Genomic DNA, 288,358 nt, shown 5'->3' with positions numbered 1-288,358 from the left:
TGGGATCCTAAGTTTTGGGCTAATATTCACTTATCAGTGAATACATATTGTGTGAGTTCTTTTGTGATTGTGTTACTTCACTCAAGATGATGACCTCCAGGTCCATCCATTTGGCTAGGAATTTCATAAATTCATTCTTTTTAATAGCTGAGTAGTACTCCATTGTGTAAATGTACCATAATTTCTGTATCCATTCCTCTGTTGAGGGACATCTGGGTTCTTTCCAGCTTCTAGCTATTATAAATAGGGCTGCTATGAACATAGTGGAGCATGTGTCCTTTTTACCGGTTGGGACATCTTCTGGATATATGCCCAGGAGAGGTATTGCTGGATCCTCCGGTAGTAATATGTCCAATTTTCTGAGGAACCGCCAGACTGATTTTCAGAGTGGTTGTACAAGCTTGCAATCCCACCAACAATGGAGGAGTGTTCCTCTTTCTCCACATCCTCGCCAGCATCTGCTGTCACCTGAATTTTTGATCTTAGCCATTCTGACTGGTGTGAGGTGGAATCTCAGGGTTGTTTTGATTTGCATTTCCCTGATGATTAAGGATGTTGAACATTTTTTCAGGTGCTTCTCTGCCATTCGGTATTCCTCAGGTGAGAATTCTTTGTTCAGTTCTGAGCCCCATTTTTAATGGGGTTATTTGACTTTCTGGAGTCCACCTTCTTGAGTTCTTTATATATATTGGATATTAGTCCCTTATCTGATTTAAGATAGGTGAAGATCCTTTCCCAATCTCTTGGTGGTTTTTTTTTTTTGTCTTATTGATGGTGTCTTTAGCCTTGCAGAAGCTTTGAGTTTCATGAGGTCCCACTTGTCAATTCTCGATCTTACAGCGCAAGCCATTACTGTTCTATTCAGGAATTTTTCCCCTGTGCCCATATCTTCAAGGCTTTTCCCCACTTTCTCCTCTATAAGTTTCAGTGTCTCTGGTTTTATGTGAAGTTCCTTGATCCACTTAGACTTGACCTTAGTACAAGGAGATAGGAATGGATCGATTCGCATTCTTCTACATGTTAACAACCAGTTGTGCCAGCACCATATGTTGAAAATGCTGTCTTTCTTCCACTGGATGTTTTTAGCTCCCTTGTCTAAGATCAAGTGACCGTAGGTGTGTGGGTTCATTTCTGGGTCTTCAATTCTATTCCATTGGTCTATTTGTCTGTCACTATACCAGTACCATGCAGTTTTTATCACAATTGCTCTGTAGTAAAGCTTTAGGTCCAGCATGGTGATTCCACCAGAGGTTCTTTTATCCTTGAGAAGAGTTTTTGCTATCCTAGGTTTTTTGTTATTCCAGATGAATTTGCAGATTGCACTTTCTAATTCGTTGAAGAATTGATTTGGAATTTTGATGGGGATTGCATTGAATCTGTAGATTGCTTTTGGCAAGATAGCCATTTTTACAATGTTGATCCTGCCAATCCATGAGCATGGGAGATCTTTCCATCTTCTGAGATCTTCTATAATTTCTTTCTTCAGAGACTTGAAGTTTTTATTATACAGATCTTTCACTTCCTTAGTTAGAGTCACGCCAAGATATTTTATATTATTTGTGACTATTGAGAAGGGTGTTGTTTCCCTAATTTCTTTCTCAGCCTGTTTATTCTTTGTGTAGAGAAAGGCCATTGATTTGTTTGAGTTAATTTTATATCGAGCTACTTCACCGAAGCGTTTTATCAGGCTTAGGAGTTCTCTGGTGGAATTTTTAGGGTCACTTATATATACTATCATATCATCTGCAAAAAGTGATATTTTGACTTCATCTTTTCCAATTTGTATCCCTTTGATCTCCTTTTGTTGTCGAATTGCTCTGGCTAGGACTTCAAGTACTATGTTGAATAGGTATGGAGAAAGTGTACAGCCTTGTCTAGTCCCTGATTTTAGAGGGATTGCTTCAAGCTTCTCACCATTTACTTTGATGTTGGCTACTGGTTTGCTGTAGATTGCTTTTATCATGTTTATGTGTGGGCCTTGAATTCCTGATCTTTCCAAGACTTTTATCATGAATGGGTGTGGATCTTGTCAAATGCTTTTTCTGCATCTAACGAGATGACCATGTGGTTTTTGTCTTTGAGTTTGTTTATATACTGGATTACGTTGATGGATTTCCGTATATTGAACCATCCCTGCATCCCTGGGATGAAACCTACTTGGTCAGGAAGGATGATTGTTTTGATGTGTTCTTGGATTTGGTTAGCAAGAACTTTATTGAGGATTTTTGCATCAATATTCATAAGGGATATTGGTCTGAAGTTTTCTATCTTTGTTGGGTCTTTTTGTGGTTTAGGTATCAGAGTAATTGTGGCTTCATAGAATGAGTTGGGTAGAGTACCTTCTGTTTCTATTTTGTGGAATAGTTTGTGAAGAACTGGGATTAGATCTTCTTTGAAGGTCTGATAGAACTCTGCACTAAACCCATCTGGTCCTGGGGTTTTTTTGGTTGGGAGACTATTAATGACTGCTTCTATTTCTTTGGGGGATATAGGGCTGTTTAGATCATTAACCTGATCTTGATTCAACTTTGGTACCTGGTATCTGTCTAGGAACTTCTCCATTTCATCCAGGTTCTCCAGTTTTGTTGAGTATAGCCTTTGGTAGAAGGATCTGATGGTGTTTTGGATGTCTTCAGGATCTGTTGTTATGTCTCCTTTTTCATTTCTGATTTTGTTAATTAGGATGCTTTCCCTGTGCCCTCTGGCTAAGGGTTTATCAATCTTGTTGATTTTCTCAAAGAACCAGCTCCTTGATTGATTGATTCTTTGAATAGTTCTTCTTGTTTCCACTTGGTTGATTTCGCCCCTGAGTTTGATTATTTCCTGCCGTCTACTCCTCTTGGGTGAATTTGCTTTCTTTTGTTCTAGTGCTTTTAGGTATGTTGTCAAACTGCTAATGTGTGCTCTCTCTAGTTTCCTTTTGGAGGCACTCAGAGCTATGAGTTTTCCTCTTAGAAATGCTTTCATTGTGTCCCATAAGTTTCGGTATGTTGTGGCTTCATTTTCATTGAACTCTAAAAAGTCCTTAATTTCTTTCTTTATTCCTTCCTTGACCAAGGTATCATTGAGAAGAGTGTTGTTCAGTTTCCACGTGAAGGTTGGCTTTCTATTATTTATTTTGTTATTGAAGATCAGCCTTAGTCCATGGTGATCTGATAGGATGCATGGGAAAATTTCGATATTTTTGTATATGTTGAGGCTTGTTTTGTGACCAATTATGTGGTCAATTTTGGAGAAGGTACCATGAGGTGCTGAGAAGAAGGTATATCCTTTTGTTTTTGGATAGAATGTTCTGTAGATATCTGCCAGATCCATTTGATTCATAATTTCTCTTAGTTTCTCTGTGTCCCTGTTTAGTTTCTGTTTCCATGATCTGTCCATTGGTGAAAGTGGTGTGTTGAAGTCTCCCACTATTATTGTATGAGGAGCAATGTGTGCTTTGAGTTTTACTAAAGTTTCTTTAATGAATGTGGCTGCCTTTGTATTTGGAGCATAGATATTCAGGATTGATAGTTCCTCTTGGAGGATTTTACCTTTGATGAGTATGAAGTGTCCCTCCCTGTCTTTTTTAATTACTTTGGGTTGGAAGTCATTCTTATCAGATATTAGAATGGCTACTCCAGCTTGTTTCTTCATACCATTTGCTTGGAAAATTGTTTTCCAGCCTTTCATTCTGAGGTAGTGTCTATCTTTTTCTCTGAGATGAGTTTCCTGTAAGCAGCAAAATGTTGGGTCTTGTTTGTGTAGCCAGTTTGTTAGTCTATGTCTTTTTATCGGGGAGTTGAGTCCATTGATATTAAGAGATACTAAGGAAAAGTAATTGTTGTTTCCTGTTATTTTTTTGTTAAAGTTGCCATTCTGTTCTTGTGGCAGTCTTCTTTTAGGTTTGTTGAGGGATTACCTTCTTGTTGTTTCTAGGGAGTGGTTCCTGTCCTTGTATTGTTTTTTTTTTTCTGTTATTATCCTTTGAAGGGCTGGATTCGTGGAGAGATAATGTGTGAATTTGGTTTTGTCGTGGAATACTTTGGTTTTTCCATCTATGTTAATTGAGAGTTTGGCTGGGTATAGTAGCCTGGGCTGGAATTTGTGTTCTTTTAGTGTCTGTATAACATCCGTCCAGGATCTTCTGGCTTTCATAGTCTCATGTGAAAAATCTGGTGTGATTCTGATAGGCTTGCCTTTATATGTTACTTGGCCTTTTTCTCTTACTGCTTTTAGTATTCTATCTTTATTTAGAGCATTTGTTGTTCTGATTATTATGTGTCGGGAGGTATTTCTTTTCTGGTCCAGTCTATTTGGAGTTCTGTAGGCTTCTTGTATGTTCATGGGCATCTCTTTCTTTAGATGTGGGAAGTTTTCTTCTATAATTTTGTTGAAGATGTTTGCTGGTCCTTTGAGTTGAAAATCTTCATTCTCATCCACTCCTATTATCCGTAGGTTTGGTCTTCTCATTGTGTCCTGTATTTCTTGGATGTTTTGAGTTAGGATCTTTTTGTGTTTTACACTTTCCTTGATTGTTGTGCTGATGTTCTCTATGGAATCTTCTGCACCTGAGATTCTCTCTTCCATCTCTTGTATTCTGTTGCTGATGCTCGTATCTATGGTTCCAGATTTCTTTCCTAGGGTTTCTATCTCCAGTGTTGCCTCATTTTGGGTTTTCTTTATTGTGTCTACTTCCCTTTTTAGGTCTAGTATGGTTTTGTTCATTTCCATCATCTGTTTGGATGTGTTTTCCTGTTTTTCATTAAGGACTTCTACCTGTTTGATTAGGTTATCCTGTTTTGCTTTAAGGATTTGTAACTCTTTAGCAGTGTTCTCCTGCAATTCTTTAAGGGATTTTTGTGCTTCCTCTTTACTGTCTTCTACCTGTTTACCAGTGTTCCTTTGTATTTCTTTAAGTGTGTTATTAAAGTCCTTCTTGAAGTCCTCTACCATCATCATGAGATATGCTTTTAGATCCGTGTCTAGCTTTTCAGGTGTGTTGGGGTGCCCTGGACTGGGCGAAGTGGGGGTGCTGGGTTCTGATGATGGTGAGTGGTCTTGGTTTCTGTTAGTAAGATTATTACGTTTACCTTTCGCCATCTGGTAATCTCTGGGGTTAGTTGTTGTCGTTGTCACTGTTTAAAGATTGGAGCAGAAGCTGTGTTCCACTCACCAGCAGTCTCAAAATCCTGTGGCGGGGGTCATGGGTAGCTGGCGGTACCCCGGTGCTGGTCCAGCCATAAGAGGCCTGTGGTCCTACTCAGGCCGGTTTTCTGCTTCCCTAACTAATGCAGTCTCAGGTCCCGCACGCAATTGGATTGGAGCAGAAGCTGTGTTCCACTCTCCAGAAGTCTTAAGATCCTGTGGCGGGTGTTGTGGGTAGCTGGAGAGTGTCAGCCAACCCTGTGCCCTAGCTACTCCTGTGCTTTTCTGACCGGAAGAGGCTTGTGGCCCTACGTAGGCCGGATTTCTGCCTCCCCAACCAAAGCAGTCTCAGGTCCCGAGTGATTGGACTGGAGCAGAAGCTGTGTTCCACTTGCCAGCAGTCTCAAAATCCTGTGGCGGGGGTCGTGGGTAGCTGGCGGGTGTCCGCTGACCCTGTGCTCTAGCTACCCTGGTGCTGGTCCGGCCAGATGAGGCCTGTGGCCCTACTCAGGCCGGTTTCTGCTTCCCTAACTAATGCAGTCTCAGGTCCCGCGTGCAATTGGATTGGAGCAGAAGCTGTGTTCCACTCACCAGAAGTCCTAAGATCCTGTGGCGGGTGTTGTGGGTAGCTGGCGAGTGTCAGCCGACCCTGCGCCCTAGCTACCCCGGTGCTTTTCTGACCGGAAGAGGCTTGTGGCCCTACGTAGGCCGGATTTCTGCCTCCCCAACCAGAGCAGTCTCAGGTCCCGCGTGATTAGACTGGAGCAGAAGCTGTGTTCCACTCACCAGCAGTCTCAAAATCCTGTGGCGGGGGTCGTGGGTAGTTGGCGGGTGTCCACCGACCCTGTGCTCTGGCTACCCTGGTGCTGGTATGGCCGGATGAGGCCTGTGGCCCTCAAAAGACAGCATTTTCAACAAATGGTGCTGGCACAACTGGCAGTTATCATGTAGATAAATGCGAATTGATCCATTTCTATCTCCTTGCACTAAAGTCAAATCTAAGTGGATTAAGGAACTCCACATAAAACCAGCGACACTGAAACTTATAGAGGAGAAAGTAGGGAAAAGCCTCGTAGATATGGGTACAGAGGAAAAATTCCTGAATAGAACAGCAATGGCTTGTGCTGTGAGATCGAGAATCGATAAATGGGACCTCATAAAATTGCAAAGCTTCTGCAAGAAAAAAGACACCGTCACTAAGACAAAAAGGCCACCAACAGATTGGGAAAGGATCTTTACCTATCCCAAATCGGATAGGGGACTAATATCCAATATATATAAAGAACTCAAGAAGGTGGACTCCAGAAAATCAAATAACCCCATTTATAAATGGGGCTCAGAGCTGAACAAAGAACTCTTACCTGAGGAATACCAATTGGCTGAGAAGCACCTGAAAAAATGTTCAACTTCCTTAATCATCAGGAAAATGCAAATCAAAACAACCCTGAGATTCCACTTCACTCCAGTCAGAATGGCTAAGATCAAAAATTCAGGTGACAGCAGATGCTGGCGAGGATGTGGAGAAAGAGGAACACTCCTCCATTGTTGGTGGGATTGCAAGCTTGTACAACCACTCGAAATCAGTCTGGTGGTTCCTCAGAAAATTGGACATATTACTACCGGAGGATCCTGCAATACCTCTCCTGGGCATATATCCAGAAGATGTCCCAACCGGTAAGAAGGACACATGCTCCACTATGTGCATAGCAGCCTTATTTATAATAGCCTGAAGCTGGAAAGAACCCAGATACCCCTCAACAGAGGAATGGATACAGAAAATGTGGTACATTTACACAATGGAGTACTACTCAGCTATTAAAAAAATGAATTTATGAAATTCCTAGGCAAATGGATGGACCTGGAGGGCATCATCCTGAGTGAGGTAACCCAATCACAAAGGAACTCGCACAATATGTACTCACTGATAAGTGGATATTAGCCCAGAAAGTTAGGATAGCCAACATAAAAGATACAATTTGCTAAACGCATGAAATTCAAGAAGGACGAAGACCAAAGTGTGGACCCTTTGCCCCTTCTTAGAAATGGGAACAAAACACCCATGGAAGGAGTTACAGAGACAAAATTTGGAGCTGTGAAGAAAGGATGGACCATCTAGTGATTGCCATATGCAGGGATCCATCCCATAATCAGCTTCCAAACGATGACACCATTGCATATACTAGCAAGATTTTGCTGAAAGGACCCAGATATAGCTGTCTCTTGTGAGACTAGGCCGGGGCCTAGCAAACACAGAAGTGGATGATCACAGTCAGCTATTGGATGGATCACAGGGCCCCCAAAGTAGGAGCTAGAGAAATTACCCAAGGAGCTAAAGGGAACTGCAACCCTATAGGTGGAACAACAATATGAACTAACCAGTACCCCAGAGCTCTTGTCTCTAGCTGCACATGTATCAAAAGCTGGCCTAGTCGGCCATCACTGCAAAGAGAGGCCCATTGGACTTGCAAGCTTTATATGCCCCAATACAGGGGAATGCCAGGGCCAAAAAGGGGGAGTGGGTGGGTAGGGGATTGGGGGGGGTGGGTATGGGGGACTTTTGGGATAGCATTGAAAATGTAAACGAGGAAAATACCTAATAAAAAAATAAATTAAAAAAAAAAGAAAAAAATGTCAACCAGAAAACCTATGCAATAAAATTCATTAAAATATATTTAGTCAAATTTTACTGAATTAACCAACCACCTAAGGCTTCATTAACACAGGGACAATGAAGTTAAATAGGACTGAGGCAGTCATGTAACAACCAAAGCAGTAACTGTGTCATGCTCTTTCATTAGTCACCATCATGGAGGTTATAAGAGAGAAAATCTTGAAAACATAAAATATTAAAGTTAGAAACAATGCAATAAGATCCCAAAGCTCTCTGGTCAGTGGTTCATTCTCTGTGAGCTCCCCTGGGCTTAGGTTAGTTGATTCTCTAGATTTTCTTGTGGTGTCCTTGACCCCTCTGGCTTCTTTAATCCTTATTTCCCTTGTCCACAAGATTCCCCAAGTTTCTCCTAATGTTTGGCTGTGGATTTCCATCAGCTGCTGGGCAAAGCCTCTCAGATGACTGTAATGCTAGGCCACTGTCTACTAGTATATCAGAATATCATACATATTGTCAAGGCAGGACTATCACTAATTCTGCCTTTGGATTCCTTTCCCCTAACTGGGCTGCCTTTGTAGTTTTAGTAGGATAAGATACTCCTACTCCCACTGCAACTTGATAGGCCAAGGAGGGCACATATAAGGGCTAGCTCCCCTTTTCCAATGAGAAAGGGAAGGAGAAAAGGGGAGAAGAAGGAAGGACTGGTAGGAGAGGAGGAAAGGGGAGCTGCTATGGGGTGTAAAGTGGATAAATTAATGAATGAAAAGAAAAGATTCTAAAACACACTCATTAGTTTTTATGCTTCAGTGAAAAGACAAGAATAAGTTCTAATTAGTCTTTCAGTTGCTTGGTTTTAAATATGCAATTTCAAACTGCAGAAGTATGCTTAAAAGCACTTATATTTTGATTAAAGTACCACTTACTAATATACTTTACACTACTAAATGAATTTTTAATAAAGTATTTCCTTATAGATACTAAGAAGGTAAATGAGGACTCTCAGTTAATGGGGAAGTAGAGGGTTTCTCATACTAACACTTTTCAGATATGGACCATGTCATGGTGGTGAGTATGACACATCTGTGAATGGAAGACCTTTGTTTCCCTGATACATAGCATCAGAGGGTAATGTTTCACTCATTTCAGCAATTAAGTTAGATGTCTTGAATGTATTCTTTATTTCTTTTCTTTATATAAAAACTTCCTAGCAATTTGAGAGCAATAGTGCATAATTTAAAGTACATTGTTCCAAGGCTAGAAGAGTAGATTATGTGCATGAGGGAGTTGGGTAAATGTCTGTGATTTTAAGCCCTGCATTTACATAATCATCACAGGTGATGGAATAGAAATCAAACTACTCAGATATTTAACACTTGAGTATTACTGGTCACTTTATTTACATGTAGCAAAAATGTCCAATCTGGCAGAAACAGACATGTATGCAGGATCTTTTCAGAATCCTACTGGATGCTCTCAGAGAAGACAAGAAAGTATTCTAAGAAAACTATATATAACTGTTTTAAAACATGGCCTCCACTGTAAATCATCATCTAATACACATGTCTGTAAATTTTCTTGACAATGCAAAGCCTTAAGGTACAGGAAACAGTCACCAAAATCCATTAACAGGCACTGATTTTAATATTAAAGGCCAGTATATAAACAACTACAGTATGTCTTGATATCAATAGTAGACTTACTAATTAAAAAATGTCTCTAGCATAAGATGACTAGTTTTGTGGGTTTAAGTATGCTTTTCCCATGGGAAATTGCACTATTAGGAGGTGTGGCCTTATTGGAGGAGGTGTATTGTTAGAAGTCTTGTTAGAGGAAGTATGTCACTGTGAGGCTGAGCCTTGAAGCTCCTAAGCTCAATCTTTTCCCAGTGGGGAAGAAAGATTCAATCTTCTGCTGTTTGCCTTTGGAAAAAGATGCAGAACTCTCAGCTCTTCCAACACCATGCTTGTCATGATGGTAATGGACTGAACCACAAAACCTATAAGCTACAATTAAATGTTGTCCTTTATAAGAGTTACTTTGGTCATAGTGCCTCTCCACAGCAATGGAAACCCTAAGATAGAAATTTATACCAGCAGTGGGGTATTTTGATAGGCCTAACCATGCTTCTGTTTGGAGGAATATAGATTTCAGGACTTTGTAAAACAGTGGAATGTTTAAGTGGGGCTTAATGGGCCATAGTAGTAAAATAATGGAAGGCAGTGTTTCTGATGGTGTTTTGAACTGGGAGGCCCTAAATTAAGAGGTTTCAGAGGTTTCACTGTTTAATATGTGGCCTAGAGACTATTCTTGTAATATTTTGGTGAAGAATGTGGATGATTTTTGCCCTTGTCTGGAGAGTCTGCCTGAGGTTAAGTTAAAGAGATTTTATGAATTGCATTGAAAAAAGGAAGTCTCAGAAAAGCCCAGCAAAGACTACCCTGTGGTCTACTCTACTGAATGCATTTAGAACAAGCATAGAAAGCTTAGAAAAGAAAATGTAAGGGTGTGGTGACTTTGAGGTAAGATCCTACCCAGCTATTCTTACTGTTTATGCTTTTGCAATTAAACAAGCGATAGTTGTATCTAGGCATTATTATGAACTGATTATTTGGACATAAGGAGACATGACGGTCTATCACATTGACAAGGGATGGATCTTAATGGCTAGCCCCAGTTGTCAACTTGACTGTATCTGGGATGAACTAACCCAGAATTGGAGGGCACACCTGTGATCCAGGTCTTGAGTCTGGAAAACACAGGATTTTGATTCGAATCTTGACCTGGGATGACAATGGTTTTTGATCTGTATTTTGAGTAATAGTGTCCATGAAAAGATTAGGCCCAGGCATAGTGATACATACCTTTAGTCCCAGGAGACAGAGGCAAAAAGATCTCTTATTTCAAGGCCATCCTGAAGTATAAGGCTTGGTGGTACCAGCATTTACAAGGCAAAGACATGCAGATCTCTGAGTTTAAGGTCGATCTACAGAGAAAGATCTAGGCAAGTCAAGCTTGGGCAGTGAAGGAGTTGAAAATCAGAAAGCTGGTGATAACAGTAGAACAAGGGAAGCATGTTCCAAGTCCAGCAAACAGCAGTGGAGTAGCATCAACCAGAGCTTAGAGTGCTACAGAGAGTAGAGCTGGAGAAGGGACCCAAACCCTTTGAAGGAGTCCAGAATGTCATGTGTAGATCCTAGACATTGGAACAAGAAGCTGTGAAGTTGAAGTTGTCTTGGATATGCCAAAAGGTAAGAGCCATGGGATATCTCCTGAGAAAAGCTACTAACAAGAAGTTGAACCAGCCTAAGAGAACAAAGTTTGTTGTTGCTGAATGCCAGATCTTTTAACAGCAGTCAACAATAGCAAAGGAGTTAGAGATCTGAAGAGGACTTTGAAATCAGACATAAATTCAGTGAGTTTGGAGTTTGACCAGCTATGTTTTGGTCTTGCTTTAATCTAGTATTTCCTTGCTATGACATTTTGGAACAGTAAGGTATGTTCTGTGCCATGATATGTTGAAAGTATGTGATCTGCTTTTTTATTTTGATTTTATAGGGGATTATAGTTAAATAATTGCATGAATCTCAGAAGAGACTTTGAACTTTGGACTTTTAAACAATTATGCGACTCTGATAGACTATGAGAATTTTTAAAGTAGGAGTAAGTGTAGTTTGATTATGTTATGGCTAGGTTTGGTCCACATATATTCATGTGTTTTAACAAGCCTATGGGGTCCAGGGAGTGGAATGTGGTGGTTTGAATGCTTACCTCATAGGAAGTGAAACTGTTAGAGGACGTATGTTACTCTGGGAGTGGGCTTCGGAAGTCTTCTCCTATGTTCAGGCTTTGATCCTTGAGGAAGAGAGCTTCTGTGTAGTTGTCTGAGGATGTCAGTCTCACCTGGTTGACTTAGAATCAAAATGCAGCACTCTCAGATCCTTCTCCAGCACCATATATACATGAATGCTGCCTGCCATGCTCCTTGCTGTAATTATAATGGGCTAAACCCCCGAAACTTTAAACCTGTCCCAATTAAATGTTTACCTTTATAAAAGTTGCCTTGGTCATGGTGTCCATTCATAGAAATGGTAGCCCTAACTTATACAGTTTTCAATATATTTCAGACCATGCATTTAAATCAAGAAGCTTTCTGTATAATAAAAAGTTATTTTTATAAATGTCAGAGACACAGCTACTTAAGTCAATTGAAAGAAATCTATGTATTGATTACACTATACTTTCCAAAAAAAAACACAAAGTAACATGGATAATACCTAAGTGCAAAAGTTATGTTTTACAATTTCAATATGAAATACCCTTGCCAAAATGGTTCATGTGTTGAAGAGTTGTCCCCAATACAATATTCAGAGATGAATGAGGAGTGCCTGTATCATAAGACATCTGACTTCAGTTGTGAATTCATTAGTGAACTCCATATATGATGGCTAGAAGAATTAAGTCACTGGGATTATGCCTTTTGTACTTCACACAATCCTCAGCTTACTGCCTCCTTTCTCTCTTCTCTCCCTCATACCAGCCCTGTCTTCTGTCTATGAAGCAATCAACCATTTTTCTTCAGCACATGTTCCCTGCCATTACATAGGCTCAGAAGCAACCAACCTGTGTTAGATTAAAAACTTCTAGAACTATCATTCAAAATAAATCCATGTTCCCCTTATTTGATTTGCTCAAGTATTTTTTTTCATCACAATGAAAATACATTAACACAAGGGAGAAAATCTGCTATTAGTGGGACAAGGAATTATCTGAAGTAATGAATGTGTGTGTGTGTGTGTGTTCTAAAGGATAACATACATACCAGAGTCATAAAAGTGCTATACTAAAATGTGGGCATTCTCTAGCCCACTTCTCCCTCACCACCTATGGTAATTGGGAGACCTGGCCCCAGGGTTATGAGTGCAGGAGAGCTAGGCATGCCACTCACTGGCTGTAGCACTCAGAAGAGCAGGCCCTGTACCTCAACTGAGCAACACAGTACTACTGGCCCTGACAGCAGAGGATACATGTGAGCCAGCCCCAAGGGTGTGAAAGCAATAACACTATCCCAGCCACTTGCCCACCGTAGCACTTGGGAGAGTGGACCCTGTGCTTTTAGACCATGGAGCATAGTGGAACTGTCTCTGGAAACAGTACAGATGAGTAGGCCCCAAGGGCACAAGAACACCAGAACTGACCCAGATTTCTATCAATAGCAACATTAGGTGATTTAGGCAGAGTATTTCTGGAGAGCTTGCCCTGGTTGTGTGATTGAAGGATCGCCTGCAGTCTGACCAGCTCAGCCGAAAACCATGGCCTTATCCAGAAACAGTGAGTTCTCAAAATATGTGATTTCAGGAGAATTAAAGGAAAGTGCGTTTTGAAAATATATTGCAGAAGCTTTGCAATTTTATGAGGTCCCATTTATCGATTCTCGATCTTATAGCACAAGACATTGATGTTCTATTCAGGAATTTTGCCCCTGTACCCATATCTTCAAGGCTTTTCCCTACTGTCTCCTCTATAAGTTTCAGTGTCTCTGGTTTTATGTGGAGTTCCTTAATCCACTTAGATTTGACCTTAGTACAAGGAAATAGAAATGGATCAATTCTCAATCTTTTACATGATAACAGCTGGTTGTGCCAGCACCATTTGTTGAAAATGCTGTCTTTTTTCCACTGGATGGTTTTAGCTCTCTTGTCAAAGATCAAGTGAGCATAGGTGTGTGGGTTCATCTCTGGGTCTTCAATTCTGTTCCATTGGTCTACTTGTCTGTCACTATACCAGTAACATGCAGTTTTTATCACAATTGCTCTGTAGTACAGCTTTAGGTCAGGCATGGTGATTCCACCAGAGGTTCTTTTATCCTTGAGGAGAGTTTTTGCTATCCTAGGTTTTTTTGTTATTCCAGATGAATCTGCCGATTGCACTTTCTAATTCTTTGAAGAACTGAGTTGGAATTTTGATGGGGATTGCAATGAATCTGTAGATTGATTTTGGCAAGATAGCCATTTTAACTATATTGATCCTGCCAATATAATGAGCATGGGAGATCTTTCCATCTTCTGAGATCTTCCTTAATTTCTTTCTTCAGAGACATGAAGTTCTTATCATACAGATCTTTTACTTCCTTAGTTAGAATCACGCCAAGGTATTTTATATTATTTGTGACTATTGAGAAGGGTGTTGATTCCCTAATTTCTTTCTCATCCTGTTTATCCTTTGTGTACAGAAATGCCATTGACTTGTTTGAGTTAATTTTATATCCAGCTACTTCATTGAAGCTGTTTATCAGGCTTAGAAGTTCTCTCATGGAATTTTTAGGGTCACTTATATATACTATCATATCATCTGCAAAAAGTGATATTTTGACTTCTTCCTTTCCAGAAGATGTCCCAACCGGTAAGAAGGACACATGCTCCACTATGTTCATAGCAGCCTTATTTATAATAGCCAGAAGCTGGAAAGAACCCAGATGCCCCTCAACAGAGGAATGGATACAGAAAATGTGGTACATTTATACAATGTAGTACTACTCAGCTATTAAAAACAATGAATTTATGAAATTCCTAGCCAAATGGATGGACCTGGAGGGCATCATCCTGAGTGAGGTAACCCAATCACAAAGGAACTCACACAATATGTACTCACTGATAAGTGGATATTAGCCCAGAAACTTAGGATATCCAAGATATAAGAAACAATTTGCTAAACACATGAAACTCAAGAAGATCGAAGACCAAAGTGTGGACACTTTGCTCCTTCTTAGAATTGGGAACAAAACACCCACGGAAGGAGTTACAGAGTCAAAATTTGGAGCTGTGACGAAAGGATGGACCATCTAGTGATTGCTATATCCAGGGATTCATCCCATGATCAGCTTCCAAATGCTAACACCATTGCATACACTAGCAAGATTTTGCTGAAAGGCCCAGATATAGCTGTCTCTTGTGAGACTATGCCAGGGCCTAGCAAACACAGAAGTGGATGCTCACAGTCAGCTATTGAATGGATCACAGGGCCCCCAATGGAGGAGCTAGAGAAAGCCCCCAAGGAACTAAAGGAAACTGCAACACTATAGGTGGAACATTAATATGAACTAACCAGTACCCCGGATCTCTTGTCTCTAGCTGCATATGTATCAAAAGATGGCCTAGTAGGCTATTACTGGAAAGAGAGGCCCATTGGACTTGCAAACTTTATATGCCCCAGTACAGTGGAACGCCAGGGCCAAAAAGGGGGAGTGGGTTGGTAGAGGAGTGTGGGGGGGGTATGGGGGACTTTTGGGATAGCATTGGAAATGTAAATGAGGAAAATACCTAATAAAAATGAAAAAAATAAAAATAAAAATAAAAATATATTAACCCTATATGTTAACAGTGCTGCTAATAATATAGAGAGGCAGTGCCAAGGCTACCTAAAGAGAAAACCATAATTGTTATTAGGAGAAAAATGAGGAGTCACCTCGTTTTGACTTGAGTGTTTAGTCAAGTAATATAGGGTGATCACTGTCACTCCTTACACAAAAATAAGCTAGGCATGATGGCACATCTATAATTCTATCACTTGTGAGTATGTGGCAGGAGACTCATGGCTTATAGGCAAGCCTATGTTATATAGACATAACCTGTCAGGAATAAATTATTAAAATAATCACAATTTTAAGAGAAAAATAAAATGATAAGGGGAGGATAACTGGGAAAAGGAGGGAAGGATTGAATATGGAGGAAGAGGACAGAGAGGAGGGGGAGGGGAAGAAAAGACAGAAGGAGAAAAGGGAGGAAGAGAAGAAAGAGAGGAAGAAAGAAGGGGAGGAGGAGGAGGAAAGGAAACAGGAGCAGGAAGAGATTTTTTCTATTTTCTCCAGTCTGTTACTATTGGTTTCTGAAAGTCAAAAATCAGAAAATTTATTTGTGCTGTCAATATAAAGCAGCCGAATGCAATACAAAGGAATTCAGAAAAAGATTACCAAATAATCATGGAGGACATTGAAGGTGCATACACTTAACACAAATGTACAAGAGTCTACATTCATTCACTGAAATAAACTGAGGTACTTAAAATTAAGAAGCAAGGAACTGGACAGAAGAGACAGTAAATACTTGAGTTGCTGTGCTTATGTGTTATAAACAAGTATACTGAACATGTTTTTATTTCTAATTATGGCCACATATATAGGGTGAGACCAACTATGTTGAGGAGTAGAGAAAAAAATGTTTGCAAACATATATACTAAACTGTGAACTGCTTTTCTATTTTTGTGATGAAACCATGGTCAAAGGAACTTATGGAAAGAAGAGTTTATTTTGGCTTACATTTCCACAAAGAGATGAATCCATGATGGTGACAAGCATGGATACAAAACGACTGCCTGTGCCTGAAAACAGGAATATGAAATCAATGAGCTATAAAAATCTGTTTAAAGTTCATCAAATAATAGTGGCTTTCCTTCCTCTAACCATATGCCATTTGTCACCTTCTCTGTGATATAGTGCCCGGTTATACCTTAATGTTCTGTGCTCATATTTTGTCTGTGCATGTTTCCTGAATTTAACCATGGCATTTTCTATACCAGTCAACTTGATTGATGCTGGCATCTTCACTGGTGTTGTGTTTTTTCTTGAGTTAATGTATTCCATTAACATTCTTATCAAATAATGACTCTGTGGATATCTATTCTAAGAATTCATGAATCAAGGGATGAAGGACACAGATGAAAGCTGGTGTCTATTTCATAAATTAATGAAGCAGAGATTATGAACCTAAGATGAGTCAAGTTTAGCCAGGCATGAACAGAAATATTAATTTAGAAAAATAGTTTATTTTAGGACTGAATAATATGTTTCACTTTTTCAGATTGATTTACAAGAAGAGACAGAGGAAGTCTGCTTTTAGATTATGTTTTGTAGAAATGACAGGGAAGATATAACCATGCTACTACAAAAATGTAGGTAGTTACCTAGCCAAAACCTCACCAATGACAATACCAATAGACATGCTATTGAAAGGAGAAATCTCAAGGAGTCTCACCCACAGAGAAAGGAACTACAGTGAATTAATGACTACTAAGACATGGAGAATAAGTATTTCCAAGGGAAAAGAAATTAATTGGTTGTCCAGTATAACATAGACTGTCCTGAAAGCATATACACAGAAGCACTACTGAATGGACTTAGTAGGTTGTATATTGCTTGTTTGTGTGTGTATTTGTGTGTGTCTGTGTGTGTGTGTGTGAGAGAGAGAGAGAGAGAGAGAGAGAGAGAGAGAGAGAGAGAGAGACAGAGAGAGAGACAGAGAGAGAGAGACAGAGAGAGAGAGACAGAGAGAGACAGAGACAGACAGAGACAGAGACAGAGAGACAGAGACAGAGAGACAGACAGAGAGACAGAGACAGGAGAAAGAATGAGAGAGGAGAATAATCAAAGAAAGGAGGCTATCAAATTTGAGAGTGAATGAAGGTGAAATGTTAGAGAGGCTGGAGATTAAAAGGGGAGGAAGGTGTGATGTTATTATGCTTAATTTAGAATTTGGAACGTAGACATATATCCTCTGTCAGACTCTGGCTTGATAAGATTGCCTAATTCTGCCCTCCATGCATTGTCCTCAATCTCCACATCTACCACAAAAATCCAGGGCTGTGTGAAACTGCTCATCCTTCATACCAACCCAACTTCCTGTGTCAGCTGATTTTATTCCACTTACACCATATTTTCCCGTTAGGCTCAATCAGCCTGTGATCTGCCAGAGGCATGCTGTACATATCTGAAACAAAACTAAAAAAAAAAAAAAAAAAAAAGTCTTACATCCTCATATCTCATCACAAATGATAAAAAGCATTATATACACTCTCCCCAAAATCCATTAATCCTATAGAACTAATGAAAATCATCTAGGTGAGCCTAGGACATAGAAATTAACATAACAAACATAAATTCATCAAGTATTCAAGGAGCTTAAACACAAAGAAATAGCTCAATGAACTTTAGAATGAACTGAAGACCCACATATAAATATGCATAAAACAGTTGTCTAATACTTGGCAAAGATGCTAATAACATATACTGGAGAAAAGACCAGCATTAACAAACGGTGCTTTAGACAATTATCTATTACCTTTAGTGAAACCAACTCCAATGAACCAAAAACCAAAACATGGAACCCGAGACACTAAAACTGTTAGAAGAGAACATAGGCAGTACCCTATAGGAGACTGTGAATGGATAGGAAATTTTGAAGGAGATACCATTTGCCCAAGAATTTAAGCTAACAATTGACAAGAAGGACCTCTTAAAACAAAAAGACTCTGTACAAGTAGGGTTCTACAGAAACAACTGGGTGAAGTGGAAGCCCACAGACTGGGAGGGAATCTTTGCCTAGCAACACATCTAATGGATGATTTGTATACAGAATATATAAACAACTAAAATACAAACAACATTTTAGACAAACAAATAAAGCACCAGAGCATTTCTTATGATGTAGAAGTCACACATAATCATTTTCATTATACTTTTTGGGGAAAAGCTTAAATTCCAACGGAAGGGGCTACCCAAGAGTATGCCTTACTGGAAAGCCATATTTGGAGGATATGTGCCTCATTTGTATTCATCTCAGAATTAATTTTAATTTAGAAGAGCAGTTATATATTCATAAAATATCATTTGGGTCAAGAAACAAACTAACCAGTGCAAAAGACACACCCTCCATCCTCCTCCCACCTTTGAGTCTTCCTCCTAGTTTTAGGGAAGATCTCCACTGGAGGTCATTGCTATCCTGACTTTAGTTTTAGTTATTTCTGTCTTACTGAGAGATTTATCTTTTTTTGTATGTAACCTAAGGCAATATTATATAGTTTTAACTCTTTTATAAATTAAATTTGCCTTTTGTACAATTTGGCAATTGTATTTTCATGCACAATATTTTTTCATGAGAACATCATTTCTTGACTTACCTTGCTTTGTGATGGCCTTGGTGTGACAATATGACGCCTATATTGATCCCAGTTTAGAATGACATTGGGTTGTCAGTTTAAGGCTGTCAACAGGATGAAGCTTGAAATACACTGCGACATTATTTCCTAGGCATATTTGCAACTCTTTCTTTCTATCCTTTAATGTGGAGGTGGTGTGTACATATGATGAATATTTAACATTGAGGACAAAACCTGCGTCTCAAAGTGAATGAATACTTCTTACCCTGCAGTTGGCCTTTTTCATGATGAGCATTCCAAAAGAAGTAACATAATCATAGTGTGTTCCTATAGCTTCACATTTCTCCACACTTGCTGTTAGACATTTTGATGTTCATCTATCAGGCAAATGAACTGTCATATTTCAAACCATTGTATTTCAAATTTACCTAATTAAAATGAGATATGACAACTTTGTGTTTACAAGCCAGAGAAATTTCATATTTTGAAAGGTCAATTCCTTTCTATTCTTTGTTAGCTTTTTCCTTTTGTCCTTTTATGCCTTATTGGTTCATAAAAAAATCTTCATATTTCTTGTACATTCTGGGGACATGATTCCTACATTTTTGAGGCTTATTTTCTCATTCTATTATGTATCATTCAATTATAGCTAATACTTCATTAAATGTATTAAATTTATCAAAATTGTTATGTATTCTTTTATTAAGATGATGTGGTAGTATTCTGCTGAAAGAAGCTTGGTTGAAATGGGAATGTCAATATATTGAAAAACATTTATTTACTTCAGCTTTTGAAAACATAATATTGACAATGAGCTTAAAAGACTAAAATAAAGTTCAGAAAGAAAACAGAAAAAGATCAGGAATACAAAGGGTTAATAATGAAGACAGAGAGTATGAGGTTAAGAGAGCAATGAGTGTTGCATAAGACCTCAGAAGCAGACAGGCACTTTGCAACTGTCAGTAATGTTTGATGCTGCCAAGAATCCAAGGGCCAGGAGATTTCAGTTGGAGAGCTTTCTCTTTCCATCCTATTATAATTCTCATTTGCAGGTGTTCTGTTCTTTCCTACAGTGGTCCAGTGACTCCCCTTGTCACCAATCCTTGGAAAACATTAATTTTACATTAATGTCTGCCTGTTTCATGAGATTAATTTATTTCATTCATTAGCTTTAGTCATGCAGTCACTTTTTATTTATGGAAACACTAGGACACAGGCTATATTCCTAATTCAAAATCAAGATAACCAGACAATTGGACACTAGTAAGTTTCACGTGCAGTTTTATTACAAGACTCTGACTTCTATTGTCCCTGTTTCAACCAGGAGCAGATATCAGCTGTCATTATCTATCCTTCTCTTATTTATCCTCTGAGGGAATCAAAATTAAAGCCAACTGATAAAAAGCTTTAGTGATTATACTAAAGTATGTTACAGATGCTAATCTATTGTTTTGTGGAATAAAAATGAAGTTTTAGGTCTGTGTTCATTCAGAGATGAAGCATCTAAACCTCAAGAGACTGGAGGTCCCAGGGAGTTTAGAGGTCAGATGGGCTGGAGGGTGGGGCATACACGTGGAGATGGGGTGGGGTGTGGAGGAGGTGTGAGATGTGGAGCAGTCAGATGGTGCACCGTGAGGAGTGGGGAATGGAATATGGAGTGTAAAAAATGAATTACAAATAAAATAAAGTTAAAAATAAATAGAATATTACTGAATCTCTTGATTCTGTTTTCTTAATTTGTAACTAACACAAACTTCACCCAATTTTTCTTAGATAACTGAAATGACATAAAAGATCCACAAAAATAACAAAGTAAGAAGCTAGATTAAAAAAATACTATGCATTACAGTTTCTTTGCTGTATTGGAAGAGGCGTCTTCTATGACTAATAATATATGATTTGTCTTTCTCTATAACTTTGAACTACAAGGTAATCTTAATGAGACTTTTACATAGTATTTAATGTGTGTGTGTGTGTGTGTGTGTGTGTGTGTGTGTGTGTGTGTAGAATTCTAAAAGTAGAATGTCAAGGTAACTATGTTGCTAAAAAATATGTTTCATGGATAAGCTATCCCTTTTTTGTAATTCTTACTGGAGTTAATGTCTGGAGCTTTTTTTTTGGTTTGGGTTGTTTTGTTTTGTTTTGTTTTGTTCTGTTCTGTTTTGAGACAGGGTTTCTCTGAATAGCCCTGGTTGTCCTGGAACTCACTTTGTAGACCCTGCTGGCCTCGAACTCAGAAATCTGCCTGCCTCTGCCTCCTGAGTGCTGGGATTAAAAGCGTGCGCCACCACTGCCCAGCAAGGTCTGGAGTTTTATTTAAATATATTTTAAATGCTTTTCTTGCTATTACCTAACACTGTACTTTCCATGGGAGAAATGTAAGTGACCATTATTGTGCTGGGTAGTAATATAGTTCCTACTGCATTTTAGTTCTCTGTCTTCTCCCAAATAGCAGGCTGTCAGAATATTTCTGATGTAATTGCAATTCTGACTAATAGCACCTCTCCCACACATTAGTTTGTTCTTTCTTACCCTCTATGTGTTCTGAAAACATAAGGAAAATGTGTTTATAATTTCATGGTAAATAAAAAAGCCTTGAAACTTCTGAATAAGCTGGAATGTAATGAGTGAAAACTGGGTCAGCATTTATAGAATATAAGTCACACAATAGAAACAAGTATAGACCCTTGCATCACATGGTGGTACGAGGATTGTTGGAAAGGGAGCTATTGAACCACCAGAAGGAAGAATTAATCACCTGACAGAGAAAGAGAATTATAATAGAAAAGGAAGGAGAATTGTCCCATATGTGTGTGCCTGGCTACTAACTTAATTTACATTCAGAAATATAAATATATTTGAGTATACATATACTACATATAAGGATATATGCATATATACACATGTGTTCATATATATGTATATGTGTATACATGTGCATGTGAATACACACACACACACACACACATATATATATATAATATTCATTAATTTATAAGATAGAAACTATTATTTTCCTTAGGCTGCAGATAAGATACATGTAATGTAGACAAGTGAGAATCATTGATGGGGACTTAATCTTTTTGATCACTTTATCAATTAAAATTAGAAAAATTACATGAGTAAACAACAGATGAAAGCCATCTTCCAGAAAATAGAACAAGAGGCATTCATCAGCTCCAACATATAAGAAGAACAGATCCAAGTGATATCAGTGATTCTGTTTGTGAAGGAGGGAGATTATTAAATTAAAAATACTGACTAGAAAAAAGCAAAGAAAGTTAGAGGGGAACGAACCAGAGATGATTATCAGGAAAGGATTGTTTAGGCTCTGGTCTGATGAGAAGAGAGTTGCAGAAAACAAACTCTAATGATGATCACCTGTCTAGGTTCCACTAAGACTATAAAACAGCTCAGTGCAGCTCATGGTATTGAGGAGGCGAAATTGCCAGAAGAATTCAAATGAAGTTTGATGACTTAACTCCTAGTTTCAAAATAATTACACAGAAAGGCTTTGAGCCCCCACTTACTTTCCGATCTCAGGGTCTTGCAAATGTTAGTGATGGATCTGAAACGAGGGGAGGGGCACAGGTGCTCTCTGATCTCAAATCTCAAGGTCACAGGGGGGTCTCAGGTCACTGCTAGGTATTTGCTACTCCAAACAATCAGGGTATGTCAAGCCTGTACCACCCTGGGGAAATCATCCTGCTTTCATCTGAGATTCAGAGCACCCGTCAATGTTCAATTTCTACATGTGTAGTTCCTGTATAGTAATTGTTTATTTTTTCCAAAGAATGAGAAACTTCTCTACAACACATTCATATCTTCTCTCTCTCTCTCTCTCTCTCTCTCTCTCTCTCGCTCGCTCGCTCGCTCAAAGAAGAGTAAGCTTCTTTGTGAGAAGTACTAATATTGGGGGTTGAATCATTTTATTTATTTATTAATGAAGTTTATGTATTAACAATTGTTGTTATGTAACTTTTCACCGTTTTCTCCAGTAAAACTCATTTTCCTAGGGAGTATAAAAGAAAGGATTTCTCTAATGTAATGAAAGTCACAAGAGCATTTTCATTATTGTTCTAACAAAAGCAGAAAATATTTAAGGATTATATAGTGAATTTGTGTCAGGACTTGGAGCTAAGTTTACTTAAATAAAAGATGGTTTTTTAAAAGCCTTTTAAAATGTGTGATTATAACACAGCACAGCTCTCTGAAATCCATTCGAGAAATCGATGTCTTGATGGAATAACTTCAAGAAGACTATCGGAAGTTCTGAGATTTGTCACAGTAAATGACCACTGATCTGGTTGATCAAAACATAAAAGCTTATCCCCTGCAGTTCTGAAAGTCAGACATCTCTGATCAAGGTGTCAAATAAGGAACACTCTCCCCAAAGATGTTAGAGAGGAATCTTTCTTGCATATCCCTGCTTCTGGCCGAGGAAGTCATTTTCCTTGTCTGTTTTTGTAGAAGCCTGGTTTTTCCCTCCCTCTTCACATCACCTTTACCTCACTCACCACTGCCTTTAGGGCTGATCAGAAACTCTAATCATCTCATCGTGAGACCCGTGTTTAGCCACAGCTATATTGACATGTTTCCAAATAAAATCATATTCACAAATTCTTTTTATTAGATATTTTCTTCATTTACATTTCAAATGCTATCCCAAAACTCCCCTATACCCTCACACTGCCCTGCTCCCCTACCCACTCACTCCCACTTCTTGGCCCAGGCATTCCCCTATACTGGGGCATATAAAGTTTCCTAGAAAAGGGGCCTCTCTTCCCAATGATGGCCCAACTAGGGCATCATCTGCAACATATGCAGCTAGAGACACGAGTTCTGGGGTTACTGATTAGTTCATATTGTTGTTCCACCTATAGGGTTGCAGACCCCTTCAGCTCCTTGGGTACTTTCTCTAGCTCCTCCATTGGGGGCCCTGTGTTCCATCCTATAGATGACTATGAGCAAACACTTCTGTATTTGCCAGGCACTGGGAAAGCCTCACAGGAGACAGCTATAACAGGGTTCTTTCAGCAAAATCTTGCTGGCATATGCAATAGTGTCTGAATTTGGTGGCTGATTATGAGATGGAACCCTGGGTGGGGCACTTTCTGGATGGTCCATCCTTTCATTTTAGCTCGAAAGTTTGTCTCTGCAACTCCTTCCATGGATATTTTATTCCCTACTCTAGGGAGGAATGAAGTACCCACACGTTGATCTTCCTTCTTCTTGATTTTCTTGTGTTTTGGAAATTGTATCTTGGGTGTTCTAGGTTTCTGGGCTAATATCCACTTATCAGTGAGTGCATATCAAGTGACTTCTTTTGTGATTGGATTACCTCACTCAGGATGATATTCTCCAGATACAAACATTTGCCCAAGAATTTTATAAATTCATTGTTTTTAATAGCTGAGTAGTACTCCATTGTGTAAATGTACCACATTTTCTGTATCCATTCCTTTGTTGAGGGACATATGGGTTCTTTCCAGCTTCTGGCTATTATAAATAAGGCTGTTATGAACATAGTGGAGCATATGTCCTTATTACCAGTTGGAACATCTTCTGGGTATATGCCCAGAAGAGATTTTGCTGGATCTACTGGTAGTACTATGTCCAGTTTTCTGCGGAGTAATCTCCAGATTATTTGTACAAGCTTGCAATTACACCAACAATGGAGGAGTGTTCCTCTTTCTCTGTGGGAAGCCACATATGCCATTATGTGCAGTAGAGTTTTTTGCCGAGTCACTGACTGGCCTGAGGCATGCAAATGAGGTACTGAAAGCATACCCAATCGGGTGTAGACACGCCTCTCCTAGGCCTATATAAGCAGCTCCAATTCTGGGGCTCAGGGTCTTTTTGCCTCTGCAATCAAGCTCTCCCAATAAACATGTGCAGAAGGATTCTGTTGTGGTGTCTTTCTTGCTGACAAGTCGGGCGCTCACAAGTAGTGCCGAAACCTGGGAAGAGACATCTTCAGGCAAGAGTGAAGATCCCCTGTTACAGGGAGGATTCAGAACTGCATCACGGGGAGAAGTGTTCCCGCAATAAAGGCTGTTGAGAAGGATTCGACTTCGTGGATTCAGAACTCTTCAGCTGGGGAACTGCGGTATCAGTAAGTAAAAAGAAATTAATGTATGTCTCTGAGAGGTATGCTTTCCTATGGAATAGATCCAGTAATTGTTGCTGGGGTTGTGCTGCTTGTTTTTTTTTTTGTTTTGTTTTGGTTTGGTTTGGTTTGGTTTTTTTTTGTCCTGATATTGTGTTATTGTCTTAATTTTCGTCACTCTGGATACGAATGTATCTGCTGGGAATAGCTTGGCAGATACATAAGATCATAAAGCGAGTGTAAATAAACTCATGAGTCGATCTTGGGACCAAGAATTGCATATAGATAAGTGAGTGTCTCAAGTACACTTTAGTCCAGGACGATCATGGGTACTGGCCAGTCTACGCTGTTAGTAGGGCCGGTGCAAGCCTTGCTTAAAGAACGAGGTTTAAAGATTTCTGAAAGTACAGTGAGACGGTTCTTAAAAGAGATAGACAGACTGGCTCCTTGGTTTGCCCCCACTGAGTCACTGACACTACCTAGTTGGGAAAAGTTAGGGAGAGATATAACAAGAGAGGAAGCTGAAGGGAAAGTGAAAGCAGGAACAAGACTGTTTATGGAAGTTGATTAAGGCTTGTATCCAGGACAAGAAATGTGAACCAGCTGTTAAGGAAGGGCAGCGACTTTTGCAGGAGCAGCAGGAAAGCATGTCAGAAACAGAGAGAAATGAAACGGAAGGAGCACCCAGAAAAATAAGTAAAGGAAGAGATATCAAAAAAGAAAAGGAAAAGAAACCAAAATATAGAGATTCAAAAGATAATATAAAGAATGAAGATTAAAAAATTAAGTCAATTTACCCTCCTCTCGAGGACTTTGAGCTATTAGAATTATCTAGCTCGGAGGACTCAGAATTATCAGCAGGGGAGGAGGAAGATTTGGAGGAGGCTGCTGCAGAGTATGAGGAGGAAAGATATGGTCCAATAGGGAGGAGTATCAGTGCTCCCCCTCACCTTCCCCTTATACAGATAAGAAAACAATTGGCAATGGCCACTCTTTTTGCACTCCTAGAGGGTTGCAGAAAATATGTCAGGCTTTTCCTGTTTTTCAGGAACAAGCTCAACAGCAATATTATGAGCCAATATCGCATAAACAAGTGAAAGATTTAGCAGAGTCATTAAGGACCTATGGAGTCAATGCCTCTTTTACTCAGTCCCAAATTGATAGACTGGCTCACCATGCCATGACTCCTTCTGATTGGATGAGTGTAGTAAAGGCATGTCTTACTATGGGACAGTATCCAGACTGGAAATCTATATGGCATGATCTGTGTTTGAGTCAGGCCCATGCTATTGCTACTGCAGGGCAACCAGCATGGAGCTTTGAAATGCTTACAGGTCAGGGTATATGGACAAACAATCACTTAGGATACCCAGTGCAGGTCTATGATCAAATCAATCAGGCAGCAGTGAAAGCTTGGAAAGCATTGCCTAATCGAGGAGAGGTATCTGGTAATTTGACAAAAATTATTCAGGGAGTTAATGAGCCATTCTCTGAATTTGTGGCTCACATGATGGAAGCAGCCGGATGCGTATTTGGTGATTCTGAGGCCGCAGTGCCGCTAGTAGAACAATTAGTTTATGAGCAATGTACCAAAGAATGCAGATATGCTATCACACCTTGGAAAGGGAAAGGACTACAGGCATGGATGAAGGCCTGTAGAGAAATAGGAGGACCCCTTTCAAATGCAGGGCTGGCTGCAGCAGTTTTGATGGTGCAAACAAAAGGAATAACCTGCTATAATTGTGGACAAATAGGTCACATGTGAAAGCAGTGTACAAAGGGTAGGAAGAGTAGGTTTGAAAAGAAGGTACCAGGTATTTGCTCAAAATGTGGGAAAGGAAGACATTGGGCAAATGAATGTAGATCAATCAGAGATATAAAAGGAAGGCCAATACCTCAGTTTAAAGTACAACAGCCAAAAAATGGAGTGAGGGGCCCCCATCCCCAGGGCCCCCAAATGTATGGGGCACTCCAGACCACAGTGTCCATGAGGCCACCCAAAGACGGAGGAGATCCACTCCAGGTTCAGCAGGATTGGACATCTGTGCCACCTCCAGAGTAATTATTACACCACAAATGGGGTGCCAACCTATTTCTTCAGATTTTGGAGGTTCCTTACCAAAGGATACAGTGGGCCTACTGTTGGGTAGGTCCTCTTCTTCCTTGAAAGGACTGATGATACATCCCGGAGTTATAGACTCAGATTATGAGGGACAAGTTAAGATCATGTGTTCTGCACCCCGAGGTATCGTGGCCATTTCTCCTGGAGATCGCATTGCTCAATTGCTGACTCTTCCTAGTTTGCATAACATGTTCTCTAGTAGTCAGAATTCCCGAAGGGATAAGGGATTTGGTTCTACAGGAACTAATGTGGCCTACATTTCTTTAGATTTGGATAATCACCCCACTTTACAATTACAAATAGAAGGAAAAACCTTTAAAGGTATAATGGATACAGGAGCAGATAAAAGCATTATCCAGTAATTGGTGGCCTGCTTCTTATCCTGTTAATCAATCATCACATAGCCTACAAGGATTAGGATACGAGGCTACCCCAACTATAAGTGCAAAATCCTTACAATGGAAGGATAAAGAAGGAAGAACAGGGCTTTTTCAAACTTATGTGCTCCCTTTACCTGTAAATTTATGGAGAAGAGATGTGTGGTCAGCCATGAATTTTATATTGACTAATGCTTATTCTCAGAAAAGTAAGGAAATGATGAAAGGAATGGGATATATACCTGGACTAGGTCTTGGAAAAAATTTACAAGGCAGAATTTCACCACTTAAAGCCATAGAAAAAGAAGATAAGAAAGGGCTGGGTTTTTTCTAGGGGCCACTGAGGAGCCTTTGCCCATTCTGTGGCTTATGGAGGACGCGGTGTGGGTGCCTCAGTGGCCTTTACACTCTGAGAAGTTAAAAGCAGCTAAAGAATTAGTACAAGAACAATTAGACCTGGGGCATGTAGAACCCACGCAATCACACTGGAATACCCCTATTTTTGTTGTAAAGAAGAAAGCAGGTAAATGGAGATTGTTACATGACCTACGAGCCATTAATGCACAAATGCAAGTTATGGGTCCTGTACAAAGAGGACTCCCCCTACTCTCAGCTCTACCTAAGGATTGGAGAATTATAGTAGTGGATATTAAGGACTGTTTCTTTTCCATTCCACTAAATAAGAAAGATAAACCTAGATTTGCATTTACCCTGCCTTCTACTAATCATATGGAGCCTGACAAAGGGACCAATGGCGGGTATTACCCCAAGGAATGGCAAATAGCCCTACCATATGTCAGTTATATGTAGGAAAAGCTTTGCAACCAGTTAGAGATGGTTTCCCTGGTTTCCCCTCCTTAAAAATCTGTCATTATATGGATGATATCTTGGTATGTGGACCTGAAGAAGAAAGTATACAGCAAGCTTATGACTTGCTAAATGAAACTTTAAAATATAATGGCTTGATTATTTCACCAGGAAAGGTACAGCAGTCTAATGTTATCATTTTTTAGGAGCCACTATTACTTTATGGTGTGTTATCCCACAAAAGATTAGTATAAGAAAAGATCATTTAAAGACATTAAATGATTTTCAAAAATTATTAGGAGATATAAATTGGATTAGACCTTATTTAAGGATCCCTACGTCAGAATTGAAACCTTTATTTCAAATTTTAGAAGGAGAATCACATATTACCTCATTGAGACAATTAACACCTGAGGCTTCTGAAATTCTTAGGAGGGTAGAAAGAGCAATCCAAAAAGCACAATTAAATTGTATAACTGAGCAAGAACCTTTGTACCTATGCATATTAAGAACCATAAATTTGCCAACTGCTGTGTTATGGAAAAATGGCCCTTTAGGTTGGATACACCCACATATATCCCCTAATAAGACTATAGAGCATTATCCCACCATGGTGGCAAATATGGCCCATAAAGGTATAAAAATGTTCAATATATTACTTTGGAAAAATGCCTGATAGCATAATTATTCCATATACTGCTGCACAAATGCAAATATTGTGTGCTACCATAGATGAATGGGCCATTCTTAGATGCAGTTATTCTGGTTTAATTGATAATCATTATCCTAAACATCCTTTATTACATTTTATGCTATTGCATCCAGTGATATTTCCAAAGGTGATGGCTAATACCCCTATAAAGGGAGCCATTGATATTTATACAGATGGATCCAAAACAGGAATTGGAAGTTATGTCATTAATGAAAAGGCTGTGCGGTTGCAATTTACACCAGAAGCCCCTCAATTGGTGGAATGTTTGGTGGTTTTAGAAGTTTTTAAAAGGTTCCTTATGCCCATAAATATTATCTCTGATTCTGTTTATGTGGTTAATGCTGTATTAGCATTAGAGACCACTGGAAATTGTAAGCAGTCTAGTCCAGTATCTGAAATTTTGATGAAAATACAGGATGGTATTTTGATGCATCAGCATCCCTTTTATATTCAACATATTAGAGACATACATCATTACCTGGACCTATGGTTACGGGAAATGCAATTGCTGATTCAGCCACCAGAGATATGGTTTTGCTATCACAAAGTTCTATAGAAGGTGCTAAGAATTTTCATCAACTTTATCATGTCCCTGCTTCAACATTACGACAGAAGTTTAAGCTCACACAAACAGAAGCTCGAGATATTGTCCTACAGTGAGGTAAATGTGTAGAATTTATTAATGCACCTTCCGTGTCGTTAATCCTCGTGGATTGTGACCCCTAGATATTTGGCAGATGGACATCACGCATATCCCAACTTTTGGTAAATTACAACATATACATGTGTCCTACATGCCTCTCCCTTGACAGGGGAAAAGGCAGTTCATGTCATATCCCACTGCTTAGAGTCTTGGACTGTATGGGGCAAGCCCCTGCTGCTAAAGACAGATAATGGTCCTGCATATACCTCTTTTAAATTTAATCAATTTTGCCAACAAATGCAAGTGAAACATATTACTGTGTTGCCCTATAATCCACAGGGCCAAGGCATCATTGAAAGAGCCCATCGTACTTTGAAACAATATTTGCAAAAACAAAAAGGGGGAATAGAGACTATGACACCAAAGATGGCTCTACCCCTTACAATATTTACTCTTAATTTTTAAAAATTGGATGATGCTGGAAGATCACCAGCCGAAAGTCATGGCCAATGGCCTCAACCGCCCAATGAAATGGTCAAATGGAAAAATGTCCTTGATAATAAATGGTATGGCCTGGATCCCATATTAATCAGATCCAGGGCAGCTATTTGTGTTTTTCCACAGGGTGAAAATAATCCACTTTGGGTTCCGACTCAACTGACAAGAACCATGAAAGATCAAGATGAATCCCAAGATGATCCTGTTATTCTTACTCCTGATGATTGAGGCAGGGATAAGTATACCTTTGTGGGCCGTAGAGATATCATGGCCAGTACCCTTACCAGTACATTCCAATTCCTCTACCTTGCCTTTGTTTTTTGCAACTGAATGTTTTTTGGATGCGCCTTGTGCACGACAAACTCCTCAAGAGCCACAGGTGTATAATAGTACGAGTTTTCATTTAAATTATACACTATGCTTTGTGCATAATGTGGATAAACCTTTTACACCCTGTATGTTTTTAAAGAAAAAGATTATCTTTAATTGGGCAGATCCCATTAGCCAAAGTAAAGTGAACTCTGGAGTGTTACTTAATGCTTTAAAGCAAGTTGTTCAAGGAGCACAATCAGGCTCAAGTGATGTTGGAAATAATGTAACTTCACCTATAAACATCACCACTATTATGATAAAGGGAAATGTGACTATTCTCAAAAGATCACGATTGCCTGTTGGCAATGCTACTGCTATATGTAGCATGCCCTGGTGTCATCTGGACCTTGCATTTCCTATAGTTTTTTCACCTTGTCAATCAAAAATTTTTCCTCGGAGAGGCAGGCGGATTTCTGAGTTCGAGGCCAGCCTGGTCTACAAAGTGAGTTCCAGGACAGCCAGGGCTATACAGAGAAACCCTGTCTCGAAAAACCAAAAAAAAAAAAAAATTTTTTTTTCCTCAGAAAGAAATAGCAAAAGGTTTTGTTTTGTCACCTCCATTGGATTTTGCAGTAGTGAATGATAAAGGAGATGCTACAGGAAAAGAAAATATTTGGCCATATTACCAATGGATTTTAAGTAATGAGGCAGGTGCTAGTACCAGTTTGTCAGCCTTTGCATTGCTGACTGGAAACTTTCATGAGATATTGAATGTTTCTGCCACACTTTCCAATACCTCTGCTCATTTAGATAATGTGACATCAAATAGAGTTATCAGAAATATGACTACTTCTCCAGTAGAAGTTTGTGTTAATCCTCCATTTTTCTTTATATTGGCTGAATTTCAAAATAGTACAGAATGGTTAGATTGTACAAATGTCACTTGTTTTTTGACGCAATGCTGGAATGGAACCAATTTCTTAGCCTTAGTGGTACATCTACCAACCTTTGTCCCTGTGCCTGTTGAGGCAGATCCAGAGAAGTTCCCAATTATGAGTCTTGTGCGGCAAAAGAGAGATTTTGGAGTCACAGCTGCCATTGCTCCTGCCATTGTGGTGTCTGCAGTGTCAGCGGTTACCGCAGGAATTGCTATGGCCAATCAAGTTAATACTGCTGACACCATAAGTCAGGTAGCAGAAAAAACGTCTGAGGCATTGCTTACCCTATAAAGGGTGGATTCTCATATTGCCTCAGGGTTAATGTTAGTAAATCAAAGAGTGGATATTTTACAACATAACATGGAACAGATGATGGATGTCATACAAATGAGTTGTGTGGCATCAACTCCGCATGTGTGCATTACTTCCATTAGGTATATTAATAATTCTTTTATTTTTTTGGTCGGCCCCTCACCCTCCAGACAGGGTTTCTCTGTGTAGTCGTGGCTGTCCTGGAAGTCACTCTGTAGATGAGGCTGGCCTCAAACTCAGAGATCCGTCTGCCTCTGCCTCCCAAGTACTGAGATTAATAGCATGCTCCACCATTACCACTGCCCATAATAATTCTTTTATTAAAAGTACAGATTCTTCGAATTATCTGAAGGGGAATTGGTCGCAGGAGCTGGAAAGGTTGCAGACGAAGCTGCAGATACAGATCCTGAACCTTAATGGAACCAGAGTGGAACCAGTGACCCTTGGAGACTTTACCTCTTGGCTTACCTCTGCATTTTCTTACTTTAAGGAATGGGTGGGAGTGATTTTGTTTGGTGCTGCCATATGCTGTGGACTGGTATTCATGCTTTGGTTGGTTTGCAAACTCAGAACCGAACCCAACAAAAACATGACAAGGTGATTATAACTCAGGCACTTTTAGCCATTGAAAACGAAGCCTCCCCTGAAGTTTGGTTATCTATGCTCAAGAATTAGTGGGCATCTGAGTTCTCTGCTCTTGCACCCCATGGATTTATGGATCCATTGCACTGGGATGAGAGAGACTCAGCAATCATTGATCAGCCCTTGCACATCGCTGAGGTTTCCTCATTGCACGCGGTAGAGTGATTATGATTTTCCCACTAATTCATTCCCTTAAAACTTGGCTGGCCTCTTTTGTAGAGTTTGCCCTAGGTCATTTAGCAGTTGCTGTCACACAGAGTCACAGTATCCAAAGATGGGCAACTTTCATCGTGCACAGACAAACCTAAGACACAGGGCCTGGTGGCAATAGGGTAACCCTATGACGGGTAAGGCTGTGACACTAGAGGAACGGAACAACCTAAAACAGGAGCCTCGGCGGATGGACATAATTGCACAGGCCTAGTCCAGCATCATTTTATTAAAATTAAAAGGGGGAGATGTGGGAAGCCACATACGCCATTATGTGCAGTAGAGTTTTTTGCTGAGTCACTGCCTGGCCCGAGACATGCAAATGAGGTACTGAAAGCATAAACAATCGGGTGTAGACACGCTTCTCCTAGGCCTATATAAGCAGCGCCAGTTCTGGGGCTCAGGGTCTTTTTGCCTCTGCAATCAAGCTCTCTCAATAAACGTGTGCAGAAGGATCCTGTTGTGGCATCTTTCTTGCTGGCGAGTCAGGTGCTCACATTTCTCCACATCCTCACCAGCGTCTGCTGTCACCTGAAATTTTGATCTTAGCCATTCTGACTGGCATGAGGTGGAATCTCAAAGTTGTTTTGATTTGCATTTCCCTGACGATTAAGAATGTTGAACGATTTTTCAAGTGCTTCTCAGCCCTTGGGTATTCCTCAGTTGTGAATTCTTTGTTTGGCTCTGTACCCCATTTTTAATGGGGTTATTTAAATTTCTGGAGTTCAGCTTCTTGAGCTTTTTTTATATATTGGATATGAGTCCCCTATTGATTTTAGGATTGGTAAAAATTCTGTCCCAATCTGTTGGTGGCCTTTTTGTCTTATTGACCATATCTTTTGCCCTACAGAAGCTTTGCAATTTTATGAGGTTCCATTTGTTGATTCTTGATCTTACAGCACAGACCATTGCCATTCTGTTTAGGAATTTTTCCCCTGTGCCCATATCTTCGAGGCTTTCCTCAGTTTCTCCTCTATAAATTTCAGTGTCTCTGGCTTTATGTGGAGTTCTTTGATCCACTTAGACTTGAGCTTTCTACAAGGAGATAAGAATGGATCAATTCTCATTCTTCTACATAATAACCGCCAGTTGTGCCAGCACCATTTGTTGAAAATTCTGTCTTTTTTCCACTGGATGGTTTTAGCTCCCTTGTCAAAGATCCAGTAGCCATAGGTGTGTGGGCTTGTTTCTGGGTCTTCAATTCTATTCTGTTGATCTACCTGTCTGTCACCTGTCTGTCGTACCAGTACCATGCAGTTTTTATGACAATTGCTATGTAGTACAGCTTGAGGTCAGGCACAGTGATTCCCCCAGAGGTTTTTTTTATTGTTGAGAATAGCTTTTGCTGTCCTAGGTTTTTTGTTATTCCAGATGAATTTGCAAATTTCCCTTTCTAACTCAGTTAAGAATTCAGTTGAAATTTTGATGGGGATTGCATTGCATCTGTATATTGCTTTCGGCAGGATATACATGTTGACTATATTAATCCTGCCAATCCATGAGCATTGGAGATCTTTCCATCTTCTGAGATCTTTAATTTCTTTCTTCAGAGATTTGAAGTTCTTATCATACAGATCTTTCACTTCTTTAGTTAGAGTCACACTAAGGTATTTTATATTATTTGTGACTATTGTGAAGGGTGTTGTTTCCCTAATTTCTTTCTCAGCCTATTTATCCTTTGTATAGAGAAAGGCCACTGACTTGTTTGAGTTAATTTTATATCCAGCTACTTCACTGAAGCTGTTTATCAGGTTTAGGAGTTCCCTGGTAGAATTTTTAGGGTCACATATATACTATCATATCATCTGCAAAGAGTGATGTTTTGACTTCTTCCTTTCCAATTTGTATCCCCTTGATCTCCTTTTATTGTCGAATTGCTCTGACTAGGATTCCAAGTACTATATTGAATAGGTAGGGAGAAAGTGGGCAGCCTTGTCTAGTCCCTGATTTTAGTGGGATTGCTTCGAGTTTCTCTCCATTCAGTTTGATGATAGCTACTGGTTTGCTGTATATTGGTTTTATTATGCTTATGTATGGGTCTTGAATTCCTGAACTTTCCATGACTTTTATCATAAAGGGGTGTTTGATTTTGTTAAATGCTTTCTCAGCATCTAATGAGATGATCAAGTGGTTTTTGTCTTTAAGTTTGTTTATATAGTGGATTATGTTGACGGATTTCCATATATTAAGCCATCCCTACATCCCTGGGATGAAACCTACTTGGTCATGATGGATGATCCTTTTTATGTGTTCTTGGATTCATTTTGTGAGGATTTTATTGAGTGTTTTTGCATCAATATTCATAAGGGAAATTGGTCTGAAGTTCTCTTTCTTTGTTGGAACTTTGTGTGGTTTAGGTATCAGAGTAATTGTGGCTTCATAGAACAAATTGGGTAGAGTATCTTCTGTTTCTATTTTGTGGAATAGTTTGAGGAGTGCTGGAATTAGTTCTTCTTTGAAGGTCTGATAGAACTCTGTACTAAACCCATCTGGTCCTGGGTGTTTTTTGGTTGGGAGACTATTAATGACTGCTTCTATTTCTTTAGGGGAAATAGGACTGTTAAGATCATTAATCTTATCCTGATTTAACTTTGGTACCTGGTATCTGTCTAGGAAGATGTCCATTTCATCAAGGTTTTCCAGTTTTCTTGAGTATAGCCTTTTGTAGTAGGATTTGATGATGTTTTGGATTTCATTAGGATCTGTTGTTATGTCTCCTTTTTCATTCATGATTTTGTTAATTAGGATACTGTCCCCATGCCCTCTAGTTAGTCTGGCTAAGGGTTTATCTTTCTTGTTGATTTTCTCAAAGTACCAGCTCCTGGTTTGGTTGATTCTTTGAATAGTTTTGTTTCCACTTGGTTGATTTAAGCCCTGAGTTTGATTTTTTCCTGCTGTGTACTCCTCTTGGGTGAATTTGCTTCCTTTTGTTCTACAGCTTCTAGGTGTGCTGTCAGACTGCTTGTGTATGCTCTCTCTAGTTTCTTTTTTGGGGGCACTCAGGGCTTTGAGTTTTCCTCTTAGTATTGCTTTTATTGTGTCCCATAAGTTTGGGCATGTTGTGGCTTCATTTTCATTAACTTCTAAAAAGTCTTTAATTTCTTTCTTTATTCCTTCCTTGACCAAGCTATAATTTAGTAGAGTGTTGTTCAGTTTCCACATAAATGTTGGCTTTCTATTATTTGTGCTGTTATTGAAGATCAGTCTTAGTCCGATATTCACAAATTCTTCGCACATTTATTTTCTAGGGACACTCTTCAACCAACTACAGAGACTGATGCATGAATCTTAGCGATAAGCTTCCCATATAGTTTTTTAAAATTTTATTAGTAGAAAACAATTATAACCTTTCTGAATCATAATTCAAAATAGAAAACTTTACTAACATATGATACTTTGTAAAAAAAAGACACATACATATTTTGTTTTGACTTATAATCACACACATACACAAAAACGATGTGCTAAAGTAAAACAAATTTAATTTTAGTGAAAATTGTTAATTCACTAGAATTAGGAACTCTAAATAAAAATTAAGTCCACGTACTAGGAGTTAAAGGGATAGGTGTGTGCCATAAGGGGCAAAAAAAGCAAAGACATACCAAGGGCACTTGGTTAAAATAATTCTACTTAGCATGTTCACACTGGGCTACTTAATTATTTGTATTATTATGGTGAAATATTGCATGGGCTCTCACTGAGGTAGAGTTGATTGTGTTCCTTTTCTGATCAGTGTTATACCAAAATAAAATAGAACATGGAAAAATCTAAAGCATCTGCAATTTTCTACAGTGTAAAGAGAAAAAGGTTTCTCCAATTTAATATTTTTCATAATTCCCCAACAGAAATCAAAAGTTTTTGAATAAAGTGGATATAGAATATTTGAGACCTTGTGATTGTTGGTTGAGCTGGTTTTTGAGACATATGATAAACTAAGTCACCCAGCAGCAATGTTCAGTAAGGACTAAACTTCCATTTTCTTGGCAATAACTGGTGCTTGAATTCTAAGCTGAAGCAGTACATGAATTTGAAGAAGACCAGGGAGGAGTGTAAGGGAGGTTTAAGAGGGAAGAAAGGCAAGGGAGAAATGCTGTGATTACATTATAGTTTTTAAATTAGAAATTAAAAATTTCCAAAACTATAAAATTTGTCTTGAACCACTGAGATTTAGGATGGCATATCATCATAGCACATGTATGTTCTAAATTAAACACTGTTGTGGTTTGAATATGCTTGGCCCAGTGAGTGGCACTATTAGGAGGTGCAGCCTTTTTAGAGTTGGTATGGCCTTATTGGATTAGGTGTGGCCTTGTTGGAGGATGTGTGTCACTGTGAGAGTGGGCTTTGAGACCTTCCTCCTAGCTGCCTGGGAGACAGTAGTTTTCTCCTGTTTGCCTTCAGGATAAGATGTAGAACACTCAGCTCCTCCACTATAATCCATTAGTAGTGTGAAACAAAATTAAGTGCTTTTACCAGAACAAGCTTTCAGTCGATTTTCTGAACATGTCATTCTTTCTAATCCTTTTGTTTCTCTTAATAGAAAAGTAATCAAAAGACTCCTAGACAATATCTATTGTAAGTTTCTCTTGTCTCTGTTGACTTAATTTATTTTGTGTGTATTTAAAAGTTATATGAAGAGACCCAGATATTAGTAATCTCCTCATAAATATCTCCTGTCTCTGACATTTATGAATGTGGATGGTATCTAGTGAGGGCTTTGATTGCTTTCTTTTTGTTTCTCAAAACCTAATTTCAAACTCTTGCAATTTTTATTTTTGTAAAATTATTTTGGTAAAATTGAATGCATTTGAAAAATATAGCCATATTTACCTTGCCATGAAAATCAATGTCCTTGGATTGAATTACATAAGAATTAATGAAAACATGGCCATTAGTCTTAACATGTATGTAGTATATAAGAGATGGGAATACTTCTGTAAATTTCCACATGACTCAGTAAATGTCTCTGTTGCTATTCAATAGAGATTACTCACACTTACTAAAAAATGATGTAGAACTCCAAGTTCCTTAGGGGATATTATAATGTTAATTTTAGGTATCAAGTTGAAACAGTATATAATAACCTAAGAGGAAGTCTCAATAGGAGATTGTTTACATTAGGTTCTCCTGTATGGATATCTGTGAGGGAAGATTGTTCATTGTATTAAGTGATGTGGAAAGACCCAATCAATGTGGGCGTCACTATTCTGCAGGTTGGGGATACTGAACTGTGTAAGAGTTGAAATGTGTGCTGGTTTTTGTTCATGATTGTGGATGTAATATGACTTGGTTGCTTCAAGTACTTAACATGTTGATTTCTTCATAACTATAGCTATACGTGGAAGTATGAGCCAAGTAATCTTTGTTTTTTTAAGGTACTTTTGTTTGAGGTTTGTTTGTTTGTTTGTTTGTTGTAGGTATTTTCTTTTCTTTTTTTTTTTAATTAGGTATTTTCTTCATTTACATTTCCAATGCTATCCCAAAAGTCCCCTATACTCTCCCCCCCACTCCCGTACCCACCCACTACCACTTCTTGGCCCTGGCATTCCCCTGTACTGAGGCAGATAAAGTTTGCATGTCCAATGGGCCTCTCTTTCCACTGATGGCCAACTACGCCATCTTCTGATACATATGCAGCTAGAGACATGAGCTTCGGGGGGTAATTGTTAGTTCATATTGTTGTTCCACCTATAGGGTTGCAGACCCCTTTAGATCCTTGGGAACTTTCTCTAGCTCCTCCATTGGGGGCCCTGTGATCCATCCAATACCTGACTGTGAGCATCCACTTCTGTGTTTGCTAGGCCCCGGCATAGCCTCACAAGAGACAGCTATATCTGGGTCCTTTCAGCAAAATCTTGCTAGTGTATGCAATGGTGTCAGCCTTTGGGGGCTGATTATGAGATGGATCCCCGGGTATGGCAGTCTCTAGATGGTCCACCCTTTCGTCTCAGCTACAAAACTTTGTCTTTTTCTTGAGTTTCATGTGTTTTGCACATTGTATCTTATATCTTGGGTATTCTAAGTTTCTGGGCTAATATCCACTTATCAGTGAGTACATATCATGTGAGTTCTTTTGTGATTGGGTTACCTCACTCAGCATGATGTCCGCCAGGTCCATCCATTTGCCTAGGAATTTCATAAATTCATTCCTTTTAATAGCTGAGTAGTACTCCATTGTGTAAATGTACCACATTTTCTGTATCCATTCCTCTGTTGAGGGGCATCTGGGTTCTTTCCAGCTTCTGGCTATTATAAATAAAGCTGCTATGAACATAGTGGAGCATGTGTCCTTCTTACCGGTTGGAACATCTTCTGGATATATGCCCAGGAGAGGTATTCCTGGATCCTCTGGTAGTACTATGTCCAGTTTTCTGAGGAACCACCAGACTGATTTCCATAGTGGTTGTACAAGTTTGCAATCCCAACAACAACAGAGGAGTGTTCCTCTTTCTCCACATCTTCCCCAGCATTTGCTGTCACCTAAATTTTTGATCTTAGCCATTCTGATTGGTGTGAGGTGGAATCTCAGGGTTGTTTTGAATTGCATTTCCCTGGTGATTAAGAATGCTGAATATTTTTTCAGGTGCTTCTCAGCCCTTCGGTATTCTGAAGGTTTTTGTTCATGACTGTGGATGTAATATGACTTAGTTGCTTCAAGTACTTGACATGTTGATTTCTTCATAACTATAGCTATACGTGGAAGTATGAGCCAAATAATCTTTATTTTTTTCAGGTACTTTTGTTTGAGTTTTTATAAAGCTTTTTTTGTGTGTTCATTCATTAATGTGCTTTTATGTGTCTTTCTGTGTATGATACATGTCTGTTGGTGTGTGCAGAGGCTAGAAGTGGGAGTCATATCTCCTGCATCAGGAGTTACAGGCAGCTGTAACCTGCTAGTCATATGTACTGGAAACTAAACTGGGGTTGTGTGGAAGAGAGGGAAAGTGCTTGAGAAATGAACTTTCTCTTTGCCCCATCATGGTATTATATCACAGTAACAGAACCTAAAAGTAAGACAAACATCAAACTGATTATATGCACCAAGGCTTGAAAGGTATTTTGTATTGGTCATTTTCATAAATATTAGCAAGTTCAACTGGGTTCAGGTGGGGAGGTAAGAAATTTATGCTATTTCCTGCTAAGAACAACAAAATAGAATAATAAATATATAAATATAGTAAATTTTTCAATCTAGGAAGAAGTCCCTCACCCTTTATATAAGTGTGACATTATAAAAATATATAACCTGGGCTGGAGAGATGGCTCAGCAATTAAGAGCACTGACTGGTCTTCCAGAGGTTCTGAGTTCAAATCCCAGCAACCACATGGTGGCTCACAACCATCTCTACTGGGGATCTGATGCCCTCTTCTGGTATGCCTGAAGACAGCGACAGTGTAATCACATAAATTAAATAAATAAATACATAAATAAATACATCTTTTTAAAAATACATAACCATTCAGTCAATTTTTCACTGTTACAATTAATATTATATAAAGAGGTAAGCTAATTTAAAAAACATTCTGTACTGTTTCATGTAGACAATCCTGACTTTCTTTACTTTTAGTATTATTTGATCCATCTCTGACATTTTCCTTTAATAAAAAATTACAAATTCTGGAATAATAATTTTGAACTGCAATTCTATCCTAATAATAAGCTTAGACATGGGACTTTTGGGATGAGTGTTATGAAAACCAACAACTTTCACAAGTTGCTTTCTCTAAGCCATGGCTTAAACATACCACTGAAGTGTCAATAGTGGGGCATGGGTCCCAGAACCCTGTCGAAGGGTAGAGAGTAAATAAGGCCGAGCAGACACACATGCAGTGATGTTGGAATCAGGTGTTGTTTTTTTTTCTTTTTAATTTACTCACTTTACATCCTGCTCACTGCCCCCTCCCAGTCATTCCCTGTCCACAGTCCTCCCCCTTTCCCCTTCCCTTTCTCCTCTGAGCTGGTTGGGTCACCCTGAATATCCTCCCACCCTGGCACTTCCTCTCCTCTTGAGGTCAGACAAGGTAGCCCAGCTAGAAGAACATACCCCACATACAGACAACAGCTTTTGGGATAGCCCCCATTCCAGTTGTTTGGGATCCATATCAAGACCAAGCTTCACATCTGCTACATAGGTTTAGAGAGGTCTACATTCAGCCTGTGTATATATTCTTTGGTTGGTGATTCAGACTCTGACAGCCACAAGGATCCATGTTAGTTGATTCTGTTAGTCTTACTGTGGAGTTCCTATCCCTTTCAGACTTGTAATCCTTCTTCCTATTCTTCCATAAGAGTCCTCAAGCTTCATTTGCTGTTTGGCTCTGGGTGTCTGTATCTGTCTTGACTCAGTTGGTCTGTAGAGTCTCTCAGAGGACAACATACTTCTGTCTACAAGCATAACAGAGTATCACTAACAGTGTCAGGGATTGGTACTTGCCCATGGGATGGGTCTCAAGTTGAACTGGTTATTGCTTGGCAATTCCCTCAGTCTCTGCTCCATCCCCTGTGCCTGTCTGTATTTTTTGTAGATAGGGTAAATTTGGGGCTAGAAGTTTTGTGAGTGGGTTGGTGTTCCTATCACTCCACTTGGGTTCCTAACTTGCTACAAGAGGTGGGCTCTTCAGGTTCCATACTCTTAATGTTGTGAATACAGCTGAGGTCACACTGATTAATTCTTGGGCACTTCCATTATCCCTGACTGCATGCAGGTGAGCCCAGGCAGGAATAAGAGAGCATCTGTACTTCTATAAACAGATTATGCACCAGCACACAAGGTATTTTCTTCACTTTTTGTATCCTGAATTTAGCATCTTATTTTAATGTGCAGAACCAGCTTTTCCTGAGTTCTTCCACCATATTTTTAAGTAGGTTTGGGGCCAAGGGGCTCACTGCCTTAGTCTTCTGAATGATGGGAGTGTTCTAGTTTGCATGATTGTTCCTTTCCCTGTCTCTTCTTATTTCACCCTAGATACAACTGACTGTTTCTTCTCTGATTTAATTCCCCAAGTTTTGTTCTATTTCCCTTTCCAATTTTCTTTGCTCTTATAATATTCTACTATTGTATTCAGCATATTTTTTCTATTCCTATCACCAGGAACACTATGATATACAGGACCAAGAGTTTTTCTTTGTTTCTTAAGGTGTACTGCAGTTGAGGAGGTGGGTATTCATTGTGGTAGTGGTTACTTCTGCTGTTAGTGGTCTGTTCTTTGAGTGGTGTTGGATATAATGCCCAGGAACGTGAAGATGTGAGCTGAGAGTTTAGCTACTGAGCAGAAACACAAAAGCATGACAAATCAAAGCAACATAAGATCTCTGAAAATTATCAACCTCATAGTAACATTCTAATGAAAATAAGCCAGAGGTTGTCCCAGACAGAGAATTCAAAAAAAACTGATTATAAGAACACTCAGTAATATCAAATTTATGAATCATGGACATAACCAATAGAAGCTGAAATGCTTGAGGATATATGTCATAATATCATTGCAGAAAACTCCCCAAATTGAGGGAAAGTCATAGCTATCTAGTTACAGGAAGTATATAGCATGACAAACAGAAAAGAACCTTACCCATCTCATGTTCTCGTGCTATATTTAGAACATTAAGTACACAATCCTGATATATGCAAGAGAGAAGTGTATGGTCACATATGGAGCCAAACATAACAGAATAACAGATTTGCTCAACAGAAATTCTAAATGCGAGACCTCTGCTGGAGCATCTGCCGGAGACAACTTGGTTCCCAGATCCTGCCAAGACTAGTCTGCACAGGTGAGAGTGTGGACTACAGAAGCTAACAGCTTCTGGGACAGGCAGGAGACACAGAGCTTCTAAGGCAGGCCCCATTTCAGGCTCCAGACATCCGGGCACCTTCCCTGCCAGAGGAGAGGTGTCCAACCGCCCAGGACAGCTTTGCCTGAGCATCTGCGGATCCCTGATCCCTCCAATACTAGTCTGTACAGGTGAGAGTATGGACTACAGAAGCTAACAGCTTCTGGGACAGGCCCTGTTTTGGGCCTTCATCTTCTGCCAGGAGGCAAGTCCAAACAACAGATATCTGTGAACCTTCTCTGCAAGACAAGACCTTGCCTGCAGAGAGTATTTTAACCACTGAAACTCAGGAGAGAGCTAGTCTCACAGGTCTACTGGTAGAGGCTAACAGAATCATAAAGAAACAAGCTCTAATCAGAGACAACTATAACAACTGACTCCAGAGGTTACCAGATGGTGAAAGGAAGACATAAGAATCTTACTAACAGAAACCAAGACCACTCACCATCATCAGAACCCAGCACTCCCACCTCAGCCAGTCCTGGGTACCCCAACACACCCGAAAAGTTAGACCTGGATTTAAAGGCATATTTCATGATGATGGTAGAGGACATCAAGAAGGACTTTAATAACTCACTTAAACAAATACAGGAGAACACTGCTAAAGAGTTACAAGTCGTTAAAGAAAAACAGGGAAACACATCCAAACAGCTGATGGAAATGAACAAAACTATACTAGACCTAAAAAGGGAAGTAGACACAATAAAGAAAACCCAAAGTGAGGCAACACTGGAGATAGAAACTCTAGGAAAGAAATCTGGAAACATAGATGTGAGTATCAGCAACAGAATACAAGAGATGGAAGAGAGAATCTCATGTGCAGAAGATTCCATAGAGAACATCAGGACAACAATCAAAGAAAATGCAAAATGCAAAAAGATCCTAACTCAAAACATCCAGGAAATCCAAGGCACAATGAGAAGACCAAACCTATGGAAAATAGGAGTAGATGAGAATGAAGATTTTCAACATAAAGGGCCAGCAAATATCTTCAAAAAATTATAGAAGAAAACTTCCCAAACCTAAAGAAAGAGATGCCCATGAACATACAATAAGCCTACAGAACTCCAAATAGACTGGACCAGAAAAGAAATTCCTCCTGACACATAATAATCAGAACAACAAATGCACTAAATAAAGATAGAATATTAAAAACAGTAAGGGAAAAAGGCCAAGTAACATATAAAGGCAAGCCTATCAGAATTACACCTGATTTTTCACAGGAGTCTATGAAAGCCAGTAGGCCCTGGACAGATGTTATACAGACACTAAGAGAACACAAATTCCAGCCCAGGCTACTATACCCAGCCAAACTTTCAATTACCATAGATGGAGAAACCAATGTATTCCACGACAAAACCAAATTCACACATTATCTTTCCACGAATCTAGCCCTTCAAAGGATAATAACAGAAAAAAAAAAAAAAAACAATACAAGGATGGAAACCACGCCCTAGAAAAAGCAAGAAAGTAATCCTTCAACTAACCTAAAAAGACAGCCACAAGAACAGAATGCCAACTTTAACATCAACAACAACAACAAAAATAGGAAACAAGAACTACTTTTCCTTAATATCTCTTAATATCAATGGACTCAACTTCACAATAAAAAGACATAGACTATCAGAAAGGCTACACAAACAGGAAGCAACATTCTGCTGCTTACAGGAAACCCATCTCAGGGAAAAAGACAGATACTACCTCAGAATAAAAGGCTGGAAAACAATTTTCCAAGCAAATGTTCTGAAGAAACAAGCTGGAGTAGCCATTCTAATATCTAATGTAATCGACTTCCAACCCAAAGTCATCAAAAAATAAAAGGAGGGGCACTTCATACTCATCAAAGGTAAAATTTTCCAAGAGGAACTCTCAATTATGAATATGTATGCTCCAAATGCAAGGGCAGCCACATTCATTAAAGAAAATTTAGTAAAGCTCAAAGCACACATTGCACCTCACACAATAATAGTGGGAGACTTCAACACACCACTTTCATCAATGGACAGATCATGGAAACAGAAACTAAATGGAACACAGTGAACCTAACAGAAGTTATGAAACAAATGGATCTGACAGATATCTACAGAACATTTTATCCTAAAACAAAAGGATATACCTTCTTCTCAGCACCTCATGGTACCTTCTCCAAAATTGACCATAAAATTGGTGACAAAACAGGCCTCAACAGTTACCAAAATATTGAAACCGTCCCATGCATCCTATCAGATCACCATGGACAAAGCTGATCTTCAATAACAACATAAATAATAGAAAGCCAACATTCAAGTGGAAACTGAACAATACTCTTCTCAATGATATCTTGATTAAGGAAGGAATAAAGAAAGAAATTAAAGACTTTTTAGAGTTTAATGAAAATTAAGTCACAACATACCCAAACTTATGCGACACAAAGAAAGCATTTCCAATAGGAAAACTCATAACTCTGAGTGCCTCCAAAAAGAAACTAGAGAGAGCACACACTAGCAGCTTGACAATACACCGAAAACCTCTAGAACAAAAGGAAGCAAATTCACCCAAGAGGAGTACACAGCAGGAAAAAAAATCAAACTTAGGGGCAAAATCCACCAAGTAGAAACAAGAAGAACTATTCAAAAATCAACCAAAAGAGGAGGTGGTTCTTTGAAAAAATCAACAAGATAGATAAACCCTTAGCCAGACTCACTAAAGCGCACAGGGACAGCATCCTAATTAACAAAATCAGAAATGAAAAGGGAGACATAACAACAGATCCTTAAGAAATCCAAAACACCATCAATTCCTTCTACAAAAGCCTATACTCAACAAAACTGGAGAACCTGGATGATATGGACAAATTTCTAGACAAATACCAGGTACCAAAGTTAAATCAGGATCAGGTTAATGTTCTAAACAGTCTTATATCCCCTAAAGAAATAGCAGTCATTAATAGTCTCCCAAACAAAAAAGCCCATTACTAGATGGGTTTAGTGCATAGTTCTATCAGACCTTCAAAGAAGATCTAATTCCAGTTCTTCACAAACTATTCCACAAAATAGAAGCAGAATATACTCTACCCAACTCATTCTATGAAGCCACAATTACTCTGATACCTAAACCATAGAAAGACCCAACAAAGAAAGAGAACTTCAGACCAATTTCCCTTATGAATATCGATGCAAAAATACTCAATAAAATTATCGCTAACCAAATCCAAGAACACATGAAAACAATCATCTCTCTTGACCAAGTAGGTTTCATTCAGGAATGCAGGAATGGTTTAATATACAGAAATCCATCAATGTAATCCATTATATAAAGAAACTCAAAGACAAAAGCCACATGATCATCTAGTTAGATGCTGAGAAAACATTTGATAATATACAATACCCATTCATGATAAAAGTCTTGGAAAGATCAGGAATTCAAGGACCATACCTAAACATGATAAAATCAATCTATAGCAAACCAGTAGCCAACATCAAAGTTAATGGTGAGAAGCTGGAACCAATCCCACTAAAATCAGGTCTAGACAAGGCTGACCACTTTCTCCCTAACTATTCAACATTGTACTTGAAGTCCTAACCAGAGCAATTCAACCTCAAAAGGAGATCAAGGGGATACAAATTGGAAAGGAAGAAGTCAAAATATCCTTTTTGCAGATGATATGATACTATATATATGTGACCCTAAAAATTCCATCAAAGAACTCCTAAACCTGTTAAACAGCTTCGGTGAAGTAGCTGGATATAAAATTAACTCAAATAAGTCAATGACCTTTCTCTACCAAAAGGATAAACAGGCTGAGAAAGAAATTAGGGAAACAACACCCTTCTCAATAGTCACATTAGTCACAAATAATATAAAATACCTTGGTGTGACTCTAAAAAAGAAGTGAAAGATCTGTATGATAAGAACTTCAAGTCTCTAAAGAAAGAAATCAAAGAAGATAGCAGAAGATAGAAAGATCTCCCATGCTCATTATATTGGCAGGATCAATATAGTAAAAATGGCTATCTTGCCAAAAGCAATCTACAGATTCAATGCAATCCCCATCAAAATTCCAACTCAATTCTTCAACGAATTGGAAAGGGCAATCTCCAAATTCATCTGGAATAACAAAACCTAGGATAGCAAAAACTCTTCTCAAGGATAAAGAACCTCTAGGGGAATCACCATGCCTGACCTAAAGCTGTACTACAGAGCAATTGTGATAAAAACTGCATGGTACTGGTATAGTGACAGACAAGTAGACCAATAGAATAAAATTGAAGACCCAGAAATGAACCCACACACCTATGGTCACTTGATCTTTGACAAGGGAGCTAAAACCATCCAGTAGAAAAAAGACAGCATTTTCAACAAATGGTGCTGGCACAACTGGTACTTATCATGTAGAAGAATATGAATCGATCCATTCCTATCTTCTTGTACTAAGGTCAACTCTAAGTGGATTAAGGAACTCCACATATAACCAGAGACACTGAAACTTATAGAGGAGAAAGTGGGGAAAAGCCTCAAATATATGGGCACAGGAGAAAATTTCCTGAATGGAACAGCAAAGGCTTGTGCTGTAAGATCAAGAATTGACAAATGGGACCTCATAAAATTGCAAGGTTCTGTAAGGCAAAAGGCACTGTCAATAAGACTTAAAGACAACCAACAGATTGTGAAAGGATCTTTACCTATTCTAAATCTGATAGGGGACCAATATCCACTATATATAAAGAACTCAAGAAGGTGGACTCCAGAAAATCAAATAACCCCATTAAAAATGGGGCTCAGAGCTAAAGAAAGAATTCATACTTGAGGAATATCGAATGGCTGAGAAGCACCTGAAAAAAATGTTCAGCATCCTTAACCATCAGGGAAATGCAAATCAAAACAGCTCTGAGATTCCACCTCACACCAGTCAGAATGGCTAAGAGCAAAAACTCACCTGGCAGCAGATGCTGGTGAAGATGTGGAAAAAGAGGAACACTCCTCCATTGTTGGTGGGATTGCAAGCTTGTACAACCACTCTGGAAATCAGTCTGGCGGTTCTTCAGAAAATTGGACATAGTACTACCGGAGGATACTGCAATACCTCTCCTGGGCATATATCCAGAAGATGTTCCAACTGGTAAGAAAGACATTATGTTCATAGCAGTCTTATTTATAGTAGCCAGAAGCTGGAAAGAATCCAGGTGCCCCTCAACAGAGGAATGGATACAAAAAATGTGGTACATTTACACAATGGGTACTATTCAGCTATTGAAAAGAATGAATTTATGAAATTCCTAGGCAAGTGGTTGGACCTGGAGGGCATTATCCTGAGTGAGGTAACCCAATCACAAAAGAATTCAAATGATATGTACTCACTGATAAGTGGATATTAGCCCAGAAACTTAAAATACCCAAGATATAAGATACAATTTTTGAAACACATGAAACTCAAGAAGAAAGAAGACCAAAGTATGGATACTTTTCCCCTTCTTAGAATTGGGAACAAAACACCCATGGAAGGAGTTACAGAGATAAAGTTTGGAATTGAGATGAAAGGATGGACCATCTAGAGACTGCCATACCGGGGGATCCATCCCATAATCAGCCTCAAAACGCTGACACCATTGCATACACTAGCAATTTTTTGCTGAAAGGACCCAGATATAGCTGTCCCTTGTGAGACTGCTGTGGCCTAGCAAACACAGAAGTGGATGCTCATAGTCAGATACAGATTGAAGGAGTAATTCACCAAGGGGATATTGCAAAATAAAAAGTATATGCTCCATGCAGTGGCAAGCAAAGTTTTGCAAAGCAAATACTACTTGATATAAAGGCACAGACTACATCACATGGCAACAATGGGCAACTCCAATAACCCATTTTTGCCTACATATTTGTCATCCAATAGAAAAATAAGATAGGTGTTAAATGGATTGCAGCGTGAATGAACACAACAGGCATCTACATAATACTCTCATCAAAGCCCGTAGGACATGTATTTTCCCCAGCAGGCCATGCAATTTTTTTTGTAAAGTAAATAATATGTAGTACACAAATCTTAACAAATCAAAAATTTTAATGGAAAATCAAAAATGTTTTCTTATATTCTATCTGAACACAAGGAAAACAAAGCTAGAATCCAAACAAAAAGCTATAGGATATATACAAAATTCTGAAGCCAAAGGGTACAGAATAGACAAAGCCACATGATATAATAAAAGGGAGTCACCACAAATGATCAGTGAATTGTAGAACTACAGTATCAAAAGCATTATAGTACTGTACCAACATACGTATAGACCAATGAAATAAAGCACAGGACCCAGAAGCAAATCCATGTAACTGCAGTCACCTGAGTTTTGACAAAATGGCAAAACTTCATTAAAGGAACCCAAAACTAAAAACCAAACCAAAACCAACCAACCAATCAACTAAACAAAAAGATTCTTCATTAAAGGGTAACTGTGAAAATTGGAGATTAATATGTAAAAAGAATGAAATTAGATTTCTGTTTTGTCGACCTACATGCAGGTAAACTTAAAATATGTAAAGACCATAAAATGATATCTAAAAGAGTTTGTGGAAAGGGATGAAACACTTCTATACATAACCACAGGCATAGACTTCTGTAAAGGACTCCAATGTCTCAGGAACTATCACCAACAACTAGAGAAGAGATTGTTGAAATTAAAATCCTTTCCTCACCAAAGGAAATGTTTGTGTTTATACATACCTCACAATGGGGAAAATCTTTGCTAGCTATGCATATGACAGATAATTAATAGCTAATATATATTAATATATATTTAAAAACTAAATATCTATAACTATGCAACATATTCATAAACAGGATAAAGGAATAAATAATTAGTTCTCAAAATATAAACTCTAAATGGGAAATAGGCCTATGAAAATATTTTCAATATCCTTAGTGTTTAGGGAAATGTGTTATAAAACTATTCTCAGATTTTTTCACCCTAGTCAGAATGATATAACTTAAAAAAAAATAAAGACTAATGAGTACATTAAGAAAATAAACATTCTTGTAGTCTTAGTAGAAATATAAATTAGTCTAGTCATTATGAATGTAATTCTTCAAAAAGTGAACAGATTTACCATATGATCCAGTTATATGACTCGAAGGCATACAATCAATTTAGTAGACCTGTTTCCTACAGAGATAACCACATATTTATGTTTCTTGAAGCAGTATTCACAGTAACCAAGTCATGGAGTCATCCTAAGAGTCCATTGAAAGGGATGGATACAGAACGTGTGATGTGTACACACAATTTAAAAGAAGAATGGGATTATATTGTTGAGAGCAATACAGATGCAACTGGAGGTCATCATATTGAGCAAAATATGTCAGAGTTAAAAGGCAAATGAACCATGTCTTCTTGCATTTGTGGAGTCTAGATTTATATGTGGGCACACACACACACACACACACACACACACACACACACACACCATATGAGAATGAAGAGAACCAGGGAGAAGAGGAATTGAGGAGAAAAGAGAGCAATAGAGTTGTAAATGGTTAAAGTACATGATAAACCTGAATGAAAATACCCTTATAAAATACATCATTATATGCATTATATAAATATCAATTTTAAAACAAACAAACAAACAAGTCCACCAAGCTAATTAACACATGCATCCTCTCATTCTCTGCAGTTTAATCTCCTTGGTCTTGTATTTGGTAGTTTAATTGCGGTTGCCAAGAAAGCTAAGATTTTCTTTTGGTAATTTAAGAATACACAATGAATCACTATTCATTATGGGTGGCATAAAATGTAATAGATTACGCTCCTTATTCTAATGGTTTTCCCACCAACTAGCTGAGATTTTGTAGCCTTTAATCAATATCTTCACTTTTTGCACATCTCTTTACTCCCTGCCTCGGCCTGTAGTAAGGAAAAGCATGCATTTTCTTTTCTTCAAGTTAATTTGTTTGGTCCTCTTACCCAGAATCTGCTCTTAATCGTTCTCATCCTAACAACTTAGTTCTTGCAAGGACTTTGCTCCATTTCTCCCCTGATCCCCTGTGGTTGATATTTTCTGAGTATTTTAGATACTCAAAAGATATGCAGTTTCAGCCACAGCATCCAGTAATGAAAAACAAAGTGTATTTAGTGAGCTAGAAAATTGAAACTAAATGTCTATGGGAAGAATAATAGGTATAAGGCTTCAATTCCAAGTAAAATATTAAGAGTTTGGTTCATTTAAAAGATCCTGGAAACATTCTAGCTATATTCTCTTTGTGTGATTCATGTCAACCTTCAGGTTGTTCTTGGTAACCATCTGAGGGGCTTGTTTGCATTCTCCATGATCAAATATGCACTCCATTTTCATCATTGTAAATAAAGATTGGCCCAATCAGGTTAAATTAATTAAATACTGAGTCAGGTCTTCATATTATACACAACCAGAAAGTTACAAAATCAGTCTTGGAGTAACTACGTTAAATTATATTTCTTCTTATTTTATTAAATACCAGTTTTCATACAATTTACTCTGATTTACTTCCACATTCTCTACTCTTCTCACATCTTCCATATCTCCCTATTCATCTGATGGCATGCTGCCCCTTTTACCCATAGTAATAAAGCAATAAACTCACATAAATAATAAAATACAGAAAACAAAATATTAGAAACCAACATATGCAAACAAAAGTACAATAAGACAAAAATAAAATGTTATGAGACAAAATGTCTACAAATACCACCAATTCATTTGTGATGGCCATGAGACCATCACAAATTCTTGGGCATGAGACCTACCCTATACTGGAATTAAAATATCCAGAGAGACTCCATTGAAGATGACTAAATCTGCCTTTGCACATGAGTATACATTTCAGATAACTTCTAGGTTAGGAGTGAAAACCTGTGTTCTTTTCTGCGTCAGCAGCGAGACCACATCTGGCTTTAACCTGTGAAGCTCTATGTGTGTGAATTGCCATAGTATCGATGAATTCATATGTGCATCAGCAAATTTGTAAAAACACTAAGGAAATCCCTGTGGCAGCTTTTTAGGAAGCTGAGAATAGATGTGCCTCAAACTTCAGCTGCACCTCTCTTGAGCATATGCCCAAAGAATTCTACATCCTACTACAGAGATACTTGTTCATTCATGTTCATGACTCTACTCATCATAGCTCGAAATTGAAAACAGCTTAACATCTGTCAGGTGATGAATGAATAATGATTACAAGTAACACTTGCACAATGGAATATTATTCAGCTGTTAAAAACACAAAACTATAGAAGTTATAGGAGAATGGATACAGCTAGGTAAAACAACCCCATATTCCAGATCCCAAAAGACAAATACTGTATGTTTTCTTTTATGTGCTAGCTTTTTGTTAGTTTAAGCATTTGATATGCATACTACAACCCAAATAACCACAGAGATTATGAACGTAATAAAGGATCCAGGGAGGACCCTCCAGAGAAGGAGAGGTTTTAATGTATTGTTATGGAGACACAGGGTGAAACTGGAATGGAAGCGTTCTTATGGGAACGAAATATACAGTTGACTGAACACATAGCTTCAGCTCATCTGCTTCTTACCCTGGAAATGTGGCTCACAATCCCTTCCTTAACTTCAAGGCTATTCTCTCTGAAATCCTAAACCAGATCATTCTATCTATAGGTGGAGCATAGTTTACATGTTAGGAAGTCAGTTTTGATTGGCATAATTATTACACTAATACTAATATCACTCTATCTAATTATAATGGTTCTTTCCTACCCTAGAATTACTGTTTTGTAAATTGCTAGATAGTGACCTTTGACAACTTGTATTGTCTTGGTTTTATCATCATCTGTAGAGCAGAATAATTATAGCTTCTAATTGATAGAACATTGAAAAATTAACTGTATTAATTTTCAAGAGTGTTTCAGACCAGCTCCCCACTTGTAATGATCCCTCAGTGGACAATAGCTGTGAGTGCTCTTAGTATTGAACTGCTTATAACTAGCTTGGAGAGGTTCTCACCTACAGTGTAGATTCCTAAAATCATAAATTATCTAGGGAAAATGACTTACAAAAAGGAATTATCTGCCATTATAAGTTACTTGCATAGACTTTGTGACATTTTCAGGGTTTAGGGTTATAAGAGATATGAATATTTTGCTCTAATTTAAGTATTAGAAAGGCAGGAAAAGAAAGAAGAGTGTTAGTTTTGGCAGAGGTTAGAATTCATGTGGACCCTGATCCTTATGATTTATGGTGGGAAAGTCACCACTTTGTGGTCTCCTCACCTGGCTTTATAATACTCAAGATTACAACTTGTTTTGAAGAACACATTGATATTGCATATAAAAAGCCATCTATAAAGAAGCTTGCCGATCCAGCAGGATCAGCGCCGGGGTAGCTGGAGCTCAGGGTTGCCTGACACCCGCCAGGACCCCCGCCTCAGGATTTTGGGACTGCTGGTGAGTGGAACACAGCTTCTGCTCCAGTCCAATCACGCGGGACCTGAGACTGCTCTGGTTGGGGAGAGAGAAATCCGGCCTACATAGGGCCACAAGCCTCATCCGGTCAGAAAAGCACCTGGGCAGCTGGGGCACAGGGTCGGCTGACACTCGCCAGCTACCCACAACACCCGCCACAGGATCTTAAGACTTCTGGAGAGTGGAACACAGCTTCTGCTCCAATCCAATTGCGCGCGGGACCTGAGACTGCATTAGTTAGGGAAGCAGAAACCTGCCTGAGTAGGGCCACAGGCCTCATCCGGCCAGATCAGCTCCGGGGTAGCTGGAACACAGGGTTGCCTGACAACCGCCAGCTACCCACGACCCCCGCCGCAGGATTTTGGGACTGCTGGTGAGTGGAACACAGCTTCTGCTCCAATCTTTAAACAGTGACAACGATAACAACTAACCCCAGAGATTACCAGATGGCGAAAGGTAAACGTAATAATCTTACTAACAGAAACCAAGAACACTCACCATCATCAGAACCCAGCACCCCCACTTCGCCCAGTCCAGGGCACCCCAACACACCGGAAAAGCTAGACACGGATCTAAAAGCATATCTCCTGATGATGGTAGAGGACTTCAAGAAGGACTTTAATAACACACTTAAAGAAATACAGGAGAACAATGCTAAACAGGCAGAAGACACTAAAGAGGAAGCACAAAAATCCCTTAAAGAATTGCAGGAGAACACTGCTAAAGAGTTACAAATCCTTAAAGAAAAACAGGATAACATAATCAAACAGGTAGAAGTCCTTACAGAAAAACAGGAAAACACATCCAAACAGATGATGGAAATGAACAAAACCATACTAGACCTAAAAAGGGAAGTAGACACAATAAAGAAAACCCAAAATGAGGCAACACTGGAGATAGAAACCCTAGGAAAGAAATCTGGAACCATAGATACGAGCATCAGCAACAGAATACAAGAGATGGAAGAGAGAATCTCAGGTGCAGAAGATTCCATAGAGAACATCGGCACAACAATCAAGGAAAATGGAAAATGCAAAAAGATCCTAACTCAAAACATCCAAGAAATACAGGACACAATGAGAAGACCAAACCTACGGATAATAGGAGTGGATGAGAATGAAGATTTTCAACTCAAAGGACCAGCAAACATCTTCAACAAAATTATAGAAGAAAACTTCCCAAATCTAAAGAAAGAGATGCCCATGAACATACAAGAAGCCTACAGAACTCCAAATAGACTGGACCAGAAAAGAAATACCTCCCGACACATAATAATCAGAACAACAAATGCTCTAAATAAAGATAGAATACTAAAAGCAGTAAGAGAAAAAGGCCAAGTAACATATAAAGGCAAGCCTATCAGAATTACACCAGATTTTTCACCAGAGACTATGAAAGCCAGAAGATCCTGGACGGATGTTATACAGACACTAAAAGAACACAAATTCTAGCCCAGGCTACTATACCCAGCCAAACTCTCAATTAACATAGATGGAGAAACCAAAGTATTCCACGACAAAACCAAATTCACACATTATCTCTCCACGAATCCAGCCCTTCAAAGGATAATAACAGAAAAAAACCAATACAAGGACAGGAACCACGCCCTAGAAACAACAAGAAGGTAATCCCTCAACAAACCTAAAAGAAGACAGCCACAAGAACAAAATGCCAACTTTAACAACAAAAATAACAGGAAACAACAATTACTTTTCCTTAATATCTCTTAATATCAATGGACTCAACTCCCCGATAAAAAGACATAGACTAACAAACTGGCTACACAAACAAGACCCAACATTTTGCTGCTTACAGGAAACTCATCTCAGAGAAAAGGATAGACACTACCTCAGAATGAAAGGCTGGAAAACAATTTTCCAAGCAAATGGCATGAAGAAACAAGCTGGAGTAGCCATTCTAATATCTGATAAGATTGACTTCCAACCCAAAGTCATTAAAAAAGACAGGGAGGGACACGTCATACTCATCAAAGGTAAAATCCTCCAAGAGGAACTATCAATCCTGAATATCTATGCTCCAAATACAAAGGCAGCCACATTCATTAAAGAAACTTTAGTAAATCTCAAAGCACACATTGCACCTCATACAATAATAGTGGGAGACTTCAACACACCACTTTCACCAATGGACAGATCATGGAAACAGAAACTAAACAGGGACACAGAGAAACTAAGAGAAATTATGAATCAAATGGTTCTGGCAGATAACTACAGAACATTCTATCCTAAAACAAAAGGATATTCCTTCTTCTCAGCACCTCATGGTACCTTCTCCAAAATTGACCACATAATTGGTCACAAAACAGGCCTCAACAGATACAAAAATATTGAAATTGTCCCATGCATCCTATCAGATCACCATGGACTAAGGCTGATCATCAATAACAAAATAAATAATAGAAAGCCAACCTTCACGTGGAAACTGAACAACACTCTTCTCAATGATACCTTGGTCAAGGAAGGAATAAAGAAAGAAATTAAGGACTTTTTAGAGTTCAATGAAAATGAAGCCACAACATACCCAAACTTATGGGAAGCAATGAAAGCATTTCTAAGAGGAAAACTCATAGCTCTGAGTGCCTCCAAAAGGAAAATAGAGAGAGCACACATTAGCAGCTTGACAACACACCTAAAAGCACTAGAACAAAAGGAAGCAAATTCACCCAAGAGGAGTAGACGGCAGGAAATAATCAAACTCAGGGGCGAAATCAACCAAGTGGAAACAAGAAAAACTATTCAACGAATCAACCAATCAAGGAGCTGGTTCTTTGAGAAAATCAACAAGATAGATAAACCCTTAGCCAGACTCACTAGAGGGCACAGGGAAAGCATCCTAATTAACAAAATCAGAAATGAAAAAGGAGACATAACAACAGATCCTGAAGACATCCAAAACACCATCAGATCCTTCTACCAAAGGCTATACTCAACAAAACTGGAGAACCTGGATGAAATGGAGAAGTTCCTAGACAACTACCAGGTACCAAAGTTGAATCAAGATCAGGTTAATGATCTAAGCAGCCCTATATCCCCCCAAAGAAATAGAAGCAGTCATTAATAGTCTCCCAACTAAAAAAAGCCCAGGACCAGATGGGTTTAGTGCAGAGTTCTATCAGACCTTCAAAGAAGATCTAATCCCAGTTCTTCACAAACTATTCCACAAAATAGAAACAGAAGGTACTCTACCCAACTCATTCTATGAAGCCACAATTACTCTGATACCTAAACCACAAAAAGACCCAACAAAGATAGAAAACTTCAGACCAATATCCCTTATGAATATTGATGCAAAAATCCTCAATAAAGTTCTTGCTAACCGAATCCAAGAACACATCAAAACAATCATCCATCCTGACCAAGTAGGTTTCATCCCAGGGATGCAGGGATGGTTCAATATACGGAAATCCATCAACGTAATCCAGTATATAAACAAACTCAAAGACAAAAACCACATGGTCATCTCGTTAGATGCGGAAAAAGCATTTGACAAGATCCACACCCATTCATGATAAAAGTCTTGGAAAGATCAGGAATTCAAGGCCCATACCTAAACATGATAAAAGCAATCTACAGCAAACCAGTAGCCAACATCAAAGTAAATGGTCAGAAGCTTGAAGCAATCCCTCTAAAATCAGGGACTAGACAAGGCTGTCCACTTTCTCCATACCTATTCAACATTGTACTTGAAGTCCTAGCCAGAGCAATTCGACAACAAAAGGAAATCAAAGGGATACAAATTGGAAAAGATGAAGTCAAAATATCACTTTTTGCAGATGATATGATAGTATATATAAGTGACCCTAAAAATTCCACCAGAGAACTCCTAAGCCTGATAAACAGCTTCAGTGAAGTAGCTGGATATAAAATTAACTCAAACAAATCAATGGCCTTTCTCTACACAAAGAATAAACAGGCTGAGAAAGAAATTAGGGAAACAACACCCTTCTCAATAGTTACAAATAATATAAAATATCTTGGCGTGACTCTAACTAAGGAAGTGAAAGATCTGTATAATAAAAACTTCAAGTCTCTGAAGAAAGAAATTATAGAAGATCTCAGAAGATGGAATGAAATCCCATGCTCATGGATTGGCAGGATCAACATTGTAAAAATGGCTATCTTGCCAAAAGCAATCTACAGATTCAATGCAATCCCCATCAAAATTCCAAATCAATTCTTCAACGAATTAGAAAGTGCAATCTGCAAATTCATCTGGAATAACAAAAAACCTAGGATAGCAAAAACTCTTCTCAAGGATAAAAGAACCTCTGGTGGAATCACCATGCCGGACCTAAAGCTCTACTACAGAGCAATTGTGATAAAAACTGCATGGTACTGGTATAGTGACAGACAAATAGACCAATGGAATAGAATTGAAGACCCAGAAATGAACCCACACACCTATGGTCACTTGATCTTCGACAAGGGAGCTAAAAATATCCAGTGGAAGAAAGACATCATTTTCAACAAATGGTGCTGACACAACTGGTTGTTAACATGTAGAAGAATGCGAATCGATCCATTCCTATCTCCTTGTACTAAGATCAAGTCTAAGTGGATCAAGGAACTTCACATAAAACCAGAGACACTGAAACTTATAGAGGAGAAAGTGGGGAAAAGCCTTGAAGATATGGGCACCGGGGAAAAATTCCTGAATAGAACAGTAATGGCTTGTGCTGTAAGATCGAGAATTGACAAGTGGGACCTCATGAAACTACAAAGCTTCTGCAAGGCTAAAGACACCATCAATAAGACAAAAAAACCACCAACAGATTGGGAAAGGATCTTCACCTATCCTAAATCAGATAAGGGACTTATATCCAATATATATAAAGAACTCAAGAAGGTGGACTCCAGAAAGTCAAATAACCCCATTAAAAAATGGGGCTCAGAACTGAACAAAGAATTCTCACCTGAGGAATACCGAATGGCAGAGAAACACCTGAAAAAATGTTCAACATCCTTAATCATCAGGGAAATGCAAATCAAAACAACCCTGAGATTCCACCTCACACCAGTCAGAATGGCTAAGATCAAAAATTCAGGTGACAGCAGATGCTGGCGAGGATGTGGAGAAAGAGGAACACTCCTCCATTGTTGGTGGGATTGCAAGCTTGTACAACCACTCTGGAAATCAGTCTGGCGGTTCCTCAGAAAATTGGACATAGTACTACCGGAGGATCCAGCAATACCTCTCCTGGGCATATATCCAGAAGATGTCCCAACCGGTAAAAAGGACACATGCTCCACTATGTTCATAGCAGCCCTATTTATAATAGCCAGAAGCTGGAAAGAACCCAGATGTCCCTCAACAGAGGAATGGATACAGAAATCATGGTACATTTACACAATGGAGTACTACTCAGCTATTAAAAAGAATGAATTTATGAAATTCCTAGCCAAATGGATGGACCTGGAGGGCATCATCTTGAGTGAAATAACACAATCACAAAAGAACTCACACAATATGTATTCACTGATAAGTGGATATTAGCCCAAAACTTAGGATACCCAAGATATAAGATACAATTTGATAAACGCATGAAACTCAAGAAGAATGAAGACCAAAGTGTGGACACTGTGCCCCTTCTTAGAATTGGGAACAAAACACCCAGGGAAGGAGTTACAGAGACAAAGTTTGGAGCTGTGATGAAAGGATGGACCATCTAGAGACTGCCGTATCCAGGGATCCATCCCATAATCAGCTTCTAAACGCTGACACCATTGCATACACTAGCAAGATTTTGCTGAAAGGACCCAAATATAGCTGTCTCTTGTGAGACGATGCCGGGGCCTAGCAAACACAGGAGTGGATGTTCACAGGGCTCCCAATGGGAAAGCTAGAGAAAGTACCCAAGGAGCTAAAGGGATCTGCAACCCTATTGTTGGAACAACATGATGTACTAACCAGAACCCCGGAGCTCTTGTCTCTAGCTGCATATGTATGGAAAGAGGTCCTAGTCGGCCATCAATGGAAAGAGAGGCCCATTGGACTTGCAAACTTTATATGCCCCAATATAGGGGAATGCCAGGGCCAAAAGAATGGGAATGGGTGGGTAGGGAAGTGGGGGGCTCTATGGGGGACTTTTGGGATAGCATTGGAAATGTAATTGAGGAAAATATGTAATAAAAATATTAAAAATCAAAAAAAAAAAAAAAAAAGAATTCTGACCTGAGGAATACTGCATGAAAAAAAAAAAAAAAAAAGAAGCTTGCCTTTCTTACTTCTAAAGGAGGAGGCATTTTTAAATATACCCCCTTTATATTCTTTTTTGCCTTCTTTTTTCTTATTTCTTTTCTTGGTTCTTTTATAAAATGAAGTGGAAATTTTATTTACAAATTAACTAAAGGACAAATAAAAAGCAAGATAAAACAAGTCATCTATGTGGTTGTAAAGACACTTCATTTGATGCCAAGAGGCAGATTGAGTGAAAGCAATGCCAAAATCCTGTCTATAGGATTCCAACTCCTGCCTGCACCGGAGGTCCAGACTGTACATGTTCAAGGTAGGGGGTTGCCTTGAAAAGGCTTTGGAAATTAGCTGGCAGTTGCACACACAGAAATTTTAATTTGTCCATTTGTGAACCTTTGTGCTCTCTTAACTACCTCTTACTTTCATGGTTTTTATTTCTGAGGACAAACTGTCATTTCCAAAGGGCAAAGTTACAGCTGGAAATGAGGATCCATAAGTTCCCAGGAGCCCATCCAGGGGAGGTCAGCATTGTAATAAAACTCAGAATAGTCTAAAGGGCAGGAGAATGACACTGAGAGGAATCTAAAAATTCTGCTGTTACTATTAATTTTAGGAAGCTGGTCTGGTTATAATTAATAATCCCTTATGAATAGTAGAAAACACTACTCAAATTTCACATCTAAACTACATAATTTTATACTTCTTTAGAATCACAAAGCAAGGCCAAATATGAATTTGTCATTAGGATACAGACTTGGCAGCAACATATCTAGAGAAATGCAGACATGCACATAATATCTTTATTTAATTCTTTATATGGCTGAATAAAGTGCATTTTATGGTGATTCCCAGCCTCTGATGTGCAATGAAACCAATCAGGGGCCATTAAACGTAACAGTGCTCAGAGTGACTGGATTTTTCTGGGAAACAGTATTCCATCAAAGTTTCCAGGTGAGCTGATACACACTTATGGCTGGATCTTATGCAAGGACATGGGTTCCCAGGTTTCAATCAGAATCTTAGCTCATTATCTCCAGGCTTGTCCTTTGTTGTGACGATGGACAATCAGTCAGTGGCATACAAGACCACTAATCCTAGCCCTAGCCATAACACTTAGGCCCCTTCTGAGCTAAAACTGCTACCTTTTACCTTGCACCTTAGAAACCATGCCATGATTTTCATTTTATTTGTGGGTTTTATGAATAGAAGTCTTAAATAAGATTGATTGAAAGGTAAAGATGAAGGTTTGAATAAAAGCAGGCATTAACTATTATGGCATCACTTATTAACAATTCTCATATACTTTTGTAAAAAATATTCCTGGAGTTGTTAACATTTTTATATTAAAATAGTTTTAGTAATTGTTTGAGAATTACATTTATTGATTGTACTTTGATCATATCTACCAACATCTGTTTCCTCTGAATCCATCCTTCGATTCCATACCTACCTAACTCTGTATCATATTCTTTTCTAAATTCATTTAGACCTACCAGGACCTATAGCCATTAACCAATAACTCCAGTAAAAGCAACACATTTCTGATAGTATGCTTTATTTTGTAGCCTGTGTTGTCCAGTAGGTGCATTATTGTGATTCCAGGTTAACAGCACGTAAGACTATCTATCAATCTATCTATCTATCTATCTATCTATCTATCTATCTATCTATCTATCTATCTATCTATCTATCTATCTATCTATCTCAAAAGCTGCTCTGCTACAAAAGCCTTCAAACTGGCAGGTCCTTCCTTCATGCCTCAGCCTAGGTTTGCCACAGTGAACTATCCAACAAGAGCTGTGCAAAATGGTGACACCATTACATCTCCTTAACTTGTAGTGGTCACAGGAGCAGTTGACGGTGGACCATTTCCTTTCCCACTTCAGTAGGAGCTGCCCCTTGGGGGAGGGGGGTTCATTGTGGCAACAATTTTCCTTCCTCATCCGACAGCCTTGGTGAAACCACACTATAGGTTTCGTGGCAGTACCTCTTCTCCAGCCTGTCCAGCTGCCCACAGAGATGGTGCCTCAACCAAAGCCAGCTGCAGCCAGGAAGGACTTCCCACCCAATCCCATGGGCCCAGATGCAGGGAAAGGGGAGGTGTGGGACAAACAAACAAATAAAAGCCCAAGGGCTGGTGAGATGGCTCAGTGGGTAAGAGCACCCGACTGCTCTTCCAAAGGTCCAGAGTTCAAATCCCAGCAACCACATGGTGGCTAACAACCATCCGTAACGAGACCTGGCGCCCTCTTCTGGAGTGTCTGAAGACAGCTACAGTGTACTTACATATAATAAATAAATAAATCTTAAAAAAATAAAATAAAATAAAAGCCCAAAATACCAATCCCTGATCAGTAAAATCCACCAATCCCTAACCTTCCTTCAAAACCCCAACAGTTCCTGAACAGGAGAACCCAGCAATCCCTGAAAAAAAATAACCAATCAAACCCCGAGCCCCCCAAGCTCAGGACTTGAAATTCCACCAATCATCGCTCTGGAAATTTCTTCCCTGAGAAGTCCCGCCCGCTCAGAAATCCTATATAAATACTGCCCCATTGTTCAATTCCCTGTTGTCTACTCCTGCGACCAGAGGGCAGCCATCCCTGGATCATCTTTCCTCCTCCTGGATTCTTCCCCTCAATAAATCTCCTTTATGCAATTTATTGCCTGAAGTTACCCCCTTGTTGAAAGAGACTGAGAAGAAAAGAAGCAAAGAAGAGAAGAAATGAAGAAGGAATGGGCTGAGGCTCCTAAGCTCTTCAGTTCTGGTGGGGATAGACTCCTCTGAGAGCTGCAGTGCCTCTGATGAAGTGACTTGTTCAGAGCTGTGCAGTTTCTGGGTCCTTGTGTCTCAGGATGCCCTTCCCTTAAGACACTGCCCCACCTTAGATCTGTGTGGTTCCTGGGATTCTGAGTCCCAGGTCACCCTTCCATCTCAACAGACACACTTAGGGGTGTGTGTGTGTGTGTGTGTGTGTGTGTGTGTGTGTGTGTGTGTGACTGACTTTTTTGAAGTGACTGACTACTGATGTTTAGTTTACATTTATAGAGAGATCCATGTTTCCTTAATTTTTTTTTTATTAGAGATTTCTCCAGTCTTCTGTTAGGAAAAAAATCCTGTGCTTCTATTAAAATTACAAGAATGGAAGAGGGCACTACTGAGCAGTAAATTTTAAGTAAAGATTCTATAGAAAGCTTATTTCTGTTTTATTACTGTAACATAGAGGTATATGATTCCTGGTTTAAATTCTGCCTGAAGCTTGTCAGGTAGAAGCAATGGTAAAGTGAAAAGAAAAATGCCCTAAATTTAAACTGTTGAGTAAGGCTAAAATTTCCCCAGAAGCTAAGAAACATTTAATTTCTGCCAGTGTTACTTGGGGGAAATATCGGTAGGAGGAATTTAGACATGAACATAGAGCCTCAGTCTTTAGAGACTCAAAAATAATTGGTTTGGGAATTTCAAGATAGAAATATTCTTCTCAAAAACTGCTTTTTGTAATTTTTTTCTGTTGATTTTATTTACTTATTATATGGAATGTCATAAAAGAATATATATCTCTTGGGAATTTAATACCCCCTTAAGAGTTTAGAAAGATGGCTCCGAGGTTAAGAGCATGTACCACTCTTATGGGGGATCAACATCTGGAAGTTCCCAACTTAACAGCATGTCCAGTTCCACAGCATCCAAAATCCTCTTCTGGACTCTCTGGTCACCTCCATTCATACACTCACATATTTACAGAAGGACATACATATATTCATATAATTTAATAACTATAATAAATCTTGTAAAAATAATAACCTTTATTTACTATGATACTCTTTAGTAAATGTCTATGTTAATATCCATGAGGATATTGAAGAAATATCTATTATTTTTTATTTTAAGTTTTTTGTTTTAAATAGTGTGCCCCTTTCTCTCCAATTCATACTTTGTAGACATGACAAACATGAAGCACTATCTTATCTGTCAGTGACCAATCTCAAAAACCTGAAGCTGGAGACTCAGCAGAACCATGAAACTCAAGGGTATATGGTCTAAGAGTACTTTGACTTGCATTCTGTGGTGTTTCATTTGCATAACTGTTCAAAGTAGCAGCAAAGAAACTATGAAAAATTTACAGAGTATTTTTTATTACTATCAACAGATGTGCTTAGGAGACAGAAGATCTAATGTCCAGTGGAATGTGCTGGCATAACATATTTGAAACTGCTAAGGAAGAGAGAGAAAACAACTTTTCTTCTTTCTTCTTCTTCTTCTCCTCCCCCTTCTCCTCCTCCTCCTCTTCCTCTTCCTCCTGCTCCTCTTTCTCTTCCTCCTGCTCCTCTTTCTCTTCCTCCTCTTCCTCCTGCTCTCCTCCTCCTCTTCCTCCTGCTCCTCTTTCTCTTCTTCCTCCTCCTCCTCCTTTTTCTTATAAAGGCTAATATTTAATTGGGACTTGATTACAGTTTCAGAGATTCAGTCCATTATTATCATGGTGGGAAGCATGGCAGCATCAAGCAAACTTGGAGCTTGAGAGTCAAGAGTTCTCCATCTTGATCAGAAGGCAGCCAGAAGGAGACTATCTTCTGCTGGCAGCCATGGAGTCTCTCTCTGCATTATGTGGAGCTTGATCACCAGAAGACCTCAAAGTCCACCTGTGACATACTTCCTCTAAAAAAATCTACACATCCTCCAATAAGAAACCACCTCCCAATAGACCCATGTCCCATGGGCCTAGTGTATTCAAACAACTACATTCCACTCTCTGGTCCCCATAGAATTGTTCAAAATTGTGAGTCTATGGGGTCATACCTAGCTATAGCATAATGCAAATTACATTTACTCCCATTTCAAAAGCCCTCATAGTCTATAGCAGTGTCAACAATGTTTAGAAGTCCAAAGTTCAAAGTCTCTTCTGGAATTCATGTGGTCTCTTAACTCTAATCCCCTGTAAAATCAAAATAAAGAAAAAAGCAGATCACATGCTTTCAACATCACAGGATTATTATTACAAAATGTCATAGTGAGGAAAGACTGGGCCAAAGCAGGACAGAAAACTAGCCATGCAAAGTTCAATCTCTGCATCTCCATGTCAGTTGTCAAAGTGCTCTTCAGATCTCTAATTACTTTCATATTTGATGACCGCAAGAAACTTCCTTCTCCTGAGCTGGCTCCACTGCCTGTTAGCAGCATTCCTCAGCAGGTATCCCATGGCTCATGCATCTCTAACATCTTGGGGTATCCAAGACAACTTGTGGCAACATGCCTAAGAAAATCAATATAAAGGAGGAAAGATTTATTTTAGCCCACAGTTTCAGAGTTGTAGATCTTGCCAATTGGCAGCATCACTTGTCAGTTGTGCCTCATGGCAGAAATGGCCTTACTGGAGCAGAGCTGCTAGCTTCATAGTGGCCAGTATGCAGAGAGAGACAGACTCTCTACCTGTCAATATACACTCTCAGCAACATATTTCCTTCAGCTAGGCTCCACCTCCTCATAGGCCTTTCAGCTATCAGTTAAGCCATTGACAAAGTTAGTGAGTGACTTGATATAACCACCTTTAAATACCACCACCAACTGGGAACAAAACTGCTTACACATGAGTCTTTTTGAAAGACACTTCATTCTAGACCTATAAGCATGTCTGTTGGAGATATCTGTAAAATACAATATGTTTTTTTTTTCCTCATGGGTACTTATTTCTCAACAGCAATGACACTGAAACTATTTATTATTAATTGCCTAGGCCATAGCTTTGGCTCGTTCCCTGGTAAGCTATTAATCCATTCAAACTATTCTATGTCTACTACTGGGTTAGTTTCTCTCCTTCATTCCTGAAGCATCTTCCTCAGCTACTCTGTCCGCATCTCTCTTGAATTTTTCGTTTATATCTCTCTTATTTCCCAGAATCCTTTCTCTTCCTGCCAGTGTCCTACCTCCTATTTCCTGTCTCAGCTCATTGGCCATTGGCTTTTTTAATTGACAGGTAATGCTTATAAAAGACTCTAGATACAGATGTCTAGCCTTAATTTTGCACACAGGATCTTAGCACTCTGGTCCTTCATATCACTTTGGACCTTCTTTCTGCTTACCTTTGTACACACAGAGACCTGATTATTTCTCATTAATCATCTTTCTCACAACCTAGGTGTTTTCTCAGAAATCCCTCTCTCCCTTTGTTTCCAGTCAAGTAATACCAAAATATATTTGCTTTTAGTTTTACTCTCCAAAAGCTTCTCATAGTATTTAACTGATATAGTATAACTGTAATAATTTAATTTTTGGATTGCTATCCATAATGGTGAGTTTGGTATAAATGTTCAGACTTCTTGATAGCTAGTTGATGTATCTGCAACTTGAGCATAGTACCTACGTCACAGTGTTTTATAGTACTAAATGAAATACTGTTCACAATAGGCTCACAGTCACCATGCTATCAAACACTTTGGCAAATATTATGTAACTTTCATTATATTATGCATCTTTAGCCAATACATTTTTCCTCTGTATTCCCTTCCCTCATTTTTTTCCCAACTTTCTTCATTTTTTCTTCTTTCCTTTGTGATTTTTAAATTTATGTTGTAAAAGTTACTTTGATTTATGATAATTAAGCAGGCAATGTGCTGATCATTATATAAGGTCAGTTATCATGACAGTGGTAAATATTATTTACTTAGGTAGGATATTTTAATCTTAATATTAATTATGAAAAAAATAAAGTGTGCCATCTGATTAGTGATGTCCATTGTACAGGGTAAGAAATATCCATAATGTCAAATAATTTAGTTGACACTTGCTGGAACTGAGGTCCAGTGGATATTATGGAGGCATATTGATAACTCCTCATCTCTGAGAATATTCTTTCCATCCAGGATTTGGCAAGCACTGGATAATAGTTCTCTCTCTTTCACCTTGGTTGTCTAGTAATATTTGATGGACATAAGCTTAACATCAAATTTGCACTTAATGCATTTTCATTAGGGTGACATGAAGCCAGAGTATAGCACTGGTTTATAATCACATAATACATGTGAGTCTAAGACAGAGGAATTGCAAGGTCAAGGACAGCCTGAGTTACATAGATAGAAACCCACCTCAAAATGTCAATGATGATAATGACTATGATGATGATGGTGATGATAGTGATATAAACAACAAATCAACTGTGTGATCTGAGGTACATGAAGTGTGGACCTAGATGCTTACTCATTTTAATATTTCAATTTCAATGGAAGTTCTATGAACTGTGGAGGCTAAGATTCATAGTTCCTGTTTCATACAGTACCAAGAGTTAGTCACCCAGTGTTTTAAGTTTTCTGTAAAATATCCAATTTTCTAAACTCTCTTTCTCGGTCAAAACATCTTTTTGCTGGTGCTGCCATGGTACCTAAGTCTTACTAAAGGATTTATGGCAACACTATAAACAAGAGTACAAGGAGTCAGCTAATTCACCAATTCCCAGGAGGATGAAGAGGTCAGAGACACTTGTAAAGTAGGAGCTTGTTTTCACACACATAGGAAAAGTGATGATGAAGAGTACTAATTAGTGCTCAGTCTCTGAGTGTGTCATTTTGTCTCTAGCATTCAATCAAGTTACAGTAAAATTTAAAATCTATAATGAATTACAGATTATTTGTGTAATGTTTATTCCTACAAATACCACATTGTTTTCTACATTCTTATCATATGCTTAATTTTCTGCTATGACTTATGCAAAATGATCACAGATTTTCAAAATATCATAAATGGCTAAAGTTGCAAATTTAGCTCCCTTCAGTTATTAGGTATAAATAAAAATATTTAGACAGGGATCATTCAAAACAGATTAGCTGAACATTTAGACAAATATTTACTGAGGTCTTAGTGTAACAAGCAACTTCTTGGTGATTCCTCTCTGATGGGGAAATATAGTAGGACAAAAGTCCTCTCCTCCCACTGATGTCCTACAAGACAATCTTCATGTAGCTGGAGCTGTGTGGTCACTCCATGTGTACTCTTTGGTTGATGGCTTAGTTCCTGGGAGCTCTGGGGATCTAGTTAGTTGAGATTCTTTTTCCTCCTATGGGGTTGCAAACCTCTTCAGCTACTTCAGTCCCTTCTCTAAATACTCCATTGGGGACCCAGTGTTCAGTCCAAAGGTTGGTTTTGAGCATTTGTCTCTGTATTAGTCACGTTCTGGCAGAGCCTCTCAGGAGACAGCTATATCAGGCTCCTGTCAGCAAGTACTTCTTGGCATCTGCAACAGTGTCTGGGGATGGTGCCTGTATATGGGATGGATCCCCAATTGGGGCAGTCTCTGGATGGCCTTTTCTTCAGTCTCTGCTCAACACTTTGTCTCTGTAACTCTTTCCATGGGTATTTTGTTCCCCTTCTAAGAAGGATCGAAATATCCACACTTTGGTCATCCTTCTTGAGTTTCATGTGGTCTGTGAATTGTATCTTGGGTATTCCAAGCTTTTGGGCTAATATCCACTTATCAATGAGAACATACCATGTATGTTCTTTTGAGACTGGGTTACTTCACTCAGGGTGATATTTTCTAGTTTCATCCACTTGCCTAAGAATTTCATGAATTCATTGTTTTTAATAGCTGAGTAGTACTCCATTGTGTACATGTATCACATTTTCTGTATCCACTCCTCTCTTGAAAGACATTTGGGTCCTTCCCAGCTTCTGGCTATTATAAAAAAAGGCTGTTCAGTGGAGTCTCCGGACACCCGCAAGGACCCGCACAGGACTCCCCACGGGATCCTAAGACCTCTGGTGAGTGGAACACAGTGTCTGCTCCAATCCAATCGCATGGAACCTGAGACTGCAATAACTAGGGAAGCAGGCAACCCGGCCTGAGGTGGGGCACAAGTCCCTTCCGGTCCACTCGAACACCAGGGTGCCTTGCCAGTGGAGTCTCCGGACACCCTCAAGGACCCACACAGGATTCCCCACAGGATCCTAAGACTTCTGGTGATTGGAACACAACTTCTGCCAGGAGGCAGGTTCGAACACCAGATATATGGGCACCTTCCCTGCAAGAATAGAGCTTGCCTGCAGAGAATACTCTGAACACTGAAGCTAAGGAGAGAGCCAGCTTCCCATGTGTGCTGATAGAGGCTAACAGAGTCTCCTGAGGAACAAGCTCTAATCAGAGACAACTATAACAGCTAGCTTCAGAGATTACCAGATGGCGAAAGGCAAACGTAAGAATCCTACTAACAGAAATCAAGACCACTCACCATCATCAGAAAGCAGCACTCCCACCCCACCTAGTCCTGGGCACCGCAACACAGCTGAAAATCTAGACCCAGACTTAAAAGCATATCTCATGATGATGATAGAGGACATCAAGAAAGACTTTCATAACTCACTTAAAGAAATACAGGAGAGCACTGCTAAAGAGTTACAGGTCCTTAAAGAAAAACAGGAAAACACAACCAAACTGGTAGAAGTCCTTAAAGAAAAACAGGAAAACACATCCAAACAGGTGATGGAAATGAACAAAACCATACTAGACCTAAAAAGGGAAGTAGACACAATAAAGAAAACCCAAAGTGAGGCAACACTGGAGATAGAAACCCTAGGAAAGAAATCTGGAACCATAGATGCAAGCATCAGCAACAGAATACAAGAGATGGAAGAGAGAATCTCAGGTGCAGAAGATTCCATAGAGAACATCGGCACAACAATCAAAGAAAATACAAAATGCAAAAGGATCCTAACTCAAAACATCCAGGAAATACAGGACACAATGAGAAGACCAAACCTACGGATAATAGGAGTTGATGAGAATGAAGATTTTCAACTTAAAGGGCCAGCAAATATCTTCAACAAAATAATAGAAGTAAACTTCACAATCCTAAAGAAAGAGATGCCCATGATCATACAAGAAGCCTACAGAACTCCAAATAGACTGGACCAGAAAAGAAATTCCTCCCGACACATAATAATCAGAACAACAAATGCACTAAATAAAGATAGAATATTAAAAGCAGTAAGGGAGAAAGGTCAAGTAACATATAAAGGCAGACCTATCAGAATTACACCAGACTTTTCACCAGAGACTATGAAGCCAGAAGAGCCTGGACAGATGTATTACAGACACTAAGAGAACACAAATGCCAGCCCAGGTTACTATACCCGGCCAAACTCTCAATTACCATAGATGGAGAAACCAAAGTATTCCATGACAAAATTCCAAATTCACACATTATCTTTCCACAAATCCAGCCCTTAAATGAATAATAACAGGAAAAAAAATACAATACAAGGACGGAAATCACGCCCTAGAAAAAGCAAGAAAGTAAACCGTCAACAAACCTAAAAGAAGACTGCCATAAGAACAGAATGCCAACTCTAACAACAAAAATAAAAGGAAGCAACAATTACTTTTCCTTAATATCTCTTAATATCAGTGGACTCAATTCCCTAATAAAAAGACATAGACTAACAGACTGGCTACACAAACAGGAGCCAACATTCTGCTGCTTACAGGAAACCCATCTCAGGGAAAAAGACAGACACTACCTCAGAGTGAAAGGCTGGAAAACAATTTTCCAAGCAAAGGGTCTGAAGAAACAAGCTGGAGTAGCCATTCTGATATTGAATAAAATCGACTTCCAGCCCAAAGTTATCAAAAAAGACAAGGAGGGACACTTCATACTTATCAAAGTTAAAATCCTCCAAGAGGAACTCGCAATTCTGAATATCTATGCCCCAAATGCAAGGGCAGCCACATTCATTAAAGACATGTTAGTAAAGCTCAAAGCACACATTGCACCTCACACAATAATAGTGGGAGACTTCAACACACCACTTTCATCAATGGACAGATCGTGGAAACAAACTAAACAGGGACACAGTGAAACTAACAGAAGTTATGAAACAAATAGACTTAACAGATATCTACAGAACATTTTATCCTAAAACAAAAGGATATACCTTCTTCTCAGAACCTCTAGGGACCTTCTCCAAAATTGACCATATAATTGGTCACAAAACAGGTCTCAACAGATACAAAAATATTGAAATTGTCCCATGCATCCTATCAGACCACCATGGACTAAGGCTGATCTTCAATAACAACATAAATAATAGAAAGCCAACATTCACGTGGAAACTGAATAACACTCTTCTCAATGATACCTTGGTCAAGGATGGAATAAAGAAAGAAATTAAAGACTTTTTACATTTTAATGAAAATGAAGCCACAACTTACCCAAACCTATGGGACACAATGAAAGCATTTCTAAGAGGGAAACTCATAGCTCTGAGTGCCTCCAAAAAGAAACTAGAGAGAGCAACACTAGCAGCTTGACAACACACCTAAAAGCTCTAGAAAAAAAGGAAGAAAATTCACCCAAGAGGAGTAGACGGCAGGAAATAATCAAACTCAGGGGTGAAATCAACCAAGTGGAAACAAGAAGAACTATTCAAAGAATCAACAAAACCAGGAGCTGGTTCTTTGAGAAAATCAAAAAGATAGATAAACCCTTAGCTAGACTCACTAGAGGGCACAGGGACAACATCCTAATTAACAAAATCAGAAATGAAACGGGAGACATAACAACAGATCCTGAAGAAATCCAAAACACCATCAGATCCTTCTACAAAAGGCTATACACAACAAAACTTGAAAACCTAGACGAAATGGACAAATTTCTGGACAGATACCAGGTACCAAAATTAAATCAGGATCAATTTAAGGAGCTAAACAGTCCCATATCCCCTAAAGAAATAGAAGCAGTCATTAGTCTCCCAGCCAAAAAAAGCCCAGGACCAGATGGGTTTAGTGCAGAGTTCTACCAGGCCTTCAAAGAAGATCTAATTCCAGTTCTGCACAAACTATTCCACAAAATAGAAGTAGAACTCTGCCCAACTCATTCTATGAAGCCACAATTACTCTGATACCTAAACCACAGAAAGACCCAACAAAGATAGAGAACTTCAGACCAATTTCCCTTACGAATATTGACGCAAAAATACTCAATAAAATTCTCGCTAACCGAATCCAAGAACACATTAAAGCAATCATCCATCCTGACCAAGTAGGTTTTATTCCAGGGATGCAGGGATGGTTTAATATACGGAAATCCATCAACGTAATCCATTATATAAACAAACTCAAAGACAAAAACCACATGATCATCTCATTAGATGCAGAAAAAGCATTCGACAAGATCCAACACCCATTCATGATAAAAGTCTTGGAAAGGTCAGGAATTCAAGGCCCATACCTAAACATGATAAAAGCAATCTACAGCAAACCAGTAGCCAACATCAAAATAAATGGTGAGAAGCTTGAAGCAATCCCACTAAAATCAGGGACTAGACAAGGCTGTCCACTCTCCCCATACCTATTCAACATAGTACTTGAAGTCCTAGCCAGAGCAATTTGACAACAAAAGGAGATCAAGGGGATACAAATTGGAAAAGATGAGGTCAAAATATCACTTTTTGCAGATGATGTGATAGTATATATAAGTGACCCTAAAAATTCCACCAGAGAACTCCTAAACCTGATAAACAGCTTCGGTGAAGTAGCTGGATATAAAATTAACTCAAACTAGTCAATGGCCTTTCTCTACACAAAGAATAAACAGGCTGAGAAAGAAATTAGGGAAACAACACCCTTCTCAATAGTCACAAATAATATAAAATATCTTGGCATGACTCTAACTAAGGAAGTAAACGATCTGTATGATAAGAACTTCAAGTCTCTGAAGAAAGAAATTAAAGAAGATCTCAGAAGATGGAAAGATCTCCCATACTCATGGATTGGCAGGATCAACACAGTAAAAATGGCTATCTTGCCAAAAGCAATCTACAGATTCAATGCAATCCCCATCAAAATTCCAACTCAATTCTTCAACGAATTAGAAAGAGCAATCTGCAACTTCAACTGGAATAACAAAAAACCTAGGATAGCAAAAACTCTTCTCAAGGATAAAAGAACCTCTGTTGGAATCACCATGCCTGACCTAAAGCTGTACTACAGAGCAATTGTGATAAAAACTGCATGGTACTGGTATAGTGACAGACAAGTAGACCAATGGAATATAATTGAAGACCCAGAAATGTACCCACACAGCTATGGTCACTTGATCTTTGACAAGGGAGCTAAACCCATCCAGTGGAAGAAAGACAGCATTTTCAACAAATGGTGCTGGCACAACTGGTTGTTATGTAGAAGAATGTGAATCGATCCATTCCTATCTCCTTGTACTAAGGTCAAATCTAAGTGGATCAAGGAGCTTCACATAAAACCAGAGACACTGAATCTTATAGAGGAGAAAGTGGGGGAAAGCCTTGAAGATATGGGCACAGGGGAAAGATTCCTGAATAGAACAGCAATGGCTTGTGCTGTAAGATCAAGAATTGACAAATGGGACCTCATGAAACTGCAAAGCTTCTGCAAGGCAAAAGACAGTGTCAATAAGACAAAAAGACCACCAACAGATTGGGAAAGGATCTTTACCTATCGTAATCACATAGGGGACTAATATCCAATATATATAAAGAACTCAAGAAGGTGGACTCCAGAAAATCACATAACCCCATTAAAAAATGGGGCTCAGAACTGAACAAAGAATTCTCACCTGAGGAATACCGAATGTCAGGGAAGCACCTGAAAAAATGTTCAACATCCTTAATCATCAGGGAAATGCAAATCAAAACAACCCTGAGATTCCACCTCACACCAGTCAGAATGGCTAAGATCAAAAATTCAGGTGACAGCAGAGGCTGGCAAGGATGTGGAGAAAGAGGAACACTCCTCCATTGTTGGTGGGACTTCAAGCTTGTACAACCACTCTGGAAATAAGTCTGGCGGTTCCTTAGAAAATTGGACATAGTACTACCGGAGGATCCAGCAATACCTCTCCTGGGCATATATCCAGAAGATGTCCCAACTGGTAAGAAGGACACATGCTCCACTATCTTCATAGCAGCCCTATTTATAATAGCCAGAAGCTGGAAAGAACCCAGATGCCCCTCAAGAGAGGAATGGATACAGAAAATGTGGTACATTTACACAATGGAGTACTACTCAGCTATTAAAAAGAATGAATTTATGAAATTCTTGGGCAAATGGATGGACCTGGAGGGCATCATCCTGAGTGAGGTAACACAATCACAAAGGAACTCACACAATATGTACTCACTGATAAGTTGATATTATCCCAAAACTTAGGATACCCAAGATATAAGATACAGTTTGCTAAACACATGAAACTCAAGAAGAATGAAGACTGATGTGTGGACACTATGCCCCTCCTTAGAATTGGGAACAGAACACCCATGGAAGGAGTTACAAAGTTTGGAGCTGTGATGAAAGGATGGACCATCTTGAGACTTCCATATCCAGAGATCCATCCCATGATCAGCATCCAAACGCTGACACCACCATTGCATTCACTAGCAAGATTTTGCTGAAAGGACCCAGATATAGGTGTCTCTTGTGAGACTAGGCTGGGGCCTGGCAAACACAGAAGTGGATGCTCACAGTCAGCTATTGCATGGATCACAGGGCCCCCAATGGAGGAGCTGGAGAAAGTACGGAAGGAGCTGAAGGGATCTGCAACCCTATGGGTGGAACAACATTATGAACTAACCAGTATCCCAGAGCTCTTGACTCTAGCTGTATATGTATCAAAAGATGGCCTAGTCAGCCAATCCTGAAAAGAGAGGCCCATTGGACATGCAAACTTTATATGCTCCAGTACAGGGGAACACCAGGGCCAAAAAAATGGGAATGGGTGGGTAGGGAAGTAGGGGGGAGGGTATGGGGGATTTTTGGGATAGCATTGGAAATGTAATTGAGGAAGAGATGTAATAAAAAATTATTAAAAAAAATAGAAAGAAAGAAAGAAAAAAAACTACTTTAAAACATCTACCAAATTTCAGATTATTTTTACATTAGGGTGTTCATAACTTAAATTTTTCCCCAGAACATCACATTTTTTGTTTTATTAGAGAATTATGAAGGCCATAAAACAATATTTCCATAGCTATAAGAATTCATCAACTGTGACAGGCCAGTATCTTACCACAAGTGTCTTTTTTTCCACATGTTTAATGCAGAAATTCTTTCAACTGTAAATTGTCCTTATAAGTTTGGAGTTTAAAAATTCCCATGGCTGGAAAATGTATCTTTAATTGTATTAATGCAAAAAAAAAAAGGCTGTTAAGAACATAATGGAGCATGTGTCCTTGTTATATGTTGGAGCATCTTTTGAGTATATGCCCATGAGTGGTACAGTGGGGACATCAGATAGTGCTATGTGCAATTTTCTGAGGAACCGCCAAACTGATTTCCACAGTGGTTGCACCAGCTTACAATCCCACCAACAATGGAGGAGTGTCCCTCTTTCTCCACATCTTCATCAGCATCTGCTATCACCTGAGTTTTTGTTCTTAGCCATTCTGACTGGTGTGAGGTGAAATCTCAGGGTTGTTTCAATTTGCATTTCCCTGAAGACTAAGGATATTGAACATATCTTTAGGTGCTTCTCAGCCACTAAATATTCCTCAGTTGGGAATTATTTGTTTAACTCTGTACCCCATTTTTCATAGGGTTATTTGGTTCTCTGGAGTCTAAGTTCTTGAGTACTTTGCATGTATTGGATATTAGCCCTCTATTGGATGTAGGATTGGTAAAGATCTTTTTCCAAACTGTTGGTTGCTGTTTTTTCCTATTAACAGTGTCCTTTGCCTTATAGAAGCTTTGCAATTTTTTTGAGGTCTTCTTTACCAATTGCTGATCTTGGAGCATAATCCATTGGTGTTCTGTTCAGGAAAATTTCCCCTGTGCCTATGTGTTCAAGACTCTTCCATTAGTTTCAGTTTATCTGGTTTTATATGGAGGTCTTTGGTCCACTTGGACTTGGCTTTTTATATGGAGATGACAGAAGCATGATATAGCTGTCTCCTCAGAGGCTCTTCCAGATCCTTTCCAATATAGATGTGATGCACCCAGCCAACCATCTGACAGAGCATAGGAATCCCAATGGAATAGTTAGTGGAAGGACTGAAGGAGCTGAAAGGGCTTTATCTGGCATCAGTGGGAGGGAAGGCCCTTGGTCCTGTGAAGGCTCCAGGCCCCAGTGTAGAGGAATGCTAAGGTGGTGAGGCAGGATCGGGTAGGAGGTTGGGAGAGCACCCTCTTAGAAGCAGGGTAAGGGGAGATGGGATAGTGGTTTGTTGAGGACAAACCAGGAAAGGGGATAACATTTGAAATGTAAATAAAATATCCAATTTAAAAAAAAAGAAACAACTGGGATCTAAATAAAGTAATTTCTATGGTAAAAAAAGAAAAAAGTTCAAAACAAGAATGGATCTATCTGCATTCTTCTTCTTCTTCTTCTTCTTCTTCTTCTTCTTCTTCTTCTTCTTCTTCTTCTTCTTCTTCTTCTTCTTCTTCTTCCTTTTTTTGTTTTGTTTTTTTTTTGTTTTGTTTTGTTTTGTTTTTTTGAGACAGAGTTTCTCTGTGTATCTTTGGCTGTCCTGGAACTCACTTTGTAGACCAGGCTGGCCGGCTGGCCTCGAACTCAGAAATCCACCTGCCTCTTCTTCCAGAGTGCTGGGATTAAAGGGATTTGCATTCTTCTACATGATGACTTCCAGTTGAACCAGCACCATTTATTGAAAATGCTGTCTCCCCCCCCCCCCCGAATGGTTTTAGCTCCTTTGTCAAAGATCAAGTGACCATAGGTATATGAGTTCATTTCTGGGTATTCAATTTTATTCCATTGATTTACCTGCCTGTCTCTGTACCAATACCATACAGTTTTTAATCATGTTTGCTCTGTAGTACAGCTTGAGGTCAGAGATAGTGATTCCTCCAGAAATTCTTTTATTGTTGAGAATAGTTTTCAGTAGCCTGGGTTTTCTGTTATTCCAATTAAATTTGCAAATTGCTCTTTCTAACTCTATGAAGAATTGAGTTGGAATTTTGATGGGGATTGCAATGAATCTGTAGATTGCTTTCCACAAGATGGCCATTTTTAATATATTAATCCTGCCAATCCATGAGCATGGGAAATCTTTCCATCTTCTGAGATCTTCTTTTATTTCTTTCTTCAGGGACTTGAAGTTCTTGTCATAGATAACTTGCTTGGTTAGAGTTACAACAAGATATTTTATATTATTTATGGCTATTGTGAAGGGTGTCATTTCCCTAATTTCTGTCTCAGCCTGTTTATTCTTTGAGTAAAGGAAGGCTACTGATTTGTTTGAGTTAATTTTATATCCAGCCACTTTGCTGTAGTTGTTTATCAGGTTTAGAAGCTCTCTGGTAGAATTTTTGGGTTCACTTCAGAATACTATCATATCAACTGCAAATAGTGCTATTTGACTTCTTCCTTTCCAATTTGTGTACATCCCTTTGATCTCCTTTTGTTGTCTAATTTTTCTGGCTAGGATTTCACATACTATATTGAATAGATAGGGAGAGAGTAGGCAGCCTTGTCTAGTCCCTGTTTATAGTGGGATTTCTTCAAGTTTTTCTCCATTTAGTTTGATTTTTGGCTACTAACCGGTAGTATATTGCTGTATATTGCTTTTACTGTGTCTAAGTATGGACCTTGAATTCTTTCTTCTCCTTTTCTTTGCCTTCCAGATTTGATATAAGGACATTTGCCTTGTCTTATATTATCTTGATGATCTAGGGGAAAGGGGAGTTTGAGGAGGGTGATCTGGGAGGTATGGGTTAGAAGAATGCGGTCAGAACCTAATATGGGCAAAAAGATACTATTTTCAGTAAAAGTAAAAATAAAAACACAGAAAGAAAGACAGAAAAGAAAAGAGAAGAAAAGAAATAGAGAAGAGAAGAGGAGAGGAGAGGAGAGGAGAGGAGAGGAGAGGAGAGGAGAGGAGAGGAGAGGAGAGGAGAGGAGAGAAGAGAAGAGAAGAGAAGAGAAGAGAAGAGAAGAGAAGAGAAGAGAAGAGAAGAGAAGAGAAGAGAAGAGAAGAGAAGAGAAGAGAAGAGAAGAGAAGAGAAAACCCTGAAAATCACCAGCATGTCAGAAAGACTAGAGTTCCAGTGCAGAGGCCCTGAGGCATGAATGTGTCCAGTGTACCTCAGTTTTTGAAAAAGAAAAAGGGTGTGTAGAATGAATACAAGGGAAATTTAGAAGTAACTTTTAAAAAAAAACTTTTTCTTTTACTTTAATATGAAAAAACAACAGAAATTGAGGAAAACAGAATGTAGTTGGATTTATGCATCAGTTTAATCTCTGAGTTGATGCTCAAAGGGCTTTCAGTGCAACAGTGAGTGGTTAGGAAGCCTTTGTAAGGTAATCCTAGAAATCCTAGAAAGGTAATGGAGAGAGTGACAGCTTGGAGCAAAGAAGATTCTAGATATTTCAAGAATATAGCTGACAGGATCTATTAATAGTAAGAATTCAAAATACATAGAGATTAACAAGATCACCCGCAACTTCCATCTGAATGACTAAACAGACTTTATGTTCCCCAGTAGATTCCCTGGAATTAAAACATTTCATGGACACAGTTCAAATAAAGTCAAAGGAAGAGGTCCAGGTAGAAGGGCATTCGGAGCAGAGGTTTCTTTTTCATTTGTCCCAGGCACAGGCGTCTCTCCCTGGCTGTGATTTTTTTATAGTTTTTTTAGTGAGATCATGTTTTATGAAGGTGACAGACAGCTCCAGATGTTAGAAGCTCAGGGAACTTGAGGATTTTACAGGGTGGCAAGAGGAAACTTGAGGATGGACTATTCCATCTGCAGGTCTCAAAGTGGAAGGTACTGGGGGAAGGTGGAAGATGGAGTAAGTATGCGAATTTTTCTTCTTAGAAACTCTACAGGTGTAGTAAATCTAGGCAACTTTCTTCTCTGGAGTTTCTTAGTATGAAAGACTTCACAGGCACATGGAATTGTTCACCAATAGCTTCTCTCCTGTGTTGTTGTTTATTTTGTTAGTTTGTTTAATTTTTGCATTAGGAGAGTTACATATTTTTGTTCTTTGTCCTTTTATAGTATTGTCAAGTGACTCAGACATCCTTTTATCTGCCTATTTTCAGTGAGTTTTCACATCTAAAGCATTTATGGATGAAATGTATCATTCAAATGTTAAGTGTCTCATGATAGAGTTTGAATTAAGGTTGTTTAAAAAGTCTCAGTCTTGTTGTGATGGTCTCGTGTATGATTAGTCATTTTATTTAAGATTGAGCTGTATTATTTATTGCTATTTTGCCAAATTTAGCAGATGGGTTGTTGACTAACAGTTAACAGAAAGCATAAGGTTTGAAGCAATTGATTCAAATTCAACATGCTCTCATTTGTGTGCCAACGCTGAGTACATCTGTGAGCATGAGAATTTTCCTTGCAAATAAAACAGATTTCAGATGAGAGGCCAATTCCACTTGGCTCTGCTGGATAATAAATATCTGCTCAGTGATCCTGACTTTCTTTGAGAGCTCACTACCACCCACTAAGTCAGAAGGCAGATAATTACTTCCCTCTCATTTAAAGGCAATGTCCATTTGCCACAATCACTGCTTTCCTTTCTGTTTCCTCCATTGTTCAATGCCTGTTGGTGAGTCTGCAGAAGGATGCCTAATTATAGCTGCCTGTTGCTTAATATTGATGCATGGGTGGGGTCAACATTTTCAGGGTTTTTTTTATTGATTAGGTATTTTCTTCATTTACATTTCCAATGCTATCCCAAAAGTCCCCCAGACCCTCCCCCCCCCCCGACTCCCCTACACACCCACTCCCACTTCTTGGCCCTGGCATTCCCCTGTACTGAGGCATATAAAGTTTGCAAGACCAATGGGCCTCTCTTTCCAATGATGGCCAACCAGGCCATCTTTTGATACATATGCAGCTAGAGACATGAGCTCCAGGGGGTATTGGTTAGTTCATATTTTTGTTCCACCTATAGGGTTGTAGACCCCTTTAGCTCCTTGGGTACTTTCTCTAGCTCCTCCATTGGGGGCCCTGTGATGCATCCAATAGCTGACTGTGAGCATCCACTTCTGTGTTTGCTAGGCCCCACCATAGCCTCACAAGAGACAGCTATATCTGGGTCTTAGAGAAACATGTATATACCTCTCCCTGGAAAGACAAAGACCAGAGCCTTGTCTTTCTCTTTCATACCTAATTATTTATGAAGAAACAATTTCTTCATCCGAGTTTCTTATGTATTGGTTTTAAAATTAACCATCATTCATTCATTCATTCATTCATTACTCCTTTTGTTAAGGTTTGAATATGAAATGTCTTCCCAAAGGATTCTTATTTAAATATTTTGTTCCCAGATGGTGAGGCTGTTGAAAAGTAATTGGATCCACAAACACAACAACTTTATTAAAATTTCTATCCAGGGATGATGAGATGGATCATCATCTAAATGCATTTGCTATACAAATCAGATGACTTCAGTTTGGTCACTGTAGCCCCAGTAAAGGTGGAAGTAGGGAAATGACAGCACACTGACTATGTATGTGACATATCACACACACACACACACACACACATACACACGCACAAATGCACACACAAATACACAGAGCATACTAACAATAATATATATACACATACATACATGCATACATACATATTTTAAAGAAGTCTATCCATTGATTATGTCCATGCTGAAAGGGTATAGGTCATTGAATGTTCTTTAAATGGTCAATATTATACTTGAACCTTTTCTATCCCTTTTTGCTTCAAGGCCATGAGAGGATGAACAGCTTTTGTCTGCTATGTCCTTTTGCTGGTCAGTCAGGAGAGCCAGCTGATCATAAAACCTGAGATCATGAGCTAAAATAAATTTTTTGTTTAACCTGTCTCTATCAGGTATTTGTCATAGAAATGCAATGTGATTAAAACTCCCACTCCTTCCCCGCCTCCCCATTCCCTTTCTCTCTCCCTCCATCAGTCAGCTTTATCTTTCATTAAATACCTGCTGAATATGAATTCATTTATTGTGTTTGGCAATTCTGGAGTCTGACAGTAAGAAACAAATTAATTTTTTCAAGGTCTTTCATTAAGTAACTTACAACTAACAATAAAACTGTAAATGAATCCTATGGAAAATAAGCATCAACAGCATTCCATGGAACAGTCTGCTAATTCAACTTCCTGCTTGTGCTCCTAAACTCTATAGTTTATTTTAAATATAATGACAGATGAGGTGCAAATGTGGATTAGGTCAAGTAATTCCCAAGTCCAAATCTTTGGATGGCTTCCAAACACATCCAAATTCCTAAATCTTCCCCAAAGTAATTCTTGAACATAGAAAATTCTACATGATTTACCTCAGGTCTTTGACTGATGTCCCCAACATCACAGTGGATGTAGCATATTAATCTTATTTTAAGAGCTCTCCAAGAAATTTCTGCTGCGGGGGACTTGCCAACTATTCCTGTCTTCTTGAAATGACTTTTGTCATATTTTCTTGTGATCTGCTCTTACTAAGTATATGCTCAAATGGCATATAGCCATTCACTCACTTCCACTCTTTCTACTTTAATAGTTCCCCATAGTTCCCTATAGTTCTTTGTCTAGTGGAGGGTGCCATGCACAGGAAACAGAATACTAGAGCTATATCTGATGTCCATGCCTCATTCCTGTGAACCAGCTTTCATAGTACTTGAATGTGCCATGCAGCATCCATACATGGATCCAGACAGAAACAATCCATGGTCAGACCCAGTTGTGATGCCTATAAATCACAACATGACCAGCATAGTAAGAAATCCCCAAAAGGGCACTAGTGGTACCTTGGAGGTAAGCATCACCCAATAAGAGGAGAATGGTTCCTTGTACTAGAAACATAGTGTGTCTAGTGATCTCATGTAGTTTGAGAAGAAATTAGTACTGCCACTTCACTAGATGAACCTAATTCCTTACTACAATGTAAATAATCATCTTCACGCCCACAGAGAAGTGCACCTCTCACCCCACATCAAATATGCTTCTCTCTACAGCACACAGTAAGCACATTTTTTTATTTCCAAAATAAAACTTTAAATCATGTCTAACTCATATATTTGCCCCTTAATTTCATGTGCCTTCTAAAGTGCTCTTCTTATGGGAAAAAGTTCATTGCGATCATATTTTAATTACGCATAAGCTGCTATTTTAAAAACTTGTTAGAAGACCAGACTGCAAATGATAAACCCTTCTCCGCTTTATTTGCCACAAATGTTTGTTATTTCTCTGAATGATACCTATGCTATTTTGAGAGAAAAATCTATTAATATCCCCAAATTTGCATTTTTATAGCAATTCTCTCAATCTTAACAGCACAGTACACATTCTGACAGGTCCCAGGTAATGTTTAAGAAACTGTTATGGGAGATAATTAAAAATGAATGGGGCATGTGGCTTTACCTTAAAACATAATATGTGGGACCTGACAAACTTCTACTATCTGCCCTCACTGGCTCATGATTTATTGAATAGAAACCAATGTCCAGGAACAGTCGGTTATAAATTACTCTTTGTATGAGTTTTCAACATGCATCCCTAAATCCTTCCAGTGAACACATTTTAAATATATTTGAACCTGACATCACTTAAATGGAAATTACGTCACTTTACTTTGTAGCTCTTTAATTGCTTTAGTTTATTGTTTCTAGACTTTTGTTGTTGAGATGTTATCTGTTGTATTAAGTACTAAATCTTGCTCAATGCAGTGTTACTTGAAAACTATGCTTTAATATTTAAGTTATTTACCAAAATTCTTTCAATATGTGAAGGTTAACAAATTTACATGGATCATGGAATAGACTATTTTATTCTAAATAAAATTTGCTTTTGTTTGGAAAATGGTATCAGAATATGAGAAACATTTTTTTTTTCCGGAATGGAAAGCATTTGTTTGTTTCTAATAATTCTGGCATGCAAACCTAAAGTCAATTTCTTTTCTTTCTTTTTTTTTTTAATTTATTTTTTTAATTAGGTATTTTCTTCATTTACATTTCAAATGCTATCCCCAAAGTCCCCCAACCCCCCCCCACTCCCCTACCCACCCACTCCCACTTCTTGGCCCTGGCGTACCCCTGTACTGAAGCATCAAGTTTGCAAGACCAAAGGGGCCTCTCTTCCCAATGATGGCCGACTAGGCCATCTTCTGATACATATGCAGCTAGACACATGAGCTCTGGGAATACTGGTTAGTTCATATTGTTGTTCCACCTATAGGGTTGCAGACCCCATTAACTCCTTGGGTACTTTCTCTAGCTCCTCCTTTGGGGGCCCTGTGTTCCATCCAATAGCTGACTGTGAGCATCCACTTCTGTGTTTGCCAGGCCCCGGCATAGCCTCACAAGAGACAGCTATATCAGGGTTCTTTCTGCAAAATCTTCACAGCATAACAAGATAGAAAGTCAGTATTCTATTTCATAGCAACATAAGATAAGAAGACTTCCTTACATCCATAGATTAGCATATCTCTTTTTTCCTTTTTTACATTTCAACTATTATCTCCTTTCTTATTTTCCCTTCCAAAAATTCCCTATCCACTCCCCATTCCCCTTGCTCCACAACCCATTCACTCCCATTCCTGGTCCTGGCAGTCCCCTGTACTGGGGCATAGAGCCTTTACAGGACTAAGGGGCACTCCTCCCACTGATGACGGACTAGGCCATCCTCTGCTACATATATAGCTAGAGCCACAAGTTCCATCATGTGTTTTCTTTGACTGGTGGTCTAGTTCCAAGGAGCTCTGGGGGTACTGGTTAATTCATATTGATGTTCCTCCTATGGGGCTTCAGACCCTTTCAGCTTCCTGGGTATTTCTCTGGCTCCTTCACTGGGGACCTTGTGCTCTGTCCAATGGATGACTGTGAGCATCCATTTCTATATTTGCCAGGCACTGGCAGAGCCTAGCAGCTATATCAGGCTCCTGTCAGCAGGCTCTTGTTGGCATCTGTCTAGTGTCTGGGTTTGGTGGTTGTTTATGGGATGGATTCCCAAGTGGGGCAGTGTCTGGATGGTCATTCCTTCAGGCTCTGCTCCAAACTTTGTATCTGTAACTCCTTCCATGGGTACTTTGTTCCCCATTCTAAAAAGGAACAAAGTATCCACACTTTGGTCTTCCTTCTTCTTGAGTTTCATGTGTTTTGCAAATTGTATCTTGGGTATTCTAAGTTTCTGGGCTAATATCCATTTATCAGTGAGTGCATATCATGTGTGTTCTTTTGTGATTGTGTTACCTCACTCAGGATGATGTCCTCCAGATCCATCCATTTGTCTAAGAATTTCATAAATTCATTGTTTTTAATAGCTGAGTAGTACTCCATGGTGTAAATGTACCACATTTTCTGTATCCATTCTTCTGTTGAGGGACATCTGGGTTCTTTCCAGCTTCTGGCTATTATAAAGAAGGCTAATTAGCACATCCCCTTAAACCACATCAAAAACATTTCTTTTTTTATTGGATGGTGATGGCAATTAGCACAGAGACCCACACTAGTCAAGTTACTAATGTGAGGAAGCAAGTATGTAATTCCAGTCCTAATGCTACATTTCTACTCCCAAAGCTTGGTGATCATGGCAGAAGATTGGGTGGAAATCTTGTATAAAGAACACATAGTAGGAAACAGTGCTTTTGGAATAGAACAGCTAGTCACAATAGCAGAGACAACATGCACAAGGCTCAGCATGAAGAGGGAAAATAGACATGAATTCCCATCCTAGCTGAAGAGCTCTTAGCAACTTGTAGCTTCTGGTAGAGAAAGAGTCAGGTTTCCTTAGTAGTGGGGTCCCTAGTAGGCTGACCATGTTCCAGTTGACAGCCAAGTATCCAGAGGTGGTTGTTTTGGCCTTCCTGCTTGGATAGAAAGGTGTCCTGGGACTCAGAAACCCAGGAAGCACACAGATCTGAGGGGAGAAGGTATCCCAATGGGAAGGTATTCTGAAATGCTGGGGCCCAGGAATCACACAGCTATGAGATGGGAAGGCATTCCAATGAAAGGGCTTCCTGAGACAAGACGTCCAGGAAAAGGATAGCTCTGAGGGAGGGAAGGGCATCCTGAGACACAGAGCCCAGGAACCCAACAGCTCTGAGAGGAAGCCTCCTCAGCAGAGGTCTTGCAGCTCCCAAGGGAGGCTATGTCCAGCTGGGCTGAGGAACTCAGGAGCCTCAGCCTGGGCTACTTCACATCTTCCCTTCTTTTCTTCATAGTTTCTTGGCTTCTTCTGATGAATCACATCAAGGCAGCAAATCTCATAAAAGAAATGTATTAGGAAGTTTCAGGGCATGGAAGGACAAATTCAGGGATAACTGTCTCTGCTCCCAGGAGATGACAGCTGGGAAGTGAGCAGATAGAACCTTTGTATAGAGTTTATGGAGACTGAGGAAGTTTTGAGCTTTTAGGACAGAGGTTTTCAGGGTGAAAACTGGTGAAATTTCAAGTCCTGAGCATGGGGGAGCTCAGGGATTGGTGGATTTTCCTATTCAGGGATTGGTGGGTTTTCATGCTCAGGAATTGGTGGGATCTTGTTCAGACTTTTTCACCTAAGATTAGCATAATCTGGGAAGAGTTCTATTGAGAGTCTGGAGGTGATAATTACAGAGGCTGGAAACTCCATTATAACAGTTAGAGGGAGGAGAGGGGCCTGGTTGTTGAAGCTTTTCAGGCCAGGGCCTGGTCATTTTCTGTCTTTGAGGGTTTACAGAGTTTACAAAGTTTAGAAAGTACACAAAATATGCAAAGTTTACAAAATATGTAAGGTTTATAAAGGGGGTCCATAGCAGGAAGGCCTTTCCCTGTCATGAGAGTCAGCATGAATGTGAGCTGTTCAGATTGTTTAAAACAAAAACAAACAAGCAAAATGACATGAAGTTGTAATTTTTAGGGATGAGTAGCTAGATCTGAGAGGAGTTAGGGGAGTGGTTAATATGACTACGACACATTGTATAAAATTTTAAAAGAACCAATAAAAGTACAGAGTAGCTACCAATGTGAAGCAGAAACTTCTACAATGATGGAGTTATTATTTTCCTTATAAACATGTAGGGGAAGTAGTGAATAGAACCCTAATACATGTTTCATTTTTGCATGTGGCTGTTTCCTCCTTTGCTTCACTATCATGTTTTAACACAGCTATAGTATCCTTGTTAGGAGGTTACTATCAGACCCTCTGGACTTTACAGCTAACATAATCATAAAACAATAAACTTTCAATTTACAAAGTCATCACTAAACTGATTAAGGTAATATCTTTCAGAGGAGCTCTTATATGGTGTTACACTCCTGATAGTTCAACTTCAGTATTATCCCCCTCCCTCCAGGACTTTTCCTAATTTATATAAATTTATATACTTCCCCAAAAAACAAAAGTGAAGAACTAGAAGTGAGCACTAGAAGGAAAGTCAAGGCCAGATGCTGTGGTTTACTGGAAAGCTTCATTACAAAAGATGGTGTTTGTGAATTTTTTAATTCTTGGCTCACTGAAGCATAGGAGAATGTGCATCTTATTGTGTTATTGTCAAAAGTACATTTGTCACAATTGCGTGATTGACATAAGCAAGATAAGACAACCTGTCTGATGTTATGTACTACTGCAGTTCAACTTAGATTGAACATGAACCTTTGTTATATTCAGTAATAACATCTTGGCTAGAAAAGTGTGCGATCAATCATATAATCAAAATGGTGGCAATTAAGAGGACGCCAAACTCACAGTTTGATTTAATTAGTTGCTCAGTTAGTTTACTGAAACCTATAAATAATATAAACAGAAAAAGCTAATTTCAACAAACTATGGAAATTACCCTCATGGACCATTCTGATGATTATAATCCCTAGATAAATTTCCTGAGAAATCTCAAAGACCAAAATACAAATATCAAAAATAAAACATTCAAAATCTAGAGTGTTGGTGGTATTGAAAAGAACAATGATAAGTGGTAATTTTTTTTCTTTTGAAATTAATCTTTTGAAGACTTTTAGATACCGCACTTGAAATAGCTCCCTAAGTTCAATGGACTCTTGAGTCAGTTCACCTTTTGCTTTTTTTTTTTTTCCTGGAGACTGCATTATTTGTAAAGAATGGGTGTTGATTTGGCTTTGGATGATGGGTGCAAAGTGCTGGAGCATGCTTTCTGTATCTAGTATGATTCCTTATGCTGCATCATCCTATGATGTGCAGTAAGTAGTCAAAGGTGACAAATGAGGGAGAAAATGATTTTTAGAAATATTTTATGGGTTTATACAAATCAGGAAAAGTTGAGATCCACTTTCATGGTAATGAAGCCTATTGCTAAGAAACTAAAATTAGTCTAGCTATGATAGCTAAGCAGGGTTGTCATCTTGACTGGATCTATTGAAACTTGAGTGACTCCTGGGAGGCACTGTCTTAATCATATTTACTTGAAGTGGGGAGCTTAAACCTTAGCATAGGTGGTACTTCCATTGGCAGCCCAGACGAAGGTCAAGTAAGAGGGAAGCTGATTTTTTTGTTTTGTTTTGTTTTGGCCCTTTATGGCAAGTTCATCTACCTTATTGCTGTGGTGTTCCTCAGCAAATATAGAAACCAGATTCTCTGTGCTTCCATCGTTGACTGAGGATCAGCACCTCTCCCAGAACCCTTAGAGCTTTTAACAGTATTTTGGGACAAGTGTCTTATCTAGCCTTGTATAATGTAACAACTATGAGAGCCACAGTCTCTCCAGCATGACAGTCGTTGTTGGATACCCTAGACTAGATCAGGCAAAATCTTAAAGATGGGAATAGAAATAGTTATGGAATGCTGAAAAGGAAACAGGGAAAAGGGGGAGACCAGCGTGAATGAAGATTCTAAAAGGAAATTCTTCACTACAAGAAAAAGTGAGAGGCTAGCGGTTTGGATAAGTGGGTGAAAGGTCATGCTGTGTAAGCCTTGTGGCTGCACTTGATCCCTGGAATCCACAGTTCATGCTTAGAGCTCATACAAAGGGGTGGGAGAGAAGAGATGCTAGAAAGTTATCCTCTGACCTCACAGAAACATCATGAAATGCATGCATTCCCTCCAGCACACATAATAAGAATGCATGTGTACACACAAACACACACACATACACACTCACACACACACACATGCATGCACACACACCTGAGGAATCTAGTTAGGCTTTATGCATTACTGATGTCTTCCTGCATCATGAAGTATCAGGAAATGACCAGAATCTTGATATATTTAACTGCATTACCAGTGCCTCAGATATAAAAGAGATTCTGATCAATTGTCTAAACAAAGCAATCAAGTGGCATTTAACCTTAGAGTGTTGCAAACAAAACAAAACAGAAAGCAAAAGAGCAGAAAAAAATGTGTCTCCTAGAATGTACTCTGAAGTTCAATTGTGGGTGAGTGCGCTGAAACATTAGCGTTTTGTTTCCGATGGTGTTTCTAGTCATCTGAAGTCACTGTGATGATGACAAGCTTGATCACAGACTATAAAGTGATCAAGATAACATAAGGAATAGAAAACACTCTCCTAACAATAGTAAGTAAAATCTGTTAAAGCAATCAGAGGCTCAGAAGTGCCGAGGATTTCTATCTATAGTTTTAATGTATCTAATATTTTCACATTTATTTGAACAAGAATATACCATTTTATTGTGGGTACTCAAGGGATACATGTGAGTATTTTACCAAGAATTTGATGATACTTATATAGAAAATAGTAAAACATGTTTTGGCTTTCCAAACATTATCTCACTGCCTGTTAATATTTATTCTCAGTGAGAAGGTGCTATCTAATTAAAAATAAAAATTTAAGTAAAGATAGAATTTGCTATATCAAACTTGGCATGGTTAGTTTCCAATATTAGTTTTCCATAAGCTAGAATCAGCTGAGAAGTCTTAATTGAAGGATTGTTTAGGCCAGGTGCACACATGGACATGATTACGTGGTATTGTTTTGACTGTTAATTGATGCAGGGAGGCTCAGTCCACTGTGGGTGGTGCTTGTCTTCGGTCAGGACTTGAACTATGTAGGACAGGAGGAAGGTTGATGCAAGCAGGCATCCTAGGTTCATGCATTCTCTTTCTGCTCTTGACTGTGGCTATGACCAGATTCTTGAGTTCCTGCCTTGACTTCCCCTCAGTGATGGACTTGGAATTGTAACCTGTCACTGGAAGCAAAATGTTTTCTCCTATGAGTTGCTTTGGCCATAGTATCTAATAATAGCAGCAGAGATATGATTAAAATATACTTCACAGTAAACTGCATATCTATTCTATGTTAGTGTCAAATAAGTGTATTCCCAGTAAACTTCCACATGAGATTTTCATGGATTGTAGGTATATCTTCCCCAAAGTCCAAACAAATTCCCTGACAGGTATTCACGACAAGGTAGAATCTAAAAGGTATGGATATTTCATAGTTCATCTTGAGGCCTGAAACCGTGGTTCAAGTGTCTGGGATATTATCAAATCAAGGTCACAGGAAGTTAGTACAAATATATACTTGAATGAGCAACTCGTATGTAAGAGAATTGACCATGGTGTTAACAGAAACAAAAAGTCCTTACTTTTCCACCAGAGTTCTACTATTGTTGCTTTAGTATGTTTGCTTCTGTTCTGATCATTCCATGGATCATGTCACACAAGCTTATATTTGGCCCATTCACCAAAATTCTCTTCCTCTCCCACTTGAACCCTCTAATCATCCCTCAATCATGAATGAATGTGAAAGAAAACCCAAGCATCATAGACATGATTTGCATCTAATTACCTGTTCTTTCTTTCCTAATATATGCCCCACTCTTTTTTTTTTTTTTCTGATTTGTTTTGTTTTGCTAGCTCAAAGTCAACCTAATTCCCGATGATGAAGAGAGACACAGATGCCAAAATTCTTCTTTAAACGACTGGAAAACACTGAATTTTTTGAATATTGTCCAATGTGTTCAATTTCCGATTAATAATCATTTACTTCCACATATGTGTAGGGATTTCTCTTGGGCATTTATTTAGAAAGGCCATGACTGCATCATAAGATACTTTTGTTTTGCTGTGAGTCTTTTCCATGTTTTGGTTGTCAAAACTTAAAACTAAACTGAAGTAAGAAAAGCAAAAGGATAGGAAGATGTTTTCTACTCCAGTGTGGTATCTTAGCATGATCTAACCTTGTCTTGAAGTTGCCCAATGACAAATAAAGAATGCAGACAGCTTACTTATGAATGGTCATGCTTCAAGATCATTTAGTCAGGACTCCCCACCATTTCCTGGACTCCCTGGGAAGGAAATGATTTTAATTGTAAGACAAGTGTCATCCTGACATAGTTACAACCCAATGTTTGTCAGGTATGTGCTATGCCAAGGAGATGGATCAAAGGTACATTTACCTGGAAATATTTTTATAAGTTTATTCTATTATAAAGGAAAACTTTCAAAGAAAATCTCCACATTCATAGCTACATTACACTTTTTCTTAGTAATATTTAACTCTCTGGATTATTCAGTATTCTGTGCATCACAATGTCCTCCATGCTTCTCCATTCTCTCTACTGGCCTGATAATTTGCACAATTGCTTATATACCAAGAATTTTGTTTCCAAAATTGAAAGTCAAATTATGTTGTATCTTCTTGCAGGAGAGATCAGGCCTACTTCTTGTGTGATTGCCTGTTCAGCAGTCTGCTCTGCTTGTAAATATTGCCTCTGGGATATATGCTTTTTGACATTTTAATGGATTTTCCACATTCCTTCTGAGTAGCATCTTGGCTTGAAGATAGTCTTTCAGACTATTAATACATTCTGGCATCATTCTGCCATAATTGATCACATTTACTATGATGGTTCCTTTGCTCCAATTTGAAGATAAAAATATAGCCATGGTAGAATCACATCTAATGCCTTGCAATGAACTATCTTCTGCACCAGTAAAAGAACTACCCATGGGCAGAAAGGGGTTTATCTCTCTTTCAGTTGAGGCAAAGTTTGAACAAGTCTCTGCAAACAGAAAGTACAGAAAGTGGAGCAAAGTTACATTGTGTCTTTTATTCCATTACTCTTAACTGTGTATGGTGACAATCTTCTTGTTTAGGACCTAATTTCTTCGTTGTTTTAAGTTGGCAGTAAATAGGGGTGTGGTCTTCTATAGCTTCAACTCTTTAGCATAATGGAGAGGTCAGTATGGTGCTGAAACAACATTGTGGTATATTAGGCATTTGGTGCTTTCTTTTACACTCAAATGTGTCTTATAGGAAATGATTTATGGAAGTAAACTTTTATTGCTCAATGGTGAGTGAATACTGCCTATACATAGCATGGAAATCCTGTATCTATTTTTTTTCATTGTCTGAATAATGCCAGAATCTAGGTCCTGTCTTCACAAAACATCATTCCCTTTCAGACACTGAAGGAAGGGAAATAAATAGGACACTCCTGTCACTGATCTTTATGTGATTCTTGGTGCAGAGCTGCTCTTCAGTGACTTTATTAAAAATAGATCAAGTGGAGATAGAAAGGATTTGAAGTTTCCATCAACAGTCTGCTGAGACAAAATGATTCATTTGTAAACAGGGTAACTAGAAATTAGAATCCTTTAGGTTTTTTTTAAAGCATTTTATATATGGAAATAATGTTTTTGGTGTGAACAAAAACTCAGCTTAATCCATAGTGAATTTGATATGCTTTTTACTGGTGTTTTATTTATAAGTTATCCACAGTTTTAGTATTTTTCTCAACAAAACCACTACTCAATTTTCAGCTCAGTCTATGTAGGAACCAGGATCTAGAAAGAAGACAGCAACAAGAGAGAACACAGTACCTGTACATCCAGGCATTTCAGTCACCTGTGCATGAAGTAGAGAATAGGAATGGCAGTGGTTTCTTCAGATGTGTATTCACCTACCTCCGCATGTAGAACTCATTCATAGCTCCACCCCATGAATGATGGGGTTATATTACCACTTCAGCATCAACTGCAATGTTTCCAGCTTCCACATGAGATCAGGAAAATCAACAGTGTACTTACAAACCAACATCACAATGTTATCTGCAATTACTGATCACTTACTATATACCAGAAAGAAATACTTAGCTATAAGCTTCTGTGGACTCTTCTTGAGTGTTAAAAATTAAAGGCCAATGAAGAGCACACTCACATCATTTTAAAAGTAGATTTGGCCAGTTTATAAAAAAAATGTTCCTGGATATCACTCCTTAATATTTCTTTCATGCCTGCATCTCATACTCAAATCTTCTTGCTTGTTCAAATATACAAAAAGGATTGTCTGACTTGTTGATTAATGGAGCCAACTGTACATTTCTGCCTTGATTGTGCTCACATGCTCCATATGACACCCACAGGTAAGTGGGGGTTTATTTGATGTCTACTGACAGAAGAGCAGATTGGTGATGACATTGAAATTAATAAAATTAAGGGACTATGTAACTCAAGGACAAACAGACCATGCTCAGAGAGCTTAATGTCTGGTATTTTGTGCCTTAACAAGCCCACAGTATTTATTCAAGGTGACTCATAATGTTATGGTTCAAAGGAGATGTAGTTTGGTTGATGGAGTTGTCACTTTGTGGCTGTTATGTCAGGTAAAGTATGGAAGAACTACAGGAAAAAATAGCTGTTTGCTGTAGCTGTTTTATACAGGGTATAAGTGGGACCAAACTCTTTAATGAGCATATTGTTTGGGCACCAGTGGTTCAAGTGTCTCTCACTAGTGGGGCTACAAAATAGATGTCATCTGTAAAGAAAATATAATATTTCATACATTCAATTGACATTAGAGGATTAGGGTAAAAAGAGACAAGAAAACCCCACCCTGCTGTAATAACCTTATGAATCTAGTGTCCCCATTTTCATGAACTACAACTATCTTTGCTAATCTTTTTTTAATTAGATATTTTCTTCATTTACATTTCAAATGCTATCCCAAATGTCCCCTATACCCTTCCCCTGTTCCCCAACCCACCAACTCCTGCTTCCTGGCCCTGGCATTCCCCTGAATTGGGGCATATGATCTTTGAAAGACCAAGGGCCTCTCTGCCCAATGGTGGCCGACTAGGCCATCCTCTGCTACATATGCAACTAGAGACACAGATCTGGGGGGTACTGGTTAGTTCATATTGTTGTTTTACCTATAGGGTTGCATACCCCTTTAGCTCCTTGGGTACTTTCTCTAGCTCCTTTATTAGGGGCCCTGTGTTCCATCCAATAGATGACTGTGAGCATCCACTTCTGTATTTGCCAGGCATTGGCATAGCCTCACAAGAGACAGCTATATCAAAAAAATCTTGCTGGCATATTCTTTGCTAATCTCATACAGGATCAAAATTCCAGAGAGACATTTACAAAGGCCTAGGTCATATCACGTGATGACATTTATACAGGGAAAAACCTGCATCTCCATTTGTTATTCTAAAAGATGGCACAAAGAGGAGGGAAACTCACAGAAATTAGAATGATGTCTACAAAAGAAAGCTAACAGTTGTGTTGTATTCCCAGCCAAAGGGAAGGTTAGAATGCAGATCCAACAGGGATCCAGAATGGTAATCACAAGCTAAGGCAGGAACTCTACCATGGACCTAGTGCATACAAGTCATCTCTCTAATGTGATGGTACCTGGAATCTATTCTACAGCACCCTGACTGGGAAAAAAGCAGTTTGATACATGCATCCCTGTCTTCAAAGTTCATTTCCTCTAGAATTCTAAAGGATGGTTTACCTGTGGCAGCAAGCTTAATGAAACTCAAGTACATTGCAAATTATGAAATCTGCAGAAATATTGCTAATTAAAAGTTAATTTGTTGACTATTATATTCATCACGGTGAGCATTAAATAGACTTTAAAAGTATGAATTGCATATTAGTATTTCTAAACTATGAGTCCATTTTAACTGCTGGTAGATAACACAGAGTAGAATAAACTTTGAAAAACTAAAATATAACAGTCTCCCACCCTGTGACTGTGGACAAGCCATTTATGTTCCCTGTTCCCCAGCTATAAAGTGTGACCAAATGACCTCATAATATCGACTGGGATTGCAGGAAGACAACTCCCTGGCCCACACCAAACATTACAGGAGCACCTGCTTCTCTTAGTATCATTTTCACTTCCGAGTTCACAAAGCAATTTCTGCATGTCACTTCACATGGGCAAGCCTATGGTGAGATTCTCCTTTTAAAACTACTAATGATCAAGTTTTATTCATATGATAGACACAGGGTGGTATCCTCATTTTTAAGTCCAAGTACTATACTCTTCCACTGACAGACTTTCATCGAGCCAGGCAACACAGAAGTTCCAATGCTACACAGTATTTAAAAATAATAATCATAATCATAAGTAGTAGTAGTAGTAGTAGTAGTAGTTAAATTCACAGTTTTGCCTTATCATTTAGGCACACATTTAACAGAAACATATTCTCCTAATGGTAAAGATACCTTTGTTCTTTATACTTTAAAACTGGAAGGCAGATGCTATTATGAGAAAAATGTGAATCACCCATCCTATGTTGTAAGATGACTTAGTGAAGACCCTGTCTTCTCTTGACTTCCTCAGTCTTTTCTCTGTACCTTCTACACTGTACTCCTGTTTCAATATGGCAGAACTGAAAATATGTGTAGTGCCCTTTGACAAGCAGAGGGCAATGACAGGCCTTACATGCCTTTTCCAGATGTCAGGAAAAGATGAGAACAAGAGATACCTAAAAAAAAGCTACTCTGGGGAACACACCACTAATAACCACGGATGCATTTTAAATTAATTCTGCCCACTTTTTTCTCTGTGACACAGGTACAAGACATTTTCTTACTTCATACAATGATTTAGAAAGATCAAACATGGGAATGGACAGCTCAGTTGGTGCAGTGCTTAACTGATAAGCATGACAACCTGAGTTCAACCCCATGTAAAAAGCCAGGAAGCCTCGTGTTAACAATCCACACACTGGAAAAGCCTAGGGAGAAGCTCCCCCGAGCTTGCTCACCAGCCCCACATACATTATCTGAAAGCTCTCAGGGCCAGTGAGAGGCCCTTTCTCAAACAAAGAAACAAAGCAACACCCTGGAAACAGCCAAGGAGGACTGACCCCGAGGCATGACCCTCACTCACCTTCCCATCCACATGCATGCATATCTACATAGCAACACATCCGCACCTATATCCACACATCATACCCGGAAAATAGAATCATCCTATGAATTCCAGTCATGAAATAGAGATATTTTTCTTCTGACTGAAAAAAAATGGTTTGATTTTGGAGCCAGCCAGCATAAGCTATGCTCAAATGTTTTATTTATTTCTAAGTTTAAGACTTGGGAATTAACTCTAATCCATGTATGGATGTCTGATCTTGATCTTTGCATGCTTAAAGACTTAGAGTGCTTTATCCTCAGGAAATGTTAGTCATATTGTCTATTTTTATCTATGCCACTTAAATAAATAGCATCAATTGGAAATCTCTACTAGACTTCATTTATTCTTAAAAAGAAAGAAAGCCTATTTATGTCACACAGCTGTACTTAGAAGAAGGTAAGTTGCCCAGCCCAGTCTCTTGTGAATGTCTTAGATTTTATCAAGTGGCAAGAAAAAACACCCACACAGCTGTGGCAAATCCTTCATGATCATGGACAATGGTAGAAGGGACCAGGTCAGTGTTAGGTCCTCCCAGTCATCCCAGGGCTGCTCAAGGTCCTGGCTGAATGGGGCAGGGGGACAAAAAGGCAGCACCATCCCCATGTAAAATGTAAATGATGGAGAGTTTTAAATTTTTTTTCCAAAGTTTAAAGCCAGTTTATTAGTCAGAAACTGACTACACTGGGTATTCAGAATGACAGTATAACTCCTTTCTCAGAGTGAGTTTTTAAGCAAAACAAAACAAAACATCATATTCTGGAATGATATTAACTAACTTACATATCTTGGAACTATTACCAAATCACCTCCTTTTGCTCCCAGCAGTCTCTCTCAGTAACCTTCACGTCAACCCTCGGAACATTTTCCCATTCAAGTTGATGGCCTCTTTTTCTTTGTTATTGTTTATACATACATACATACATTCACAAATACACTGGCTGAGTCTGATTTGTTTGTTTGTAAGGTTTCAGGGTGAACCGCTCTGTACTGGATATCAAATAAGGGGGCTCACCCCTGGGACAGGCTAATTCTACCTTCTCCAGTAGTCTTTAGGTTTTTTTTTTTGTTTTTTTTGGTTTTTTGAGACAGGGTTTCTCTGTATAGCCGTGGCTGCCCTGGAACTCACTTTGTAGACCAGACTGGCCTCGAACTCAGAAATACGCCTGCCTCTGTCTCCCGAGTGCTGGGATTAAAGGTGTGAGCCACCACGCCCGGCTTGTCTTTAGTTCTTTATCTAGGAGTGTGAGCCCATGAAATTTTGTCTCTTCCATGTTACTATGTCCACTGATATGGTCATTTTCAGGTCTTGTTTATGTAGCCATTTCTAGGAGAGAAGAGATCTGCTGGTTTAAAAAAAAATCCTTCAAAATTAATACTAGAATATGGCATAATTTTATATACATTGTAGAAAGAATTAGCAAGGATAACTTTTCTAGTACTAATGGCATCTGAAAATGATAATTACCTTATAAAACAGAATTAGACATAATTAACAAAGGAAAGAGAATTACATTAGATTTCCTTTAATCTGCACAATAGGAAAGTGCAAAATGTGTGCTCATTAAGATTGTCTGTTACAATTTTAATAACTGAAATGAAGTAAAGGAAATTGTGTAATGAAAAAATTCAACCAGTACTTTTAATAAGTATAATGTGTATTTATTGTAGGATATTAAAATTTATAAAAGCATCCCTGATGACTTACTAATACACAACTTTACTACATTTAAACAATTAAAGGAACAATAGCATTTATAATCAACAGAAAAATTGTTTTAAAAACGGACATTTTTAAAGAACTAATTAACACTTCAAAAATACTTTACAAACATGTTGATTAAGTAAAATTAAAAGCCACTGGATTCCAAAGCCTTTTCTTTTTCTACAGCACTATTCTTAAGAGAAAAATGATTTGAGTAGAGCTATATAATAATACATTTTATTTTTTTACCATTTACTTGTATTTAAGTGTGTAAAATGACAGAAGTTTAAGCTTTATTTCATTACAATTTGTAATGAAATTTACATCAGATGGAAATCTTTGACAATTTATTGTATTTTATGAAATGGGTTGTTTTAGAGACTAGAGCTAGACTGTTGAGTGAAATAAGATATAATCCATGAGCATAGGGGAGCATTGTCAACTGAAATTGCCTGATTATAATATAGAACAGTGGTTCATCAGCTCTTATATAGAAGACCTATCACTAAATTGAATTAATGATTCGATTGGTCAATCAATTTAAAATACTCATTTAAAAACTTTTTCTTTTTTGAAAAATACTGAAGCACACCATTTTCTGATATATGGAAAACTGCTAAGGCAACGATTCATTCTTAGCAGTTTCCATCTCTGCTGAGTTCAAGAGAACACCGAGCCTCCATAAGTAAAAGGCAAATAAAGGAAAGGCATCAGAAAGTCGGAAGATGACTTCATCATGCTTCTGAAGAAATGTCTGGATTTCTGGGATGCTGGGATCCATGTGTGCAGTGGGATCTCCCTGCGGTTCCTGTTGAAGAAGCTGTTCCAAAATCCGAAACAGGGAGAAAATATTTTCATAGCGTGTCACATCATAAATGCCTCGATCCTAAGGGGAAACAATAAGATTCTTAAAACACTGTGTGGCTCAGATCAGAAAATGACTACATAGGGTTACACAGTCAGACAAAAGAAAAATTTCTGATTTATTTAATGCCATCTCTCTTCCTGCATCTTTGATTGGTGGAATTGGGAGACAACTAGATTAGGGGAGTGGGAAGAAAGACACAAGTATTTAAGATTTTAAAAACATGGTGAATATTTCTGCTTGATGGCTTATATAGTTTCAAATCATTTTTGACCATTGTTAGATATATTATTCCTCAAATTCTATTGCAAATGTCTTAAATTCAAGTATGTTTTAGATCAGAACATAATGTAAATGGAAATTCCCATTAGTAACCTCATATGATATATTGTAGTCACAGTAGGTGTAGATGGATATGCTATGTGAAATTATTTTCAGGCTGTGTACATAAAGTATTTATAACATGAAGCAATTCCATGGTAATAACTGTATTCCACTTCTAAAGTATCTTATTAGGTACATGTATGTTGCGTGTACCAAATAAAAAAAATTAATCCACACTATCGCTGGCTACTCTCTGGCTGTGCAGTCTCAGTGCCCTCCCCCGCCCCGGGTTCCCATTTCCAGTCATCTGTCCCCCTCCTGAGGCTAGCTGTCACAAATCCCCATAACCCACTAAAATCAAAACTCTAGAGGCTTGTAATTTATCAGTCGAATTTATATCAATCAATTCTCAACTCACAAAACGCCCACACAATGAACTCAGAGCCAATTGATATTTATACAAGCTGCCCACCTAGACTGTACAAATTGTCCTATATTATTCTATCCCCTCTATGATATTCATAGCTACCTGTGGCTATCTAAAGCTACATAAATTGGGATCATCCTCTTCCTTCACCTTCTCTGTCCTTCTGTCAGTCCGTCTCCTATCCTCTCTCTCTGAAACTCTCTGTCCTACCTTCCTTTTTCCTTGCCAAATCACAGACTCTAGCCTTATATATATTTCACCTGCCCTCACCTGAGTATCGATAGCAATCCACACATGAAAACATCTAAAGAGTTAAAATTCTAAATTACAAAATACGTCAGGCCTGGAGAATTTGAATTAGGAATATTACCCGTCGTTGCCTATTTGCATGTAATTACTTACTAGCAAACATCTCAAGTGCTCAGGAACACTTTTACACATACCAGCGTAGTGTTGAATTCAATATTGTGTCTATGAATTTCAATGCATAACACTCCTGCCAAGGATGACAGAATAATTTTTCTGGGTAGAAGTTTAGGGACATGTATGGAGGTAAAACAGGTAGACTGAAGATATTAGGTAACTAGCTGTCTTCTAATTCTGAATCTACACAGGTCAGAGGGTACTACTAGATTGTATAGAATTGCACAGGTGGACAGGAGTACAGATGTGGCCTTGTAGGCTAAGCATAAGCAAGGACGAAGGCCTAAGAGGTGCAATGGCAAACTCAAGAGAATAGAGAGAGGGATCAGTGTAGAAGAATAGGCTTGCTTCATTATCTCCCTATTAATTAAGAAGTAAGTCTAGAAGTCCTAGGAGGTAAGCTGAATGCTTATCACTATTTTACAGGCAATACAGAGCCACAGAGGTACATTAATTAGAACTCCAAGTCTACAGATCTTAACTAGGGATGTCTTATGCAGTTTTGCTGAAGTTCATTACAGAAAGTATTGCAGTTGGGGTCAGGGGAAAAAGAATGTGTTGGAAACATTTATCAATGGAGCATGCTGTGATGACAATGTAAATGGAAGAAACTGTTTGCAGAGTCAGAGGTGTTTACTCCTCAAAGCGGTAGCCCTACAAACCCAATTATATAGATACAGTCCAATGAAAATAAATGAATACTTCAAAAAACAGTCATGTAAGGAGACCCACCTGCCTCTCTTAGATGTGACAGAACACCTTGAGGCTTCAAGAATGTTGCCACAATAGTTAATGCCTTTCCCAAATACAGGCCGGCTGCATTCCTACCTGGGTCGTATGGCTGCAATATATATCCCTATATGTTGCAATAGGCCACTGCCATAGTACATCAGTTTGCATTGGTCTTTTAGACCTCAGTGCTTACAATCTGGGCTCTAGCTAGCATATTTAGATTTCTATTCACAGCACTGCTATGTGTATACTGCTACCAAAAAATAGTCAATCACTGCCCTAACACCCAAGGAACAGCCCACCCATGGGTCTCTGTGCTCAGGCATCAGTTCTGTAAGTGATTCTCTATCGGGCTGATGCTGCAAGCACTGAGAAGTGGCATGAAAGACAAACCCAGTGCCAAAAGGACACTCTCAACCATAATTTTTCTACCTGGTCAGAAGAAAAACACTGATTTTCCCCGCCTCTGATTACCACACTCAACACCATTCACTGCCACAGCAGACATACAGCTTCAAGGCAGCTAAGCATCTCTGGAGTATTCCTGTCTTCTTCTCACTCACTGACCTCTCAAGTGGTTGAAAGAGACTACATAGCTGCCAGTCTCCCTAGCGCCTGCCTGCTCCACTGGGAAAGAGATAGCAAAGTATAACTCCATCAAGAGTAGTTTGTAAAACCTACCAGAAACAATTGCTCAATGGAACACACAGACATCAACATACAATAACAAGAACTGTAACAAAAACTAAGAGGTATATTACCACAGACATAATAATCCTTCAACATTTGCCCCAGAGACTGATAAAGTGGCTGAAAATAATTTTAAATTTATTATTTATGGAAACTCAGAGATGATTAAGAGAATTTAATAAAATCAAGATATAAAAATTAATACGTTGAAATTATTAAAATTAATGTAGAGATATTTTTAGTTGGCAATAAAATGAACAAAATAAAAAGTTAGCAGCAACATTTACCATAGTGGAAAAACATATGTATTATCCACAAATAAATGTAGAGAATAACCTAAATGGCTGATAAAGCACAGATGATTTATAGGGGAAGAACAAAGAACAGATGTTTTAATTTTAAGAGTAAGGAAGATGATACCAACAGTGGACATAAAGATCATTTAACTCGATAATAGACTTAACTTCTCAAATCTACGGATGGATTTAAATGCCTAGCCACAGAAAGGACAAGCTACACAGTCTCGGTCCAGTCAAGACTGCATCACTATATATTGTAATCAAATGGTCAAAAACGAAAGACAAAGGGAGCTTATGAAATCACCAAGGAAATGCACTTCACATATAAGGGACTACCATCCGGCTCAGTGGTAGACCTCTTGGAAGAAGTTTCCCACTCTAGAAGACAGACAATGATTTATTCATACAGCACAAGAGTATGAACATACACATCCCAACCAGACACACTTCATATGGTATGAGAAACAGATGAAGATTTTCATGGACAAGCAACTCTTAGAGTTATCCTCAAAACTCTCTTTAAAAATTAAATACATGATGAAGGGAATCCTTCAAGCTTAAAGAGAAACCCATTTCTCAGTAGTTTATTAACATGAAAACAGATGAGAGAATAAAGCACACTGGTAATATACATACAGTTAAATTCTGATAAGTCATGTTTTATAAACACTGCATATACATGAATTATGTATTTAGTATGAAGGTTTAAAAGATAGCTTCAGTTTTTTTTACTCGATTGAAAATGTAAAAATATACAAATTATGACACCAGAGCACAAAATATGGAAAGTAAAGAGAATATTTTTTTATAAGATCAAAATTATTTTCAGCTTAAAATAGCTTATTTTAACTATAGAACTCTTTTAAACTACAAAGTCAAAATATACTAGAAAAATAAAAATATAATCAAAGCACACCTCTAAAGAGAAACATGGATAGCATGGAAAAAGGGAACAAAATATACATAAAATTCAAATCACAGAGTTGTGGAAAACAGAGCCAACGCATATATATATATGTATATATATATATATGCACATTCATATATACATATACAAACACATGTATATGTATATATACATACATATATACACACATATATACACATATATATGTATTAGAATATTCTACTAGAATATGGAAATATTCTAATAGCCAGGGAAACAGAGAGTTTGTGTCTTCTAGAAATGTCAGAGCTATACCCATAAAATTTTACCACCATGACTGTCTAAACATGGGCTGGGCAAGGACAGCACCAATAAACACACTAACTTGGAAGAGGAAATGCTTATGAGGCATTAGCCCTACACATAGAACATCAGACACGTAAGGAATGCAGAGAGGGAGAAATAGTCCCTAGGAAAGGAACTAAGACAGTCACAATAGATTTTCCTATCTCCTTATCAGCAAAACCCTAGCTTTCTTCAGTGTATAAGTGAGACAACTAAACTTACATCATCTCTGTATTGTGTGTGTGTGTGTGTGTGTTCATTAGATTAGTTCTGTGTAACAGATGGCAGTATAAGTAAACAATGAAGATGCTGGAAAGCTGAGTGTTAACTGAATAAACTGGAAAGCACTTCGCCCTTCTCCTTTCTGCATAGCTCCCATGGGGAAAATATGGACACAGGGCTTAGAGGTAAAACTGCCATGTGCTAAGCCAGAAGAAGAATGACACCCATGCATTGAAGTGCACTGTGCAGCCAGACACTTCCAATGCTCAGGGATACTTGAACTGTCTGCAGTGTTAGACTCTCTCTCCTGTTCATTTCCATCTCTTACAACTTACTTTTATTGAGTTTACATCCACAGTGGGGGAGAATTCCAGGTTCCATTGCCTTGAAAGATAGACCTTCCTGTTTTAAACTGTATAGAAAAGAGATAGCCAAAGGAACAAAAAGAAAGCTAGAGTCTTTGGCAACAGTAATTGCAGAAAGGAAACCAAACAAACAAATAGGAAAGAAAGAAAAAGAAAAGCTAATGTAAACTTGAGGTTTAGTTTGTAGCTTGGATGTCTGTGTTTCACTGCAAAACATGAAAACACAGCAGCTGATTCAGCTGATTAACAATGGGATAATTCAGGTTTGGCACCATGGACACACATTGGTACAGCCTGGACTTCTGAGACACAAGTAGCCTGCCATAGACACTATTAAGACACACCACATTTTCACTGCTACAAAAGTAGGAGATGGGGGTGGGGGAGCGTTGGGATGTTACAGAGAGGAAAATTAAGTCAAAGACTATGGCTGTATAATCTAAATGTTAAATTAAATGTTCCCTGAATATAATATATCATTAGCTTGGAATTCTATGTGCCAGGTTTTGTTGGACAGAAGAAAAAGTAAGATACAACTAAAATTAGTCTTCTCCTAAGAGAAGGAATTCAACACAACATTTTAAGATAAAGGTCAGTTGTCACCAGGATAATTAAGTGGGGAAGTTGCCCCTGACCTTTAGTGAGTTATCCATTTTATTTAGTAGACAGCGAAGACAGCAAAGTAGATTTCAGACAAAGATTTCTGGGGAAGAAGTTAACACCCTGAGCCATTTTCTCAGGGGGCTGGCAGCTTCTGAGGCACCAAAGAAGCAATGAAGGAACCGCCATAATCCTAGGCAGAACCAGGGCCTGGCAAAGATAGCACAGGACCACACTTGCAGCCATGCTAAGCTCAGAGCAGCCTAGGTGGATCTATCCATCTACATGACCAAATGGCTGTGGTTATAGTCAAGCACACACTGACTTACACTGTGCCTCTTTCAGAGGTTGTACCCCAGCCTCACCCTCTCCCCCACCTCAGATTTTAGGCCTATGTTGAGGGCATACAAAGCTCTCGTAAGATTTTCTACTGAGGTGTGAGCTGTGGTGCAATGCTGGTATAGACTCTGGCATCATTCTTTAATGAAGAGCCCTGGTGGAGGAGACTACAGAGGGCAGGCACAGTGGGTACAAACTCATTGCACTTCTTACCTGTAGCAGTATGTTTGCCTGTCTAAAATGTGGGATCCTGGAGATTTCTTCTAGAGAATTTTGTTTGACCTGTGAACTACCTTAGGCGAAAATTTCTGTATTATTAAAACGGGTGTTTGATATTTTAGTACTTTATCTTGTTTCTGTGGGAAAGAGTTCAACGTGTATGCAAAGTTGTATTTACATGAAAGCATTCATCAAAGGAATATACACAATAGAAAACAGTAAAAGTCTGTTTTTCGTTATAAGATGTACTTTAAAATGATGTTTGTATTAATGAATTGTATCAACTCTTAAATCTGTTTTTAGAGGCTAAATTCATATGGTAATAACAAAATGAGCCTCCCATTATTCAAGAAGGCAATTTGTACAAATGTGCTCAAAGGGAGAGAATGACAGTTATTCGTCTGAAAACTGTATGGACTAGGGCTGTATGGGAACACACAGGACAAAGGTCCTGTCTTGTGAAGGTGTCTGAGATAAACAGAATGCTGCCAAGCAAGATGTAGTCTCTGTGTCCTATGGCTCCCTGCATAGGTGGTCTCTGTGCCTCTACCTACTCTCAACCATATGAGAAGTGACAGCAGAGAAGAAGGCAGGAAACCTTGTAAAGCAAACATGCACATTTCTGGGTGGTTTTAGAATGAGAATGTTGGCATGGTTGGATGTGCTTCCACAGACATAAATCTAACAGCACACAATTGAAAAACAGATAGTGATTCTAGGAAATGTGTCCATGATAGAGACTGAGTTCAATCTTGTATCTGATGAGTTAATCAATCATTACACAATTAAAAAATAACATTAAAACTCTAGATAGCTGGGCTTGCTGGAACTTCCTGATTGGTGAGAGGCTGTTGCTACAGAGAAAAGCTAAGTAAAAGCTGAGCTGATCCCTCCCAGAAGTCACCTTATACATCTCTTAAGGTGGCTGATCCTGATAAAAGTTCTTTATAATAAAAATGAAGCAAACAAGCAATACACACAGACACACAGACACACACACACACACACACACCAAAATAAAAACAAACACGCCATACTTTATTTGGTTCTAGGCCCCTGTAGCAACTGGCTGTGCTGAAGGGAACCTGTAGGAACTCCTTCACATTTACATCTATTTGATCAGAAATGCAGGGCCCCCTGAGACCCCTAAAAGTACAGACTGGCTTCTGGAATGAAAATAGTCTTACTAGGCACTGCTTTTGACCTCTGGCACATGTGTTGATACCAGGTGGTTGCCATCAGCACTAAACTGAATTGAATTGAATTTTATCACACCCATGTGTCTTGAAGTTGGGTTAAATTTTCAAAAGTATGCAAATAACCTAATGAAGTTCCAGGATATAAAATTTCACAAACTTTCCTGCTCACATTTCTGATTTTAATGGCCTCAACATGTGCTATTTAATTAGGTGACCTCTTTCTGTTTGAAAAATTTTCATTTCTTTTACCTCAAAATCTTCCAAGCACAGAAGTTGGTATAGTCATTGCAAAAAACAGTCAAGTGCATGTAACAAAAACAGAGAGGGGCAAAGAGGGGCAGGCAGAGGCAGGGAGAGTCAGGGAGGGGGCAGGAGAGGCAGGGAGGGACAAGGAGGGGTGAGCTGGGAGAGGCAGGGAGAGACAGGGAGGAGCAAAGAGGGACAGGAGGAGGCAGGGAGAGGCAGGCACTCATGGCCAGGGGCAGTCAAACCTGCTGTGCTCATTCAAACCTTGGCAGAGGCAAGGGCATCATCTGTGAAAACGGCAGGAGCTATGAGACTGAATTCATAGCTTTTACAATTTTGATCCAAGCCGTTCTTTAAGCTACTAAATGAGTCCGACTTTAGAAGTTATCTAAAAGAAAAGTTCTACTTTTGAAAGAAGCTTTTGCAACAATTTTATATAATTTTTAAAAGTGCATTTTACCCCGAGTAAGTTTCAATAAGCAGCTGACCTGGGAGGTTCTTTGAGAAAAAGAGCTCTGTCTGGCTAAAGCAGAAAACAGTAAGAAATGAAAATCTCTCCTGGAAGACACACAGTTCAACCTGAAACCTTGCTTTCAGCAAATTAGTTTAAGACATTTTGAACATAGAATGTTCAATACCCACGGGGTATTGTATCCTGCAAGACACACTACTAAGGTCAGTAAATGACAAACACGGTTAACATGAGATTTAAAAGATAGATCAACCATTGTTAGAAAAAAAAACTTTACATTATAGTGCTTTTAAAAAATCTCATTTATTTGATACCACAAAACATACCTACTCTAAAGAAATACAACATTACGGTGACTGCAGTTTTAATCTTAATTAAAACCCTTATACAATCTGTCTAAATTTGTACATAGAAAACCTAGTAGATTTTTTTTTCCTTCAGAACTGATGAACCACAAATAAAGTGAGTGCATTCTAGAGCAAACCTCTTGGCCAGTTTTCTGACATTGTTTTGCTTTAAACTACTATGAGAAGGTGAACCACGCTTCCCAGTGTGGTGAGGAGACTTTCCCATTCTTTCCCAGGATGTCTGTTTCTGGGGTGTTGTGTGGAGGATGCGTGGTGTCTTCTTTCATAACTAGTGTTGGTCAAGAGGTCCAAAATGTGCTGCTAAGCTCTTTGCAGGCACTTGCATGGTAAGCGGGAAAATGACAAACATACTTAGCACAAGTCAGTGGAAAACCAACACATTTTCCTTCATTCTCTGCCGAATTGTATAATTAATACTGTGCACAATTTCCTGTGACATAGTACCAATACAAAAGTCACAAAAATGATTTTTATTTCTTTCAGATGAAAGCAATACGACGGACAGACACTTTTTTCCCCACCCCAGGGCTTACTCTCAAGCAGCATGAGCAATAAGTGAACAGCTGTGGAAACAATCTCTCTCTCTAGTTCTGTTAGGTGGTACAATGGAGGGATCCAGCTTTCAGAGAGCTCTTTGCTTCCTCGGCTTCAGTGGCTTTTCTGGTTTTCCTTAATAGTGATGTCTTTCTCATTCTAAAGCCCAGTTTCATATCCAGATCCGCTTGTGTGGGATGGCCTCTTATGTAGCGCTAAGAGTGTCTGTTCTGAGCACGCTCCAGGTACTCAAGGGGACAAACACCAACCAGTGTGGAGGATCAAAAGTGGAGTCCCTCACCCCACAACTAAGAGGTGCAGTTAGAGACCAATTGTTATCTTACCAGCATGCAAGTCTCAACAGGTTTCAAATGCTTTCCACTGTCAGAATATATGTGGCCATATCATCATACTGTGGAAAGCATAAATCTCAATATGCCCCTCACCAGGGTGCAGGTTAGTACTGTCTGTCTGCCTTAAATGTGCAGATCCAAATTCAATTTCAAGCACTGCAAACACAACAAAGAAAACAAAATGTGCCCAGACCAAGACCATTGATTTGACCCAGGCCATATCAGATTTGACTCAGTAAAACAGTGCTTTCTTATAGTTCAAAGTTATATGTGGTGTGAGTGAGGGGTGTGTGTGTGTGTGTAAATAAGCTTCACTTTCATTTTTTTATATATTTTTTTATTATGTATTTTGCTCAATTACATTTCCAATGCTATCCCAAAAGTCCCCCATACCCTCCCCCCCCACTTCCCTACCCACCCATTCCCATTTTTTTGGCCCTGCCGTTCCCCTGTACTGGGGCATATAAAGTTTGCAAGTCCAATGGGCCTCTCTTTCCAGTGATGGCGACTAGGCCATCTTTTGATACATATGCAGCTAGAGTCAAGAGCTCCAGGGTACTGGTTAGTTCATAATGTTGTTGCACCTACAGGGTTGCAGATCTATTTACCTCCTTGGATACTTTCTCTAGCTACTCCATTGGAGGCCCTGTGATCCATTCAATAGCTGACTGTGAGCATCCACTTCTGTGTTTGCTAGGCCCCAGCCTAGTCTCACAAGAGACAGCTATATCAGGGTCCTTTCAGCAAACGCTTGCTAGTGTATGCAATGGTGTCATCGTTTGGAGGCTAATTATGGGATGGATCCCTGGATATGGCAGTCTCTAGATGGTCCATCCTTTTGTCTCAGCTCTAAATTTTGTCTCTGTAACTCCTTCCATGGGTGATTATTTCCAATTTTAAGAAGGGGCAAAGTGTCCACACTTTGGTCTTCGTTCTTCTTCAGTTTTATGTGTTTTGTAAATTGTATCTTATATTTTGGTATACTAAGTTTCTGGGCTAATCACAATTAATGAAAAAGAGGTCATAATTTTGAATGAAAGCAGGAGAAAAGATAGGAAGGGATGAGGGAGAGAAGGGAAAGGAGAAAATGATATATTATTATTTTAAAAATTATAAAATTATATAAAACAACTTCAAATCATTTTAGTTTTCATCAGGAAAAGTCTTATAAGTAGTTCATTTTTAATTCTTCACACATGGAATACTTACAATAATATGTAATATACATTTTTTTCATTTATCTGGTAAATGTTATCACATCTTCAAATCAAAAGGTTATTTTTTTGTTCATATTAATTTTATATTTTTGACTCAAACACTAAAATGCATATAGAAAAGCCCAAGAGGGGTCACAATTTACCAAAAGTCACAACAGCACATTTACTGATAATCAGTGTCTGGATCCATATATATATATATATATATATATTTGTGTGTGTGTGTGTGCATTTTATGACTAATCTGTTGTGCTGTGTTTTAAATATTAAAGGCTGGACATCGTTAGCTCCTCACCATTTATATCTATTATGATTAATCTGTTGCAGCTGCACCACCTAGTTCTGGTGTAGTGCATTTTCAGAATGGTCAAAATAAGGATGATCTTTCCCAAGCAATGTTCTTGTTCCTTCAACGCAAAGATCTTGAATGGAACCTTCACAGGAACAAATTTCTTTGATTTGAGAGATAGAGAGACTCATTCCCAAATTTTCCCATGATATTTCTACTGCTCCCCACTCGGTGAGTTTTACAGAAAAACATTCTATAGCAGGGTTCCTAGGCTCCGTAAAACCAAGTCCTGAGAGACAAAAGCTTCTGCCTGCCATTAACGGTGTTAAGGTATTCACTTTGAAAACTGCAGAGTCAACTTCTTTGAGCATCAATATTTATCACGGTCACTTGAGACGGAATCACCAATCTATTGCATGTGAGCTAACAGAGACTGGCAAACAGCATAAAGGAACGGTCCACAGCCAGCAACCAGGAACTGAAGCCTGTGGGAAAGGGTCTGCTTTCCCTGTCTTCTGAAAATTGCCAGTTCTTCTATGAAAACATTTTCTCCTGATATATATATCTGTCCGTAAAAACCTGAGCAATTCTGTTAGTGGGTTCAAACCTGTAGAATTTGGAAGGAATATAAAGAATAAAAATTTAAGAAGGCACACACATATTTGCAATAAGTAACTGTAACAGTTATGTGACTACATTTGCTCTTTGTTATTATTATTGAAAATAGGCTCTCTTCTCATACGGTATCTCCTGATGATACTTTCCCCTCCTTCTAGATTCCTTCCCACCTACCTCCCTCAGCTGCAGGAGTTCTGTGGTAGAACTTTTAGATTCATTTATCTGTGCTACCATCTCTCTAGGCCCTCAGGCTTTTGGAGTCTCCAAATGAGAAGTTCGGTGTGATTCTAACTGGTCTACGTTTACACGTTTCTTGCTCTTTCCCCTTTATACTGCTTACTATTCTTTCCTCATTCTGTATGCTTAGTGTTTTCATTATGATGTGGCAAAGAATCTTTCCTTTCTGGTGCAATGTATTTGGTGTTCTGCATGCTTCTTGCCCTTTTATAGGGTATATCATCCTTTAAGATAGGATAGTTTTCTTTTCTTTTTATTTTTTTAATTGGGTATATATTTCATTTACATTTCCAATGCTATCCCAAAAGTCCCCCACACCCACTCCCCCAACCACCCACTTCCACTTCTTGGCCCTGGCGTTCCCCTGTACTGAGGCATATAAAGTTTGCACGACCAATGGGCCTCTCTTTCGACTGACGGCCAAATAGGCCATCTTCTGATTCATATGCAGCTAGAGACACAAGCTCCAGGGATGGGGGTGGCGGGGTACTGGTTAGTTCATATTGTTGTTCCACTTATACATTGCAGATCCCTTTAGCTCCTTGGGTATTTTCTCTAGCTCCTCCATTGGGGGGGCCTGTGATCCATCCAATAGCTGACTGTGAGCATCCACTTCTGTGTCTGCTAGGCCCTGGCATAGTCTCACAAGAGACAGTTATATCAGGGTCCTTTCAGCAAAATCTTGCTAGTGTATGCAATGGTGTCAGCGTTTGGAAGCTGATTATGGGATGGATCCCCGGATATGGCAGTCTCTAGATGGTTCATCCTTTCATCACAGCTCCATACTTTGTCTCTGTAACTCCTTCCATGGGTGTTTTGTTCCCCATTCTAAGAAGGGGCAAAATGTCGACACTTTGGTCTTCATTCTTCTTGAGTTTCATGCGTTTAGCAAATTGTATCTTATATCTTGGGTATTCTAAGTTTCTGGGCTAATATCCACTTATCAGTGAGTACATATTGTGTGAGTTCTTTTGTGATTGGGTTACCTCACTCAGGATGATGCCTTCCAGGTCCATCCATTTGCCTAGGAATTTCATAAATTCATTCTTTTTAATAGCTGAGTAGTACTCTGTGGAGAGCCATGCCGCAAGCAATCGCTGTGGAGAGCCATGTGTGCCGCGAGTAATCGCCATTATAAGATGGCGCTGGCCTCTGCTGTGACTAACTAGTAAACAAGCCTTGTGCGCAAGTGTGAGAGTGAACTGCCCATTCTCGGGGTGTAATAGTGGTGTGATGGGCGAGCAATGAATCAGGAGCTGTCACGCCACATCAGGTGCTGAAACATCATGGCTGAGCGCTATATAAGGAACTCCATTTTCTGGGGTCGGGATCTTCCTGAGAAGTAAGCAATAAAGCTTTGCCACAGAAGATTCCGGTTGTCCTGAGTGTGTTCTTGCCGGCAGGGACAAAAGCTTGGAATAGTACTCCATTGTGTAAATGTACCACATTTTCTGTATCCATTCCTCTGTTGAAGGGCATCTGGGTTCTTTCCAGCTTCTGGCTATTATAAATAAGGCTGCAATGAACATAGTGGAACATGTGTCCTTCTTACCAGTTGGAACATCTTCTGGATATATGCCCAGGAGAGGTATTGCGGGATCCTCTGGTAGTACTATGTCCAATTTTCTGAGGAACCGCCAGACTGATTTCCAGAGTGGTTGTACAAGCTTGCAATCCCACCAACTATGGAGGAGTGTTCCTCTTTCTCCACATCCTTGCCAGCATCTGCTGTCACCTGAATTTTCATCTTAGCCATTCTGACTGGTGTGAGGTGGAATCTCAGGGTTGTTTTGATTTGCATTTCCCTGATGATTAAGGATGCTGAACATTTTTTCAGGTGCTTCCCTGCCATTCGGTATTCCTCAGGTGAAAATTCTTTGTTTAGCTCTGTGCCCCATTTTTAATGGGGTTATTTGATTTTCTGGAGCCACCTTCTTGAGTTCTTTATATATATTGGATATTAGTCCCCTATCTGATTTAGGATAGGTAAAGATCCTTTCCCAATCTGTTGGTGGCCTTTTTGTCTTATTGATGGTGTCTTTGCCCTTGCAGAAGCTTTGTAATTTTATGAGGTCCCATTTGACAATTCTCGATCTTACAGCACAAGCCATTGCTGTTTTATTCAGGAATTTTTCCCCTGTACCCATATCTTCGAGGCTTTTCCCTACTTTCTCCTCTATAAGTTTCAGTGTCTCTGGTTTTATGTGGAGTTCCTTAATCCACTTAGATTCTTTTCCGATTTTGTTGAATACCTTTTCTGGGCCGTTGAGCTGGGTTTCTTTTGTTTTGATTTTTTTTCACAGTGTCAAGGATTTCCTGGATAATTTATGTAAGGCGATTTTTAGATGTAACATTTTTGTTTGGCTACTGTATCCATTTTTTCTTTAGTATTTTTTAACACTTTAGAAACTTTATTCCTTTTTTTATTCTGTTGATGAAACTTGCCTCTGTAGTTTCTTTTCAAATTCCTAAAGTTATCATTTCAAAAACTGTCCCCCTGCCCCAGTTTAGGTCTTGTTTATTGATTCTATTTTCAACTTTAGGTCTTGAACAGTTTTATTTATTTACATATACTGTTTGTTGTTTTCTTGGATGTCTTCAATGGAATTATTAATTTTTATTTACAGCCTTCTATCATATCCTTAAAGGTTGTCTTGAGGTCTTTTTCTTGTGCTTCAGTAAGTTGGAATGGTCAGGGCTTGCTGTGGTAGGAGAGCTAGGCTCTCTTGGAAACATATTGGTCTCGCTGTTGTTAATTGTGTTTTTATGCAGGTATTTTGGTACATGGATTGGGGATGATTAAAGGCCTATATGCTGATTTCTTGATTTGTCTTTGTTAAGTGGTGTTTTGTTTCTTGATTTATGTTTCTTCTCTGAATTTTCAGAGAGTATGATGGCTGTGTTGCCTGTTTTTCTGGCCTGGTCACCAGAGGTGCTCACAGGAATTGGGTGCTGGTGTTGAAGGCAGGATCATTGCAGTGAGTAAGAGGAAGGTTAGAGAAGGTCTTTGTGCTTTGTTGGGGTGCGGTCAGGAAGGAAAGGGAGACCACAGCACGTTTCTGGCTACAGAGCTGGGGATAAGATTAGGGATTGGATCTCAGGAGAATTGTGGGTTTGCTTTCAGTCTACTTCTTGCCATGGGAGTGGGAGTTGTAGCTCTTGGATTAGCAGACAGTGCCTGATGGAACTGGGGAGAAGGGTGAAGGATGGCTGCTGCTGGTGTTCTGTTGCAGCCCTAGAGAAGAGAAAGCTGGGACAGACAGGAGAAGGTCTGTGGGCAGTCTACCTGCTTTCTAGCTAGAATCAATTACATTCATTTTTTTTTAATGGTTCTTTTTTTTTCCCATAGCTGAGGGCAGAACCCAGGGCCTGTAAGTGCTCTACCACTGAGCTAAATCCCCAACCCCACATTAACTTTTACAATAAAGATCATGTATATATGAATATATCTATATTTATGTAAATATATAGTTTAATTAAAAATGGACAATTATATAATTCAACCAGCATTTAACTCTAAAGCATAATTTTTCTTAATTGATTGATATTCTATTTTTAGACTTATATTAGTTGCTTTTTTACAATAATTTAGATGAGATTAATTGAGCCCTTGTATATAAGGCTATCACCTTGCTATTTCTAAAACAGTCTGTATTTCTCTTCTCTCTTCCTCCCTACATTTTCTTTACCTCTTTTTCCTCCTTTTTTACATGGTTTCTATTTCTCTTCCTAATTTAAGACTCACTGTGATCCTTTGCAGCTGAAGTTACTAAGGTGTTTCGCCTAACGATTAAGTTACCATGATTCCAATTTCATGACAATGGACAAGAAAAAAGACCTAGTTGGTTGGCCAAACTGAGTCCTGAAAGCCTCCCTCATCTCAGGTCTCTGGAATTTTCTAGAGGTTCTCTATTCCCTACCCCCCACAGCTGCATATTTCAATTCAGTCTTGTGACCCTCTTGGCTTCTCTCCTGTTCCCCCCAACCCCCGCCACACACACACACACACACACACACACACACACACACACCTGTCCCTGCCCCCTTTTCCCTCCCCTCCCTCCTCTCTCCTACCAAGGTCTCTCCCTCCCTCTGCCTCCCATGATTATTTTGTGGGACTGAAACATCCTCACTTGGACCTTCCTTCCTGTTAAACTTCTTAGGGACTGTGGGGTGTATCATGAGTATTCTGTACTTTTTGGCTAATATCTGCTCATCAGTGAGTACATACCATGCATGTCTTTTTGGGTCTGTATTACTTCACTAAGGATGATAATTCAATCCATTTGACTGAAAAATTCATGATATCCTTGTTTTTAATAGCTGAACAGGATTTCACTGTGTAAATGAACCACATTTTTTTATATCCATTCTTTGAGGGATATCTGGGTTGCTTCCAGTTTCTGGCTATTATGAATAAGGCTACTATGAACATCGTAAACCACGTGTCCTTGTGATATTGTGGAACATCTTTTGGGTATATGCTCAGGGGCAGTACTGCTAGGTCTTCAGTTAGAACTATTTCTGATTTTCTGAGGAACTGTCAGATTGATTTCAGAATGGTTGTGCCAGCTTGCAAGCCCACTAAATGTGGAGGAGTGTTCCCATTTCACAGTGGGGATATGTAACCTGAGGAAGGCCACCTCCAGTAGAAAGACAGTGCCCCCCAGTGGAGGAATGAGGATACCAATAAACAATAAAAAGTAAAATAAAATAGAGATTGATTTGGCAACACTGTGATGGGTTTCTGTTACTGGACATTTAAGGAAAGGCAGGGAAAATAATATTTATTAAAAACCAGTGGCTTTTTAAAAAAAGCATTTAATTCCCTTCTAAGTCTCAAAGGATTAGGAAATATAATTATGTCTGTCTTAAACTTTAAGAACCAGTGACCCAGGCTTGGGCACTGACAGGATTGTTTCTAGGTCACTATAGTTCTGAAGTCTGTATATTTCTTACCCTAAGTCTCAAAGTCTGGCTGTGTGACCCTGAAGTCAGTTATGTATTGATTTGTATCATTCCACATAAAGATCTAAAGAGGTTGTGATGAATTGTGTACTCTTTCTGGATAAGGTTCTTTGAAGACTTCAACTAGACCATTCCTTGAACACTGGTTTGATTGACTCCATACTGACTGAAGGACCACAGATGCTCATATAATGTGGTGCATCCATCACTTAGGCTGTATGAGATACTTCTACCATTAGCTATTGTATCACTGAGCCTCTTGATGCTTTTGACATTTTCAAAAGATGTCAAATTCTGGTGTTATAGAGCCATACTATCAATACATTTATTTTAATACAAAACAGTGAGTTGAGAATTCAGTGTTTATGTTACAATAAAATTTTCTTTTCCCGGTTTCTAAATATCTGATCCTGAAAGCCCACTAATCTCTAAAGATTCTACTTTACATATCCTTTAATGATGGTGTTTCAGTTCTCCAGACTTGAAACATGCCTCCAGGATCATATGCCCTTTAGTCATGTCAAACACAGAAAAATTAAGCTATCATTTAACCACACTTCAATCACAAATTCCTTCACACATATCAAAAATCAGTCATTCTCACAGCGACATGTTCACATAAATTTTCCCATGGTCTGCTATACGTAACATAAAATGACGATCCTCTTTGATAGTGACTTTAATAATAAAGTGATTATATATATATATATATATATATATATATACACATATATATGTGTGTATACATATATAGAGAGATATACACACACATATATATGTATATATATATATATATATATATATATATATTCTATTAAAGAAGATAGGGAAATGCATGTGCGTGCACACACACATTCACACACACACACACACACACACACATAAGAAAAGAAAGGAGACCTTCTCATGATGAACTCCCTAGTCTCTTTAGCATCCCAGCATTTAGACTGAAGACAGAAGTTACTCCCTATTTGCCTTTCTTTTTACAGGTTCTGCTTCAATGCATTCCTACATGTGCATTTCTCCCCGGTTAGAACTTTTTTCATGGTGTGCTCACATGTATGTATTAATCCTACAAAATAAAATTGAATTTAAAATGACTTTATATTATATCATGATTATATTTTCTCAGGAGTCTTCCACTCTGTATTTAAAAAGCAACAGAGCATTGAGAAGTCTACTCACCTAACCCTCCCCCAGCTTTCCCACTAGCTTTGCTGACCCAGAAGGGTTCAACTTTTCCTTTAGTTCTCTCTGACCGTTATGAAGAATCGACTGTGAGGTATTTGAATCCTCTTTGTCACCACAAAATAGTAATGCCCTCTTTCCATGTAAAGGAACCCAAACCCCAGTAGTATGCCAAGAAGCATGCCGATTAGGAGGTGAATCACTGTTACCTCAGAAAGCCCCTTGAAAGGACCCCTCATGAGTGTTTCCCAGAAATGCATCTCCTTCAATGCAAACCTACATTGGTATTTAGTCTGAAATAACTGTATGGTAGAAGTTGCTTTAAAAGGAAGTAGCCTTAATCATCTATTGCCAGAAAGCAGTTCGGTGGGGTATATTCGTAAGAAATCCAAAACAAAAGCTTCTTTAGAAACTGCATTTATGGGCTGTAAAGAACTAATAATGTGACTTCCTCCTCCAATCCAGCATACCGCAGCTTCGTGCAGGCCATAATTACATTCATGTTTGTCAACAGTTTGAATGGCATGCAATTATCTGTTCCCTTCTAATACTGTCTCTGAACTGCACTGTTCAAATGCCTTAAATAAAAAGTCACTCTAGAATTAGGGAAAGTCAAATGAAAGACACACTCTTGAACTCTCCAGTTTGGACATCTAGCTTTATAAATAAGTGACACTCATTAGCAGTGTTGTCTGTATTGAGCAAACTGAACGGAGAGTGATGGGGTTCACTCTGCTCAGGATTCTACTACATACTGACATCACTAAAACATTTGCTTTGGAGTAGAAAAATTCATCTGTGTACTTTTTTGTCTCTTCCCTCGTATCTTGTGTGTTCGTGTTACTTAGAAATGCACTGTGGGAACAGCCTATCACAGAGGGAACTCCACCCCCTGCCAGCTCTCCTCCCACCTTCATCAGACTTGTTGAGCCTGACCCACACAGGTAAGCTTCCCTTCCCTGAACCATCTTCCCTGCAATAAAGACAGTCACGGGCTTATAGTAAAGGGCTGAAAAGGTGTTTTCCAAGCAAACAACCCAGGGAACAAGCTGAAGTGGCTATTCTAATTTTCTAATAAAATAGACTTTCAACGAAAATTAATCAAAAGAGACAGAGAAGGACACATCAAACTCATCAGAGGAAAGTTCTATCTCAATTCTGAACATCTATGCATCTATGCCCCAAACACAAGGTCACTCGCATTTTGCTAAAACTTAAATCGCACATCGAACTCCACACATAAATAATGGGAGACTTCAACACCCCGTTCTCACCAATGACAGGTCAACCAGACAAAAACTAAACAGAAATAATGAAACTAACAGACATTCTAAGTATATGGACCTAACAGACATCTATAGATTATTTCAGCATAACACAAAAAAATATACCATCTTCTCAGCACCTCATGGATCTTTCTCCAAAATTGATCATATAGTCAGTCATAGCACGCCTCAACAGATACAAGAAAATTGAAATAGCACCTTCTATATTATCAGACTCCATGGATTAAAGCCGGACTTCTACAACAACAGAAACACTGAAAAGTCTACACTCATAGAAATTGAATAATTGTACTCAATGATCACCATGTCAGGAAGAGATAAAGAAGGAAATTAAAAACTTGGTAGAATTCAATGAAAATGAAGGCACAATATACCCAAATGTATGGGCTACAATGAAAGCAGTGCTAAGAGACCTGGGATAAAGGAGACACCTAAGAACCAGTGAAGGGGACCTGAGCTGTGACTCATAGCATCATCGGGATATGGAACCTGAAGAGGCCACCTCCTGTAGCCAAGCAGAAACCCCAGTGGAATGAAAGGGACACCAACCCACCCACAAAAAAATTTCAACCTAAAATGTATCCTGTCCAAAAAAGAAAAAAATGCAGGGACAGGGAACAGAGGAGAAACTGAGAGAATGGCCAACCTATAACTGGTCCAACTTGAGATGCATCCCTGTCAAGCACCAATCTCTGAAACGATTAAAGATACTCTGTTAATCTTGTTTCATTTTTTCTAAGAAAAAATAAGAAATAAATTTGTTCTCCGATATAGTTTGAGTCCAAACTCCCATTTTGAACAGGACAATAGCAACGATGAATGAAAACTCCAGTCCTTCACAGTTGTATAGGTAAACTGTACGGAGGTTTAGTAGATAAATAATTCACTTACCTTTTAAGCTTTTGTAATTAATCAAAAGGATGGAAGACGAACCACTAATGGAGACTATTGGAGAGGAAAAGGTAGGGAATGATCAGTAATGAACAGGAAATATGATTCCAGATAAGTCCTATTGAGTAATGAGGTTGAGGAATTCGACGTTAGAAAAAGAGTCCTGTGAGAGAAAGTGATATTGTAATCTCCATAAAGATATGAGACGCAAGAAGCAGCTAAGACATAATGATACTTGGGTAAACAGAATTCAAAGGCAACAAATTTGAGAAAATTACATATGTAGGGGAATGCAAGCTCAAGATTCTAGTGATGGTCTGAAGGCTGAGAATATTACCAGAAACGTTGCTGTTAAAAAAGACGATGCTTCTTAACTAAAGATAATTTTACAGCTCTTCTATGATCCCTGCTAATATTCATCATAGTGTGAACAACAGGTTTTCTAATAAAGCACACTGGCCGGAATACTTGCTGAATCTTTCTAAACACGATTATGGCTCCATTTTCTGTGGAGTCATAAACCAGCTAAGTAATAGAATTAGGTACACAGAGCAACCCTTATCAGTTCTCTGCTCTGACTTCATTCAAATTTCATTCTGCAGTTTTTGCAGAATGGCTTCTTAGGAAGGCATGTATTACAGTAGGAAAAAAAAGAATAAAATGAAGTTAGACAATGCAGGCTCAAATCCTTGTAGAAATTAATCAGGCAGGCCGACTTCCACTTAATTTCTCCTGCACAGTGTGAATAGTCAATGCCGGCCCTGCTTGTCACAGCAATACTGCAAAACCAAAATTAACTTATGGGAACAAAATCCTGGAAATTATAAGATTTTGTTATCATGTGATTTATAATTCTTGAAAGTAAATGAGTTTAATAAGTCACTGAAATCAAATAGGAAAAATCAATGAGATCAGCTAGGACTGTCTGTAAGACTTTCATCTGGCTTTTGATCAATGGGAGGCATTTACCATAATGCAATTGACTTGGATCACAAGCATATGGCCCCCAATACCCGGATATGGCGCACGGCCATCATCCCCTCTATATGTGGATGTGGGGACTTCTGAGTCCGCTCTTCACATCACTTTGCGAACAAAATTCTGTAGCTTAAAAGAAAAAAATAATCCAAAGACAGCAGTTCCCTTATTTAACTTACATAGTATTCATAATAAAATTCCAGACCAGCCTAGCAACAGAGCAAATTCCAGGCTACCAGGACTACAGGAGTCCTTCTAACAGCAGTTTACTCAGTCCTGTTTCTTCTTGTTTATATCTCCCCCCAGCCCTGGGCCTCTCACTCTTAAATACTCTCAGTTCTCATCCACGCACAGCAGGCCACGCCACCTCACCAGGTACCCAGCTTCAGCTAATCAGGGCAGCAGGGGCATATCTCCATCAAAATGGATTTACAGGTATCCTGGTACACCTGCGCAGCTCTCAAGATGTTTGTGGTTTATATGAGGAAGTCAGGTGCAAGTCATAGGACTTAGCTGCAGTCCCTGGCGCCTTCTTGGGACTGCTGCCACACCTGCTCCCCACACAAGGTGATAACCCGTTTAACATAACAAAAACAAACAAACCAAAATAACAACATTTGACACATAAAACCTAAACCCAAAACAAAACAACCCCTCCCCCCTCAGGGAAATATAAAGAAGATAGAAAAGGTATGAAAACCTAAGAAAGGATATGGATAATCATTTTATGACTAACTGTTACTATTTGCAAGAATGTTTCTTTTGTCTGAGACCCAAACTGAAGATTCATCTTCCAAAAGGCAGTCTACATCTTTTCAAATTAATTGATTATTTTGAACACTGTACATGTCAGTAAATATTCATCATATGATCAAGAAATATCTAAATGAGTTCTAATTATATGTATATAATTTACAAAGGTAAAACAGCTTTAAAATGGTTACACAATACCAAAGCAGTTAAATGTTATTTGACAAATACATAAGCTAGTGGGTCATTTTGGGGATAATTAATTTTTAAACATTTTCCTAAAACTCAGTGTATCTAAAATGCTCTCCTCAGCTTTATATAAGTGACCATTAATGGATTAATGGCAACTGGGTGCATTTATTAGATGACATGTTTACTCTCAGTTTACATCAGAGGTTAATGGAAAATCCAAATCTTGTTTTAAAAAAAAATGTACTGGGCTTGTGCAGTCCATAGCGAACCAGCTTAGCATGGAGAAAGCCTTGGCTTTCAGTCTCAGCATTGCATAAACTGGGCAAGATCTTGGGGCATAGTGGCTATGGATTCCAGAAGATTAAGACAGGGAAATCTCCGAGTTCAAGGTCATCTGGGATTAAAGGTATGGTGGAACACACCTTCAATCTGGGCTACACCTTCTGCTGGAGACCTACATAAGGACATTGGAAGAAGGGAGTCTTGCTCTTGCTCCTTCGCCTGCTTGCCATGTGGGACTGAGCAACTGCTAGATCCTTGGACTTCCATTCACAGCTACTACTGAACCATTGTTGGGAATTGGACTGCAGACTGTAAGTCATCAATAAATTCCTTTACTATATAGAGACTATCCATAAATTCTGCCAATCTAGAGAACCCTGACTAATACAGGAGCTAATGAGGAAAGATCAGAAGTTCTGCATCATCCACTACTACCTAGCAAAATCAAGGACAGCATGGAATAAATGAGGCCTTGTTTGAAGAAAGCAAAGCAAAGCAAAGCAAAGCAAAGCAAAGCAAAGCAAAGCAAAGCAACAGATAAAAACAGTTCAGCCATGAAAGTTAAATGGCACAGTATTTCTTTATTCAAAGCACTTATTTTTTGCAGGTTGTAAATAAACTACTATCTATTCAGTAACTGAAGTAACTTTATAATTTTTGATAGGAGAATTAAAGCATACCTGAATGCAATTCCTTTCATACCTCTGGGCCTTATTAGTTAACATGAAAATATGGTATGTCTGTCTCAGACAAACCAGTAAAGGCCTCGTGTTCCTCATATAATGTACTCAGTGGTACCTCTGAGGCAGATTTCACCTCAGCAGGTGTGTCGTGAATGTCACTATGTAAAAAGAATTCTTTAATATAATATAATATGATATAAACATAGCTCCTCATGAGGAATTATGAATTTCAAGAATGAACAAATATATCCAACAACTTTATACTCTGGAAATTATTTGGGAAAACAACTACATTCAGCAACATACTTTCATTGCTAAAAATTGAATGCCCTTACTGTTCAAAAGGACCTTAATGTACCTCAGAGGATCAAACTTGACAGCAGGCATGTATGTGACTAATGTGGCCCTAGTGACCAAAAACTTCATGGAACTCATGGTGGGAGTATTCCAGTATTCCACCACAACTCATACTGATAGTTTTATCACTTGAGAGAGTAAAACTGCCATTTCTATGGAAGAATCAGGGATATCTTCAAATGATTAGCTGTGTGTGACTAGATAATTTAATCATAAAGCAATAGCAAATATTTAGCGTGGTAAAGGCACTCTTCTGCTCTTTAATGATGCTCAATCTCCAAGTGGTTTAAGAGTAAAATTTCTTACAATAATGTACTTACTAGCATTAAGTTAAATTGTTCATTTTAAACATAATATTTATGTAAGTCTTTTACCAAACAAATAATTGTGAATAGTATTAATTATATACTGGGAATTATATGATCAATGACATACAACATTTTAGGTTAGGTAAAAAAAATAGAGCCATTCAGAACTACTAAAACTTAATCTGAAATTTCAACTTTTATGCTGTCTCTGGAAGAATTTGGGGAATGTATACTTGAGCAAATAAAAATGGATTCTAGGAGAAAAATGTGTGAATATGAAAAGAGAATTTATACAACACACTTAGGCACATGCTCATATACATACAATGAAGCCAATGTCATGGTGAGCAAGAAGTTCAGAACAACAGAGGGTTCAGAACAACAGAGGGTTCAGTGCATACATGTAAAATAATACAAAAAGGTGACCTGGACCAGAAGGCTGCTCTTTGGTGATAGGTCCCTCAGAGAGAGGACCAGTGGACTGAAAAAAAATGAAGGTAAAGACACTGGGACAGGTGGTCTTGCATAAGTCATATCTTAGGCCAAGCAAATACTAAAAAAATGCAGCATCTTATATACATTTTGCAGTGCAAAAATAAAAGAAAGCTAACAGAAATCTAGCATACATACATGGGACAAAGTCAGTAGGTAATTAATCAAGCAACGTTGCCCCAAAAGAACACAGGATATTTCTTCAAGTGTATCAAAGAGTGAGCACACAATGGTCATGGGACAGTTATCCACAGCCCTTTAGGGTAAGAAGGACTTCTCAGGGTTAGAAGTCACAGCTTGCCCAAGGCCCAGGCTCCAGTCTATTACTGGCTATACCATGTACACTCCTTGCCTTAGACAGAAAACCACTTTTCTACTCCATCCATCAGAGTCTTGGGGAAAGACTTGGATCAGTCTGGCTTCCCACAAAAAGCACTAAAATACGGGAGTAAAATTCCAAGAGAGCACAGCACAGAAGGCGAGTTGTTCAGAGAAAAGACGGGTGGATAAGATGTCAATATTTTAGTGCTATTTTTGTTTGGGGTAAATGCAAATTAGTTTTAGATAGTGACTCAAATTATATATTTCAATATGAGTTTATATAAGAGCGAACCATTTTAAATTAAGGTAAACTGCCACAATAAAAGCAATGAGGAGGGGAAGCAAAAACAATTGTGAATTATAATAATCAGAAGAAAAATAAGAAGTATGGAATGAACGTCAAAGGGAAACACAACATTAGTGACTATTAAACCTGACTTCAACACAGGACTCAATTGCCTTCTTTGTTTGGATTATAAAAATCTGAAATTACTTTACTATTTTTGGTAAGGTGCTATCTGAGGTCAGACACAAAGAATGAAACCATCATGAGGAGTTTTTATTGTCTTGGATGTTTAGGGGATTTCTAGAGCTTACATCAGACGAATATTGAATAATAAAGTACAAGTCATATGGCTAGATCACAGAGTTGTCAATTGGTAACATAAGCAGTGAAGCATAGGTGCATGAGAGACAAGAATAATATTCAAGATGAGTACTGTTGAATAAGGTAGAAAAAGTTATTTCATACTGAGCAATCTTATAAGGCTCAAGAAAGCTATACAAGCATTTCAACAACATAGCTACAAACAGCAAAGAAACAAAGAAGGCAGACAATGTCAGAGCAGCGATATGTATTACTAATCCACAACCACACTTAGTTAAATGTTTCTAAGACAAAAATTTATGAGTACACATATAATAAGAAAACAGTTAATGTACACAGAAATTATTAACAGAATGTAGTCTTAGTTCAAACCATACCAGAAAGTATAATAATCAAATTGGATTAAAAATTAAAACGATAGCAGCAATGCTCACAATAAAGTCAGGGCACTTGGAAATACATAGACATGAAGTGGACTTTGAAGGGAAGATTTGACATTGCATAAATGCAAATTTTCCTTATGGCTGACTCAAGAATCACTGACGTCCACTGAAAATTCTAATTGGTTATTTTAATAGATCCCAAGTTGGCTATAAAAATTGACTAGGAAGAGAAAATTAATCATCAATAAACAAGTAATTTATTTAAAAATAGAATCTTCATATTAAGCACAGATTATAAAGGCTCACAATGACCATCATATATATTGCAAATAAACTGAATTCAAAGATGCCCTCATCACTTCTGATGAGGTACCAATCATCTGTCATGACCTGAAATAGCAGTCATGGAGATCTACCAACTGGGTGCTACAATCAAAACATTAAAATTATATATTTCCAATATGCTGATAATTAAAGTAATGAATATATTCACATACTGACTTACCATATTTACTCCTTCAAGATCAGGCCATTTATTTCACATACTTTATTTTGGTACTCACAAAAGATAGGTATACCAACTTATCTTCCTGTATTAGCTAGAGTGTTGCGATGAAACACTCTGACCAAAAGCAAGTTGGGGAGGAAATGGTTTATTTGGCTTAAACTTCCACATCATAGTCCATTACTGAAGAAAGTCAGGCCAGGAACTCAAGTAGGGCTTGAACCTGGAAGCAGGAGCTGGTGATGGAGGACATACAGGAGTGCTGTTTACTGGATGCTGCTATGGTTACCTTAGCCTGCTTTCTTATAGAGCCTTGGATGGCCAGCCTAAGGATGACCCCATCCACCACAGGCAAGGCCTTTCCCCACTGAACACTAATTTAAGAAAATGCCCTAGAGGTTTGCCTACAGTCCATTTTATGGAGGCATTGAAACAATTGTGTTTTCATTTTCTCAGATGACTCTAGCTTGCACCAAGCTGACATAAAATTAGCCAGCATACCTACTAAATAAATAGCTCCAAATATTAGTTTGCCAAATTCTATGTAGTTATGAGTGACTGGGCTAAGGCTATGTAGTAGATCTTAATCAAACTCTTGCATTCTACACTTTGTAGTCCTGAGGCAGCCAACATATGGGCCCACTGATTTATACTTGAAGATTAAAGGGCTTTCCTCAATTCAGACTACATTATAGTCCATCTTCATTAATGATTTCCACATTAATCAATGTTAGTGATAATTTCATGACACTTTTAGTTCCTGATGAATCCAGGCAGCTTTCCCTGAGTACAATGGCAAAAACAGAGGGTTTCCTGGAAACAGAGGGCAGAAATAGCCAATGGAGTTTAGGATTTAGGCAGAAATCTTAATCAGCTTGAGTGATGGGAAGAGTCAGGAAAGGAGAAGGCTAGCAGGGAGCAAGGCAGCACTTTGGGCAGAAGATCAGTATCAACCACAGAGAGAATCTAACGGCATAAACACGGAAGGGTGCACTGTGGAAAGCAAGGCTATCACAGAGCTTGTGCACTATGTATGCTGGGAAACTTAGGTTTTATCCTGTAACTAATGGGGTGCTGGAAAGGATCTAAGTATGAGAGAAAAATCACATTTCCACTTTTGGGGTTTATCCTTCCTTAAAAAGCAAATGATGAACAGGCTGAAAAAGAAATTAGGGAAACAATTCCCTTCACAATAGCCACAAATAATATAAAATATCTTGTGGTAAGTCTAACCAAAGAAATGAAAGACCTGTATGACAATAACTTCAAGTCTCTCAAGAAAGAAATTGAAGAAGATCTCGGAAAATTGAGAGATCTCCCAAGCTCATAGATTGGCAGGATTAACAAAGTAAAAAAAGACCATCCTACCAAAGGCAGTCTACAGATTTAATGCAATCCCTATCAACATCCCAACACAATTCTTCAAAGGCTTGGGAAAAGCAATTCTCAAATTCGTCTGGAAAGGCAAAAAACTAAGAATAGTGAAAACAGTTCTTAACAATAAAAGAACATCTGGGGGAATCACTATCCCTGACCTCAAGCTTTACTACAAAGCAATAGTGAAAAAAACTGCGTGGTACTGGTACAGAGAGAGACACATTGATCAATGGAAAAGAATTGAAGACCCAGAAATAAAACCACACATTTACTGTCACTTGATCTTTGACAAAGACACCAAAAATATACAGTGGAAAAAAGAAAGCATCTTCAGTAAATGGTGCTGGTCTAACTGGTTGTCTGTATGTAGAAGAATGAAAATAAACCCATATTTGTCACCTTGTACAAAGCTCAAGTCCAAGTGGACCAAGAAACTCAATATAAAACCAGATACACTGAATCTAATAGAAGATAAAGTGGGAAAGAGCCTTGAACTCACTGGCACAGGGAATAATTTCCTAAACAGAATCCCAACGGCTCATGCTCTAAGATCCAGGATTGATAAAGGACCTCGTGAAACTGGAAAGTCTCTGTAAGGCAAAAGATATAGTCAATAAGACAAATTAGCAACCTACAGATTTGGGAAAAAAATCTTCACTAATCACATATCCAATAGAGGGCTAATATCCAAAATATATAAAGAACTCAAGAAGTTAATCACCAAAAAGCCAAACAACCCAATTAAAAATTAGGGTATAGAACTAAACCGAGAATTCACAACTGAAGAATCTCAAATGGCTGAGAGGCACCTAAAGAAATGCTCAAAGTCCTTAGTGATCAGAGAAATGCAAATCAAAATGACCCTGAGATTCTACTTTATATTAATTAAAATGGCTAAGATCAAAACCTTATGTGAATATGTCGGGGAGGATGTGGAGAAAGAGGAACACTCCTCCATTGCTGGTGGAACTACAAACTGGTACAACCACTCTGGAAATCAATCTGGAGATTCATCAGAAAATTGGAAAGAGATCTACCTGAAGACCCAGCTATACCAATCTTGAGAATATACCCAAAAGATGCCCCCACATGCTACAGGGGCACATGTTCCCCTATGTTCATATGGTCTTATTTGTGATAGCCAGACGCTGGAAACAACCCAAATGTTCCACAATAGAAGAATGGATACAGAAAATGTGGTTCATTTATACAATGGAATACTACAAGAACGAGGAAATCCTGAGTTTTGTAGGCAAATAGAAGGAACTAGAAAATATCATCCTGAGTGAGGAAACTCAGACACAAAAGGATCAGCATGGTGTGTACTCACTAATAAGTGGATATTAGCCAAAAAAAAAAAAAAGTACAGAATACCAAGGATACAGTCCACAGAACTCAAAAAGGTCAACAAGCTGAAGTGCTCAACTGAGAACGCCTCAGTCCCATTTTGGAGAGAGAAGAAAGCAATCACAAGTGGGGAGGGAGGGACCTGAGTGGGAAAGTGGACAGTAGGGGGTAGTGGATGGAGGAGAGGGTAACCTGATCTGGTATTGGGTGAGGGAAAAGGACTGAAGCCCTGAGCGCCAGCAGAAAGAAGGTAAACAGATAACCTCAGAAAATAGGAGGTTGGGGGGTACGCTCCAGAATGCACCAGAGAACTGGGAGTTAAGAGACTCTCAGAAATCAAAGGACATAAAATGCCTTAGATGAAATGCCTAACAGTAGGGAGAGGGAACTTATAGAGGCCACCTTCAGCAGGAAACAGGGCATCAAGTGAGGGATGGGGTTGCTATCCCACAGTCACATTTCTGACCCATAATTATTCCTGTCTGAAAGAATTACAGAGATGGAAATGGAGGGGAGCCTGAGGAAAAGAAGGTCCAGTGACAGGCCCAAACTGGCATCCAGGTCAAGGGGAGGTCCCAAGACCTAACACTACTACTGAGACTATGGAGTGCTCACAAAAAGGGACCTATCATGACTGCCTATCATGAGTCAGGATGCAGATATTTGCAGCCAACCAATGGACAGAAGCAGCTGACCCCTGTTGTTGAATTAGGGAAGACTGAAAGAAACTGAGGAGAAGGGTGATCCTGTAGGAGGGACCAGCAGTCTCAATTAACCTGGACTCCTGAGATCTCTCAAACATTGGACCACCAAACAGGCAGCATACACCAGCTGATAGGAAGCCCCTAATCCACATACTGTAGAGGACTTCCAGGTCTGTGTTCATTCAGAGATGATGTACCTAACCCTCAAGAGACTGGAGGCCCCGGGGAGTTTAGAAGTCAGGTGGGGTTGGGATGGGGGCATCCACGTGAAGACAGGGGTGTAGGGAGGTAATGTGGGATGTGGTGCAGTTGGAGGGTGGATGGGGGTGGCAGGAATAGAATATGGAGTGAAAAAATAAATTAATTAAAAAATAAAGAAAAAGAAAAAAAGCAAACTTTATATAAAAAAAACTTGGAATGAAAATTTTAAATATTTTGCTAGATGCAACTGTGTTGTGGGATTTCTTTTTTGGGTGGTAGATAAATGTATAAAATATATTTGGTGCTGAAAGTATAAAGTTCCATGTGAAGCTCCACAACATCCATTTTAAATGGCCATTCTAACTGGAGAGAAGGTCACTGAAATGGCAGTTTGGGTCTGATTAACTTTGTTGTGTGATGTTATGTTTTTCTACTCAACTTGACATATGGTTGAACGACCAGGAGTTACATTGTTAAAAAATAACAGCAAAAAACAACAAGAAGAAACTGATCCTTTCCCTGGCTGCTATCTAATGCCAATACCAATATCTCATCAGCTAGTGGTGTGATATTGTGTCTATCTTCTTCCCTCTACATATGGTTTTTGTGTGGACTGAGGTTGTATGGCATGAATGTTGTGAATGCTGTCACATCACTGTTAGTGTTTTGTGTAAACACCCTGTGTGTTCAGAAAACATAGCTTCCTTGATGTTATCTACCATATCTGGCTCCTAAAATCCTCCCCACCCCCTGGCATATCCCCGAGCCTTGAGGAGAGAGCATGATTATGACCCATATATGGCTGGCCAGTCCACAGATTCATTTCTAGGTCAAAATATTTGCAGAAAAACACATAAGAATAAAAGATAGTGAACCATTTCATGAAAGCACACTGCACATTTTATGTGTAAACTCACTATTATTACCTTGATTGCAGTTCTAATTAAGCTATCTAAATTACCATCTGTGATGGTTAATCTTGATTGTCAACTTGATAGACATTTGAATTGCTTAGGAGAAGAACCTCTGGGCATGTTTGTGGAGTCATTTAATTGGGATTTAATTGAGGAGTGATGACCCAAGACTGAATATCAAGGAGAAAGTGAGCTGATCTCCATATCCATCTCTCTCTGCTTCCTGACTGTGTGTGCCGTGTGGTCAGCTGCCCCAGGCTCCTATGAGCACACCTTTCCAACCATGATGGAAAAGTTACTTTTTTTAAAGAACAAAATACTCACAGGAGCAAATATGGAGGTGTAGAGCAGAGACTGAAGGAAAGGCCATCCAGAGACTGCCCCACCTGGGGATTCATCCCATATACAGACACCAAAACCTGACACTATTGTGGATGCCAAAGAAGTGCATGCTGGCAGGAGCCTGATGTAGCTGTCTCCTGAGAAGCTCTGTCAGAGCCTGGCAAATACAGAGAAGGATTCTTGAAGCCAACCATTGGACTGAGCGCAGGATCCCCCATAGAGGAATTATAGAAAGGACTGAAGAAGTTGCAACCCCATAGGAAGAACAATATCAACCAACCAGAACGCCCAGAGCTCCCAGGGGCTAAGCCATCAACTAAGGAGTACACACGGCTCCAGCTGCATATGTAGCAGAGGATGACCTTGTCACGTATCAATGAAAGGAGAGGACCTTGGTCCTATGAAGGCTCGAGAGATGCCCCAGTTTAGGGGAATCGAGGGTGGGGAGGTGGGAGTGGGTGGGTGGGTGGAGGAATACCCTCATAGAAGCAGGGGGTGGAAGGATAAGATAGGGGGCTTCCGAGATGGGAGTTGGAACAGGGAAAGGAGATAACATTTGAAATGTAAATTTTAAAAATGTACAAAAAAGAAATAATTTATGCACATAAAAAGGCAAGTAATTAACATATCATTTTATTTTACTGAGCCCAGTAAACAAACACAACTGTATTCTCTTTGTAATGTGATTATAACTTATGGTCTCTGCTTCGGTTCCTACTTCCAGCTTACTTTGAGTCCTTGTCTTTTCTAATCTTGGTGATGGGTCATGACCTGTAAACTAAATAGACCCCTTTCTCCTCAAGTTGATTTTGGTCAGCAGTTTATCACAATGGAGAAGCCAACTACACAAATTAGCTTTCCCAAGAGAATATTTGAAGAAGACACCAACAAAATGTGTCCAACTTGTTCTCATTCAGATTGTACTTTCTATGCCTCTCATTATCTTACCTTCTATTCTAGTAGAACCTCATTTATGATTCAATACAGAACTATAACACATATACACAAAGCTTCAGACCATGTTCTAGATTGAACTCCTCCTAGAAAGACAGAGAATTTTCAGAGAACTAGAGTTCTCTATAATTTTATCTATCAAAGTTGAAAAGCACCTCATGACTTATTTTCTCATAGCCTGTTCCACAGTCCTGTAGGTTATAGAAACTAGATATTTGTCATCTAGTTTCTATAAGTATGAGAGAGGAATTAGAAGTTGGAAATATTAAATGTTTTCTTCTTCCCCTGAAACCATGGAGCCTTGATTAAATTGTAGAAACACTACAGCAGTCTTGAGTTTGCACTTTTAAATGCATTACTTTGTGTAATTCAAAAGAATCTATGTAATTCAACTTTTACTAGTAAATTAAATGGCTCAGATACATTATTTCCATTTTCCATTGAGTCTTAATGATCTTATGAAGTATAATGTACACAAAAACGTTCCAGGTTCTAAAATCGAAGTTTTGCTAACATTAACCTCTCTTATAGCCTTACTGATTATTTATTTTATTCTATACATTCTCATTTATGAATATCTGTGTATTACGTCTACAGTCCCTGGTAGGTCGCTTATGCACTGGTGGATAGCCCTTCGCATATACATATATAGGTAGGGTGATTATGAAAAAATTTTAAATAGAGCAGTAAGTTGAGAAGAGGTGGGGGATGAGATAATTATATGGATAATTTAGGGAGAATATGATCCAATGGTAAATGCATATACAAAATTCTCCAAGAATTTATAAAATATTCTAAAATAAATAAAAGACAACAGAAGCGCTGGCTCAAAGAATATCCTTGATGGACCAATACAATTAGCAGTTTACTTAAATATTCCTTGTATGTACAAGTTTTGAACATTCTTTGCAACTAAACAGAAAGTCTCCATAATCACCTGTGATACATGCTGAAAGTTTATGTTTTTCATCAGAAAAATGGCAAATTAATAAAAGCCAACAGGTAACTATGACAGAAGTGAGTATGTCCTTAAGAAGAAAAAAAATTAATACTTGTGATTGATGATAAATTCAGTATTTCAGACAAATTTAGAAGTTAGAAAATCTTGTATACAATACAGGCATTTGATAGTTTCCTGATATTTAGAGGCTTTTTTTAGTGAGAACAATAGAAATATTGACAAATATAAAAATTTAAATATTATATACATATATAAAATGTATCAGCTGCTAGGAGTTTATGTGCCAGTGGTCTAATATTTTCCAAATGAGCATCCCATGAGTGAAAGATGCATTAGAAATGTAAACAGAGCTAACTTGCTATAAAATATCAGAATATGGCTACTTAACTGTAAAGGTTGATGGTTAGTTGATCCCAAGGACAAAGATAACTGCTGTTTCTTGCTTCAGTTTTTGCCATGCCTGTACTTTTCTCCTATTTTTCCATGTTTCCATATTCTGTTAGGTGTGTGTGTGTGTGTGTGTGTGTGTGAGAGAGAGAGAGAGAGAGAGAGAGAGAGAGAGAGAGAGAGAGAGAGAACACTAGCTAGCTTATGGAGAGATCCGAGAGAGAGAGAGAGAGAGAGAGAGAAACACTAGCTAGCTTATGGAGAGATCAGAACAGAATATCCTGTGTTGTCCTCTGTATCTGCCTTCTTTCTTGTCTTGGGACATGGTCTCTCAGATCACTCGATACTCATTGTTTTTCTTGAGGCTTTGCTGGCTAATTAGCTCTGATCTCCATCTGTCCCCTGCCAATGACTCTTTATTCCTAGGTTTATAGGCAAGCACAGCAATGCCAGGCTTTTGTGTGCATGCTGGTGATTTGATTTCAGGTCCTCATGCTTGAATCATCTCCCTAGCCCCTCTAATTAATGTCTAAGGTCTTTCACATGATACACAATGGAGGTGCTAAATACAAATATAGATTAAACTATAAAATGAAGAAGTTATAAGCCAAACTTTTAAAATCCCAGCATATTGAAGGCCTGAAAGATATTATTTATTTCTCATAAACTATTAAGGATTCAGACATCTATGCCAGGACAAAAGTACTAGCACCATTTCCACTGGTATACCTCTATGACAGAGTATCTCTTTGTGAACCTTTCTAGCCCTTGCTTGAATTTATTATCTCTATAATATCAATACTTCACAAGGAGAAAACATTGCAGAGTGGATGAACAGAATCTTAGTCTCTTCAGGCTTTGAAAGAATGCATCACAAACTGGGCAGACAGAAACAGCAGTCACATTTTTTTCTTGCAGTTTCAGAGGATAGAAACACCAAGATCAAAGCACCAGGAGATGCTTTGTCTATGAAGTCCCATTCCTTTTTCATGGTGTGTGTACTTGTGTCTTCCCATGGTAGAAATAAACAAATTATTTAGTTGGGATTTCTTTACAAGGAAACTAACGTTATTTCTCAGGGATTCACTTACATGACTGGGTCACCTCTCAAACCCTCCACTGCTTATTAGTATTGCATGCAGTTGTTTCTGAAGGAAATGTTGGTGGACACAAACATAGCAATCGGATTGTGGAACGCTGAAGAAAAGTCACCCCTCTTACTATCTTTAGTTCAAACATACCTACTGTAAAATTAGCTAAATGTCTATCATCTGTCCATAAAAGCCTTTGCATTTAATAAAAAAATAATGGAAGGAAATATGCATGCATGTAATACATGATAGCTCTTATGAATAAGAGGACTTACTGTATGACATTTTTTCTTTTATATATACATTCGAAAATTGATGCAATCTGGGTAATTTATAAATATCATCAAAACATACTTAGGCGATGCTTATTACAAGTGCAAACAGCAGTAAACTTTGGATACTCTTACTACAGGAAATAGAATATATTCCAAATTGTGAAATTTAAATATCTAATGTAAAACATTGCATGTAGAGGGCAATTAAAACATGGGTGTTGCTTCAGAGGTACTCACCAGTTAACACATTGAGTCTTGACTTCCAGCTGAAGCAGTCCCATTTGTTGATTGTGAAAGAGCAAAATCACTTGGCTAGCTTTTCTGAAGGGAAGCTGTATTTTAAATGTTTCATTTTACAGTATAAATATTTCAAGTCAAGTTGCCTTTAGAGTGTTAATACTTTTCTTTTCCTGTTTGTTTCTGATGATGGTTTCTTTGAGATAGAATCTCATATGCAATGTTTCATGATTCTCATTAAGAGTGTTTCTGAAAGGATAGCTGACACTGTTTCCTAACACAGAAGCATTTAGTTGGTAGAGTAAAGCTGTGATTCTCAAGGAAAAAATATATGTTTACAGAAATAAAACCTATAAGATTCAAGTTAAAGCAAATAATCCGACCAAAATCCAAATAAAACTTTATTACATGTTTGAATCACTAACCCAGCACTTAATGAATAGAAGGTTGATGCACCGATCACTTAAATATGATTTCCTAGAGCCCTTTGTACATGAGCCAAATCTGATCTGGGATGTGTCTGGGCCATTGTAGGACTGACTGGAGACTCTGGTTTGGATGGAGTTCCCATGTGCAGAAGCCTTCATGCTTTAACCTTCCACATGTCTGCCATCAGTTTCTCTGAGTGCTTTTATACAAACGAATCCTTGTGCACTGTTTGAACACATCTGCCAACAGTGTTTAAGCACTGTCTACAGTGAAGGTGGAAGTGAAACTGTTGCTACTTTTTGCCACTCTCTGCCGTTGCTTTTGCACTGTAGTACCAGATGTGTTCATAACCAATGTTAAAATGAGTGTGCCGCAGGGAGTGAGTGTTCATGGGAACACGGCCTCCAATGTTAAGGTAATATTGTGGAAAATAGCAGTTCCACCAAAAAGTGTCATATTTTTAGGAATGAACATTCGCCGCTGACTGAGCGGAGGAGCCTTTCTTGTAGTGCTATAGAGAGCAGCTTGAAACGCTCACTTTGGCATTCTAAGCACCACTAAATATCTCCTTTAGCTTGCAGTGCACAGTGGCTCCATAATCACCATGCCTGCATGAAGAAGCTGGCATTTTTCATACATCTTTTTGAAGTTCTCATTTTTTTTCTTATTCGTATTCTTTGTCCATCTAAGCTCTTTGAAGAAAATATAACAAGAAGAAACTAAATGTCTATACAAGAGATCATAAAGCACGGGTTATATTTAAAACTGGAATCTCCACAGAGAGTATTAGTGGAGTTTAATCCTTCCTGAGTGAAGGAATAGAGCCATGGACCCGGCTTACATAGGGCGTCCTTGCTGTTCCTCATTCACTTAGCTAACCTGGAGTGCTTGGTGTGTGGACCACCTTCTGAGGCTTAATGCATCTAGGCGATACCAGCCACCATAAAACTTGCTTCTCTCCCTTCCCACCAATGCCCCTTTCTAGTGTGAAGAGGGGAGAACAGAGATCTCACTGGTGGGAGGATAGCAGAACACAGGGGCCAAGGAGTGGAGATAAATAAGAGGGAGGGAAATTTAAATGCAGAGAGGAATGGGAGAGTAAGTGGAGGGGGTTGAGCGAAAAGACAATGCCCTTCCCAGAAACCATAGACTGCCAACTACAATGCCAAGTACCAGGTATGGAACACCATCCTCAGAGCTGTTGGACATGTGTCCCAGAGAACCGCAAAACAACAGGAGCAATTGACACTGCCTCTGGCTGCTCAACAGGAATTGATGCCAAGTCTATACAGCTGAGGCTATGACACACTACAGCCACAGGACATAGAGAAATCAAGTTGGTACTGATGACTTCGTGTCCTCCCTTCTAGAAAGGCTTCATATTTTTTCAAACGTGCTATACAGGTCCCCTTGTGAGAGCCACGTGTGTGGTACCTTCAGGGGGAGATTCCTACCATAAAGTTATGAAGAGTAATCTAGAGCCATGGCTTTAACCTGTATTGATTTGGCGGTCTCTCAGAACACCCTGTCCATGAACTTGAAGGGATATATCCCCACACTTAGCACTGGGATTTTTGTTTATGACCTATCACTTCTGGGATCAACATTAACACTTGTTGAGGAGGAAGGACTGATTCCTGTGTTTACTTAAAATAATTACTGATGATGTACTTTAGACTGGATGCTATGGTATTTCTCTTTAGAAATAAATTGCTAAGTGTTACATTCCATGTACTGTCTCAGAGCACCTCAAAAAAGTTCAGGTCACAGTAGCTCAACAATGATCATTAGATTAATACGATGTAACAATACAATTTTAAATAAAGTTACAGTTCAGATTTAGAGCAGCATGGTTAGAAAGAGAGAAATCATATACTAATAAGCTACAGGCCATGATTAGAGAGATCATCTCTTATCTCTCAGGCCTCAGGAAACCAAACTCTTCACTGACTCTGACAACTCTAGTTTCCCTGAGAGAAGAGTTTCCATGGAGAACCAGTTGAGAGGGAGCAGGGAAGCACAGCAGAAGATCTGGGTGTGCCCTGTCACAGCCACCAAGCTAACCATACAGTGGTCTCTGCAGAATTAAGTCCATGGTCATTAGAAAGGCTTAATGAGTTTTTTGCTATATGTATACCACTCTTTCTGCCTTTTCACTCATTCATGACATCCAAGGAAGCCTTCACTCTTATAAGTACTTAGTGCCTGACACCATTCTCTCAGTCTCCTCTTTCCTTCTGCTTCTCACTGTGCCACCATCTTTAAGGATTATTATACCCAATAGAAAAACTATCTAAACTCTCATCAACAAATAATTCCTGCCCACTTCCCAACAGTCAAGATAAAGTGTGACTCTGTATCCCACACTGGCCTTGAACTTGTGATTCACCTGCCACTGCATTCTGGGTTCTGTTAGCAGGTGTCAAGTTAATTGTCGCCAACTGGGCCCAGAGAAAAGGCTCATTGGGTAGTATGGTGGTACATTTCAATGAACTTTATTTTACATCTATCAGTAAATTTTACATTGACTAACAACTGGAAGAGTTACAGTTCTAAACTCTTATGTTGCAGACATAATCTCCACACTCAGAATGCAACTATCCCCTTTCCTGTTTCTATCTTTCATTCATTGACTTGGCAAGTCACACCCCAGGACCACCCATAACTCTCCCATCCCATCTGACAGCATCTTTTGGTTGTTTTCAACTCCTTCAGTAAATAGATTTTTTAAAGCCTCAAATGCGTGCCGTGGATCTCTCCTATATTCCACAGGAAGGAAAGATCCTCAGATTCATCTGGTATCAGAAATCAGTCTTCTCAAGTATCAAAGGCTCTCTGCAGGAAGTGCACAGGAGACAACAACGCCACCATTCCTTTCCTGTTTCATTTTTAATTATGGATCTCAGCTTAGAAGATAAGTAGTGGGAAGTTCTAAGTGGAAATTGCTCATATAAATCTCTACTTTTGAATACGGTGAAAAAAACCTTCTTAGTAAGCTCATTATTGTTTGATACGTGTGGTAGGAAACAATGAGTGAAATTGTTGCTATTCACAGTACAGTCTAAAAAGCAAATGTATACAATACTGGAGTATAACTCTACTTGTGTCCAATAAAAATGTGTTAATGAGTGTGCTGCAAAGTGGGACTAACAGGGAGATAGTTGTGCCTGGTTATAACAGTTAGAGGAAGCTTCACAGAAAGCATTATGTTTTAATTTCATCAGAAAATTATTCAGAATGAACATTACTCACTATGAGTAACAAAACACAAAACCAGAAAAAGGTAGGCTGAGACATATTAAAAATTTTTCATTACACTGAAATGACTCTGGTGATTTCTTTGTAGTTACTGATGAACCTCAGCACAAGAGCCATTAAATCAGCAGCAATATATCCCCATACTTATGGAAAAAAAAGAATAAATCAAATTTACTTTGCATTTTATTGCCAGGGTTGCCAAATATAGAGAAAATAATTAGCATTATTTTCTGTAGTTACTGAAAGCATCTCTTGAATTAATCACCATCTAAAGCATCGGGTTATTCAGGCAGTGACTATGCACCTGCTTTCCCCCACCCAAGTGTTCTATACATAATGATTCATGCTCCGCTTCAGAATGCTCAAAGCAAGTGTTCCTCATTATTTTATTGAAGTGCATTTTCCATTTTTCATTAACTCGCCAAAATAAATAATAAACCTACATTCCCTTACTCTTTTCAGTTCCTAACAAAAGTAACACACCCTTATGAATGATAAGGCTTTTTCTTGAAAACAGATTCTGCAACTGTCAGTTCTCCAGTTTCCCACTACAGAAGCACAAAGAAAAAGAATCTCTAAGTCAGGGGCTGATTAAGCTGGATGGCAAATCAGAATCGGTGGATTAAAACCTCTCCTGAATTCTACAGTTAGGGTAGATACCTAGGCTCGTGGATACAGTATATGTCACAAGATGTAGCACAACTCAGGAAACTGCCAAACTCAAGATATTAGTTTGAGTGTCTCGGGAATCCATCCGAGCACTACAGTCTATGGTCCATGTTTCTACATGCATGCAAGTAAAAAAAGGACTGAACATAAGAATAGAAAAGGCATTTAGCTGATACCTAAGTGCACAGCCATGAAAGACAGAAACAACTTACATGGCCAACCACTGAGAAACCATAGTAAGCTCCAATGTTAATGACTCATTAGAGTGTAATTGAAGTAAAGTAAATTACATATACTAAATGAATAACCAAATATAAATAGACCTTCCGAGAAACATGAAGTAGCTAAGCAAAGGAATAGTATCATAAGTATTAAGTGGAAGTGCAAGACTGAAAATGATTTATTAGAGATAAGCCATAAGGACAAGCACAGAAGAGAGTTCAATATTCATAATGGGTGATATAAAAGAACACTTAACCTGCAGGAAAAAAAATGATTAAAGTGTAAAAAGGCAAGGAGAGACTGAATTGCGAAAGACATGTGTGCATTTAAAGAAAATTAGCATGTAGTGAAATAAAGAAATAATGCATAAAATTCTAAATGGAAAACTGAAATGTACAACAATGATAAAAATATCCTTAAGGACAAGTGTTAAAGAAATTGAGTAAATAACGAAGCAATAACTTGAAAATGGACAAATCAAAGTGAGGGAAGAATATCACAAATGTAAATGAGAAGAGCTATAAGCCATAAGGCTCTGTCCCAGGGATGCAGAGATGGTTCAACATATGAAAATCCATCAACATAATCTACCATAGAAACAAACTGAGACAAACAATAAGCACATGATCATTTTCATGAGATGCTGAAAAGGCCTTTGACAATATCCAATACTTCTTCGTGATAAGAGTTTTAGAGAAATCAGGAACACTAGGAGCATAGCTTAACACTATTAAAGCAATATACAGCAAGCCAATAGCTAACATCAAACTAAACTGAGAGAAATTTAAAGCAATTCTACTAAACTCGGGGACAAGACAAGGCTAGCCACTCTCCCCATATCTATTCAATACAGGACTCAGTGTTCTAGCTAGAGCAATTAGTCAACATCCTTTGATCTTCAACAAAAGGAGATCAAGGGAATACAAATTGGAAAGGAAGAAGTCAAGGTATCACTTTTCACAGATGACATGATGGTATACATAAGTGACCCCAAAAATTCTACCAGAGAACTCCTAGAGCTAATAAACACCTTCAGCAAAGTAGCTGGATTCAACGTTAACTTTAAAAAAAATCAATAGGCCTCCTTTATACAAATGAATGGGCTGAGAAAGAAATCAGGAAAACAACACTCTTCACAATAGCCACAAATGATATAAAATATCATGGTGTAACTCTTTAAGGAAAGAAATGGAAAAAGATACCAGAAGATGCAAAGATCTCCCATAGTCACTGATCAGTAGGGTTAAGAGTAGGGAGGCCCATTGGACTTGCAAACTTTATATTCCCCAGTACAGGGGAATGCCAGGGCCAAAAAGTGGGAGTGGGTGGGTAGGGGAGTGGGGGGGAGGGTATGGGGGACTTTTGGGATAGCATTGGAAATGTAAATGAGGAAAATACATAATTAAAAATATTTAAAAAAAAAGCAATTCACAGGTTCTATGCAATTCCCATTGAAATTCCAACACCATTCTTTATACACCTTGAAAAAACAGTACTCAAATTCATGAAGGCTTTTCAATCCAAAAGATGGAGTTTTAAAAAGTATATTCTCAAATGAAAAAAAATTAAGAATGCTAAATTAATAATATATTAGAGCCAACAAAATTCTTAGTACAAATTTGTAAACATTGATGTCATACACATAAACAACAAAGTCAGACTCAGGAGCATATATTAGTTATATATATATATATATATATATATATATATATATATGTGTGTGTGTATATATATATACAAATATATATACACAAATACACACACAAACATACACACACACACACATATATATATATATAAAACCATAATAATCAAGACAAAAACTGGCTATCAATTAGGTAGTGGGAGATGACTTGTCAAGCATCCCTAACCTTGCATATTAGTGAAGTCCTATCAATGGACCTAGCTGCCAGATGCCCATGCCAAGCTAAGATCCCCCACTGCCTGCAACTAAGCCCAAGGATATGAGTGCAGACTCATACAGTGGACTTCAGTCCTCTGACCTTCACACATGCCTGTAGGACATATGTGCCTACACGCGCACACACACACACACACACACACACACACACACACACACAGGAGAGGAGGAGAAAGAGAGAAAAAGAGGGAGAAAGAGAGACATAGTGACAGAGACAGAGACTAAAGTTTTAAGAAATGTAAAAGTAGAGAAAACTACAGTGCAATTTAACAAATAAAAACAGATGCAAAACTTTAAGCAAAATATTTGCAAACCAAATACACGAACATATTAATAATACAATAAAAGCAGTCTATGAATTTGAGAGGACTTAAGAATGAGAGGGCTTAGAAGGTAGAAAGGGATAAAGGAAATTATGTAATCAACTAAAGAAAAATGAATTGAAATTTAAATAAGACACTAATACACCAAGATCAGTTTAGTTACCTCATGAGGAATATATGATTGTTTAAACATAAACAAATCAATAATGTTAATACAGTACAATGATAAAAATCGAGATCACATGGTCATCTTGATAGATGCAGAAAAAGACTTTAGACAAAGATCAACATACTTCCATGATAAAAGTCTGGAAGAGATTAAAAAAGATACAACATATCTCAAAATAGCAAAGACTATTTAACAAGTCTATTTTCAACATCATTTAAAATGAAGGACACTGAAGCATTTCTTCTAAAATTTGTAATGAAACAAGTATTCTACTCTTTTTTCCTTAAATTTTTACTATTTAAATGTATTTTATACATCAAACATATTAATAATATTGAGTGTTCTGAGAATCAAAAAATACATAAAAAATTTGTTCAACTTTTATATTCATATCCTTTCATACCCTGAAAATATCATTAATGAATATTTAATGCTCTCCATAGCTGAGGATCCTATATCTAATGTTTAATACCACATTGCCTCAAAACCACAAAATATATTTTGGGAATTAAGCATAGTAAAAGAGCATAAAATATTCAAAATGAATCATTAAGAAATATATTCAAAAGCCCTTACATGATACCACCTGACATAGTGAGAGAGTATTTAAAATGCATTATATATCTGTGTACACTGTCTAACAATCAGTTTACTTAAAAAAAGATTATCAGTGTTTCTAGGAGAGAAATTATTTCATCAGTAAATATATTTTAAAAATTTCAAAATAGCAAAAACTCTTTGAAGTTAAGCATTAAGAAAATGCTAATTTCAAGCACAGTGAGAAAAATTATCAATAATATTTCCTTGATGATGTAGAACATGATTATTCAGCACCTCGAGGTTCCTTCTCCAAAACTGACCATATGATTGGTCACAAAACAGACGTCAACAGATACAAGAAGATTGACATAGTCCCATGCACCTATCTGATCACCGTGGACTAAGGCTGGCCTTAAATACCAGCAAAAACAACGGAAAACACATGGAAGTTGAACAATGTTCTCCTCAATGATAACTTAGTCAAGGAAGAAATAAAGAAATTAAAGGCTTTTTAGAATTTAATGAAAACGAAGCCAAAACAAACCCAAACTTATGGGACACAATGAAAGCAGTGGTTAGAGGAAAACTCATAGCTCTGAGTGCCTCCAAAAAGAAACTGGAGAGAGCACACATTAGCAGCTTGACAGCACACCTAAAAGCTCTAGAACAAAAGGAAGCAAATACACCCAAGAGGAGTAGACAGCAGGAAATTGTCAAACTCAGGGCTGAAATCAACCAAATAGAAACAAAGAGAACTATACAAAGAATCAACAAAACCAGGAACTCTTTTTTTTTTTCTTTGAGAAAATCAACTATAGATAAACCCTTACCCAGACTAACCAGAGGGCACAGAGACAGTATCCAAATTAATAAAATCAGAAATGAAAAGGGAGGTATAACAATGAAATATATCTTAAAATAATTATTCTGTCTGTTGAATATTAACAGTTGAAAAAGCATTCCACTCTTTTAACTCATATTCAATATACTGCTTAAATTAACAAAAGCAGTTAGACAAAAGAAATAAATAAATAGATATGATAGGAAAACCCAAGAATTAATATAATTTCTATTTTCAGCTGAAACTATTCTAGTATTACAGGACTCTGCAGATACTTTTAATACTGATAAATATTTTCAGGACACTATACATAGACATAAGGTTTATATACAATAGTGATAAACTGCATGAGACAGGATGAAAAAATATCCCATTTCCCACTAGTTCCAAAAACAGTAAGTAAGCAGGAGTAAACTTAACTAAGGCAGTAATGGATCTTCACAAAGAAACCTTTGAGATGGAGAAGCAAAGAAATAAACAAGCACCAGAAGATAAAAAGGACACCCATGCAATTGGATTGGCAGAACCAATATTGTGAAAATGCTGTTACCAGAAATAGCTATAGATTCAAAGCAGTCTTAATCAAAATCCAATAATATTGTTAACAGAAACAGAAAAAATATTCTAAACACATAATATCATATATATTGAAAAAAATCCTAAACGTGATAATGTCCACCCTTCATGTTTACCACAGAGATAGAGTGACTGAGGCCATAGACAGTAAAGGACTAAAGTGTGAATTCACTCAGCTATGGTGCTCCAATTGTTGAGAAAGGTATCAAAACATGGGCTGGAAAATATGGTCTAATAAATGGTGCTGGGGAAGATTAGGAATATTATATGTACAGAACATATTCACATTGCTTGTGTGTGTGTGTGTGTGTGCATGAATGTATCTACCACTAGAACAAAGTATAGACTACTAAAGACATAAAACACAGTTTTGTTTTTTTTTCTTATGTCATTTTTACTTAGCATGCAAGTAATATGTTTCATTTTTTCACCTTCAGATGTGATGTGCTTCTACTGAACTCTCCCATTCTTCTTTCCTGTCTCCCTGTACCCTGTATCTTTCTAATGTCAGTAAGTAAGTCCTCTTTCAGTAACATTTTCATATCACAAGTGTTCTATTACTATACCTTCAACCCTTAAAACTTTTTGGGTTCTTTCACGGTCCCCTTTCTAGCTTCACACATTTATAAACATAAATGTAAATAATTAACATTCTATAAGAGATAACATACTGTGTTTAATTTTCTATATTATTTATATTTCACTGAACATACTATATGTTCCAGCCACTTTTTTGTAAATTTCATCTTTTGTTCTTGCTAAATAAATTTTATCATATTTTTGTAGCACATTTTTTTTAACACACACACATATAATTTTATGAGTATAACAAGTTTTTGAGCTGTATTGTGTATATGCAGCAGGTGTGTGACTGGTGACATTGAAGGCTAGAAGAGAGTGATGGGTTCACTGTAACCGAAAGTACAAACACTGTAAGAAAGGACCTGGGAACCAAAGAAGACCACCTGAAAAGCAGCAAGTTCTTTTAACCACCTAGCCACCTCTTCAACTCCTATACCACATCTTCATAATCTATGCATCTGTTGTTGGACAACTTGGCTGGTTCCATTTCTTTGTCATTGTAAAAAAATACAGTAACAAACCTGGATATGTATTTCTGGTGTGTCATATAAAGTCATTTGGATATACGGCCAGGAGGTGATATGTCTATTTTTATAAAAGGTCTACTTTTTGTTTTCTGAGTAACTGCTATACTTATTACCATATTGTTTGCATCAGTATTACTTTTTAATATGTTTTTGGCAATTAGGCACCTTACAACCAGAGCTCCCAGATATCCCAAACTGTTTACATTTTAGTTGACATTTATATTATATCCACATAGAACTAATAATTTTGTACTCTAGATTTTGTACATAAGAAAAGCTGTTAGAGCTGTTAGATTTCTATCACTGTGGGAAAAAATATCTGAGAAACTCAATGTGAAGGAGTTAGATTTATTTTACTACATGAGTTTTGGGGTTTCTGTTAATGACTGCTGGGGCAAGGAAGAAAATTATAGAAAGAAATACTGGGTGCAGTGAGCTAGGCAAGGTGATTTTTTCCTAACACAGTCCCTGCCCACGCCCATTGAAACCGTCTTAGCTTGCATTCTATTGCTGTGATAAATCACAGCCAAAAGCAGCCTGGGGAAGAAAGGGTTCATTTAGCTTACAAATCCTGGTCACAGACAAACATGGAGGGGGATCAGGAAGAAATCAAGACAGGCACTAGGAGGCAAAAAGTTCTAGAACTTTAGATACCGTAGAGGAGTGATGTTTGCTGTGCTGCTTTGTGGCTCACTGTAGCATAGTTGATAATGGCCTGGGTCCTTCCACATCAATGAGAAAACACACCCCTGGACATAACCAATTGAAATTCCCTCTTTCCTAAGTCTCTAGTTTGTGTCATGATAATAAAAGACTACCAGCAAAAATTATAAAACCATGACCAGATCAGCATATTTATCAGGATAGAGCCCTAAAGAGCCAATCACTTTCCAAGGCTCAGTTTCTTAATTCTATCCCAATTGAGAACATTTAACATCTGTGGGCTTCTGGGAGGCACTTAAGAAGCAAAACACACCTATCCTATCTTAGTCACCCCATACCAAACACTTCTTTTTTTCTTCCTTCAACTCCCCCCCACACACACACACACACCACCACTACCGTATAAATAATAATAACTGTAAAAGAAGCGAAGGTTGTGATCATGAATTAGAGACAGTAGTGGGGAATGGAAGAAGTTTGAGTGGGGTAGGGCAGAAATGATATAAATAAAATATTCACACATAAAAAAATTAAGAATAAAGAAAAAAATCTAGTCTGCAAGTGATGAACACTCCATAGAATTCTTGAATTTTTAACTCTATCAATCATTGAACACATTGGGGTTTTTTTGTTTTTGTTTTTTTGTTTTGTTTTGTTTTTTGGTCAAGAAACAGTTTTAAACAGGCTTTCAGAAAATATGGAGATGTTTACATTAATTCTGAATTTTGGGCAATCTTGAGCCTTGCTAGATCCACACACAATGATTGTTTACATAATGAAATACACTGGTGGGAAATGACCATGTGGAATAAATCAGGATTCATTATCAGAAATTTCTCCTAAGTTCCTTTTAAATAAAACAATAAAAAAAAGAAGAGCTCATACCAAGGGACCCTAGTCTTTAGTTTTTATACTTGAGGATGTTTGTAAAAACTCTCTTCTAAATGATGTATTGACTGACTGCTGCTTGAGCCAAGGATCTTGGATCTGCAATATCATTAAGAGATGAATAATTTTGGGAGAATATAGTAGTTTCTTTCTCAGATGAAATAGGCCAGCTGTTTCGCACATTTATGGCTATGATTATTTTTTCCTCAGTGTCTCATTTTAAAAATACTAATTTTGTTGGTATAATTTATTTAGTTTTATATCAGAAATATATATGTATGATCATGCCACATTGAGAATATTGCATGTCTACTTTTATTAATGAGTTGTTTATTTCTTATTTTAATTAACAAGAAAACAAATGTCTAAAAGGTATAAATAACATAGCTTTTGAGGTTTTTTTCGTACTACATTTTTATTATAAATTTTAAAGCTGTCATCATGTAGAAATTTCATCTACTTTATAAACACTGGGTTTCTGAACTACTTGAGTATGAATATGCTTTTCAGAATTCAGATCTCACCCATCCTTATCAATGTTCCAAATGTACTTTTCATTTTAATAGTTTGGCTACTGTTCCCACAAACATGCTGAGTAGACAACAGTAGAAACTGCATCTAAAGAGAAAAATATTGGTGTAAAGTGAAATTAAACTTGGAGCTTCATTTTCAGTCAACATACATCTGATATGCAAGAAGAATTTTTCTCTTCAAAATAAAATATTTATAACGCAAAAGTCACAGTTCTTCACTCATAAAATATGCAAATTTAAACACTATAATTTTTTTCATGTACTACTTCAGATTCTATATTTAGAAAAGACCATTTTAAAGTGTGTGTATTTTGGAAGGGTGTCAATGATTTTGTACCTATAATTTAGCCACTGAGTATTTCTCTCCCTTGGATATTTCAATCTCCATGTTAACGCGATATAATTCTTTCAGAATCTCTGAACAAAGGAATAAGAGCTCATCTTGGGAGGGAGGCATGGGAATGAGCAACAGGCAAGATCATGTAGCTGAGAACTCACATCACCAAATGGAAGCACAAAGCAGAGCACAAAGCACAAGTGGTGGAGGTTTTACATTCCCAATCCCGCCCCCAGTGACACACGTCCTCCAGCAAGGGCACACTCCTTAGGCCTCCCCAAACAACACCACCAAACACTGGGGCCTACAGGGGAAATTTATTATCTAAACTGTCACAGAGATAAAAGTAACATCCACGGATAATTTTTTTCTAATGTGAACATAGTTATTTAATTGCGAGGCCAATTGGTGACTTAAGAGAATGCTTACTTTTCTAAGAAACTCTGTGCCTTTGTTAGTATCCCTCAAAATGTAGGAATTCAGATTGATACCCTCCTTCAGATATGTAGGAATGTTAGTCTTTTTCAAACTTTGAAATTCAATCCAGTGCATCTTCCTGTTGTTGTGAATTATGCATATTCCTTCTGATCATGAATACAGCAACTATTTGTTTTGTTTGTTTGTTTTGTCAAGACAGGGTTTCTCTGTGTAGTCCTGGCTGTCCTGGAACTCAGTCTGTAGACCAAGTGGGCCTCAAACTCAGAAATCTGCCTGCCTCTGGCTCCCAAATTCTGGGATTAAAGGTGTGAGCCACCACTGCTGGGCTACAGCAACTTTTATAAAGTGTCTGTTCAAATACTTTCCCCATTATCATACTGAGCATTGCCCCAATCCTTCCCAACGGCATTGCCTTAAAATAAGTATGAAATCAATTGGCCATATATAAGAGGAATTATTTACAGATGGTTACATTAGAAAAAAAGTTAGAATTTTCTATCTTCATGGTCATGTTTATTACAAACAATGATAGGTTGGCCCATATTATCCAAAAGTATAGCAGTCTAACTTTATATATATGCATGAACAACAAGAAGTAAGACCTAGTGAAAAAAAAAAGGCCATTAATATAAAGGAAAACAGGTAGGGGCATATAAGAGGGTGTGGAAAGAGGATATGGAAGGGAGTAATGTTGAAATTAAAATACTAACTAACAAAAATTAATAAAGAGTGTTCCATGTACCAAGCACTGAGAAGTTTTAATAGATAACAGTGGCCTCTAAATTGAGTTTGGAAAAGTTTCTTATCTTCTAGAGCAGTGGTTCTCAACCTTCTTTATGCTGTGAGCCTTTAATACACTTCCTCTATTATGGTAACTTCCAGCCATAAAATGACTTTGTTGCTACTTCAGAACTGTAATTTTGCTGCTGTTAGGCATGGTAATGTAGATATCTGGTATACCACCTCCAATGCGGTCACAATCCCCAGGCTGAGAACTGGAAGAACTGCTCCTCTAGAATTTTTCTAAGAGTATTATCATTTGATCCTGAACTTTTACTTAGAAAATTGATTATGATTGTAATGCAACTGATCTAGTTAACAGAAGGAAACTTCACATTCTGCTTCTTCAGTTCATTTTGGAAACTGGCACCTTAGGGATTAAACCAGGGTCCCCTGGAAGAACATATGGTACTTTTGCTACCTAGCCATCTTTCCAGCCCCAGGTTGGTTTTACTTCTACTAATTTCCCCCATATTTTATGGGTCATACATCCTTGTTTGTTTGTTTTAAATATCTAAAGAGAAAATTTTAATGACATGTTACAAACTTTGTTTATCCAGTGTTGCTCTAGTGGACAACTATCCAATTGTGAATCTTTGAAGATCTCTGCAGAGATTGTCTTATATTTTTGTCTACCTACATTTATGGTACTTTAAATCACCCTCATGTTCATTATATACAAACTCAATTTCTGTCCACACACAAGCATTTTTTTCCATAGTAGCCTAATTCTTTTTAGTGATATTTCTATATCTCTTCGTTGGGTAATATTTTTTGGTTAAATTAAATCTCTTCACATTAACCCTTCTTTGGAATCTGTTGGTATACACAAGGTATTGAGAGCTGGGGGAAAGCAGCTTTGGAACCCAATCTTCAACTGTGTGGTATTACACCTCATCGTCTAAGAGTATAGCACTGTCTCTCTCTGGTCCTTAGATGTGATGAACACCATGAGATAACTTTATCACTCATTATTTTCTCCTCTTCTCAGAGTGGAAAATAAGTTAAGAATGCATCTTCTCCTATCTTTTATTTTTCCTTCTTTATAAGTCCTGAATGTGTCATTGTTGTATTAAAAAAGAAAAAAGAACAACTGTTCAGTTGAATGTGATATAGGGAGCTAGACCTTACACTATGCTCACACGGTCTGCTCGCACTGTGCTGAGACTGACGGCACAGTGCCCCAAAGAAGAACATACACCAATCAATTAGGCACACAGCTTCATGGTCACAATGGCAAAAGTAGTCCATGCCATTGGTAACCCAATTCTGTTGTGTGGTAATGGCTTAATTCACGAGAAGGCACAGCCCACAGACTCATTCTCCAGTCAACTCCCAAATTCCATCACTGCTCATTAATCCATTTGTTTAAATTGGCTGCACCGTGTTCTGCTTTTTGCCACTAGAAAATGCTGACTTACAGTTTCTCTGTCTTTGATCAATACTAATATTTGGAAGGGTTGTCAAAACGATTGATTAGGAGAGCTCAAGTGCAGCCTTTAATACAGATGTCTGCAGACAAGCTGTTGTGTGCTGTCTTACTGTTTTTCTTCTATTATTCAAATTCACCCTTTTTTCCCACCCACCCTCTTCTCTCCCGCCTTCATATATGTTCTAGACAGCATGTATTTATGTGTGCCAAGTGCAAGCGGATATCCCAGCAGGCCAGCAGAGGCCACAGAATCCTCTGGAACTGGAATTATGGGCAGCTGTGATGGGTGCTTTCCCATGGATCCACTGCAAGAACAGTAAGTGCTCTTAACAACTACCCCATCTCTCTAACCCCTAAGTATTCTAACCCAGCATGACCGAAAACCTGAGTTTAGATGATGACATTTGCGGATGTCATTCTGCAGTCACAGTCAAGTGTCTTATTGATATAGAGGCTGTGTTTCTTTATCTATGGACTGGATAAGAAGTATATGTATTTCATGATGTTGTGTCAAAATTAAATTAAGCTACACAGATAAAAATTCAATTCAATTAAACTTATTTCCAGTGCTGTTTCCTGTTAAGTGCCAAACCCAATTTGTTTCCTCCGGATCCTAAGGACAGCTCTCATTTTACAACAACTCAGGTTCTCTGCATTCTACTAGTCTCTGATGATTCCACCAATATATATATTTAACTTGTTCCTTTGACAGGAAGCACTTTGGTCGTGTAAACTATTATGACCAGTTCTCTGACCTTGGAACTCTTACAAACACCACCATGTATTTATTTCAACATTTTGTTCTTTTAGAGTAGTCAGCTTGGCTCATTTCTCCTTTAGATCTGTGACAGTGACTTTACAAATTTAGCTTTCAGAATCACTTAATCAGTTGCTGACTAGATGATATATCATGTTATCTATGGAACAAGACTAGAATAATAGTTTTAAGGTCATTTCATTAAATATAGAGAAGTTAGAGGTAAGTACTCAGTTTAAAAGCACTTTAAAACCCCATGATATGTTTGTATTATTAAATTTATTTTACTCGTACCTAAATATGTCAACTTGTCTCATTTCTTTTTAATTCTACAACAGAGATGGTAAGAATAACAAAGAAACTATAAAGTATGCACATTTAACAATTAATTATCAACATAAAAATCTGGGGATGCTGTCCAAGATCACCTGTGAAGCTCTGTACAGCTGATAGGCTGGGAGCACTAGTATCAAAACCTAAGCTTACAGCCGAATTACCAGGCAAGCTTCTACACAGTGATGCCCAGGATCTCACTGCAGAGACCTCTGTTTCATTAGATTGTGTATGGGTTGGTAACTGGATATTAAAATTTTAAAATTCAACTAGAAAATTCTCTTAGGCAAATGTGTTGAAGAACCATTCTCTAAGATCCTCTTGTATCCACCTCCCGCACCCCAGACACACACTCACTATTTGACTTTATTTCACTACTGGAGATATTTAAGTCTATTCAACTAAACATTGCTTTGCTAAAAACAACAGAAAATCTAGTACATGTGTGACATTAAGTAGGACAGGTAGGTTTATATAAAAGGAAGAAAGAAAGAAAGAAAGAAAGAAAGAAAGAAAGAAAGAAAGAAAGAAAGAAAGAACTAACCATGTAATCCCCCTCCTGGCTGATGCACTTTTCTGTAATTTCAGTAGCTGGAATATTCACATATATTAGAGATAATGCAATATAGGTGAATTAGTGAAACAGTAGCAAGTCAATATGGGAAGAAAAAAAAAAGTACAAATCTAGCAGCTTATAGCTGTATTAAGCACAATTTAGTGAGTTACAGTTTCCAGTTACACATACCTGATCAATGGCTCCCAGGTCATCCACAAAGCTGTTCACTTCTGATAGTAGCAGGGATATAATAGACTTCCTCAACAAGCTGCAACTTCCTAGGGTTACTAGGCTCTGAGAGACATAACGCTGTACCTGGAACTACAAAGGAAACTGAGTGAGATCCTATTCCTATGACATCAGTGTATTTAATGGACAGCATCTAAGATGTTTATTGCTAAGAGGAGTACAAGATATTAGAATACTTTTGGGATTAATACTGAGAAAAATTGAAAAAAAAATTTTTCATACAGGTGCTATGATTTTATGTATTAGTCAAAAGTTTTAAATGTATGGCAGAGTGCTAAAATGGAAGAGTATGAGTTTAGAATAAATGAGAGACTACATGCAAAGTGAATAAGAAAAAATAATAAATCAAAATTTTAATTCCTCAACTTGATATCAGACAGACATATAAACAAGTAGACTTAAAAGGTGATGGGTGAACTTTGAAGGCCATGGAGCTAAGGCTCTTCTGTGTTTCTTACTTCCACAGTAGGTAAGACAGGGTGGAGCACTTTCCTATTTGCTATGAGTCAGGCTTTATAGTTATGAGGAAAATACAGAACATCCTGAGTTCATCTTTGATAATTATTTTAATTATATCTATCTATCTATCTATCTATCTATCTATCTATCTATCTATGTATCTATCTATCTATCGTCTGTCCATCTGTCTGTCTGTCTGTCATCTATCACCTACTTATTTATCACATATCTACCTATTATCTATCTATCTATCTATCTATCTATCTATCATCCATCTATCATATATCCACCTATTAATGAACTTACCTACCTATCATCTATTTATTTATTGTGTACATACATTTACATGTTCATGTGCCTATGTGCATGTCTGTATAAAAAGTACCAGAATGGACAAGCATAGGTAAGTAGAAGCCTTGAAAGAGTTGGTCCTCTCTTTGCACCTGTGGATGCCAGGGATCAAGCACACGCCTTCTGTCTCACTGGGAAGCATTTATCCCCTCAACCATCCAGCCAAAGAAGCACCCTCAGGAAAACTGTAAATGCCAATAGGACACAACACAGCACTTCTCTGCATTAGGAATAAAGTCATATGCTTAAAATCACATTATGGTATGCGAAACTCATGAGCAGGATTTCATATAATACGACCTTTAAAGTTGTTGAGAAAAGGGCTTTAAGACAGAGATGGTCAGACACATTTCCTGCTGTCCATAAGCATAAATAACATGAGGAGACATCAATTTCAGTGCTATGCACTCAAGGTGAAATTGTAAAATGTCCTTTAGGATGACCATGTATCTACAGATACATCTCAGGTTGACTTTAATAGTACATATTCTTTTAGGATGTTTACGATGACAATAATAATGACCAGGTTACCGAGCTAATGAAACTATGCAGATAATTCTGGAGTATATAGCTTAAACTTCATAGTAGCCTAAGTTAACTTAATTCTAGAAATAAACTACCATAAGGACACTTATATAATGCCTTATAATTGTTTATTAACAATATAACTGAGCTTTTTGTAGATAAAGAAAAATATGCCCTTATTTGAACTCTAAGGCATTTCAGATTGTTATTTCATTTCAACTGATGCTTTAATTGTGTGCATACCTTTCTCCACACTTTAATGACTAAATCTTTTGTCATTAAATTTTGTGTTACATCTTCCACATATGCAAAATGACAACTGTGATGTTAGCTATTGGTAGAAATTTAGGTACTTTAAGACACAAAAAATGATTAGTATACTGTCAGATACCTAATAAGGTCCTACAGAAGTAACAAAATGCTATAATTCATAACAATAACATAAAAAGTGTTGCTGGTCATATGATATAAATTTAAATTATTAGCCACTGAAAAGTTAAATGATATGAATACAATTTTATGGAATAATGTAATTCTGCTAGGTACAATGCTGAGAAAACAGATCATTTTGAAATAAAGACAGCATTTATAGCACAGCAAAGAGCTACAATTCTAACTAAATTTCATAAAGAAAAAAAAGCTATATAACTCAGTGCTATTTACAATGATGTAAATGACACTTTTAAATGACCTCTATATATCTGAAGTTATAATCAAAGCTCCTTCTCTTTTGATAAACAATGGAACCTTTTGGAGAGACTGACATCAAGGCCGATATTATCAATAATATATTTTAGCTAGCTACAAAAGGCCTGGCTCAACAACAAATCATCCTTTTTCTATGAAATCTTCCTTTATTTCAGGACCCTAAAGAACTAGCAATAGTCTCTTTTTCAAATGCTTGTGTTGTACTGAAGAGATATGCTCACAGAGTCTCTGAGGTAAAGGTGCATTACAGAAGGGCACATTAGGAGTAGGTTCTGAGTGTACATTTTATTGACAAGGATTTGACTCAGCTGTCATTCTGGATCTACCTAATTATACAGGTTCTTATTTATCTGATCATCACATAAGCAGCAATTTCATTTGTTGTCTTATGAAATAGAAAGTGCTTGCTTGAAACACAATTCCCATGTGTTTTGTTTTCCTTTGTTTTGTAATGTTTTGCTCTGTGTGATCATCTGCAGGATTCGCTGGATACATTGCTGTATTACAATCTTGGAATATGCAGGGTGGAAATTTCTACCACACGGCGCCCAATTGATAGTCTGTATGAGCTACATAGAAAATAATATAATCTAGGAACATCAGAGGACAGTCAACTTGATCTAAGCATCTAGGATTACATTGTGTTACTGTGCAGAGGTAGCATTTCCTGGAAGAGCAACAGTCGCCTTCAACTGGTAGGTGCATGGTGATCCTATTACACAACCAAAAAGAAGCACTTTGCATTTGCTTGCTAACAGAAGCATATTTTTTTCTCTACTGTTTTAATCCGGGTCACTGTTGTCTCTTAGCCATAAGTTTACAAAAACTTAAATCTTCAAATTATTGCACAGGACAACATGTTGATGGACTATATTGATGTTATCATGATAGTAAAAAAGCAGGTATTGTGAAGGCTCTATAAAAACATTAAGTATACCAGAAAGTGGAAGATATATATCAGAATTTGGGTGCAAGGGGAACACCTGGGAAGTTGCCTTGGTGTTAAACAAGTTTGCTTCAGTATACATTTTTTATTATTAGAAATGCAATGTTTGAAAGGTCTTTTTAAAGTAACTAAGGCAAAAATATATCCATTTGATTTATAACTTAGACATATATATTGAGTATCCCCCAAGGCTTTAGAGGTTGAGAACTATTGCCCGCGCTTTTGTTCCCCCTGGTAAGAACACGCTCAGGGCAACCGGAATCTTCTGCGGCACAAGCTTTATTGCTTACCCCTTCAGGAGCCAGTGGAGAAGAGAGCGCCAGAGAGAGAGAGATAGAGAGATCCCTAGAATGGCGGAAACCCGTCCCTTTTATGGAGGACTGTCCTCCGCCTCGGATGTGTCGCTCCCTGATTGGCTGCAGCCCATCGGCCAGAGTTGTCGTCACGGGGAAGGCAGAGCACATGGGGTGGGAAACTACCCCGGCGCATGCACAGATGGTTTGATTACACAGGTGCCAGTGCCATCAGCGCCATCTTGTAATGGCGAATGTGAGGGCGGCTCCTTACAGAGAACCAAGTAAAAAGTGAGAAAAAAATGTAGCTTTCATGCTTGGATCTGTGAGCTATCTTGTAGAGAAAATTTACTCCAGCAACATGGCTGCTCTGGCAAGGGATCACATCAAAAGACCTTCTAGGTCTGAGTAATCTGGCAGGAAGGACCCACCTTTAATGCCTCTGTCTGGAATATAAACATATCCTTAATACACAAAAAATGAAGGTAAAATTAGTTTGTAGGAAGTAGTTCCCACTTTTGAAAGTGACAACTAATTGAGGGGCAGACAAAGTGATGAGTCAGGGAAAGATTTGACAAAATGATTAGGAAATAGGATCATCTTAATTCTCAAGAGAACAAGACAGGAAAGAGAGGCAACTTAAAGAAGCAGTACAGAGAGAGAGAGAGAGAGAGAGAGAGAGAGAGAGAGAGAGAGAGAGAGAAAGAGAAAGAGAAAGAGAAAGAGAAAGAGAAAGAGAAAGAGAAAGAGAAAGAGAAAGAGAAAGAGAAAGAGAAAGAGAAAGAGAAAGAGAAAGAGAAAGAGAAAGGAGGAAGTTTTACCTGGACACTTTTACAGAGACAGGATGCAGGTGAAGACAGAATGAGTCAGAGAATGAGAAGAAGACAGATCATTGGAACAGATTGTAAGAGTTAGTTTGAGGCTAGGCAGAGCAATTTAGTCAGAAGCTGAGAGAAGTCATTTTGAATCAGAGGAGTTTGGGCCAGAATAATGAGTTGAACCAGTCAGTGTAGCTCTGAAAGAAGTAGAAAGGGTAAGCTTATTCAGTAGTAAGCCTTTGAGATGACAATGACATCTGATAAATAAAAGTTACTTTTACATCTGGCATATAAATTATAAAATTATAAAAATGAATATACTATAAAATATTTATTTGGTTTGCTAAATGTCAATTTTATATTTTTGAGTAAAAGTGTCTGGCAGAATTAATTATACAAAGCAATGTGAAATAATTACATGCATTAACCCTTTCTATAAGAGAAGACTACTCATTAAAACCTCATGTTTCTAAAGAGTAAGAAAGAAAAATTAATGATTAATAGCAATTGTTAAAAGTGATTCAAGGTTGATTTATGACAAATATTGACAAAATGTGGTCTGTGGGTCAGAATATAGTCTCACTACATATGGATGGCAAGATGCTTTTAAGAGATATCACACTGCAGTTCACTTTCATTCTGATATTAAAAGATGGTGTTCTGAATGTTAATAATAGTTATATTGTACAACTTTAGAAGACATATGAATGATCTGTATGCCTAGTTAATGAGAATTTGATAACTGAGTACTGGATTTAAATTAAGACTACTATATTCAGACATACAGACTGTAAGCACTTTAATATTTATTTTTATCCAATTTATTTATATACATGTGTACCTGTCTATGTGAATGTATGTAGCATTTGCTTAGCTGCTCAGAGGCCAGAAGACAGTGTCAGATCTCCTGAAGCTGGAGTTACAGAAAAGTTGTGAGCCACTTGTCATAGGCTTTGGGTACTCAACTCCAGTCTTCTGAAGTGAAGAAAAGAGCATTAAGAGTTCTTTTCCTTACTACTGAACCATCTTTCCATGTTCATGTTAAACTGGCTAACATCATGCAAGGTAAACTCTTACATTAACTATTGGACTTACCTTTTCTACTGACTAGTACATCTACATCAGGAAAGGGTCTACAGATTATTACAGAACTTAAGAGATGTGGGATCTTCCAAAGCACATGTTCAGAATGCTGAGGCCTTGAATTGGACAAAGGATGCATTTGGATGTCAGATAAGAGCATGACCACTCTGTTATAGCACCTCCAAATTTCTGTAATGTATATTGTCTTTGAAGCTTTTATTATTTTGAAAATCTCTCTGTATGTGACTCTCCCTCTCCACCCCCCCCTCTCTCTCTCTGTGTTTGCATAAGAATGCATTGTTGCAGAGCCCAGAAAGGAATACCACATTCATTGACTCTAGAGTTTCAGGGGATTGTGAGCTGCCTGATGTGGGTGCATGGGTGCAGGGAACTGAATACTGATATTTTACAAGGGCAGCATGGACTTCTAACTGCTGAGCCATTGTTCCAACCCCTTCAGTGATGTATCTTAACAATGAAATTTCTTAGATTCATCCTTGGGCATACTACTGGTGAAAGATGGACTGATGCCAACATGCTCACAGCAGCCTGTGGCTCATGCCTCAAGATAGATATGAATACAGCACATTACAAAGTTCTTGAAATATATTTTCAGATTAATTTTAATTTTATTTACATGTATGTTTACTACATGTATGCCTCTGTATAACTTATGTCTCTGTACCACAGAGATCAGAAGATAGCATCATATCCCCTAGAACCGGAGTTACTCATGTTTATTGGCTGCTAGGTGAGTTCTGGGGACCAAACCAAGGTCCTCTAGAAGACCAACCAGTGCTCTTAACCATAGAATGATCTCTGGCATCTATTGGATTATTTTAGGATTTAGATTATTTTAGGTTTTACTTTTCCTTTCCTCTTCCTCTTCCTCTCTCTCTCTCTCTCTCTCTCTCTCTCTCTCTCTCTCTCTCTCTCTCTCTCTCTCTCTCTCTCTCTCTCTCTCTCCCTTCCTTCATCCTTTCCTTCCTTCTTTCCTTTGTGTCATTTTTTCTTATTTCTTTTTCTCTTTGCATCTTGACTGTGTGGTTTCTGAGCATGAAATCAACATCTACATTATGCCCCAATCTCAAAAGTTTGGACAATCCTGGAAGGAAACACTAAGGACCTAATATTATCAATACCATTAACAATGTAGCAATAGTTACTTCTAAGAATCTGCCAAGCATTCATGTCTATATTTGGTTTGTGGTTTTGATTTATAGTACTAACTATTCCAGGAAACCACAAATTGAGAAGAAAAACTAATTACTTCTGGCATTTGGAACATGAAAATGCAAAACAACTTTTGGGGAAAAGCAATATCAATTTTGGTTTTCAGAATTCCTATAGATTAAAATTTAGATGAACATAGGCTTATAATACAAGCTATAAAAATAAAGTTGAAAATAAGCTATCATCTAAAAACAATAATAAAAATGACAAATGGTTTCAAAGACATGAGTGATTTCCAAAGGCATTAGTGAGATATCAAGTATAGGACAAAAATAATTAGGAAAAAAATCACCAAGAGTACTAGAACAACAAAAAAATTGTGAATGAGAAATAAATGATTAAAAATTTAAACTAAACCACTGAGATAAATATCAAATTAAAGGGCAGGTAGTAAACTAGAAAAAGTAAGGCAAGGAAATCAGGCATATATGGAAAACTATGTGTGAAGTATGGAGAGACATTAAGGGTCATGGCAGAATCAGAGGGTAGAGTGTGAAGATCCATTGCTCGGCGATAGAGTACAAAGCAACCTGGCCTAGAATTACACGTCTCGGGATTTGTTCTCTGATAAATAAAGAAAGGCAGCGGCAAGGAGGACAAGAGGGTAAAGAAAACATAAATCGCCAAATGACAATTTATTGAACAATAAAGATCACAGACATAAGAACTGTGATGTATGTTAAAAGAAAATGTTAATAAGACCAACAACATAGTTATTCACCTCACTGTTCTATCACCACCATGATGCCTTAACAAAGTACTATTAACTTATAATTTTGTATATCCAGCAGAATTAGTCTTTAACAAGGAGAAATGCAATACAATCCAGATGTGTAATAAGGTAGTAAGGTTAAATATTACGCATCAATATATGAAATATGAGTCAGTTATCAGTGATGGAATCACAATAAAGGCATGTCGTAAGGCATGTCTGACAAAGGTCAGGACCAGCCAGATCCTCATTTTCTTATGTGTATGAGCTCAAGCACGTTCTGCTATTCAGGGAATTTTTCTGTCCCTATCCTTAGAGAAGGCTACATAATTCAAAAGGTTTCAAGCCACTGTCAGGTAGGATAAATTCTAACATTTAAGTTTAGCCGAGATTTCTCTAAATCCACAAAGTATTGAAAAAAAGACTAGCTTTACTGTCTATAATTATTGGCTACACTACAGAAAACAAATAAATAATAGAAGTGAATAGCATAGACATATATATATATATATATATATATTCTACATAAAAATAGAAATCAGCTAAGATAAAATGCTTGTTATACAAGTATTTAAGAAAATAACTACAAAAGTTCACACACACACACACACACCTCTCACATGAACACACACATGTGCGCACACACATATGCATGCATGTATGTTTAGTATAATTGTAAAGTCTAAAATTAAAATCTAAAAATTAGTTACTTTGTTATAAAAGCAAATATACCTGACAAAATTGAACCTAAAGGGTGAGGCTTAGCACATGCAGCAGGGCTAACGAAGCATCTTGGCACAAGACTGAAGTGCCATAAATTAGTATCCACGGAGATACTAATTTATAAAGCAATATAATAATGGTGGAGGTGGGGAGATAGCTCAATGGTTTAAAGTACTGGTTGCTCTTCCAGAGGATCTGTATTCAATGTCTAGCAACAACATGGGAGCTCACAACGACCTGTAACTCTGACCCCGGGGCATCCATCACCCTCTTCTCTACTCTGATGGCACTGCATGCATATGGAGCAGTGACATACATGAGGGCAAAAATATACATACAGATAAGGTAAAGATTTAAAAATAGGAATCCTTTCTAGGGATCTAATAAGATAAAAAAGTATGGAAATGACATGTATGAGAGGAAAGAATTTATAAACTTTTCTATAGAGATAACAGATTTTTTAATGATTGCTTTGATAGGAAGATTTTTTTATGGGAATCATGTTATTTCATTTAGATTCTCTATTGTGCTTTTCCTACATTATAGAGAAAAGTGGTGCTTAAGAATGTGTTTTGTACTGCTAGTTCAAGGTTTGAGGTTTTCAGGAATCCATTATCCATATACAGCACTCTCTGTATCAAGTCCCTTATTCTTTTAAAATTGAGAAAATGAAATAAAATAAACGGCAGGGATAATAGGAAGGGGCAGTGATGTTTGCTTGTCTAAAGCATCAATGGCTGCTTTTAGCTATCAAGGATACAGCAAAGTCAGACTTTGGTGTCAGGAGCTTACAGAATATGCATGGGTATGAGGCAGAAGAACTGGCTGAGATGCTGCATCAGTAGGACAGCCCAGGGGTGTCCAGTGCTGACTTGCTCTTACTCCCAGGGATTTACTTGATTTTGTTTCACATCATCTGGGTCTTCACTTTTTTTTCCGTGAGTTGATTTCTATTGAGCTGAGGCAGATTTATTGTGCACCAGAGGCTAAAACCAATTTCTGAATGTGCCCTCACCGTACACACCATGGGCAGAGAGCCCTTCAGGGCATCTCTCTAATACCGTTCATGTCACTTCTCTTGAACACTTGAAGTATGGGGATAATATTTTATGACCAAGGCATTTTTATTAACACAAACAGGTTACTCCTTCTCTTCTTAGTGGCTTTAGGGAGCAAGCAGACAGTTCTTTTCTGTACTTGCAGAAGGTTGCTTGGTTTTGCCCTTGATGCCTGTGTTCTACAGTAACACTTCATCCATCACTTCTTGTTCTGAACATGTCTGCAAGCAATCTTGTCCTTTCCCTTGTAACTTCCACTTATTTTTACCTCATCATGCCCACACAGTAATGAATCTTGTTTTTCCCTATATTGCAGACATATATTTATAAGGGCAATTTCTCAATAATAGAGCTATCCAAACTAATTTACACACTATCTTTCCTAGATATTCTAACACACCGTCAACCCAGATTTTGCTTTTTTTTTCTCCTTGAGTAGATGATTTAAAGTGATAATTATTTATAGATATGTAAATTGTTATTGGCCAGTATAAGCTTAAAAGTTTCCATTTTAGCATGGCTCCTGGACACTCAATCCAATCCAGTTCCTCTGACTTTGATAAGCATACAGAGCCAAATATTGGGAATAAATAAGAATAGAGATGTATTGCCAATATAGATTTTGTAATCTGATTCGAAGTAATCCTTTAATAATACTTCATAAGTGATAAAGAAATGGCAACTGTGAGATATTCCTGATCCATGTGATAGCTTTCAATTTCAACTTGTCCTCACTAAACCTTTCCCTTATTTGTATGTGTCTTGTCTTCAGTACTATAGCTGTTCACATGTTCAGGCTATATGTTATCTTTTACACAATCTTCAAAGACTCCACCTGTTACTTGATCAGAGATTACAGACCCCAAATATTAACTTTTATTCAATATAAATCCCAATGCACTACTATTTTATTATTATTTTAATTCAAAGATATAATTTGAAAATATTTGTCCTCATTAGAACTTATAATTCTTTGTGAAGGGGCTATGCTCAGGCTAAACTGACTCAATGACAGGCTGTAACTTAGTAATTCAGGAGAATAGGCCTAAGTTGCTGTTTCCCAGAAATGAGAATCGGGATCCAGGACCCTGCGGTCAGGCAATCACAGCTGTAGGCAGCCAATCCGAGGACACCTGTGATCTGGCCTAAAGTAAGAGTAGGTAGCTACAATGAGTAAGCAACCACCATGGAAAATTCCCAGAGCCTAACCAACCTGAGAACTAGTCAGGCCCCTAGAGAAAGTACTAACCAATCAAGGTAAAAGGGCATACACCCCTCTCTGGAACATCCCATCAATAAAAGTTGGGCCTCCTAGTCCACTAGGTGTCTCCATTCCCAAATGAGGAGATGGATGCCTGCACGCAGAAAATTCTGCTGAATAAATCTCTTTGCTTTTGCATACTACTTGAGTCTGGGATATCATTCTCCAGTGATACTTGGACCTTTACATTTGGAAAAGAAGTTCTAGAAAATGGTTCAAGATATTATACACATTATTTCCAGGCTTGGCCCAGTACACACTCCCAAATGCACACCCTCTTAGAATCTCTTTCAGTCCCTCAGAGAAATCCACAGATTCAATGTGATGTAAAGAATCCAAAAGAGAGCTCTCGGAACTCTAGGGACTCTGAAGCCACAACTGCCTTTCTTCTTTGTCATAGAATTGAAAAGATTAACTTTCTGCTTAGAAGAGAAAACCTGGTGTTTGTCTTCCTGAACTTTGCTTATATTGCTTAATATATTGATCTCTATTTCCTTTCCTGAAAATTGGATGGTTTCATTCTCTTTAAAGGCTATCTAAAATATGTATGCACATCTTCTCTGATTCCGTAAGATGGTGTTTTGAGTACTGTTGTGATAAGCCTGAATATGAAGATATCTCTGTTTCATGCTGACTTTCATTTCTTTGGATATATGTTTAAGGGTTGTATAAGTGAACTGTGTGATAGTCGTAACTTTAGTAATTTAAGGAACCTCCAATATGGACTTCCATAATATCTAGTCCAATTTGCCTTCTACAGATTGTGTACGGGGGCTCCTTTATCTCCTTTTTCTCCATATGTTTTGGTTCTCCTGATGATAACCACTTTGACCAAGTTGAGACTATTGCCTCAAGGGACAAACTTTTAGAGAGATTCATTACACAGCAACAGTGAAAGGAGTGAGAATCATCCCACAGCATTAAGAAGAATGGCTACAACTCTCTATTGAAAGTCAGATAGCAGCCAGATGGATCCACTTTGATTCTTCTTGTTTGAAACGAAGTTTTAGACTCTGATTTTTAATAAACACAAGAAGATCCAGCATGTCTTAAAGGTACATGCTCTACTGCTAAAAATCAGGCAGGGTTTGTATCTCAGGAAGAAAACAGTAAAACAAAATCTCTCCCCAATGACAAGTGGTAAAATCACCTCCCATGATTTTACATGCAGTTATTATATAAAGGTCAAGGGGATGGCATTCTATTTTAAAGCAGCCAAGGACTATTAGTAATATTAAAATTTTAATTTATTTAAAATTAAGTTACAATTGCAACGTGACTTGAAATATAACTGAGTGCTGCTATTCTTTATAATTCATATTGACTGGCTTAATTAACATTTTAAAAGAATGGGCTATGATCTACTTGAGATTAACTCAGGTCCTCCTTCTTATAAGAAGTTTATTTTGATAGATCATAGCCCATTTTTAGTTTTCATATATATGCACATATGTACATATATTAATATAGTAAGTCAAATATATATGTATATGTATACAACAATCATATATTATACATACATTTATATACAAAACAATATATGTATGTGTATATCTATATGTGCATATAATATATACATATATATGTATATATTTAGGTTTTTTTGGAGACAGAGTAGGCCTGGCAGTCCTGGAACTTCCTCTCTAGACTAGGACAGCCTGGAACTTAAGAGATATATCTACATCTACCTCCAGATGCTGGGATTAAAGGCCTGTGCAACCACACCCCAGCTCTTTTATAACTATGTTATAAAGAGAAAAATGAGGACAGATTAAAGTTCAAACTCTGAATTGAGTAGATTCATTTAGCATAAAAATAAACCATCCTGAATACTTTCACGAAAACCATCTGATTCAGTAAGGTAGAGAGAACTTTTACAGTGTGCGCCTCCTGAATGGCTTATGCAGACAGATATTTTCTCAAAATTAAGTGTTCTAGGATAAAATACATAATGATTTTTTTATGACTGTCTAGGTACCTGTCCTAAAAACATTCAACTTTTAGATATACAATTACTTCTGCTTCTTAAGAAATCACGTAACTTTCATCCTGATTGCCAAGATAAGATCATTTTTGGAGGTAGAATACATGAAAGCTAAAATCACATTATCCATTTCACAAGTGCCAGTTTTCCTGCTTAGTCTCCAGATGGTCAGAGCATGTGAGCTTCAGCTAAGGCTATAAAATAGAGAACCACAGCATTAACCAGAGATGTCAGGATTGCCTAAAGCTGTCACTTCCTACTGCATCTTCACATATGCCACATGACAACAGTATAGCACTCCCAGACTCTATGGCGCTTTGTTTGCCTTGACAGTCACCAGGGATTGCTGGGCGTTGGTACCAGTGTTCTCACTCTTAGCCAGGTCAAAATAAATAAAATATGATACAAAACCAATCGAGTTAAGATCATCACAAGGCTAGATAAGTAATACTTAACAAAAAAAGAACCAATAGGTTAGTATTAGTCTGACTTCAATGTTGAGCTGTTAGTTTAGGTCACTTCTAAGCAGTGTATGTGACCTATGTTAGCCAGTCTGTTTTCAAAGGTGATCTGTTTAACTATGATTCAATAGTATGCCATTGTCTGTCCAGGAAACAGTGGAACAGACCAGTTTTGACAAGTCATGACTGCAGAATTTTCCTAAGAGGTGGCTTTACAATATAGGCTGTAATTCACCTGTATTAGTTAGTCCTCTGCTGTTCACAGACATCAGCAATAAAACATCCAGCATATAAGGAGTCTGTTTGAGAGACTGTCAACACTAGGAATGAGCATGTACCTATTCAGACAGTGAAATCCATTCTGAAGGCACTACTGTCAGTGTAAAATGCACTAACAAAGTTCCTAGAGGATATGGAGGTGGAACTGGCTGAATGTTTTGTAATCAGCATAGGCTTGCAGTGGTGGGACTGAGACATCAACCTAGCCACAAAACCTAACAACCACAACCAGTGATGCCTGCAAGATGCACTGGGGCAATGGTGGCTCAGAGTTTCTGGGAGTGGTCAGCTAATGACCTGTCTAACTTAAGGCCCTAGTCTGATACTGGGTCCTGGATGGCCAGGATCCTGAAACTGGATAGCTCAGAGATCTAGAGTAGAACCAAACATGACTCTCTCTCACACACACACACACACACACACACACACACACACACACACACACACACAAAGTCAATGAAATGATTGTTAATAATATTCTGCTATACTCATCAATTAATGCCAACCTATTTGCCATGAGAGAGGCTTTTCCAGCAGTTGGTTGGAGCAGATATAGAGACCCACAGCCAAACATTACACAAAGCTCATGGAACTCCACAGAAGAGGGGGAGGAAGAATTGGTTTTATATATAGAGAGATAGATTGACAGAGATAGACAGAGATAGATAGGTAGATAGATAGGTAGATAGATAGATAGATAGATAGATAGATAGATAGATAGATAGATAGATAGTAGAGACCCTGAATTTTACTCTGAGAATGTGAAATAAGTAATATCAATTGGCCAGTGCCAATTGGCCCATAATGTCTTCACAGGACCATAAACCTCTTTCCTTTCCTTTCCTTTCCTTTCCTTTCCTTTCCTTTCCTTTCCTTTCCTTTCCTTTCCTTTCCTTTCCTTTCCTTTCCTTCCTGTCCTGTCCTCCTCTCTCCTCTTCTCTCCCCTCCCCTCTCCTCCCCTCTTCTTTCTTCCTTCCTTCCTTCCTTCCTTTCTTTCTTTCTTTCTTTCTTTCTTTCTTTCTTTCTTTCTTTCTTTCTTTCTTTCTCTCTTTCTTTCTCTCTCTCTCTTTTAGTGGATATTTACTTTATTTCCATTTCAAATGTTATCCCCTTTCTAGGTCTCCCCTGTGGAAACCCCCTATCCCATCCCCACTTCCCCTGCTTCTGTGAGGGTGTTCCTCCACCCATCCACCAATTCCTGCCTTCCAGCCCCTGCATTCCCCTATACTGGGGCATCAAACATCATCAGGCCCAAAGGCCATTCCTTCCACTGATGTCCAACAAGGCCATCCTCTGCCACATACTTGGCCAGAGTCATGAGTCCCTCATGTGCACTATTTGATTGTTGATCTAGTCCCTGGGAGCTCTGGGGAGTCTGGCCTATTGACACTGTTGCTCCCTCCATATGGCTGCAAACCCCTTTAGCTCCTTCATTCTCTTCTCCAGCTCCTCCATCAGGAACCCTGTGCTTAGTCCAATGGTTGGCTGCGAGCATCCTCCTCTGTATTTGTCAGGTTCTGGCAGAGCCTTTAAGGAGAAAAGAATGGATAGATTTGCATTCTTCTACATGTTGACCTTCAGTTGAACCAGCACCATTTGTTGAAAATGTTGTCTTTTTTTCCATTGGGTGGTTTTAGCTCCTTTGTCAAAGATCAAGTGAGCATAGGTTTGTGGGTTCATTTCTGGGTCTTCAATTCTATTCCATTGGTTTATCTGCCTGTCACTATACCAGTACCATGAAGTTTTTAGCACTATTGCTCTGTAGTACAGACAGGAGCTTAGCATAGGTGCCCTCCAGGAGGCCCAGCAAGGAGCTAAGTGAGATAGAAGCAGATGCTTACATCCAAACAATGATCAGAAGTTGAGGATCCCTGTGGTAGAACAAGGGAAAGGCTGGAAGAAGTTGAGGAGAATGGTGACCCTATAGAAAGAGCAGCAGTCTCAACAAACCTGAACCCCCTAGATCTCTCATACCAGGCAGTCTACACTAGCTGGTCCAAGGCCCCAAACACATAAACAACAGAGGACTGCTTGGTCTACCCTCAGTGAGAGAAGAAGCACTTAACCCTTGAGAGACTTGAGGCCCCAGAGCATGGGGAGGCCTGGTGAAGTGTGGTGGGGTGGGGGTGTGATTACATCCTCTTGGAGAAGGGGTAGGAGGAATGGGATGGGGAACTGTTGGAGGGGAGAGCAGGAGGGGGCTGAATGATTGGACTGTAAAAAAAAAAGATTAAAGATAAAATAAATATAACGCTTTAAATAATAATAAAACTCCTGATAGGAAAAAAAGAATTAACTAAAATGAATTAAATACTTACAAAGTTCCTGAAACTATAAAAGAAGTAAACAGCAGAAAAAGATCATGGTCTTTAGCTTGTGCAGATTTCTTGAACTGAACTCAAAACATGGGCAATGAAAACAAAAACAGGCAAACAGAACTAAATAAAAGCTAAAACACCTCTGTACAGTACAATAAATAAGAAAGTAAAGACACAATTCACCTACTGAGGAAGTATTCATAAGCAACGCGTGAGATAGTACCTACAATATAGGGAACTTGATGGTAACAAGATAAAACACATATTGTTAAAATATGGAAAAATCTAGAATAAACATTTCTTAAATGTAGGCATTCCAATTACAAAACATATGAAAAATGCCCAATATCAACAACATTCACCATTTTAATCACCAAAGAAATTAAAATTAAAGTCACAATGAGCTGAGAGATTATGACAGTTAAGTTAGCACTTCTCAAGTTCTCATTGCAAATAAACAGTGAAAGTACAATTCAAATTCAGACTACCTGACAACCTGATACTAAAATGCGCTGTTAAGTAAATTTACAACTATGAAATGCATGTGTTCTCTTAAGTAAATTTGTTTTCCAATAACGGAGAAGCATCTGTAAACAATGGAATGATGTGCGTGATGTCTATTTACACAGCCTTCATCAATTTTAAAAGAAAATTACAGTACAACTAAGCTTTAATTAAATACTCCTGAATACTCAATAAGGAAATCAATTTCAATGCAAGCAGTTCGGATTTCAAGTGTTTTCCCCCTCTCTTCCTACTGAAAGAGATCTAATCAAGAAAAATATATTCCAAACCATTAATTTGGACAAAGAACATATAGATACTTACAGAAGGAAAAGAGAGAGTACAATAGGACATGGCCATAGAGATCCCTGCCAGAAACTTGAAAAAAAAATCAACTTATTTGTGGTATCTCCTACTTTACTTTGTAATCTCTTTATATTTATATTTGATAAGGAAGAACTGAAGGTATCCATGACATGCATTTTCCCTTTGACAGAAAGAACTAAGGACAGATACTAAAAAGCCACCTCTGTCTGAGTTCTACTAATTCTTCATGCCATGAACTAATACCTTAATTGGAAGTTTTCACTCTGATGCTTAAAGGAGTACTTGTGAATTTTATGGGCTGGACTGCTTTCTCCTGTGCTTGTCCAGTAGCAGACAGATGTGCTGGTCATCTTCTGCATGGTTAATAGACATTTTTACTTGTGTGATCAAACTCTTGCCAATGTCTTCTCTGGCCTACAGCCACCCTAGAGATCTATCTAGTCATAGGCAACTCAGGCAAGCTACTCCTAGTTCTTTATTCCACAGCATTTCCCATCCTGACACCAGAGCCAGTCTTCCACAATCACTAGCAGGTGGCCTGGAGGACGATTTAGAGATTTAGTCAAGTGTTAACTACAAATTTTTTTCCAGTTTGGCACCAAAAACTGCTGAACCATCTGCCAGGTACACCTCTACACTCATTAAAACTATCTTTTCATGTCTGTTCTCACCTGGGAAGACACGGTGGACAGTAATGAGATTCCACATCTGAGACTGGGCAACATCTCCCAGGCAGACTGGCTCAGCATGCATTGATTTAGCTTACTTTAACTCACATCCAGTCGCGTCCATCAACATAAGTTATATATTTGGCAGACCTTACATTTCCATTGGTGTCAGTTCACATGCTACTAGCCAATTCTTTTTTTTTTTTAATTTGTTTAGCATAGTCTGAGAAGCTACTTGAAAATTCTTAATACATTATACAAACAGAGCTGCCAGACTTAGGGAATTAAAATACAGGAAACCTAAGTAATTTGAATAAGGGTGTTATACGATCTAAACTGATAATCCACAATGTCAGTAAGCCTTCCACAATGTCAATCACTTAGAAGGTCAGTTTTACTTGTAGTCTATAAATTTATTACAATGAACACAGTAAATGTTCTCTGAATGTACTGGATTGAGAATCAACTATCTGTGTGGAAGGGGAGGATGCCTAAATGTGAACTGAAGGTGTGTTTATGTATGAGCTATTGAAGTTTTGTTTTTTGTTTTTTGTTTTTTTAAGGGAACTTACCTATCTACTTTTCACAAAGAACCAAACCATAAGCTCTTAATGATTCATTGCTATTTGTGTGTCTATACCCACACCACTCTACCCACTAGAACTGTCAAGATACTGATAATACCCTTAAACAATCTGGGTAAATCCCAACATGCCCACCGTAATATAACTCCGTTCGTTCATTCATTCCCTGCACTTTTACAATGTGTGATAGGAGCTTTACCAGTTTTCTACCTGAATTTTGTTTACCGCCCGGCACAATGTGAGAATTCTATAAATCTCTTGAGTAAGAAGATAAAGATGACATAATTTGTCTTCTCTGAAAGACACTGATGGACCACCCAGATATTCATGCAATGAATCATTGTCACCCCAGCTACCAGGACTGCTATTGGTGGATCCCAGCTGCCAGATCCTTCAGCTAACTGCTCAGCTGCTAAACACAGCTTGTCTAAAGTTATACCATCACGAAGACAGTCCAGGATCCATCCATGACTCACACATCTGCCTAACAGCCTAGACCAAGCAAGTCTTGACAATGGATTTGTGTGTGGCATCCAGCAAGGCCATAGGGCCATAGCTGCCAAAGCTAATCAGAGTTCCTTTCCTATTACAGTTACCCTAGATACTAAAACTGTAGCTACTGAATTTCATGTTTGTAGTCTTAGACTTTGGGTTTACTTTAGTTTGGTTATCCTTGATACTTTCTTGTTCCTACATTTGAAATAGAAATGTTTACTCTGCATCATAGAAGATGATATTTTGTACAGGTGCTCATGGTTTAAGATTCTGTCTTGCATCTGAGAGGAGATCCTTCAGTTGAATTTAAGAATACCCTTGGAGGTGAAGACTTGGGAATTTGGGAATATATATTAAATCAATTCTGCAATACAAGAGTGAAGAAGATCAACCTGGATCCAAGGGTAGAATCCTAGTTGATGTTAAATGTTCCTTAAGGGCTCAGGTGTTAAGAGCTCTTTTGCACCCCATGCTACTCTAAGGAGTCAGTAGAGCCTTTTCTGAGGGATCCTTTCCTGGGAGGCTTGAGGTCACTTGGGTATGCCCTTGGAGGGAGTTACAGTACTCTTCTTTGTTCTTTCTCTTCCATTTCCTTGTCGAGGTGGATCTCATGCCTCTGTCAAAGGTTGCAGTAAAGATATACATTGAAAGCCCAATCAACACAGCTGGACAGTTATGGACTAGAATTTCTAAATATGAGTCTAAAAACCTTTCTATCATATGTCGCAGAGAACCAATAACACATGCACTGCATATATAAGTATATGTATGCATACCTAAGTTCTTCTCATCGCATCTGCTATATTGTATACATCCACAAGCATTGCTCCTGTTACTCCACAGCTGAAAGATCTAGCCTGGGCATGTCTTGGTTGTTTGACAGAGGAGAGAGTACAATAATATAGCACCCAACAGTTTAGCATCTTAGAGTCGTATGATACTCTGTAAAAAGACATCTGAATAGCACTAGTAAAATGGAACCACATTTCCTTGTCTAAAAAATCAAGAGCAACAAATACAAAGCTAGAAGACTATACATATACCACAGCATATCCCAAGCATAATTTATGTGCATGTTTGGTTGTGAGCTATTGTTTTTGTCCTGTATTTATTAACTATTCCTTTATCTTGCCAGTACAGCAATAAAAGCTGGGCTATATTTTCTCCTTACATATAGCAATTTGAGGGCAGGCCAGATGAAAGAGCAATGAGAGGCCAGGGCATCGTGACTTCATTGGAGAAAGCTTGCCCTCTGAAGACATGGAAAATTGATTCTGTTTCAGGGCCTTAGGAAAATGTTTAATAACCTACTCTGGTAATCTTCTCTAATGCTCTAACAACTTGTTCTGTCAAAAGAAATCTTTAAGTCTGTAGAATGGAAAAATACTGTACTTATCTTGTTCTTAGGATGAATGGAAAAGGGGGCTAACTTATTAGGTTTTGATTTTCTTGTACTTGGAATTCCTGGGAACTGATCCTTAAGATACCTGCCCTTATCTTTCCATAAACCTATTCCTTACGTGAGTGATCCTGGTTCTCAAAATCTATGTTATGAGAAGCCATAATCAAAATATCTAGTGTTTCTATTATAAACAATTATTAGTAAGTAATAACTTTTACCGGTCTTATTTCCTCACTTTTCATAAAAATGTGGTACTCTAATTAATATTCAAATAGAATAAAATATAATTTAAAAATTAACTCGCGCTCTTTTCATTGCCTGCCAAAGGTAATGCTCCAGAAATAAAGTATTTTTTTTAATTTTGTATTAGATATTTTTAATTTACATTTCAAATGTTATCCTCTTTCCTAGTTTCCCCTCTGAAAATCCCCTATCCCCTTATCCCTCCCCCTGCCCCCCAACCCACCCACTCCCACTTCCTAGCCCTAGCATTCCCCTATACTGGGGCATAGAACTTTCACAGGACCAAGAGCCTCTCCTCCCACTGATGACCGACTAGGCCATCCTCTGCTACATATGCAGCTGGAGCCATGAGTATGTCACAGAGAAGATTCTTCAAACATACACTTTTATATCAAATGTATAACTGAAAATAAATGAACAGAATATTATCTAAATTGGGAGGTTGGAAAGTTCATGAAACTTAAATGGGTCACTCTGAATAAGAAACATATAGTAAAGAAGAGTGACCACTCAAAGAACCAAGGATTACTATTTCATCCACATTCAAAGCACAACAGCCACAGAAATTCAAAGGGTGGAACGAGAAAATTCTGTTATGTTTCTGGGATGTATCGAATCTCGCTCTTTACTTTTCCAATAATATTGTGTCATTCATCTCTTGAATGACACAATATTATTATCTTCCATTATAGTAAAAATATCTGCTTCTATTTTATTGTATTTTTGATATATAATAATAAGAGTTAAAAACAACTTATTGTTCATCAGAATCTGAATGATAAATTTATAGTCAAATTTCCTATGCTAAGTAATTACAATTAAATATTCATACAACTTTCTGAGCAGAAAAACCATACCTTATAAGTGATTTAGCCCCATACATCACAGTCCCAAATGATGGAATTTATAAATGTTAAAATCAGAAATGCTTTATCAAGATTCAATAAGACTAGGCATAAACCCAACATCCCTTGGAGGCCAGCTCTTTTCTGAAGGTGAAATGCAGGAGCAGTGGATCTGGGGAAGAGAGAAGGTAGGACTGGGCTGGGAGGAGAGAAGAAAGGGGAGGCTGCGGTCCAGATGGATTGTATGAGAGAAGAATAAAAAACAAAAATCTGAAATGCCTCAGATCCCTTGAGGCTAAGATTCTGAAATGTCAAAATTCCCAAACACTAATTCTGGGGGAAAATCTTTAACAGATAATAATCTGCCTCTTTAAGACAGGATTTATTTGACTAATAAAGAAAAATTAAAACTAAACCTCAAAGGTAGACTGACATTCCCTCAAGACACCACGCTGAAAGTTCACAAGATTCCATGTGGGCTTCAGCTATGTCAACTTGTATATCAAGATATGATGCTGTGTGACCTGCTACATATTAGTTTGCAGTACTCTGATGTGGTTTCCCTTCCCCCACCCTGGAACCTGCTTGCTCTAGGGTGGAGTTTCCTGCTCATTCGTTCTGCCACGCCCACTGCTGGACCCTGTTGCTTTGCTGCTTAGAGGCACACACGTGTTCGTCCTGCTACTGGACCCCAAGTTACTTGGCGGGAAATCGGGTTCCCTCCCCCTTCCTTTATAACTGAGTGTCTGAAAAAAGTAAAATGGAGCTTTGATCAGAATGTTGTCTTAGCTACATTTCATTCTCTCGCCACCTAGCCCCTCTTCTCTTCCAGGTTTCCAAAATGCCTTTCCAGGCTAGAACCCAGGCTGTGATCTGCTGGCCGGACACAACACTCTGACATATCCTGGACATGAGAGAACCACCACATTGTCCAACTCCCATTCTGTTCCAAGGCTTCCATATTCCTGCCCTCTCTACATCCTTTCTTATGGGAACCACACTTTTGTATAGCATTAGCACAAAGACTAATTATTGAGAAAACCCTGATGCAATCCCCTTCCCAACTAGTAGTTTTGCCTTTAATCATTAGTTTGAGTTCTGTAAGACCTTTAAGCACGTTAACTTTCCTGATATCGTATTTTTTCCCGATCAGCCTAAATAAACTCCAACTTAATGAATTTTTGCCACTGTTTCTCTTAAGATTCATTGAAACATAAGGCATGACAGGATATTCCATAGGCTACTTTACACAATAAAGCTAATTAATGATAAGACAAATGTTTGCAAACTTAAGCACACACACACACACACACACACACACACACACACACATACACAATAATAATAATCACACAGGCCTAAAAGTAATGATCAGATCAGGTAAATTATTCATAAAGAGTAGTTCAAATATAAAAATGAATCATCATGTCACCATGATTGGCAATTCTCTGCAGTGAGCATTGAAACTGTACTTATCTGAAACATAATAGGCAAAAGCTGGGCCCCTGGCACGTGCTTTAAAAACAAAAGGTCAACCATCAACACAGAGATCTAGATTCTGATTTGTCATAAGACAGGCTGGAAAATCCATATTATTTGTTCTTTCTAGGCTCTTAGAAAATAAGATGGTGTGTCCCTGCCCTCAGATACTTTTCTCTTTCAGCCTGGTCCATTAAGATTCACACTCTGCTAGAAAGAACCTTCACTGATACACCCCAAATAATGCCAGGTTTCTTGATATATTTGTTCTATGTGAAATAAACCAAGTATTCTATGTACAGTCATAAGTACTATATAGATATATATTATATGAATTATGTATATATACATTATATGTCTGAGCAATATTTTAGCCTATAAGTGTTCAACATTTAGGATTTTAATAATTTAAACTGTTTATTTTAGGGATGTAAGTGGTAGAAATTTTTATCTTTCATGATTTCAACTTTAGCACGTATGGTACTTGTAACTATATCTTTTGAGATTATGATTATCAGTGTTAAAACGCATTTTATTAACATATTATACCAAAAATCATGACAGTTTAAGTATAACTAATACTATATCAGATAAAAATGACAAGTGATTATGTCAGAAGATCTTATTTTCATACTATGACATATGAAAGCTTCTCAATCCAGGTAAACTTCACAATTCCATGGGAAGTCTTAAAAAAGACTGTCATTGCTAAATTCTACCCTCTGAATATCATAATGTTCTGCAGTGAACCCTGGACATGCTTATTGTTTGAAGCTAAATGATCCCAATACATAGTAAAGCACGTGAATTACCAGCTGCTAAAGTATTCCAGGACTGGCTTAACCATACTATCTTAGGACAAGTTCAGGTTAAAAAAAAAATAAACCTATCCATCAGCTCAACTACAACTGGGATTTCTTTTGCGGGGAAGGAACACTGTGGGGAAAGGAGCAATTGTGCAGGAGAGTTGAGAGAGGTGAGGAATGAGTCTCACCAATGGCTACCTCCATGGTTCTGTCAGAAGTTTCTTTTCTCTGTTGGGAACCGTGGGAAATTTTGTTTCTATCATTGTATTGTCGTTGATATTTTTCTTAAAATGGGATTTTTTTAAACTTTCGTCACAACTCAACATTTTGTCAGTGCTTGGATTGCTCAACCCAAAACCACTGTGTTCCCCAACAGCTGACTCAGATTTGTGTCCTAATTCTAAATTCCCAAAGAAGCAATTATGCCTGCTCATGTTTCCTTTAAGCAACCTCATTTGTTTTTTTTTTTTGTTTTTTTTTTGTTTTTTTTTTAATTTTTAATATTTTTATTGGTTATTTTCCTCAATTACATTTCCAATGCTATCCCAAAAGTCCCCCATACCCTCCCCCCCCACTCCCCTACCCACCCACTCCCACTTTTTGGCCCTGGCGTTCCCCTGTACTGGGGCATATAAAGTTTGCAAGTCCAATGGGCCTCTCTTTCCAGTGATGGCCGACTAGGCCATCTTTTGATCCATATGTCTCGTCTTAGAATTGGGAACAAAACATCCATGGAAGGAGTTACAGAGACAAAGTTTGGAGCTGTGACAAAAGGATAGACCATCTAGAGACTGCCATATCCAGGGATCCATCGCATAATCAGCTTCCAAACGCTGACACCATTGCATACACTAGCAAGATTTTGCTGAAAGGACCCAGATATATCTGTCTCTTGTGAGACTAGGCCGGGGCCTAGCAAACACAGAAGTGGATGCTCACAGTCAGCTATTGGATGGATCACAGGGCTCCCAGTGGAGGAGCTAGAGAAATTACCCAAGGAGCTAAAGGGACCTGCAACCCTATAGGTGGAGCAACCTCATTTGTAATTAAATGAATCAGAGAAAAATGTGGGTTCAGATAGAGCCACCTAAACACAGTTTGAAGCGTTACTTTGGATCAAGAAATATTTTCTTAAGTCATCTCAAACAGGCTAAGTAGAATCTAAGGATTCCAGTTTTCCCATCTTGGTATACATATTTCACCACACTGATTCTGTCTACTTTATCACATTCTGCGGCCTCAGATTATGACACATGCAGCTCACTCTTATGCATAATCAGCCAGACTTTTGCATGCTCCACCCTGGCTCAGCATTCCCAGGAGTCAGCCATCATCAGCTGAGTTCTCTAGCTCTTTTGTGGATTTCCTACTCAGGCTGTAAGTTGTCACACTTGTAATAATTACATAAATATTAGCCCTAAAGAGTTGGAATGAAACGTATCTGGGGTTAATGCTGGCTTCCAAGCTGCACTAATGCACAATAGGTTTACAAACATTTCAGATACAGAACAAATTTTTATCACCAAAAGTTCTTCCAAAGAGGTCTGGGAACTTTCTATTTTCCAGGTGATGCTGTACTGTACTGAAAGTTTTCTAAAATATAATAGTAAAATAACTACATACATATTTATTTTCTTCATTTTTAAGAAATATATCAGTTATATATCAGTATAACTTAATATAAATGGAAAATATGTAAAGAGCAGATAAGATCAAATCACATAATACATAATTAAGAGGACATGAGTTCAGATATGATCTAAAATGCAAGAATGCCCACACACTTACATAACCCTAGCTGTATTAGGGAGGAGAAAGGATGACCCCTGTGCTTGTTAATTACAAGCCCATCCCCAAGGTCAGGGACAGACCCGATCTCAGTTAAAGAGGAACAAGGTAGGAAATACCCCTGCCTCCACATGCACACCTATAAACATACACCATATTTACATAATACCCCAGTCTCCATATGTACACATGTGCATATACCTCATTCTTACACAATGCACACATACCCTACAGAGAGACACAGTATATATCAAATGTATTCTGTAAATATGATGAGTTCCCAATTTACAAGATAGATCCTATTGTCATTATTTCAAGATTATTTCAAGTTCAGGGAGTGGTGCCTATTCTTACTGACTTACCTCAAACTCTTCTGCTCACACATCTGAAGTATGAAACTGGCTAGAGAACTATGTCCATAGGAATTATGCTCAATGAACAAACAGTTTATCAGCACTATTTCTGAAGAAATGTGCAAATACTTCAAGCATTTCATATTTTGGCTTCAATTTTTTTCTGAAAGAATGGACTACTTCCTAAAAAAAAAAAACAGTTGTATCGAAACATATAACAGCAGCAAATAAGCATTTCATATAGAGGTCTTTCATTTTTCACTGTAGTCTTTCCCACACTCCACATGTTACACTGAGACTCAATTGAGGACTTGATTTGTCAAACACATACTAAAGCATAAGATATTCTGGGTTTTTTTGTGGATTTCAAAGGAATCATATATAAGAGATTAATTGTATGATCATAAAGTTAGCTTTAGAAACAGTGCTAAGGTACTCACAAGGACACACATTTTGTAGATCTTTTTATTTTTGTAATTTTCAAGGGAATAGCATAAAACAAAGAGATGAATGTCTAACCTTCTAGTTGGTTTTAGCTAAATACATTGCCATACTTGTTTATAAATTTGACATGAAAATTTTACCATCTCCACATTTGTTAGATCTAGTACATGTACCAACTCAGGATCATTACATCAATCAATTTGATGTTCTGAGTATCAAATTCAAGTTTGGTATTTCTAGAAGACAAACTTTATAAAGTACCCTGACTTCATACTGTCTAAAAATGTCCTTATTTTTTTTTCACCTCTGTAAGACAAGTTTTAGGGATAAAATATAACTGGTTGTTTACTTTTATTTATTTGCTTGGTTTTTCTTTCTATTTTTTCCATCCTGAATATCCCTGAATTACAAGGTTCAGTTTGAGAAATTGGCCATACAGCTGGGTACATTTCCTTTTGAAAGATCGGATGTTCTCTCTAGTTGAAATTTCAAGAAAAAAAAAAAAAACATGAGGTGTTGGTCAATTAATTTCTGACAAACACAGGTCAAGTCTTCCTAGCACCTTTACCTCTACAGAATAAACTTCACCATTGAACTGGTAGTTACTCTGCATGCTACCAAAGGAGAAAAGCCAAGCAGGCTACAAACACTTCTGTGTACAATGGTGACTTGCCTGCAAGCTATGTTGATACAATGTTGGCACAGAGCCTGCAGGAGTAACCAAAAATGCCTGCCCTGGATTAAGGCCCACTCTTGGTTCAAATTCCTATCTAACTTGTTCTTCCTGCGTTTTTCCTAACTCTGTTAGTTAGTCTAAGCTATATTTGTCAGATGATTCGTACCTGAGACCCAAGGATCCCTTATGAAGAAGAATAAGCTGAAATGAATAATTTGTTGGCTCACCCTAACGTCAACACTAACAATTTCTCTCTATCAAAGCCTGGTGGCACATATTTATGCAATCTTCCACATACTTTATTTATTCTGTTTCATTTTATATAACTACACTAGATAATCACCTGTCATTCAAAAAAGAATGGAGGGCTGGTGAGATGGCTCAGTGGGTAAGAGCACCCGACTGCCCTTCCGAAGGTTCAGAGTTCAAATCCCAGCAACCACATGGTGGCTCATAACCATCTGTAACTCGATCTGACGCCCTCTTCTGGAGTGTCTGAAGACAGCTACAGTGTACTTACATGTAATAAATAAATAAATCTTATTAAAAAAAAAAGGAAAAGAAAAGCCAAACAAAACAAAAAACAAACAAAAAAAGAATGGAGGGAAGGAAAAATAAACGTGTCTAGTTTTGTCCTCTCATTACCTTCAATTCTAGTCTTCATTTCTAAAATGTTATTTTTGTTGAATTTCTTTTTTTCAATTGAGTATTTATTTCATTTACATTTCCAATGCTATCCCAAAAGTTCCCCACACGCTCCCCAACAGACTCCCCCACCCACCCACTCCCACCCCTTGGCCCTGTCGCTCCGCTGTACTGAGGCATATAAAGTTTGCACAACCAAAGGGCCTCTCTTTCCACTGATGGCCAACTAGGCCATATTCTGATTCATATGCAGCTAGAGACACGAGCTCCAGGGGGGTACTGGTTAGTTCATATTGTTGTTCCACCTACAGGATTACAGATCCCTTTAGCTCCTTGGGTATTTTCTCTAGCTCCTCCATTGGGGGCCCTGTGATCCATGCAATAGCTGACTGTGACTGTGAGCATCCACTTCTGTGTTTGCTAGTCCCCGGCATAGTCTCACAAGAGACAGCTATATCTGGGTCCTTTCAGCAAAATCTTGCTAGTGTATGCAATGGTGTCAGCGTTTGGAAGCTGATTATGGATTGGATCCCTGGATATGGCAGTCTCTAGATGGTTCATCCTTTCATCACAGCTCCAAACTTTGTCTCTGTAACTCCTTCCATGGGTGTTTTGTTCCCAATTCTAAGAAAGGGCAAAGTGTCCACACTTTGGTCTTCATTCTTCTTGAGTTTCATGCGTTTAGCAAATTGTATCTTATATCTTGGGTATCCTAAGTTTCTGGGCTAATATCCACTTATCAGTGAGTACATATTGTGTGAGTTCCTTTGTGATTGGGTTACCTCACTCAGGATGATGCCCTCTAGGTCCATCCATTTGCCTAGGAATTTCATAAATTCATTCATTTTAATAGCTGAGTAGTACTCCATTGTGTAAATGTACCGCATTTTCTGTATCCATTCCTCTGTTGAGGGGCATCTGGGTTCTTTCCAGCTTCTGGCTATTATAAATAAGGCTGTTATGAACATAGTGGAGCATGTGTCCTTACCAGTTGGGACATCTTCTGGATATATGCCCAGGAGAGGTATTGTGGGATCCTCCAGTAGTACTATGTCCAATTTCCTGAGGAACCACCAGACTGATTTCCAGAGTGGTTGTACAAGCTTGCAATCCCACCAACAATGGAGGAGGAGTGTTCCTCTTTCTCCACATCCTTGCCAGCATCTGCTGTCACTTGAATTTTTGATCTTAGCCGTTCTGACTGGTGTGAGGTGGAATCTCAGGGTTGTTTTGATTTGCATTTCCCTGATGATTAAGGATGTTGAACATTTTTTCAGGTGCTTCTCAGCCATTCGGTATTCCTCAGGTGAGAATTCTTTGTTCAGCTCTGAGCCCCATTTTTTAATGGGGTAATTTGATTTTCTGGAGTCCACCTTCTTGAGTTATTTATATATATTGGATATTAGTCCCCTATTTGATTTAGGATAGGTAAAGATCCTTTCCCAATCTGTTGGTGGTCTTTTTGTCTTATTGACAGTGTCTTTTGCCTTGCAGAAGCTTTGCAACTTTATGAGGTCCCATTATAAAGTATGGAACATGGGCTGGAAAGAAGGCTCAGTGGTTAAGAGCACTGGCTGCTCTTCCAGAGATCCTGAGCTCACTCCCCAGCAACCACATGGTGGCTCACAACCATCTGTAATGGACCTGATACCCTCCTCTGTTGTGTCTGAAGACAGCTAATGTGTACTTATATATAAAATAAATAAATCTTTTAAAAAATAATTATGGAACATATTGATACCTCTGATTACTAAATTATTCATCCTAAGCAGGCATGGATATTTGGAGATTTATTTTGAACACATCTTCACAATAGTTTTAGTGATTATTTGACACTAACATATCATCTCTCACTCCACAAAGACAGCTACCTCTAACACTAAAATGAGAACATTTGCACAAAGGTTGACAAATTTACAAAGTACTTCCATGAATAACATTTTATTATCTTCTAATCCATTTTTCAAATGATAAAATGTAGACTGAGGGAGCCTATGCAACTTTCTAGTGAGTGAAGGCTTTCTCATTTCCTAGTAGGAATCCCTACTAATTTCCTGAATTCTACACTATCCATATTCCAAATATTTACTGGTAGGAAAGTAGTTGTATGGGTGCCTGATGTGACAAAGGCAAGCTGGGTGGCAGGAAGCACTATCAGTAGATTCTCCTGAGCCTCAGTCCTTAAGGATGCTTGTATGCTTTATAAATGACTTCAGTTACTCACTAGAAAAAGGAGAATAAATATCACTAGAAAAAGGAGAATAAATATCACTAGAAAAAGGAGAATAAATAGGAAATGCCTATGACAACAACTGAACAATATCCATGTGGGCATTATATCCTCATTTCCATTTACCTTGGGGTAGAAAAACAGAAAATTTGCCAGCCAATATGGGATTCTGAAAAGGTAATGTATGGCAAGTCAATTAATTTTGGCATTTACATTTAACAGTGCTCAGCACCAGGTTCCTTGCTGATAACTTAGCAGATTGCAGCTTTGTTTTTAAAGGCTTTGTAATGACCTCTGTGACTGAGCTGCAGTTCTGCAAGCTTTAATTGACACTTGCACCTAAGAATGTACAGTGTTTCCTCAGTGTTAATTCCCTTGGCATTTAATTAATTTATGGAAAACGAAGCCTCAGGTTCATAGATTTGAAGTGCATCTAGAAAATATGTTAATCTATTTTTACATTGAATTGGTATACAACCTTTCTAAAAAGTATGCCCCAGTTGCTGAGTCAGGCTGTGACTGTAATCATTGTTGAAAAAGAATAGTCAGCAAATGATAGGTGCTGTTGAACAATTTCACACAGAGGGTAAGCAAGCAACATAATAAGATACCAGTGTTCAGTGCAACATAGAGATGCGTTAAGTGCCTCACACGCTAAATACAAAATAAAACGACAGCGTCTTCTGCCAGTTACGAGGCAGGATGTGTGTTTGTACACATATTTGTGTACGGATGCTTAAATACGATGCCTTTTAGCATAGTGATGACAGCCCAGATCACCTCTCATCTCTCAAATTACCTGTGACACCATTAGAATCATCCTATCCTTGAAATCCAGTATATCTGGTGGGGTGCATCATGGACCAAAGATCAAAACAGTATTGATTTCACATCAGCTAGGATATACATCATAAAGTGTTCTACACTTAAATTTTCTAAAGTGATTTTTCCTAATTTATCTTTGTTAGGTAAATTAAGGTGTTTCAGATTTATTTTCAAAAATAAAACATCTTTTAATTTAAAATTGAGAATTTTATATGCAAACTGTACTTACATCATTTCCATGCCTCTTTTTCCCCCTTCTCCAGTGTCCCCAAACTGCTCTCAAATTCCTGTTGTAACTTTCTTTAATTATACTTGTGTGTTCATGTGCAGGTGTATGTGTGTGTGCATGCATGTATACATGCGTGTGTGTGTGTGTGTGTGTGCACACATGCACACGTGTATGGGCACGCCCAAGTGTTGCATATAGTCTACTGCATCCACATACTGTTGCCCACATGTGTTTTATGTGTTTTATGGAGGGCTGGCCACTTGGGAGTAGATAATCTATCAGAGGACTCAGACCTGGATATTACTGATCTCTTTCTCTCAGTAGACACTTTTATTTCCTGTAGCTCTTCATATAGGTGTTGGGTCATATGAAATTTCCTCATCCACCCTGACATGCCATCTAATAGTGGTGTACTGAAGGTTTTGTTTAGGTAACCATATTTTTGAGATTTCATGAGTAAGGCTTCCCTATCATTTATAGAAGACATTATTTCACAGCAGATGCCCTGGTCTACTGGCTCTTAACATCTTTTCATATAAGTAAGAGCAAAACTATGCACCAAAACCCATGTATTTGTACTTAACTATACTCAAATATTAGTTGATGTGCATTAGTGATTAAATGTTACAAATTAATTTTACTAAAAAATTATGACAAGTTCACATTGGAACTATCTAATATCTGTCATTTGGTTCCACTTGATGTTCCATTTCAGAAAATAAAACAGAACAAAACAAAACAAAATAAAATCCAGGCCCAACCAACCATAACAAAAACCTTAGACTACACCTGAAAGACAAGTAAAATAAAACAAAGCAAAACAAAACAATTTCTCCTTTTGGACTGAAAAAGAGAAGACTGTGTACTTCATAATAAATCATTTTTAGAATTTAAGAGTAAAACCCACTATGAAACAAATCGTTGAATCTCTAAAAAAGACCCTGGACTTCTATGGGACGCAGCCACAAGTAAAGCTTTGGGAAGGTACCAACTGTCTTGTTCAAAGAAAAGTACTTATAACTCAAATACTTAAAGTTAGATCTGGGGTCTTCATGGCTGCTCTCGTAGGAATATTGTATCATCTCTTTGCATCTCAGTTTTCATATCTGTAATGCAGGAAAACCATTTTCCCAGACTGTGGCTAAAATTACACCTACTGATCATTTCAAAGTAGTTAGCAAGAACTCAGGGAATGTAGGTCTAAGAAATTAGAAGTTGGAATCAAAATCTGTTAATGAGGTGTTTCTAAAGCTTAATGTCTGTATGAAATACCTGGGGACCTTATTAAAATACAGATTGAAATTCTATTGTTCTGAGATAGGGGCTCAAAAGCCTGTATTTTTTTTAAAATTACAATTTTAAATTTAAAATTTTTAAATTTAATTTAAATTTTTTAAATTTAAAATTTTTTAAAATTTAAAATTTAAAAAAACCTTGTAAAACCTTTTACAAGGTTTCCGGCGATGCGCGCATGGCTGATCCCTTAACCATATTCTGAGTATTGCAAGGTTAATGCACATTAAAGCAGGAGCCAGCATGCACGTGCTGTGGGAAAGAACAGCTTGCCTTTGCAAACGCTACCCACAATGATGTGGGGTTTTGTAATTAAAAAAAGGAAAAGGGAAGTAGAACCTCTGTTTATAGCTGTCATGGCCATCTATACCTTCATATAATATATTACTAGGAGATTGGCATTAATGCCATTAATAATGCTTTACCTTAATATGTTACTTAGTTTTTAAAAAAAGAATAAAATGATTATGGAACTATTTGTGTTCATGAGTATGGCTCGTGGATTGAATTTGGTAATTTTGCCAAGATCTTGACATGCTCTTATATACTTCTGTGTTTTGTTTTTGTTTTTGTTTTTGTTTTCTTGTTCCTTGATTTTTTTTTGTCTGTTTGTTTTGTCTTATTTTTTTTTTTTTATGGTTCTGGGAATAGAATCTAAGGACTTCTGAGGCAAGCATTCCTGCTGAGTTATACCCCAGCCTTTGAAACCCTCTTTTCCTTTGGTCTTAAGCAAATCAAAAATATAACCAAATTAGATAATGAAATATTAAAAAATGTACAATGCCCACTAATTTGCTTAGCTATACAGGGCCCCAGCATTAACTCAAAGATGAACCTACTCATTTTTAAATTTAATTTGTGTGTGTGATATGTGGCTGTATGTATTGTGATATGTGTGTGTATGTGTGTATATGTATATAAGTCTGTGTGTCTGTGTGCATTTGTGTGTATATATGCATGTGAGCATGATATGTGAGTGCAGATATGTTTGTCCCACGGCTAATGTATGGAATCACAGAATGACTTCCAGAAGTCAGTTAGTTCTCTCCTTTCCTGCTGTGATCCACTGTTGAACTCACTTCTTCAATGCAAGCCCTTTACCCACCGAGCCACCCAGCTGGCCTTTCACCTGGTTTTGTGTGAGTACAGTAAAGAGCAGCAACACACTGAGATTTAAAACAGCTAAAGCAAATGTATGACAATAGCACCAAGTTATCTAGTTATGCATTCATATGAAATGACTGTAACCTATACCATCATTCAGTTCTGACCTTATGAAGCCCGAGTAACATGCAGCAGCTCTGAATGCATCCTTGGTGTAGAAAAGTCTTCCTTTCTTGCTTTCTACACCAATACTTTCCTAAATTTCCCACTAAGGTGATGGCTTCTAATTCATTGATTTATTTTCAGTAATTGCCATCTGTTATTCAGTAATTGCCACATAGAGTGGTTTTGCCAGGCTCCAGACACTGCCCCCTTTCTATTTGTAATTTGCTTTCTAATTATTTATAGACAAACAAACAAACAAAAGCATTCATCTCTACTACCTCTAAAATTTACCTCATGGCCAGTGCCCTGTCTTGAGCTCCACATTATAATACTGATTGATGGTTGGCTATACTATCTGTCTTACAGTTATGCCCCAGTCATTATTAAAGTTTGGGTAAGAATGGAGACCTGGGCTATGCTTCCTCTTGGCCCAGGACACCTCTTCATGCAGAAGTTATCAAAACCTTGAAGCAATGCTTATTTTTCTCTGTCTTCTCTATCTCAAACCCACAGTCAAGTGCTATAAATCTCCTTCCTTAATACTTATGTTCACAGTATTTTTAATAGTATCCAACACATTCATGTTATGATCCAGAGCTATGCTTATTTCCAAGAAGGTAGTACTGTACCCCTTTCCCCATCACTCTATTTAAAGTGTTCTTGTATGACTGGTTTGGTATTTACCTTCATCACTTTACATAGCATACCTAGTTTTCCATTTTGGATGGTTAGAATTGACTGCTGTCAGCACTTAAACATATTTATTAAGTAACTTCTTTACCTGCTTGCACTTACTAGCCAACACATCTGTTGGAACCTACTTCTACAGAAGACCAGCTGAAACAACTAGCCTCGTGGGACTGACTGAGCAACTACTATATTCTTGCACCTCCTATTCACAGTTGACCATTGTTGGGTTAGTTGTACTACAGAATGTAAATCTTCACAATAAAATTCCCTCAAGATAGAGAGACATTCCATAAGTTCTGTGACACTAGAGAACCCTGACTAATACAACTGGTCATTTTTAATTTTGCCTAAATCACTATTCATTATTTTTCGTATCATTATAACTACTCATACACAGCAACATCTTAAAGAATATTATATTTTCCTATTTTCCTGCTTAATATTGATCAGGTTAATTCAGTAAGCACTTAATAAAAACTCACCCCTACTTAGTTTCAAAATATGCATACACTTTACATATTCCACCAATAGAATTTTCTTAATTCCTACTAGTTTCTGATTGAACAGAAAGCAGGAATGGTTGCTTTCTCTGCTTAGTGCCCAGATGTCACTCTGAAGTCTCCTGTCAGCAGAATCCTATCTCATCATTTCTCGGTGGTTAGAATTTCATACTTTTTTATTTTGTTTCCTTTGTTAATTCATTTATCAAAAAATAACACCCAGCAACATCCAAGAAAGTTGCCTAGCTGGTATCTTTTTAATTGTTTGTTTGTTTGTTTTGAATACATCCCAACCACAATTTGTCCTCCATCCTTGCCATTCTCCCCATTCCCACCTCTCTCCCACATCTAATCCTCCTCTGTTTTCCTTCAGAAATGAACAGTTCCCCAAGGAACATCTACCAAATACAGTATAACAAGCTCAATTAGACTAGGCACAAACCCTCATATCAAGGCTGGGCAAGGCAACCCAGCAGGTATAAAAGGGTCTAAGAGCAGATAAAAAGAGTAGGGAACACCCCCACTCCCACTGTTAGTGGTGAGTGGGTACCTTTTAAGACAATGAGACACAATACATCTGAAACTCTATTCAAATTAACATTAACAGGAAAGAAACAAAGATTGAAAACAAACAGTAAGTGTCGGAATTGTAGATGCTCCCATGGTTCTAAATTCTTCCACTATAGTATTTGAAAGTTCTGATTTGTTTATATTCCTGGCATTCTACTGGAAAACTATGGTGGGATTTTGTTTTAAGTTTTCTCTTTTCTATCTGGGAGCATACAGGAAATTGATTTTTCTTTGTCTTAGTGTTATGGAGTTTCACAATGATGGCTTTAATATACACTCCATTTTCATGAAAGTACTAGATATGTAGTAGGTTTTCAGTTTTGAATCGCACTGTGTCATTTTTAGGAAGATCTTGAAGTATTTTCTATCATTATTCCCACCTTTTATTTTTCTCAGCCCCCCTCTCTGGACATTGTCCCATCCAAACACTGCTCTACAGGCAGACTCTGATTCTTGCTTCTGTTTCCATATATCCCCCTTTCCTTGCTTGTACTTTCTGGGAGGCTTTCCTAGCTGACCTTCTAACTTTTTAATTTGTATATTTTATCAATATGTTCTTACATTTTAAAAGGTCTTTTTTATTTCATTTAAAAAAATGAAGAACCTTATTCTTTTTAGTGCTCTGCAAAGCATGTTTTTAATCTTCCTGAAAATATTAAATTGCATACGTATTTGCACATTTTAAGTGTCAGGATTTTCCTGCTTTTTCTGGTTCCCTCATACTGTTTTCAAGATCATTATTTTCCTATTAAAATCCTTCTTCAGAAAATCGAAATACTGAATTATATGCTAATATTTAAGAGCAAAGATTAAAGGTCGATTAGCAAGTCTTGGGTTTTTTTTGTAAAGGTTGATGTGATCTAAGTTCTCTCCTTTTCTGAACCATCTGTAGTAGAACACACATGGTTTTCCTCTTGGGACAGTCATTTTTCTTTTTCCAGAGAAATGTTCCTACAGGCCATGTGAGTAACTACACTACACCACTTCTCTACTTCTAACCAATAATATTGATGTTGCTCAAAGTGAGGTTTTGAATCCCAAAACAATCAATGACTCCCATCACCTAACAACTTAATTCCAAAGTATTTTGCAAAAATCATACATTTAAGCCATGTTGTACTTGAATTTTCAAGGAAAAAAACCTAGCTCAAATCTCCTTAATTGTTAACACAATGCACTGAAACCTATGACTGGAAATCTATAAATTTTGTAGGCCTCAGGGTTGACTTAACCTAGTTCTGGATCAAATGTATTTCATTCCCTGGGCTTTATTCTCCTTCACATGACTGTCTAACCCATTAGATATAGGAAGATGACTGTAAGATCCCAGCTTTACATCACGACATGAGAGAGCAACATGGAGAATGCAAGACCTACCTCTCTGTATACACCACAGAATGAAAGCACCAGAAAGCCAGAGGGAATCCTCCTGGGACTCAGCCAAGGATGCACTATATGTCTATTCTTGACAGTGGGGATGATGTTAGGACTAACTAGATCACAGAACTATGGAAAAGATAAATGGCTATGTGTAGACATGTGTACCCATTTTAATAAATCTAGAGAACTATACCGGAAAACAAATACTAAGTAGGTGAAGTAGTCAGGAAATTAAAAGTCTTCCAAAAAGATATCCACATTAAATCCCAGGAACTTGTGAGATTGATGCTACCTGAAGAGGGAAAATTCTTTACAGCAGTGATTAACTTAGTGACCTAGAGATGAAGAACTATGAGTGATGCAGAGACAAGTTTTCATTTATTTTCATCTATAAAGCTTCAAGAGAATTAAAAATACACTTCATAAAAAATGTTAAAACACAAGGAAAATTGTTTTAATTTAGATACAATGATAACCATATATTTTATATTCAGTTTGAAAGGACATTGTGAGCCTGGGCATGAAATTATAAAGTTTCCAAGCTACAGTTACTTAGAGCCAAGTAAGAAAGCAAGGTGCTTCTCCATTGGATGGCAGAGCAGGGCATTTTCTTTTCTTTTCTGCTATCTATAAGTATGAATATCTGCAGCACTTACCAAAGCAAATTGCAAATATTCTCATTATGAAATTGAGAGAAATATTACTAAGGTGTTTGTTTCCCAGGGAATATATTTTAGCCCATAAATATGAGTTGGCTTCTTTCATTTGCATCTAGGAAAACTGCACAACTAATTTTTAAAACTAAAATGGAAATATGATACAGTCCACAGAAGAATATGTCATCATACACTTAGATTTGAGATGCAGTCTTTTCATTACGAGTTAATTGAGTATGTTGAATGACACTTTTAACTTGTCTGACCTCTGTTTGGACATCTAGAAACGGAAGATAGCACTAATAGCCATTACATGGTGCTGAGTTGTGGTCAGAACAGATAACAGACTCTCAGTGTGAGTGCTTTTGAAGCTCTAAGGTAGATTATGAATTCAGACTGCTATTAATTATCTTAGAGATACTGAGATGAACAGTGTGTTCTGAAATTAAATTGAGCACAGTGCTGTTCTGGATATTTCCTCTTCATCAACCTGCACATTGAAAGCAAAAATTACTGCAAAAAAATCTAAAACTACTGTTTATATACTGAGGCAGTTTACAAAATGAGCACATAGATTGTACCTTATGACACAAATGTTTATTAAATAATTACAATATTAAATGAGAACTACAAAACGTAATCCTGCATTTAACAATTGGCTCTATGCATAGGTGGAAATGAGTCATGGAACCTGTGGTTCTTTGAATTAAAATAGTCTACAAAGGCCAGTATTTTGAATGTTTAGTCATAATTGGTACTGTGTTTGAGAAACATTAGTGTAGCCTTATAGAGGTTAGGCCTAGATTAAGTGTGGTCTTGTTGGGAGTAGGTGTGACCTTGTTGGAGGTGGTATGTCTCTAGGAGTGGACTTTGAGAATTCAAAAACCCACAGTAGCCCCCTCCCCCTCTCTCTCTCCATCCCTCTCTCTGTCTGCTCAGCTATTTCTCCAGATCAATGTCTGCCTGTCTGCATCCATGCTCCCTGTCATGATAATAGTGGATTGACCCTCTAAAACTATAAGCCAGTCCTTAATTCAACGTTTTCTTTTATAAAAGTTGTCTTGGTCATCTGTCTCTTCAGAGCAACAGAGCAGTGACTAAGACAGAATCTTAATCTTAAATTCCACTAACTTTTCCCCCCCCTGAGGAATAATGTAAAACAAAGCCAACTTAGTCTAGATTTTTAAATTTTTTAAAATCCTTCTGGCACACTCTAAACATTGTTGATAAATGCCTATGACAGAACCAAAAATGATAGAAGATAGCAAAGGCTTTGAGAAGGAACAAAGGAATCAGAACAAAAGCTGGGGCTTTACGGCAAGGATGCCTTACCTAGCAGTAATGAAGTGCATAACCAATGCTACTGCCTGTACAGCGTCAAATTAAAGATCATCATGTTGCTTCCCTGGCAACACCATTATGACAAAAATTAATTTTAAGATATAACTAAGACACACACTGATAGGGAAAAGGAGATTTGCTTCATGAAGACTACTTCAGACTTATCCATAAATTGCTTGAAATTAGTCTGAGCAAATATCAAATATCATTCTGATTCCAGCACAAGAGGAAAAAAAAGAATGTGTGCGCATGAGCACGCACACACACACACACACACACACACACACCAAACAAACAAATGATAAAAACAGTCCTCTCTGAGGAAATCATGAACTATAACATTTTAGATCAGAGCCATGACATGATGGAAATTTCCAGGAAGAGACCGGTGAAAACAGTCAGTGAAATGGACACTCAAATAGTTAATTCATGGTAGAATTTCATAATTAAAATAGAAGGAAAGAAATCTGATGAGATCCTACTAGACACTGCAAGCTGCAGCTGTGGAAGATTAGTGAGTGTTTTCATGCACAACGTGTAATTATGTGACAAATGCAAGCATGCCAGGAATGTATGTACCGTGTCAGGAAGCCATGCACACTGCTAGGAAAGGAACTCATGGTCCTCAAATGTACGGGGGCACAGGAGACATAAGTGGTCCTGTAGTTTTATCCTCTTTTCAGGGAAAATGAGTCCTCATTGGAGGTCTGGAGACACAGCCCAGCAAAGAAGAGGACTTCCTTCTTTGCAAGGGACCCAGGCAGTTCCCTCATCCACATGGAGGCTGACACTGTAATTTCCCCTCCAGAGGGCTCAATGCATCCTTTCTTCTTCAGTCACAGCATCTACATGGTACACATCTATAAACAGAGGCAAAACCAGCCCTACAGATAAGATAAAAATAAATACACTTTTAAAAATTATTTTTAAAGGAGAGAGTCCTCACTGGGATACTAGTGTGAGCTCAGGTAGAAAAGAGCACGGGTTTACCTTCCAAGAAGAAACGGAGAGACATGAAGTTTTATTAACTGTGTCTATGATGCTAACTAGCATGCTATTTTCTCAGTGAAGATTACCAGCAGTCCTATGATGCAGTCACATTTCTTAGTTCTACTTTATAGACATGCAAGCTAGGTAACATATGCAAGATCACAACTAGTAATTAGAGCTTCAGTTTTACTTATTTAAGCCGTAGATCTGTGTTTAACACATCAGTTTTGGGTTTCATTGTTACTGTTAATTTTTGAGGTTTCATTTCTTTCTAATGTAGGCACTCCCCTTTACATTGTCTTTTTCTGAAAGCTTTTTGGTGAAATCCATGCATATTGGTAAGTTTTCATTCACATGAGATACTTTTTAAATTTCTCATGCTTTTCTATTTGCTCCTTGTGATTGCTAAATGATTCTTCAATTTCTACATCCTTATAAATTCTCCCATTTTACTTATTTTTATTCAATTCTACCTGTAATACACGGTAGCTAGAAAAGATACACTGAGTGATTTAAAACCTTTACAATCACCCGGGATTGTTCCATGACTCGTTTATGATTTATTCTGGAGGACCCTGTAAGTGTGCTTGAGAAGAACAAGCATTCTTCATCTGCTGAGGGGAGAGCTCTGTCAATGCCAGCTAAAACCATTTGGCCTACACTGCTGCTCAAGTGGACGGTTCCGTTATTGACCTTCTCTCCAGATGTGCTATCCGTTACTGTAAATGAAGCATTAATGTCTACTAAGAAGAGAGAACAAAGCCCCACATTAGCAGAGGGAATGCAACAGTAAAGATCAGAACAAAACAAAAAGGAAAGTAAAAAAGTGGGCAACAGAACCACTTTAAAAATAAAACTGATGTAAATTTTCTATGATGGGAATGATCAAATCTTAAAAGCACGAAGAAAAATTAAGTCTAAGGAGATACACAGGATGTCTCAGGCATAAAATGGATATTAAAATACTATGATATGAACACTCTTAACAAACTGAGCAACAGAATAAATGGATGAACTCTCAGAAAAGAAAAACTGAGACAATACTGGATGAAGAAGAAACAGAAAGTATAGACAGGCTAATTCAAAAGAGGGTAAGCAGTAAGAATGATGAAAAATCTTGTCAACAACCCCTTCCTATTTTTATAATGTTGAATATAAAGATGAATTTTATAAAAAGAAAATCAAAGACACAAAACAAAGACTCAAAACTAATTGTTCTCGATCACTTTCTAAATACAGAAACCATTTCAAGATATATCTGACTTTTATCATAGGTCACCAAAAGCATGGGAGATACTTTATGAAAAGACAGTTACTCAGGTAGCTTCTTTGACGTTAAAGGCCTTAATGGAACGCAAGCCAAACACAAAAACATAATTAAATGATCAAATATCATGTTCACTTAAAATGAATCCTAAGGATGGAGGGAATGTTCAATTCATGACAGCCAATTAACATGATATAACAGGCTAGCAGAGAGAAAGAGAGAGAGAGAGAGAGAGAGAGAGAGAGAGAGAGAGAGAGAGAGAGAGAGAGAGAGAGAGAGAAGTCTCAATATATATGGGAAAAGCATTTGACACATGACTAAAACAAAACAGACACTGTAGGGTGCCATCCTAACGAAAGAAAAGAAATGTGAAAAAGCCTACAGCTAAAACACTTGAGAGGCAGAGGTAGGCAGATTTCTGAGTTCGAGACCAACCTGGTCTACAGAGTGAGTTCCAGGACAGCCAGAGCTACACAGAGAAACCCAGTCTTGAAAAAAAAAACAGAAAAAAAATTAATAATCAATAAACTTCAAAATATTTTCAAGAAGGCAGGGATGCTCAGTCTTTCAGTCTTCCCACTGTTTTCACCATGTTATTCTAGATCTAGTCAGAGTAACCAAAAAAATAGAAAAAGAGAGAGAGACAGAGACAGAGAGAGACAGAGAGAGACAGAGAGAGACAGAAAGACAGAAAGAAGGAAAGAGAGAAAGAAAGAGAGAAAGGAAGGAAGGAAGGAAGGAAGGAAGGAAGGAAGGAAGGAAGCAAGGAAGGAAGGAAGCAAGGAAGGAAGGAAGCAAGGAAGAAAGAAAGAAAGAAAGAAAGAAAGAAAGAAAGAAAGAAAGAAAGAAAGAAAGAAAGAAAGGAAGGAAGGAAGGAAGAAAGAAAACGAGAGAGAGAGAGAGAGAGAGAGAGAGAGAGAGAGAGAGAAACATGGGAGAGGGAGGCGCAGAGAGCTGGCCCCTCCCTGTCAGCTTCTTTCTGTATCCCAGCAAGCTCTAGGCCCCCTACATTTGTTTTCCTTTTTCAGTTGCTGTGACATAAACAGGCTGTGGAAAAACTGCATTACATGTTTACATGTAGTAAGTAATTCACTATAAGTATGGATTGGCTTTGCTTACAGATTACAAATTAGAAAAAAAGTAGATCAATAGGAACATCTACTCTGGTGATTTTTTTTTTTCTGAATCTTAGACCTATATGAATAGGAATTCCATAGGGTCCCAAATGTATTAGAGGGGCATACAGATCAAATACTCTGAACATGTTCCATTTTCTTTCTACTAACCAATGAGTAGAAATAGGTGCCTATGTCCCTGTCTGTAATATCTCCCTAGGAAGCTCTGGAGAAGGAGATGTAGACTTGGAAAGTATTCCAATATATCCTCTTTTTCTACAGATGGGTAGTTGTGTACAAAGTCTCCCCTACCACGTGCCCTTGGACATTGGGATATCTCTGGTCCATGGACCTTAAGAAAGGAACAACTATTTTTTTTTCTACACAAGGGCCTGGCCTAAGTGGCCTCAGTAGCAATCATGGCAGAAAGTTTCCAAGCCAAAGCTGCTCCAGGAAGAGTTGGATTGTTGCTTACTGTTGTAAGTTCAGTATTTCCTAAATACTCCATAAACTCTGCCAAGTACTGCCAATAAAGGAAGCGTATTCAGGAGAGCCTCCAGTGGCAGCAGAGAGGCCCACCAGGCAAAGCAGAAGCCACTCATTGTTAGGGCCAGGAAAACAAGAAAGTATTAAAACACAGAGATCCTGAAGTCAGACTTGTTAAATCAGAAGTTCTAAGTACCTGGGGAGATTAGCCTTGGTAATGGCTTCCTGTCTTTGAGTAAGAGTATCTAGTAGCTAATCTTAAGTCCCTGGTCCTGCTTTTCCACCCCAGATACCACACCCTTGGTCTTCCCTAGGTCTGCCACTGGCCTGGTCCCCATGACCAGGCAATCTCCAAAAATGGTAGATGATACTGTTGGTAGCTAAGAGTATTCTTGCAGAATGTCCACTTTTCCTCCCAGTTAGATACCCCTGCTCCACCAAGGACAGCTTTATGTCTCTTTCCTTGAAAATCTATATTCTCTGTACTGCTTCATATTGCAGATGCTACTTGTTGCAACCTTGAACCCTTGTCATGAAGGTTGTATAGTGAGATCTAATAGGGAAGGCAGAGATAATATTATAATGGCTCTAATCTATATAAGATGTTCCTTAGACAACTATTCCTTACCAGTTAATTCTTCTTGATAAATAAAAAATAATAATGTGCAGATATAAGACATCAGATCTCAACATAGAGTGGCATTTACTTACAACAAACAGAGATAGACCCATTATGTTTTAAGCTAAAACTTGAATGATGACCAAATACCTAGAATCCATATGGGAAGGGTGTCTTGTTTATTCGAGTCACTTCAGCAACTATCAAAAAGCCTGAAATCCCAGGTTCATCATTCTTGAGACCAGCCATACAGGCCAGAAACAGGAAGATGATGCCAAAGATAATTTTGAGCCTTTCAACATATTCTAATGGACTTTACTTTGGACATTTATACCAGACTGTTCCAGCTTCTGGTTCCCTGCCTAGGGCTTGTAATGTTAATAACTTTTGTCTTTACTTTCCCCTCACATCCCTTTCCAGAGAGCAGGTGTAAGAAACTTTCTCAAAAAAGTACCAATATGGAGGACCTTCAGCATTAGTGTTTATCTGGATAGGACTGCAACTTTTGACCAACAGCAAATAAGCAAAATCAAGAGAAAACCAAAAAGGTAAACAGTCAAAGGATTAAAAAAAATTTGAAACATCCCCAAGAGTTAAGGAATTCAAACTAGAGGCAGCAGAAGCTTGAGGCAGAGACATCTCTATCAGTACAACACAGTAGCAATGGAAAGCTATAAACATGCAACTAGGAAGACATATACACAAATGCACCAGGCCCAGCCATAGACTCTCAGCCACAAATGTGAATGAACCACCCATAGCTCCGCCAATAGGAATGTTCATAGAAATGAATTAAACATTGGGTCATAAGGAGGAAGAATATATTACTTACCCGGTTTATACTGTTGTTCCCTAAAATAGCCTGGAGTAGAGTTTTTTCAAATTCTTCCAACTTCTTAAAACATCTTTTAAAAATATGATTTGATAAATTAAAATCACTTGCCAGTCTGGCTAATGTGCCAACAGCCTCTGTCCAAAAGCTTGAGAAGGGGAGTTTGGGGTTCCTGTAAAATGTGATCAGGGCATCTAACAACTGTGAAACTGAATCAGAAACTGTGGAAGAGTCTTTTTCAAAGTGGGTTAAGTATACTTTCAGACTACTGGATTCTGTCCATTTCTTGAGTTCCAGCAGATGTTGAAAGAACTGCATGTGAGAAGACAGAGGATTTTCCAGGGTCGTGCGTGGCTTTTTCTCAAGAGGCAGCGGGAGGAGTGGGGGTTCGGAGCTCTCCACAAAATGCTGGGATAATTCTGCAGGTTGCTCATTTGATAAAACACACCCAGAGTCATCCATCAGTGTCAATGTATTTTCAGAACTTGTCGGTTCCTGATCTGACAACGTGGGGAGCACATCGGGCCCTGAAACAGAAAGCAACAGGAGGATCACCTTCCTGCAGCTGAAGGAGTTAGGGACCAGCCAAGGATTGTATTCTAAATGAAAACACTTCATAAAACATCCACGTGTGTATAAGCATTTAGCAAACTACAAAAACTGCATAGAGGCCAAAATAGAAATTCTAAAGAGATAGTCTTTAGATTTTCAGATGGTAGCTCTCGTTCATTTACAAGCACACTCCTAGGAAGTCACAGTCTCTCCAGGCTTTCTCCTCCGTACAGAACAGAAATAGTTGTGTGGTTTTTTTTTTTTTCTCTAAGACTTATTTTATTTTCAATAGTCTGTATGTACATGTGTCTGTAGAACTCAGTGCAGTGTGCAGAGGCCACAAATGGGCAAGAGATCCCTCTGGCTGAAGTTACAGGTGGCTGTGGGGCACATAATGTGACTTCTGGACACTGTGCAAGAGCAGCAAGTGCGCCTAACCACTGAGCATCTCCTCGTCCCTAAGCAGCACAGTTTTGAAAGGAGTAATCTCTATCCATGTGTGTGCCAGAGGAGAACAGTACTCACACTGACTATGAATTATTCTGGATGCTTCATTTTAATACCCTAAGCAAAGTGTCAAGGGAGTACATGTTGGCGATGACAATATAAAAAATTAGACACAGTGAAGATACTCCTTGCAGTGAATGAGCACTGTGGTGATGTTTAACATGGTACATACTATAGTATTAAAGTCATATTATCAGATTGAATGAAGGAATAGTAAAATTAATCATATTCAACATATTTTCAAAGTACTACTAGGAGATATGTTGCTATGACCCCCTCCATTTGCTAGACAGAAATGTAAACTCAAACTGATTAAGAAAACTACCAAAAGCTACATAGTAAGAGTTATGGCTACTCATGGTTGTCAAGTTGTCTGTACCTGGAATTAACTAAAACACAGGCAGGTGGGTACACCTGTGAGGAATTTTTCATGTTTAGCTCTTCAGGTTGGAAAGCCACTGTACTTCTGGATCTCCTGAGGTCATAGGACCCACTCTAAATCTGGAGCATATTTATTCTTTTGTGGCAGCCCACATCAAAGGCCATGAGTGAATGAAGTTTTCTCATTTACCTGTTGGCTTCACTCTCACTGGTAATCCCATCCTTCCTGTTATTAGCTGTTCCTCCACTGTTGTTAGAAATTATTTCCTTGGGATTGAATTCAAATGTAGCCCAAAAGCAACAGCTCTCTAGGCTATCCCTGAGCTCCAGCACCAGAATGAAACTATGAGACTATTGAGATATCATGTCCCACAGACTGAACCAGATACTTGCTTTTCAATCAGAAAACAGACATTGTTCAACTACAGCAGACTACAGCCTGTAAACCACATTAATAACCCCCCTTTTAATACAAACACACACACACACACACACACACACACACAAGCACGTATAAGTGTCTTAAGTTTACCAGTTCTGTTCCTTTAGAGAACCTGACTGTGAGCAACTTCCTCAGTGCCAATATTACTCATTGATATTTAAAGATTTATTTTTGAGAACTTCATACATGGGTGCTGTATTTACATGATTTCCAACCCTTTACTCTCACTCCAACCATCCCAGTCCATCTAAAATTCAGAATCATTTTTATTTTAATGAATAGTGTTGCACTTAACAAAGGAGTGAAGACCTATGGAAAATATATAAGTAATAAATAGGAAAATACTAGAGCAGTGGTTCTTACCTTGAAGGACTTTTTCACAGGGGTCACCTAACACCATCTGCATATCAAATATTTACATTATGATTCATAACTATCAAAATTATAGTTATGAAGTATCAAGGAAAATAGTTTCATGGCTGAGGGTTACTAGAACATGAAGACCTATATTAAGAGGTCAGACCATTAGGAAGGTTGAGAAACATGCACTAGAATAGTAAGGTATCCTACAATCATAGATAAGCAGAACGATGTTAAAAGGGTTATATTAATGAAAGTAATCTAGATTAATGCAGTTTCCAATAACATGCTAGCTATTTTCTTCTCAGAATGAAATAAAAACTAGGGAAGCACAAAAGACTTTAAACTAGTGGTTCTCAACTTGTGGGCCAGAATCCCTTTGGGGATTGAATGATCATTTATGTTCGTAACAATAGTAAAGTTATCGTAAGAAGTAACAATGAGATAATTTTATGGTTGGGGGAGTCACAGCAGAATGAGGAAGTATGATAAAGGGTCACAGAAATAGGAAGGTTGAAAACCACTAAAAACAGTCATATACATAATCAGAAAGAGGAATGCTAGAGACATCTTAGTCCTGATTCCAAGATACCCTACAGTGCCAGAGTAGCAACACTACATGCTAGTGATGCAAACTAAGATGTGTAAAAGGAACAGAGCACTAGATAGAGATTCTCACAGTAATAGTCAGAGGACTTTAGAAAATGAAAATAAACAAACAAACATTGGAGAAAAGATACCCTTTCGAACAAATGATGCTGAAAACTGGGTATCTACATAAAGAAAATGAAATAAAATCCACATCTCTCACTCGGTATACAAGTCAACTCAGACAATAAATCATTTAAAGTAAGACTTGAAACCTTGCTGGGCGTGGTGGCCTTTAATCCCAGCACTCAGGAGGCAGAGGAAGGTGGATTTCTGAGTTCGAGGCCAGCCTGATCTACAAAGTGAGTTCCAGGACAGTCAGGACTACAGAGAAACCCTGTCTCAAAAAATCAAAAAAAAAAAAAAAAAAAAAAAAGACTTGAAACCTCGTAACTATTTAACTATTTGAGGATATCTTAAGAAAAACCCTTCTAGATATAACCATAATCAATGATTCCAATAGCAGAAATGATGAGCATGAGATTATATGAAATTAAAAGGCTTCTGCACAGGAGATGGAACATAAGCAACACTACAACAAAAATCATTGAGTAAATAGAAATTCTTCTGAATGTGAGGACAATTTTTAAATTTACTATTGTATTAAAGTACTGAAGATAACCACTTTCCAATTTGATATATATGATCTTCCTAACATGTTTATCAGTAGATTTGATAGAGATAAAATACACATAAACAAATTGATAATCTACTCTAGTGAACATTATATACTTGATAAATATAAACTATTGCTGTAAAATACTAGCAATTTATGAAATCTACAGTAAAATACCTATCTTATGCATACATATAGAGAATGAGTTAAGTAAAAGCTGTAACAAATACTACCTACATATTTTCTCTACAAGTTCTACATGTGTGTGTGTGTCTCCTATATTTGGATCCTATACATATTCTACTTTATTTTCCTGAACCATAGACCTCACATTTTCTGTTTTGAACTTCTGCCAGTATCTGACCAATACAGATGCAGATATTCACATCCAACCTTGGACTGAGCATAAGGACCCCACTGGAAGAGCTAGGGGAAAGACTGAAGGAGCTGAAGGGGATTGCAACCCCATAGGAAGAACAATATCAACTAACTGGACCACCCAGAACTCACAGGGACTAAACCACCAACCAAAAAGAATACATGGAGGGATCCATGGCTCCAGCTACATATGTAGCAGAGAATGGCCATATCTAGGATCAATGGAAGGGAGGCCCTTGATCCTGTGGAGGCTTGATGCCCCACCATAGTGGGATGCTAGAGCAGTGAGGCAGGAATGGGAAAGTGGATGAAGGAGCACCCTCATAGAGGAAAAGGAGAGGAGGATGGGATGAGGGGTTTGTGGAAGAACACTGGGAAGTAGAATATCATTGGAAATATAAACAAATAAAATAATTAATAAAAATTTAACTTAAATCCATTTCCCATTTTAAAATAGTTCTGAAATATAATCAAGTACCTGCCAATAACATATCCTGCCCTAGAAATGTCCACTGCTGCTTCAAAAAATGTGTGTATTTTATTTTCATCAAGCATATTCATAGTCAAATCACTTTTGATGTCTTATCTCACTCATTTCTATAGTCCTTACAGCAACCCTAAAATTACATCCAGATGCAATTGATTAAAGAGAACATGTTCTGTATTCACTGTAAGCCCCACGAAGTTTATGATTATCAAACTGAAGAAGTATCTATAAACAGACATAGAGATATTTATGTCTGTAACAGCTGATTTCACTAACCCTTCTGTCCATAGGTATGAGATTATAAATAAACCAAATCTCCTTTCTTCTGTCTGCCCTACACAAAATGTGAAATACCCTATTACACTGATTCTACTTCTAAACATGTATTAACCATGTTTCTCCAAAGAAACACATGAAATTTGCGGTGCGTGTGTGTGTGTGTGTGTGTGTGTGTGTGTGTGTGTGTGTGTGTGTGTTTGTACAGAGGAGAAAAGTAGAAACAATTAAGGAAACAAGACATCCCAAGATATTTACTAGGCAAGATGAAGACCCAAAAAGCCAAAGATATAAGTTCTATTCCAAACATAGGTGGGATACAGACTAACAAACTGATGGCTCAGATTAAATCTATAATAAAGAAAAGACCTACATTCCCCCAAATGTCTGGAGGAAACTGCTCCTTACTAGAATAGAATCAGCTTTCCCTTCTGGTCATGCCTTCATCTTATTGGATGAGGCCAGCCCAATCTGCTATGTTCAGTCAACTGATAAAAATAATCTCACCACAAAGTGTACAGTGCTTAGATATCTGAACTGAAACTTAAAATTAATAATCATGGCATCTGTGTCTTCTAGGTCCTCCTGCATTCACTTCCTATTGCTGATTCATACCACTGCCATGTTTAGACCAATTTAATGCAACATCTTCACCTACCTGATTAATCAGCCTCCAGTTCTGCCCACTTCTAGGCTACCATCACTAAAGCACCACTTTGGAAGCCATCTGTTTTGAAGAAATGCTCAGATACTTCTCGCATTCTCTGTTCTCTGCTACCAAACAGACACCTCCAAGGTCCTCAGCACACGAATTCCACCAATGTTTGTACACCCCAACCTCTTTATTTAGTTGCCTTCATCTTCACCCTCATTTTGTACATGTAACAATAAGCTATATACTTCATGAAAACACGAAACACTATTCCACATAACTGATTTTTCAGTTACCATTTCCCATATGCATACTGATTTTTCTTCATGCTTCATATGTTTGGGGGAACTTTCCAACTTCTCTCCAGGCTGAGAAAAGTTTTATATACACTTCGGTACTACCCACCTTAACCTGCTTTGAATATATTAGTGACCGAAAGGAGACGTTTCAAAGGGAAGAGTTTATTCATGTGGTTATTCTCCTGCTTGATGCTTGCCTCCTATGTGGTTGGTAATTTGAATACTTGTCAAAAGAATCACACATACATACACACACACACACACACACACCACACACACACACACACGTATTTCACGATTGAAATGAATTAACATCCATTCAAATATACTCAACATAAGCATGTATATTTTAACACTTCAATTATTACTTCTAATCATTAATAATCATTATTCCAACATATACTCATGCATTGACTAATGTAAAAGTAATGTTTATGCTACCTGGTGGTCAAACAGAAAATGTTATTAAAGGCCATTTCATAATTCCATTTTAATAACATTTAGTATTTATAAGAAAATTACATATTTTCCCCTTTCTCCCTCTAAACTTTACATGATCCTCCTTTCTCAAATTTATATCCTCTTTTAAAATATATATTTATATTTATGTCAATATTTTTATTTACTTATATATAATCTATTGTAATTATTTATTTATATATAATCTATTTACATGTGTACTTTATTCATATATGATATACTATAATATATTATATATTGTTCTATAAATAAAAATTATAATATATACATACACACACACATATATATATACCTAAATATAACCTGCTCAGTCAATGCTATCTGTATTTATATGATCTTAAGGCTTAAGCACTTGGTATAAGATAATCAATAGTTTGGGGACTACTAACAGCTTAAAAGCAAGTGTTTGCTTCTTCCTCAGGGAGATATATTTTAGCATATCACAGAGCACATGTGAAATATTCTGACAAAGAAAAGGTTTCAGCATACTTTACCCAAGTATAGCAACACACATGATCATTCAAACTCTAAATATACAAAAAAGAGAGAAATACCATATGCACAGAAATAATGCCACGTGGAATGATTTCTCTTGACTGAAGTGTCTTTTCTGAATGTAAACAAAACGTGTATCTGTGAGCCAACTGTATCCTAGGCAATATAACACCACAATTCCTTATGATCTCAAGTGTTCATGCTCTGGGATTTCCTTATTGTCTCTCTCTTAAGACATCTCCCTGCTCCCTAAAAGGAACTTTCTTCAGTGATGCACCTGTTGTACCTGTGGTTTTCCCAATCTATTTTACCATCCTGAATATCTCCATCATACAATCCTAATGGCTTATTTTAGCAACAGACTCTCAAATCTATATATCTAATCACAATTGTTCTCAACTCACTAGTCTGGCTATTGTCAGTTATTAAATACTGGGGGCACTATAATACATTATTTCTTACAAAATAATCATTAGTATTTTATCGAACATTTAATTAAAAAATAACTAGTTCTGGTTTGAATTTAATATTTAGGTTTAGGATATATCGTGTAAAATGAAGGATTTATTGGAAAAATTTTAATCAAAAACAGTACAGTGAACAAATTTTTCACAATTGCCCGGCATGCTGCCTACCCAGAGTGGAACATCCACATGGAAACAAACACTCAGACTTTATACATCAACTCATTTAGTTATGTATCTCATGAACAAATGCTTCATAGGAAAGAAGTAAGCACTTGCTTCAGCTCCATTTGAGATGACTTAACCCCTTCATAGAATGGAAGGCATAATGGAAGAACTAGTTTGTCCTACGTAGAAGGATCATAAAAATACTACTCATATCTAAGTAGACAAAAGGCAGAAGTATAAATCTCAAAGCTGGCCCCGCAGTGACTCACTTAATGCCATAGGGGACAGCCAGTAAAGGATCTACAGCCTCTCCCAAATGTCATTAAGTTTCAGGACATTGAACATATGAACTGTGGGTAACTTTTTTTTTTATCCAAGTCACATTCTGGCTATTATCTCAACAAGACTTGACCTCTGCCCCTAAAACTTCCCAAGCCCAAAACAATCAGTGCTTCCCTATGCTTAACTTCATTATCCTGACATCCAGGCCATCCTTCAGATTCCAATGTGTGAAACTTGAGGAGCTACTCTGTGAAATTCAGACACTAACACATCCTAATCCTGCCTACCTTCCTAAGTCTGTTCAGTCTGCTCCCATTTTAGAACTTTTCCTGGCAGTAGGTATTCTATGTGACCTGCTTTAAAGCCTCATTCACAATTTTTCTCAAGGCCATTTTGCTGTCATTCAAAATCTCTTTAGATGTCATCTTTTCAGAACTTCTCTAACTCCTCCAAGCTAAGGGAGCTTCCAGATCAATCTTTTCCCCATCTTGCCATTTCAGTTCCCAAGCCTGTCACTATCACTTCATGAATATTTCCCACTGATATATTTTGTCTTCACCCTTAAGAATATGTGTTCCATAAAAGACCTCCATAAAAGACTTCCTGGTCTATTGCTATATCTCTGAGTGTGTGGTTCGAAGTAGGACCTAAGTAATACCAAACAAACTAAACCCTTACATCATTGCCTCTTTTATTTCCATGTTCATGTAAAGAGCAGAGATACACAGGGAACTTTCAGCCTCCTGTCCAATTGCTCTGTCTGAATAACTTGTCACCTAGATAATATAAAGGAATACACTACAGATTACATACTGCTTGCAACATGTGTAATATATGTCAAATGAATATTATGTTAATCTTCTGTTTTCATTCTAGAGAACCCTCCCAAGGTTCTTTACTACAAGCTGAAAAAGCACATTTTGTCCTGGTGTCATGATTTTTCTTCAAAAGGACACACTCTAGTTTCTCATTATCTTTTACAACACTCTTTTCTACTCTATTGGCCAAAGTCAACTTAAACTGTTTTTCAGTAGATTCTTATCATTATCTTTACATCATTTTCTCCTCCTTAAAACAGTTCACTACATAAAGCTGTCTAGAAGTAACTACTTCAAACTCTTTATTAAAAAACAAAATCTAGCACAGTAAAATCTTTCAGCCATTGCAATACTTCCCTAAGTTACATCATAAAGGGATATATTTCAATTGAGCAACCTTGAGACAGGCGCTCAATGTTTCCATGTGGAAGATATCAAACTTGTATCTCAAATAAACATTTCAGGAGTTTCTCTTATTTACATCATATATACATTCTTTTTCATTTTTCAGACACAGAATTAAAGTAAATATATGTCTCAAAATGCACTGCTGTTCTCTGCTCCAAAATTCATTCATTTAGCATGTTTTCCTGTTCCTTACTAGATTCTCCATCTCTATGATTCAAGAATTTATTCTGAAACATTTACTTCTCTAATGTTTAGTCTTAACCTGCACATGAGAACTGTTTTAGCTCATTTAGAACCCTGTATACTCAGCTCATATTCAATGCCAAGTACACTAGACTCTCTAAGCACAGGCCCCAAAGTCATTTCTTTTTAAAACTCTCAGATGACTCTAATGGGAGAATCCTTGTTGTATATGAATTTATATTTATTGTGCTAATTTTTTGAGAGACGAGTTGCTTGGTCTTTTCTGTGCCATTCCAATTATCACCTTCTAAACTTCCAGAATGCCTTCCTCCTTTCTCTCATTGTGTTTATCATGTTGTTGAACATTCCTAAACTCAACAGCTGCTCCAATCTCTTTCCATGGATTACCTAGGTAGGAACTTTACTATTGTACTTATCCATTCCACTTTAGCCCAGGTTATTATTGCCTCCTTGGTGATATCACAGAGTCCTTCCTGCCCAGTGGTTCTAATGCCTCTCCCACCAATTCAGTGCACACAGAATCACAGGTTTAATCAGGTTAAAACTCCTCATTAATTTAACCAAAGGATTTCTCGATTGTCACAAAAATTGTATGCACTGAGAAAAGTCCCACATATGTGGTTCGTTTGCCTCTTCCCTGGCTTTTAACACAGCACCAATGACCCTTTCTCTTACTGTTCCACAATCAGTCTGGCCTGTGTCTACTTGCTCAGCATTCCTTTCTCAAGGTCACTTGAGTGGACTGCTCTTTAAGAAGTTGGCTCAACAACCTCCTTCTATACAGTGGCTCACTGCCCGCCCAGTCTAACGTTTCTGTTCTTTTCCATTCTAGGAAATTCACCACCACAGCCTGCTTTATTGTTTTCTACATTATTTTAAACAGGCTATGATCTCCTTTGCTTATTGCTTCAAAGTGTTATTGTCTGTAATTTGAATACAGACACTATTGGAACTGCAGAAATAAGTTAGATACCAAATAAGAAATGAACTGATCAATTAATTAATGGAGCCATTTCAAGATATCTTGCCTCTCCATTCAGACATAGGTACCTAATGTGTAAACAGACTTTTGTCCTTTTCTAGTCTTCAAAATCAAGCACCAGAGTGCGAGAACATCACATATTCAAGTATCTATTGCTTATTTTCTCTATTTCAGTAGATTCTCAACATTCACTTTTAATTCAACTGTACTGAGAAATATAACTGAGTTTTTCCATAAACGTTCAATCCATAGACACCCAGACTAAATTGTCAACTTACTATCATAATTAAAATCACACACAACATTTGTGATGTTAATTCAAACCCTAACTCTTTTATCTTTCAATTTCAGTCTTTAAATCACATCAATATTATAGGAAGACAACATGGAAAGTTGAACAACAGTTGTAGGCTTTGACTCTGTAGATCCTTATGGCTGTCTGCAAGCCACACACATTTAATTAATGTGTATTTGCTTCAGTGAAACAGATGGGAATTCTAATCAGAAAATATACCAAGTCTGAGCTGCCTGCCTGAATATAAACCCATTCTGACTTGAGCATTTTTACCACCTATTGTGTATAAGATATTGGCTCTGGAGTTGGTCTAGTTTCAAGAGTTATTTTGTTTGTTTGTTTGTTTGTTTTTGTTTTTGTTTTTGTTTTTGTTTTTGTTTTTGTTTTTGTTTTGTACATTACTTACATTGTAAGTGGTCCATGGAATGTAGGCCTTGTTAAAATATCATTAAAATTTTCAGTGTGCTACACTAGAATAACATGTGTTTCCTAAAACATTGCAGACAATCACGGGTTCTAAGGCAATTGTTTTCTAAAGAAAGGGAATATCCTACAAATTCAGGAACTCTTGGTTAACCCTGTATTATGACATCATTGCTTTTAATAAGGCTATCTTGGGCAGTTCCACTTCCCTAAGCTCCTTCTTTAGAAGGGCCTATTAGCTCCGACTCAGAACTAATGACAGTTCAGACAGTCTCCAGGTAACTGCGAAGTATACATCAGGAAAGGGGATAACATTTGAAATATAAACAAATAAAATAACCAATAAAACAAACAAATGAGCAAGCAAAAGCACCTATCATCTCCAATTAAATAATCTAGCATTCCTAAGAAATGGAAAACAATTATAAAATATTCTTTAATTTTTACTTTTGTGGTGTAATCTTCACTATTGTGTTTCCTCCAAGTGTTGACAATCATGATAAAAATCCATAATACAGACCTCTAAGTGTCTTTCAGGATCTAGGAGTATTTATTTATCTGAGTCCAAAGTACTGTGAATCCTGGTGAATGCTCTTAACCCAGGTGGAAGGAGTCTGCCTTGAACCCCTAGAGTCTCCTGGGAGGTTAGAACTGCCATATGCATTTAGAATCATTCTCTTTTATATAACACATTATTCACTGCAAGAGAAATCTGACAATGTATCTTCCAGATACCAATAAGAAATGAAAAAAATGGCTCCTTAAATTGCCCCCTCTTCTCTTTTAAAGTGTGAAATAATTTCTGTAGGAATAGTTAAATCGTGTATACAGCCATCACTGTTGAATGAAAAATAACTCTATTTCAAGTTGAGCATGATGTACTTGTAATGCCAGCACTGGAGAAACTGAGCCAGGATGTTTCTAATTTCAAGGGTAGCTTGTTTTACACAGCATGTTTGAGGCCACCCTGGGTGACACACAGAATCAACAAAATAGTTTCTGTTCTAATTCCCCTTTAAACAGCCCTGTCCTTCTCTTCATATATGACCAGTAGGTTATTCAATAAAATATATTAATTTTGTTTCAAAGTGCACTGATATGGACTATTTTCATTGACTTGTTGGCCTCGATACTTATTCTAGTTGTTTTCTGTGGCTATATTAAACCCCAAGACCAAAAGCAAGTTGTAGGAAAAAAGGGTTTGTTTGGCTTACAAGTTACAAACAGTCCATTGCTGAGGGAACTCTAGGCAGGAACCTGAAGGTAGGGACAACTGAAGAAGAAACCAAGAAAGATGGTGCTTATTTGCTTGCTTCCTCTGTCATGCTTAGCTACTTTCCTTATCACCAGGCTAGGCATGGCCCCACCCCAAGTAGCCTTGGATCTCCTATATAAATTTTTGATCACGACAATATGACACAAATCTGGCCACAAGTCAGTTTGTTGGAGGCAGTTCCTTAATTGAGATTCCTTCTTCTTAGGTTTGCCTAGAATTGTATTGAGTTGACAAAACTAACCTGTACAATCTACTCCTTGTCAAATTTGATATAGAAACAACACCTTGAACTATAAATTTTCCTTTGTCTCCAAAATCTTATTTTACATCACAACTTAAAATAGTGTAGGTACCCCAGTCTTTAAAAAGTTCAACATATTAATATTACAAGTTCTCCTTTAAAAACCCAAGTCTCTAAACTGTGAGCTCCTATAAACTTCAAAACAAGCTGCATACATTCTTAAGAGTAAGAGAGAACAAGAGAGCAGAGTTACATATCAAACCAAAAGCAAAATCAATACTCTGAGTAGTTAACTATCCACATCTGAGATTTACTCATGATCTTCTGGGCTCCAAGGGGTTTGGGCAGCCTCCCCTCTGCAGTGCTGACACCCCCAGGCTTGGGCAGCCTCCCCTCTGCAGTGCTGACACTCCCTGCTCATGCATCTTGTGGCTAAGCTCAAGCCAGTTCTACCCTACACTTGTCACTGTTCTTGGTGATCTTCACTGTGGGGGTCTTCTTTGGTGGTTGCTATATTAGAGTCTTCACTACAACTGAGGTTATAACTATACAAGTGGGCTCTTCCGGTCTCTTATAATGGCAAGCTTCGGTTTCTCTCTATGACTCCTTTAATCACAGGATCTCTGATATAACTGATGAAGCATCTTCACGAGTGGGGTCTCTTCACCTCTTGTAATTCCAAGCCTCGGCTAATTTCTGTGACCCCTTTATGTTTTCAATACCAGTATCATGGGTGAGAGTCCTACACATTCCTAAGTTCTGCTACCAACTTGAGATACATACAGACTTCGATCCCTTTGGACACTGCATTTGTACATGTGAACTCATAGCAGCTATGGTTGTTGCCTGCAGGAGACTCAGTAATTCAACATTCCAGGATGGAGGGTAGAGTGGCACATGAGTCCCCACTCTTAGTTTGTAGGACCATGTCCTATCAAAAAAGCAAAACAAAGCTGGAATATGAACTGCTAACCATTCATACAAATGAGCCGCAGTAACAGTCCAGTTCTAAACCAACCATACCTAATATGCAAAGCCACCGATCCACTGTCCTTTCTTATCTGTAATCTTTTTACCTATAGAAATCACACCTGTATCTTCTCCCCTTCAAAGGGAAGGTCCAGGTATGTTATTCTCTCTGGCTTGTTGAAATTATACTTAACAAAAAACAATTGCTAACATTTTTGTGGTGAGAATATTTAACATCCATTCTTTTAATAATCTCTACAAAAACTCTATTACTAAATCTGATCATTATGCTATAGAAGACGTCTCCAAGCGTTAATCATCCTGTCTACGTGAAATTCATAAGTATTCAATCAGCACCTCTCTATTCTCTCCCTCCCTCCAGTACCTGCATCAGACAGCGCATGACTGCACTTGGGTGTGGAACATTGAGCTCAGAGCAGCACATAACAGAAGTACAGAGCTGGAGTGTGTCTGTGTGTATTTCATTGACATAGAAGAACTTAAATGAAATGGGATCGATACTATAAGCCGGCAGTCAGAAGAGTTATGCTTAATAATGAAAGCAAAAGTTTCCCTTAACCCAGTGGCTTCAATTTTGGCTGTTTTTGAAAATAACCCAAATATTTTGAAATCAAAAACCATGGATTCCCTACTCCAATCCCTCACATTTAGATTCTGCTAACACTACCCTGGCGCCTCTTGAGCATCAGGTGATTTTAGCATTATACTCAGGGATTATGAGAGCCACACCTAAAATATTTCATATATACCAACAGTAAAGCAACAAAGATCTTTAGTGTTTAGGTCTTAAAGAAATATATGTTTAAGAAAACTCCATAAATTTTAAAAAAACAAAAACTACAAACCTCTCTGTGGTAATTCCTTTTTGGAGTGTGGGGAGATGATTGTGAGAGCTCCTGATTACCAATTTAGACTGGCAGGTGCAGTAGGTCTGGCCTTATTTGGAATTTGCAGTTAAATATAAAAGCACACCTCAGACTACCAGTGTTGTATGCAGAATCACAGCTGAAGGAACAAGGTCAAGGATCTCTTCTTTCAGTTTACTCTCATCTCACTCTCTGTCTCTGTCTGTCTCTGTCTCCCCGTCTCTCCTCTCTTGTCTCTTTATCTCTGTTTCCTCTCCCTCTTCCTTTCTCTCTCTCTCTCTCTCTCTCTCTCTCTCTCTCTCTCTTTCTCTCTCTCTCTCCTTCTCTCTCTCCTACCCACTCCCCCAGTTTCCCCCACTCCCAGATCATCCAGCAGGCACCTCTTTTGAGATTTAGTCTGTTTCTATGTATTGTAATGCTAAATTCTGTATCCCTTGGTCTAGTTCCCTCAAGAAAAGTGAATTCTCCCATATGGCAGCTTTTGTTGTGCAAATCTTGCTCTTTAATTTAAAACTATTGGTGACTAAGGAAGCCTACAGCTTGTAGCTGGGCATTAGTGAGGTAGGAGGTAGGCAGAGGGCTTCAGGTCCTGGATTTAGGGTCTGAGGCAGAAACCACTAGAGAAGGAGAAGAGGAAGGAAGAAGATGCCATGGGGTAGATGGATGAGGACCAGCAAGTTGGAGAGGGAGTGGCCCAGGCAGAACATAGCAAATGATATCTCAGGGTTAGTGACAGGAAACTAGACAAAATAGCATAAAGGATTGATATCTGCCCAGCTCTAGTGCTTTAAGGCTTGTTATAGATATAGAGGATTTTGTCTTTTATTTGAGAACTAAATTATCTAAGTGGAGTAGAAACTCCTAAATAATATTTACTGCAATGCACCTTTCTGGTTCCAGCTGCCTCTGCCTCTGCCTCTCTAGTTCTTCCAAAGATCTACACAGGTACACAAAGCTGACCACCATCGTGGACTGAAAACTGTTCAGACATTACAGATGTGATAGGATACCTCAGGGTTCACTGAATAAGAACTAATGAGATAAGGTTAAGCACTTCATACAATACACAAATAGAAATAGCTACAGAGTTGCTGAAAACACAGTAAATTATTAACAAAATTGTGTATTCAAATATGCAAACCGCAATCTAATTTGTATGAAGTAGGTCAAAGAATGGGGACATTCAGTTAAAAATACTACATTATGGAATGAAATGGGAAATTATGCTAATTTCCAGGGCAAACAGTATTTGTTATTAGAATAACAATGGGCACAAGCAAGATGCCTAAAGTCTGTATACTCAGTTTTAATTACAAATTTAAAAACTTTAAATATTATAAAATATGTAGAAGGAGCAGAAGTATTTAAATTTTCATCAGTCAACTTTCACCAAAGTTCATCTGCTAACATAAAATCCAAACTCCTATGTATTACAATTTAATTTATATTGAAAAGTTCACCAATCCTCATGAAATTAATTTCTATTATTTGATATTTATTAGCTTAATTGGAGATCATGTTCTAATTAGATCCTGAAATATCTTTTGATATTTGATGTTTAAGATTTCACAGAAACCACATGAAAGCAGATAAGCAACTTTATTGTACATTAAATTTAACTATAAAGAGTATTTTTAGCAACAGGACTTTGAAAGTATAAAGTGCGGCTTTCACTGAACAGTCTATTCCCATGCATTTTAAAGCAGAAACACTGGCAGAAATACTCCAATGTTACAGCCATGTAAGCAGTATTTCTTTTATCTCTGAGAAAAAACTGGATCTGGAGAACAATAAAATGAGATATACTTTCTACAAAACATTTGATGCTGTGGAACAATGGGCCTGTTCACTGGCTAAGAACAGCTCACACCATCTGCCTGTCTCCTTTAACACACCAATATCCTAAGACATCCCTCTGCAGCATTCTCTGCTTACTGACTGTCACTCACACTGAAATGTGCATCTTAGAAATTCACCCAAAACATTTTGAGGTCGATTACTTTAGGTTTATATATGGCTTGGAACATAATGGAAATACATGTTTAATAGTCACACATTTATGATATGAAACTTTACATGGTGAAATTGGTCTTTTTGTTAAGAATTTGCTGACATTCATCCATAGCTATGTATTTACTTTTATCTTAATTACTTTGTATAGTTTTCAAATGATTATTACAGATCCATACAATCTAAAGCTCATATAGATTTGCAATATGCAATGTACAGAATTTCTTCCTGATTATATTTTCCATACAAAATATTTTTAAAATTACTTAAGTATGATATATAAAAAAGAAATCCTTTTAGGGAAAAAGAAAATCTGCCTTAAACAACATCTGCCACACTCCATACATGACAGTGTGTCTTAGTAGACCTCACAGTGTGTCTTAGTAGACCTCACGCGATAGTCACGGGTGCTCGCTTGCTTGCTCTTAGTTCTGCTGCTTTAATTTGACTCTACATGAATACTAAGCTTGGGCACTGCAGGCTCAGTCTTTTCACTTGGAATTACAACTTCCAAGGCTTGTTTCCCTCCTCATTTATTGCATGCAGAGATTTGTGCAAGTCAATAATTAGGTTTCTATTAGTTCATTTCTGGTAAATTCTCTATTATGTCTCATGAACCACATTTCAATTTTATTTCTTTAAAACCAGTAGCATTGAAACTTCAGTATGCATTATGACTACCTAAAAGAGTGTTAAGTTACAGTTGCTGGGTCTCCTGAGATTCTTATTCAGTTTTCAGGTAGGATCTGAGAATTTTTCTTTTCTAACAAGTTTCTAACTGATGCTAATTTAAGGAAATGCCTTAGTGTTAAAACAAACAAACAAACAAATCATTGTTGAGGATTCCAGAGGAGCCCACAGCATTTGAAATTGTTTATTTAATCCTATATAAGTTCCTTACCTTGATCTCCACATTGTTAAATGAGGAAACAATGAAACAAAGAAAGATTTATAGATGACTCCCAAAAAGTAGCAGGGAAATACACACAAAAAAATATAGATTCAGGGCAGTTGAAAAAAATTAAACACTAGAACCAAAAGGCAGATGTACAAATGAGGACTCCGTGGAGAACAGAAAAAGAATGTTGACCTTAAAGGTTGATGCCAAACTGATGTCAAGCCACGGCACCCGTGAGGGCCTCTGAGATGCGGGCCCTTCCTCGGGGATCAGTTCAGCCTCTCCTGCTTCTGATTTGTACTCTGAATCCAGGCAGTAGGCTAGCTAGGATTCTTTTATCAGTGTCTTCCACTTCTCTGTCTTCTAATTCCTTTCACCTGAAGTGCCAGAATGGTGACATTGTATGTCACCTCCACACACTTCCCAACTACCTTGTTTACTCCCTGCTCTTTTCAGACAAGCTCATTATACTAAGAAGAAGTCTCAGCTTTTACCAGTCATGTCAGCTGACCGACACTGCCTGCAGACGGTCAGAAATGCACTTGTTGAACCGCCACATTTGGCTTGGCTATTTAATTTTATTTTTGCTTTGATAATGAGAATGACACTATACTGTAAATTTTCCAAAGTTATCGCCATGAACTCTGTTCACTGAATATCCAATATTTTTAAATATAAATCTTGGAATCTAGAATCCAAAATTAAATTAAGAATCATCACAGATTTTTAATTTCTAATATAGCCTTAATTTCAAGAACCTATTAATATTGGGACATTTAAAAATCAGTAATACAATATACCCAAAGCTAAACATAACCCTAAATATGAAAAGAATACTGAAATTTTCTGTAGGCTTAGGGACATAGCTAAAAAAATAGTGCATATACTTAATATACATGAGTTCACTTTCTAGAACCAAATTAATAATAGTAATAAAATAATGAGTAACATTGTATAATAATGAGTTGAACTCAAAATAATAATATACTATAATAAGTAAATGATAAAATAAATATTTAATATAATAAATATTAAAATATTATGATAAAATAATATAATAACAATGAGTTGAAATAATAAAAATAGGCAAACATCTAAGAATATGAATGTATTCTAAACCCTTTTAGCTTCTGTTTCAAAGATGCTAACTGTCCATTTATTCTGCTTGGAGTAACCTCCTGCGAGGTAGGACTCCAGAGATCAATTCTGCCTAACTGGGTCCTCAGGTAGATGCTAGACTTGCTCTCCATGCCCTGCATTTATTGTACCAAGGGCTAAGAAGATCTCCAGAAACACACAATGATCCACAATAGATTTTTACAAATATCAGCATATCTTCATGTATTTATTCTGCAAATAGTCACCAATCACCTTTGCTATGACAGGTGCTGTGCTAAGCATCTGATTATATGGATGATGATTATTAACATAATTCCTGAAAGCATGATTCAAGTTCCACAGGACAGACAGACTGCTTACACAGGCATAAGTTACCTGATATGTGCTGTGAAAATGCAGACTCTGAGACCTCCAAGGAAACTCAATCCTGTCTAGAGAAGTAGTCACAGGATGTAGAATAGTACTCTATCAGGAAAACTGAACACTATTTAGGCAGACAAAAAGGAGAGGGAGAATATGCCACCAGAAATAAAAAATATGTGTACAAGCTTTGAGCAAGGCAATGGCAGACAGTAACATAAGTGAAAAAGTTCCCCATCCATAGTACAGAATGTGATGGAACCCAAAGTGATGAGGCTGGGATAGAGAAGTAAGTCCCAACCACTGAAGAAGCTGTGGTCCAGCTTAAGGATTTGAGACTTCTCCCCAGAAGCAAATTAGAAAACCCGAGACTGCATACAAAAGTAGGAAAAGTGGATGCTGCAAGAATCAAGGCACTATAAATAGGATCAATTAAGCAAGATAAAGTTATACAGTTTAATTTGGATAATTAAGTAAAACTATTTCCATTAGGAATGACCAAATATGGAGAGAGTCGAGCATGCACAGAAATCAGAGTCCACCTAACTCAAGAGGTTATCTGAGCACCTAAGAAAATTTCCTAGAAGCCAGCTTCTGCCAAGAGGATGATTAAATAAGCAATCAGATTCAGAGCCCTGTACCAGGAAGATGAGAGGAAGGTTGACTTCTGTCTGAAATGTTATCTTCATGGGTGAGCTCTGCCTCTCAAGATATAACCTGTTCTCTGTGTCCTCATGTCTGTGGTCCTTCTATGTTCCTTTTGGGTCATCATTACTACAGAGACAACTTTAAAGGATCAACATTTCTTCAGGATGTGTTAGGATAATTAAGGTACCGATATTTCTTAATCTGGGACTTACATTACTAAAACTATTTGATATTCTAATCAGTTAAACTTTAATTTTCATTGTTTATATTCATGGATTTCTAATTATCTGATTAATTCAATTTTGTGTAATGTGTATACCATTTTTAATATATAACTATAAATTTCCTTTCATTATTCAAATTCAATTATCCAACAGAATCTCTATTGAGTGCATCTTTTTAATGCATGTATATTATCCGACTGTTTTAGATTAACCACAATTTTAGTCAAATTTCAATTATGATCATATTCTATCATTTATCTAATGAGTGCTACATAATAACAGAGAAGTAAATGCTTATGTCTTCATGGTCCAAGTTCTCTCAGCATCTATAAATTAGTTCATATCTCAATACATAATATGAAGGTCACAGTTGTGTCTGTGAGACAGATTCTCTGTACGTGGTCTGGCACAGGATAAGAACATAGAGATGGACTAAGGCTGAGTGAGCTACAACGAGGAGAATGGCACTGAGCTTACTAAAGCAAGCTCTGGCTCCAGTCTGGCTGAGTGTACACAAGACTGGGGTAATCTACAGTTCCGGATCTGTTGCCTTGCTATCATCAGCGCAGCTAGAACCATTGTGCTGAATCCACATTACACAGGATGAAAAATAGAAACTGTGGAAGTAGTGAAGCCCTTAGGGTATAATTCTCAGGACAAAGATCAGCAAAGGAGGCCAGGGAGACAAGTACAAAAAAAAGAAATGTCAGCCAGGCGGTTCACAAAGCAATCCTGGACACAGAGGCAAACAACAACAACAACAACAACAAAAGCAAAATAAAATAAAGCAAAAAACAAAAACAAACAGAAAACTCAACCATGTTCATCCTTGCATGTTGAACACCACTTGCACCCCTGTACTCACTTACTAAACAAATATGTAAATCAACAAATTAATTGGGTCTTCTTTTGCTTTTGTTTTTGTTCTAGCCAATTGTTTGCTAGATTTATGTAGCTGTCATTTATGAAAACATAAAAATTGTAGTATAAACAACATATACCCCATGCTGCTTCCCTCATTTGAATGCCAAGCAACTGTGAAGGTACAAATACCTGATCAAAATGCCCCTCCCCAACTGTCACTAAAATTTTAATCGTCACAGTATTCAATAAAGCCCCTTGAATTTTTTTTAATAGTGGAAAAACTGCCACTGACATCTCATCTTTGACACTCTAATAGGTTAAGGACAGTAATTAACCCCTTCCTACTATGCTTTTACATTTCTTTTATCCATTTATTCAGCCCTAGATTAAATTCTGGCAAACATCATAAGGCCATCTTCAACAAAGCTCTTTGATTGAAGAATATTATTTTTCTCCCTATACAATGGAGTAGATTCCTGGAGTAAGAGACACCGTGCTCATTATTCATTCCAGTCACTCATGACCTCAAACCATCCCTCAGAAATGAAGAATAAAAAACTGTTAGCAGTACTTTAACCATTCTCTACCTTTTAAAAGTTCATTAGCAGAATCTGCTTCAGCTACAAGAGCAATGTCACCAGGATACTGGTTCGTGTCATCCCCATAGTTTTTCATCCTTAGTATGCCAGTTAATGGCTACCACAGTCCCAAATCATCTCTTGGCTTGGCAGGGTGCATACAAGAACCAAGAGGTTGAAGAAATGATTTTCTAGTCCCTATTTTCAAGGGCCTCTATCTCTTCATCCAATTAGCTACGTCCTCCCACATGCTTCTGTCCTTAACCAGAACTCTCAAAACCTCCCTAAGTCTTTTAAGGATCAACACACTGGATATCAGCACATTTTCCAAATAAAATGAACAACTTTCAAAAGAAAAAAGTTGCCTACTGAATAAGACTTGTGCCTGATACAAATCACTAAAAATGCTTGAGACAGATGCTATATAGTATTCACGATTCTTTCCTTCCATCCTCTTCCCTCTCTTGCTGTCTTCTTTTTTTTTCTGTCTTCAATTACTTTTTTACTTCTACTGAACATTTCAGTAAAATAAACAAATAGTATAATTCTAGAATCAGTTTCTGCTTATCCCTTCTATAGCATAATTCCCTAAGGAATACACTCATTAAGAAAGTATTGAAAATCAATCAATACAAAAATATCTGGGATCCTAAGATACTGTATAAACAAACCATTTCAGCTCTGCTTCATTTAATTTTAGATTTTTCTATTGTTTCAGTGGACAGTTGAAACAAATTACATTCCATAGCCTATCAGTTTTTCCAGAAGTATTCAATTCAGTATCCATTACGAGTCTCTGAACACTAGAGAAATCATTTCAAATATGGTGAAACACTGAAAACTCCAGAAAGAAATACTTAATAATATAAATATATCTTTACTATGTTTCTGATTCTTTGGAATAATAGGTTCTACCAAACAAGTCATTCCATCCTTGCAAATGAACTATCTTTAAACAACCACTAAATTCTTATTTTACTTTCCTTACATTTTAACTCCCCATTCTCTTCATTTTTCATCTCTCCTTTAATGGCTACTCAATTCCTGTGCATACTAAGGTAGTCCTATTTTTAAGTTTGAGACTATAAGTGGAGAGACAGAACACGTCCAAACACCTGCATTGGAACACTGGACCTGAAACTCCAATGTGAGGAAAACTTATTATCATTATATAATTTTTGAAAATACCTCTTAGAGGTACTGTAAATGAAAGATATAAAACAAGTTATCACACAGTTCCTTAGTGTCTATAAATACTTACAAGCATCATGTGCACTATCTTGGTACTACAAATAGAATTTGGATGAGAAGCAATATTGTTGATATCATGGGATCTTATGATAGGCATAGTTCAAGATTGCAGGGATTTTTTACATTTTGTAATGGTATTAATCCTATAATTTTACAGAAAAAAAGAATGGTTGTTTATGTTTACTATTTGTTCACTGTGAATATTCTAGGAACTCATCAAAATGGGACACTATGGAGACAGAATATGGCTATAAATTATGCAGTATTAGAATTTTATAATTATAATTCCAATTTTTAAAATTAAATTTTATATACCTATAACTATAATTATGTATTAAACTAAAATTATTTAAATTATTAAAGTAAATAATATAATTATTAAGCATAAATTATATAATTATTGGATATAATTAATTAAATTAATAAATATGAATTATTAAAGTATTAAAATTATATTAACCCTTCAACCTGTCCTTTCTGCTGGGACAGACTGATAGCTGGTCTGCTTCACAGAAGACACCATATCCTGAGGCATCCCAGAAGATCTGCTGCACTCAGAGCATTTGGTAAGAACCCTCCTGAAGTCCCTTAGCTGCTGCTGAAAGCCCATCGACTCAGAGACCCATCACTCTGCTAAATCCTGGCCCACCAGAAACCACTCCCCTTCTGCTCAGTCCTTTCTGCTGGGACAGACTGTTAGCTAGTCTGCTCCCCTGAAGATACCACATCCTGATGCATCCCAGGGTAACTGATGCTACAGCCTGAGGCATCCCAGGAGATCCACAGCACACAAGGCAACTGATACCCAGCTTGTCTGCTCCCCAGAAGACAGTACAGCTTAAAGTCATCCCAGGAGTTCCTCTGTACACAGGGAAACTAGGCAACTGACACCAGTCTGAAGAACTCCAGGGAGCTTTGTGGCATGCAGGACAACTGACCCAACAGAGTGAAAGTCTCCCTGGATTTCTGCTGCACACAGAGAAACAGAAACTACAGTCCATAGGTCCCCCTGGAGAACAGCTTCACACAGGACAACAGCTTGACTGCTCCTCTGAATACCAAACAGTCTGAAGGCCACCCAGGAGATCTATTGGAGCCAAGACAACATACATGCAGCTTCTCTGCCCCTCTGAACACCCCCAGTTGTAAGGACCCACAGGAGGTCTCCTACAGGCCTACCAGGAGACCTGAAACAACCCAGGGACAGAAGAGGCAGACTCCAAACAGAGTCACCCAGACCAGCAAACACCAGGGATAACCAGATGGTGAGAGACAAGGGCAAGACCATAAGCAACAGAAGCCAATATATGTGGGCACCATCAGAACCCAGTTCTCCCACCAGGAAGCCCTGAATACACCAACATACCTGAAAATCAGAAAACTGACCTAAAATCCTATCTTATGAAGACAATAGAGTCCTTTAAGGATATAAATAACTCACTGAAAGAAGGAAAACACAGATAAACAGGTAGAAGTCCTTAAAAAGGAAACAAATAAATCCTTAAAAGAAATACAGGAAAAAACAATCAAACAGGTGAAGGAATTGGATAAATTGGTCCAAGACCTAAAAGTAGAAGTAGAAACAATAAAGAAAACACAAATGGAGGCAAACTTGGAAATGAAAAACCTAGGAAAGAGGTCAGGAATTACAGATGTAAGTATCACCAACAAAATACAAGAGATAGAAGAGAGAATCTCAGGTGAAAGAACCAGACAAGTTATTAAGCATCTCACAAGAAAGGCAAAAAGGGAGAACCAGAAGCACATAAAGCTGCCTCCAAAAAGAAGTATAACAGGAACCAACAGCCATCTGTCTTTAATATTTCTCAATATTAATAGACTCAACTCACCTATATATATATACAAAGACATAAGCTAATGGACTGGACATACAAACAAGATCCAGCATTTTGCTGCATATAAGAAACACACGTCAATAACAAAGAGAGATACATCTCAGAGAAAAATGATGGAAAAAGGTCTTCCAAGCAAATGGTCCCAACAATAAGACAACAAAAATAGATCAAGGGGATACAAATTTGCAAAGAAGAAACAAAGTTACCACTATTTGCAGACGATATGATAGTATACATAAGCTACTTCAAAAATTCTACTAGAGAACTTCTCCAGCTGATAAACAACTTCAGCAAAGTGGCAGGATATAAAATTAACTCAAATAAATCTGTAGACTTCCTTTATATAAATGATAAAAAGGCTGAGAAATAAATTAGGGAAACAACTCCCTTCAAAATATTATTTGTGGCTACAAATAATATAAAATATCTTGGGGTAACTCTAACCAAATGAGTGAAATATCTGTATGACAATAACTTTAAGTCTCTCAAGAAATTTATCTAAGATGGTCTCAGAAAATGGAGAGCATATCCCATGCTCATGGATTGACAGAATTAACATAGTAAAAATGGACATCCTACCAAAGGAAATCTACAGTTGCAATGCAATCCCCACAGAAATCCCAACAAAATTCTTCAAAGACATGGAAAAAGCAATTCTCAAACTCATCTGGAAAGGCAAAAAAACAAAAAAAAAAAAACAACAAAAAAAAAACCAAAACGAACCTGAGATTCTTCTACATTACACCAATCAGAATGGCTAAGATCAAAACCTCAAGTGACAACACAAGTTGGCAAGGATGTAAAGAAAAAGGAACACTCCTCCATTGCTGATGGGATTGCAAACTGGTACAACCATTCTGGAAATCAATCTGGAGGTTCCTCAGAAAACTGGAAACAGATCTACCTGAAGACCCAGCTATACCACTCTTGGGAATATACCCAAAAGATGCTCCACCATGCCACAGGGGCACTTGTTCCTCTATGTTCGTAGTGACCTTGTTTGTGAGAGTCAGAAGCTGGAAACAACCCAGATGTCCCACAACAGAAGAATGGATACAGAAAATGTGGTTCATTTACACAATGGAGTACTACTCAGCTATAAAGGAGGACATCCTCAGTTTTGCAGGCAAATGGAGGGAACTAGAAAATATCATCCCGAGTGAGGTAACTCAGACCCAAAAGCACATGCATGGTGTGTACTCACTAATAAGTGGATATTAGCCAGGAAGAAAAAGAACAGTATACCCAAGATACAGTCCACAGAACTCAGAAAGGTCAACAAGCTGAAAGGCCCAAATAAGGATGCTTCAGTCCCACTTGGGAAGGAGAAGAAAGCAACCACAAGGGGGGGGGGGAGGGAGGAACCTGAGAGAGAAAGGGAACCAGGGCAGGGTAGGGGAACATGGTCTGGTACTGGATGGGGGAAAAGGATTGAAGCCCTTAGGGCCAGCAGAAAGAATGGAAACAGGCAGTCTGGGGAGATAGGAGTTTTGGGGTTCCCTCCAGAATGTACGAGAGACCTGGGAGGTGAGATACTCTCAGGACTCAAAGGGAGGGAGCCTATATGAAATACCCTACAGTGGTAAGAGAGAACTTGTAGAGTCTACCTCCAGCAGAAAGACAGGGCATCAAGTGAGGAATGGGTTGCCATCCCACACCCCATAAAGAACCAACAAGCAGCTGAAAGCATCAGATGCAGATATCTGCACCAAATCAATTAAGAGAAGCTGTTGACCCTTGTGGTTGAATTAGAAAAAAGCTGGAAGAAGCTGAGAAGTGGGGAGAGCCTGTAGGAGGACCTGCAGTTTCAATTAACCTGGACCCCAGAGATCTCTCAGACACTAGATCACCAACCAGGCAGCATGTAGCAGCTGATATGAGGCCACTAAAACATATACAGTAGTGGACTGCCTGGTCTGTGTTCAGTCAGAGAAGATGCACCTAACCCTCAAGAGACTGAAGGCCCTAGGAAGTTTAGAGGTCTGGTGGGGTGGGGGTGGGGATTGGGACTCCTCTTGGAGACAGGGGAGATGGGGAGGAGCTATGGGATGTGGAACACTCAGAGAGTGTACAAGGAGGGGAATAAAATCTGGAGTGAGAAAAGAAAAGAGAAGGGAAGGGGAAGGGGAAGGGAGAAGGAAGAGGGAAGGAAGGGGGAAGGGGAAGTGGAAGGGGGAAGGGGGAGGAGAAGGAAGGGAGAGGAGAAGGGAAGGGAGAGGAGAAGGGAAGGAAGAGGAGAAGGGAAGGTAGAGGAGAAGGGATGGGAGAGGAGAAGGGAAGGGAAGGGAAGGGAAGGGAAGGGAAGGGAAGGGAAGGGAAGGGAAGGGAAGGGAAGGGAAGGGAAAAGGAAAGGGAAGGGAAGGGAAAAGGGAAGGGAAAAGGGAAGGGAAAAGGGAAGGGAAAAGGGAAGGGAAAAGGGAAGGGAAAAGGGAAGGGAAAAGGGAAGGGAAAAGGGAAGGGAAAAGGGAAAGGGGAGGGAATGGGAAGGGGAGGGGAGGGGAGGGGAGGGGAGGGGAGGGGAGGGGAGGGAAAAAATAATAACATACATTAAGAATTATAAATTGAAAATAAAACTTTAAGATATAATTATAATTGAATTACAATTATATAATTATAATTTTATAATTAAAATGATAGATTTTGGTTTATACAATGAGATTTAGTAACATTTAGATAGGTAGTCATCATGTTTCTCACATCCTGTCGTAATGTTTTCCACATACTAAGTCTATATGTCATGCACATAATCCTTCCCAATTAGTGTCTCTGTACTACCTACTGCACACATGTGTGCAATGCTTTGGCACACACAAATATCAGAGTACCTCCTTGCCTCTGTTCACCTTGGCAATGGTAGGCACAACCATCTTCTCCTGCCTTCACAGTTCAGGTTTCCCTGTAAGTTTTACACAATTACAATCCAACTACTATTTATTCTTGTGTGTGTGTGTGTGTGTGTGTGCATGTGCCTATGTGTCTGTGTTGTGTGTCTGTTATCTTCTGAGACTGGACCCCTCTGTCAGCAGGCCTCCTCCTAGGACTTCAGGTCTCGATTGAAGCCACTTGGCTGCTCTGACTACCACCTAGGCAGTGTGTTGGTGGTTTGGAATCCAACTACTATTTAAATGCTAAGAAAAAAAAACTGAAAATATATTTTCTGTTCCTGCCTACTCATCTGCTCTGAGTTTTCTAACCATGTATCTATCTCCCCTCTATATTTCTCCCACACTAGACTCTATCAGAAAAGTCTACACTCCATTTACCTGTTTTCTTACAACTTTTCTCTGTTCACACAGAAATGATTACAACCCATTTAACAAGGTAGAGTAGGAGGCTCAAAATTCTTAAATTTGCCCATAGCCAGTCTCTGAACTCATTCCCAACAAACATCAGAAATATTTATTTTGGAAAACATCCAAAAACACATTTGTCTTTTAAGTTCTGATTCTTATGAACCTAGTTTAATTCACTAAACTTCACACAAGATGTCTTAGTCTGTTTTCTGTTATTACACTTGAAACCGGACTTATAATAGGTAAAGAATATGCATTTATTCAGCTGACACATTAAAAGGTCACAGCTAAGTGGCTACACCTGGTGATAATTTTCTGGTTACTAGGGACTCTGTGTATAGTCCATAGATCTATGGCAGAGTCGAGAATCACAGGGTAAGAGTGCAGAACACAGAGTCTAACTGGTCATTAATAACAGACCCACTCTGATAATAATCCATTAGCATACTAGTGAAGTCACGTTCTATGGGATCCAACTGGCCATACCTCCGAACAGCTTGCACAAAGGATCATGGGCTTTGGAGAGAGCTTATGGAATACTAATTGTATTCCTATCTCCAGTGACTGCTATGTTCCACATACAGTCACCAAAAAAAAAAAAAAAAATGTATTTTAGCACCTTACAATGTGTTAGGATTTAGTCTGGAACAAAAAAAGATGCTTCCTCCTCCCCACCATCATAATCGTTGATGTCATCGTCGCCTTCATCATCATCATCATCCATTCTCCTCCTCAATAAATGTAGACTCTAGATCAGGAGGTAAGGCAGCACCCACGCAAACCTTCCACAGAATGGCTCATGGAAGATGAAATGGGGAGAGCAGCATGGTCAGGGGGAAGCTCACAGAGGAGATGACATTTGGGAATAACGTGATCTAATTTAAATCGTGGTCTGACTTACATGTTTCTGTTCCTCAGTTACCAGAATTGTTTCCTAATCATTCTTCTGCTTCAAAAAAAAATATTCCTGAATGAAATGAAGTCATGGGATGTATGTTCCAGTTTGCACTAGGGAACCAGTATAATCTCTAATAAAATCCCCTGTAACGTTCACAAGGGTCCTAGTGAGGACATTTATATAGTGAGCGTAACAATAATGACAACTTTCCTCGGTTAATACTTAGTTAGGGCCTTTCTGAGCTTTCTGAGGTCAACTCTCCTTCTTTCTTCTTTTCATCGCCAACTTGCTTTCTGAAACTCTGGTTACCCAAAAATGCAATGCTAATGGGATTCTGAATGGGGGTGCACTCTCTACTCCTCTCTCTTAGCTCATATCTCTGTCTTTTGCTAGATCCTCTGAAACAATTTCATTCACAAGTATACAGATCTGGAGCAGCAGACCTCCAAAATTTTCCAAAGAATTAGGCAGGATGAATGGCTTCTTTGGCATTTGATCAATGCTTCTATTACCCTCTATTGGAATCACATCACAACTGGGTTAATTTTAGGTCTGTTTCTTCTACTAGAATGGTGGGTGATCAATAGAGAAAATAGTGCCTCATCTTGCATGTTTTGGGACCTAAATTCCTCCCCAGAGCTGGTACTTTGTCAGTTACAGTTATTATAAAAGAGAAAATAAAATAGTAGAATTAAAGAATGAGATTTTAAAATGAATTCTTCATTGACCACAGACATTATTGTCACTGAGTGGCAGTATGCTTGCTGTAAAATACTCACAGCCCTGGGTTCAATCTTTATTACCATAATCATAACAATGATAATATAGAATTTTCACTCTAGAGTAACTTACGTCTGTTAATTTAATCTCCTAGTCTAATGTGGTTTCTTCATTAGGCAGGAACAGTATCTTGTAATGATTAACTAATTAACTAAAGGAAAAAAGTCTATTGGAGCAAGAAGATAATGTCTATATTTAAAAAAAACTCTCAAGTTTGTAATAAATTCCTAGCTAATTATGGTATAATGGGTTCATAGATTGCTGAGAAGTGATTCACATACCATTCTTAAACAATCCTGAGGAAATCCTACTGAGGAAAAGTTTTTGACGTAACTGTAGGACTTCTGCTTCTAAGGCTTCAAGTTTTGATTTCCATTTGGACTCCTTCTGGGTCACCAAGGTGGCCAGGTACTCTGTATATTCTCTGCTGCTTCTGTCTGCTGGTTTTGAGTGGATAATCGCCAACGCCAGTGCCAGCTTTGAAGTTTTCAAATACCATGGCTGGATATCCATCTTGGCTTTTGTCCCTATCATACAATGAAATAAAAGTACAAAATTTCCTTTCAACTTTTTATTTGAACAAAATAGATCTTTCAGAGTAGGGCTAATTAAAAAGTTCATAATATAAATTGATTCCAAGGAACAGAAACAAAATTTTCAAGAACTAAAAAATAGTATGAGTCTTTATGGGCTTTCCCAGTTCACTTTAACATATCTACTGATGTCTTTGTTCAACTCATGTTTAAATAGTCAAAGTAGTGAGACTTCATGGGTGTAGCTTCTGGCGTTACTAGAAAACACAATCTCAGAGGCTTCAACCAGATGCAAAGAACTAGGAAAATAAGGAATACTGACAATAGGAGAAATAGTCTCCCCTGGGGAAGGACAAAAGAACTGGTTATCCATTCCAAATGGTCAGCCATGAAAACAAACATGAGTAACATTGACAGGCTGAGCACAGGTTGTTGTTAGCAATAGATGTATATATACACATATACACATATATTTGCAGCAACAATTAATGAATAGGAAGCACAAAAAGTTAAAAGATAGAAAGGAGAAGTATATGGAAAGATTTGGAGGGGGAAAAGAAAAGGGGAAAATAATGTAATTAATTTACAATCTCAAAAAATAATAAAATAAAAAATCTTTCAAATATTTGCATTGTTGAGGTTATTTATCCTGTGCTTTCAACTACTCCAACTGCTGCTACGTGGATACTTTTCCAAAACATTAATGTTTTGCAATCTTGAAGTATAAATACATTTAAAGGGAGAACATGATGCAAAATCAACTTAGTTTATTTTTCATCCTGTCTACGGAAGGTAGGTGCTGTGGCTTCCACCATATTTTCCCGGATTATCACAGAGGCTCTGAACATAAAACATACAATAAAAATGTTTACTGAGTCGTTAAAATACAGTAGCTGTTCATGCCTGCAATGTCCATTTCCATATGACACATTCAGCCATCTGAAGATCAAAGCCATTTGAGTAAAAACTTGTACCTCCTCTGAGAATGTACAGATTGGTTTTTCTTGATACTTCTTAATGTCATTTAACAACTGTACATTGTAGTCACATATTTAGGTATCTTAATGACAACATGAAGTACACACGAGGATATGCATAGATCATATGTGAATAGCCAACCATTTATATAAAGGACTTGGGCATTTACATGGGCATTTACATCTGAGAGGCTCCTAGAACCCCTTTCCCCAAAGCTCAGAGATGACCATGCAAAAATGCAGAGTCTGGTTACAACATTGATCCTGCTAACACAATTTCACATCATACCCCATACTTTATCAACTGTACTTCCACTGCTGTAGAGCTGCAATGTCCAAGTTCTTTCCCATTTACACCTCTACTAATTAATTTTCACTATTTATCATGTCCGGATTCCCTTTTAGTTGGCTAAGGCCTGTCTATGTATCCTTCCTGGATACATAGATCTCCAACCCAAGATCACATGGACTTATATCTGATATCCTGCCATTGAGAAAATAACAAAAACCCTGATACCACTTCTCTCTCTCTCTCTCTCTCTCTCTCTCTCTCTCTCTCTCTGTATGTATGTATCTTTCTCACCCTTCCTCTCGTGTGTGTGTGTGTGTGTGTGTGTGTGTGTGTGTGTGTGTGTGTACATGTGTGTGTGTGTGTGTGTGTGTGTGTTGGTTGTTCCTGAGTGTCTCCATTTGTGGGGATGAACATCTCTGCATGTACATGTAGAATCCAGAAATCAATCTTTCCTGTGTTCTTCTTTATCAATTCTCCAGTTATTTTTAAGAGAGTCTCCCTCATTGACCTAAGAATCTTACCATCTTCCCCATTAGTTTAATAAGCTGGATGAAATGCTCAGGGCTTGTCTTGTCTTTTCTCCCCCTGCACTAGGATTATAGTGCACACACACTATCACAGGGGCTCTCTAGATGAGTCTTGGAGATCTGAACCTGGGTCCTCATGCTTGCTAACTGAACAATCTCCCCAACCCCTAATGATTCACTATAAATCTGATAAACACAAAACCTCATATACTCTGCACGGCACTACTTTTGTAATGAAAACTGGGCTGACAATTGAATAGTTAAGAATAAAATAAAGTTATGATTATAAAACTATTACTTAGCCATCAAAAATTATGTATTAGTAGGAGACATTTTATTTAGAGGGAAAATTACTAATGATATACTGAGTGAAGTAAATGAGAACAGAGAAATCTAAAAGATATACCAAAGTCTTCAATTACATAAAAAAGAGAAACACAAAAACTAAATTAATACTTCTATATAATTTTAGAATGATTGATTTTTATACTTTCTCTGTGATCCTAGTTATCAACAGACATCACATTTTATTAAACTATCAAAAAGTTCATTTACAAAATATGAGCATAATGGCATATTGGGACCCTTTCACTGCTGCTGAATAAATGCACCAAGGACTAGAATAGTGGGATGGAAATGATGATTAGAATTATAGTCCAACCTTATTTTAATTTTGGCAACAGCCATCCCACTTGCTGGCTCACCCTCCATCTGTTATGTCAAGGATATGGCTAAGGATTCTGACACTTGTTAGTCTCAGAAAAGCATCCTGCATGCATTATCACAGATATATGGATGGTCCTTTCTGACAAAGTAACCCTACTTGTATATTTAACATTAATAAACACACACACACAAACACACACACACCAGAAAAAAAATAGAACCAATTTAAATTTGTTTTAGTTAGAGAAAAAAGTCCTCAAATGCAAATGTGTATGGTGAGAATACAGCCTGGAAAGGAAAAACAGAAAAATAGTTTGGTAAAATAAGAGTGAAGAGTTCCCTGGTTTATATGTACAGCCAAATCCACAGAATCTTGCAGAAATACTTAATTGATTTAAGTCATTTAATTGACTGCATGTTCTGATATTTAGTCTTTGCATGAGATTTGTCTTTAAACCATGCTATTGGTCATTGGAAAAAAAAGATCAAATTCCTAAGTCCTTTGGTTTGTTACTAACTCAGGGTCTGAACATTAATTAGAACAGAATCACCAATGAGCTTACCAATTGCTAATAGAGATACCAATTGCAGAGTTTTAGGGTGCAAATCAAACAGAAAACACATACAGACTATAAGCTGCAACTAATCAGATTGGGGTACAAGATATGTGTGTGTGTGTGTGTGTGTGTGTGCGTGTGTGTGTGAGAGAGAGAGGGAGAGGGAGAGGGAGAGAGAGAGAGGGAGGGAGGGAGGGAGGCAGGGAGGGAGGGAGGGAGAGAGAGAGAGAAAAGGAGAGAGGGAATTTTTTAAATTAGTTAGCCATACAAATCTATTTGCCCTAAAATTTAATGGAAAAAGTACAAGCTTCTATGACATACAAAATATATATCTGGTCTTTGATCCCATTTTTGATGCAAAGGTCCTGAATCCTTTAGATTAGAAATTCCTTACTGGCGCTAGATAGTCTTGTTCTATTGCGGTAACTTCTATCATGTTTCCAAATGGATACTGGGTGCCAGGAAGGGTAAACCAAAACTAGACAGTTGTTGGAATTTTCATTACTAACTCCCACTTCAATCTCAGGAAGAAGCAGAGATAGAAGACAGATAACAATGCATAGTGCCTACCTAAGGACACTTAGAGCAGCAAATAAGGAGAAAAAAGTCTTCAAAGAATGGAGAACAGAGAGCTCACAGGTTAATAGACAGACATATCAAGATGATGGGAGTATCTGCATACAAAATGAGTATCCCAGCGTTGTGAACTTCACAACAGAGACCATTAGAAGCTCTTCAAAGAGGTTGTTCCTGGCACGCATCCTTTGTGGCAGTCTCTAAGAGGCACATTTCCTCTTTGATTAGTAGATAAAATCCCTTATAATGGACAGAGCCCGGGTAATCTGAAGACCCTGCATGCTGCACTTGAACTTGTGGTAGTCTTTGTAACTAGACCATCACACTTGTGCAGTCTAACCCACGAGGGTCCCAAGGGTCAGGAATGAACTGAACTATTGGACAGCTCATTGGATAATTAGAGAATTTGATGTTACAAGTGGAAAGTACCTTAGTTTCCTAACTATACTCAAAAAGCCTTTTTAAATTCAATTTATACACAAATAATTATAGTAAATAATTAAAATGAACATTAATGTTTCCCAAGTAAGTCTTTAGTGTCTTCGATTTTTTTAGTAGTTTGAAACATAAAGTTCTATAATTACATTATATGCATGTTAGTTTAAATAGGATTTTTCTTTCTACTTGGGAGAAGCTCTTATCATAAAAGTCCTCCACTGAGCTGCGGAATGCTAATCTAGCGGATTCTTGTGGCCCCTGGATTCTCCATCTGGCAATGAATGGTGCTCTGTCAACACCGCTTCTGTAATTCTATCAGCCCTCTCTCTTCTGCCTCCATAATGAACTGTAGTATGAGATTAATGACCCAAACCTATCAAACTATTTTGAACTATCAAAACTATTTTGAAGAAGCATAATCCAATATTCTGAAGTTGCTTAATTTCCCAGAACACGGATCAAAATCCTATCATAACAAAATCCACAACTCGCTCCTCTCTATCATACTGGTGAGAATTTAAAATAGATAATTATTTACAAGAATCAACTCTTACTATGGTATAAGCATCTATAAAAGGGTTAAAACCTTGGCCTTGAAATATAAGTTGGTTTTACCTTTAAGAAGCATTCGCAGGTAAATAGGGAAATTTATTCTCACAAATGATTCACTGGACATTTTGATTATCAAAAAAACTGTCACCAGGTTGAACAGGTAACACTGAAGATTAAAACACGTAAAGAAATGTTCAATACCTGTAGTCATCGGAGAAATGCAAATTAAAATGATTCTGAGATTCCACCTACTACCCATCAGAATGGCTAAGATTAAAATTTCACAAGGATAGCACATGCAGTCAAGGTTGTGGAGCAAGAAGGGACACTCCTTCACTGCTGGTGGGAGTACAAACTTGAACAATCACTCTGGAAAGCAATTTGGCAGTTTCTCAGAAGATTGGAAATAGTTCCACCTCAAGACCCAGCCATACTGTAACTCCTGGGGTATAAACTCAGAAGATGCTCCACCATCCGACAAGGACACCTGCTTAACTATGTTGACAGCAGCTTTATTCGTAATAGCCAGAAACTAGAATAACATAGACCTCAACTGAAGAATGGATATAGAAATGGTGTACTATCTAAACAATGGAATACTACTCTGCCATTAAAAACACAGACATCATAAATTTCGCAGGCAAATGGGTAGAACTAGAAAATATCATCCTGAGTGAAGCAGCCAGGACCCAAAAAGGACATGCACAGTATGTATGCACTTATAAGTGGATATTAGCCATAAAGTACAGGATAACCACACTTCAATCAACAGACCCAAAAGAAGCCAAATAACAAGGAGCACACAAAGGAGGGGGTCAAATCTTTCTCAGACGGGCAAACAAAATAGTTATCAGAGATGGAAGGAGGGAATTGGGTGGAAGAGGAAATGTGGAGGGGATGAGGCAGGGAGAGGAGGTCATACATAGGGAGAGTAGGGTAGAAAGAAGGAAGAGTGGCTGAGGAACAGGTGCAATCTCTAGGACTTGCCAGAGGCCTGGGATGGGAAGAGGCCCCAGGAGGGAAATTCTAGCTGAGATTCCTAGAAATGGGGAACATGGATCCTAAAGTGGCCCCTTCCAGTAGCCTGGTACGACTCCCAGTGGAAAGATAAGGCCAGCAACTCACCCACAAAGCCTTGGACCCAAAATATGCCCTGCCTATGAGAAGTGCAGGGGCAAAGATAGAGCAGAGTCTGAGGGAATGGCCAACCAATGATTGCCCCAAACTGAGATCCATTCCATGGGCTAGAACCAATCCCCAACACTATTCATGATATTCTCTTATGCTTGCAGACAGGAACCTCTGAGAGACACCACTCAACAGCCAATGGAAAGCCAATGGAAAGAGATGCAGAGACTCACGCCCAAACACTAGAAGGAGCACAGGAAGTCTTACAGAGGAGCTGGGATGAATGTGATCTGACAAATTAAAAGTAAAAAATGAACCATGATAGAAAAATATGCACTTATCAAATATCAATATTGGGCCATCAGGGCCCTGGAAATATCAGAACAGTAAGTTATTATGAGACTTTTAATATAACGAGTTCACTAGAGTTTGGACAATGTAATTTTTGGATTAGTTCCAGCTGACAAATTCCCTAATGATTGTTATAGTTTCAGCACATAGTTAGTGTGAAGTGCTCAGCAGACTAACATTTCGTGAAGTTTTACATAAAAGAATCAGGAGCTACTCAAGATTTCAGCTCTGTCTACTTTAATTATTAAAAGGCAGCTCTAAAAGCCTTTCTAGCCGAGGCTGGGTGACGGGAGGGAGGCTGGTAAAGATAAAAAAAAAAAAAAAAAAAAACACACTGCCTTTGCAGATTTCTTTTTTCTTTCTATTTCTGCTCCAGTCCCATCAAAACAGCCAACTATCTTTTTTCCCCCCCTTAGGGGCAGGGGAGAAGGGTTAACTAGTCATAGATCGTTAAATCTATGGCCTCTTGCGGCTGTTTTACTGCATTTGCTTTTATGTCCTCATACTCTCCTTCCCTCTTCGCCATTGTCAGAGGGCGTGTCTCCTTTGAATGTCTGCAGAAACAAGCGTGGAAACAATGGATCATAGACATCTTATAAATCCCGAAAAGTGCACACAAATCATGTCCTACGGCGCCATTGGTTTCCACTTCACAGATCCATGGAAGGAAATGCGGGCAGAGGGGTACTACTTATGTGTAGTTTAAAAAATAGTTGAGAAGAATTATCAGTGCCTCTCCTATACACTCCTATTTCATAAGGCGGAATAGGTATTATTCCGAAAAAAAAATATATATATAAAGCCTTAATTCAAGGCATATAAAACATCCGAGGAACTCTATGACTCAAACCCATAAACTGCACAAATTTATATAATTTAAAACCTGTATTCTAGAGATGGCAGAAGCTACACATCATGACATGATGAGACTGCGCAGAACATAGAGTAAAGAAACAGCCAGGAAAAATAGCAGAGCACTCCCCCAGATCAGACAGAGGGAGAGAGACAGCAGCCTTATGAGCATCAGCTAAGCCAGGTCTTCAGCTTTGAAGGATAAAGGACTAGAGGGGAGATAGAGAAGCAGGTCTCCAAGAACACACATGAGGCCTTATCCAAAAAAATACTGCTTTACAAAAAGAAACAAACAAACAAACAAACAAAAACTAACTATGATGCTATACCTGCTTGAACTTTGTTTTTGTATAATCTGAGGAAATGACCCCAATAAACACTCAGGAGCCTACAGAGACACTCTCCTTCTCACTCATTCTTACCTCTGATAATGTGCTGTGCTCCTCTGATATCTCAGGCAGAGAACTACAAATCCCTGCTAGCAACTGGCAGTGTTTCAGGGTCCCTCTCAGAGTATCATTTTTCTAAGTCAACCTAATACCTTCTTTTTCTGCTTGGATTTATGTTTTAAAGCAAACTAGATTACAAATCCAGTTTCACAACCATAAATCATATATTATGAAACAGACGATAAACATTAAACATTAATATATGATAATTGCTCTACACCACTTACAACAGCTAGGGAAGTAGAAACTTCCCTTCCAAAACTTTCTGAGCCAGGTGTAAACAGATAAATGAATAAAAAAAATATAATATACATAGACACACAATGTGCCCACCACAGGCACAAAATGGATTTTTTTTTCAGCTCTAAAATAAAATGAAGCCATGACATTCCTTGTAAAGGAGCAAAAATAATCAGATTTTTAAAAATATTTATATTCTTTCCCACACTCAAGTCTACACTTAAATTTATGTGTGTGTGTGCACACCATGCATATCTGTGACAGAGTACAGGTCCGCAAAGAATAAAATAAACCATGAGCATAAGCTTTTTGGTTGTTTTGTTCTTGTTTTTGTTGGTTTTTTTTTTTTTAAATAAAAAGCCAGTGTCCTTAGTAGATGTGACTGAGATGTTTTGTTTATTTTAGTCAGTTATAGTATTTTTTTTTAGGACATTTACTTGCTGGATATTAAGTTGTTAACTTCATTAGCACAAATTGTACACAACTTCATTACTTTCTTTTTGTGCTCAAAGCATGTTTTCCTCTTTAAAAATCAATTTATTAACAGGAAAAGTAGTAAGTTCATTATGAAATATATGTGTAACACATGTATGACACATATATATTTTCATTATACATTGTTCTATCTTGTCTTCCTTCCTCTATCCTGCTTCAGATTCACTGCCTCTTACCTGTTGTTTTTCCTTTCTCCACCCTACCCAGCCCATCTTTCTGCTACTATGGTACACATATTTTCTTACCATTTAAAAAAAATCTGCCTCCTTCCCTTTCTCAAGGTTCCAAATGAACTGAGAGATTCTTTGAGTCTTTAATTTTTTTAAAAAGAGATTATTAATATTTTCCTTTTTATTATTTAAAATGCATTGTATAATATATTAACTAAAGTTTTATTCCCTCGTTCTGTAAGTCTATAAAACCAAAACAGAACATAAATGAAAGTAGAGGAAATGACAAGTTTTACTTCATCAAAATGTCAATCTTTTGTCCAATAAGTCACCATAAAACCAAGAAAAAGGAACCCATCACCCATCATGTAGGTAATTGCATTCTCAGGAAATACATTTAAGTAAGAGATTAATATTCATAATATCAAAAAATACATATAAATCAATAGGAAAATAAAAACATATTTTAAAAAGTGGCCAGAATATGTGAAAAAGGTATTAATAAAAACAGTATATGAACTCAAAAAAGATAGCCATACTGATGATAGAAAAATGTTCAAGTGATCACTTAATTGTATATAATAAAAATTATCTAAATTAAATATTTATTAATATAATCATATCTAAACAAATTGACATGCTTAAAATCATTTAAGTTATGAAAAATAAAGTAAAACTACACATTTATATAAATAAATTTTGCTTTTAAAATTTCATTAATCGCAGCTTTATGAACTTAATATTAAGATTTTTACTGTCTTAAGATACAGTCATATACAGAACACAAAGGAAAGTATAGATGACAAAATCCAAACTTTAAAATACCCAGACTAATCCTGAACTCAGTGTATGGCCCAGGCACGTCAGGACCTTCCTGCCTTAGCCTCCTCAATATGGAGAATATACAGCAGACAAAGAAAGTAGGAATTGATATAAGAACAAAGTGTTTTCCTATCAAGAGTGGCACTCTGCAGCTGGTCCTAGGCACCAGTGGTGTAAAGTGTCTCCTGTCCTTCCTTGTAAAGATTTAACCTCACAGTAGGGATTTGGTTACATTGGTTTATAATTGTTGTATCATTTTTAATGACTTCCCGTGTGTCTGAAAATGTTATAATATAGTCTCATTTTTAAGATTGAACTCTGGAGTGTTTTAAAATAGTTGCCCAAAGATGGATTCTGAGTAACAAATTCATATAGTTCAGATATTCAAATTCAACCCAACTGCTGAAGGAATCACTTACTCTAAATCTTCCTTTTACAAGAAATGTAAAGACTCATCATTTTAAAAATCATTGTTCTGTCTTCTTCAACAAAAATATTCCCTTCAGTTCCATCTAAGACCACTCAGAACTCATCCTTCCACATATATGCTGATGTACATAGAAAGGTAGTATTTCTCATGTGAACTACCATATCAAAAGCATACACATATTTGAACCATTTTTAAAGGGGCCTCCAAACCCTTTTCACAAAAAGAAGAAGTAAAATGCTTACTAGAACCTACACACTGAAACCCACAATATGCTAAAGCATAAAGCAAAGCCCAGCCCTTCTTGGCAACCTTCTCTAACAGGGTAGCCCGGGGGGCCTTGCCCTGCTCCAAGAGCTGCTAGAACCTGCAAGACCACCAACACCAGTCTGAGATCAAGTATTACCAGCATTATCCTTTCTGCCCACTAGAATTAACCTCCGTGGGGGATGGAGACTACCTTAGCACTCATAAGTGTGTTTAAGTAGGGCGATATACTGAACTAGACCAGCTAGTAGAGAGCCTGAGCCACAGTCCCAAAGCATCAAACTATGTCTTGCATGCTGAATCCAGCTCTTGCCTTTGCTTTCTAAGTGTCTCAGAGCCAGAGCACAATCTCTGTAGCTCCCTTTAAGTGTGTGTGTATGTGTGTGTGTGTGATAGGATTGTGTCTAAATCAGCAATAATTCCTTATTTACAAGTTATGATGAAGCTGTCAAGATGGCTCAAAGGGTGAAGGTATTTGGTGCCAAGCAGTGAGTTAAATCACAGGGACCATATGGTAGGAGAGAACTCCCTCAATTTGCCATCTGACGCCACACCTGTGCTGTTGAGTGTATGAACACACAGAGGAACACATATAAGTGTAAAAACTTTAAGTGACAGTGACACCTGGCAGCAGCAGCAGCAGCAGCAGCACCAACCAGCAGTACTCTTTCTCCTGCTGTCAGGGTTACACTATGACTCTACTTTTCAATCTGAGGAAAAAAGAAAGATTCTAAGAAGTTTCTTAACTATGTTTTGCTTTTCTTTCTCTTTCTTACTTTTTCTTTTCATTTAGCCATTGCAGCCCAGTCATCCCTACCCACTTAACACCAATCAGTAAGCCCAAACCCAAATCATAGCTCTTTGTATAATGTGAAGAACAATTATTCACACCTATTCCCAACTGTTCACTTCCAAGCAATGGTATCTTTTAGCTTAACAAAAGCTCCAATCATGATAATTGTTACTAATTAAGATTTATCCTGAAATCATATTACTGATGAAATCATTTTAATTCTAATATATTTCATAAAAATTTCAAGATATTTTCCTATATTAGCATAAATACATATTATCCCAAAATATATATCCCTCCCCTTTAGATATAAAATGGAATGGAAAATACAGCACATCCATTGGTTATCTTCTGCCCTAACAGTTGTACTTGCAAAGCTTTTGTACTTAGTGATGATAGATTCATAGCATAGTGCTAAAACCTCCCTCGTTATTAAAAACATTTCCAAACACATTAAAAATAACTATGAGTAAGCAGCTATGAGTGTTTTCCAGCACCTTGACCAATTATCATTCTGCAGATTTAAATTCAGAAGCACCTGACAGAGCACTAACGACCTAATGATCGGCAGCATCATTTGATCTTGTTAGACGAGCAAACACTCAACAAGAATTACAGCACGTGTCAATAATTCATAGGTTTAGAGTCAACTCTCTGGGTATGGAAAGTACATCTATCTCTTCTTTTCCCCCTGCATCCAAAGACACCTTTTGACTGTGAAGAAATTCTTTCCTGTTTACTCTGCCAACTAATAGATCAGCTGTTGTAGTGAGACCTTCGCTGAGTTCAGTTGGTTTCTCCCATTAAAGCCAGGCAGTGAGCTATCAGCTGTGCATGACTCTTCACAACACAACAGCTATCGCTTGGGAAACGTTCCTTCCTCACAGTGACCATATCCAGCATAAACCTCATGGAAATAAATGACGTTTTCTGTAGTGGGTTTGACCCAATGCTGATTGTATTCTAATGTCAATTTTCATCCCCAAAGTTGGTCGCACAAGAGTCACTGAGGGACCCTGCCCCCCAGTTAATTCTGATTGGTAAATAAAGATGCCAGTAGCTGGGGAGATAAGACACAGACAGGGTTTAGGTCTCCCGGGCTAGAGACCATGAGAAAGGAGAGAGGAGATCTGCCATGCCAGGAGGGTGTGGAGGAGACTGGAGACACTATGCCTGAGAAGAGTGCAGGACTGAGAGGCATGGTAGCCATGTGATGTAGCCAGGAGAGAGCAGCCCCATTGGGTCACCCTTGGTTGGGGTCCAGAGCAGCCAAAATATAACATAGAGTTAGTAATAACTCAGGATTAACCACATAGAGGTTAAGCAGTGGCCCAGCTACGAACAACTCAGATAAAATAAATAGCAAGATAAATTGTCCCAATTTCAAAGAGTAATCAGAAATGATCTCGAATAGCAGGTGACTTCCTAGCAAAGATGCCTAGAGACTTTCAGGTGTGTGTGTGTCCTTCATTCGGGAACATAAACCATTGAGGCGGGTATTGAACCCACCACTGGGCTCTTATAATATTTATTTCAACAGTTTTCTCACAACTCAAGGAATGTTTCCTAAAACCTGTCCACTGGGGGACAAACAGAAAGTCTAGTGCCTCTAGTACAGTTTCTCAACCTGTGAGTCATGACCCCTTTGTGTGGATCTGATAACCTTTTCGCAGGGGTCACCTAAGACCAGCAGAAAACAAACATTGAATATGTTACAACTCATAGCAATAGGAAGATTACAGTTATGAAGTAGCAATGAAAATAATTTTATGGTTGGGGCATCACCACCACATGAAGGACTGTATTAAAGGGTTACTATATTAGGAAGGTTGAGAACCACTGCCCTGGAGCTTTTGATTTTTGTATTCTCTGCACATCAGCATCTCTGTCTCTCATCTTTTCACTTGTCTTCAGTTACTAGGACCAAAAAACGATAGTAATGTGGAATTATCCAACTATCTAATGCTGTGGTCACTTTCACAGAAGAAACAAAACAAAGAACCTGTAAGATACACTGTCAAATCAAAAACTCAAGATGAAGCACCACAAAGAGACCACTTAAGGAAAAAAGTAGTTGGCATATATTTACCCACTAAACTATGACTTTGGCCCACTAAAACATAAAACTATTCATAAAGTTCCTTTTTATCATAACTAGTATTATAGAGTTTTTGCATTATAATTCTCAACAGCAGAAAACGTGGTACAGGCAACTATTTTGTCAGCCAATAAGTCTGGGTCCCCAGGAATTTAACTGACCAATAAGTATATAAAATTCAAAGACTGAAAGAAAAATTAAAGGTTTCCAAAATTTGTTTTTCTGCTAAGAAAGTGAGCAAGGCGGGCAAGAGAAGGCTTAGCAGGATAAAGGAACCTGCCATGCAAGTCTCTATCAACCTGAGCTCAGGCCCAATTATGTAAATGTGATTGGAGAGATTTGATTACACAAAGCTGTCCACTGATCTACACACACACACACACACACACACATACACAAATTAATTAATAAATAATAATTTACATTGTTATTATTATTAATTTCAAAACCTAGAATGTGAGCAGCATCTCTCCTTGAGCTCTGTGGTGGGCACGGCACCCTAAAAAAGTGAGAGGGCAATTCGCTGATTTATTTAACAAGTATCTGTTGGCCACATACTATATCCCCCAGTCCTTAAAGACTGTGTCAGTGATGGAAACAGGTAGATGATTTAGTGTTTTAATTCATATAGGAGGAGTCACTAGGAAAATAAGCAGAACGTACATATTTCAGATTGTGATAAACAGCTACGAACAAGTCAGGTAAAATAAATAGCAAGATAAAATTGTCCCAATTTCAAAGAGTAATCAGAAATGACCTCAATTAGCAGGTGACTTCCTAGCAAAGATGCCTAGAGATGCTCAGCTAATTCAGAAGGAAATGCAGGCCCAGGAGAGAGGAGCTGGAATGCAGTGGCTAAAATCCATACAGTGTGGAGTACATTGCTTTTCTTGCCCCCTTAAGAATGCTATACCCAGACGGAGCGGCCAGGAACTCAGGAGCACAGCCTCAGAACGTCCTCAAGGCGAAAGGGGAAAAACAGACAGTAAGGATTTTTCCAGAAGCAGAACTCGAGCCAACACGTGGAAATTACAGGGAGACAAATTTCCAATAACCAGACGAATAAGATATCTACTGATAAGAGCTATCCAATAATAGAATGTGCTGCCTTGTGACGTTCTGAAATTCCAATTACTGGAGTTACTCAAGCAGGAGCTGAGCAGCCATCAGCCTAAGATGAGGGCAGATCTCAGCACTGATGTGAAAGTACAGTTTGACCATCATCTTTTTCAATTCTGACTCTGTAATTACAGAAACACCCGAAAAGTGCTATGTAACAGTGCAAAGTTCCAGCTGCGAACGAAGGCCAAAAGTGTGGTTAACGTGCAGGCTCCCCCACTCAAATATTTTGTTTGCTTAGGCACCACAAGCCTGCTTCTTATCTGAAAAATAAGCAAATGGCATAAGCTACCATATAGTCATGATGAATATTAAATGAGATAATTCATATGGAAAATTTAATATAGCACTTGGCTCATGGGAGGAATGTTAATGGTTCAGTTATAATACAGATATGAGTATCTAAGGTTGTTATATAAAATATATACATAATGGGCATAAGTTCATTTCTCTCTGCTTTCAGTTTTTTGCTCAGCCCCAGAAAGAGAGCAATACCCAAAGTTGAATTCTTATAGCATAATTATAACATGACAATACTAAAAGTAGCAGGTATAACAAAAATGTACAGTTTTGTCAGATGCCATCATGTTACACTTCTCTTCAACATGAGGTAAATGTTTTTACATCACATTTTAAAAGGCTGAGTTACCTGTGTAAAACGTATGAAACAGAGTATACCCTTTTAAGCCTTTTGAAACTTTGGTTGCTAGTATATGTCTGTGTGTGATGTATGCGTGTCAGTGCAGGCACACGGCACATTTGTGAGGTCACAGGAAAACACTGTGGAGTTAGCTTGCTAATTCTACCTTTATATGCTTTCTGGTGATAGAACTCAGGTCACTGGGGTCAGTCAACAACCAGCTGAACCATTTTACAGCATCCAGAATGTTCTTACTGGAGCAACTGATAAAATTTCAGAACCTGTCACATGCCTATATTCCTAGCACTGTGAAAGTGGAGACAAGAGGATTCCTGGGGCCTGCTGGCCAGCTAGTCTACCCAAATTGGCAACCCCAGGGCTCACTAAATCATCCTATCTTCAAATGCATACATACATACACACAAATATTACATACATACATACATACATACATACATACATACATACAATAATAAAAGCTGGACAGTGACTGAAGAAGATCTCTGGTCTCCACATGCAAATGCACCTATGTGCACCCACCCACCCACCCCCACATATACACACACATATATGCATACATATATGTGAGATATATATACATATTTATATGCTCACAGATGTAATACTTAATATCCATTTCTCTTTTAAAAACTGAGCAATACTTTCAAGCAAGCGGAGCTTTATTGCACTGTGATCTCCTCTGACGGGTACATCTTTTCAAATTTATCAGCAAGTTCACCTCATTTGAACTTACCACACAGATATGCTCAATGGGTGATATAGTGAATCCTTTTCTATTTAACATTGCTTAATTGATTGACGAACAACTTTCATAACTACAATGTTAAAAGTTGCTTTCGTGAAGCAACAAGAGATCTTAATAACTAGGATGTATCTTTCCTAACAACGATGAGTTAGACATAACTTAATAAAATATCTGTTTTACAATAAATTTCAGAATTTGCAACACTGTTCATCTCTTTTTAGATAGTACTCATTCTAATTCAACAAAAGACATTGCATGCATACAGAAATCCTCAAAAATAATATTTAAAAAAGAGAGAGAGAAAACAGTGTTGGAATGATGGCTCTGTAGTTAAGAGCGCTTTCTTCTCTTTCAGAAGCCCAGAGTTACTGTTCCCAACACCCACATTGGGCAGCTCTCACCCTACCATAACTGCAGCTCCCAGAGATTCAAAGTTCTCCTTGCCTCCAAGGGCATCTACCTAAATACACATGTACACATATACATTTTAAAATCTCTTTTTTAAAAAAGATCAATTTCAGACATGCAAACATGTTTGGATATTGGAGGAAAACTGCAGTATAAAGATAGCGATAAAATGCTATTCACTAGAATCACTAAAGAAAAACACCAGAAATGAGGAGAGATACATGCTACAGAGTCCTTCTCATAACCCCCCCTAAGGAACCAAACTCAGCCACGTAACAGTTACTCACCATCATCATGAGAAAATAAGTACCTTCTTTAAAAAAATTACATAACTTAAATAACAAAGCCAACTATTACTTTCAAATATTTTCTTCAGGGCTGGAGAGAGGACTCAGTGGTTAAGAGCACTGACTGTTCTTCCAAAGGTCCTGAGTTCAAATCCCAGTAACCACATGGTGGCTGACACCATCTGTAATGGGATCCGATGCCCTCTTCTGATGTGTCTGAAGACAGCTACAGTGTACTCATATAAATAAAACAAAAACAAATAGATTTTTACAAATTCTTTGATTTTTTTTTATTTCTGTGCATGTGTGTATGTCTGGGCGGGCATACATCATGTGTTTGTGGCGCTAGGGATAAGGCTCAGATCCTCTCAAAGAGTATGCATGTGGTTTTAAACACGGAGTTAACTCTCCAGTCCTCAAATGAATTATGAATAAGCCCTAGTCAGGGACAAGTATTTTATGTCTGTATTTTAACAACAGAAAACAAAAGCAAAACGGATCTAGAAAGCCTGCCAGTCCTTTCAGATAGTGGCATGTGCCTAAATTAATTTCCCATTACCAAGTTGTTATTCGGAATAAAATGACCTGTTATCTACAGAGAAGAAATAGTAATACAGTTCACTTAAATAAGGAGAACATTTTCCCTTAGAACAAAACACTGATATATCTCCTGATGTTTATTTCTGCAGTGGGAAATATAACATTTTTAGAAAAGGACAGCATGATTTTAAAAAAAGGAAGAGAAAAGTCTTGGGGCTGGGTGCCTATGACTAAGTTGTACAGTCTCTCCTTAGCATATGTAATGCCGTGTGTTAAACCCCACCACCACAAAATGAAAAACGTAAAATAAAAGAGGAGAAAAATAAAGGTTACAATGAATGACAGTTTTTATGATAGAAAGCACTTGAAATAATGCCTATCAACAAAACCGATTCTTCCAATAATGCAGATGTAAAAGAAGCACAAAAAATAGCCTGCCCCAAATCACACAGTATGAAATAAGTATAACAATCTGAGTCCAGAACCTTTAATCTTTCTATTCTGGCTGCCAAGTGAACACTGTAAATTAGCATTTGTGGCACTCACACAGATTTCAGGTATAAGGAGAAGGAACACCAAGATCATGCTATATATATATCATGAGTTCCTAAGAGCATCACATCAGAAGCATGAGCTAGTCGGTCACCTGACAGAATTAGAAATACAGCCCTGCTACACAGACTTGAACAATATTGAAATTTTGATTACTTAAAGATCCACTCTTCGAAGTCCCTATGCTCTGTACTCTGATTATTATTCCCACATCTGCACTTGATGGTAAAACAGCATAAAGTTCACTTTACTAAATCACTCTCCAAGGATTTGAAAAGAGCAATCAAGCGCTCCCTCTGCAGATTCCACACCTATCTCTCCCAGCAGCACAGCTCGGTTCATCAGGCCTGCCTCCTCTGATGATTCTCTGATTTGGAAAAATCCTCTCTCGTGGCATCCAGTACCAAACCTACAATTTAGAATCAGTTAAAACTCCCGAACTCTTTCTCAATTCCATCCAAGAGGATATTAAGCTGTAGGTCAGTTCTGGGCAATAGTTTGGGGAATAAAGAAACATAAGATTGGGAAAATGGGACCTTGAAGGTCAGTTGGCAAAATATGAACTTCCTATACTAGGCAAGAAGATAGCTTGGCCTTCTGAGCAGATCAGTGATCAATCTACGTAGTATCTGAAGAAGTGTATTCAACTTGGTAATAGACGGTGGAGAGATGTTGACACAAGAAAGAAAAGGAATCTAGGAGAGTCAGGGCCAAACAGCACAACTGTGCACAAAGGAGGCCAGAAACTCAGAAGGTTGCGACCAGGTTATACAGGAGGAAAGAAGGAAAGCTCGAATGTGACTCCAACATCAGGTCCATAAAGTGACAGACCCCAGTCAGAAACACATACTAAAAGGACTTGAAAGTAAAAAGGTTTAGAAGAATACAGATAAAATATACACCCACAAAACTTGGCCTTTTAATTTTTCGATTGTTTCCTTAATCCTTTACTGAACCTAAGGTTATTATCCACGAGTGGAAAAATGGGAGGCTGACATATGATTTGATTTCATGCAACAGCCATCTTTTTCAGGACAGGCTGGCAAACCTGGTTTTTGCCTAGTATTGACCATTCTTTTAACAGTGACCTTCAATGAAGGACCAGTTGTTCCATATGCTATCTGCCTTGTGCCTACTGGTATTCACATAATATATATATATATATATATATACATATATTACAAATATGATATACTAGGATATACATATATGCGTGTATATATATATATATATATCCTAGTTGCAATAGATATTATTAATCATCAGATTAATGGATGAAAGTCATGAATGTTTTAAAAGATAAAACTTGCATAATAATGGATTATTTAGGATATAGCTATCAGACAAATACAGTTCTGGGAAGCAGTAATGTTTCCATAACTATGTTAAATATTCTATGCACTGTTATAGAAAAGCAGAATATTAAACAGTCTTATATTGTCAGTAAGCATTCAGAATCAATAATTGGTTGTACCAGACACTAGAGACACAGACGTTCCTTCCCTCTGGGCTTTTAATCTGAAGAGGCGACAATAGAATTAGTAGAATAAGAAAATAAACAAATTACCAACAGAAAATGGATGATAAGCCTCTGGTCAGGTGTGCTATTAGTGAAGAAGGGACAGTACGTTTATCCTGCCATTGTTCTGAGAAGGATGAAACAGTCACCACTGTGGGGTGTGAAATAAGGTTGTGTTGGGTTTTTCATCTTGCAATGGCAGGTATTCCTGTAAGCAGGATGACAGGAAAAGAAGAAGCCTTTGACATACATGTTCTACCATACTAAAAATTAAGAATGTTACATCTCTCTCACCAACCATCAAAATCAGTTTCTAATAAGCTGTTCTATTATTCTATTCATTACAACTAAACTAAAGCATGTGTTAAATATAAGAGGGTTTACTGTCCAGAGTGCTGCCAAGGTGAAAGCAATCTAATCAGAAATGAAATAAGGAATGAATTCACTGAATAAATAAGAAGGCAGAATTGGAAGAGCTGAGAAATATCTGAGAGGCCTATTAAAAATAAATTGGACTTTCATTATAAAGACCAACTAAATTTAATGTTTTATTTAAAGATTCACTTCTAAATATTTCCTTGAAGTCATTTTGATGTTCAAACAAAAAGGGGATACAGTTGTATGTATTTTGTTAAATTTACAAGACGTCAAAGTTATAATAATAAACAGGGCAGAGAATTAATGTTCAGAGAAAATGTGAAGTCCAAAAAATAAATAAACAGACACAAGAGACAATATACAAAATAGATACAACATACAATACAGATGTGTCGTGACATTTACTATAAAACATTTAAATGTAAGTAAAATATAATAAAATATTTGAAATAATGTCCCCTAAAATAATAAACATAAATAGTATACTTTTGATATTTTGAGTGAAAACAAATAAAAATTTATTAATTGGTACTGCAATTTTTAAGATAGATTATCCCATTGATTGAAAGTCTTTAATTATAGCTAAATCTGCGATAGAAGGAAAGACTTAAGTGATTATTAAAGACAACTGTTCATATCATGTGTGGTGCTTGCCTAAGGAGAGCTAAGGAGTGCCCTGCACAGGCCTACAGTCTATCACATCTATGGAGATAAGGGAGAAGGAGAAGTTGCTACTTTTCCTATTTATCTTCCAGGTAAAATGACCCTGACCATCAAGGCTCAATCCAGCATGATCAGACAACATGCTCGAATAGGGATTATGCCTAGGCACCACAATGTCAGACAGAGCTGGCAAATACTGTCAAAAAATAGAATGGCATCTAAACAAGACTTACTCCATCCAAGAAGCCCCACTGAAGAGGTCAGAGACCATAAGGAAGGACTGTGCGCCCATTTCACCAGTCAGGTAGACAACATGTGAAAATGCAAACACTAGTGAGTGCTCTACTGAAGAAGGAGGTCACCCATAGAAGGGTATGATAGAATTGTGGTAGGCAACCTCAATTTGTGATGACAAAAGTTAAATGAGTCACCTTCCAGGACCATTTTGATCCTGAGATGCTAAAAGCAGATCCTAGAAGCAGATGAGTGGCTAGGTGGCTAGAGGTAAGAGCAGTCATCACCTCATGGTCTGAGTTCCATCTTTAGAACCCACACGGAGAGAATTGACCTCTTGTCATGTCCACACATGCACCATGGCTCATGTGCACACCCAAGTGTGTGTGTGTGTGTGTGTGTGTGTGTGTGTGTGAACTTGTTATTTAAGAACAGAGAGAGAGAGAGAGAGAGAGATTAATTATAATAGAGTCAGTGACTTTGGTTAAACTAATTATGCTTTGACAAACAATATGTATCTATGTAAAATGTTAATCCTTTAAGAAAGCCAAGGGTCAGTAGAAAAGCTGGTGGTATCCCAATCTGAGAAATGTGAGTATAGTTTTTAGAGACCATTTCTAACTAACAAGATAACACAGTGACCGAGGATCTAGTAATCACAGCAATAGGAAAGAGGCATCCCTCCATTATCAAAGCCTAAAGGCATGTGAGGAAAAAGATCAGTTAGGAGAACTGCAAGAGAGAGTTGAGGAAGAGGAAGACTTTGATGGGGTCTTGGATCACCTTAAGGCACGTAGGAGGAAGCAGGAATCTGCAGGAGGGAAAGTTCTAAGAGTCTCTGAGAACTGGCTTAGTAGCTGGAGAGACAGGAGGAAGATAAGCATCACAGATGCTAACAAAGCCATACAGAACAGAGGGCAGTCTAGGTAAACCCAAGACTGAGAGAGGGGCTCAAACACATTTCTGAGTAGTCTTTCAATAACACAAAATTTCATTTGTACTGGTAGAGATTCACAAACCTAATGTTTCTTACTGTCATTTTTAGCTACCTCTTTTTTCTTCACTCATCTTCCTCAAATTTGTTCTTTGAAGTACTCAAAGGAAATATCTGATCTATTCAAAGTATTTTAGGTATAGTCCTATCACATAACCTGGAAATCAACTGTACAATGCCTACCTAGGTTAATTTTCAACCAGATAAGCTTGCTAGTTATTGCTTTATTCAACATATGTACCAAGTTAATGCTTACCTATCAGACACTATGCTATAAATGAAGATATAATAGTCAATAAAAATAGTCCATCTCAGCCTTTCTGTAGTATTCAGCTATCAATCATACTTATCTGTAGTACTTCTTATTTACTAGGAAGTCTCAGAGGTGCTGTAAATCAGATATTAAAAAACCATGGCTCACATGTCAAATGAGGGCATCCTGTCTCTATAAAACATGAAACCAAAGAAACATAAAGTGTCCATATTCATTCGATTATGTAAAGCTGCTTTTGCATTAGGACCTCAGAGCTATGTAGAGGCAATATAAATAGTGTAGCCTACAAAGCCTTCAATAGTGACTCTCTGGCAGTATATGAAATGTTTGACAGCCTTTGCTCTAAATAAAATCCAGTGTTTTAATCTGATTTATTTATATTGAAAGACATATGTTGATATGCTGTAACACACACACACACACATCTGGGTGCCCTAGCTGAAAACCATATCACGAGGAGAGCTGGCATTTTACGTAATATTTCAGCTGTTGTTATTTTATTTTCATTTATATTTCCATTGCTAAAACCAGTAACAAAAAAAGTCACATGGATAATACTGATGGCTAAAGGCTTCACTCTCCTCAAGTAATGATGACATTTTGTTATGTTTTATCTAGTCTTCATGCATCACCTTCCTCCACATTAAAGAAGAGCCCCTTTTAAGAAAGATCCTTTTTTTTCTGAATCCACACTAAACAAAATTTGACAGAGGTGATTTCAGGCTATCTTTTAAATTGAAAAATAAAATTGATTGTACAAGCACTTAGCCAACATTCAGTGCTACAATGCCAAATCACGGCAGCAATAGTAATCTTGCTTGCTTGCAGAATGGATGCTTGTTCTCCAATCATTTGACTCAGAAGGCATTAATATTTAAAACAGGAAAGGGGAAGAAAGATACTTTCATTAGCTGTTACCAAAAATTTCTAATAAGTAGTGACAGGCACTATGTTGTTGTGGCTTCTCCAAAGGATGTTAAGAGACTTAGTCAGTGGAGGCTGTGGTTGATCATCGATTTACCACTCCCCAAACCTTTTTTCTTCCCCTAATGGGAATAACTGTACCAGGAATAAAATTAAACGGCCACTAAGTTCATATTTAGTCTTTTTAAAGCAGCAATACTAGGCATGAAGAAGATCCTTACAAAGTCTTGGTTCTTTAAAGTCTTCCCAACCAACCTCACCAGCCTACTGGAAAAATATATTCTAAATGCCCAAGAGTAGAGACTGAGGCCAATATTGTAAAAAGATCCATAAAGAACTTGATGGTAAACAAACAAACATCATCATAGGAAAGGTATGGTTAACATGTTAACAATGATCTACGTTTATCCTATGTGTGAAATTACTCTCCTTGATAGTTACAGGACATATTTCATTCCAGTGTGAGTAGATATAATCTACATTTTTTCCTATTAAGTATCAGAACTGCACTTTGTCATGTTATCTAATTAGTTATTTGATATATATTTTACCTCCATAGTTAGTAAATGCCATTGAACACAATACCTGACTACTAACACAGGATGGGTAGTTAAGACTATTAAGTAACTGATATACCAAGGGGATAAACAGATAAAGGAAACTAGATCCTTAGCTAGATCATGAGAAAACTGCAATTATTCTGTGATATGCATCTCAAAAATAACACCCAGTATCTTTCTGTCCTATATACCATGAACAATGTTCCAAAATTGCATATGAAATCCTTGTTCCTTCTCCATTAACAATCTCTGCTCTTTAGTTCTTTCAGTCTCTTCCTCTGGCTGGGGACTCTTTTAGTTCTTTAGATATCCTCTAGCTGCGAACATAGCTCAGAGATAGGACACTTTTCCAGTCATCTCAAGGCATTTAGCTCCATCCCTAACACAGAAAACAAAAAATAAGGATAAACTCCAATGGATGCTCTTAAAATCTCTCTATTTTATTTTTGAAATTATAATACACTTCTCCCTTCACTTTTCTCCTTCCAGTCTCTGCCATATACCCATCCCCATTCTCCTTCAAATTCATGGCCTAGTGTTTCATTGTTATTTCTTGCATTTATGTGTATATGGCATATGTATTGTATGGTGTGCACGCGCGTGCTCGAGTGTGTGTGTGTGTGTGTGTGTGTGTGTGTGTGTGTGTGTGTATGTGTGTGTGTGTGCTCTTAAATAACAAGTTCAGTCTATGTGGGTCATAGGATCACCAATTGGCTTGCTCCACCCTGGGGAAGATGACCTTTCCCACTTCTAGCTTTCCCCAGTTGTCTCAAGTTCCTTGTTTTGGGGTGAAGCCTCATGGGGTTTTCCTGGTACACTATGGCTTCTACTTTTAAAAATATCATGACACTCAGGATGCTCCTACCATTATACCCCCCATAAGCTCATAGGGAGAGGCACTACTGGGAGGTGTGTCCTTACTGAAGGTGGGATTTAGGGATTCAGAAGCCCAACCCAGACCCAGTGACACTCTCTCTCTGCTAGACCTCTCAGCTACCTCTCCAGCATCATTTCTGCCTGCATGATGCTATGCTCCCCAGCATGATGATAATGGACAAAACCTCTGGACTGTAAGCCTGACCCAATTAAATGTTTTCCTTTATAGGAGTTGCTATGGCCATGGATTCTCTTCACAGCAATAAAACCCTAACTAATACACCATCAGACCTGAAACTCTGTAACTGTTAAAGGAAAAGGAGGTAAGAAATCCACCTTAAGATATATGCATAGGCAAGGATTTGACAGAACCCAAATCATTCATGAACTAAGGTCAGCATCTGTTAATCAGTACAGAATGAGATCAGTGTTTTCAGCACAGATGAGTACAGAGTTACTAGAGACAAGCGACCAGAGATAGTTTGGATAGCTATTTTAGGATTAATATCCAAAGTACACAAAGAACACACACAGACACTAAACAAGCAATTGAATGATGTTATCAATAAATGGGTTAATGAAGTAAATAAATAATTCTCAAAAGATGGAATGCAAATAGTCAACAAACAAACAAAATGTTCAACCTTATTAGGCATCTAAAAATAACAAACCAGAACATACATTATACAGGCTGATCAGGTTGTATTTATATATTTATATACATACATACATGCATGCATAAATACATTACACACACACACTTTTGTGTGTGTGTACAATGTATATATGTATATGTAACAGCAAGGAAAAAGAGGCCACGAATTTGAGTGAGTACAAAGGAGAGCTGTACATGGTAGGTGATGAAGAGAAGACATTTCAGAAAGCAGGGAAATGATGTAATTATGTCGTAATCTCAAAAAGTTTTAAAGTATTTTTTTTGAACTACAGTGAGGCGCTATTTAACCACTGTCAGAATGATAGTCACTAAAACAACAAATAACAGAAGTTATAGTGAAGGAGTGGACAAAAAGGGACCCTCATGTACCCACCTCTGCTCCCATGTAAACTAGTTCAGCCAGTATGGGAGTCAGAGTGGAAGTTCCTCCAAAAATAAACATTGATCCTCTTTCTGACTGAGTTAGATCCCTCCTGAGTATTCACTTAACTGACTCAAGTCAAGTCATAGAAATGCTTGCGCAACAGTGTTTATCAAAGCACTCTTCACAATAATCAAATTTTGGACCGATGCAGTGTTCACAGCAGAGGAAAGGATAAGGAAAATGTGTTACGTATACAGAATGAGATTTATTTTTAACCATAAAGAAGAATAAAAACCATGTATTTGTTGGAAAGTTAATGCAACTGGAGATGATCATTTTAAAGCAATTTAGTCAGCATCTGAAAAACAAGGAGCATGTGTTTTGTCTTATCCATGGTGGTTCCTAGACTTTATAGAGATACAGTCATGTGTATACATATGACATGAAGCAGAAATAAAACTGTCTAGGAGAGCAAAGCATACTAGTGAGAGGGGGCAGGACATGAAAAGGAAGAGTAAAGAGGTATGAAGTGAAGTGTGCTTAGCATAAAATGTACATTTACAAAATCTTTAAAATTATTAGCTTTTTAAAAGGGGAGTTTTCAATACTCCCACAGTACCTGAGTGTTCTTGCCATTGTTACAAGTGACAAAATTGACAAATCCTCAATGCTATTTCTTCCCGTTGCTGGAGCTGACACTCTAAACCTATTCTTAAAACACTTAGTGATGCTGCCCCGATTACACCCCAGTGTCTAAAAACGTACCTACTTTCTCTTCAACGCATTAACATCTTCTGTCTTTATAACCCTTTAGCTTTCTAAATCTCAAATCCTTCAAAACATTACCCACAATACAATCGTTAAGTATGTTTATCTCACGAATGCTTCAAATGATTTGGGTTAATATGCCTATTAAATTGGCGCTGTGACTTTTGGCTTCAAGTATTTTCATACAGCAGAACTTAACATATACCTGCCATTCACAGATATCATGAAACCTAGAATACACTAGACTTCTAATTTCCTTTGATATAATAAACCATGGGATAAATTAATACTATGTTTTTAACAAGACTTCCATAATATTGGTTTCAAATATCTGATTCCAAACATTGCTACTTTCATGAAAAAAAAATTAAAAAAAAAAAATACTCAGTCACAAATCTGTGCTCCTAGTCTTCATGTCCAAATTTTACGACTGAATTGTAAATTTTGTGGTTTACTGACATATACAAAGACATTGTGTTTAACCTAAGGCCCTCACAGAAGCTGTAAGCTATAACAATGGAAAGTAAAATAGTGGATGTTAATTTGTGAATGTCATCTCTGTAGTGATAAGATATACCGAAAATCACATAATTCTAAGCAGGAAAAAGTAATATAAACAAGCCAAAAATGATCAGAATGTATGTAATGAATTTGATAAAAAGTTTGCCAATTGGAAGTAGCCTGATATATTCAGACTTGGTGGTTCACATTTTAATCCTGTCTGAGGCATACATATTGCCATCAGTCTTGAGAGCAGGAGGCAAGGCCACCCTACAAAGTGAAACCTTGTCTCAAAAATCCAAAAGATACAGAAAAAAACAATAATAAATTCCAGTTCATGAAGAATCCAAGTTATGAAATTCTCATGAATTTCATATTTATATTCTGTGAATATCGACATATTAATTTATTTTCTATGGTTCCTGGTGGGATTTTAATCCTCTAAATATGTAATTTGCAGACTATAAAGCTATTCAAGGCTTTATTTAATTCACTTCAAATTATTGACTTTCTGCTACTTTGGACATTCCAGATTCACCAAACCCTCACTGGCTTCTTCCTCTGTAATGGAGCCTCCACTTCTGGCCCTGCTCCTCTGATCTGTTGCATATCTCACCACAACCTAGCTCTTCGAAGGATGATTCTTATCTCTACCTCATGTACCACCACGTGCTTGTCAGATCCCTGAGACAAGAAAACCGCACCCGCCGCACTTTTAACACCCAAACACTTTCTGCTGTTCCTCTGGGTGTGTACTTGCTCAGTAAAAGATCAGATCAACAAGTGCCTAAGGTCCCCCAAAACCATCCTTTTCTCCAGGAAACCTCAGAAACCACCTCTACAGTGAAGCCAGGCTTACACAGACTCTAAGGTGTAGAACACACCACAAAACACACGCTCTGCCCGCCAAAGTTTCTGAGGCTCCAGACGCGATCTACTTATCAGGTAAAGAAATACCCATCCCCACACGTGAGGAGACCTACCTCCGCAAAGGGCGCGACAAGGAACCCCAAGCCACAGCACCTGAGAGCGTGCGCTGCTTGAGGGGACCCAGGGCCCGAGAGTACAGATGCTACACAAGCCTGGGGCTCCTGAGAAGGAAGGACGCCCTCAGGCGGCGGGGGAAGCTCGGGGGCCAGTATTCCGGGCCATGCACGCTGATGCAAGCGCAGCCCGCAGGTAGGCGCCAGAGCCCAGAGCGCCACTCCTCCGGGCTTTCTTCCAGTGCCAATCAAGAGGGAGGCCCGCGGAGACCACAAGTCCCAGAAGCCTCTGCGCCACTCTCCTCGGAGGGGCTGGGGAGGGACTCGGGCGGGCTCGGGCGGGCTCGGCGAGGAGCCGGTAGCCGGTTTGGCTGGACTAGGCAGGTGTTGCCTGCATCTTCCTTTATTCTCCAAAATAATTCTAAATAGTCTAGGACTGCCTGCCTGCCTGAGAGGCTGATTTGGTTTCTAAGGAGAGACTCACGGGACTTGAAAAAAAGGAAAAGTTTCAGTAAAGCTTCTGTTGTGCCAACTCCTGTTCTGTCGGGAAAACAGATTCTTTGGGTTCGTTTGTTGGCTTGTTTCCAAAGATGGTTTTAAAATCTTTGCTTCCTGCGGGAGGAAGCACTATGTTTCTCATTTGTCCACCTGTCATATCTTCATCTGGGATTTTAAGTAAGCTTTGCCTCACGTACTGAAATTTCTCAGAACTTAAAATGCAAAGTAGATTGTAAGCATTCTGAAGTCACTTATGTAGTCTTTACTAACAATGTGCTAATTTGCTAATAGTTAAAGGTTTCAACAATTGTATAGGATAAATTATCAAATATTATATCTGGGGGGGTCTGCACAGCTCATTCTCCTATATAAATGAACCTTTATTAAGGCAAGTGCTTGCATCTAGTCAGTTATTGCAAATGTCTTAGAAATGTTAAGCTTCATTGTTCTATCCATGTGTTTAAGAAAGTCAATAATTTTAACTATAATGTAATTTAATATAGCCCTCGTTAATCTTGCAACAGTGCTTTCATGCAAACCAAACTCGGGTTATCTTAAAAGCCAAGGTGACGAACACTGTGCGAATGCTCTACTGTGCTCACCGCTCTTCTTTGAGTAATGTAAAATCAAACCATCCAAGTTCATTTCGAGATAATGAACAGTCAAGTAGGAGTGATGTAGAAAAGTTGTTTTGTGTTGATAAATAGTATGATATTCTATTTCAATTCCCCTCATACATTTATTGAGAAAATTGAACTGTTACATGCCAGTTACAGCCTGATTACAGGTCAAGACCTGATCACAGCCCCATACAAGACAGAGCACTCAGTCTAATAGTTAAAACAAATGGGTAGCAATTACCAAATAGAGCACAGCCACTGAAATCCTGTAGGAAAGCCCAGAGGCAGTTTTAACTATTTACCACCTAAATTTAAAGACCTAATGATTTCAACAACCTCAATAATGTTCTTTGAACATCTTCAGATGGTTAAAGATGGTTTAGAATACATAGCAGAAAAAAAAACATTTTAAGAAAATTATACAAGTTTTTGACTCACTCATGACTAATGAAACACAAAGTGATCAATCAAATACATGCTCTTTGAATAAAGTAATGGACTCTATTTATGTTTTACATTTAATTCTGAGTGATTTTAGAGTCATTTTTAATGTCACAGTCTGTCGTTGGGACTGTGACTAACCCATTTTTCTAAGAATATGTACAGATATCCTTTATAGATAAAGATACGTTAAAGGTGGAATGACAAGCTTTATGGAAAGTGAAGAAACAAGCATACATGTAATAAGCAAGCAAAGTACAGAGAAAGAAACCCCACAAATTTGAAGAAGACCTTTGTACCAGGATCTGATTTTCATCTATAGAGCTGGGTTTTGGTGACCTGAGATAGTTCCCCCTCCTCTCATTTCATGGTGGTCAGCTTAGGGAAAGAAAGGGCTGATAATCGGCCCAAAGATTCAGATAATCATGTTCAGGGCCAATCTTGACCATATCTGAACACCTTGAACATGTCAATCAAGAGGGGAGAGGGTGTCACTGCCAAGTGTGAAAGTATGAAAGAAACTAGATATTCGGCTTTCTATTACTGACTGGTAGTCCCTTTTCTCATCTGTCTGTCTACCAAGGACCTCTGGCTCCTTGGTCTCAGCATCTCTCTATAAATTTGGAGTATTGAAATAAATTGACAGGAAAAGATCTTCACAAAATGTATAATCTTAGATGCTGAATCTACTACCTTATTGATTAGTTAAAATCCACTATAGAGTAAACTGAGTTCAAAATATAGTCAACGCGCTGCTGTGATGGCTCAGCAGGTAAATGCATTTGCCTCTAACTCTGACAACCTAAGTCCCGTCTTCGGAAGCCATGTGGGAGAAAGGAAGGATTAGCAAACAGTTTATAGTATGTTATGTATACATTATACAGAAAATAATAAGCTGTTCTGTTAGAAAATAATATTTTTATTTTATAAAAATATTAATGGCTCTTTTTTAATTCAAGAGTTCCAAAAACATTTATATAAGTACTAATTATGAGTAAGAGAGAGCCATTGTTCTCAATGATTTTGCAGTCTAGTGAAAGTCAAATTTTACAACCAAGCATCATCCATAACATATGAGAGTTTCTATTGCTGTGATGAAACACCATGTCCCAAAAAAAAGCCTGAAGTGAGGAAAGAATTTGTTTGTTGTTTTTTATTTTGTTTCATTTTTTGTTTAGTTTTAAAGATTTATTTATCATATGTATGTGAGTACACTGTCTTCAGACACACCAGAAGAGGGCATCAGAATCCATTACAGATGATTGTGAACCACCATGTGGTTGCTGGGAATTGAACTCAAGACTCTGGATGCCCAGTCAGTGCTCTTAGCCACTGAGCCATCTCTACAGCCCTGGAAAGGATTTGTTTTGCTTATACTTCTTTATCAAAGTTCATTGTTGAAAGAAGTCAGGACAGGAGTTCAAGCAGGGTGGGAACCTGGCAGCAGGAGCTGATAGACATGGACAGGTGCCTCTAACTGGCTTGCTCTTAGGGCTTGTTTAACCTGCTTTCTTAATAGAACCCAGGACCACCAGCCCAGGGATGGCCCCACCTACAATGAGCTGGGTTCTCCCACAACATCACAACATCAGTCAATAATTACAAAAGTGTGTTAGTCTGCTTGCTCCCCTACAGCTCAGTCTCATGGAGGCATTTTCACAACCGTGGTTCCCTCTTCTCAGGGAACTCCAGCTTGTGTCATATTGACATAAAAATAGCCAGTAAAAGTTTTAATTAGCAGATGCCAAATACACTTTACTTGTCCTGCGTTCATAGACTGCCTGATGTAGTTACCCCTCATACAATGTTATAAGACCCATATTGTCCCTAATTATTGTGCAATGAGGAAACTGACTCAGACTTATTCATCCAAGGACATTCAGCTTGCTATGAATGTCTATCTTACTCTCTTTCCTCAAAACCCATACACTAGACCAATGCACCATAGCACATCCAGGAATATAGCTAAGCATTCTCTATATAATGGCATTAAATACAGTTTACAATTTCCTATTCAGAAATATATTCACGTGAAATTGTCTTAATGATGATTCTGAGGGCAGATAAGTCCTCTAACCCTTGTTTCTATTTGTCCATCTCTTAGATACATCTGCCTCTGATGACTTTCAAATTTGTCCATTGCAGATCTATTGCTATGATACCTGTCAGCAGTATCCACCTTGGTCTAGGGTCTTAAGTTTCTCACCCACTAGAGTACTGACATACAAACAGATATATGGACTGATGTAACAGAATGAAAGACCTCCATATAAGCTCCTACACCTACCTAATTTTGTTTTTTTCCCTCACTTTGTTTTCATAGCTTTCACATTCTTTATATTCCCTCTTTGGAGTGGTACATGAGCCTTGGAAAGTAAGGAACCCATGTGAATGATCTTTGGTGTTTATTTCTTTTGCAATAAACAGAACTGCAAAATTAATCAGAAAAAGAAACTACAGGAAAAAATATTCAAATGGTTTTCTAGCCACTTGCTTTGTCTAAGTTCCAAGTGCAAGATTTGCTCTTCCTCTGTGAAGTGTGGTTTAAATCTGATCAAAAACTTGGTTCTATACAGAACCAACGAACCAGTATTGCATCAGCTGATAATCTTGTCTGGTGGACTTTTATTGTGAAACATATAAAATCCTCAGTTGACTGGAACTCTACACCAACTTTAGAAACACCTTCCAGCACCATAAGAGCTAGAACACAAGGAAGGGGCACTTACAACTTAGTTCTAGCCTTATTTCTCCAAGCCCTGTAATCATGTGATGTCTTTAGTAATATGTTCTTACTATCCAGTTTAAATATGCAACCAACATCAAGGGAAATAGCCTTTATTGTGTTAGGGTTCTCTAGTATGCCCCACCCCCAGCCTTGAATAAGGTAAACAAACCTCAGATGGTTTTACAACCTGGCTCTGGTCAGCACTTGGCCTCTCCACATTTACAATTCCCTGCCTTAGCTTTTAGGAGTTGACCGCCTGCTGAGCTTGCTTTGCAACTCAATCCAGATGAAACAAAGGATGGGTCTTTGGGGTTTGCCTATATAAATGCAGACCTGAAAATTAAACTTTGAGCCTTGATTTTGGCTTCACCTTTGTCTTGGCTTCATCCTGCCATCCTTTTTCCATTTCCAGCCTCTCTTTCAGGTATACCTACTTCATCCATGGCTGCTGGACAGCTGCATTCTAGGACTCCCTGGATAACAAGTTCTTTGGAGATAACCTACCCTGAAGCTGGTATTTTTGACAACCTTGTGGCAAGTATTTGTTTCTACTCTTAAAAATGTCTTTGTTTAGTCTTTGTGAACAGATTGTCTTATTTTTACTTCGTTAGGTGTACTTACATAGTACTAAATCAGAAAAACACAATGGGCTAGTATTATGTTGGCTATATAAAACAATAATTGTTTTATAGGTAATTAGCAGGACAATAATGAAAAGTCCCAAATGAACATCCCATAATAGATGGTAGGATTATGGAGATAACCTTAGTGAAACACTCTGAAAATCTGTTGTCATCTGTCCCAAGACTCAGGTAATCATAGAGGCTCACAATTAAGAAGATACTAAAATAAACTCTTCACAAGATCTAATACAGCATGTAAAGATTTTAATCACTGGTATTAATTATCTTGATTTTTCATCCAGGGCACTTTTATAGAGTGCCATGCCTTTCCCTCACTTCAGATGAACTCAGTGGGGCTGCCTGCCATGACTTAAGATAACTTTGGACTTGATAAACTAGGTTGATGAGGGAATGAAGAAAGGACAGACATGTACAGAAAAAAACTAGGATCAGGTGAGCTGTAATGGAGACACACCAGCAACCTGGAGACTCAGTACATTTATTGTAGAAAGCTTAATGAAGAATCAAGTATATTTTATATGATAATGAGACAGGGGTAGGTTAGGTAATCTCCATAGTGGGCGTTCTGTAGGGCAACAGTCTCAACTTGGTGTCATCCAAAACAAGGAAGTTGTGGTTGAGAGTTTCTTTCTTTTTTTTCTTTTTTCTTTTTTTTTTTTTTTTTTTTTTTTTGGTTTTTCGAGACAGGGTTTCTCTGTGTAGCTGTCCTGGAACTCACTCTGTAGACCAGGTTGAGAGTTTCATCATGCACTGATTGTTATCTAAAGGTCAGTCATCCATAATGTCTGTACATGGAGCAGAGAAAGGCTTTGCCATTCCTTGGAGCCTTACCCAGGTGTCTGAGACATTAGGGTCCCTGTCATAGTTGTGCTCATATCAGTAATACACATTCATTCAGGAATTCATCGACTCCCCACATCTCTACCTTTCATACTTCTTAAATGTTCCAGATGCCTTGACATAGATGCCTATGTAATTCTAACAGACTATAAAACTGAACCTTTAACATTTTTAGGGCATCTCTATAGTCACTGGATTCTATAATCATATCTATACTCTTTGAACTCCATTCATCAGGCAGGCATGCCACTCTAGAGGAAGACAGTCTTACTGGGATTTCCTTCACAGATTAACGACCCAAATGTTTTCTTTTTTTCTTTTTTCTTTTTTTTTCTTTTTTTCTTTTGAATAGAAGTCTCAGCCTTAGTTTCAAGCATTCATTGTAGAAGCAAAGTAAATGCTACAATAAGGCACACTTTCGGCATGGAAAAAGGCATCCATTTCAGGATTTTCCTCATAAGTTCATGCCTTGGTAATCATAAGCAAGACCATGCATCCACTCCTCCCTAACTCGTCCTTAGATCTCAGTCCCTTTTCAGACCCTGGTATATTTTATGATTCTATTCCATGGTAGATGTGGCAAACATCTGCTCACCCCAGTAAGGAATTGATAAGAGACCAAAGTACAGCTACTTTGGTCCAACAAGTTTTATTGGGGTTACTTACCAGAGCAAAAATGACTCAAGGACAGCAAAATCACCAAAATCCACTCCAGAATAAGTAAAAACTCATGAATTCTGGAATCATGTACACTAAGCAACTCAATAGGTTGGAGAGTGTCTTTTCCAGGTGACTCAGTTGGTCTGAGCCACTTTTAAGCAGCTTAGTTGGTTTCTATTCCTTCTAGACAAGTGGTTCTCAACATTGTGGATTGTGATCTCTTTGGGGGAGGGGGAGGTCAGATGACCCTTTCACAGGAGTCACATATCAGATATTCTGCATATTATACATTTACATTATGATTCATAACATTAGCAAATTATAGTTATGAAGAGGCAACAAAATAGTACTATGTTCTAGTGTCACCACAGCATAGGAAACTGTGTTAAAAGGTTTCAGCTGCAGCATTAGGAAGGTTCACAATCACTGTTCTAGGCTGGTCAGCTTCTCTCTGCTTCATTTGGCAATGTAGCCTGTTACTGCTTTTAGTAAATGGGTTACTTAGTCTCTGTTTCTTCCAGGTAGTGTGACTGATCTGAGCATCTTCAGATTAGAATGAGAGTCATCTTGGACGCTTGTCTTGTCTGATCGTCTTCTCTGTATATAGGCCTTCCAGAGAAGGTTTCTCAGTAGTGCTTACTGTCTATGTAAATGCATGGGAAAGAAGGACCCTAGTGAATCTGGTCAGTTTCAGGTACTTCCTGAAGCTGGTTTGAATTATTTACTTCTTAAGCTAAATGAGCTTCTTGGAAAGATGGAATGTGTTATCCCACTCTAGAATATTCTGTTATTTCACAGGCAAACACACACACACACAAACACACACACACACAAATCATTCTCTTTTAAAATATTTTATTGTTTCACCTTTCCCTTGAATTCCTGTGTGTTAATTTCCTCCAAACTAGCAGGTTTCAATATTAGAGGAAACTGCTATAAAGTCATAGGTTATACAAATGACTTGAAATAGTCAAATGGTTGCTATTATGACTACTGAGATTTAGGAAAACCCCATATTTTATTTTATCCTGAGTTGAAATGAATCTTAGCTTTTTTTTTTTTTTTTAACACAAATAGAATAATTACTATGAGCACAGGCTCAGACTACCAGTTTTGACTCATGAGCAAATGACAATGACCCAGGGCAAATTGATTGTCTTTTATGATTTTAATTTTCTAATCTATGACAAGGAGATAATGATAATCACTCTCATATTAAATGATACTATTTGTATATAGTACCTTAGTGTGTGAGTCATACTGCTTTAAATAAATGTTAGCAATTATTTTGCTTGAGGTTTTTAATCTTCTATGAATGGTTATTGTTTTAAGCAACTGTAAATATAAAGATAAATAGATTATTGTAGTACATATTTCTCTTTATATAGTAAATGTACACTGAAAACTTTTTTCCATTAGCAAATTCTCATATAACTTACTGTAGGTAACAGGACTTCATGAGTGCATGCAGTCTAACACAAGAACACATTTTCATAGTAACCCTTACCATAGTTTTCCAACCATTTCCCATGCATTGCAACTCAAAAATGACATGGGAAAACATTACATTTGAGCCCAATCTTTTCCAAATAAAATTTACTAAATAAATAAGAATACAGAATTTAAAATAGAAATCACAAGCACTCAAAATATACTCCTTATTATATTGTGTCCTCAGAACACAAAATTGGCAGAGCTGTTACAAAATTATCTAAAACCAAATACTATTCAAAAACAAAACAAGTTTAGGTAAATCATAGATATTATTTATATAAATATACATATGTATGTTAAATACATTTTGTGCATTTTATAATATGATGCATATATATGTAAAAATCAGCTAGAAAGAATAAAAATTAAAAAAAACTGTTTTGATGCTAAAACAAATTTAATAGTTCTTTTTTCAGGTTCATCTTATGCTCATTAAATGATTTTTTTTGTTGGTTCCTTATTTGTTTTGTTTGTTGTTGTTGTTTTGCATATGAACTTCAGTCAAGATGTTAAATTTATTCAATTAGAAGTATCTTGTTTTGCATTTTGTTTTGTTTGTGGGGGGTTGGGTCTTTTATTTTGGTGCATGTGCATAAAGAGGGATGATGGTGAGGGAAGTTGTCCATGTGACAGGAACACTCACTTCTTTAATTAAAATAGAATACATTACTCTCCCCTTTCTTTCTACCCTCCAGTACCTCCCAGTATCCTTACTCCAAACCTTCTCATGTCCTCCCCCAATCTCAAGCTGATATCTTCTTTTTCTTATTATTGTTACACATATATTTTATACATATTGTAGTATACAACATACTATAATATATGCATATATATGTATACACACACACACATACACACACAACTATATTAAAAACTACTTGCTAACTCTGATTTTGTATCTAGTTTCCATGCTGAGTACTCTGCATTGGATAACCAATAACCAGGCGATAAGTCCCAGGAAAGGAGGAATTTTAAGGAGATAAAGAAAGTAATAGAATTCATGTGACAGAACGACCAAAGGAAAAGTAAAGTGGGAAGAAGAAGAGAAATAATAAGAGGGAGTAAAGGGCATAGAAGAGAAACATCAAAAAGATCACAGTATACATAAAATACATAAAGCAATACATTATTTTATATGCTAATTCTAGCAAAGTGTTGAGTGGCAAACCTAGTATGTAAAGATAACACTGAAAGACAACTAGCTATTGTCCACTGATACCACATGGTTTGCTAAAAACCATACCTCAGGTAAACATTCAATTTTATAAAATAAGCATACTTCCTTCTATTATCTAGCATGAAGACTGGACTTCAATCACCAACAGGAAAGAAAGAAAGAGAGAGAGAGAGAGAGAGAGAGAGAGAGAGAGAGAGAGAGAAAGGAAAAGGAAAAAGCTTATCTTTCAGTCTATTATTAAATCACAGAGGTTATCCTGAAAAGATAAATTAGCAAAGTGAATGTTTCAATCCTTTTCAAAGCCACCTTCCATCTGCAAAATATCTTTCTGTACTCAGGTTGAATTTCTCCAACTGAAACACCACCACCACCACCACCCATCCTGCTCACATTAATATTACTCGACTTCAGTCTAAGAAGTCTAGATCTAATTTTAATTCGAGCACATTTTTATCTTGAATTTTTGCAAATTACTATAGCATTTTCTTCTGTCTCTGTCCCCCAAATACTGAGGTGGCCAGCATGTCTTCAGGATCTCCTTTCTGGTGAGCCACCTTCAGTGCTAAATGAAATTCAATGCTATAACTTGGCAAACTGAGAACTAACTCCCTTCTTAAAGCATTTTCTTATGCATTCTCATTAGGCGGTATTCATTTGTGTGTGTTCTTCCCGAGGACTTTATAGAGAGTTATTCATTTGAACATTGTGGTACTATCTTATAATGGTAGAAGAAATTTGCATCACAAATGTAAAAGCAGACATTTCCTTCTGCATTTACATTACATAAAGCAATAAACATCTGTTGGTCATGTTGCTAACTGAGAGCTGGAAACATGCCGTTTCTGCTTGAACCAAAAGAAGCTATGGTATCCTGGGAAAGAGAGAGGTTTTGTTTTCTGAATACCTGAGATGTATCCAGATTGTGTTCTCTATTGCACTGTAGCTCTAGGATGCTTCTCTTTCTATGTGAAATGGACAAAATCAGCAAGAGCTCTACAGAATTTCTTTCTGTTCTAAAACTCAAATCACATCCCCAGCCACATCACTAATTTTCAACTTCTTCTAAACCTTTATGCTCTAATCATTGTTTTATTACCTCTAAAATATACTTCACCAGATAGTTTTCTCTATAGATGAAGGATTGCACTGGGCAAAGGCTTAAACAGAATCACAAGAAAGCCTTGCAGTGGGCTCCTAGCTCTGGCTGGGTAAGGAATGGATCAAAGTTCAGTTATCAATTAATCTTCCTTTATGGCCTCTACATTCATCACTATTTTTGCTTTCAAATGATGCATATGTATATTAAGGGGGAAATTAATAACTGTAATATTTATTGTATATGAGCTTAAATATACTCAAGTTGTTATTAATTTTTGCCTTTATTGATACACCATCTGCAAAATTCAGGCTGCCTTAGTTGTCTCTTGATAGTACAATATGAAGGTTTTATGATAGGCAATTGGAAAAAACCAAGACATTTTTATTGTATTTAATTATTTTATTTATTCACATCCCAAAATTTGCCCCTTCCTAGTTTTCCATCAAAGACCTCTTTACCCCATCACCCCTACACTTTGCCTCTGAGAGAGTGCCCCCCCAGAGCATCCCCCTTTTTGTGGGCATCAAGTCTCTACAGGATTGGGGTCATCCTGTCTACTGAGGCCAGACAAGGCAGTCCTCTGCTACATATGTGTTGGGGGCCTAAGACCAGCCTGTATATGCTCTTTGGTTGCTGGCTTAGTTTAATGGGAGCTCCCAGGAGTCCAGGTTAGATGATGCTGTGGGACTCCTACTATTAGAAGTCCCAAAAGAAGACCAAACTGCACAAGAGTAACATATATGCTGAGAGCCTAGATCAGTCCCATGCAGGCTCCTGGTTGTTCAGTCCTGTAATCCCCTTCAGATCCTTCCCTTAACCCTTCCAATAGGGTTCCAACCTCAGTCCAATGTCTGGCTGTGAGTTTCTGCATTGTCTCAGGCAGCTTCTAGTAGTCTCTCAGAGGACAGCCATGCAAATACAACATAGCATTAGTAATGTTGGTTGGGTGCCTACCCATGGCATGGATCCCAAGTTGGGCTGGTCACTGGGCGCTGATTCCTTCAGTCTCTGCTCCATTTTTGTCCCTGCATTTCTTTTAGACAGGAACAATTTTGGGTCAAATTTTTGAAGATGGGTTGGTGTCCTCATGCCTCCACTGGATGCCCTTTTTCACTGCTGGAGGTAGTCACTTTAGTTTCCATTTCCCCACTGTTGGGCATTTCAGCTAAGGTCACCCCCATTGAGTCCTGGGAACCTCTCACATTCCAGGTCACTGAGACTTTATAGAAGCTACCTACCCCCAACCCCCTCCCCCACGCCTAGCAGCAGCATATTTACATTCATTCTCCTGGTCCTCTGTGCTTCTCCCCACTCTTTCCCCATACCTGATCCTGCTGCCCTTTCTCTTTCTGTCCCTTCTACCACCCAAGTCCCTCCTTCCCTCTGTCTCCGGTGATTTAATTTATTTCCCTTTCCAAGTGGGATTGAAGCATCCTCACTTTGGCCTTTCTTCTTGTTTAACGTTTTAGGATCTGTGGGCTGTATCATCAGTGTTCTGTCCATTTGGCTAAAATCCACTTATCAGTGAGTACATACCATGCATGTCCTTTTGGGACTGGGTTACCTCACTCGGGATCATAATTTCTAGCTCCATCTATTAGTCTGCAAAATTAATGATGTTCTTGTTTCTAATAGCTAAATAGTATTCCTTTGTTTAAATGAACCATATTTTCTGTATCTATTCTTCATTTGAGGGATATTAGGGTTGTTTCCAATTTCTGCTTATTACAAATAAAGCTCCTATGAACATAATGGAGCACATGCCTTTGTTGTATGGTGGAACATCTTTGGGGTATAATGCCCAGGATCACTATAGCTGGGTCTTCAGGTAGAACTTTTTCCAATTTTTGGAGAAACTTACCTGATTGATTTCCAGCGTGGTTATAGAAGTTTGCGACGCCTTTAATGGCTGTGATGTGTTACTATTGATTATCAGCCATCTAGTAGGCAAGCCTCTGTGTATGAGATTTTATCTAGACTAGGTTAATAGCTGTGGAAAGAGCTACCTTAACTGAAGGCAGCACCATTCTGTGGCCTGAGGTGCTGAACAGAATTAAAGGGCAAAACCAGTTGGTCTCAAGCATTCCTTACTCTCTGCCTTCTAATTGTGGTTACAATGTGACCAGTGGCCTTAAATCTGCCTCCAAGTCTTCCTTCCCATTGACACTGTAGGCTTTAACTATGCGTCATAATAAACTCTTTTAAGCTAACACTGCTTTGTTGGGTTATATTGTCACAGCAGTCACACATATAACCAATACGGTGGCCCCATATAAGACTGTTGATTGGATATCTGAGCTGTCATTCAGTATACTGAAGAATAAAAAGGAAGAATTACTACTGAGGAGTCTGGGGTCTTGGAAAGCACAAGATGTGTAACAAGCATTACAGTGTCTCTTGGGCCTTAACAATGGTCAACATCAGATGGTAACACAGGAGTAGATACCAGATTTAACTGTGGAGAGGAAGTTTTGGGGTTTGGAAAAGACTAAATGTTAATACTGAAGATAAGCAGTGTTTAGAAAATATGTCTACTTCTGACCCAAAATCTAATGACACCTAATGCACTTGAGTTTACTCTAAAATGTGCCTGCAGTAATTTTGAATTTCTCTTTTTTGAATGAGAGAAATAGTCTGAGCCATGCTGTGAAGTGGCCATGTCTTAGTCCTTATCTTCTGACCTAAAGGATCATATCTGAGTCCTCACCTACTTACCTATATAGTTAGTTCATCTCCCTCCTGAAACTATTATCTCTGATTAGTTAATGTAAGATGATCTTTGGACCTTATATGTTCATAGAAAATACAGTGTTTTAAATTCCAGTTCTACCCTATCCTTTCAAGTTACTCCTGTTAGGATATATATATATATATATATATATATATATATATATATATATTGATAATTCATTTCAAAAGTTAAAATGGAATGGAATGCCTGGTACTATATCTTCAGATAACTAAAGCTCTTTGTCCTTCATGATTTCCCCATTGGATCAGCTTTTAGAAATGCTATCCTCTTGAGGACTGCATTTTACACTGAGGCTTGTTCCAGATAAACAAGTTTTAAAATCACAGCTGGAGGTGAATGTTTGCCTTGGCGGTAAACTCATCAGAAGCATATTGTCTTCATCTTTTCCTTCCTTTGGTTTCAAATCTGTCCCCCACTGAATCCCTTTCTTATGTTCGTTTTGTGATTTTATAGGGCATATTAATGGAACAGATGCGTCAACAGTGTAAAAACATACTTGACGCACTAAATCTTCATTTATAAACTGTCTGTCCTACAACATTGGAACTGCAGTGTTTCAGTGTACTCCTAAGTGAAGTACCATAATGACTTCCATAATGAACTTTACTAGTTCTGAGCAACATGGGTGGCAGCTGGGACTGTTTTCCTTACCACAGGACTTTATTTCAGCACTTCTGCAAAGGAAATACCATGGAACTATAAATTGTAATATTTTTAATTACGTTTATTTTTTTTTTACAATCCAGTTGTTACCCTTTCCTGGTCTGCCCTCCCACAGTTTTCATCCCATTCCTCCTCCCTCTGACTCCAATAGGATGCCTCCAACCCCCGCCCACCAGACCTCCCCACTCCCTGGGGCCTCAAGTCTCTCCAGGGTTAGTCACATCTTCTCTAACTGAGGCCAGACCAAGCAGTCCTCTGTTGTATACATGTTAGGAGCCTCTGACCAGCTAATGTATGCTGCCTGGTTGGTGGTTCAGTGTCTGAGAGATCTCAGGGGTCCAGGTTTCTTGAGACTACTGGACTTCCTATGGGGTCACCCTCCTCCTCAGATTCTTCCGTCCTGTCCCCGACTTCAGTCCATTGATTGAGTGTATGAATCTGCATCTGATTCTTTCAGCTGCTTGTTGGGCTTTTCAGAGGGCAGCCATGCTAGGCTCTTGTCTGTAAGCAAACTATAGTAATAGTAATAGTAATAGTAATAGTAATAGTAATAGTAATAGTAATAGTAATAAATAGTAATAATTGTAATATTAATATTAATATTAATAGTAATAGAAATAGTAATAAATAGTAATAATTGTAATATTAATATTAATAGATAGTAATAATTGTAATACTAATAGTAATAGTAATAGTGTTAGGCTTGGAGCCTTCCCTTGAGATGGATCCCAAATTGGGCTAGTCACTAGACCTCCTTTCCCTGAGTCTCTTCTCCATTTTTGTCCCTGATGTTCTTTTAGACAGGAACAATCCTGGGTTGGAGTTTTTGACTGTGGGATGGCAATATTTATGCAAGTACTTTCAGAAAAAAATGACTAAGAATATTTGGGAAACAACTATTCTAATTATCTGTGTAACTTTTAATATTTGAATATATTGCTGCAAGTTGATTTTTTCCCTTTTAAACCATGTAATATCTATCTCAAATATTTAGATTGTGCACGCTTATTTTTCAAATAAACTTAAGAAAGCCACTTGTTTTGTTGGTGGTGAGTTATTAGAAGTAGAGTTGAAGATTAAAGAGGCTGGTAGAATATTAACCATGTTAAGGACACTTTTATACTGGAGTTGATTATATTAATTCTTGGCCAGATGTCTTTAGGACATTAGTAATAAGACACAGATTCTTTATGGGAAGAGCAAATGCCTCTCAAATCTGATATTCCCTTAAGCTTCAGGCATACATGACTCCTACCCGATTAACTATTCATTTCTATACATGCATTATTTAAGATTTATGAAGGTGCTGCGGCCTATACTGAACAGTCAGTTCAGCACGGTGTTTAAAACTGCATATTCTAGAATCCAGTGAATTTCTCTTAAAGTACTAGCTTTGCTCAATTCTGGCCAAGTCACCTTGGGAAAGTAAATTAGTGTCTCCAAGTTTTAAGGTTCATGTATAAAAGATAAAGAATATAATAGGGTTGATATGAAAATTAAATAAGGATAGTCCCATAGAGCTCATAACAAAGAGTCTGACACAAGGGAGAATAGTCATTGTCACTGAAAGATCAGTCAGACATACTGTTCTCTTGCTACTTAGAAGTCTCGGCAGAATGGCTGTGGTCCTTATTCAGTCAGCAGTGCATGAACATGGATTGAAGAATGTATACAGGCATTAAAGAAGAAAGCACATCAAATCATTCTTTTTTGTGGATTCTGTGTGATTTATCTATTCTTTTCCTGACAAATGCATCCAGTAGAATTCTTAGTTTTGTCCACGAGAAAAACTTATTTTAGAAGTTATAATCTCTAGTATAATTTCTAAAATTAAAACAGGTCAACAGGGGAGAAAGTAGACATAAATGCTCTCTACACCTTCAAAATTATTGCCAGAAGCATATTAAAATTGAACAGAAAACTTGCTGTATTAAAAATTCAAAACTCAACACATGAAGGCTTTATATAGCTTAAATAGCTAATTAATTTATGGAGTGAATCCAAAGTATAAAATTATTGAATGTGAAATATGATTCAGCATTTATTTTTAATATCAAGTTTGATGAGATATAATTCATTTATTTTGAGCTATAAATTAAGACAAAGTAGAGGTAAAGAAAAATGTTTCTGTTAAACTATAAAAAGAAGAAATAAGATACATCTTAATTTTCTACATAGCTCATTGTTGACAGCAAATATTTGTTGAATTGATTTATGATATGAAAATGAAGTGCTATATTGCTATAATGGACAGGAAAAGGAGGAAAGGACAAAAGACAGAGTGGCCCTTTTAAATCTGTAGTCTCAGGCCAGCAAGATGGCTAAGTAGGCAAAAGCCCATGCTATAAGCCTAATGGCCTGAGTTAAATTCCTAGAACTTATAGAGGAAGGACAGAACTGACTCCCAAAGGTTATTCTTCATGTCCACAATGCACTGTGGCAAGAGTATTCCATGCAGCGTCATAAATAGTAGAATCTGTTTAGGAAACTTCAAAACTAGAGAAATACCAGACTCTGTCTTCCCAAGAAATTTTATAAAATTTTAATTAATTTTAGTTAAATTTTATTTTTAAATGTGCTGCTTCAGTCATGCAGTTTAACCTCTCAGTTCCCACAATGATTCATATGCACAAAGATGATAACAATAGTGTCCTGGGACAATATAAACACTCTGAACATATTGGGTTTATCAAAGCCTCAACAAAACCTCTTCACATCTCTATTCAATAAAACACTGAGAGGCTGGACCTCCCCCCCAAAAAATGGATTCTAGAATATAATGGCTGACAGGTTAAAAATGGGAGTTGTTTAATGGCATACATCAAGATTAATAAAGCCAATATGTATTGGGGACAGAATTTAGAGATGAAAGAATATTGAAAAATTGAAATATGTAATGACTTAAAACTTATTTAAATGAAATAAAAACAGATAGTATGTGATATAGTATAGTGCACTGTAATTTAGCTCTCAAAGAATTGAGTAAAAACAAATAACAATGTTTCTTCAAATGAATAACATATCTAAGACATAAAAAAAAAACTATGCGTATTCTTCAGGTCTGTCAATTTCAAACATCCATACTTTGTCACTAGGACTTCATTTATAGTTTTCAAAACCATAAAAAGCACAAAATTTGTAGCCCAACATTGTAGACACTTATATATTTTAATAAAGTTAATAACTATGCAGACATTATACTTTATTCATAGTATATGAGTTTCCATTCCTAGCATACATGCGTATTGGCTTATCAGAAAAATTAATAGAAAATGTACTTTCTTTACCCAGCATCCCCTTTGAACATGCAAAAATGAGTGCAATTCTGTTTGGATCAATTGTATTTGGCTACTTTGCTGCCTTTTAGAATAAAGCAAAATTATATCTATTATATAAAAAAAGAAACTAAGGATACAAGAGAAAAGTAATTGAGAGACTATTAATCTCAAAACACAGTTTCTAGACATTTTAAAAATGCCAAACCAGTTTAACATCCTGGAATTTTCAATAGTAAATTGTATAAATAATAAGTAGCCAAATATATCTTGATTTTTTTTTCTTTGCAGACTAGAACATGTTATTGCTGGTTCAGCTCCTAATACGGTAAGTAAGAAATCCATTTAGCCAAGGCCATGAAGGTTGACTGTAGTACTGCATAAATTTTACTGACTCTTATTACTTCTGAGCAAAGCACAGAGGGTAAGGGACTTGGAAATAGAAAAATGATACATCACAAGGCTGTCTGAGATGGAAAAGCAGTTAGGAGCATTCACTGCTTTCAGAGGACATCAGTTCCATTCTTGTACCCATACTGGGCAGCTCACAGCTGCCTGTAACTTCAGCTTCTGGAGATCCAATGGCCTCTTCTGGCCTACTACACTTATAGTCATGTACATACATGTGAACAAAAAAAATTATGGACAGAACAAATAGGGCGTGTTGGGTTAAAATATGCTGAGGACATAGAGTTGGGTAGGTGGGGAAGGGAAGGTGGTTCTGGGATGAATTGGGAGATGGAATTTATACAATCAAAATATATTACATTAATTTCTCCAAGAATTCAGAGAATAAAGCATCTCCAAGAAAATATGTCTTTCTTACTTTCAGGATCAGTCACCAGTATAGAAGTGCTTACGAGGTTCCACATAAGGAACACAGACTAATCTTGGGAAACATTCTTGTTCTGCCCAAACAGTGGTGATATTTGCACGAAGCAATGCACTGTAGTGAATGGACAGGGGTATGAATACAGAGGCAGACTCATTTCCAGAGTGGTTGTAAAAGCTTGCAATCCCACCGACAATGGAGGAGTGTTCCTCTTTTTATACATCCTAGCCAGGATCTGCTGTCACCTGAGTTTTTGATCTTAGCTACTCTGACTGGTGTGAAGTGGAATCTCAAGGTTGTTTTGATTGGCATTTCGCTGATGACTAAGGATGTTAAACATTTCTTCAGGTGCTTCTCCACCATTCAATATTCCTTCAGTTGAGAATTCATTTTTCCTCCATTTTTCCTCTGGAGTCTAACTTCTTGAGTTCTTTGTATATATTGGATATTAGCCTTCTATCGGATTTAGGATTGGTAAAGATCTTTTCCCAATCTGTTGGTTGCTGTTCTGTCCTATTGACAGTGTCCTTTGCCTTACAGAAGCTTTGCAATTGTATGAAATCCCATTTGTCAATTCTTGATCTTAGAGCATAAGCCATTGTTGTTCTGTGCAGGAAATTTTCCCTGTGCCCATGTGTTCATGGCTCTTCCCCACTTTCTCTTCTATTAGTTTCAGTGTATCTGATTTTATGTGGAGGTCCTTGATCCACATGGACTTGAGCTTTCTACTAGGAGATAAGAATAGATCAATTTCCATTCTTCAAAAAAACTTGCATTCTTCTACATACTGATCACCAGTTTAACCAGTGCCATTTGTTGAAAATGCTGTCTTCTTTCCAATGGATGGTTTTAGTTCCTTTGTCAAAGATGAAGTGACCATAGGTGTGTGGGTCCATTTCTGAGTCTTCAATTCTATTCCATTGATTTACCTTCCTGTATCTCAAAGGAGAAATTATTTATTTTTAGAATACTAATATATGCACCTGTTTACCAAAGAAACACGTGTGTAAGCTCCTCTTGGTGTTGAAAAGTTGCTACTACAAATTAGTGTCTAAAGTGGAGGCTTTCCTAAATTTTTGTTTCATTTAGTGGTTATGCCAATTCTACTTCCCCAGAAGTCTGCTCAGTTTATGAGTCTTGGGTTGAAATCCCCGTTGTTCATCAGTTTATAAACTAGTTGTAAGCATAGTTATATGCTCCTATGTCATGCAGTGAAACAAACAAACAAACAAACAAACAAAACAATGGAATTCCCAATATATCAACCACTTTAGGACTTGTTTTATTTAAAGTAAAGTTCTGTCAAGTTTCAGTTAGAAGTTTTCTAATTCTAGTGTAGACTATTTTTCCTACCATGAGTCTCATGTATAACTGTGCCTCTGTATTCATACCCATGTCCAGTCATTACAGTTCATTACTTCATACAAAAATCACCATTACTTGGGCAGAACAAGAATGTTTCTCAAGATTAGTCTGTGTTCCTTATGTGGAACCTCTTAAGCACTTCTATACTGCAACTGATCCTGAAAGTATACTGACATGCTTTCTTGGAGATGAGCTTGCTTTATTCTCTGAATTCTTGGAGAACTTCATGCAATATATTTTGATTGTATAAATTCCATCTCCCAACTCATCCCAGAACCACCTTCTCTTCCCCACCCACCCAACTCTATGTCCTCTTAGCATATTTTCAACCACACAATCCCTATTTATGCTGTCCATATATACTGGATATATGGCCTTCCGCTGAAGCTTGGTTGACTTATCAAGAACTATACTTTTAAAGAAAGTATACTCTACTTCTCCCAGCAGCAATCAATTGCCAGTTGCTCCTTAGCTAGTGACTGGGCTCCCTGAATCTTCCCTTTCTGCAATAGGACTTCGTCTGACTCTAACTTTCATAGGCCAGGCGAATGCTGTCACAGCTGCTCAGAGTTCCTATGTGCAACTGCCTCGCTCTGTTTGGATAATACTTTTTCCTTGTAGTCACCCATCAGCTCTGGCTCTTACAATCTTTCTGCCCCATTTTCTATGTATTATTTGTTACAATTCACACCACTTATCTATGCAAACAATTTTATGTTATTCTGTGTGTTGAAAGATGGTAAACCATTAAAAGTGTCCAAAAGTTTCACACCTTCATGCCTATATGCAATGGTAAAATTATTCATTCTATATTTGCTAAAAGCTATCTTCCTCAGTAGATATTTAATGAATGTGCAATTCTATCTTTTTTCCTTGTGAAATCAAATACAAATGTAATCCAATAAATTGTAAGCATGCAAAAACATCTGTGCATACCTGTTCGGAAACACAACAAACTTTGTTTTGTGACTTAGAATCTAGATGATCAATTTTGAGAAATCCTTTTTTAAATTATTTTTTTAATTTTTAAGATATAATACAATTATATCATGTTACCCTTTTCTTTCCTACAAATCAACTTGTTGTATAAATATACGTTTATGAAGATGCATAATGTCTTAATTAGGATTTCATTGATGTGAAGGGACAATATGACCAAGGCAACTCTTTTTTTTTTGGGGGGGGGGAGTGTTTTTTGTTTTTTGTTTGTTTTTTTGTTTTTTTGGTTTTTTTTGAGACGGGGTTTCTCTGTGCAGCCCTGGCTGTCCTGGAACTCACTCTAGACTAGGCTGGCCTTGAACTCAGAAATCCACCTGCCTCTGCCTCCCAAGGGCTAGGATTAAAGGTGTGGGCCACCACTTCCCGGCCCAAGGCAACTCTTAAAAAGGAAAATGTTTAATTGGGGCTGGTTTACAGTTTCAGAGGTTCAGGCCTTTATCGTCATAGAGGGAAGCATGGCAGCATGCAGGCAGACATGGAGCTGGAGAAGCCTATAGTTCTACGTCTTCACCCAAAGGCAGCCAGGAAGAGGGTCTCTACTGCACCGGTGCAGCTTCAGCTTACATGTGGACCTCAAAGCTTACCTCCACAGTGACACTCTTACTCCAACAAGGCTACACCCCCTAATAGTTCTATCCCTATGGCCCAAGCATTCAAACACATGAATCTATGGATTTCTACCTACTATCCACCACACATTTATTTTTTATAAATATATAAATACAACATGCCCAGTCTGTATATTGTTACTTGTATTATTGTTGTCAGGGCAGACTATGTCTGTTGCTCTTAATATTACTTAATTACCTGTAGATCTTTGTGTAGTGTTCAGGCATCATGGGATTCCTGCCTTGCCTAACCCACCATATTCTTTAGAACATCTATTTTTCATATCTTTATTCTGTTCATGTTTAAGCAGTCATGTTAGTGAGACTTTGAGGGTATTTAGTAGTAAAAAACATACACTAACAGCAACCCACTCTAATTCTATGGCTTTTAGAAACTTAGAAACTGATTCCTCTTCTGCAATGATTCCTGAGCCTTAGGTAGAAGAGTTGTGTTGTAGGTGCATCCTTTGGGACTGGCATCCGCAACTCTGCATTTTGATTGTTTGTGGTTTTCTGTACTGGTCTTCATCAGTTACAAAGAGAAGTTTCTTTGATAAATGAGAATTCCACTTGTCTGTGGGTATAAATGCAATTATTTAGAATGTAGCTAGCTATTTTGTAGATTTAATAAAGTAGTGGTTGTGGGTTTTCCTCCAAGATTACAAGTTCACTAGGACTGGGAAGTGAAGTGGAAATTTCTAATTTCTTTGGAAACTCAATTGTGTCATGTGATGTATTTATTTGGAAGACGTCTTATAAAAGGATGTTTTGCTGAAATGGACACTTAAAAGGATGTTCTGCTGAATCAGATAGTTGAAAGGGTATGTGGTGTTTGGAACAAGTATCGGATGATCCCAGAGACAGTGAAAGAACACTTCTGAATTGCTATGTCTTGCAATTCACAGTTTACTGGTCTTTGCTGGTTGTCACTTCATAGATAAAAATGCACCAAAGAAATTCTCATGGTATTTGGCTTGATTTGTGCCAATTTGGTGGAACCTTGCAGTTTCTGCTAGATCAAGCTAGGGCTACTAATTAGTGTTTGGTGTTTGCTATTGGACTGGACTGCTGGTAGAATTCCAGTACCAGGTATGATTTTATGTTAAGCAAGTTTTCAATCCAATTAGAGAGCAATTTTGAAAGTATCTTTAAGTTCATTCTAATTTAGTGATTTCTTTGAAGGCAGAGCATAAGCAGCTGAGAAGATTGGGCATGGTCACTTTTTATTTTCCTCCTTTTATGAATCTTTAATACAATTTATCAGCAATTCCCATTCTCCATTAAGCTATTGATAAAAATTTAAAAGACATCATATAAATGCATTTCTTGGTGTCATGATTCTGAAAATAAGAAATTCACTTGGCCAAAAGTTTGGTATTTTTCCTCACTTGTTTCTTGATATCTTTACAAATATTATAGAATAATTCAAAATTTAAACAACTTTATAAGATAAATAATTTGAACTGAATCTGTCAAGCTGTTACACTTGAGTAAGCAAAAGGAAGTTTATTCTTAGTCTAGTTTATATATTGAATTCAAATATTTAATGTTCATGTAGTAATAACAACCCTCCATTAGATAATTATTTCCAGTGTCTTATTTAACAATTATTGCTTAATTATTTTAAAAATAAAACCATGATGTTGCCCATTACTCTGTGACTTATTAACAGAAACTTGAATACACAGCATCGTGTGCTATAATCATTTCAATATTCTCTTTTACTATATGTGTTTTATTCCCTGTGTTGTCTATACAGAACTACAGTAACCATATTTTTCATCCATTACGAGAATAAAGCCAGTATTGAAGATACTTCTTCCCCATTTCCAAGAATAAGTCAGAGTTATAGAGTGTGCTAGGAAAATACTGAACAAGTAAAGTTCTCTACAAAGCCACATATTTAGTAAAGGGTCTAGAGACTGAGCTTGGCTAGGGTGACTGAAAAATTGTCCTGGGCTATCTTAGTCCTTTTGATAGCCATTAGCCTCTATAATGATTTAATGGTCTAATGTCTACTAGAGAACACTCTCAAATATGTTGTGAAGCTTACTGGACACCTATCATTATTATTCATCCTTGAAATTAAGAATGAGATAAGGTAACATATGAAACACTTGCCAAAAATATTTTCCTATTTTGATGTAGTTTGCTTACCTAATGTTCCTACTAATGTATATCCTAAGAGAATAGATTTATAACACTTGTTCTGTGGTTATAAATGTTAATGTAACCTCTTCAACAGTGAAACACGTAGTTTAAACTAACCTAAGTCATGTACGTATTTCACTCAATCAATATATTTACCAACATGACTACCTAATTATGACCTAAACAACAATAGATGTGTCAAATATGTACAGGAAAAGACTATGAGGCCTTAAGCCTATACAAAGAACTACAGGCAACTAACAGACGCTGAGAGTGGGAGAAGTGTTCTTTCCCAGGAAAAACCAATCAATTGGTTATCCAATTCTAAATGGTCAGTCCTGAAAACATACATATCGATATTGTGTGTGTGTGTGTGTGCGCGCACGCATGTAATCTAAGCAAAATCTCCAAATAATGTTGGAGACAGAGCCCTACCTGGCTCTTGTCACCTCTTGTTATCAAATACAGCTTCCAGTACTGGAACTGGGTTAAATCTATTTGAGTTGTTAGCCAAAGGGGTTCCATGGTAGCCTCCAAATAAACCAGGCTATTACCAAGGATATAGGTTGCTCTTCACAAACTGAAGGCAAAGCCCTATTGATGAAGACAGTGCCTAAACAATTAACCAAACATGGAGAACTTGAATTTGTACTTACCCAGAGCCTCCATTCTTATGTGTTAACATCTTTGGTACAGGAAGGTATTCTGCATGCTACCAAAGGAGAAATGTAAACACTAACCCAGATACACTTTGATCTACAATGGTGTCCTACTTGCAAGATACATCAGTGAAATGGTAGCACAAAGCTTTTGGGGGTAACCAACCAATATCAGATTTGACTTAAGGCTTACTCCATGAGATAGAACCCATGCCTAATATTGCATGGGTTTCTGAGAACCTGAGACTAGATAGCTCTGGGACATGGTGTAAAACCAAATACTGCTGCTTTAAAAAAAGCTACAAAGCCAATGTACTGCAATAGATCTTTAAATTAGTTTCCATGTCAGCATATTGTAATATAGAAAAGTTTGAATTAAAATGTATTAAAGTGGATTTTTAAAGAACTTCTCATAGTAAATAATCTGGAGTAAGTTGTTTGTTTTTTTTTAAAGTGGTTTTACATGTACTCTTATATGCATAAGTGCTTTGTATGCAAGTTTGTTCAGACAAAGAGTGCATGCTCGTGCCTGCAGATTTTGGAAAGGGGCATCAGAGGCCCTGGAATTAGAGTTACAAAAGACTATGAACCATCATGTGAGTACTGAGAACAAATGCCAGGTCCTCTCCAAGAGCAATGAGTGCTCTTAACCAACAAGCCATCTCTCTAGCTCCATGTAAAATATTTAAGAATAATTATTTCATTAACAATAATGTTTTAGGCTGATGAAATGGCTCGGTCAATAAAGGAATTTGCCACTAAGCTGATAACCTGAGTTTGATCCCTAGGAACTTCATGATGGAAGGAGGGAACCAAGACCTGCAAGCTATCCTCTAGCCTCCATACCTCCCCATCACCCTAACTAAAACCCTTCATACTGGGTGTGATGACACATACCCATACAGTTATTCATTCACTCAGGTGGAGACATATGATAATCAGGAAGCCAAGAACACCATGTGCTACATAGTACATTTCAGATCAAAGTGAGCTACACAAAAACTTTTCTAAACGTGATAAGAAAAACTAATCAAAATTCTAATTTTTTTAACGTATGAATTGTAGTTTCTGTTAAAACTTCCCAATGTAAGTAAACTTCCAAAGATCACATAAATATTTCTATCATTTTATATTGGAAAAATGTACTAAATTTTTTTAAGAAATATTTTTACCAAGAACAGCAAAGTCAGTTCTATGGCATTTTATGAATTTTGTCTTTTATGGTCAATTTGATTAGATTGATGGGGAAAAATACTCTCACAGGCCCTCTGGCAGTGATTATAGATTTGATATGCTGTATTTGTCAAATATTCCAATATTTCATACGAGTTATTAATATTAGCTTAGAATGAAATAGCCCCAGAGAACTGCTTCAGTGACTTTTTTTTCACATAAAGATTTTATGAACTTCAAAGTAAAACTGATATATTTTGGCACTTCCTCTGAATTTACATATGAATTTATTGGGAGACATTATTAGCAATTTAGAATACATTATGTTAGTTGAATTTGTAAGAAGTGACATCCCTAAATATTGATAGTCGTAATTATTTTCTTATCATGTAAATAATGTTACCTTTAAATTAAGTTGATTTTTCCACATTACTTATCTACCACCCCTTCATTATTGCTAGAAATCTGAATTCTGAAGTGATTTGCCAAGGTCATTCTTTAACATTCAGTTTAATATTCAAATTAAACAACTGCTGTTGTTCCCAAACACACCACTCAGTGTGACTGTGATAAGCAAAATACATTTCCATAACTCATCTTACACACACAATTTGACCATCTCTCCAGAGTGTTTTTCTCTGCTAACAAGAAAAGTGAGTGATAATTTCAGTTGTAACTTTAATAGCATGCCCCTTAGGGGTTCTTTTTGTCATAGTAGCTCTTAAAATATTATGAGGAAAGGCTACAATATCTCAGTTACTGTCTATAGATATTTTAGGACATTCTAGGTGAGTGTAAGAAGATCTTAGACAACATTTTGTGCACCAAGTGTTTTTTAACAGCTAATGGTCAAAATAGATTTTTAAAACACTAAGATGCATACATTTGCTGTGTATCTCAGAAAGTTTTATCTTTCACTTTGGTGTAAAAATATGTATTTTAATCTCATAACTGCTATTCTTATTCATGCAATAATCCACACTTGAGTAATCAAAATACAAGTACTGTAACATCAATGAGTGCTCAATATAGCATTTTAAATTGTGTAAGAATACTTTAACAAAATCCATCACACAGAATGGTGAAATGAACTGAAATCTTCTAAGCATAGAATGTTATTGTGCAGATAAAAATTTCTACCAGAAGACTGTGGTTACCTTCCACAGGGACGACTTTCCCAAACTCACTGTTACCATAGCCTTTGCCACAAGAGGTAGAGAGAAGTGTGATAGAAACTAGAAATAATCATGATAGAATGAGAAATGAAAAAAAAATCAAGAATCATTGAAATGAAGAGTTAGGTTTTTTTTTGAAAGATTGACACTTTTGGCAAACTTTTATCCAAATTAAATGAAAAAATTACAAGATAAAACCAAAATTAGTAAGATAAGAGGTGGAAAGCAGAATATTACAGCAGATACCAATAAAATCCAGTAAATACTTCCAAAACCATTATTCCATGAAATTGGAACATCTAAAAGTGATGGATGAAACTTTTAATGCATGTGGCATATACAAATGCTTAACCAAGAAAGATAAATAGATTCAGCACAAGCAATGAATCTGAAAGAGCAATGAAGAAATTCCCTAACAATAACAAAAAAGGCCCAAGTCCAATTAGATTTACTAAAGAATTCTACCAGATCTCTATGAAAGAGCTAAAACGAATGCTTCTCAAAGTATTCTGTAAAGTAGAGGAGGAGAGAATGATTCCAAGTTCTTTATGTGAAGCCAGCAATATACTTGGTACCTAAACCAGATAAGACACAACAAAAATGAAAATTGTAGCCTAGTCTCTCTGATAAGTGTACATCTAAATATTCTCAGTAAAATAGATTAAAAGTGTATTCAAAATCACAAGAAAAAAGTCAGCTACCACAAGACCTTAAAAATAGCTCCAAGGTTAAGAGAACTGGCTGCTTGCGAGGAGGGTCCAGGTTCAATTGCCAGCACTAATACAGTGGGACACAACTACCGAAACTCCAGTTCTAGAGGAACTAATATCTTCTGACCTGTGCCATCACTAGGCACACACATAATGAGCATACATACATACATACATACATACATACATAAATACATACATACAGGCAAAACATTCATACACATAAAAATTTAAAAAGTTTTGAAAAAGTCATCCAACATGATCACATCAGCCTCATTCCAGAGATGCAGAAATACTTCAATATATACATATCACTAAATAAAACACATACATAAGCTAAAGAACAGTATTGCCATGATCATTTCACTAGGTATAGAAATGGTCTTTGACAAAGTAATTCTTCATGGTAAAAGTCCCAGAGAAATGAGGAATTCAGGAGACATATCCCAATGTAATAAAGGCAATATACAAGTCCATGCTGAATATAGATGTGAGGGCTGAAAAAGCCCTACCCTAACTAAGGAGCTGTTGACAATTAATACCTGTGAGAAAGAAACAAGCAATTTTCTTTGGTCATACAACCCTTCTGAGTCTTCCATTCCAACAGTAGATGATTGTTTATCCATGAAAAGCCTGTGATATCTAAGTGGATTTAAGAGTGCTTAGTTTTCCAAAAATAGAGTTCTTTACCCCAAACCACAGGTAATCAAAGTGCATACACGTGAGGCCCAGTCCTAACAAATACATTTACAATGCATCTTCAGGTCCTAGAGCACAGGATAATTTTGAAAGAGGAGGCAGGGGAGATGAAGGTGGAGGAGGAGAGAAGGAGTAGAAGGAAAGGTGATGGTCCAGCTGTACTGTATGTATGAAAGAACAAAAAAAGGCATAGAAAAAAATAAGGAAGAGGCAGACATATTGTCACAGCCAGAGGCTCAAGGAGATTGTGTCTATAGTAATCCCAGAAGCTATCTTCATAAGTTTCAACATCACTGCCTAAAAAGGAGCTAGACAAGGACATTAGACATCCCAAAGTGAGTGGGGAGAGCCATGAATTCTCAAAACCACACAAAGAACTACAGACAAGTAAGGAATCTTGTGAGCAGGAGAAATAGTCTTTCTCTGTAAAGAGCCCACCAAATAGTTATCCAATCCCCAATGGTCAACCATGAAAATGTACATACATGTAACATTTTGTAGACTGAGCCAGAAAAAAATATGAATGTAGGAGAGAGAGAGAAAATGAAAAAGCAATAAAAAAGAAGGCCACAAATTTTAAAGGGTGCAAGCAGGAATATTTGAGAGGCTTTCAATGGAGAAAAGAGAAGTATGGATTAATATAATTGTACTATAATCTCAAAAAATAATTCATTAAATGAGTACTTGATTTTCCAATGGAAAATTTTGTCAGGGGGTCATGAAGAGGAATTGAGGAGACTTATTTCTAGATGGGCTTTAATCAAAATATATTATAGTGATATGTGAAATTCTCAAATGATAAAAAATAAATGCCAACATTTTTGTTCTATGGGGAATAGCCTAAGAAAATAATCTTATACTATATCAGGGCTGGTAAGTGAGTAAAAAACATGAGATTAACCACGCAAAAACTTAAATGTAAAGATATACTAGAACCACATTCTATTAATGGTGTCTTATTTTGAGGGGCAGACATTGTGAATGGTCATGATTTCCTCATCTCTACTTGTTTGATTTATGGATTGAATGTATTTTGATGTGAACTTAATCCATAATCAAAAACATACTATATTTTGAAATTTTTCATTGCACTTAACACAAACTTAATAGATCTTTTTACTATTATTTATATTTGAAAGAGGTAACCTCTATGAATATACATAGTCTTACTTTCTTCTGAAAGTAGAAACTAACAGGCACTAAAAAAGAAAATCATAATTATTGATCTTTTCACCAAAGATAATTATGGAACATCATGCTTTCTGGTATATGAACTTCATGAACTCTGAAAAAGGATGGGAGGTTGTGTAGAGCCCACGAAACATGGCATTACTGAAATTCAGAAAGTGCACTGTCTGATTCCTCTCAATTACTTACACAGTTTACTTTGGAATATTAATCTTGCCTCCAAGGACACAGTGTAATACTTTCCACTTTAAAATTCATGAAACATAAGAGATTTCAGTGTTTGCAGTGAAAGATCAAAGATTTGAAAACAAAAAAATCCATATTCTATACGAAGAATTATAGATAATTTGTGGATCCATTGATTTGCATCCATTATTAATGTCAACTTGATAATCTCCTAATTGAGCATCAAACTTTCTCCACTCCTGTAACAGCTCCTCATATTGACAAGACAAATCACCGCTTCTGAGAACTTAGAAGAAACAATTTACTCCTGCACAGTCCTGGATGCTACAATGTGTCTTTAGTTTTTCACAAGTATGACTGCCCACTACTTTATCTGTTAAACATCCTTCTTCTATAAATATGATACTTGTTAGAGTAAGGGCATTTTTGTATATATATATATATATATATATATATATATATATATACACACACAGACATACTATATATATCTATACTTGTTAGATATATTGGTGTATATATATATAGAGAGAGAGAGATGGATATAATTTATTAGTACATTCTTCCAGTGCCAGAAACATATATATTTTAGAGACATAAATCAAACCACAGAACACCTTCTTTTTTCTTTCTTTAATAACAAACCCACACATTGAAATACCCACATTTCCCTCCTATCACCCATAATACTTTTGTTTCCTTAATTTGTTTGCATCTCTCTGTGTTCTTTCCATTAAGCACTTAAAGTTTCATGGGCCCTGGACTTGATTCTGAGACTCTCCATCTTTAGAACCTCTGCATTTAAATTCTTTGAGTGATTTTCATCGACCCCCCATGCTCTATATAGATATATAAAATTATGAGTATTGAAATGGCTTACTTCATGGTACCATGCTCTACCCCTATGTACTTGCTATACCCTATTTATTATTCACTTATTCTTTGTATGATTTAAAAATTTTCACTTTATAAAATAATATCTACAAATAGAGAATTTATTTCTTTCCAATAGTAATCTGGATTCTGAACCTTAATATTCTTTTCTACAAGTATGTAAGATGTGAAAGGAATAGTTGAGGATTAAGGGAAGCTGAGGACATGGAGTAGGATGATGCATGATGTCAACTCTTTATGACGCTTGGTCATAAAGGCTTAGTAGCTCTATATGGAACATGGGGGCAGAGATAATATTTGCTTACTTACCATTTGAAATCTATTTGATTTGAGAAAGAGAATTTTGAATGCTAGTTTCTTTATGGTTTGATAAAAAGGAAATGAGATAGTTGATGTAAAAAAAAGAATCTTAATACAAGATGGGATAGACTCTAATGACATGATACATTTGATCTCTAGAGAAAGAATTATACCTCTGAGATTGAAATAGAAGATTTCTTTTCCTGAAAAACTTGGGAATTCAAAAGATTCAGATGGATTATAGAAATTGCAATTCCTCTGTTTCTATAAGAGAATATAAAGGAAAGAGAAGATTAGTAGGTATGAATGTATGCAATTGGTGAGTAGAGAACAGAATTGGAAACACTTTCCTCAGAGACCTAGAGAAAAATCTAAGTCTAGAAAGGCAAAAGAATACTTGGAGGTCTTGGTGGCCAAACTACCACTGGTAATTGTATTAGTCAGTTTTCTACAATTTTGATAAAATGCCTGCAAGAAATATATATAAAAGTAGAAAGCTTTATTTTAGCTCATGATTTCAGAGGTTTTAGCCTGTGGATATTTGGTGCTTTTTCTTTAGACGTGTGGTAAGCCAGAAAATCATATCATAGATATTTGTCACAAAAATGTAGCTGACCTTACACTGCCTAAAGAATAAAAAAGAGAAATAAGTTGGAATCCAATAAGCTCATTGTAGCTTGAATGAAAAGTCCCTCCATAGGCTCAAGTATTTGCACATTTCATTCTCGGTGAGTGCTGTTTGGAGAGTGATATGTTACATTTTGAAGGTACAGCCTTGGTGGAGGAAGTATGTCATGGGTGGCAAGTACCTAGAGTTTATAATCAGGCCCCACTTCCAATTTGCTGTTTTTTATTTACAGTCTATCAGGTTCCCGTTTCATATGTCTGCTACAATCTATTCACTGTCATTTTTGACTCTTCTAGAACCACTGGCTAAAATAAACTATTCTACAGGTTGTCTTGGTCATCGTGTTTTATCATAGCAACAGAAAAGTAACTAATGCAATGCTCTACAAGGAGAACGCTGTAATGACCTACTTCTTCAACTGTTACATATTAAAATACCACCTCCAATAGTGCCATCAACCAGAAGCAAGCTTGAAATACATGAGCTTTGCAGAGATGTGTAAGACCCAAACTATAATGAGACTCATCCGTTCAGGATGATATCAATGTACCTATCTGCCTAATCCTTTGTTCCAGTGAAGACTAATAATGCAGTGCTAATAAGTTTGGAGAGATGATCACTACTTATAGAAGCTCTCTAGAAGCTACAAATCATATTGCAAAGTAACTTTGGTCTTGGTAAAACTGCATAAGATGAGATTATAGACCACAGCTATTATCACCTCCAAATCATACACTCTTAGGAGCAAACCTGTTTACCTAGACACTATGTACAGGATAGCACCACATTTGGTATGTTTTATTTTTGTTAGAACTAAATCTATTCACACTGATATTGAGTTGTGCTTTTACCTTTGTGCCTAGAATATTAGCTTATATAAAACTGGCTTAATAACCATGAAGTTGGAACAAAGAGATGACTTGGTTTACACTTGGTGATCAAGAACATGAAAAAGCTGTCGGGAGTTTGGTCTGTTGTTGTGTATTGTTATGCTAAACTCTATATCCCAAGGTCTAGTTACCTCAAGTTGAGTGAATTTCATATATGCCAGCTTTTGTTGTACAGACCTTGCTCCTTAATTTAAAATTATTGTTTGAATAAAGATGCCTATGGCCTGTAGCTGGGCAGAAGAGAGATAAGTAAGGCTTCAGTTTCTGGGGCTGGGTCTGAGGCAGAGACCAGGAGTAGAGGAAGAAAGAAGTAGGCGCCATGGGGTAGGTGGATCATGAATACAAGGCCATGAGGGCTGTCCAGATGGAGTAGGAGCAGCCCACGCAGAATGTGACAAGTGATATCTTGAGATTATTACTGATAAGAGAAGTAGACAAAATAGCACATAGAGTTGTTATCTGCCCAGCTTTAATGATGTAAGGCTTCTTATAAATACAAAGGTTTTGTGTCTTTTGTTTGGAAGCTAAATGATCTAAAGTGGGGTCAAAACCCCCAAATAATATTTACCCAACAACCAGCCTTGACAAGAGGTACACTTTTGCTATGTACAGAGGTATCAGTTAAATTTGGAGCCTGACACTCCTCACTTGAGCAGGGTGGCTGTATTCAGCCACCACAGTCTCTCCTTTTCACATCTTTTCAGTTTTTCTAACCTGTTCACTTACTTTCTGAATGACATGTTTCTTTCTTCTTCAAACTCATTTTGACCTGAGATCCATTATGTAATACCAAGTTACATAATCTCTTTGAATATCTCAGCTTTATTCCATTATGAGAAGATTCATAATTAATTCCCATATGGCAATCTTAATTTTCCTCTTCTCTCTGTTCTTGGAATATAGATTGCCAAACCATTGCAGTCTTATCTCTGCTGTAATAAAATTAGTTTATCATGGAGATAGCTCATTACCATAATTAAATTTGGAAATGTCATAATTTTTTACTTTTCCCTGGTTTTATAACAATTTGTTAATTTTAGTTTGCAGCCAATTAGTGAGAAGAAAGGTAGTAAGGCTAATTTTTTTTTTAAATCTACAGACATATGAAGATGAAGTCAATTGTTTTCCTTAACATTTACAAGCAACTTCTATAGGATTAGTTACAAGTGACTTGTTAATTAGTACATTTTGTACAAAGTAAACACACAGTACTTTTAACTGTAGGACAAATCCTGTCCTTCTAATTACCCTGCATTACAAAAAATAAGCACACACTACTTCTAACTATGAGTAATAATATCTTTGAAAAGAAAAACAATTGCTTTTACAACATTGCAGTCTTTGAGTTTCCCCAATTGTAAGACTTAAATGCTGAGTAAAGTGAAACTGATTGCTCTTTTCCCAGTTTCCCACACTACATCATCCCAAAATATTATCAGAATTCTATTTTTAACAAATTTAATTTCCTTAGAAACATATTGTTCTTTTCTCTAAATCACTGACTTTACCAGATGACATGTATTTTTAAAGTTATTTTTGCAAAGATCTGAAGGATTTTTCTATTTCTTGTAGACTTAATCTTTTTCTGATCCTTTAAATCTATTCAGATCTTCTTATGCATCAATGATTTCTCTCCTGAATACACAATAAAAGACTGCTAAGCAGGAATAATCCATTGACTGTACTCATGTAAAGGTCACCAAGGAGCCTGATTTCTGATCTTCCACAAGGACATCATCTCCAGCCATGTCACAGATCAGTTCTGGACCCATGTGTCACCATGTTTTCTTGCCCATTTTATTTAATTTTCTTAACCTTTTAAAAGTATAGTTGCAGCACTGACACCATGCTGGTCAAATGCTTTTTAGTGTAACTAGGGACTTCTGTGTGAACTTCCATTATTCTGCCTCCAGATCTAGCGATGCTTAAATCTTTTTGAACAAGACTTTGTTAGCCTGGAGAGGATAATAAGAAATGATCATTGTACACAACATTAACTATTTGTCACACATTAAATAATTATAGAAAAATGGATATAAAATGCTTAGGAAAGGATTTTTAGAATATTTCAAGCAATACTAATTTTAAAATATCATGGACATATGTGTGAGAAATTTTATTCAGAAGGGGACAGTTAGACTTCTTGCAGTTCTGATGTTAATTCAATTCCTTATTGTATGATCAATCATAGATATGAACCACCTCACAGTTACCACTTCCATTTTGTCCCCTCCCTTTTCCTGGGGTGAACGGCCTTTCTGTGCCCCTCAGAATTTCTTATCTGCTACTGTGGTTTGGATATCTTTGCATGTCCTCCAAAGGTGGGCGATATCATGGATAAGGTAGTGGTGTCAGAAGATGTGAGCTTTGGAGAGGTAAACCTAGTGGGGAGTCTTTAGGTCATTGCCATGATTAAGGCAGTTCTTTTGGAACTACTCAATAGTTCTCTTGACAAGGTTGTTATGAAAGCACAAGGCTGGCCCTGTAGAGATGCAACTTGCTCTGAATACATATGCACTAAACTGGAAATGTTACAACCCAGGGGACTCTCAGAGGAGGTAAGCTTACTCTAATGTAAATGCCACCGAACCAACAAACTTCTGAGCTAAATAACTGTTTTCTCTATGAATTCTGAGAGCATATTTGGTAATGGCAATAAAATTATGCACCTTCATCATATTAATTTTCATATGGATCATCTAAATGAGAAAGTCCTATTTTATTTACTCAAGTGTTTTCTCTGTTTAGGTCTTTCCATTAGTTTAAACTTGTGTGCATAGATAGGCTATAGATCATTACTAATCCTCAAGAAAAAAATTAAAAAGAGGGCAACTCCGTGAACAAAGTTTCAGGAGTACCAAGCATTTAAAATACACCTGTGTGGGAAGAGGAGGAGGAAGGATTGTAGCAGTCAGTGTGGTCAAAGACACCAGGAGAATACAGTCTATAGAATCAACTAAGCAGCAATTATATGGGGGCTTACAGAGACTGAAGCAGTCGTCTACATATACGTTACTGTTATTTAGTTTGAGGTTTTCGCGGCATAGTCTATAGAATCAACTAAGCAGCAATTATATGAGGGTTACAGAGACTGAAGCAGTCGTCTATATATATGTTACTGTTATTTAGTTTGAGGTTTTAGCGGCACTCCCAAGATTGGAGCGGGAGTATCTGTGACTCTTTTTCTTGCTCTTTGGATACTTTTCCTCCTTCTGGATTGCCTTGTCCAGCCTTGATACAAATGTTGTCACCTAGCAGTGTTATATCCTGTTATGCCATGTTTAATCAATATCCCTGGGAGGCCTGCAATTTTCTAAACAAAAATGGAGGAGCAGTAGACCTGGGGGAGAGGCAAGGTGTGTGTGGGGCTTTGGGAAGATTGGAAAGAGGAGAGATTATGATCAGGATGTACTGAATGAGAGAATAGTAATAAAATAATAATAAAATAAATGCTACACTTTATATGCGTTTGTGGCCCCAAATACAACCCACTCTATCTCTGGCAAAAGATCACTCTAAGTAACACATCACACACCAAAGGGATGATTTAACTAGAAGCAGTTGCTCTTGACCAGGGAAAATTTTTGGCTCCAAGACTCAGTTAGGAATGCCCAGAAGGAATTTTATTATATCCATGGGTAGAAGACCCATCAGAGAATAAGATTTTGCTGAACAAACTACAATGTAAAAATTAGAAAATATCTAATGTAAAATACCGAAATGTTGAAGTTGAGAAACCATACCTTAAAGATGTTTATAGTCTCTGAAGTAAGACAATGTGACCATTTGAACAAAGGGTTGTGCAGCTGGCCTTGAATACTGATCTTTCTAAGCAGTGACTTGATACTTATTTAAAAGTATCTTTATGTCTAAATATTTGTTTCTTTAACCATGTGTTATGCAAAAATCACAAATGATTGAGGTAAACAATTGCTTGACAATTCTAAAAGACAATTAGACCCCGAGTACTTAAACTTAGCACTACATAAAGACGATACAATATGATACATACCAATTGTTACTTGGATTTTGTATATACAGAAAAACTAACCAAAACCAACCCCTCCGCCCCTGTACTCACAATCCATGATAGTCTCAAATATCAAGCAGATAAGCTGTTTCAGGTTGTTTTGGTTGATGTTGCATGTGTGGTATCCAGCAAAAGGCAAAAGATGCACATTTTATGTCCAGAATTGAAGCTTCATTAGAGTCACGTGACACATGGGAATGCTACCAGAAATGACTGAGATTCATTATGTGTTGACTATGCATTAACTTTTGGTTGTTAAGCACTCAAAACCCCCCACATTTTTTGTTGGCAAATGTTTCATAACTACATCCCAAAATGTGACCCTCTTGGGGGCTATGACTCTCCTTAAGAACCTGGTATTTTGACTGTATCCAGAGGGGAAAAGAGAATCCTAACTCCACCCATTTTGTATTTAAAATCTAAGGTTCTTTCTCTGTTAAAAGTGTTTTACTACAATACACTGCAAATAGAGGCAATTAAAATATATTTCTGTATATAAAATAAAAATGTTCAGAGATGATAAATGAGAAAACAACACTGCTTTCATATGAAGACTATTCTCAAAAGTACAAAATGAGCCGAGATTGAGAAAGATGGTAGAAGTCTTTACTTATTCCCAAGAACATCAACCACAAAAAAACCCAACAGCTTAATGGAAATGAGCAAGGGACCTGAACAAACATTTCTCCAAATAAATTGAAAATAAGCACATGAAAAGATATTCAACAGTGCTAGTAAACAGGAAAATTCTATCAAATGATTATGAAATACCTCTCACATCCATTAGCATAGTTACTATAGAATAAAACAAAACAAAACCTAGCCAACCAATCAAACATTAACAAATGTTGTCAAATGATGTTGAGAAATCAGAACACTTGTGTGTTACGGGTATGAAATTAATTGGCTTACCCACTGTTAAACATGATGCTGGTTCCTGCAGGAAAGGTAAATACAGAACTAATATTCACATGAGAGAATTGAGAGCAATGACTCACACAACTCTATGTTCATGTTCACAGCAGTGCTATTTATTATACACAATTGTAGTTGGAACCAAAGTAACTATCTGCTTATGTATGCACAAACACTGTATTGTTTTGCCTTCTTTAAAAGGAAATTTGATCATTCACTAAAACACGAATTAACTTTAAAGACACTATGCAAAACTGGGTAAGAATGTTATAAGATATTAAGTAAGGTGAGCCTAACTCTGTAAGGTACCAAGAGTCGTCAGATTCATACAGACAGTGATGAATGATTGACAAGGCCTAGGAGATGAACAGAGTATAATTTTTAACAGTGTAGTGCTTTAGTTTGAAAAGATGGAAAATTTCTGGAGAATAGTGACTGATTCCATTGCAAAGTGACTGTAATAATGCCACTGAGATATAACCTCATAAACAGTCAAAGTGGCTAGGTATGCTAGCACATGACTGTAATTTCAGCCCTGAGGAGGCCAGGACTGGGTTACACAGCGAAATATTGTTTTATATATCCAAAGCAAGAAGAGGACCAAGTAGTATATTTTATGTTATTTATATTTTACCATGTAAAGTGTCCAGTCCAAATTTGGATATGACCAAAATAATTATCTGCAGTCAAAATATTAATTGTGTTACATGTGCACACAGAAATACCACATGGCCCCAGTACAACAACATGTGTAGATTTCAGAGAAGCAATATTGAAGAGCCAGATAGCCCATATTGCAAAATTGTACTTAAAATATTGAGGTCAAGCAAAACAAACTATTATTATAGTTAAAACCAGAATAACATACACATGTGGGTAGAATACTGATAAGGAAGGGCACTTAAGAGGGGATTTAAGGGCCAGAAATATGATATATTTCAATTTAAATGGTATTTACAAAGTATCTATGTGCACATATAAAAGTTCATGGAGATATATCCTTAAGTTCCATTATTCTATTGTGTATATTCTATATAAACTTAAATAGAAAACATCCCCACATGCAAATCTCAGGCCGGTCTAACAAAAACTGATGGTATTCTTTTACTCTTGAAAAGATGTCAATGCAAGACCTGCAACTGACTTTTCTTACTCTTGTCATTTAATGAAAACTGCTGGCTTGAAGTGGCCAATATGAAGCTAGAGGGAGACATAGGCAGAGTAGGCTCTGCCTGAGGCTGCCACTGAGCAAAGTTGTTTTACCAACTCAGTCATAGGTTGGCAGTATCCTTAAAGTCACTTCTGGATAGTTACCCTTGACTGCCAAGATAGGGCCTATGTAAGACAAGCTTTATATTAAAACCTAAATGTGCCTTTTGCCTTTCTTAGTAATGCAGTCGACTGTAGGGATACTCTGGAAGATGGGGATGAGGGAGTGTAGGAGGGAATTAGAATTTGTCATGGAGGATTACCCCCAGGAAGAGCTAATAGCTTCTATAACTCAGTTATCTTAGAGAGCAGAACAGCATCCTTGTAGGCCAGCTTATTATCTTAAGAAAGGATATTCTGAATTCTTTGGTTCTTCTATATCCCAATTTTCATCTTCAAGTATGATCCATGAGAAGAGATGGAGGAGAGAGTGTATTACATAAGGCAAAGGTACCATGAGGACAATCCAGGATAGTATTCACAGCAACAGCAACAAAGCAATGACATCTTTTCCCATAAAAGATCTAAGACTTTGAATGCACGCACACACACACACACACACACACACACACACACACACACACACACACACACACATACACACACACACACTACTGCAAAATAAATCATGCAAACATCACTTAAACAGGTATTAATTTTCCTTAAGAATGTGGACCTAGGCAGTTCTCACAGGGAACCTCTGAGTCAGTTATTACAAGAGGTGGCTATGGCATCTTCAGGGCTTCTTATGCACTCATTTTTTTCCATGTTGGCCTATGTGTAAATGAGTTTGTTATAGGCAGCTGATATCTTACTGAGCAAGTGGACTTTGGTAAACAGACTACTTGTTTTTTTACTATCCTCCAGCAGCAGGTCTTCTATCTGCATTCTTCCAATCTATTTCTCAAGATACAAAGACTGAGCCAGGCTCAAATGCAGAACAGTTTGCACAAGTGTTCTAAGATTGCATAATAATATTGTGATTAGAAGGATACATGCAAAGAGAATGAAACAGAACAAAATAAAAAATACAGGTATTTGATCCCATGGAAAAATGAATAGTGTGCCCTAAAAAATTGGTCATAGTGTTCTCACAAAGTAAAGTATAACTCGATTTGATGGTTAATGATTTTTTGTACTGATCCTCATTCCTAATTACCCTGTATTATTGGGAGCAGGGTAAAAAAGCTAAATAAGGCTAAGTTATTAAACACCAAGTTTTAAGAATTACTACTTGGATAAGAACTTACTGTGTACATAATAAGAATTAGTAATTTTATTAAATCAGGCAGATTTTTAGTACCAGGTTATGAGCTTTTCCATCTGTTACTAAATTATCATTTCTGATAAATACATTATAAGCTTTAATGAACTTAATTGACCCTTCTGGGAACCACATTTATATTAGTAGTTATATAGATCTGTGATAGACAGACTGATTGAGAGACACGAATGGATAATAAAGATGATTAATTTATGGTCTCTTCCTAATGGCCAGAGTCAAAGTCACAAAGGCCTGGATGACATTTTCTCAAGCCAAAAGGGAACTTACCTGTGGACTAGCCAGAGAAGTTTAAGGTTGGATCAGAACTTCTTTACCCCCAAAGTTGTGGGCCAATCAACATCCTAGGTTTTATTTAAATTGACCAAAGATAAGCTAAGTCACAAAGCTCCTTAAAGACCTCTAACCCATCCATTCCTCAAGAAGCCTGTTTTCAACCTCCTGACTTCCACTTCTGCCCTGAAGCAGACCTGTCCAAGCATGTCTTGCTGTATATGTTTACTCACCACAGTAATAGCTCTTCTTCATCAGATGACTCTGTTTGAAGTGTCTGAAAAATTTCCCTGCTGCTACCTGTTGTGCTTGAGGACTTTTCTTACCTTTTAATTCTTGAACTGGTAGAGAAAACAAATTAGTCAGGACTCCTCAAATAATATAACTGTCAATCCTGTCTACAACTATTATAGGCCTTGAACTGGCATTCCTGTTCTTATTTGAAACAGTCTCATAATGATTATTTTTTAGCATTTTCTTAACATACAAAATGTATTTTCTATTAAAACAAACAAACAAACAAACAAACTATACATTGGCATTTAATCAAGTGTTGAGATCTATTTATAATTTATCTATGATATTTAAAATTCAGTGTTAGAGACTGTCTTAGTCAGGGTTTCTATTCCTGCACAAACATCATGACCAAGAAGCAAGTTGGGGAGGAAAGGGTTTATTCAGCTTAAAATTCCATACTGCTGTTTATCACCAAGGAAGTCAGTACTGGAACTCAAACAGGTCAGGAAGCAGGAGCTGATACAGAGGCCATGGAGGGATGTTCTTCACTGGCTTGCTTCCCCTGGCTTGCTCAGCCTGCTCTCTTATAGAACCAAGATTACCAGCCCAGAGATGGTCCCATCCACAAGGGGCCTTTCCCCCTTGATCACTAATTGAGAAAATGCCTTACAGTTGTATCTCATGGAGGCATTTCTCAAATGAAGCTCCTTTCTCTGTGATAACTCCAGCTGTGTCAAGTTGACACAAATCTAGCCAGTACAGAGACTCATAGCAATTTTCAAATAATGATTCTATAAATGTATTATTTAACCACATTGCTTAAATATTAAAGCCAATCTCTCTTCCTGCTGCCTGGTGAGAAGAGGAACTCTCAGGTATCTCTCTAGCATTATTCCTGATTGTACACAACCATTCTTTCCACCACAATGATAGGGGACTAACTGTCTGAATATCAGCAAGCACCAGTTAAATTCTTTCTTTTATAAGAGTTGCTGTGGCCATGCTGTCTGTTTATAGTAATAGAACGATGATTGAAGTAGCACCCCAAAATCATTATTTATAAATAAATAATAGAGTAACAAGAAAATTATAGAGGAAATTGTGAATATTTTGACCTCACTAACAGACAAAAATGACATGAACACAAAACAATGGAGCAGAGACTGAAGGAAGAACAATCTGAGGACTGCCCTACCTGGGGATCCATCCTGTCTGCAGACACCAAACCTTGACACTGTTGCCTTTACCAAGAGACACTTTGTTTATATGAACCTGGTATGATTGCTCCTTAAGAGGTTCAGCCAGCAACTGACCAATGCAGACATGGATGCTTGAAGCCAAACAACAGACTGAGCTCAGGGGCCCTATTGGGGGAGCTGGCAGAAGGACTGGAGAAGCTGAGGGGGATTGCAACCCTATATGGAGAGCAACATCAGCTGACCAGACCACCCCAAGCTCCCAGGGACTAGACCACCAACCAAGGAGTGTACAGGGAGGGATCCATGGCTCCAGATACATAGGTAGCAGAGAATGGTCTTGTCTGACATCAATGGGAGGGAAGGCCCTTTGTCCTGTGGAGGTTTGTTGCCCCAAAGTAGGGGAATGCTGGAAGTGTGGGGCAGGAGAGGGTGGATTGGTGGCAGAACACCTTTATAGAGGCAAAGGGGAAGGAGGAGAGGGAGGTTGTGGGATGGAGGCCTTGTGCAGGGGTAACCAGCAAGTAGGATATTGTTTGAGATGTAAACTAATGAAATGATTAGTAAGAAAGTAAAGAAAGAAAGAAAAAAAGAAAAAAGAAAGGAACAAAGAAAGAAAAAGAAAGAAAGAAAATTTTCCCAAGAGTTGTAAATTTCCATTAGTTGTTTAATGGAAGTTATTAAATGTAGCAACAGGAAAGAATGTCTTTAACATTAACATTAACATTAAGTAAAAAATAAAGTTGTGGCTGGGCAGTGATAGCGCATGCCTGTAATCACAGCACTTAGGAGGCAGAGGCAGGCAGATTTCTGAGTTCAAGGCCAGCCTGGTCTACAGAGTGAGTTCCAGGACAGCCAGGACTGCACAGAGAAACCCTGTCTTGAAAAACCAATAAACAAACAAACAAACAAATAAATAAATAATAAAAAATAAAGTTGTGTTTGAAGAATTCAAAACAAAGGAGGTAACATTTTTCAAGAGAAATGTAGTTTAACAACTATGTTTTAAAGGGTACACACACAGACACACATACACACACAACACACACACACACACACACACACACACACACACACACACTATATATATATAAAAGAAAACCAGTTAGTCCAACCAGGTCACAGAGCTTCAGATTTCTCAGGACAGTCATTCTACTCTGAATCTATAAATTGGGGTCACCTCTCTTTGTATAAGGCCTTTGGACCAAGTTTTACTAATACTAACTCTATCCTCTGGATGTTGTAATCTACCAAATGAACTGAAAAGAAATATAG

At 37.8% G+C, this 288,358-nt stretch overlaps 1 protein-coding gene across 1 annotated transcript; it reads right to left on the bottom strand.

Annotated features, from left to right (window-relative positions):
- Positions 1-95,868: 95,868 nt before the first annotated feature.
- Mei4 (meiotic double-stranded break formation protein 4) lies at positions 95,869-246,720 on the bottom strand. Its single transcript, XM_021173376.2, has 5 exons — positions 246,594-246,720; positions 219,639-219,884; positions 190,589-191,115; positions 147,766-147,897; positions 95,869-96,438 (listed from the first exon to the last, which is right to left on the bottom strand). The coding sequence occupies exons 2-5, from the start codon at positions 219,868-219,870 to the stop codon at positions 96,169-96,171; spliced, it is 1,161 nt and encodes a 386-aa protein (XP_021029035.1). The 5' UTR covers positions 219,871-219,884; positions 246,594-246,720; the 3' UTR covers positions 95,869-96,168.
- Positions 246,721-288,358: the final 41,638 nt, after the last annotated feature.

This window comes from Mus caroli, unplaced genomic scaffold (genome assembly GCF_978045245.1).
Source record: "Mus caroli unplaced genomic scaffold, Mus_caroli_1 scaffold_11, whole genome shotgun sequence".
NCBI classification, from domain to species: Eukaryota; Metazoa; Chordata; class Mammalia; order Rodentia; family Muridae; genus Mus; species Mus caroli.
The sequence above is the reverse complement of the archived record's forward strand: the minus strand, read 5'-3'. Positions and strand labels throughout refer to the sequence as shown.

Coding starts and splice junctions, on each gene's coding strand:
- Mei4 (XM_021173376.2), bottom strand. CDS start 219,870: ATGGATATCCAGCCATGGTATTTGAAAACTTCAAAGCTGGCACTGGCG. Junction 147,898..190,588: donor GGAACAACAGTATAAACCGG/GTAAGTAATATA, acceptor TTTCCTTTGTAG/TTCCAGGTACAGCGTTATGT. Junction 96,439..147,765: donor ACCTGGGAGCCATTGATCAG/GTATGTGTAACT, acceptor GTTTCCCCTTAG/GATCGAGGCATTTATGATGT.